Here is a 252440-nt window from a genome sequence, read left to right as displayed (position 1 = left end):
CAAGAGCACGCAGGGCAGGTAAGGTCGTTTGCAACAAGAAAAAGGATGACACCCATCACATTCTTGTGAATAAATCTTCATTTTGTCTAATTGGCTCATCCAGTTTTCAGGACGACTTGAAGACAAAAAAGAATTGACACACTTTTCCATGTCTCCATTTGTATTGGACGTGAACCGGCCCAGACAAGATTTGTATTATTAATGGCCAACCAGCAAAAAACATCAGTCACAACTTCTAATGTTTAAAACAGACTCTGGTTGGGACAAGAAAGCAGCAAAAATCTGAAAAGGATCATTATTTCAATATGTACGAGAAAAGAAAATACGAACGCAGCCAACACAAGTTGTAGGTTTTGTTGAATTGCAAAGCCAATTTGCCAGAAGGAGCTTTTTATCATCCGTCTATAGTTTAAATGGACATTTGACACAACTAAAATAGTTCAGCAGGTGTAAGTAACAGCACAAAGCATTCCATTGTGCACGTATCTGTACAATACATATTATAGATAGTTTTTATGAGTGCAAAAATAAATGTGATTATGAAGATTTACTGTGAAGATCCCAATTAATGAAGAGTAGATCAGTTCCAAACAGTTGTCCTAATTGGACAAGTAGTCATGTCATCATCTTTATGTTATTATGACAAATAATCTCCGTCATTGGTAACAGTCCTTTTTCAGTCTGATGCAATAATATAGACACACACACACGCACGTCAGAGGCTGAGCCTGCCGTGTATTTGTTTACGGCAGTGTGCCTTACCAAATATTACGATACACCCCTAGCGAATTCACAAACATTAGCAGCCAAGTTTCACACTTGTATGGCAGCAAGAAATGTTCACATATTACTGTCCTGCATTTTAGTGCACTAAAGTACTGTAAACCTTAACTTTCCACATTTCTGTTTTGAAACATTTTATTCTCCCATTCCAGCCTCTGGGAATTTGCTAAATCACATTACCTTGATTAAAATTCTTCACTCCCTATAGGATTTCAGTTCTGGGTTGAGAATACATCCAAACCAAGTGTAACTTTGCTTGTCCCGAGTTCTCGCTTGTAGGTAAGTTGCGAAATTGCTCCCGCGTGTGTTTAATGCTACTCAAAGTGCTATTACACCTCGGTATTAAGAGCTTGGTGAAACACACAGCTAAACAAACAAGTACCAAAGCTGGCTAACCCCCGTCTTTGCCCTAGTGGTTGTAAAAGCGCAATCACTGACACCAAAATATTTCTTGCGTAATTGTCATGTTGGCAACTAGAAATAACAAATTGTCAAAATGTATTGTGCAGTAGAGGTGGAAACAAGCAAGAGTTACTTTCAGATATCGCAATCTCAGGCAATGTTTTGTTGTTGTGTTTTTTTTTACCATTACCATTCCCAGTCTACATTATAAACACTGGGGTGAGAGATGGGGAACGTTCAGGAACGTGAACCAGCCAACATAAACGACGACAGCAACAGATTCGGAGACACAAGATATTCCCCATCTATGACCTTAATCCGCTACTTACGGAATGTCAAGTAACCAACACGGAATACAGGATAGCTGACTTCTGTGTATGCTATGCTCATGAGCATAACAAGGATTGATGACATGATTGTTTGAAGCTGAACTTGCTAAAATTTTGCTTTCTTTATGGCTGGTGTCTTTGAACACAAGTTAAATACATGAATATCCTTTATTTATACAAATGTGATATGATGCATGTAAACATGAACTCAGCCTACAGTGTCCATTGTCATCTTTGGTGGCTCTGTGGTGACATTTTGTGTTTAAAAAAAGACATTGTAAACATTTAACATTCCTACGGGTGCTTTGAAACCGTCCCCTGTCCCATTCACCTGAGTGAGGAGATGGTGCTTTTACCTGTATGGCCGAATGCTAAAGTAGGATGCGCAAATACTGGATTAAAGCTGCAGTGCGTAGCTTCTGTCGCCCACTATGCTGTAATTCTGCAATACACCAACAGAGTCGTCGCTTTCATATGACATATGCCATGCCTCGACCCTCCCTCCCCACGATGTGAGTCTACATTTTTAGTCTGTTTTGAAAGACAGCCGGTAGGGAAAAATATTTTCTTTTTTCTTCGGAAGAGGTAATTATTGTCTGATAATTTTCTGCTACATAAACACGAAATAATATGTTTAGTTAGCTTTTTACAAGCGTGAGACAAGGGTCCATTGCTAGGTAAAATGCATCATGTCCAGTACGTCATTTTCGGCACGCCAGGAAAGTGTCACTGGTTGTCAGAAAATATAAAAGATAAAATACTGAAAAATACAGCAAGATGTTAGAGGAGCCGATAGGCTTCGTCAGCATTGTATCATCTCCTCTAGTAGTGGCTTGGGTGAAAACGACTTTAAAAAAAAAAAAAAAAAAAAAAACGTTCCGCACAACATTTACACAGCAGCAGAATTGTTGGCTGTCATCAGCTACAAGAATGATTTGTGGCAAATGCATTGTGTCTTGTGCCAGCCTAAAGACAATCAGCTTCTGGCACTCAAAAATTCTCTGCGTATACTGAAATAACACATACAAGTATGGTGTATTTTTTTCTGTAGTTATCTAGATAACTAATTTAGCATTTTTTGTTACTCCATTCACAATGTTAGCAAAGCTATGTGGACACGTTTTGATAGCATAAAAGCCAACACCAGCAGCTAACTCTTAAACAACATGTGACCTGTAACATGATTTTTTTTCATGAAAACTATGTAAATTAAAGAAAGATTGAAACTATTTTGAATGCAGTTTTTTTTTTTCATTTTACCTGGTCCTTAAAATGGGCATTGTACCGTAACTAAATTGACAGCAAAAAAAAAAACAATTTTGTACTGAAGTACACTTCAGAGTGTACTTTTTCAGTTTTACCTAAGCTGAATTAGTACTTCTACTTTTACATATCCATACTTCACTGTACAGATACGTGTGTGAGTACTTTTGCGACCTCTGGTTATTCTAAGCAAAGTCAACAGAAATTCTACAGCCACACTAAAGCACACAATACAGATCGGAAATGTATTTATAGAAAAAGGAACGTAACCTAGAGGGGATCATAATATGGAGCTTTCTGTATTGTTTCATCGCTTAGCGGCATCGAAGTGCAAGTGAATTCTCCCTAAGCTCAGACTTCCTTCCTTCCGCCAAACACGATGTTGCTGCGCTCTTAGACTGGGTGCCCCGTGGGATAAACATGAGATATGCATGTGAAATATGTTCATCCATTTTACGTGTGTGTGTGCGTGAGTGTGACAACATCTCAGCGTGGTGTGGTAGAATTCTCGCCAAGTCTTGTTGCGTGTTGGATGCGTTTCAAGCAACTGCCTGGCGGCAAGTCCCCAGAGGAGGCAGTCTAACCCAAACACCGGGCTGTCAATCAAGACGAGCCACCAACCGCGGTCACGACCCTGAACAGGAAGAGGCCTCGCTGTCCCTGAAGGGATCTCACTGGGCCACTCTGGAGGGAACCATGTACTGTAATGTGTGTGAAATGATGGGAGTCGAGCAGTAGACCTTTTTCATGTCACTTCTAAAGGAAATAGGACGAGGAAATAATATCGACTTAATAGGGGATGAACAGCCAAAAAAACGTTCACATCTAAAGTGCAGACCGACAAATCCTGCCCTACCTAAGCCACATTTCCACAATGCAGTGCAGACTGCCAGACAAAAAGGCTATCAAAACAAGTGATCCGTGCCATACCACCATTCAGGATTGTTCGACTTGGTAATTAACCACCTAGACAGGCCGCAGATACGTAGGTCGACAGAAGAAGTCAAAAGATATCCTCTATCAAATCATCCATCGATTTCTATAGCAGTTATCTTATTAACTCATTTACTACCGTGGACGTTTATATTGGTTAACTGGAATCCAACACTTTACTGCCACCAAAGCATATATACGTCAAGTGCGTTTTTCAACGGGTAGGCGTGGAAGAGGGTCTTGCCCAACTTGTCTGTGAAATTAAGGTTTGTAAACCTCTGTAATGACTAAAGGCTTTTTTATACTTGCGCAGACGGCGACTGCACTGATGTCACTGTGGCTATCCCGCACGCAGTTTGCCTTTATACTCGAGCGCAACCCACGTGCGCTGTTTTGAAAGTGTACTGCAGTTCTCCTCCAAGTCGGGGGTGTCGCTATGGCTGGTATTGGCTAGGACGCCACAGGGTGGCCTTTACTCTGCGTTTTGTGGCCATTTCCGGGAGTCGTTTTTACTTTCTTTTCCGTAACAAGGAACAAAGCAACAACAATGGCGACCATGGAACAGAGTCTGCTAAAACAACTGGACCAAGATGACCAGATGATGCGTTTAATTATGCTGCAAAATAGATCGAGAAGGCGGCGGCGTAGGTTCTATGTGGAAGCGGGAGGAACGCTGATTACATCATCAGAGCATGTGCCTAAAACGGACCAATCACGAGAGATGATCTCCGCGGCATTCTATGGGCAGCAACAATTTTTGCCGTGCGCACGTCAAGCTACTCAGAGGGGCCACGTGATGCAATGCGGGCGTTGCGGCCGCGGGAGTATAAAGAGGCCTTAACGGGTTTCTGAAGATCGCAGCGTTGCATTGTAATTTTCAGGGAGGATCTATTAATCTTGAATTTTGGTGCTGGTCGCTGCGAGTCGTGGTCGCTAATCCCCACATGCCACATGATTTTTTGTTGGTCTATTATGTTTATAATAGATGAACATTGTTGAAATCAGCTGGATTCCTCCAAAATTAAACGCATGTGTAACTAAAAAGTCACATTATTTTTACAATACAGCCCTTCAAAATGTCTGTACAAGGTCGGATGTTTTACTTACTGATGCCCGTCAATGTAACTGTCATTATCTTCTAGTTTGTTTACTCTGAACATATTTGTACAGCCACTTAGTAAACCGCAGAATCTTTTGTTGTCGTTTCCCGGTGCAGAGTGAAATTTAAAAGACAGAGGGAGAGAGAGAGAGAGAGGACAAGGAAGGAGGAAAGATAGACTGAATGAGGCAGGAAATGAAAGGCTTTCTCCAGTTTCACTCCCCGTGACCTCATCAGTGTGATCGTGGCTTTTATGAGCTTTCCCTGCCGACGCCCACACACCACCTTACACGTGCCAGGGCGCACACACTCACAGTTTCACGGGCCCGCGACACAGCTTACTCTTGTTTTGCGTCCTCATATTTTTGTTCCTTTTTGAGTTTCAATCAGGATTTCCAACCAAGACATCTCTTAATAACTCTGCGAAACCACGGCTTGGGCAATTGTTTGCTTCCAACTTTATGGGAACAGTTTGGGGAAGGCCCTTTTCCGTCACAGTCTAATGTGGAAGAAGCCCGTCAAAAGCCTTCGGGGATGAGCTAGAACAGAAATGGCGGTATGTCAGGTCCAACATCAGTGATTAAAAATTCATTTTCCCAAGTTTTCACTTCCCATTACTTGGTTATTAGCCGATTATGTCCCATTACTTTGGTTGATGGCTCCATTTTGAAAAGTGTGTTCACAACTTTCACCTCTTGCTCCCATTTTGCTGCATCATTTAAGAAAATGATCATCCCTCACTGCATAGTTATTTCAACTCTGTACCAAAAGCACCATTGTGTTTGATTTAGAGGTTCATAAACAGAATGTTTTCTTTCCATTATACAGAGCCATTTTTGTCTAGAGTGAGATCCTCTTACACGGAAAACTTGTGTTTTACACCATGGCCTTTCTAGCGCCCTGAGAAGTTGCAGTGTGTTGGTTTGCTTGAATGCAGTACAGCCAGTACATTAAGAGTTGCGATGATGTTGACTTGCATTTGAGAGCCACTGATAATCATATTGGTTTGACGCCGTTTCAAAGTAGTTCACTTTGACATCTTGCCAAAAGCATAACACTACCCATGACATTCACTAGCCAGAAACTGAGCTGCACTGCGTTTGTTTACGGAGCAACGTGGTCACTGTACCAATACACGTACCCTTACTAAGATCACATGTTGCCAGGAGGTTTTAAAGTTTTAAGTTTAGGAAATGAGGCTATAACGAATAAGAACTCATTACTTATACCACCACATTTAAATATTTCTTCTGGACTGAGCAGTAGCACATAAAAGAATGTTGGGATACAGATACAGCGTCTTGTATCAGAACTCATTACGGAACGAGTGTTTCGATTCACCTATTCGTGACAAACTCTGGAAAAAGCATTCATCGAATCTGCCCGTTTGACGTTTGTTATCGTTGGGACGCGCTCAGCTGCATCTTTTACAAGTTTTATTCGTCTGTTTCTCTTTCACAGGTGGTAAGTCTCTTAGAGGAGTGGTCCCCAACCACCGAGCCACAGACCAGCCTTGGTCCATGGGACATTAAGTACCAGCCTACACAGAGAAACTGAACAAAATACATTTTTAATTTTTTTTAAATTTTATTTATTTCAAACCTGTACAAACAAAATAAGGAAACAAGTACAAATTTGGACAAACAGATATACTTGCAAAGAAACATGAAAAATTAAAACATGCATATAGTACAGTTTAATTCTATATATCCAAAAAGGAGTGGTCAGAAGTAAAACTAATTTACTGCCGCCCCTTATGTTAATTATCTAGCCTCCTTAACACGATCTATTTTAATGATCATCAGAGTCTGAAAGAGGTTTCATCTTGAAAATTAGGTGCCTGTGCCTTTGTACATGTACAACCGTTCATCTCGGTCACGTGTTACAGAAGTAAAAGACGAAGCGCGCATGTAAGCAAAAATTTGTAACAAACAAAACAAATGGCGCAGCAGGCTTTCTCTGCATAATATGTGGCGGCACCGCGGCAACCTCGCAAATGAGGCAGTAAAGCCTTCAAAACAAACAAAAAAGGCACTAAAAACTTTCCATTCCATTTCCATTTCAACATCATTTCTGTGTGAAAAGGGATTTTCTGCTTTGATGGTAAACCAAACAAAATTACGGAGTAGAATGGACATAACACACATCGGGTGTCACTGTCTTCAATTACCCAAAAATGGGACTGGCTCATTGAAGAGAAACAAGTTCAAGGCTCCCAGTAATTACAATTACATTCACCATAATGATGATTTGTATTTGTAATCATTTATTTTATTTGATTCTGTGCTGGTCTGTCCAAATACTGCTTCACATGAAATCAGTCCATGGTGCAAAAAAGGTTGGGCACCCTCTTAAGGGGATGAAACTAAAAGCTTTTGGAAAACGACGGGAAGACAGCCCCTGCATGGCCACAAACAACAAATAATCCAAAAAGGTTGCTTAATGGGTGTCTCACAGTCTCCAAAACCTCAAGTTGCACCTGAGCTCACTCTGTATTGCAATCACTGCATCAAGCAAAAGTCAGAGCGGGCAGCGACTAACTGACCGCCAGATTGCTTGTCCCGTCTGAGTGCCCATGTTTAAGACACGGAGGAAAATCAAAGGCAGGAATGATGCTGCGTCCAATTGTGCAAATGGCATGTTTGGTCCCGGAACTGAGTGAACCAAGAGGTTGCCGCAAACAAAACAACATAACTAAACGACAAAGGAAGTTAGCGTCAAAACATGAAAAAGTAATACACTATAAGGAAAAAATGATTGCACATTATCGTTCCCAGATCATCTCCTGAGTAAAGTGCCGCCTCAGATTAACCTTGATCAAATATTTCTTTGTGTTTGTGTGCGGAAAATGTATTCTATTGGTGGCCCAAGGGGAGGCGGCAGCCAGCCCTTTACGATGATTAGGTATTCCACATTCGGTCTCAAGTTTAGCACGGGGGATCCTAGGCTTTCTCAGAACCTGTATTATATTTTGCTATCTGCTATTTACTGTGGGTTTTATAAAAACAAACAAATTAGATAATGTGAACTGGGAGTCTGGGATTAATTTTAAAGCAGCTGATTAGAGTGCGTGTGTGTGTATGTGTGTCCTGGGATAATGATGTCTGGGACCAAGCTGAAAAAGCCTTCAGGCTACAAAACAGACACACTCACAGATTCTACCCAACACCCCTCCACCCCTCCGGCACACGCTCTGTCTCTTCTTCGTGTTGTTTCAAAGCAGGGGAGGTCATCTTACGGCCCGTGGGCCATATATGGCCCTGTGAGAGCATTAGATGCGGCCCAGAGTGGGTAAAACCTGAGCAACTGTTATAAATAGCCTCAAAACAATTAACACACAAATACCGGTATAATAATAAGAACCAGTAGATTTTTCAAAAATGGTCCTAATTTTTCATAAATATAGTGTGAAATCTGAAGTATATTATAGATATATAAAGTCTTTAGAAAAATCCTGTGAAATCTGAATTTTATATATATAAAGCCTTTAGAAAATTCCAGTATGTTCTTTAATGCAGGGTGTCTGGTGATTTAAAAAAGCCAAATGTAATACTTGTTATGGCCTGTAGGAACAAAGTAGAAGACCTCACATTCATTAAATACAACTACGAGCAGTGAGCAATATGGTCGTAATCTATTATTATTATAGAGTATTTTAAGAAATTATGTAATAATATTTTGCTGAATAATTACAGGCGGCACAGTGGTCGACTGGTTAGAGCGTCAGCCTCACAGTTGTGAGGACCCGGGTTCAATCCCCGGCCCCGCCTGTGTGGAGTTTGCATGTTCTCCCCGTGCCTGCGTGGGTTTTCTCCCACATCCCAAAAACATGCATTCATTGGAGACTCTAAATTGCCCGTAGGCATGACTGTGAGTGCGAATGGTTGTTTGTTTCTATGTGCCCTGCGATTGGCTGGCAACCAGTTCAGGGTGTACCCCGCCTCCTGCCCGATGACAGCTGGGATAGGCTCCAGCACGCCCGCGACCCTAGTGAGGAGAAGCGGCTCAGAAAATGGATGGATGGATGGAGGAATAATTACACATTTGTCTTTCTTTTTTTCATTTTATTTTTAGAATTAATATTTCAAGAGGTTTTTGCTATAATACTTCGCTGACAAGTTCCAAATAATCTCATTTTTCTTTTGCAAAGTTGTCCATATAAAATACAATGTTCTTCCTGCAGCATTTCTTAAGACTTTTAAAAGGTGTTTTTTTTTTTTTTGGTTGTGGTTGTTTTTTTTCTTTCAATAACAACAAAATTACAGTATTGGGGCATTTATACAAAAAACAAATCTTCATCCATCCGTTCATTTCCTTATTGCCCGTTAGTGATGGTGGTGGCCTCCTTTGATTTTGCAATAATATTTTGCACACTACTATTATTACTATTTTTTCCTTACAAACACAAAATAGCAATGTTTACTATTTCTGTGGAATGCTTAATCTTTTTATAAGGATAATTATATAAAATAAAATTGAAGACATTTTAAGGATCTGTGGACATCTTGTTTTTGTTTTTCTTCTTCTCCTGAGGACATCTTGTAATGATTTCTATCAATCCACATTGCCTGTTTGTAACCCATGCCAGTTTGGAGATTTGGCTTTACACAAATTGAGAGGAAAAAGTGGAAGAGCGCAATGAGCATTCAAACAAGAGTCTCTTTTATTTATTAGCGGAACAAACTCTTTCAGGAAACCTGATTTAAAAAAAGGTACATAAAGTCAGTGCAGCACCCTAATCAGGTCCAGGCTAATGCGTCCCCTCTGAGCGTCCACGTTTAACACCCGCACCTCCACCCTCTCCCCGGGTCCTAACGCCAGGCTGCGGCGGCGCTGGCTAATGGGCAATTTGTCCAATGTAATTTTGCTCTTATGGATGAGCCCTGAGCGGCCCACGCCGATGTCAACGAAAGCCCCAAATAGACATGTGTTTTCCACCCGGCCCGTCAGGACTGTGCCCACCTGTAGGTCCTGAATGGATACAATGCCCCGCTTAAAGTCCTCCTGCCCAAAATCTGGGGATGGCAAAGAGAGAAGATCATATAAAATCAATTGTTTTGGGGGGGGGGGGGGGGGGTCAGGGGCAAGGGAAAGGGATGCAGGGAGAAATAAGGGGCAGGACCTGAAATGACTGAGGGATAAAATTTCGGGAAGTAACCAAATACTCGTCTTTGCATACTTCCACATTTTTGCCAAGCCTTTCCATGAGATATCTTTCTTCCTTTCTGTCGTTTTTAAAACAAACAATGAATGCAAGGAAATAGTCAGAGCCAATTATCCCTAACAACATTGGTAGCCTCCGTCCATCTGTTTACTCAGCTGAGCATGATGTGGTACTGCTCTGCAACCCAAGATACTTGATATAACAAAGAACCTTCAATTTTCAGATTCTGGCAATGAAGGTTTGGAAAGGGTTTTTACTTTAAAGTGACCTGGAAATCAGACCTCCACTGTTCTAAGTTTTTTTAAGCCACATCTATTCATTTAGTTTGAAAACTATATTTGGATAAACCCATAAAGTATCACACAAATGTGACACTTTTTCATTCCATTACAGATAATTGCAAGATATTAGAATTTGACTACTAATACTAATAGATGGACAAGAAATATTGGAAGATAGTTGAACATTAATTACATAATTGTAAATTAAGTGCATCCAATATTTTTTTGATGTTGTAGCAGTTTCTATCATAGGTTTTCTTTTGAATGAGCTCTATGTCGGTAAAGCATTATGTCTCAAAAGGAATGTACATTGCATTCATAACATAATATATTAAGAATATACCTTTACGAAGTTTATGGGAAGTATTATAGGCTAGGCCAACTGCAACCACAATGAGTACACTTTAACTTAAGTTTAAAGGGGACGAAGGACCGGTGTGTTTTATGAATTTTTTTTTTTTAGGGCACATTTCTAATCACATACTACTCATAAATGTGTAATTTAAACACATGACTTATTTTTAACATGATGTTAAAATTTTAAGAACATCTTAGGTTCTCTGTGTGTGACTGGGATGGACTTACCTTGCCGTATGTCAAAGCCAGGGGGCTGGGTGAGGCCATCGATGATGAGCTTGAGGGTCTCCGGTGTGGTGCCCACTGTTGTGGACAGCTCGTCGATACTGCTGCTGCCAACTTTCCGGTCCACACTCTGTTTGAGATGCTCACTCCCGATCTGGCTGGCACTCCCACCAATGAGGAAAAGAAACCTGGAGATGAGGATTATACATACAATTAATGAGTTGTGTTGGGCAAGCTACTTTTATGAGTTACATCATAACCAGTCAGTAATGCTGCTGTAATGATTGATATGTGGACAGCCCAATGTTTGCAGGAACAGTGACCGAAAATTCAGCCACTGACACTGTCATATTGTATTATGAGACTTGAGGAGAAACGCAAGGCCCGGAAAAGTGGAAAATACATGCAGACTGCAGATTTCACACTCACATTCACACCTTCGGGGAATTCAGAGTTTTCAATTAACCTACCATGCATGTTTTTGGGATGAGGAAGGAAACCGGAGTAACCGGAGAAAACAGGGAGAACATGCAAACTCCACACAGGCGAGGCCGGACTTGAACCCGGGTCCTCAGAACTGTGAGGCAGATGTGCTAACCAGTCATCACTGTGCCGCCCAGATTTATTTATTTATTTTTAATCCTGTCCAAACACTTATATTGTTTCCAACCGACATTGACATTTGTGTAAAAACTAATAATTAACTGTAATGGCACTACTGTTGTATAAGCCAGACATAAGTAAAAATACAACCCACAGCAAAGGGGGACATGCAGACGGCCAATTTTTTTAAATCCTGGTCAAACACTTAATAGGTGTCAACTGACATTTTATTAATACAGGAGGTTCTCGGTTTACGACGGAGTTCTGTTCCTATGATGGTAGTCAATCACTAACCTACACTCATGCAGTCTTAAAGTCATAATTACATAAAATATTTGTATGTCAGTCACTGATGGTGTAGTGGTACACTCGCCTGACTTTGGTGCAGGCACCGTGGGTTCAGTTCCCACTCAGTGACGGTGTAAATGTGAGTGCGAATGGTTGTCCGAGTCTATATGTGCCCTGCGACTGACTGGCGACCAGTTCAGGGTGTCGTCCGCCTTTCGCCTGAAGTCAGCTGCGATATGCTCCAGTGTTGAAAATGGATGGATGGATTTGTATGACAAACATTTATAGGCCAAAAATATAAAACAAAAATTCCCTATGTTGGGACCATAGCAAACCAAGGACTCCCAGTAATGCTTTACATTAATGAAAAAACTAATACTTCACTGTAATATCGTCATTTTTGTAATGGCATGGTCAGATGTAAGGTGAAAAGCAAGCAAAGCACAAAAGTGGGGCAAAGCAGAAGAAGACTGTGAAAGCTATTGTTAGCCTCAGTAAGGAGTAAAAAGGAGAAAGAAAAAAATTACAGGGGCGTTTAAGTAATTACACAAAAGCTGAGCACTGCCTATGTTGCAAAAATGTACCTATGCTAAATAAAACTTCTATTGTGTTGCCTTATAAAAAATAAAAATTAAAAAAATCTGGTAAATCTTTCCCAGTGGGCTATAATCGCTGTGACACCTTGTCTCCACTTGTGTGTTTGTAGGATGCCAGGAAAAAGGTCCTTTTTTTGAGCTGTTGACACGCATCAAAACCTGACCCAAACCTATTAACATTACTATATTCTGCACCAACTCAAACTGGCATGAGAACCAGAGTGGCAAATAAAGATTATGGAAAAATGTGTGTGTGTGTGTGTGTGTGTGTGTGTGTGTGTTCGTGTGTGTGTGTGTGTGTGCGTGTAGTGAATATGTTATTTACAGTAGAACCTTTCCACAGATGGTGATAGATGTGACTGCATTAGCCTGTGTGCATGGACCAGCTGGGTGGTGTCTGTGATGGATGTCGCTCGCTGGTAGCCTGACGCCAAGCAGACTCCCCAGCTGTCCCACCCACTCGCCACAGTGATGGGACTGAACAGGTGGGCGCACGTACGCGCACGCAGACGCACGCGCACACGCACGCACACACACACACACAGACACACACACACACACAGATTCATAGAAAATGCTGTTCGGAAATGCTTATTTGGCAGTGGCGGGACATTGCGGATGTAAGGGGACACGGCTTGTGTACAAATATGTGCAAGACAGCTGTGAGGCCCACAGTCAGGAGGCAAAGGAATAAAGACTTCCTATTTTTTTTTTTTTAGAAATCTTCATTCCATTGCATACTGGCATTTTAGGGGTAGCAGCTTGGTGGTCCAAATCAATGATCACAGCTAAAATAATTGTACATTTTGTGAGAAAATGCAAGTTACAGGAGGCTAGACAAAATTATGTACGCCCCTCCGCGTTCATGCCTGTGCATGTGTTGTATACAGTTACCAGGAGGGGGGCAATGCGTGGGCCGTGAGCAGTAATGGGGGATCCAGTTTCTCTAATGTGATAAACGTGATATTCCTTACACCCCTCACACAGACACACACACATTACAATTCTCTGCTATCCTCCCTCCCTGTCAGTTTTATATAATGTATTGTATTTGGGAATTCTTGAGCCACTGTGCAAACTAATTTATTGCGGGCCGTTGGTAACCTTGACTAAGCCCTTAGCACAAATAAAGACCTGCCTCAAATACTGTAAATGCCTCCTATATCCTCTCAGAAAAAAAGAAAAAAAACATGTACAGTGGTGCCTTAACTTACGAGTTTATTTTGTTCTGTGACCACGCTCGAAATTGAACACACAAAGTATCTCAAAATGATCTTATTTGACCTAGATTTGCATTGTGTGTTATCAGTAAGCTAGCAGACTTTCATAAAACAAAATTACAGTAATCTGTTTTGCTTAAATACAGAACATGTAATTCTCTTTGTTTTATGTTGTTTTACAGCACACTTCAACATGGAGTGGAAATAAACAGCTTAAAGTAAGCAATTGGTCTTTTTTGAAGCACTGTTCACTATCTGCCAAACTGCTGCTTGTTGTGATGTTCACTACCACCATACCCAGCTCAAACTCTATTTTTGCTCTTTAAAAAAAACAACAAAAATAAAAACAACAACAACAAAATTACCATAGTGACGGCTTATATCTCGAAAAGAGCTGAGGTACCACTGTATTATAACTATATCATGTTCACACGCACAGCTGAGCCCCATTGAACTCTGTTGCTCACCAAAACATCCGCACCTACAGAGCAACCGCCTCTGTGGACACTCCACAATGTTGCTGGCGTCCATCTTTACATACCAGGGAGCTACTCGCCTTAATACATCCACAAAAATTGTCTTCGATCTTGCCTTTTCACCTCATTCCTTCTTAACAGTGCTTTAATTTTTTGTCTAACATGAGATCATAATATGTACCGTAATTTCTCGTGTATATTGCGCACCCCCCCAAAAAAAAACCTTCAAAAGTCAACAGTGCGCCTTTTACATAAATATAGTAAAAAAAATTCCTTCACAGTGAAATGAAGAATATGATTAGATAAGTGTTTTAGAAAAGCCATCAATTAGTTTTGAATCTTATTTATAAGTTTTTTGTTATGTAGTTATAGTTATTAAGTTTATAAGTACATAATATTTAAGGTTACGTTTAAGTGTTTTCATGCATCTATTCCTTTATTGCGTGTGAGTATTGAGGCCATGATGCACCTTAGTGTATAGTTTTGACGCAGCAGTATTATTTTTAATACAAAAGGTTTACTATTTCTTTAGTAATGTATGTATTACTGTGGCGCACCGTACTGTTTAGTTTTAACACTGCGGCTTTACGGAGGTATTTTCCATCTCGCACGTGATTAGCCGGCCCGACGTCATTGTTGACGTCATCATGTCAGTTTGCTGTCAGAGGATTTCCCAGCGTGCCTAGCACCGTAGTATAGTTATTCAAACGCTGTTTTAAATCAGTTTGTCCCCTAATCCCATAAATAGTTGTAATAATGTGAATGTTAATCAAGCTTATGTGTGTTTATTCCCCCTCTGCAGCTTTTGTTGTGTCTTAACTATTTTTGTTATTATCTTGCACCAGGAGTGAATGTGTTATCTGTGCACATGACCTCTCTAGCTTTCAGTATGATGTTAAAGCTGGCTGATGTGTCAATGGTCACGTGCGAGGTGAAAAAGATACCCTTACACTACACACTAGGTTGCGCCATCGTAACACATTACTAGAGAACAAGCAAACCTTAGTATTAATAATAATACTGATCAGACTTAATTAGAAAACAAAATAGGAGGGCATTATCTTTAACATTTATTGCAGATTAATATATCAATGGAGACAAACTCATCGGTGCGCATTATACATTGGAAGAAGGGTTTTCCTGATTTTTTGAGTTGATTTTGGGGTTGCGCATTATACTTGAGAGCGTAGTATACACAAGAAATCACTCGTATTTTAATCAAACTTGATTGTTTATTGGTGATAAAATGATAAATACACAATCTTGTTTAATAATATTGCAAAAATGTGTTTAGGTATCTAAAACGGATTCCCCCAATAGTAAGAAAGAAGACGTGGTGAGGGACTTGAATTAATCCTACAACCAGCCTAACTAAAGTTGCAATATGAGCGAATGTTCACAAAAACGCAGATAGACCCTTAGCTACCACCTAGAACTCAGACCATTAAAAAGGCACATCGGAGCCTCTAGTGTCAGAACGCATGTAGACTAAACACAGTTGAGTGATTACAGCTGTAGCAGAGGGCTCCCACACATACACGCATACGCACATACACACACATGCACAGACACACGCACACACACACACACTCACGCACAAACACACACACGAAACGTGTTGTTCATTGTGCTTTGGATATGGGTATCAGCCCTGCTAACAATCATTTCTTGCACAAGGACAGACGCTGACAAAGACACACAGCGGAGAACCTCTGCGAAAATCTAATCAAGAATTCCCGCACTAGAATAAGCAGCACCATATGAGAAGACATCCAAATCGACTCCATCTTAGCCCAAACATGCTTCAGCTGGAGGGAAGACTGGTGCCCAAATGTATGGGTGTGTCATTGTGTGTGCATGATTTACCTCTGTGCCACATCATAGGACTCTGGGTGGATGCAGGTCTGGTCCAGAGGGTTGAAATGTGTTGGTACAGCAGCATTGGCCTTTCCTTTGACTTTCTTGGCAGCTGGTTTAGGTGGCATTGCTGGAGGAGGTGGACACTTGGCACTGTTGTGACATGAAAAATGCATGAAATTTAATTAGAACGCACACATACTGTATACCACTACTGTGCAATGGAACCTCCGAATAGGAATGCCCCTGAGGGTCGTACAAGTCAGAATTCAGCCAAAGTTGTCAGGAAAAATACACCTCTAAAAGATTTTAGCCTAGTGAGGTTGGTCTCTTCATCGTTCAACATATGACTTTCTTGTCCAAGCTGCTCAGTACAATATGACCAAGTCAAAAACTGGTCAACAATGATATGCGCACCTTCATTAAGGTCTGTTGCACATCTGGTCGAGTACACATGTTTTTATATATTATTAATATTGTTTTAACTTGCAGTTGGTGATGTGTCCATGTGCCACATACTGTAGACATGTACATGAAGTGCTACCTCCATAAGTGAAAATGTTGCTTTTATTGTTGATTTTTGGGCATGCCCTTCCCCCCCACACTCTGACCATGTTTTATCCACTAGCTCCATCCCTGGTCGTCATGGGAACAAAATCCATAAATGCCTTTGACCCAGCAGTATATAGAGTGGGGTGTCCAGTCCCTCGTTTGCATAAGAGGGAAAAAACGGCAAATCTCAACAAGAAAAACGGTGCGTAAAATGTACTAATTCTTAAACCTTGGGGTATTTTGATGATATTAAGACACCTGGGAACTGTTTTAAGCTGTTAAAAGAAATAACATCTTCAAAATGCCTCTCGACTTTTAGGATCACAAAATTTTGACTCAGGATTATTTCTACAGTATTCCTTTGAAATAATAGATTTGAAATATGAACAAATCTAAAGTTGCTTAGCGTCCTGAATCGGATTATGGTTGACCATTAGATTCAACTGAACCTTTGAATCTGTTTTAATTTAGTATAGCCATCCATCCATCCTCAATTGCGTTTGTCCTCATAAGGGTCGCAGGTGAGCTGGAGCCGATCCCTGCTGACTTTGGGGGAGAGGCGGGGTAAACCCTGGACTAGTCGCCAGCCAATCACGGCACTACAGACAAACAAGCAGTCACACTCACACAAATCGGCAATTTCGTCTTCAATGAACCGAACATGCATGCTTTTAAAATGTGAGCGGTAGCCAGAGAACCCAGACAAAACCAACACAAGTGCAGGAAGAACATGCAAACCCTACACAGGAAAGTCGAGATTCGAAGGCAGAACCTCAGCACTGAGGCAGACATGCTAACCACTTGTCCACCTTGATGCCCATTTTTATGATAACTAGGTTATAATATGCAATAGGTGAACAGTTATGTTAACTTTTGATAGGGTTGTCGACTGTACACAGAACAAAACAGTTATCAAGGTGTATCACTACAATGTGGCATTAGTACTTTATCTCGAGTAACCTGTACCTTTAACCCCGGGAACTGCCCTGAGGATGCCCGATCTTGGAAGTTAAGCAGGGTTGTTCTGGCTAGTACTTGGATGGGAGACCACCTAGGAATACCAGGTGCTGGGGTTGGGCTCCCTGCTCACCTGCTCCCGTAAAAACTATGGATTACAGAAATCGCAATTGCGGCCTAATGTGCCTCATGGCACTGAGAGCTCTGGGGGGAAAAAAAGAAACAAAAAAAACTGTACCGTTGGATAGTTTGGTTGATTCTGATGAAGCCGGCGCACTGCTGGTAGCTCTTAGGTCCCATGCCTTTGACCAGCTTGAGCTGCTCCCTGTTGAAGAAGGGACCGTTCTGCTCTCTCCACTCGGCAATACTGCGTGCCCTGCCAGTATTTAAGCCTGCAATGTGCCTACGAGACAACAACAAAAAGATACTTGAATTCGTAGAATTCTGATTTGACTGAGGTAACACAAAATATGCACATAGGCCAACTTGGAAGGGAATTGTCCAAGCAATAAAGAGAGGTGATTTGGAGCGCCGTGACACACACCACTGTGTCAACACTCCACATAATACCTCAGTCATCAACACGTCTGCGATAGTTTATATGCATGCATAGAGCGACTTCTGGCTGCGCAGGCGGGTAAACAGATGACCTGATGCCTGCCAGCTCATTTTGTGCTGTTTGTTTCTATATTGAACCGCACGTCCCAATGTGCAGGACTGTAGCCTTTCTATGCGGATTTGTATGACTTTAGTTTTAGTGTGTCCAGCTACCTCATCAGAGTCTCTGAGCAGATGTTGATGTCGACCCCGACAAAGCTCACGCACTCCTGAACCACGCCATCAAGGGCTGCCTTCAGAGCTCCGGATGAAACGTCATGCTGAAAACACACACGAAAACGATGAAATGTTATCAGGTGAAGTGATACAAAAAGAATGTAATAAGTAAAATTACAGTAATCCAAAACACTTTTTCGTAAAGCATTTTTGATGCGCATCTGAAACTTTGTTGGCAAGACATCCCCTGGGAGGATTATTAAATTTCATCCTGAAAAAGAGATTAACGGCAGCCGAGCCAAAACAAATTCTGAGACACACCGAGTGACATTTGACTGACAACTACAGTAAAAAGAGAGCTGATTGACAGATGGAAAGAACCCACAGAGGGTGCAAAGACAGTCGATGTTTAGCTTGGCGACAGATAAAGATCCTCTCAATGAACTCCTCATCTCAGCACACGTATCAGCCACAAGCCCAACAACAACTGGGGAATATCTTCCAAAAAGGCTTGGAATGTTTTCCCTATTAAGGCAGATACCGAGGCAAGAGAGGGGAAGAAAGATAGGAGAGATTGTATCAAGTTTGACGACCGCCAAGCACCAACGCCAAAATTCAAGGAGGTGGACACTGATACCGAGGCAACTGCTGGACGAGTAGCTGACAACTGAACTACTGTTACCGACGGTGAACGTGACTGAGCCTAGTTGACCCGTAACTCGATCAAGCTTACAATAAACACTTTCATGTAAACAAATAACAACAAGCCAACAAGTAATCAGGACAGAGAACGAGACCGTTGACAGGTACAAGATGTTGGGGTGATATCAAATACATGAATACTTGGAAGGCTGCTTTTCCACTCATATCATTTACAAACCCCAATTCCAATGAAGTTGGGACGTAATGGAAAACATAAAAACTAGTCTTTACACGATCAGGATTTTCGGGGCCGATCACAGAGTTTAAAAAAACGATAACCGATCACCGATCCGATCACAAGATGGAGCAATGTCTCTATTTAAATGACCTGCTACCTGAGGGATGGAAGGTGACGGGCATTCAATGTTGGTCTTCGCCAGTGACATGGGCCCATAACTACATGCTGTAGTGGTAGAAATGGGCCAAGTTATTAATATTAAATAACTGGCAATTGCGCTGGATAGCCACTGATGGAATGAAGGCGCACAGTAGTTACAGTATATAGTAGGGGAGGGCCAAATGTGTACTGGGCTTGGTTTTAGCCATGCCCAAAAAAATCCAGACAACTGAAATATAAGCTATATCTCAACAATTTAATACAAACGTGTTCAGAGTCTTCAGTGATTTGTTTTCAAATACCATATGTTTGAAGATAAGTGCTGAAAACGTGCAAAATGACTTAACAGGGTCTTTAAGAAGAATCATGAGACCCCAAAGCCAGAGGCATTTTGAAGACAACAACAAAAAGACAAAAACAAAAATTCAACCTTGAAATGACATGACATTCCCATGAATGAGAAAATGAATGATTTATGACTCAGGGTGGATACACAATGAGGTTGGAGACGAGTGAGTTAGGAGTGTTGATGAGGAAATCACCTGTAATATTACACCAGGGAAGAAGGTTTTCACACGAGAAAAGGTGAAGGTTATTGAGTCGGCATGGGGCTCCACCTGCAGTCAAGGCCAAATTGGGCTCACATTCTTAATGGAACCTTTGAGTAGGTGAGAATAGCACACTTCCCATGACACCTTGAAAGAAATTATTTCAATTTCCGACTTGACTGAGACTCAACTTAAACCTGCAGCATGTGATTCCTTTTTGGACCCTTGAGGGGCGGAAGCATAGGCAAACACTTGTAGGCAAAACCAGTCACATAACTTCACCACCAGAGGCCATCATCGACTGACAAGAAGTAAAATAATTTTTTTTGAAATCCGTAACAATATGACCTTTGTTCCACAGCTACCTCAAGCACCTCAGCCTGCATTTGGCAGTGGTTGGAAATTGCTGCCAGAACGCTGAAAAGAAACTTCAATCCAAGACTTTACAGTTGAGTGCATCTCTGGCAGCAAGGTGAAATATGCCAAAGTTGGAGTGGAGGAGAATTAAAACTAAAAGTGAAGAAAACAGGAAAGTTCTGCCCTATTAAACCCATTCAGTGTCTATGTCATGACATCCAAGACAGTGGAAGCCCTCATGGCTCTCTACAATTTACAGTAGACTATAAACGCACCCACGGATCACTGCATCACTAAATCTATTGAAGCAGTTTCCTACTCATCTCCTCCTTTCTTTCTTCACTACAAATAATTTACACTTTTCTCTCATTGTCTTGGAAGTTGTACTTCCGTTCTTACATCTTAACTTGTACATAGTGTAGTAGATAACATCAGATAATGGGTAGAAAAAAAATCTAGATTGACTGTATTTGTGAGTCTTGGTATGGTTCATCAAGAATCATACCTACTGTAAATATTAGTAAAAATAGTACACAAGTTTTTACAGCATATTTTTATATTTGATCTAGTGATAGCTTAGACAGCAGTGCCTTGAGAAACTTGTTTAAGCCCTTCTGTGACCAGGCCTATAACTCAAAACACTAGTATCTGAAATCGTTGTTCCCTAGCGAAATGCAAATTCCATTAATCCATTCCAGACTCCTCCCCCAAAAAAATCCAACAAAAATGTTTATAATTTGTTTTAATAAGGAAATAACACTCTATACTATTGTATATTATTTAAAAAAACATGCAGTAATGACATAATTGAATAGAATGCAAAGAAAATGAAACAGTTTTTGCCACATTTTTTGCTTCAACTCAATGGACATTGTGCTGCTCCTTCTGGTGTGCGTGCCTTGGCCACCTGAAGGCAGTAGTGTATAATATAAACGTTAATACAGTACTGTACACGGAGACGGTCTCAGCTGCTCAGTAAGGCAGTAGTTAGTTGTACTTCTCAGAGGATGAAGAATATATTCCTTTGAGTATGGTTATATTATCTGTCTACAAGTATTGCTCCACCCTTTATATTGAAATATCAGTTGCTTATAGAGTATATAACACTGCAACACATCTGCTATTTGTTAGCCCGTCTCTGGCATTTCATACTATGTGTTAGCATTATACTGGTGGACTTCAAAGCAAAGTTACACTATATTGCCAAAAGTATTCGCTCACCTGCCTTGAGTCACATATGAACTTAAGTCACATCCCATTTCCAATCCATAGGGTTCAATATGACATCGGTCCACCCTTTGCAGCTACAACAGCTTCAACTCATCTGGGAAGGCTGTCCACAATGTTTAGGAGTGCGTTGATGGGAATTTTTGACCATTCTTCCATGTTGGACGAGAAGGCCGGCTCTCAGTCTCCGTTCTAATTTATCCCAAAGGTGTTCTGTCGGGGTGAGGTCAGGACTCTATGCAGACCAGTCAAGTTCATCTACACCAAACTCTCTCATCCATGTCTTTATGGAAATGAAATGGAAGAACTGCTCCCACAAAGTTGGGAGCATGAAATTATCCAAAATATCGGCTCCTTAGTTGCAGTGAAAGGAACGCTGCTTTAGCATCCCATTAGCTATTGGATAATTCCACGCTCCCAACTTTGTGGGATCAGTTTGGAGCTGGCCTCTTCCTGTTCCAACATGGCTCTGCACCAATGCACAAAGCAAGGTCCATACAGACATGGAGAGTTTGGTGTGGATGAACATGACTGGCCTGTACGGAGTCCTGACACCTACCTAATAGAACACCTTTGGGATGAATTAGCCAGGCCTTCACGTCCAACATCATTGAGTGACCTTACAAATGCGCTTCTGTGAGACTGGTCAAAAATTCCCAACATACACTCCTGAACCTTATGGAAAGCCTTTTCAGAACAGTTAAAGCCGTTATAGCTGTAAAAGGTGGAACGATGTCATATTAAACCCTATTGATTAAGAAGGGGACGTCACTTTAGATCATATGAGAGTCAAGGCAGGTGAGCAAATACTTTTGGCAATAGCGTATGTGGTTGTTTTAAATGCATAACGAGTAATTATCTTTGATGTTTAGTTTGACAGTAAACTAACAGTGTGGCAATACACACTTGAAGCCACTTTTTGGAAGAATTGTTTAGTATCTTACAAACTGCTGCTTGTTGTGAAGTGAGCAAGTTTTTGCTTGCAAGTCAAAGCAAAGAAATCATGCGAAAGAGGGCTTGTATCTCAAAACTAAAGTCGGGTGACTTGTTTCTCAAGGCACCACACGGTATAATATGTTTGGGTCCCAATGAGGGGCAAAATGTCCAAATTGGGTCAGACTTAAAATAACCTTGGTATATAATGGAACATAATAATAATAAATAAACAGAACGACTACTAATATGCCAGGCCATCGGTAGTGTCATGGTGCACATGGCGCGGGAACAATTCCCACTCAATACCAAAGCGCCAATCAATGACCACGAACAGATTAAGTGGCACAGAAAAATGGATGGATAATAAATGCCACAAATGCCATCAATTCAACAGATAAATGCCCCATTCTGTGGTATTAAACCTCAAAACCATCCAGAGGCCTTTGGGCTGGATCCTAAACCTTGTTTAAATTGGCTAGAAACCAGCTGAAGCCAGCCAACCAATACCAAAAACGATAGGGCAGACCTCCTGTCTGCACCTTGAATGAATAAATGCCACAGAGTTACCACATCAGATGGCGAGGGGTGAGTAAGCACAGTATCGCACACCAAATCAAGCTTTTCCAGTGAAAGACGAGATAAATACATAATCTATAGCCGCAAATTAGAAATGTATGAGGGGAGAAAGACAACGCAAAAAGCATAGAAAGTAAACGCTGAGATTTGAGGTGATGACGGAAAATGATGACAGGAGACCAAAACACCATTCATGAAGGATGAATTTGGCCACTGGAATATGGCTGGAGCCTGACTGGCCACAAACTCTAAAAGCCCTGACAACAATCAATGTTGTAGAGGCCAAATGGTAAGCATTGTAGTTTATATACTCATGTAGCTGCATTTGTATTATTATAAACGTCTGAGAGTACATTTAAAATACTTTGCAGAATTAGGCCAGGTGAAGGAGGCTAAACGCGAGCATATTCTGTCACCTCTGGGCTCTTTGTTTAAATGTAGCGTACGACAACAACTGCTGAAGCCATTCTACTATTTTTTTTTTTTTTAATGAAAGTTTTTGTTGCTTGAGGCTGCTTTTGGTACCCCTGTGAGCTAAACACTGCAAACCATGGTAATCTTGTTGGCAAAAATGTGCTTCTATAACTGGTGGGAGAAAAAGGTGGTGGCCATTTGATCAACAATTAGTAGCTGTTGCCTTTTTTTGGCTTCTTTCTTCTATTTTACATCTGTAAGCTCACCCATGAGTGTTGACTCGCTTAAGTAACAGTCAGCAATCTGCGCCTTGAAATGAGTAAGGAATTAAGTGTAACTATTTACCAGTTAAAATAACAAGCTTGACTAATCTCTCCACTTCTTGACATGCAATCGTTCACATGACAGTAAGAAATCATGTAAACAGCAAGTTTCTATCATTGATAAAAGTAATTTTTTTTCCCACGCCTCAGAACCATCTATCTGTTGTCAATTCTTTACCCTTCTTACTCGTTAAAGTGTTCTCTCGTCTTGCCCCGTGGGCAAAATCATTCAAGAGTGAGTGATGGCATGCTCAGGTACGCACATGCACACACAAACACCTGCCCTTTGCACCGGGAACCTTCATATGTAACATGACTTTACTTGAGCTAGATGAAGACCAACTGCAACAGCGCCAATACACTGCCTGAAGAAGTAGTTATTCGATTAACCTCACAGTGCAAATCCAAGATCCCCACCCACTATGTAACATTTTTTTTTTTTTTTTTTTTTTATAAATCAGAACGAGCATGAGGACTTACAAGCCCTTTTTTTAAACTGCCTGTAAAACATTTTTTCCCCACAGTGCTGTTCTGGAAAGACAGCACTAGCGCCTTACACACTGCGCATTTTAAGCTGTTTTTAACGACTCGCAGTCCTGTGTGTAAGGTATCTATCTACCTAGCTATCTATCCATCATATCTGTCCCTCTATCAATTCACCCATCCATCCATCTCATTTCTCTGGGTTGTGTATAAAAGGCACAGGTGGCTGAGTACCTGATCTACTGTGATTCCACAGTATCTACACCACATTGGGGGGATCCCACATTGCATAGACTCAGGCCGGTAACAATAAATGAGGGCAAGAGTGAGAGAGTTGGCTTAATATCCGGCAAGTAGGCAATGTTTTCTTACTCAGCAGTGTGTGTGTGTTAACTACAGGTGATTGAGAGATGAAGAAGTGATCCAAAGACTGCACCCAATACGTGTCTAACTTAAAACCAAGGTTCTGACCAATTAAAGTATAAAATCATAATACTGTACTTTTTTTAAAAGTCTATTCCGCTATCTCTGACCATGTTTTAAAAGGTATTTAGCCTGTGCTGCATTAAAATCGGTGTTCCCACCGCAATGGTTAAGTCCAAACTGATTTTCATGATCCTCCACTTTTTTAGCCCTCAGCTCATTTCCTCCATTCTCTCAGAGCTGTCACTCACTGGTCCGAGTGACGGGAGAGCGAAAGAGCGACCCCGCTGTGCCAGCTGGCTAGAGTTACATGTGCCCAAGTGCTTTTATGGCTTCACAGGCAATAATCTTTCAAAAATCTCACAATGTCATGAATCACAAATGCAGGAGGATTAACAAATATAACGTATACAAACCTACAGTATATGGCGCTTTCACATACACACAAAAAAAGAAAAATTCTGGAGAGCTCGCAGGTCGGAGGGATGTCCCGTCTCGTATCTGTCAGCACCCGGGGTTTATTTACCCGGTTATATTATCATTTGTTGACCTAGTCACATGATCTGATCCCCCCCACGGCACCCCTGGAGAGTCATGTGATGAGAGACGCAGGGCCTGTGACCTGACAAACTCAACACACACAGGCACTTACACAATATGGCCTACACCCTTCTTTCAAATTTCATTCTGCACTAACCCTTCAGTGTTCCTGCGATTCTTCTTTCACAATCTGCTGTCCTTTCTTAAGGCCCCCGTTTCAATATGGGCCCCTTCTCTTTGATCACCAAGGGAAATGACAAGTGGTTCACTCATTTGTCAACCAGAATATCTTGTTTTGGTGTAACTACTACTGTATTTGTACTACTAATTAGGGATGTAACGGTACATGCATTCATGTTCTGATCTTATGGTACATACACAGTTTCCACATGCCAATATATTAGGTAAGGGACAGATTATAAACAAATACAGCGCAGCTCTATTTCTCTCTCGTGGACGCCATTGCTAGCGATATGCATTAAGCAGCATGTCAATCTGCTCATGTTTACATGAAATATAAGCAGTTTTACGCCGTCTTCCATTACTCTATCAAAAGTGAACAGTGATCTTAAAACCAAGGTACCAAATCATATTTTTTGCTAACACTGATTAAACCCAGAGAAATTTTCTTTTATTTATTTTAGGAGAAAAGTTGTAATTTTATGAGAATACATTTGTAACTATGTTATTAAATGAGAACAAACAGGCACGTTTTATTTCAAGTAGAGATGGCAATGTTGTCAATACGATCCCTGCTCAAACAAGAGCTGTAGAAATGACTGAAAGTACAGTACGCACGTTTACTGACTACTTGACCTCCTGGTCTTATCCAAAAGTGTATATTTCGGACTTTCTGTGTATTTTGGTAGAGATTTGGAGTTGTGTGAGCCATCTCGTTTTCTTGAGTGTCCCACATGCAACAGCAGCCCTCTGTTCATCTCCGTTTTTAGTTTAAAACTCATGTAAACGAGCTCCTAAACACAGTAGTTATATTACACAAGAAATACAATATTAGAACACAAATATTCATAAAAACAAATGTATTACTTCAAAAAGAAAAATATTGAATGAAACACAGTGAGAAAAATATTGCAATATCGACACATATACTGTAGTAAAATAATTGATTATATAACTTTTTTCTCTGTCAAATTGTCACGTTTTCATCTTTGTCTTCCATGGTTTTTCTACATACTAAATACTGCATTAATGATAATTAAAATATGACATGGCAATACTAATTGTCTGGAATGTTATCACGGTCTATCGGTCATACCTGAATCCAGGGAACATTTCTCTAATATTTGTGATTATAAAATTAAAATGCCTCTCTCAAAACTGGATAATCCATCCAACCTTTATGTACAAATAGCGACAAGGTTCTCATGCTGTCACACAGAGATGTACATTACAGTGTAGAGTTATGCACACACACACACACTGGCACATATGGACGACACGTAGCAATCACACAAGCAAAAACACACGTCACTCTGGGTCATTAATTGAGTTACCGGTCACCGTTACCGTCATCTGTTTACACAGGCCTCCACTGACTTGATTACAACCCCGGGTGCCTCTTCTTCTATCTCTTCCCTCGTGTCCAAAACCCATTATTACTATTTGTGTTTTCCCTGAAATACTAGGAGTACCTATGAAGCCTCTTACCTGGTATGTTCCAATGCCTATGTGTTTTGGATCGATCTTCACAAGCTCGGCCAATGGATCTTGGACCCGTCTTCCAATGGACACTGTTCACAAACACAGACAAGAAGTCAGGAGGGAGTTACTGGAGACTCAATAGAAGGCCGTGAACTATCTGAACCAGGTTATTGAATATTCACAGCTGCATTATATATAATTACTGAAAATGCAAATGTTCTTATTACGGGACAAGCCTGAGGGGGAGGCCAAATCCAATTGTCATTCCGGCAACCCAATAATAATTAAAGCTGGCTTTAAATTAGAGCCCTTGCATCTGTCATTTAGACTCTTGGTAGATGTTGAGACACACACCTTTAGTCACTAATTTAGCTAGGCACGTGCACACAATTAGTAGTATTGTGTGCCTTAAGGCATTAGTTAACCGAGAAAATATATTTTTCCGTGACTTTGCTGGCAAAGGCCATGTGACAGGGATACAAATGAAAACAATCACAAACAACCTTACTTATTGACTAATGCACACACACGCACTGCAATATATGACATCATAACCCTGGACACAAGTACCAGTACATGAATGGAATGCTAAAAACACAACCTCACACAACCAACCATTCATTTATTAGTTTAAGAAAAATGGCCATTTAATTTTGTGGTGTATTTGAACACACAAGCACTGGACAACCGTGGCCGAACCTGTCAGGAGTTGTTATGTGCTGTTCCAATAGGCACACAGTTAAAATTGGCCAACTACTATGCATATACAGTAGAGCCAAACTAATGAGATATTTGGCACCTTTGGGTATAATCAATATACTATTGTGGCTATATCACTCATATTATGTAAATGCTTATGTCATTACAATTTTTGGTTGTCCATGTCTGTGTTATGAAGGAGTATTAACTTCACACTGAAAAGTCATAGAATTACAAGAATACAATGAGAATAAATTTTCAATTTAAATTGTTTTATGAGAATAAACTTAATTTTACGAGACTAAAGGTTGTAACTGAGAATAAATTTGTAATTTTACCAGAAAAGGTTCTGATTTTATGAGAACACATTTGTAATTTTATGACGACTACTAAAAGTTATTTTAATGAAAATACAAAAAAACAATTATGAGAATAAATTTGGAATAGTAAGAGGAATCAGATGTGATTTTATGAGAATACAGTTTCAGAGAATAAAAATTCAAGAGGTTTTGTCTCAAAATTTTGTAATTTTATGAAGAAACTATTTGTAATTTTAAGTTAATACATTCATAATATGGCAATAAAAAAAGTTGTAATTGGATGAAATTGGTCATTTTAGGTGAAATGTTTTTCTATAGTTTCACAAGAGCAACTTGTTGTTAGCAACTACGCTACCAGTCTACTTGGGCAAATTTACACTTCCCCTTCCCAAAAATGGCCAAACGAAAGACGGACAACAGTTAACTTGCAAAACAGGTGGGAGGCAGTTTAACTGTTCACTAAAGTAAAAGACAGACCTGTTTGTCGTGTGCGGAGCAACGTGGCTGTAACAAAGAATATAACATAATTGAATTAATAAATAATTGATTTTTTTTAATGCCCTTTATCAACTCCTAGGCAGGGACTGTTAATAGTTTGAAGTTTGGCTTTTTATTGATGGACATTCTTATTTTTTGGTGTTGTTTTGTTGTTCGCCTTTGAAAAAAGATTTACATAAAAAAGAAAGGTAGTTGGAGATAGATGAATGCAAGATAGAGAGACAGAATAATCTATTTAAATACAAAACAACAAACAAATACCACTGATGTCTTTTATCGCAAATTTGATTTCTCGTGTTTATAATATTAAAGTTTGTTTATTCCAGATTCAGTGTTCAAGCAAAATTTAAGTTCGTTGTCATATGATAAACCTTAACGCTACATTTCTGCAGAGAAGGAAAACATGCACATCGCAGTGATTTTTCATTAAATATTGAGTTTGGCCCGCGACGTTGTCCCAATTTCAAATTTTGGCCCACCGTGAATTGGAGTTTGACACCCCTGATCTAATATCTAACTATAGCACTCGATAAATACATAGCACATTGTGATGACACATGATGAACAAGATTCCTGTTCGAGACGCGTTCCCCAACCTTCATTGCACCGCTGACCGGTTAGGAGTCGGCAATTTTCTCGCGGACCGGCTGTCGTGGCTCGTGCGTGTATATGTAAATGTGTGTGTGTATATATATATATATATATATATATATATATATATATGTATATGTGTATGTATATATATATATATATATATATATATATATATATATATGTGTATATGTGTATGTATATATATATATATATATGTGTATATATATGTATATGTGTATGTATATATATATATATATATATATATATATATATATATATATATGTGTGTGTGTGTGTGTATATATATATATATATACATGTGTATGTATGTATGTGTATATATATATATATATATATATGTGTATATATGTATGTATGTATGTGTATATATATATGTATGTATGTGTATATATATATATAAAAATATGTATATGTATGTATATACACACACTTGCATCGCTTCTGCTTCCTCCTTCGCCATTCATGGTGTATCCACTGTGGGCCCGATGCAGGAGTGGGGCTCAGAGTTATTCTAGGCAGCCAGTCTAGACTGCAGTTCCGTAGCTCCTCAATGAGAGTAGACATTTAACTCTGTAAAAGTAGTTCTGACAGTGTCAAGCAGCAACCTACGACTGTATCTGTATCAGAGCGAACTTGGTGCGTGAGAGTTAACTGTTGCGATAAACCCGTATTTTAAGTAGGACTCTCAATATAGAGTTGTTTCGTTCAAAAGAACAAATGTTTTTAGTAAACGTAATGAGCTGAATTAGTTCATGAAATGATTTCGTTCTTTGAGCTCTGCCGCCGCTAGCCAGCCCGCTCGGACCCGGAAACAGAAGCGTTCGAGCCGGATGGGACCGGAAACGGAAGCCTTCTGTGCAGTCTCGATGTGTCAATTGAGACGTGCAGCTGTTGCGGCGGAGAAGATCTGGTCAATTTCCAAAATAAAACACATTGACCCCCAAATTGCAATACAAAAGAAATTATATAAATTGGTCATTCTTTCACGGCGGCCCGGGAGCGGTCCGTGGACCGGTGGTTGGGGACCACTGTTTTAGAGTTTAGCTGCCATTGATGAGTGTCGAGTATGGGACATCTGACTCGGATGTCCCTGGAAGAAGACAAGGGGGGGTGGCTATAGAGTAGAGGGAGTATGTCTGGAATCAATAGTTCCCCTCTCTCTCTCTCTCTCTCCTCTGTTGCTGCGGTGGGAGGTTGCAGCCTGAGAAAATATTTAGACAGGGATGGAGTTTCAAACCTGCCCTTGCTTGGTGCACCCACCAAACCCTCCTGTACTCTTTGCTCCGCCGTCCATCTTAACTCCCCACCACTTATTAAAAGTTTATGAGCACTACAGTTTAGTGTTACTTAAAGCACTAAGGAAAAAAAAAAGAGAAATAAGAGAAGGCCACGTGTGTCGAGGTCCTAGAAGAAAAGTGAGATTGTTTTGCTGGGTAGTTGTGATTGATCAGCTAATACATTGGTAACGTAGGGTGGATTAGCTTCATCTGTCACCTAGGTAACCAGGTGTAACACTAGGGAGACCGTGTATTTCCTTTTGTAATTTGAGAATGTTTCCCCTTTATGGATAAGTCAGCAAAGGCCTGATTAACAGATGTCTATAAAAGATTATTCTTAACGATTATTCTGTGGTATGGGGTTTGTCAGGAGTGAGTTTCCCTTCTCGGTCCACTTGGAAAATTGCCAGGGCTGACAATTGTAAATGTTAAAACTGTTCCAATATTTAAAGCGGGGTACAAAAATACTGACACTTGGGTCAAATTCATTTTGCTCCCCTTTCGATAAAGCAAGGTCTTATTATCGGATGTCTCTAAAAGATTATCCTAAGCGATTAAGGCCTTTTCACACTGCACATGGTTTTTGCTGCGGTGCAGCGCGCAAGGACGACAAAACCCCAAGCTATCCCATATTTGGAAGTACGGTACTTTTGTAGTGAATTAACAGGGAGGCTTTTCCCGCTGGTTGGTCTATTGCTGTTAGCGCTCTGAAATCTGCTCTGCGAGCCCCTCTCCTATTGGATGTGCTCTTCTGACATCACGACGGTGCCACTCTCAAATTGAACATGATTAAATTTGAGGGCGCGTCGCCGCATGATGTGTAAGGTGGGCATTTGGCGCGACACAGCATTCCGTCCTCGCACAATCTCAGCACATTGACAATGAATAGGTTCGTCAAATACGCATTGCGCGTTGCTAAGTGCAGCGTGAAAAGGCCTTTATCCTGTGGTGTGGGAAGTGAATTTTCCTCCTTAATCGTAAATGTTAAACCTGTTGAATATATAAAGCGGGGTGCAACCATGCAGACAATCAGGCCAAATATTGGGCATTTTCCCTCCCTTCTGATCAGTCAGCAAAGGCCGAATTGTTGGATGTCTCAAAAAGATTATCCTGAGCAATTATTCTGTGGTGTGGAGTGTGTTACGAGTGATTTATTTCTGCCTGATCTGCTCAGAAAATAGTCTGAGTTGACAAATGTAAATGTTAAACGTGTTCCAATACAAACATATAGATAGATAGATATTCAGGCCAAATTTGAGCATTTTTCTCTCCTTACAATTAAGTAAGCAAAGCTAAAGATTATGCCTTGGCAAATGTTAAAACTGTTCAGTATTTATGATTGGCAAATCCGTATGTCAACACTGACTTGGGCCGAGCTACTCTGTGATTTTGACGAGCAAATCATGACGTTCGCTGAAGCTGGCGCTGTTATAGAGGAGCAACTGGTTGTGTTGAGTGCTTGTATAACATGACTCATAAGTCATTTGCGACAACAAAAATGATAAAAGGAAGAGTTGGCAACCACAATGAAGTTACCACAAAATCTAAGACATATTCTTCTGTCTTCCACTACTACTACTACTCCTTTTTATTTTCCAGCAATCTGGATGCCCTGCGTTACCATGCTGCCTCTCATAGGTCAGTACTGTGCCAGACTTCTCGTCATCACACAAGTACACCACACTATAAAAGCATCAAGCATACACTTGCCGATTTTTTCTCGTCATGTGTGGAGTCTCTCACAGTAAAAAAAAAAATGGTTAAGATATTAAAGATCAGTGTGTGTGTCTACCCCTTTGGGGAGGAGAGACTGAACACAAAAACAGTGGTCCTGCTGACTAGTTAAAATATCGTCTTATACCGCCATAGGTGTCCTTTATCGCACAACGACGGGTGGGAGTGATGGAAGCTCCATGCACATCACCCCTTTGTGGCCACTTCAAAGAATAGCAGAGTGACCCCGCCAAGCCGTCCAAAATGCTGGGAATTGCTACAAAAAATAAAAAAAGCACTGCTGATCACAGGAAACGGGCGAGGAATAATTCAGTCTCGCTTGATTTAAGGTTTTTATAGAGGAAGTCTGCGGAAAACATTTGTTCTCAGCAATAGTGTTTCAGTGTTGCCGCTGTGTGTTCAGTGATGGAATATGTGAAGGAACGCCGCAGAGACATAAGGGGATCTAATGGCAAAGCCAGATATTCACCCGTAAAGTGGCAATAGTTCTGCTAGAGTGGAAATATCATCAAAATACCATGACCACTCATCATCCAACATGGCAGCTAGGGGGTCAGGATTACCTGCACTTCTGAGGTTAGGGTCCAAATCGGGCATCTCTTTAACCGCCTCAGGGCTCACGCTGTAGATAGATGCTCCGGCCTCGTTGGTGATACTGGTGGGGGTTAAAGAAGTGTAGTCAAAAAGGTGACATTATGGAGGGGTGTGGGTGAGGAAGACCACATAATGGTGGCAGGTCTTAACAGTTCATCATTTGACTCTAAATTCTGCCATTCAGAATAAAACGTTGCAAATTACCTTAACATTAACAGCACAATTACAGTATAATGACTTAGGGATTCTTATTGAGTTACATGTTAAGTAACCACATGCATTGGCAAAGCCTTTTGAATTTTAGAATACATTTGTAATTTTGCTAAAAAATGATGATTATAAATCCATAGATTTGCATGGGAAATGCTGTGACTATGTGAGAAAAAAATGTGTAAGGATACAAGATTGAAGTGGATTTTTTTTTTAGCAAAATAAGCTCATAATAGTACAAGAAAAAAAAGGTGACATTTTAAGAGAAAAGAATTGTTATAGTATATAGTATTCATACAACAAGGATTGTAATTTTATGAGAACAGGGTTGTGATTTTATGAAAATAAATTCATAGTTTTACTGGAAGAATTTTGACTTTTGTATATATTTATTTTTTAATGAGAAAAACTTAAAATAAAAACTTAAAATTAAAAAAATAGCATCAATTCATAAATTTAAGGACAAAACACACAATTACCGTAACATTTACGACACAATTCTCATGCCTCTTATGTATTTTATTTGAGGTGCTGACTAATCACATTTGTTGGGACTACATGCCGAGTCTGGCTGCTAGATAAGCAAGCTCTTTAAAAAAAAAATAATAATAATAAAAACAAAGAAAACACACATTTCCCTGCCCCTACCGTGGCACCTTTGTTCGTGTGACACTACTGGCATCTAGAGGACGCTGGGCTGCACTGCAAAGTCACATTTTTTGTTTGTTTGACTTGCAAATATTTGGAATACAAAACGCTCTTTTTAAAAATACAAATATCAACACAAAAAGTATATATTTAATTAAACTGTATACAAAATAATTGCCAGTCGTGTCTAAGTCATGTCAAATTTTAATATGAAATATTTATTATGTATTATTTTAACATACGAATAATTCATTAATTAAAGGTGAGAAATACTACATGCATTTAAATTACTATCAAAGTCACAATAAAACAAATTACACATTAATTATAACATTAAACATGTAGGAAATTAATACAAAATCCACTGTGCTTTACTAAAGTGTTGTGATTATCATGAAGCAGCAGGCCTGTGACTATTTTCATTCATCATTCAAGTCATTTCATTCTCTGTTCTGGTTGTCTTGTCCAGTTCCGATCGATTCAATGACCTAAGCATGAAGCAGCAGGAAATAACTGAGTGATGGTCGTCGAACATCTGAGTGATGTTCCCGATTACACATTCAATTGATGAGGGCATACAGTCGATAACTACAAGTGACAGACCATCTAAGATCTCTCACTCTCTTTAAAAAACAAAGACCAAGTCCAAAACCTTGGTATAGATTCCAATCAGACTTTCAGAAGTTATAGCAAATCAATCACTAAAACAGCCTTCTACCAGCTGAAGAAGACATCCAGAGTTAAGGGTTGCATGTTAGGGGCAGATATTCAGAAAAAATATATTCTTCTTAATGCTCCTTTATCATCAGAAAAAGTGTTGATTTAAAAGATTTTAAGAATTTGTGCAACAGCATTTTGTATTTTAATAACTACTTTCACTAAAAGAACAAAATTTATCATTTCATTATATACCTGTAGATTTATTTTAATAAAATTACAACATAATGTCGATTCATTTTTGATAATAATTTAGAAACTTTAGAATTTTTGTTTTTAGGCTAAAGGGTCTACAGTCATCCATCGGCACACAAACACAAAAAAGCCTGTAACGTACAACTTCAGCTGTCATGTCGTTCAGTCCTTCAGATGGTTAAGGCAAAAGAGGAAAGGGTGTGTGTGTATCCTGGGGACTTTCTAATATGATGATGAGGTCAGTGCCTCCTCAGTGTAGCACAATTTAGAATGCGGCCTTTTTTGACTCACTCGCAGACACACAGACACACACACACACACACACAATTACTATTCCCTCCCACAGGCCTGCAATTTAAAAGGGAACTCATCTCTCTCCTATTCGTTGTCACTACCAGACCCCTCATGCCACCCGCTCTACCCCACTGTTCTTTTTGTCAGCTCTCCATCCATCGTGCTGACATATCGCCATGGTGACACCGCTAACGAGCGGTGGCACATGACCTTCAAAGGGGTCAAGTTGGACCTGGTCATTAACCCAACAACACACACTCCCCACCAAGATGGAAGGTAAAAGAGTAAGATTTCACACATCTCGGCTTTTAACAATTAACCATGACACAACATTTAAACATAACACACATGTAACACTTTACCTTTTGATAATTAGTGACAAGCATATAGCAGCTAAATTGGGTTATCTAGCCACCAGCACAAGAAGCAAAACTTAGCAGTCTGTTTTCACTTACACTGCCCTCTTGTGTAAAATATAAAAAATAAAATAAATTAAAAAACTAAACTTTTTTTATTATTGTCACACCACATGATCAACCACTAATGTAAATGCACACATAACACTACCTTTGGATAAAGAGTAACAAGCATAATGGCAGCTCACCCGCCAGCTAGTGACTAGCTTGAGATGCTAACGTAATACTGCTATTTGCAGTATTTGCAGGGGATAGGGACCGAGCCCTATAGATGCTACAAGATGATAATTCCTTGGCACTTCTATTTGACTTAAAGACTGTATTTAACACATACAATGAAAATAGCTAATTTCACACATTTACGATTAAAAGGTTAGTGATGGAGTTAATCTATCATTTTCTCATTAGTGACCCTTTTGGGGTCCAGGTTCAAATTGACCTCATGAAATTATTGCTGTTCCTGAGAAACTAGAGTAGCAGTTGGTTTAACCAACATATATATTTTCTCCTGAAAATTACATGACATGTCCCCCCCCAACTGTTAAGTTTTATGGCGTTCGGCCTGAATCTAACCTAGGACACAGGGTCCTCCATTTACGACGGTACAAACATACGACCTTTTGAGGTTAAAAATAGCAAGCAACTAGTTTGCAGAGTCGTGTCAAAATATGTGGTCACATGGCACAAAAAGGCACGTTCAGTTACTACTGTACTTACTTTGTTATTGCTGTATTTAATGTTTTTCCATTTGATTGTTTTACATTTATGGCCTAGTAGTGTTTTTCAAATATTTAACAAATCCTGATTTTACTACTGCGTTCGTGTAGGTTAGTGATCAAGTACGGCCCCAATAGGAACGGAACTCGGTTGCGAAACAATGACCCCCTGTAAACAGAAACAGGGAGGCCCGCGTGTGACCGAAAGTAGGCTGAACTTCATTATCTGCATTACCGCCAAACTCTAGCATGAACAAGGAACACAAATGTGCAAAGGGTGAAAAGACACCACAAAGCATAAGCGTAAGAGTGCGCTGATCATGTCTAAGTGAATTAAGGCCACCTGGGAGGCTGCTGGTAACGGCACAGTCACAGATACAGCTCTGAGCCCTCACCGTCCATGGCATCACTGGCCGCTGTCATGGCCAGGGTCTCGGCCTGGCAGGCAGCAGAAGGTTGTCTAGTGGCCAGCTCTAAGGCCTACGTCGGTCACACAAAGTCATGAGTTGCCTCTGCTTGTAAAGCGATGACTTGGAGGACCTGTGGGATAGCGGCGGTGGAGGGGGGAGTCATAATTATTCGCACCGCCCGTCAACTGTAAACACACGGAAGAAACACGGGGCTGCCAGTGCAGCAGTCCCTTCCTGGGGCAAAGTCACAAGCTTGGCTCCGCATAGCCTTCTTTATGTGAGTGGTGGGCTTTGTCTCTCTCTCTCTCTCTCACACACACACACACACACACATCCTTGGGCCTGTCACACAAAATGACTGACCCCCCCCCCATGCTGTCCAAATATGCAGAGACAGATATACACTTTGATACTTCATTACAGCCTCCAAGCAAACACATACACAGCCTTACTGTAAATTCTAAACAGCCCATCAGATCAGTCAGAAAAGACGAGGGGGCAATAATATCACCAACTCATCTGATACAGAGGATGAAAAGTTGACAGAAAGGAGGAGGGGAAGGATAGCCACACATTCAGTCACTTAAGTTATTGTCCAATGACTACAGTTCATTTGAGGTGTTGTCTCACTGTCTAAAACATACTGTAAACAACTGGATGAACCTAAACTTCCTTCAATTAAATCACAACAAAAAACTGAGGTAATTGTTTCTGGAAGTAAAGAAAAGAGGATGGCTGTTAGTAAATATCTAGAGTCACTCCCTTTAAAAATCAAAGACCATGTCCCAAACCTTGGTGTGGTGATAGATTCCAAACTGACTTTTGGCATGCATATCAAATTAATTACTAAAACACGTTTCTGCCAGCTGAAAAACATATTCATATGCATTTTCCAAGCAGACCAGGAGAAACTAATGCTAATAGTCAATTCTACTTGAGATAAAGGCATTTATTGACTATTGTAACAGTCTTCTGACTGGCCTCCCCCAAAAGAGCATTAAACAGCTGAAGCTCATTCAGAACGCTGCGGCTCGGGTTCTGACGAGAACAAAGATGATCAGAGCATATTACACCAATTCTAAAGTCTCTACACTGGCTCCCAGTCAGCTATAGAATAGACTTTAAAGTGCTACTGGTCTATAAATCACTAAATTGATTATGTCATGAATACATTAAAGAAATGCTAATGGGTAATATAAACCCAGTAGGGCTCTGAGATCTACAGACTCAGGTCAGATAGTGGAGCACAGAGTCCAAAGCAAAGATGGTGAAGCAGAGTTTAGCTGTTATGCTGCACACAAATGGAATGAGTTGCCAACAGAAGTCAAGTCAGCCCCAAGTGTCAATGATTTTAGGTCCAGGTTAAAAACTATTCTTTTTTTCCTCATGCTCATGATTGAGCATTTTAGAGAATTTTCATTTGTAAATTATCTTTAAACATTTTAATAAATGTATGTAGGTATGTAAATGTATAAATGATCTTTAAACATTATAAATGATCTCTAAACGTTTTGAGTAATTTGAGTCCCTTTATTTTTAAAAGTTTTTAAGCTTTTATTTTTCTGTACTTTGTTTTTATACAGTGTGCTCCATGAATAAATTTGCCTTGGCTTTGCCAATGTGTTGTTGACATTGGGGTTTGGTGATGTGTCTGCTGCAAGCGCCATGTCACAGACTCGTTACACTAATTGACAAAGTGTAATTCAGCGGCTTGGTGATGAAGTGGTGCCTCCACTCGGGAAATTGCAATCAAATCTTGGAAAGGGAGCACAGGAGGACGCAGTCTGGATGCGGAACAGTGAACAGCTGCTCTGGAGGAAGTCTCAGTCTCTGCGAGTCTCCAAAACGCAGCAAAAAGCCACTACAAAAGTTTTTTTTTGTTTTTATTATTTAAGCAGTCCAAATAAATTAAAACTCATACTTTATAGCTTCACTACACAGAGATAAGGAATTCATGATTTTATTTTGGATAATTTGGAGGATTATAGAGTGGAGCTAAAATGAAAATAAATACATTTCTCATCTCAAAAAATTTGAATACAGTATTACATAATCACATCATAGTCTTCTGAAAAGTTTCCCGTCTAATCTATATAGTATGAGTTGCACTTTTTGAATAGAACTACCTTGCTGAAATAAGCTTATGTACTGTATTCTATTGAGATGCAACAGTATATAAAAAAAAAGATCAAGTAATGACTTTAATAATCATTTTAAATTAATTTTGAGTGAATTAGGTCGATCTGTTGGTCCGCTTAAAGTGTCTTATGTCAACATTAAGAAAACTATTTAAACAAATCTCAAATGAAATTAAAATAGACACATCGCAAAGAAAATCTAAAAAAGAAAAATGTGGAGCAGTATTTTATGTTAACTTTCTCTTAATTGAATGTTTTTTATACGAGGTCAGATTGCCATGCTCCTTCTGGCAGGGTGACTACCAATGGAAAGTAGCCCTTTGGCTATAATTGGGTGCATTTACATTTTTTTTAAAATGTTTATCAATGTACATTGTCCCTCTATAACACATAAAAGAAAAAGAAAAAAGAAGGAAAGAATAAAATAGTAAGTAACACAGAGTAGGCACATTAATGAAAATGTACTAAAAGTTGTAAATGGTCATAGGCAGAACACCTAAATGGCTTTTTAGTTGACTCACAAGCTCGTGTGACTTGGATTGACATAAAGTTAGAGCCTAGGAGGAGCTGTTAGGTCACAAATTAACACTCCAAAATGTCTTCATGTAACGAACACACAAACAAACAAACAAACAAACACACACACATACAAGCTGCTCTGTCCTGGCTGCTCAAACAGCTCAGTTCCATTGTTCAGTCAGCTGCAAAGCTTCACCTCAGGGACACACATTTGAGGGATGTCTCCTTTCTCCCTCACACTCACACAAAAATACATACGTCGGCCTTGAAGACGATGACATTTTTCACAGAGAAAAGCGTCCAAATGGCAGGTGTCAAGGGCCGTCAGTCTCCAGCAAAGATGCTAGGAGGCAGGCAGGGAGGGCCGCACACGCACACACACGCACAAACCCCGTCTGCCAGTGTGAGGCACATCTGAAAAGAGCAAAGCCTCGCAGACACTCATGTCAATTGTACTGCAGCTAAAGCTCGTGTCACACATACGCATGCACACTCACGCACGCACGCACGCAGACACACACACACACACAAGCACACACACCGAACCCCAAATAAACATGGCATGTCACTGGGACTCATCACACAAACAGTGCGGCCCTGAAGGAAGGAGATGGGACAGAGGTTGACCACCAGTGAGGCCTGATGGGAAAGTACATGTTATTGGAAGAGGCTGGATGATAAGAAGGATCGACAACCTGCTAATGTAAACATACGGAGGTCATTCAACACAAAAAAAACCACATGCATAGAAACTAGAAAACTCTGCTGAAATAATGTTTAATATTCATAATCAGAAAAAATAGTTTCAACATGTTTTTTGTGAGGGCAACGAGGGAAAGTGTAACCATAGAAACAGAAATGGAACCTCCTGCAACCAAGTGGTAGTGCCAAAAACTCCACAGCCACCTCTCCTAGATGCTTCCATACCTCTATAGGAATGTCATCAGGACCAACTGCCTTTCCATTTTTCATCCTCTTTAATGCCTTTCTAACTTCCCCGTTACTAATCATTGCCACTTCCTGGTCCACCACATTTGCCTCTTCTGCTCTTCCTTCTCTCTCATTTTCCTCATTTATCAACTCCTCAAAGTATTCTTTCCATCTGTCCAGCACACTACTGACACCAGTCAACACATTCCCATCTCTATCCTTAATCACCCTAACCTGCTGCACATCCTTCATATCTCTATCCCTCTGTCTGGCCAACCTGTAGAGATCATTTTCTCCTTCTTTAGTGTCCAACCTGGCATACATGTCATCATATGCCTCTTGTTTGGCCTTTGCCACCTCTACCTTTGCCCAACGGCGCATCTCAATGTATTCCTTTCTCCTCTCCTCAGTCCTCTCAGTGTCCCACTTCTTAGCTAACATCTTTCCTTGTATGAGTGAAATAATTGAATAAATAATGAAATAATTAAATACATATTGAAATAAATATTGAATTGAACAAATAAATACTGAAATAAATACTTCATGACACATTTATTTATTTATTTATGTGTTTATCTATTTAATTTAGGCACTCTTGTTCATCCAATCAGTCCACACTGGTGCTGCCACTGTGTGTCAGTCACTCACTCGACCTGGCCCCTACTAGCGAGCCCCGACACAGGACTTGACAGAGGATACACGCTGTCATGAAAACAGTTGGCTTACAGTGTCCTGCGAGCCAATAAAAATGATCTCATCCCCCACGGGAGTGCGCTCCGGGGTGGATGCGGTCAAGGGCGAATCATGAAGACATCCATGCGTCGCTCTGGGACAACTGAGCCAATCAAGGACAGAATAATGACTACTACTTGAAAGAGAGATGGTCTGCTACTTCTGAAACCAGGGCACTACTTGGGGCAAAGGCATTACTACAGTAGACTCCAACGTAACCAATCCACAAAACATCGGAGTAGATCAAAGACATCTCGTTGGATCAGTTTCAGAAGGCGCATTTCCAATGATTTGCCTGATTCGTGGACGTTTATACTTATTTGAACTGGCACCTTTCAAAGTGTGTGGTCAAATTTACAGGGTCATTTTCCTTTAGCAGCAACAGAGCAAGTGGTCAAGAAATGGGTCATTTTATCAGCCTGAAGCTCTTGTGTTTGTGTGTGATGTGCGTATATCATCACCACTGCCCAAAGATCTTTCTAACCTTACCCACCCCTCCCAATACTCTTGCCCTCCGATATCATTAGCGTCATCTTGTTACGGCCAGACACTGTCAACTTGCCATTCGTCATGCACACGACAATCACACGCCATTGAAAAAGAAAGCAATTATCTAGTTTCAAAGCATTTTTTTTTAAACATCTGAATACAAATATATAATACCGACACTTATAATTTACCCAAACTTTTGTTTGCCAGTCTCATAACATAAAAAGGTGATGAAATGGAAGACAAATGCTTATAGCTTGATAAATGCAATTTAGGAGAAGAATTATAAAACTTTTGAGGAAATTGGGTCCACAAACATACTTTTCACTACAAAATTGGTACAACTTGCTAACTGAACATTTTGAAAAAAACTGACATTTACCATAAAAGATAACATTACCCATTACAACACTACCTGATCCCCATTCCTACCATTCATTCGTATCCAGTTTTGTTGTCTTATTCTGTTTGTTCTGTAATTGCCCCTTGTCCCATATTGTTCTGTACTTGACTAATTGTTCTGTAATGGATGCATAAATGTGAAATTAAAAAAGAAGAAATCTACACTTAAACTAAATCTTTTTTTGTAGCGATTTTCCAGCAGGAGGCTGTCACATTATGGGGCCCCCGCTGTATGGCCAGAAACCTATTGTGGATTGAGTGTGTGGGGGACCATCTCAGGCACAGACAGACGTTGTCAGATTGATGATACTCCACGCCGAATAATGTCCTGCGGGATGCCGCTCATTCCGCAGGAACTTGCTCAAGTCTAATTATGTAATATAAAGATGCTATAAACCTAACAGGGGGTCTAGAAATGTGGTTCTTTAACCAACACGTTTTAAAGTACCGTATTTTCACAACCATAGGGCGCACCGTATTAAAAGGCGCAGTCTCAGTTACGGGGTCTATTTCTGTATTGAACACATACATAAGGCGCACCGTATTATTGGGCGCAGGCATGGTAAAACATATGCTAGCTTAAAACATACGGTAGCAGGCATGCACGCTAAAACAATGTTTTTAAAAAGGCAGCAGGAGCAAAACTGAGTTCGGTTGTACTTTATTGAAGTATTTAACAATGTACTCACGTTATTTTTTTTTTATCAATCCTCATCCACAAATTCATCCAAGTCCTCATGTTCTGTATCCGAAACGAACAGCTGGGCAAGTTCTCAATCAAACACGCCAGGTTTGAGTCAGTCTCGTTGCCGTGCGGCTCCTCAGAAATGATGCCGGCGGCTTTTACGAAAGCTCGAACAACAGTGCAAGCAGACACGTTAGCCCAAGCATCCACAATCCATTCACAAATTGTGGCGTAACTCGCCCAGCGCTGCCTCCTAGTCTTAGTAAAGCTGTGTTCGCCATCTGTCATCCATCGCTCCCAGGCCGCTCGCAACTTCACTTTGAACGCCCCGTTTACACCGATGTCCAGCGGTTGGAGTTCATTAATCCATTGCTCGAGTTGGTCTTCCAACTCGGGCCACCTCGCCTTGTTACCGCGTTTTGTTTTTCTTTTTTTTCCCCGCGGAAACTCCGCTTCGTCTTCTTGACTTGGCAAAGGTCGTTTTCCTGCTTCCTCGAGTTGGTCTTCCAACTCGGACCACCTCGCCAAATAAAAATGTATTTTATTTGATATCTTTGGAAAAATAAATGGTAAATGGACTGCACTTATAAAGCACTTTATCTACATCATCACAGTGCCCAAAGCGCTTTACAAAGCCTCACATTCACACACACATCCATAAACCAATGGGCGACTGCTGCCATGCGAGGCGCTGCCAGGCCCACTGGGAGCAAATTAGGGTTCAGTGTCTTGCCCAAGGACACTTTGACATGCGGACAGTCGTAGCAGGGATTCAAACCTGTTCTACCTACTGAGCCAAAGCCATCCCAACATAATCCCATTGTTATCGCAAGACAAGTCCAGATCTGTGTGACAGACCACCAAGGACTCCACTAAAAGAGGTTTGATGAAGATCTGATATTGTATTTCAAAATAAAAGTCTCCGAAAACTAATAAACTACATTTTTTAATGCATCTCAAGATTCAAATTAACCTTGCTGGTGGCATTCCTTAACCGAAGAGCATTGACATCCGTATTATTGTGAAGCTTTTATTTTGAAGGTAGCTTTCGCCGCGATTTGGCGACTCATTCCTGTAATGCCCGGTATGAACAAAATTAGGGGCGGCTGGCTTGATTGCTACTGTACGAGTGGAGGCTGGCTTGGCCGGCACTATATACCTACTGGGCGCATGCCTTTAGCGTCCTCCTTCACGCCCAACCTTCCCCCTTTACGTCCGGATGCTGTCCTCAGCCACGTCCGCTTTTCCTCTGTATATGCAGCGTGTCGGCAGGAAATGCTCCCAGTCAGTCAAGCGGAGCGTTCATCACACAACAACATTTATAGATTTTGGAAGTCGGCGCACACATAAGGCGTGCCGCATTATAAGGCGCCCTGTCCATTTGGGAGAACATTTACGACTTTTCAGTGCGCCTTATGGTCGTGAAAATACGGTAATGTGATTATTTTAGGGGTGTAATCTGGTCAAAAAGAATAACATACCATATTTCCTCATACAGTGGCCAGGGGTATTTAAATAGATGGTGGGAGGTGTCTGTTACTATACTTCGGGTGAGAGGCGGGATAAACTCTGGATTGGTCGCTAGCCAATCACAGGGCTCACACATAGTCTTCCATCCGGTATATGCGCAACCTAATTCCGCATTCAGCAAAACAAGTTTCAGCACTTCCTCCCGACTGGGTGGATGGCAAAGGGGGCTGTGACAAAGCAATCGTAGGACTTTCAAACGAATCAAATTTTTTTAATTAATTTATTTATTTTTTAAACACAAAATGTTTCCACAGTCACCAAAAATTACAATATTTCATCATGTTTAGGCTTCATTCATCTTTACGTGCAGTATATTACATAATAATTGTATAAATAAATGATATACCTATACATGTATTTAACTGCATGTTTTTGGACGCAACCACGGGGGGGAAAACTCCACACAGGAAGACCTGAGGCGAAATTCGAACCCCAAAGCACACCTGATGTGCTGAGCACTGTGGTATCCAGGGCTAATCCAATATTTTTGAAAATACTTTTCTTGACTTCATCACTAGCACATAACATTAATGTCTATTTGAGTGTGGCGTTTATTTGCATTAAGTGGATGAAGCATCTGGCGAAGAACCATAGAATCAAACATGGAGAATATTGCAACATAGCGACAAAGGTGATACACGCATCTCTAGACTGGCTGCACATTGCAATATGGTTAAAGTAAAAATAAGCTAACATGCATAACAAAAGTAGAAGAATGTCACGTAGGGCGCATAGTCAACTGTCTAATTGTGACGTGTCTATGACAGGGGCATTCACTACTAAAGGTAGTTCAGTTCAAATTAAAAGTTGGAGGAAAAATGTCAAATGTGTGACTTTCCAAACTTAACAGACTCTTTTCCATATAAACTCCAATTACACAATGCTGAATGCCAGCATGCACTACATCTATTGATAACGAACACTGGAATAAGCTATTCAGTGCATCGTTTTGGTGGGGTTGTATTTTCAATTAAGAGTTAAGCTGGATCTGGTAATTTCACTGTAATGTACCAACAAAATGTACAGGGTGTGAATATGTAATACTAGAAACTGAATAAAATGTCTTTTGTACTTACAAAAGCTCCCCCAAAAACTGTACATTTGTATCAACGTGCCTGCAAGCCTATGAGGAATTGATTTTAAAGGCCTTGAAAAGCACCCAAACGCACGCAAATTCAAGTTAAGGATAGCCGGGGGGGGCTGCCATTCCTAGCCGTCATTCCAGCAGAGCACTGAGGTAGAAGGTCAGAGGGAGAGACAGGCGGGTGCAGAAGATAAAGGGTGGACAAGAGCAGAGGAGGGGTTGAAGACACACGGAAGCCTCACTGGGAGACGGGAAACAGACGGCGCAAATTAGGCTGTGGCCTTTCGACAAACTAAGTGCCAAGGCAAGGCCTGTCTTGTAGCGCATCGCATCTCATCATGCCTGCATCTCCACCCATGTCCAGTGAATATAAAATGTAAGCACACCGCTGTTCATAGGCCAGGTTTTTTGTCATATAAAAAAATGAGACCAAAAAGATAAATCATCACAAAACGGTGTCTCCCATTAATGTGACCTAAAACCTCTACAACTCAATTGGGGAAAAAAAACTTTTTGAGAGGCGAAGTAAAATAAACTGAGATAATGTGGTTGCACAACTGTGCACACTCACTTATAACTGGGAAAGTTGCACATTCAAACGCATGTTAAATGGAAGCAAGCACACACCTGCCACCATTTCAAATGCCTTTGATTTACCCCAAATAAAATTCAGCTCTTCTAGTATGCTTTCCCTGGTAGTTTTGCAATTCAGTTACACAGGTTACTGATCACATTAATGGTGGCAAAAGTGATGGTCTTTTTTAAATAAAATAAAAAAAATCACAAAAATCTGGCATTTAAACAGGGGTGTGTAGATTTGTTATATCCACTGTAGTAAAATATATCCCATAACACTCCTGACGATAAGGTCATCCTGCGTAGAAGTCGAAACTACAGTAACACAATGGAACCTCGAATTCCCCAAACATGGCGGCACAATTTGGAGTTACAACCAAAAATACTGTACACCTCAAAAGTAAAAAAATTAAAAAAAATTTAAAATAATTTTTAAAAAAAAACTGATGTTGTGAGACTTCAGCTGAGTGTCTTTTTCTTTGGTTTTTTTTTAGGTTTTTGAAGAACAATAACTCGCCATGCCAAAGAGGAAAACTGTGATGACAACCACAGAACACTGATCATACATTAGTTACACACTGTTAACTACACAATTATACAGCATCACACTGGATGTTGATGATTATGAAGAAAGGGTTGAGTAGCTTTACTTATTATACAGTGGTTAACTAACTATACCATATTCACGGTTCGAAATTCGCAAATGTGCATTTTTGGGGGGGAATCTGTCCTTCATTATTCAGTAAAAACTCATCTATTCGCTGCTTTTGCGCTCAGGCCAAAACAATAAAAGTATTACATTGGCCCCATCTCGTGGAATCTTGGTGTTGTGGTTAGGTTTACTTCATCGACAGTGTTTTTTGTCTGCGTCTGAGATGTCATGTTTCGTTGGCGGTCCTTGAATGCACCTCACGCACAGTCAAAAGTGAAACTGAAAGTATTCTTGTGCTTTTCTCCTGATGCAGTTACAAGTAGCCCGTGTAGTCTACTTTACCCTTACAATTTGCCTGCCTAATACCATTTGTGTAAAGTGCTCGTGCACGTACAGTATTTGTTTGCCCGACGTGTGATGTCAAGTCTGTTGTGTTATTCAGGCTAGTATGCTAGCTTATACTACTGTTAAGCCTCATGTGAGGGTGGTTTGTTTGTTTATGTAACGTGGGTTCATGATTATGCTCATGCATTGCTAGATAATAATAATTAATTTTCTTTAAGCTGCATTCAAGCCACTCAAGGTCACTGTACAGACATATTTAAAATAAATCAAGTAATACAATTAAAACAACAGAACAAACAAAAACAAAACATCTAACAAAATGGCAACTGATATGGAAAATGTTAAAGTGAGTAAGCAGTCTGGAATAGGTGTGTCTTGAGTTTGGATTTGAAGAGGATTAATGAGTCAAATAGTGTGGGTTCACTGAATACAGATGCATCTCAATAGAATAGAATATGATTGAAAAGTTGGCTTATTTCAGTAGTTCAATTAAAGTGAAATTCATATATTTTCACTACACACAGTAAAGTATTTTATTTATTTTTCATAATTTCGATTCACCATCTCAAGAAAATAGAATACTGAATAAAATAAATAAATTTAAAAAAACAATACAAAATAATTTTTAACATGGAAATGAAGTAGGACTTGGGATTTTCTACCATATTCTAATTTACTGATATACACCTGTATATTTTAGTATTTTGTATGACATTCAATATATAAAAATACAACTTAGAGAGCGTAAAGTAAATGGTTTATAGCGTCCATTAGGATTAGGAGGTTCCTCTCATAATCACAATCACAATAGTTTTCAATCGCTAAATTCCTCTCACCAAAATAAGGTTTTCAAAAAATATAGTAATACATTTTTTCTGGATTGTACGAGTGTACCCAATGCTGCGGCCAAGTCACAAAATGTTCCCGAAATGGGGTGACTTAATTATAATTAAGGCGGTCCTGGCAATACCCAAGATGTCATGCTGTTCATCTTAAATACATTACATACAGAGATAATTTATGTCATTGACATCACACTCGCCGCCATTGTAATGAGGACGGTCAGGTTCGGCTGTGGGTCAGTCAGCAGGGGAGGAAGACCCTTGTAGTTAGCGCAGTGGAGCCGTGGGCCCCAATCATCATCCTCCATTGACAAACTGTATGTTGGTCCAAAGTGGCAGCCCAACCAGTTGGATACATTAATGGGCTCCTGAATTAAGGACGGTGACACATACTGGCATACTGGTTCTACCCTTACTAAATACTACATGGAAACATTTTATATACAGTATATATATATATATATATATATATATATAAGGAGCAAAGTAGAAAGACAGGCGTCTTAAGCACGCCTACTGTAAGTCTTTTATGAGTCACCTAAAATTACGTCACTATGTATAGTCATTGTTTTACGGCAACAGTGCTTTGGCCGATAATGTAGCAGACGTGTGGAGGAGGTAAAATATTATGTATGTACTTATTTTTGTAATTAACTAAGAATTATAATATTTTATTTTCTAGTAATCATTTCTTATATTATTTAAAATGTTATTTCCGGTAGATGTGGTGTTGCTAAAATACTTATCAAATTAATTAGTATTGAATAAAAAAATAGAATATTGGCTTTCATTATATTTATAGTAAGTATTATTACTGTAAATGAGATAAAAAGTTCATCAATAGCTGATAAATGATTAATAAATTACACTAATTATTTCATAAATATAAAAAAATATTAGAAGATTTACAATGTAAATTATTTTTAAAATCTAAGGACAGTTATCCCCCATTACATCGTGGTTCAAGCTTTGCGATCCTGCTAGATCACAGTGTTATTACAGTTACTCTTTTTTTTTTTTTTTACACTGTTCATAAATTGTTTTTGTTTTATCCATTGCTTTTGCTTGCCCTCAATATATTACATGTTTGAATGTAGTTTTTTTTTGTTTTAAAAGTGTGTTTAAAGACCTTACAAAAAATGTAAGTGCCGTAAATGCTATCCTAGGGTGTATTTAAATAGGGTATTTCTATATCACGGATTTCACTCATTGCAGGAGGGGTATGGAACCGAACCCCAGTGATGGAGGGGGGACTACTAGTTTGAGAACTGAAGTACTAATATTTGTTTGAAAGTGTTGTCGTAAGGCGATTTGTTTAAGAATGGAGCATTTGTGAACCAAAGTTCCACTGTAATTTGCATGGAGACTACATATTCAAAATGCTACATAATTCTACACTACTATATTTCAACAACTACTGTAGTTATGATCAAGACAACTATTGTGCTTTGAATTATCAACTAAAGACCATAAAAATCACAAATAGATTAATTGTGTTCATCATATGATTAGATTGTTTTTATTTATTTATTTTTATTTTCCATTTTTTACTAATGTACTTCAGGGGAGAATTTATGGATTATCAAAAGAAAGATTTAATGAATGTGCTCATACATGTGCAGAAATTTTATATCATGTGTTGTAAAAATATTGTTTTTAATATGGGGTAATATGCATAGTAAAACCAGAACCACATCAAAAAAATGTTCAAACTTTCTTTTAAGGGGCACTGAAAGCCTAAATGGCGCCATTAAAAGAATGAACAAGAGAAACATTATATCTGGAGCTACTCAACCGAAAAATATGTTTCGTAAAAAGAAGCCCGTTCATGTAATAACGCCTCGCTTTCACCACGTCTCCTCTTGAAAACATAAAGCAAAGCTATCTTTAAAAGAAGATGAAAACGAGAGCTATTACAGCAAAGGTGTTGCCGCCAATGAACTCGGGATGATACACATTCCCGCTTACGTGGTCCGAGGCTGCGGTCCTGACGCTAACCTCGAGTCAACAAACAGAGTGAGAGCGAGCCCGGCGAGGGCGCTAGGTTGTTATGCTTGGCGTGAGCTCCTGCGGTGTTATACGCCCAAGTGTGGACCGGGCCCGGTTACAGACACAACGCTCACCCCAAAGCGTCCCCTTAATTGGCCCAAAGTGAAACAAAGTCCAGATGGTTTTAATGACAATATTCACTAGGGTAAGGGGGACGCATTCCTATTTGCCTGTGCACCCCAGCCCCTTTGCGCTCTTTTGCCTCCATTTTATGTTTTTTCTACATTCTACATTATTATACCCTCTGCCCACACAACCATTCCTTTCCGCACGTTAACATTTTATTCTAACAATTAAATCATTACTCAACATCCAGACATTAGGTACACTTATCACTTTTGATTGACAATGTCAGAGAAGTGTGTTTACTATTGGTGATTGTTAAATCTGCACTGCATCATATTCAGAGGTGTTTAGTATATAATTTAATCTTTCATGTATCTAGACAAAATATTGTACTGGCAGCAACCTCTGGTGGGGGGGACGCGCTGCATAGAGGGGAAGCCCTTATTTGTACAAACGCATTAAATGGATAAAATCCTCTTCAATACTGCACGAGGAACTCATTTACGACATGTAACTGGCCAGATGTGCTTTGGTGCTGCTGTTTTGGTTAGCAACAGAGTCCAAAATGGACTCAACAGTTAATGCTTGAGTTAGCTGCTTTTGCTACAACAGTGTGTATTTGAGGGAGGCATTTATTTGTCTTAATTGTACAACGATTGGGGCACAGCATCTATTAGCAGGATGGCCACTGCTTGAGAAAATATGTTAAAGTAAAAAAGATATTGGAAAACAAAATACAAAAGTAGAATGCAGAGTAAAGACAGAACCTTTGATACAGCTCGATTTCGTAGGTGTCTGGGCCGGTTAAGTGTAAGAGAGGTCCTTGTCCTTTTTATGCCTGGCTCGATCACAATTAGATTGAAGTTTCCAATGAACGAGAAAACGTGTTTTCACTGGGGCTATGAATTTATTTGAGACATATTAGAAATGGTTTTGATGAAATTTACCCCGTTGTGTACCCTGAGGGACATTCAAACTGTACAAGAGATAAAGAAGTGAGCATCAGCAAAGCGTGTGATGTTTAGTCACGGCTCTTTATGCATCGAAATGTACCAGAAAACCTCAACCCAGCTGACAATTTTCAGCGTCAAGGGTGACTGAACTCCAATTGTGCGTGCGGTGGACGTTGAGATCTTACCAGTACGACACGTCCAGGGGATGAAAATAGCACTTGGCGATGAGGTCAGCGAAGAAGGACTCGGTCTCACGACATGCCGTCCCATTGCCGATGACGACCCTGCTGCAGCTAGTGTTGACAAGCAGACGGGAGAGTGACAGTGAGTAACCTACAGAACTAAATAAGTAAAAATATCCTGCTAGCAATACTGTAGTGAGTATAAACTGTGGCAGTACCTGTATTTGATCATAAGGTGTCGCAGTTTTTCCGCTTCTCTATGATTGCGGGATCCGTGCAGGTACACAACGTCAGTGTGGAGAATTTGACCTGGGAGCAGGAGAGATACAAATGTGGGCTGGGAGAGATTTTATTCTAGGTGACCCATCACAGTGCATTTATCCACATGCATATTCGTCACTTGCCAATGTTTTCACAGACCAAAGAATTAGAGTACTAAGTGTTTATTAAGGATAAGGTATCATTTTCAGATTAACAGATTACACAGCATTTATGGTCAGGTATTTATTTTTCAGCAAGAAAAAATGACAGTTAAAAGTACCAAGCGTTTATTAAGGGTGACGAGTTTATTTTTCAGCAACAAAAAATGAGTTAGAGAACACGCATATATTTTTCACCGATAAAAAAAATGACTAGAGTACCAAGCGTTCCGTTAAGAGTAAGGCATTTATTTTTCACAGACAAAAAAATGACAGTATACAAAGTGTCCATCAAGGCTAAGGCCTCTGTTTTTCATAGACAAAAAATGTGAATGTGAATGGTTGGTTTTCTATATCTGCAATGTGATTGGCTGGCAACCATTACAGAGCGTACCCCACCTCTCACCCAAAGCCCCATGAGATAGGCTACAGCTCACCCGCAATCCTTGTGAGGGTAAGTTTTACAGAAGACAGGATGATTGGAGGCCCTCTCGGAACTAGACAGACAAGCTTAATAGCAAAGCTTTCTTGCTTATGCCAGCTAAAGTGGCCAAAGCATGGCGTCAATATGGGATGATCACAGCAGGACAGATCAAGTGCTCTGCCAGGCCATAAATTACCCAACCCTGATGTAGGGTAGGGAAATAACTGGTAATAATAGACTATGTTTAACTTTAGTCATACAGAATACTGTTTAACATCAGATTTCAAAGCAATATTATGTTATGTTTGCTTACCAGTTGGGGAGAGGATTGCCAGCTTGCAGCCATGCCTGAAGCCGGGGTCCACCCCCATCATGGCACAGCCCCGGACTGGACACACCAGCAAGCGCTGTCGGAGGTTTCGCACAAACATGGCGACTGATTCCTTCTCAGCTGTTTTGGTAAGGTTTGTTCTAAAAAGGAGGAAGATGGAAAAATAAGATGCAAATTGAGGGTGAGGCTACAATTAAATGATTTTGACAAACCTGTACATTCGGGTGAGAAAGGGAACAATGAGCCTTTTATAAGAGTCCTCTACTGAATCCTTGATGAGCGCTTGATGCTCTTCCCGAGTGTATGTCTTTGGTTTCCACCTGCATTGGAACAAAAGTTTTGTTTATCTCACACACACACTATAGCATGTCTGCGTGTGTGTCTGTGTGCACGCTAGTCAGTGTGTGTGTTATGACCTGTTGTTGACACACCACCATGCGAACATCTTCTTCACCCTGTCAGGGATGTTCACCTTCACTGTCAAAATCTTCAGACTCTCCCCTCGGTTGATGGCCATCGTCTGTGCAGCATATCAAAAAAGATCTGGTTAATGCATTATAATAAACAGTGGGAAGGAACCAATGCAATGGTGTGTTTCATTTATCTAGTGTGGATAAATTATGTTATTGTGAAGGGCAAAGATTAAAATTCCTTCAAAAATGAGAAGAGTTTTGTTCCTCTATTTTTTTTAAAGTCAATGTGATTTACAGTGAATACAATGTTTTGCGCTTCTATACTAATCAGGATTTTATTAAACAAAGCCAACACAATGAGATATTTGCAAAACTATTCAAAATACAGTGTTACAAATTATTTTTAAAATTCTACATTATCACTGTTTTATAAGAACACTCCACAGGTTCTCAATAAGGTTGAGGTCTGGGGATAATGGTGGCCAGCCATGAGTTTATCTCCCTTCACACTGTTCCAAATTAAGCATTTGCTGGTTTTGTTCATTTTCCAATATAACTCATGTGACTTATAGTGGCTTTTTAAAAAAAAAATTTAATCATCAATAATTATATTAGCTTCAATTAGGGGGGTTTATTGGAGAAAAAAAACACCATGACAACAGATTTTTGCGAACTACGCAAAACAGTTTTCCAAATGATGATTGTTTTTATTACATCATTATTGTTGATGTCGAGAGAGATACTGCCATTCATCGTCATAAATCTATCTTTAAAGACGGTCCACAGGATCTCAACAGAGTTGAGGTCAGGGGATGATGGTGGCCACACTATGAGTTTTCTCCCTTTACATTATGTTCCAAATTAGGAAGCATCTGCTTTTTGTTCATTTTCCTAAATACTCGATGCAACTTAAAGCAAATTTTTTTTTTTTTAAATCCATTATATACGCTTCGATAATAATGAGCATTTTAAAACAATTGGCAAGGGTTTTTGCATAATTGGTCAAAGTTTTCCAAATGATGATTTTTTTTTTTTTCTAATTACATAATTATAGTTGCAGTTTGGCAGTATTCTGCCATCTACCCTCATATAGTAGATTTTAGTCGTGCTGATGCTCCACTGATTCTCAATACGGTTGAAGTCAGGGGATGATGGTGGCCAGACCATAGGTTTTTCTCCCTTTATACCCATAGCAGCTAAAACTTCAATGGCATGTTGTCTTGCATGAGAAATACTCTACATTAGGCACTGTTCTCCTTTTTAACCTACATCGTAGGAAAGGGTCACGTCCCCTCCTTGGCTGAGGTAATTAAATTATGACAAACTAATTTGAATACACATAAATAAAATATTTTCTCTCCACATACACACTCACACATGAGAGTGCTGAGCCTCCGAGTGTGTCCTGTGGCCAGGCCTGTTGTGCTGTGTATTGCCCCCCCCCCATTCAGAGGAACTGTTACATGCTGTTAAGCAAACAGTAGTAAGTGTCTGACCTTTTCAGTAGGGAACCTTTAGCCTGCCACAGCACAAGGCACAAGAAACAAGACGTCAATCTGGAGCCCAAGTGGAAAAAGCAAGCTGACAAATGCCACCACTGTGCCACCGTCAGCGGCGAGGACCGCCAGGCCTGCCCCCGCCACCCACGCACGCGGCGTGCCACAACCATTAGAGCTCAGCGGCACCCTCGCACAAAAGCGACAACAGCAACATGAAAAACACCGCTAATGGCATGTCAGGGGCGAGCTTACTCGAATTAGGATGAAATTTAGATTTCTCCCAGGATGGCATGTTTCCGCTGCGGGCGGACGCTTTGACTGCAATGACATTTCTCAAATGATATTCATCAAAACGCACACCTCCCGACAGACGCCCAACATCTGCAAAAGCCCAAGAGGTTAAAGTAGTTAAATGAACATAGCCCAAGCTAAATATGTGCTCCATCATTTTTAAAAATCTGGAAAACGGACATATTTAGTCACCCAAAACTTTGCCAAACTACAACCCCAATTCCAATGAAGTTGGGACGTTGTGTTAAACATAAATAAACACAGAATACAATGATTTGCAAATCAACCTATATTTAATTGAATACACTACAAAGACAATATATTTAATGATCAAACTGAACAACTTTATTGTTTTTAGCAAGTAATCATTAACTTAGAATTTTATGGCTTCAACATGTTCCAAAAAAGCTGGGAGAGGGTCATGTTTACCACTGTGTTATATTACCTTTTCTTTTCAAACATGACTTGCAAATCATTGCATTCTGTTTTTATTTATGTTTAACACAACGTCCCAACTTCATTGGAATTGGGGGTGTCAGAATGTTTGCCTGACTGACTCCTTTGATTGAATACAAGGGGTCCTTAGGGTCCTTTACAAAAACCAAGGTAAGTACCAAACTGTCATTTCTGGAGTACAGGGGGGTACACTAAGGGTGTAGCCTGGTAGCAATACACAAAATGTAGTTGCCGGTTACTCTAAGCTTAGTACATTTTCTTGTTTTGTTTTTTTAATGTACTTTTTTTTTGATGATCATTCCATTCGTTAAGCTGTTATACATTCGAGGCAGACGGCCGCCCCACAGTAAATGAGTCCGTTTTTTGGTTTCTTCCTTAGGAGTTTTCTTCACCTTTGTTGCCTGGTACTTGCTCACGCAGGGTTGAGTTGGTCTCTTAATGTGTAGGACCATGGTTGTAGACCAGCTCTGTATATAAAGTGCCTTGAGATAACTAAATTGAATGTATATTCCCCAAAACAATCCACGAAAACTAAACGAGTCCGAGGCCCAAATGTTTCACAACAAAATGTTGCCAAACTTCATAGCCCAGCCGGCATGTTCCTCACTTTCTCCTCGGGTTGGGTCACTAGCCGGAGACAACGGGTGATCCGAGAGGAAGGGTGATGCGAGACAGAGCGAGAAGTGTGTGTTGGCGCATTAAGTCGGGCCGAGAGTGACAGGTAGCGAGGTACCGGCCAATGCCTGACAAGAGTAGACAGACAGACCACCGTCATCATCCATCTGGCAGCAGTAGAAACCCCCTGCAGGGAGGGCAGCCGGCCAACCGCTGTCCTCTCGCTATCTGTCTCCTTGTCTCTCTGCGTCTTCCTTTAGAGGAATACTGTCATCAACACATCTATCCACACCATGCATACACACACTGACCTGGATGACACAACTGGGACATTAGGCTGATTCCAAACTCTAAGGCATTTAAGGTCAATGAAGTCCAGATTTATGCCAAATATAATATATATATATATATAATATATTTATAATATATTTTTCATGTATGGAGCAGCTTATCCACGGACGAATGTAGTTGGATTTTGTACAAAAAGTAATTGTGAGGAAATGTGCATTTAAAAAAAAATTAATTAAATGAAATAACAGATCATGCTATAATCATCATGCTATAAACTCATTTTTGAAACAGCAAAAATATTTAATTAGAATATCAAGTTTAAAAAGAAAAAAATCACTTGCAACATTTCTTGAAAAACTTTTTTTCTGCAATATTATACAGGGATTCTTGTGATGTTACAATTAAATTTGTAAAATTATAACCATTCATCCATCCATTTTCTGAGCCACTTATCCTCACTGGGCTCATGGGTATGCTGGCGCCTATCCCAGCCGACTTCGGGCGAGATGTGGGGTACACCCTGAACTGGCTGCCAGCCAGCCACAGATAACATTCATACAATAAGAATTTTCAAAAAACAACAACAAATGAATAAATTTAACTTTTGAAATATTTAACAAAAACTATTTGCATGAAAAAAGATTCCTCATGCCAGCGCAGCAGGGTAAAAAACAAAAAACAAACAAAAAAAAACTGTAAATTATATTTTTGATACACAACAAGACTACATTTGCAACATAAACTAGTCAATTCATATTTTTTTAGACAGTGCAATTCTGGAAACATTGTACATTGATTCTGTAAGCACGAGTGGGAATTAAGTCGTTAATAGGGAACACGGCCCCATCGACGCCCCGCTCATCTTTACACAAACATGGCCCTGACTTTCCCTCTAAGAAGCTCATGTTCCGCCTTAAAAATAAACACGAATATGGACAGCAAGAGTGAGAATTGAGCGAGAATTGAGCATGTAGTGCATGTTTCTATTGGGTCATTCCATGACAATCAACAAAGAAGTTTCCCTTCAGCTCCCAGAAAATCTGAGATATTACACAGCCATAAGTATTCAGAACCTTTGCTCAGTATTTAGTAGAAGCACCCTTTTGAGCTAGTACAGCCATGAGTCTTTTTGGGAATGATGCAACAAGTTTTTCACCCCTGGATTAGGGGATCCTCTGCCATTCCTCCTTGCAGATCCTCTCCAATTCTGTCAGGTTGGGTGGTGAATGTTTGTTTTGTATTGGACAGGTGATGAGCAGTGCCTGGTTTACTCCACACATACCGCTTAGAATTAAGGCCAAAACGTTCTATCTTGGTCTCATCAGACCAGAGAATCTTATTTCTCACCATCTTGGAGTCCTTCAGGTGTTTTTTAGCAAACTACATGCGGGCTTTCATGTGTTTTGCACTGAGGAGAGACTTCCGTCGGGCCACTCTGCCATAAAGCCCCAAAAGGTAGAGGGCTGTTGTGATGGTTGACTTTCTAGAACTTTCGCCCATCTCCCGACTGCATCTCTGGAGCTCAGCCACAGTGGTCTTTGGGTTCTTCTTTACCTCTCTCACAAAGACTCTTCTCCCCAATTGCTCAGTTTGGCCGGACGCCCAGCTCTAGGAAGGGCTCTGATGATCCCAAACGTCTTCCATTTCAGGATTATGGAAGCCACTTTGCTCTTAGGAACCTTAAGTGCAGCAGAATGTTGTTTGTAAACTTGGCCAGATCTGTGCCTTGCCACAATTCTGTCTCTGAGCTCTTCAGGTAGTTCCTTTGACCTCGTGATTCTCATTTGCTCTGACATGCACTGTGAGCTGTAAGGTCTTATATAGACAGGTGTGTGGCTTTCCTAATCAAGTCCAATCAATATAATAAAACACAGCTGAACTCCAATGAAGGTGTAGATCCATCTCAGGGATGATCAGAAGAAATGGACAGCACCCGAGTTAAATATATGAGTGTCACAGCAAAGGGTCTGAAGACTTATGGCTATGTGATATTTCAGTTTTTCTTTTTTTAATAAATCTGCAAAAATGTCAACAATTCCGTTTTTTTTTTTCCTCTCAATATGGGTGCTGTGTGTACATTAATGAGGAAAAAATTAACAAATGATTTTAGGAAATGGCTGCAATATAACAAAGACTGAAACATTTAAGGGGGTCTGAATACTTTCCGTACCCACTGTATAACAAATAGTACAGTATATAAAGGACTTGGGCCATGAAGATATTTTGTGAAGGGAAATCTCCTGGTTGATTTCACATGGAATTATCCTTATTAGAAGGCAAGCATAAGTGTTGTTTGTATGTGAAAGACAGAGCAAAACAAACTTGTTCCACCTGTCCATCAAAGAGGAGTGTTTAATTGATGAAGCAGCTCCATTTATCCCTACCCCTCTGCAGGCGAGCCCTGACCGCTGCGCTTAGCTGCCGATAAATCGCAGAGCAAGTGGCACCGCAGCCCACAAATCTGCCCTGGCGTACACATAAGCGTACCGGCTGGTTTATAGCTATGAGCTAAACGCGTACTCTTCATAAGAAGGCCTTAAAATAAAATCTGATGGGATTAAGTCCCATTTTGGCGTCTCGACGTACGTCAAAAGAATTATGCTTCAGGACACACGGGGTGCACGAGTTCTCAACAGTTTCTTATTGATTCAATTGCCAAACTGTTCAGTCTTCCAGTGGGAGTCAATGGCGTTCTATAGCTAATCTAGAGGAGTGATCATAAAATTACTTGAAAATTGAAGCCTCCAAAAAAATATCACAAATCAGTTTTTTGTTTGACAATGTTTTTGAATGATTACAGTTTTATTGGTGTAAAATGAACAAACTTTATTCACACAATATTCTTTTGATCTTAAAACTTCACATTTTCTTCAAGAAATTATGATTGTACTCTAGTAACATTATCACAAATTTCTGACTATCCTTGCAAATTTTCAAATCTTTTGTCATATTGACTTATTTTCTCAAAGCTTGTAAAAAACATTTTTTCCCCTCACTTCATGACATGATTCTTGAGCAGTTTGTTTTTATTTATTATTTACAATATTAAAATAAAATTATAATAGTTTTTCTTGTAAAAGGTAAGACTTTATTTTTGTGAGTAGCTTTCTTAAAATTACAGCTTTATTCTTGGAATATCAATTTCTATTTTGAAAAATAAGATCCTTATTCTTGCAAAATTACAACTTTTTCTCACAAATTACACGATTATCACATTTCATGTAAAATTACATCTATACTGAGTGACCGATTATGAATTAATAAATTTCTCTCGCAATATTACGTCTTTTACAAAATTATACCGATCCTCCTAAAATGTTTTTCTGGCAACATTACAACCTGATCTCATCACGTCACAGTTTTTCCTCATAAAGCTAGGACCATGCGAGTTCCCTTGCAAAATTAACACTTTATTCCTACAAAATATTCTTAATTTTACATTTTGGTACTCCTGATGCAAAAACACTTTTTCCCCACAATTACAAATGTATTCTGGTATTTTCTACTCAGTGTGGCCCTAATATACAGTGGTACCTGTCCAATTTACACGTTTTCCAAATTACGAGCCATCGCTTGGTCGTTTTTCATTCTTTGTGTTGCGAGCCAAAGATTTTAGGTACAAACGGGCTTCAGATACGCCGCTGGTGCTTGGACAGGTTTTTATTGAAATGGCCTGCAGATAATAGTGACAAAAGCATGGCGAAAAAGGCATCCAAAAAGTGAAGACGATGAAGTGAAAGTTTAGTGGGAAAGAAATTTAAACTAGTTTGTATCCTAACATTCTATTTTTATTATGGTTTTTTTTTACTGTATTTTTTATACAGTACAACAAAGTCTTAGTTTTCTATTAAAAAACATGGGGGGGAAAAGTGTTTGTTTTTTGGGGAGGGTTGGTACACATTAATAGCATTTTAATTAAAGTGAGGAAAGTGTGGCAAAAACTGTGAAGATTATTAATCTAAGGCATGTACAGTTATTACACTTTACAGTAGATAGATTATTTACTGATTTGGTGTCATGCACAATTAAAAGGTGCCCAGCCCACTTAAAAAGACACAAAAAAGAGCAGTAGGCAGACATCCACAAATACATCAAACAAAGTGTCCTGTTGCGTTGCAGCCAAGCACTTAACAAAAACTGAACCAAATAAAATGGCTTATACTTGAACAAATACACTTTCTTCATCTGATATTGCAAACAAACATACAGATTCATTGAACAATTAAAACAAATAATTGCGTCCTCAGATCATGATACAAAAGACAACAAAACAAAAAACGCAGTTCAATTTCAATATACTTTCGCTAACACAAAAAACATGTCCGCTCTTCCTCTGGGAATATATAAAACCACTCTCTTTACAATCTCTTAAATTATGTTTTTTTTTTTTATTCTACAGTGCTATATTTTTCTCATTTAAAAACGTAACAAAAAAATTGGTTGTTTTTTTGGGTAGGGGTGGAGAGAATTAATGGCTTTTCAATTAATTTCAATGGGGAAAATTAATTTGAGATACAACAGTAAAAATTACTTATGAGCTGAGGCAGAGAACAGATTCAACTCCTAAATCAAGGTACCACTGCAATTCATATGTGAATTACACATACAAATATATAATGAAAGTTTCTGTAATGTGGATTACATCCATCCATCCATCCAAACATCCATTTTCCGAACCGCTTATCCTCAGTAGGGTCGCGGGCGTGCTGGAGACTTTCCCATCTGACTGTGGGCGAGAGGCGGGGTACACCCTGAACTGGTGGCCAGCCAATCGCAGGGCACATATAAACAAACAACCATTCACACTCAAGTTCACACCTACGGGCAATTGAGTGTCTTCAATTAATCTAGCATGCATGTTTTTGGGATGTGGGAGGAAACCAGAGTACCGAGAGAAAACCAACGCAGGCACGGGGAGAACATGCAAACTCCACACAGGCGAGCCCGGATTTGAACCCGGGTCCTCAGAACTCTGAGGCAGATGTGCTAACAAGTCTCCCACCGTGCCGCCTGTGAATTACATTACAGATCAAATGATAAAAATTATCAAATGAGTAAGTTCTTAATAAATTTAAATGTAACCTGCAATATTGAGCCAATATCTCAATTTATTGCTGTTTAAGATTGCGTTTATCAACTAATATAGGAGCAACTCCAATATTCTACAGTGACAGTCTGTGTCACTTGCAAAGCGCCCCACTCTTTCCTTGCAACACAGTGGAGGCGGTGGGCTTGCAACAAAATGCGATAAAGCACGGCCAAGTGTGCACGCTCACACACACATGCCTCCTGTCTCCCACCTGCTGCCCCCTCCCCACCACACCCCGTGCCGACTTGACGGCAAGGTTCATTTTTGCCGCAGTCCGACAGCTAGCAGGGTCACTGTGGATTAACGCTCTGTGACAAAAGCGAGTCATCGAATTAAGACGGTGGGAGAGAAGAGGCACTGAGGGAGGGATAAGTGACAAACAATCCATCTGTGCTCTCTTCCTTCAGTCATTCCCTCCCTCCTTCCCTTCCATCCTTCCTTCCTCCTCTCTCTTGGTGCTCAGGGCGGCAAGTGCTGTCACGGCTGGAGAACGCCTGTCAGTCAGGCGCTCTAATCCAATGGCATGTCGGCGGGGGACATGTCACATATGTTAAGAGGAGAGAACGGGGGGGACTTGCTGGATGTGTGCGCATGTGTGTATGTGTCTGTGTGTGTGTTATTTAAAGACTGTAGGGCAGAGCCCGCTTTCCAGAGAGTGGTGGTGCGGCACAGAGGCGGGAGCGGGTGACGGGAGTCGTGGTGACACATGAGGCCCGGGACCAACTCTGACTAACCCACCAGTCACTGGGGGTGGTGGGGCACGGGGGGGAATAAAAGGGAGGGGTACAGAGAGGGTAACGAGGCTAACCGCGACTGACATGGTTTCGTGTTCGTCAGCGGCAAGCACGGGACACAAACAGATGGCTTGTGTTGCTACGACTGTATGTGACGAAAAAGTCAAAACACTTCCTGCACATCTAATCGAATCAGAGCCTTCAAAGATAAGGCTCACTTTGGATTGACACCGTTTACTGCTTTACACGAAAACTACTTAACCAAAAGGAGCCCATATGCTTTACAACTCATTAAATAACAAAATAAGCTTTTAACCCTTGAAAGTGATGGCTTTGATGGCGAGGGCAGGGACTGAAATGAGGCTATTCAAATATTTCTAGCAGTTAAAAAAAACTCCATCTTGTCCCTTTAATTATGTCATTGCTGCAAGTTTTTATAAAGTACAAAATTATGGAGTGCTATTTTTCTTAATTAAACATTACACCATTTTTTGTTGTTTTGAGGGGAAGACTGGAACGGATTAATGGCCTTTCCATTAATTTCAAAGGGAGAAGATGAATTGCGATAAGAGTTTTGAATTACGAGCCTGGTCACAGAACAAATTAAACTTGTGTCTCAAGGCACCACTGTATAATCAAACTAAAATAAAGAGAAAATCGCTAACCCGTCAAAGAGGGGAATAGGAGGTATTGGCAGAGCAATAAAGTCACCTTGTGGCATTTTATAAAATTATGGCTGGAATTAGTTAACACTCCTCTTGTGTACAAACAATGTTCATGGGTTATCACATTAACCCACAACATAAGAGTGTTAAGCCTTGTGCTATTTAATTGTCAACACAACTTTCTTTGGTCTCAGTTGCCTTCGGAATGAAGACTCAATTGAAGAAAGGAAGGTTGTATACCTGATGAGGCTGGATGCGCTGGACGGTGCTGGTGAAGTCGAAGTAGAGGTGGAACTTGTCGACATCCTGCTTTTTGTTTTTCTGAGCAGCCGGCTTCTTGTCGCTCGGCTGCGACTTCTCCTGCTCTTTCTCCTTGATCGCAGTCTTGGTCACAGACGAGTGGAGGGTCACGTTGTCATTCTCACACCTACAAGTGGAGTGCGATATTTAAAAAGAGGAAAGAGGAAGGGCTTACATGTGAGTGGATGTGCTCTCACAATGTTTTCACATAGGTGAGTGTGTCGGGGTCTTTGGCGATCGTGTAGGCCAGAATATGGAGCACGCCTGTTGACACCTCTTCGACAGACGAGAGACCTGTCGCACACGGAAACAAATGAAAATGTAACTTTGATGCCATGCTCTGCATGGAATGGCACAGGCAAAAAAGCTTGGCAATTTGATGTCACCCATCTGATTTCCAAGCTATGTGCCACAGCACATTAGTGTGTGTCAAATAATAATAAACACCGCAATTGCAAGACTAACTTATGAATTATTCATATTTGTGATGCGTTTGTGTCATACCTTCTGTTTCGGGTTTAACCCATGTCCTTAAATCCAGTGTGTGCGGCGCTTCCATCAGGGCAGTGGCGGCTGCCTCGAGGCCCAGCGCTTTTGCCTTGCGCACTTTAGTCACCTTGCATCCTTTCTTGAAAGGAGTGTACTGCAAAAACAAGACAGTTTAACTGTGCGCTTTGGTTTACCATTCATTTTATTCTTTAAAAAATTATTTTCTGACCACATGATCCAGTTCATCGGCAGACCGGCAGCTCCTCAGGTTTTTTTCAAGTTCAGCAGTCAAAATGCCGTCTTTCTTCAGACTGTTAACCACAGACTGGGTCTTCTTTCCTAAAGCACTACAACAAGATACACATTAATTAATATGACTCATAATATTGTAACAAAAAAAGTAGTCATTAAGCTCACAATTGCAATTGTCTCTATAGCGAGGGTGCCTATATTCATATTTCCATTTTTTTGGTACAAAATATTCTATATGGAGGAGGGCACACAGAGTTCTCACACAGAATATATTTGATTAAGTACAAGTAGCATAATCGCTTCGCACTCTACACCGTAAACAAATACAGTACAGTTCTTCCTCTGCCTGGCGATATGCTTTCGGTGTTACATCAAACATATTTTGCCAACTCAGAATCAGAATCATCTTTATTTGCCAAGTATGTCCAAAAAACACACAAGGAATTTGTCTCCGGTAGTTGGAGCTGCTCTAGTACGACAACAGACAGTCAATTTACAGAACACTTTGGAGACAGAAAGACATTGACAAAAAAAAAAAAAAAAAAAAAGTCACTGAACAGTAAAAGGTTGCTAGTTATCTGGTAATGCCGGTACATTTTTTTTTTTTTATTTTTTTTTTTACAATTGTGCAAAAAGATGCAGAGTCCTCTAGCACTTAGAGCAGTTTGAATGACTAAACCAACTTTTTGTAGTATTTAGGATATAATATTGTCCCTATACTGCCTCTGTAAACGTGAAATATGAATTAAAATTGTCCACGCCTTCCTGCATTCCTGATGTTTTTCTGCTCAGGCGCCTGATATCAGGTCATATCAGGTGATAATCAGGTCATTCGAATGTCTATGTCACTAGCAAAGAGCTCCGCCTTGCCTTTCCACTCCCGAGCCAGCGCTGTCAACATAACAAATGTGTGCTCTCACAAGTGGCTCGACGACACGGAGGCAACCAGTCAGAGGAAAGGGGCCTGTCTTTGCCAAATATGGACAAAGTAGACACAAAACCAGGTCAAACTGAAGTAGCTGTCAGAGGGGCCTTTTCTGGACACTCGTTTCCTAAAAATAATAAACTATTGATGTTGCACATTCCTCATTAGAAAAGATGGAAACTGTAACATAAAACTTCACCTATATAAATAAATATTCAATGTTTATTTTACTGTATTTTTTTGTTTATTTGAGAATCTTACTGCTATTTGTCTGCAAATTGTTTCATTTTAAATGTGTTCCTGTTTACACAAAAGAAAACCACTTTTGTTTCACATTTTGTTCCTTTCCTGTACAATGTAAATCTTTCTGTCTCTCTCTCGAAATCCTCTCTCTTTTTCTGTCTGTCTCTCCTCATAAAAGCCATAAACAACATTTAAGGGCATCTTTCATACCATGTACTATTCAACTCTCCACTGTGTGTGAGCTGAAAATGTCTTGAAAATGTGCAAACAAATATTACCCGCATATGCGCAACTGACTGTATGCAATGCGAAAAGGCTGCACATCAGTAATATTATAAAATCTTGAATCTGCCATGCTATATTGTACATATGGAAACACTTATCGTCTTCGGCTCCGGTTGTGGAGAAAAATAACTTTAAAATTTCTTCCAAAATGTGACCTTCCTCTAAACTTGAATTTCCCACAGGATCACCAAGTATCAATGCTGTTTTTGTACAGATTTCTGTCTTTTGTTGACTCTTGTATATTGTCCTTTATGTAAATCAGAATGCACATATGTGTGCACATTTTTCAGTGAATATTGCTGCTGTGACACACCTTAAATACTAATACTAATACAGCCAGCTCTAAAAGATGGTTATTTAGCTCCACCTACAGACAAAGATAAAATATGCAGCCTGGAAAGAAATCCACATAATGGCCACAGTCAAGAAATTTTAAAATGAGCACTGGTGTTCCAATTAAATTTGGTTGGCTGACAATACATTGGTAACATCACAAAATATGTATGTATTTATATAAAATACCTATTTTATAACAGATAAACCGTACTTGACAGCGAATCAAATTTAACATGGACAACCCCATGTTTGTTTGACGCTTCCACCGCCATGAGATGTCATTAGATCAGGATGTAACTTCTTCTGGAGAAATTCTGAAAATGGATGAATGAGGGATGTGGATGCAAAACCTCTGAGGAGGTTGTTTACACTACTCACCATAGCTCTTCGTACACCAGCTGGACATCCCGGACAGCGTCGGCGTCCATGTGATTGATCATCTCCTTGCGGTAGCGCACCATGAAGGGCACAGTGTTCTCCTCGCGCAGCAACGTGACAACGTTGGCGCACACCCAGCGCACCACGCACGTCTGGGTTGAAAGCACCTGAGCGGACACATGTAGATGTCATGATGTGTTAGTGTATAGTACATCAAAATTTTCCTATCAGCATTAAAGGGCTATGTAAAATTGTGTTTTTAATAGCTTTTATAAACATAATTGGGTCTCTGGAGTGGCTGACCACCCATGAAGTGTAAATTACTGTAAATAAATTTGTTAACTGCCTATTTCTGAAAAGAAAAACAGTATTTTTAATTTAAAACAGGCACACATTGAGACAAAATACCTCCATCAGGTCCCAGTTCATATTGAGCTCTCCTTTCACCAACACTTGAGACGGTTTTGATGGGACAGACGATTGGCAGCCTGTCTTCTGTTTCTTCAGTGCAGGCTCGTCAAAGGCGTAGTTGTCATCTTCTTCTTCTTTCTTTGCGGTCAAGCCGGCAAATGATGGGCCTTCCTGGGCCCATTTATCTGATTTTGTGACCGTAAATGACTTCCTCTGCAAAGGAAAGCAGATACACAATGAGCATTTTAACAGCACGATGTGTTTTCAGCTTGATCATACCTCCTCTTTTGTCCTGACACTTGGTCCACCCATTGTTGATTCTGGTTTTACATCTCCGGCCTGTACATTCACTTTGTTTTCAGGCTTTTCCTGCTTCAGCCCAGCTTTGGGGGCTTTTGTGGCCCTCTTGGCACTCTCATTTTTAGGCACTCTGGGTTTGGAGGGTCTCTTGGAGGGTTTCTTTTCACCTGCAGCTGAGGCACTCGGGACTGGCTTTGTCTCAGGTGGCTTCCATTCTTCTTCATTGTCATCATGACTATTGTAGGAAGTAAATAAAAAAAAAAATCAATTTACTGTATCTACGACTTGATATTATGTTGTGTAGAGAATCCCCAGCTGGTTTTCCGTATGACAAGAAAGGAGCCGGATTTATTAAGAATTAAAGAGGTTCAGACGACAGGGACATTATTAAAAGAGGGAGCCTGTATTTTCTTATTTTTAAATAAGAAAAATGCATTGTCATTATTTCTGTGGTTGATAGAAGGTAATGAAAATAAAATAACAGTTTCAAACCTTGTTTGGAATCAGGATCCCAGATCGAAAAAACAAAAAAAAAACAAAAGCAAAGGTTTCGCACCAAAGTAAATTTGTGGATATATTTAGACGACATGATCATTATTTCAGTATATACACTTTGAACAACTTAGTTTGGTGGTGTTCCGTGAGATTTTCTCACTGTAATTACGTGCCTTGGCTAGGCTCGATAAAGGTTGGGGAACACCACTGCAATGTACCTGCTACTAGACTGACTCCTTGTACAGAACACTTAACTGGCGAAGAGATGGTAAACCTTAGTACTTAAAAACTCGAAAATTAGGGCAACACAGCACAAAATAGTAGCAGTAGCAAATAATGCGAAACATAAAAATCATAAATGCTCACCTGTCTTCGTCCGAAATCAAATCCACGTAGTCCACCTTGACAGTGGTTCTTGCTCTTCGACTCATCTCTCTGATTAAATATAAAGACTTATGATATTGTGCCAGTGAACGACATGCTAAATACAGATCGGAGTTAAAGTCGTCGTTTATTCTCTTAGCTTGTTTAAGGCTAGGTTGCTATCCTTCGCTAGTCAAACAACAGCCGAGCTCATTTCAAATTTGGCGCGTCACTATCTCGCTGTCATGACGGCAAACTACGACTTGGACTCGACGTTTTCGCCCGACGCGACGTTCATAGACGAGAGAAGAAGCGTTACCCTTTATTTCGCTGATAATTCACGTTTGAAGCCAGGAAAATCGACCGGTTGAAGAGAAACTCAAACTATGTCCCGACTTCTTCTCATCAGCAAAATAGGAAGCGTGGTCGGTTTAATATGCACGCTGTCGCCTCCTAAAGGGACTGAGGGAAATAGCAACACACGGACAATTACAGTAGACTTGAGGATTTAAAATCATTAAATGTACAGTATATGTGTGAATATAGTCGCATATTTTACAGACACGTTTGGGCAATTAGTGCAAAGGAGGTGTAAATATGGATAGTATAACAAGTGTATAGTACATAATACTTGTACCAGCATCAATAAGTGTAAACTATCTTTTATAAATATTTTTTTTGAAGATTAAACATTCCAGGGTAAATATTAATTAATACAATCATTTTATTAATGGATTTGGGCTATGTATGAAGTGTTTTTAAAAAAAAATTAAAGTCCAGTGACAACCTTTATCTGTCAAATGTGTTGTAATTTCAAAATGTTGAATATATTGCTGTGACTGTATTTGTTTTAATCCATATGCCTACTTACGGGTAGTCCTCATGATTGCAGTGTAATAGTTCTAAATTGACCAGACAAACAAACAAACAAAATTAAGCAATAACACAATGCTAGGATCTTGATACTACCCGTTTAATTGACAATAGAGTGAGATACAGTGCAGTCAACCCACTTACCATTTTCTACAAAAAATATTTAGATATATTGATCCAGAGGGTAATTCACAAAACTATAGAAATATTTCTATATGTGAATGCGAGCCTGCAAAACAAAAAAGCAGCAACAGAATAATTCTGAGGTTTAGTCACTAACATTTCTATGGCACTCTCCAGTCAAAATGGCAAAGAAAGAGTGCAGTATTTGACGATTCCAGCATATTAAAATGAGAAAACAAATCCCACAAAGGAAGGCTATTGCACACCAGAGAAGGCACTTATAATTATACTTTTGTGCATTTTTTTTTTCAGCAACATTTTTAACTTTGGCAGTGTCAGATTACATAATGTAAACACTCATAATTCGTATACACATTTTAGGGCAATTTTTACAGACACAAAAATGACTACACAAGTGTTTCTTCAAAAAGTTGACCCAGAACGTACACTTGTAAACACACACACACTCACACACACACATGCACACATACCTGAATAATTAAACAAGCAATTGCCAGACCAATAAAGTTTGATACGGTCCCACAATAGTGCATCCTAATAAGGGTTGCTATAGTTGACTACAGGAGGCAGAACACACACACAAGAAGAAATAGCAGACAACCGTAACATTGTCTCTCATCGGCGTCCTCCTTTCAGACTGCTGATGTAGTCCTTAACTGTGTTCTCCACATTGGGAATCTTATAGTTCTGCGCCGCGTAGACGCCCGTGCACGTCCCCACGATTGCGCCCAGCAGCGCAGACGAGCGGAACCTGGCCACCACATAGCCGGCCAGGAAACCCTTCAGGAAGGGAGAAGCCAGTAGACTGCCCCCCTGAGTATGATACAAAGACAAGGAGGGCAGTCAGATGATTATCAGTCACATGAAATGTGTATGTAGATGTTTATATATACAGTGGTACCTTGAGCTGATTTATGACTTTCCTAAGATACGAGCCGTCGCTCGAGCACTTTTTTTGCTTTGACTTGCGACCAAAAATTAGAGAACCGATCGCTGTATAGTGGCAGTGAACTCAAGTCAACTCACTTTAAAACAAGCAGCAGTTTAGCATGTGTATTAAAAAAATAATAATAATACAAAATTAATTAAAAAAACTCTTGGAAAAAGTCCTTAGCTTGATGCTAGTACACAATTCAAAACGAAAGGCAATGTTGTAGTGTTATAACTGTTTAAGGTGATTTTCACACAAATGGAAGCAACACATGTAGACAGACAATATAGGAATACTCACAGGCATGTATTCTCTATCCTTTGCAAAAACAAATGACTAAAATTACCGCACTTAGTTGTGAAAGTCTTCTTCATTTGTGTCTGTATAATCCTCGCCCTTGCTGGCCAAAGCACACACACCAAAATTGCACAATGTAGGACTGGAACGGAATAATGGTATTTCCTAGTGATGTTACGAGATGTGCCGAGTCTTCAAGGCATGTGTCCAGTAATGGAGGGGGCGTTTCCACAAAGCGCGTATCGAGGCTTGCTTCATTTAGGGGCAGACTCGGGAAGTGATGACATCCGAAGCCGCCCTGCACGTGTGTGTTTTTATATAGTTGCAGTCAGCTCAGTTTGGATAAAGACTGTAGTTTGTATAGGCTAACAATAATAATACATTTGGAGACTGTTGACAGTAGTTTGGACATAGCTTGGACAGTAGCGGTTCCGTCACTCCTCGGAATTCTTGGAAAGAGACTGCTGGCCGCTAAGCCAGCACACTGGTCTAATAGTTGATGCACTCACTCTGAGTTTGAACCAGAAGCGGGGCCGCACCGCATAAGGAACTATAATTGTTTATCAAAAACTGCATTTTCTATCATTCCTTATTTTATTCATGGGGAAAGTATGTGTATTCACAGAAAGTAAGGTAAAATAAAACCTCACTGGGAGAAGAGAAATTACTGTACACCAATTTAAAAATATTGCTCTTGACACAAAAATGATGATAAACTGTTATTTCTAAATAAGCACTTTCAAAATCCTCTGCCCTTTTAAGCCCATGTCATTTTCCCAAAGTGACAGAAAAACATTCTACAACCTGCCCTAACAGTGATGAGGAACATTTTAAGCACACAGAATACGTTCAAAAATAATATATTTTGCACTTTATGTTGGAAAATTACTTGGCCAAACATCGTTTTGTAATACATAGTCATTCACAAGAGCCAAAAGACGCAAAAATGTAACGCAGCACATACTGTATATGGTAAAGATACAGCTGCCTGTGATTATGCACATGGCCAGCAGATTGTTTCATGTGCAATGAAGCATCAAGAAATGAACCATGACTCGAACCAATGGCTGAATTGTTACGACGCTTCATGAAGCTTCATCTCTCCATCACTAGTATTTCCATTCATTTCAAGGGGGAAAGATTATTTGAGATACGACTTTTTTGGCGGTATGAGCATAGTCATGGAACAAATTGAACTTTTAATTCAAGGCACTCCTGTATGCTACTCTCTCACACACACACACAATATATATATATATATATATATATAATATATTGTATATCTTTTTGCGCAACTTACTGTTCTCTAACAAGGAGCTGACATTAAACTTCAAACAGGTATTTGATCCATAAATCGACTTAATACATTTCCACGGTTGTCAATGTGTAGGCCTTTCTGTGACTCTTCCAGTCTCCCTGGATCTCTGTTGCAACCTGCTGACGACACGCTGTGACAGTTTGAAAACAGATTCAAAAGAGACTCAGAGAGACCAGAAGAGTTGCTACTCACTCTTTTGAGATGTAGTTGCTAGAGTTGTCAGAAAAGTCACTAAATATGGTGCCTAAATCGCTTACGCGACAACAATGACTGCGCTTTTGTAAACTCGTGCCTCTGTGTTTGCAGCAATGTTGTAAGTGGAAGAAGTGCAGGTTACTTAGCGACGGTGTTAAACAGAATTTCATTTGTTTCAGTTCCTTTCAATTAAACAGGTTCTGAATATTTAGGTTGGAAAATATAATTAATGCTCATGGCTTTCAGGGGTGCACATGATTATGTTTAATTGGGGGTTAGGATTATGAAGGTGTCCTTGGAAAATGTCCGCCCTGTATTCCCTGGACCCAAAACGTTTGAGAACCCGTGATCTTTAGAGTCTGTGGGGGGGGGACTTACAGCAGGAACCCCAGCCTGGATCTCATCTTCCATACGTTTCTGGATGTCCTCTAACTGATCCTTCAGCTCCACCAGGTCCTTCAGCTGGCCCAGAGTGCTCTATAAATAGAGTACACAAACACAACACACAAATATAAGCACATATGAACAGCAGGAAGACAGTCATTGCAAGGTAAAATATTAATTAACTGGCTTACAACAGAAATACATCATGTAAAAAAATCTTGTCTTTCCTCCTCACAGCATTAACGTGGCTGTGCTTAGCAGACCTAATTTGAGTAGTTTAACAATACAGCAAATTTAGCCCAACATTTAGTTCATTCGTTTCCTAAAGTCGAACAGATGTGTATGTACTGTACGTTAGCTCACAAAGCTAACGAGGCTGCGCCACATCGTGAACCAGCTTGCTAAACGCCAGCAGCAAATTCTACTGGTATTTGGTTGACTTTAAATGTAACGTGAGGTTTTTTTCTAATCATTTAATATCGATAAATATGACCAAATAAGTAGTATTGAAAGTTACCTACCTTGTCATTCACCATATTTGCTTGGGTGAGTGGCGCTCTACTTCGTTCATTTACAGTCGCTATGGAGCAGCACACTGCCCCCTAGGGTTATTTGTATGTCATGAATTTACATTTTTCCAAACAGCTCTTCTGAAATACATCCATCCATCCATCCATCCATTTTCTGAGCCGCTTCTCCTCACGAGGGTCGCGGGCGTGCTGGAGCCTATTCCAGCTATCATCGGGTACACCCTGAACTGGTTGCCAACCAATCGCAGGGCACATACAAACAAACAACCATTTGCACTCAGATTCACACCTACGGGCAACACAGTAATAATTGATATTACGTGTTTTGTGAGCATAATCACATACTTCCAACTCTTGTTTTGAGCTCTGAATATAAAATATTTGATGGTCTCTTTACCTAAAACATAAGGGGGTAGTCAAATTGTAGTGCATCTGCATGCTTTGTGTCTCTAAAGCTGACAGACAATTTACCTTGCATACAAAGAGATGGGTCTGTGGAATCATATCCATCAGGAGTGAAATTAAACTACCCTTTTTCGTTATCTGCTTATTTCAGAAAATTTATGAGAGGGTCGTTCCACAATATTTTTTTTATTTAATTTAACTAATTTATAAATATAAATAATAATTTAATTAATTTAATTAATTTAAAAAAATATATTCCACAATAACCACAACAACACTTGAGTGTTTCTCTACTAATAGGCTGCCGGACTGCACTATGTAAAACACCCATATCCCCTGTGGGTGCGACAGTGTGACACCTCTGCTATCATATCAAAGTCAAAAAGTAAGCAGAGCTGCATTGAGTTTCATTGGATGCACAGATTAGTAATAGCTAGATAGACAAAAAATGGGGTGTGTTAAGAGCTGTAATTTTGTTATCCTTGGGGTATTTTGACAAAAGCATGTCACTTACATCTTAAGATACATGGGAACTGATTTAAATTGTGAATAAAATGCATAGTCTCTTTTAAAGCTTCACTTCCACTTTCTGCAAGTGAAAGGCCGCCAGGAGGAAAGGCGTCTAATTAAATTGGGCCTCTTGTGCAAGCTCTGAAGCTCTGCATGAGTGAGCGCAAATAATGAGACACAGTGAGAAGAATTGTGCAGAGGCATCACGCACTCAGTGACAGATCCATTCATCGGAACAGATACGTCTTAGTTCTACAATACTGAGCAAAACCCTGCCTTTATCTTGTGAGTCTGAGTGACGTGGTTTATAGTTGAAAAATGTAGGAGGGGTTGGTGGGGGGTTGAAAATGTAATTTAAAAAAAATTATAATAAATTTTAAAGGATAAAATGTTTTCTGCTTGTATTCGTTTTGTTATTGAATGTTTTTTTATTTGAATTTGAAAACTAACTTTTACATGGTAAATGGCAGCCACAGAAGGCGCTAAAAGGTTCGCAGGGTACATAACCATTAGCACTCACATTCACACCTACGGACAATTAAGAGTTGTCAATTAACCTACCATGCATGTTTTCGGGATGTGGGAGGAAACCGGAGTGCCCGGAGAAAACCCACGCAGGCACGGGGAGAACATGTAAACTCCACACAGGTGGGGACGGGGATTGAACCCCGGTCCTCAGAACTGTGAGAGAGATGTGTTAACCAGTCGGTACAGAAAATGGATGAATGGATGGATTATTCATTGATATGGGTTCACAGTCATAACGTCCCTCCGAGGGAAGTCCTAAGTAGAATGTGGCCCCTGACAAAACTATTCCTGGCAGGGCTCAGTCGGGGAACACTGTAATTTGAACAATTTCTTTCTTGGGGCAAGGGGTCACATTGACCCATGGATATTTATGCTGACACAAACATAACGGGGGTCTTCACATGGAAAAAGACATTTAGCGGAGAATGAAACATAATGGGACAACAGAGCAGACTCGTGATTAGCACGTCTGCCTCACAGTCGAGAGGACCCAGGTTCAAATCTCTACCTGTCTAAAGTAATGTTCCCAACAGTGACTATGTGTACGTAATCATTTAAGAAGATGAGTTTGCAGTAATGATTCTGTCTGGCACTTAAGTCTTTAATCCTCATCAGGATGTCCATTAACCTCTTGATTGAAGGTTATCACAAAGCTGTACAGTATTTAGAGCATGTCCAACACGAGGACACACTCTCCTCTGTACTGAAAGCTGTGAGGAGTCGGGAGCAGCGAGCGATGGAGGTAAGTTGTCTCTCATCTCTTGCTGCTAATTAGCCTATTCAGATTTTATCTATTTTCTTCTGTATCTATTGGAAATTGATGTTTTACAGTATATGTTGCGGTGAAGGATTAGCAGTAAGGACATGAAGTCACTCCACAATGTGCCCTGTGTTGGTGCCAGGTGGAATCCCATTATGGAACTATAGTGACTTGATTGAATACAGTAGTTGTATCATCTTTAGTTTTGTTTTGTTTTTGTAGGTTCCCTTCAATCATTTTTTTTTTCATAATCTTTGATGTCCTTTTGTTTTGGTTTTGCCAGATAATTTGGGTTGGAAATGCCCAGAATATCATTTTTCAAGCTATTCTAGTTGTTGTTTTGTTTGCCTGGCAGTTGAAACGGGCGGATTTCTCATTAATATACGACATGTAAATAAGCAATTAATAATTGGGGAAAAATATTATTGAAGAAACTACATTACAATAACGGCAATTTCAAATCCACCCATTTTGCAAGCCTTATGCCGTTTATTGCCTGATGTATTCAATTGACAAACCGCAGAGATGTCAAACATAAACCATGACATAGACTAATTTTGACCTATGTTATGCATAAAACGGTAGAAAAAAAAGATTTTTGATTGTTTTCATCACTTCACACGTTTAAACTGTCACGCTGCTGCATCTCATATCGGAAGTTACGCTTTCATAAGATTCCATCTCTCAGGAGATCTACTTTGTGATCACCTGTGTGCTGCTGGCTCAATTGCAGTAGTCTCCGCACACACACACACACACACACACATACACACTTGATTTCCTCCAGTGGCAATAAAATTGATGCAATTGGAAACTTTTCATCTGGTAGATACATGGAATTATTTTATTTTAGTGCTTTTAGGTTGAATTGGCTCATGTTCAAGCTTCATCCAGCATTCAGCACACAGGCCCAACTTTGTAAAGTGGATGAGAGTCAGGCTCCCTAACATATGACTGAGCATTGTTTGGATGGAAAATGCATTATATGAATTAAATTATTGATTCTGAGGAAGCTATAGAGTCCTCGAAACGGACTAAGGCCTGGCATATATTGGATTTTTCTTTTTATTATTATAATTTTAGGGGTAGATATGACAGATTTTTCTAAAATCTATAAAGGCATATGTATCTTGGTTAAATAACATCTGCTTCTACAAATATAATAATGCCAAGTTTTGACATAAAGTTTCTTATTGTGGTTGCTAGGGGACAAAATAATAGAAACAGTTTAGCTTTGTATGACAGTGCAATACAAACTAGAACCATAATTGTACTGTAAAAAGAGACTAAGAATGCATTTTTTTGTTCACAGTTTAACAGTTCCCAAGTGTGTGAATAACATTTATTTGACATCTCTGAGTCCAATGCCGAGTGTGGGTTTTGCTACGACGACAACCAGGGACAGTACTAAAGGGTTGCAAGACTTACTAGACTGAGTATAAAGAAAACAAGCGATCACCCATAATGACATGGATTGTATTTTCATTCAAGTAGGCAGCACTTCATTACCAAGCAGCCGAATTACACTTAGGGGCGGTTGTACTTGTTGAGCCGCAAGCTAAAGAGCGAGTGCAAACTGTATTTTCCCTCTAGAGGGCAGCACTTCATTACCAAGAGTTATACTTATCAATTAGTGTGGTGAACCGTGCATGTGGAACATGCCGTGGACACACACGGCTTTCGTTACTATGTTGATCAGGGGCGGAGCTAGGCAGTTGAACAAGGTAAGTTTCTACTTATCTGTGCATCCAACAAAACTCAATGCAGCTCTGCGTACTTTTTGGCTTTGACATGACAGTGTAGTCTGGCCGTCACTTGAAAAAAGCTTTCAAGTCATGTGCAATGGAAACTGTGTGAAGCATGATTATTTTAATGAACCCCAGTTTTATACCACATCCATCCATACATTTTCTGTACCGCTTCATCCTCACAAGGGTCGTGGGTGTGTTGGAGCCTATCCCAGCTATCTTCGGGCGAGAGGCGGGGTACACCCTGAACTGGTCGCCAGCCAATCGCAGGGCACATATAAACAAACAACCATTCGTGCACACATTCACACCTACGGGCAATTTAGAGTGCTTTTGGCATGTGGGAACTGTGTGTGTGATGTGGGTCCTCAGAACTGTGAGGCAGATGTGCTAACCAGTAGTCCACCGTTCCGCCTGTTATACCACAATTGGGCAAAATTCAGACTGAATTGTTCACAAACACATTTTTGGAAAATGCAGCACACAAATAATTGACTTGGTTGTTTAACTTCACACTTGATGGGTGTTTATATGTAAGCAGCTAAAATCTTATGCTGTGGGCCTTGAGTGTAGATACATATTGTGTCTTTTAGCGCCTGTATCAGCAGATTGCAGACATTGCATAGTCAATATTAAATCTCATGTGCTTGATGTCATTATCAAACCGTTGGTATCATTCATGCAGGTTCTACTGTATCGCTGATGGATATGGACAATTAAAATGGAAGTCCCGTTGCTTCTCTGCTACCAATTATTTATCAATGTGTCCCTGCAGGCAAACCTCCCTCGTAATTCTCTTTATGTTCAGTTCAACAGTAAACTTCAACTGGGAATTGTTTGAAATTGATTGAAGCCTCTTTTTGAAGAATAGTTCACATATTGTATCTGTCAAACTGCTGCTTGTTGTGAAGTGAGTTGAGTGGAGTCACTCGTATCTCAAGGCACCATTGTATAAAAAAGAGGAAGAGAACAAGGCCAGCAGAAGAAGTTCTTTTCCCCCCATTTTTAAAATCCTTTTTCATGAGTTTTAAACTTTAAACAGGTCACACCTAACATGAGGCTTATAGCAACCTCAGCAATTTGGAACTTTCTCCTTATAAGCATACAATACAGACAGTGGAAACATCTCCCATTTGGCTGTTCACGTTCTACGGCAGTGTGCAGCTGTGATTTAAAAGAAGAAGTATTTTCACACTGACGAGATAATGATCACTGAGAAGGCTCGCTATGCTCTGGTGCTTCTCTTTTTGGCATATCAGGAGGCCAAGTGGAGGTAAAGAAACCACTGCACCCTCATTGCACCACTCTGCTGTCATGTGTGAGTTGTGTGTGTGATTCACAAAAGAGAGGAAAACAGCATACCATTTTAAATTAACTTGAGAAATTAGTACTGTATAAGTAAAGGAACCAGAATAAGTTCAAATGAATTCGGCATGAGCCACGTTGTGTTGAAACCTGTACTGGATTTGATGTTGAAGTTAATTATAATTATGTTGAAAAAATAAATAAAAACATGGAGGTGTAATATGAAGCTATATTGATACAGAACTCCAGAAGAAGACTTAAATACTGTATATTTAAATAAAGTAGTACAAAAGTAATGGAGAACAAATTATATAACATTTGAAAAAAACATTACAGTAATTTTCTGGCCATTTCCATAAATGCTTTCAGAAAGGACTAATAAACTAAAATATAAAATGTTTAAAATATTTTAAATGTCATACTTATTTCTAAAAAATAATTGAAATATTTCAAGCAATGATTTCAAGAAAGCCTAATTAATACATTTCTTAAAATATATGACTAAAGTATCATTTAAATAATATTTAAAAAATAAATACTAATTATCACATTCTTAAAAATACTGATTGATAATTTCCCAAATATAGTATATCCAAATATTTCAATGGATACTTTCTAGAAAATGGTAAAATAAAGCAAATCAATAAATCAAAAGAGAAGATTTAAATCTACAAGTATTATAAATAATCCCAAACAAAGATTTGTATTTTTAGTTTTGAGGCTTTTTTGTTTTTTAATTGTTTTTTTTTGTTGTTTTTTTTTGGGTGAGTAAATAATGTTCCCAAAAAGTATTACTGAAAACTATTATACTTTATATAGCAGCTGAATTATTATATAATTCACAACTGAAATATTTATAAATATTTATGATTTACATTTATTTGGGGAACCTAATTATTCTGCAAATTTTTGGGGAGAATATATATGGAAAAATTTTCTAGTATTATAAATGTAATAATTATTTTTAACCATTAAAAAATACTGCTATTTCTCAAATATTGTCAAATATTTCACTAAGTGCTTGCCAGAAAGCAATATGATCAATTAAATAAATTAAAAGACTTCTTCTTAAATGTAAAAAATAGTACGCATAAATCTTGTCAAATATTTCTAAATTATTTAAAAGACTTCTGCACATCAGGGTGGGCCATCTCTCTCTCTCTTTCTCTCTCTCCGCCCCTCCCACTAGGAATGCCTCACTGGAACTTCATCACAATGCCCGATGTTGTGCTTAGCTAAACAAAGTCCAGCTCAGCCTATAGTCCAGACCTGACTACTAAGCAGACTTGGAATTCACACTTGTTCGGAGGGACCACCTTTTGTGCACCATGACACAAAGGAAACCAAACGAGCTTCCATGCTGAAGGTAACCCCCGACATCAGGAATCTCTGGTGAGATCAGGGAGGCACACCAGCAATTACAAGCATGGACCTACGAGGTCCCAGAGGGCCGGCAGTCAGCCAGGACCTGAAGGGGTTCGGGTTAGGGATTCCGGCCAGCAGCATCATTTCAGCCGTGCAGCAGCAGGACTACTCGGCCAGCGTGTGGCTCCGCAGGAGGGACAAACTGGAACATGTAAGTGCGGGACAATGGAGCCCAGGGGATACTATAGGAATCAATAGTGTCGATATGTAATTAGTGGATTTGAATGTGATATGTATGTTTTGTATGTGCCCTGCGATTGGCTGGGAACCAGTTCAGGGTGTACCCTAGTGAGGAGAAGCGGCTCAGAAAATGGATGGATGGATGGATGTACAGACTATTTTGGTTTTGTCTGTTTGTTAGCTTTAATATGTGCCATTATTACAAGGTTTTCCCAATTAAGAAAAATTATTATTCTGGATATACAGATAAGACTACCTGTGTCCCATTTATAATGATGAAGAGAACTTGGGTAAAGAAGACAATTGTTCCTTTTTTTTTTCTTCACAATTTAAAACAGTCTCTTAAAGACCCTCTAAAGTGAATTCTGAGACTTGTTTCTAAACACATATACATGTTTGAAGATAACAGCTGAAAAGGTGAAAAGACTGAGGACTACAGTATGTAGTGCTCAGTTGTGGAGATATATTGTAGCCTTAAAGTGTTTGTCAACCATTTAAGTTTTCCTGAGATTTTTTGCGTGACGCACTTTGGATTTGGCATGAGTCGCCCCTTCACCTACTTTATAAGAACTTCGTTTGTATAAGCAGTTATCAGGCACAGTTACGACGTAAAGTTAACTAGCTATGCCTGCACCCTGAAAATATCTTCCCTTCAGATAGGGTGGGGAGTCGGACTTGACAGCCAGCATGTGGACCGGGGCTGCCGGCTTTACAGTGCCTCGTTGTTGGCCGCAAGTGCTCGCACATCAAGGGGGGAAGGTGGAAGAGCGAGGGGAAAAGACAAAAAAATTCTGCCGTGACAGCCAGCGCCACATATTGCCCACTTTGCTATTTAATTCGGCCCATTATCAAGAGTCCTGTAATATCTGTAGCATTAATTTAGCAGTTTTTCCTAAAATTGGTTAATTAAAATGTAATAATTTATGCAATTAATATATCTAATTCAACAATTTGTCAGTTAATTTATTGTTAAAATTAAATAGTAGTAAAATAAACAATCGTACATTTCATTTTTATTTGATTAAATCATTGGTTAATAAATTATAATTACATTAATCTTAACTATTACAACTAAATAATTAGTTATTTGATCTATCGTAAATACCCCGCCTCTCGCCCGAAGAAAGCTGGGATAGGGTCTAGCACGTCGGCGACCATAGTGAGGAGGACCGGTATAGAAAATGGATGGATGGATGGATTTATTGTCCATCCATCCATTTTCAACACCACTTATCTTGGTTAGGGTCGCGGGGCGCTGGAGCCTATCCCAGCTGACTTCGGGCGAAAGGTGGACTACACCCTGAACTGGTCGCCGGTCAGTCGCAGGGCACATATAGACAACCATTCACACTCACATTCACACTGTCACTGAGTGGGGACTGAACCCACGCACCAAAGTCAGGCGAGTGTACCACTACACCATCAGGGACTGGCTTTATTGTAAATAATAAAATAACAAATACGAGTAAAATGAAGATTTTTACATATACATTTTTAATACTATTAATAATTGGTGAACAAATAATAATGGAATTAATTATTAAATACACTTTTAAAATGAGCATGAATTATGTTTTTGAAATAAAAAATATTTGTTGCATTAACTTGAAATTATTTTTCCCAAAATTGGTTTGTTAAAATACATGTATTCATTATTATTAATTTATCTAATTAAATGTTTTGTTAATTAAGTTACAGTATAATTGTGGCTTGAGATACAAGTTTAGTTCTGTGACCACGCGCAGAGCTCAAAACACTCATATCTCAAATCAACTTTCCCCATCGAATTGAATGGAAATGTCATTGATCTGTTTTAAAAAGAAAACTGTAATAGTATACTTCATTTAAAAAACATACAGTAATGACAATGAAATAGAACGTAAAGAATCAAACACAGCCATATTTTTTGCTTCAAGTCAATGGACATTATGCTGCTGCTTCTGGTCTGATGACGGCCATTCCTCAGTAAGCTGCAGTAACATTAGTCATTCTTTGCAGCGATAAAGAATATATGCCTGTGAGTATTGTTTCTTATCAGTCAACACTTGTTTCACCATTTGTGTTTAAATATCCGTTGCTTAGAGGATCATGACACTGCGGGCTGCAAGCTCAATGCTATTTTTTTTAGCCCATCTATGTTGTTTTTCATTGTGGGTTAAGCTTAAGCTAAGCAGACCTTTGCTGGACAAAGCCATGATGATGTTTTAAATACACAACGTGTAATTCTTTTTGTTTTATGTTTAGTTTGACGGTAAAGTAGAAAAAACACGCAAGCATGGCTAGAACATGGGAACTCAACAAACACGAAGACCACAGCTGAGATTCGAACCCAGGAAAGACCATTTCAACTTGCTTAACTTTAAAATAGGTCAATTTATCCGCAACATAACAGGTCCACTGAGTATTTTTTATTGCAGGTAAACAATACCGGGACTGCACAGATTGCCTGGAGGTATGGAATAGATGTGAAATGGAGGCCGTGTGTTGAATATTTGATGCTGGAAGGGAGCTGAGGCTCTCGCACAAAGTTGCCATGATGAATTAGCCTTCACTACACACTGCTTGATGCCCCATCCACACAAAACTGCTTGAGAAACACATTTCATCTTCATGTAATATCATGAAAATGGTTGCTAAGTGTTGACATTTTATATTGTAAGAGCACGCAGACGCACGGACACACACATACACACACACATGCACGCACAAACATGCACGCACAATCACAAACATTTGTCTTTATTTACAATGTCATTAACAGTAGACAAGTAAAAATGCTCATTTGGCTTCAAGTCCATGTTAAGATGAGGATTCATGTTTATATTGTCATTACACCACAGTAGCTCATTATTTTTAGTGAAGACAACGATTTTTTTCCCCCCCTCTATTGCACATCTAAATGAGATGCGTATAAAACCTGGCAGTTAAACTTGAGGAAATAGGATTTATTGTGTACCTGTACTGACAAAATTAAGATTTACGACCACAAATCCAGTAGAGGGCGCAATCGCCAAATGTTAGAAATACAACTAGCTCTGTTGCATTTTTGGGGTTGTTTGTTTACAATCTAATCTAATATTATCTAATATAATATAATATAATATAATATAATATAATCTATCAATCAAAAAGTATTAGGACAACACCTGAACACCCCCTTAATGAAGCTGCTCCTTTTGTCATCCCTAGAAAGCCACAAAAAGCCGTAGAAAAACCTCACTGAGCTGATGTCTCATGGTTTCATGGTTCAAATTCCCGTTAGCCAAAAGTATTTGGACAAGACAACACTAGCAAACCCATGTTGAAATCTATTATATTGGAATGAGTGTCACAAAAATAGCCATAAAGAAAACTACTAAAAAGCATAAGATGAAAATTGAGTAAAATTCAAAAATTAGACAAGCTAAGGGAGGTTCGTTCCACTGTGATATCCAAATAGCATAGTAAATATCAACTTTGCAGCATTTCCTGTTGGGCTGAGGCACACAGAATGGGCATTTCATAACCCAATTAATTAATCCCTCCCTTCATCCCTCTCTTGCATCTCGACTCGTCAACATGTTTTGTATCGATTGCTCAGAAAGTTCACTCTGCAGTCTCACTATGTACTGCAAGAAACATTATGTCAAACCACATAGCCAGTAAAAGGAGTGCAATATCTTACGTATTTTCAGATAAAGATCGTAAATATTCTCAGCTGCAGACTTTGGGCACAAGGACACAATTCTTGAATCACTTTCATCTCCTCTCGGAGAGAACGCATCTAATTTTATGATATCGCGAACCTGCCAAGTGGTTGCTGCATATTTAAGAACGCCGGGATGCTTCATTCTGCTGTGGTTGAGTCACCTTACAACACAGTACTGTTAATTAGGCCAAATTTGAGCAATTCTCCTCCCTTGCGATCAAAGGCAGCAAACGGTTGATTATCGAATGTCTCTCAAAAGATTATCCTGACCGATGTGGTGTGGGGGGTGTTTTATTTTTCCTCCTTGATCTGCTTCGGATACAATTAGGCTGATGATTGTAAATGTTAAATCCGGTCAATATTTAAAGCGACGTACACACATGCCAACAATCAGGCCAAATTTGAACATTTGCCATCCTATGTGATCAAAATCAGCAAAGGCCCAATCATCTGATGTCTGTAAAAGATTATACCACGAGGTTATCTTGTGCTCTGGGGCGTGTTAAGAGTGACATTTCCAGTACACCACACACATACTGTATGGTGACTTTTTTTCTTCATCATGTCTGGGATCGCTCACATTTTAAAATCCGTTTAAGATTTTAAAATTTGGTATGTGTGTGTGTACCAAGCTTCAAGAAACCATTGTGAAAAATTGCATTGTATACGGGCACTTATTTTTGATTTATAGCCATTTTTATACAGTTTAGAGAGAAGGGGGGAAAAAAAACTCCATATATATATATATATATATATATAATATAACACTACCAGAATTACTTAGAATATTAATTACATTAAAGTTGGAATCTTCTGTGAAATAAATTTGTTCCAAATAAAGGTTGTAATATTTTATTTAAATAGTAAATAGTTTGAGAACAAGCAAACTTTGAGAATAAAGTTGTATTTCTACCAAGGAAAAAATGTTGTAACATTACCAGAGTAAAGTTGTATTTTCCTTATAAAAAAGTTGTAATTTTGTGAGAATGTCATATTTTACTCTAAAAATGTTTTTTGTTATATTACAAGCTTATCATAATAGAACAAAGTTGTATATTTTCGAGAAATAATATTTTGAGAAGTGGTATTTGCTGACAGAAAAGTCATATTGAGAATAAAGTCCTATTTTTTCTGAGAAAAAAAATATACATACATATTACAGTACAGTACATATTTTTTCATAAAAAAATCATCATAATCTTGCAAGAATGTTATAAAATTAAACGTTTTTATACTTAAAAAAGTAATTGTATCAGGAGTTTTATCGTAATTTTCCACAAACACAAGTTGTAATCTTGCAAGAACTAAGTTGTATTTTGTCGAGAAAAAAAAACATCTTTAAAAATACTTAAATCTTAATGATTTCATTTCATCCATCCAGGTTTCACGTTTCCATAAAAGTGTTGAAAATCTGTTAAATTTCAATCCCATCTGTTTTTATTTTTTATTTTTATTATTATTATTATTATTTTATTTTTTTTACAAGTGCCCCCTAGAGGTGCTTCTTTGTCTATGTACGGCCGCGAAAGGGGCTGAAAGAATTGTAAAGCTTCCACTTCACTCTACATCTCCACAGGAACTGAATGCCAATGTGGACGCATTAAAAAGAGTCTCAAATACCACACCGCAGCTTTCACCATCTTTAAAGAAGAGCGGAAGGAAATAGGACATCTTAAAGTGTGTGTGTGTATGCATATTTGCTGACGTTAAGAAATAAGCGCGAACAACAAAGGTTCGATAATGCTAAATATTCCAAATGTTGCACCATTTGGCAGCACTTGTAAGCAATATCCTACGTGTGTGTGTTTGTGTGTGTGCATGTGTGGGTCCGTGCATGTGTGTGTGTGTGTTTGTGTGTGAGGGCAGGGCAACTCAGCATCACACACACACACACACACACACGCACTATCACATAAGGATACAATGAGAGGAGACAAAAGGGAAGCAAGAGCTGGACCTTCTATTTATTCTCCCTTTCCCTCCCACTTTCAGTGTCCATAAGGGAGAAGTAAGAGAAACGTGAGCTCTCTATTACAGCGAGAGGGGAGCGAGAGAGTGAGAGGAGGAGGGAGGGAGGGATGGATGGAAGGAGGAAGGATGGGAGGAGGAAGCGGGAGAGTTAGAAAGAGGTGGACGAACACACGATGCGCGGACAGAGACACGAGGAGTAGCGCTAGGAAAGAAGAAATGCAGAAAGTAGAGATGCAGATAGATAGATAGATAGATAGATACTCTTTGTCTTTATCAGCTCCAAGCGAGGGATGCATCATGAAGGTGAGCTCTAATGACTAGAAATGACTTCTGTGAACATATGTGCTTCTTTGATGCATGTGCATGGTATACAATACAGTACAGCACGGTTTAATTGCTGCCTCCAGTCCTGTAGGTGGCAGTAAGGCACGTTACTAAGTGACTGACAACCTTAGTACGAGGGAAAGATTGTAGATTCCTCATAGATACCCACTTACTGTTTATGGCTGAATTTGACAGTAAGATTTATGTATAATTCTCTAAGAAATTAAGGGAAATGTCTGGTGGTGGGAAAAATGTTTTACCATTGTTTAATTCCATTAAACATGTTTTCCTCGCAATTGGCTGTCGCTTATTAGAATGTGCAGGTGTAGCTAATATTATGATGTCCTTAAAGATGACCATGTGATGGACAGTCCTTGATACTGCCAGAGTCAAAAATGAATTGTAATGAATTTGAAATTTGGTCAAATAAAGCCAATGGGGTCTTAGAATTGAGCCCTATGGGATGCCACAAACTGCCAAGATATGATGGTTTTAAATTGGGAGGGGCATAAGCATTCATTTCCTGATTTTAATTCAAACCAAGTACTAGTGCTGTTTAAATAAGAACAACCAATTAAAACGGGAGAGGTTGGTCTTTTACGTTTTGCAGTTAAGTTCAGATGGAGAAGAAAAAAATAAACAAAAACTGAAAACGCTGTAATAGGCAGGCAACAATTATCCCAAATTGTACTCACCCAGCCGGCACGGCGGACGACTGGTTAGAGCGTCTGCCTCAAAGTTCTGAGGACCGGGGTTCAATCCCCGGCCCCGCCTGTGTGGAGTTTGCATGTTCTCCCCGTGCCTGCGTGAGTTTTCTCCGGGCACTCCGGTTTCCTCCCACATCCCAAAAACATGCATGTTAGGTTAATTGACAACTCTAAATTTCCCGTAGGTGTGAATGTGAGTGTGAATGGCTGTTTGTTTGTAGGAGCCCTGCGATGGGCTGGCAACCAGTTCAGGGTGTACCCCGTCTCCTGCCCGATGATAGCTGGGATAGGCTCCAGCACGCCCGCGTAACCTAGTGAGGAGAAGCGACACAGAAAATGGATGGATGGATGTACTCACCCACCGACATTTTAAAATACATCCACTTTTCCACCCGTTTCTAGGGTATAAAATTTCAAAACAACATAGTTTTAACCTGTTTCCTATTCAAGAACAGTGTTGCCTTTCAGGCAATGCATGACCAAAATGAGAATTACTGATTACTGAGTTGAATTCGTTCAGTGATCAAGCTTGTAACTCAATTTACTGATATATCAAATAAATTTTCCCTGTTGAAATAAAAATAATCTGTTTTAGCGAGAGAGAGTGAGAGAGAGAGACAGAGAGAGAGAGAGAGAGAGAGAGAGAAAAATTAAATATGAAATTTTTGTTGTGTGTGTGTGTGTGTGGAGGGGGCGCTTAGTGGGTTTTGAACGTTTTTTTTGCGTCAGTGAGAGCTGCTTTGGTGTGTTTGAGAGGAGGTTCTTGGGTGTTTGAGTTTTTTGCGTGTGTGAGAGATTTTTGTAGATGTGAGAGGTAAATGTTATTTTTGCCCTGTACGGCACCGCCTACGATCACAACATTGCAGACGACTACTTTTTAGGCGTTACATCACTATTGTTAAAGCAAGTAACTTTTACTGATTTCAGAGACGATTCCAAAGTAACGTGATTACGTTCAGATTTAATGAGCGACGATTACAAAACATCTTTCCTTTTCCCTATCGCTTCTCACGCTGTACTTTCTCCTTGGTACCTTGTCCATCTGTTTCCCTCTGTGCCCCTGTGTGTCATTTCAAACCTGGCCACACCCCACTCCAGCCCTCCTTGACACTAAAAAAAGTCTCGTGGTTCTGAGTGGCCGTCACAAGTGTGACCCGCTGCGCTCACGGCATCCGTCTCTCCCGGGAGTGTCGTCATAGCGATGGTGATGAGCGAGTAGGGAAAGGAGAGGGGAAAAGATCCTTTTGTAATTCTGCTCACTCACACACTCTTGATATTGCTCAGTCGTGCACACACACACACACACAGATGCAGGAGTTGGCAGAGTGAAGTGAGCGGAGACTGAAACACCTGAAACAGTGTCCATGGCAACGACACGACTGGCTCCAAAAAATAAATAAAAATATATTAAAGATCAAAGCCTACAGAAGCCTTGTTTACGTTGAAGTGCTCAAATGGGAAGAGCCCAAAATCATTCATATCAACTTACTGGAAAACCCCCGTCCCTCTAATAGACGCCATGCCCCAAATAAGTCTTGCCCGCATTTGCGAGTTTGCACTATTTTAAAAAAGGTAATGAGCTACCTCATTTTTAATATTCATACATTTGCGGAATCATTATGTGTCACCTTTCCTACATTATAATGTAATTACATGATCAACTCTGATTGCTGATGTTGTGTACGTGCGACTTAGTGAGCTGCTTCTCGTGTGAGTGTTGGAGGAACTCAGTGGAACCCCCACCACTGCACTGCTGGCATGAAATAATTGGGGGTCACAAATCAAATATATAGACACCCCTAGAAGAGTGGAGAAAATTGCTTGTCTTGACATATTTTTGGATGCGTCTGCCACACGCACACACACACACGCACACACATAAACACTGATACTTAGGGTCATAAATCAATTCAAGCAAGGCGGGAACGAGCGACCATTTTTCAGTCAACCTCATAAGAACGTACAGTATTTGCATATTTATGTTTCACATCAGGCAGCACTGTGAGATAGTGGTTATCAGGTCTGCCTCACAGTTCTACGGTTCTGGGTTTGAATCCCAACACTAACTGTCCTGTGTGGTGTTTGCATGTTCTCCCAGTGCTTGTGTGGGCTTTACTCCGTATACTCCAGCCTCCTTACACATTCCAAGAAAATGCTTGTTGGCTTCACTGAAGACTGAATTTTCCGTGCCACCGATTCTTAAATCTTCATTGTCTACTGATTTTGGGCAACTGCATACACTTCCCTATGCACTTCCTGTAGGTGCCATTTTCATTCAATGAGTTTGTCTAGGGATGGTCAAGTACTGATACTAGGTATCAGTATTGGTCCAATCCCAGCCTTATTTCAAGGTATTGGGTACTCTTGAAGGCGGCCGATACCAGCCACCGATACTTAAAGCAAAAAAAAAATAAAAATAAATAAAAATCTTGACACCCACTAAGTCCTCCATGCCAGTAGTTAGCGCTATATTGTGGCCGTTTGACACATCGGCGAAACCGTGTGTCATAAATAAAGGAAGGTCTCTGTCCATAATCATCTGTCATTGTGTTAATTGAAATTTTATGTATCAAAATTACTCATAGTATCGGTACTCGGTATCGATGAGTACTCAAGAGTAAATACTTGCATTGGTATCAGTCTAAAAACAAAAGTGGTATTGAACATCCCCTAAGTTTGTCCCTGTATTGTATTTAAGTATACCTTGCATTTCCTTTTTGCATCTTCACCAATTGGCCTCATCATTAAAACATTTGCTGTCACCTTGAGGAACATATTTTTTTTAATCAAGGCTGCATGTGGAGGAAAAACAGAACATTAACAATTGAACAGCCACAGCGGCAGTGATATTATAACCTGTGCTTTCGCTCAGCTTTGCTTTTGCTTCACAACATCACCAGTCGAGCAATAGTGAAGTGATTCATGCTGACCTTCTCCTCGCTTTTTTTCCCCGACATGGCGCTCATTTCATAAAAAGGTTCAAATCTGAGCATCTGCACTAGTAGTTTAACGAAGACGTTTTGTATTTTTTTCATTATTAAAAACGCTTCCTTTATGTTTGATTGAAATGTCTGTGTCAAGTCGGCCTTGTTTCATGCGAGACTGTTAACCCCGCCCCATATACTGTTCAGCCAATGACCATGACAGACCGAGAGCGTTGTGACGAGGCAAGCGGCTTCTACTTGCAGAAGTGGAGCCAAGGGTGTGGGGGACACAAGCTTGTAAAGACAATCAAAGCATTTTCACTTGCGCTTACAAAACTTTAAACACTACACTTCATACACTTGTCAATTGGTATGTGGATCCATGCATGTGGTGCATTCAGCGGACATCTTGCCAAACACAACATCGACAACTTCACTGAGAAATCAAGGATGTGTCACTTATCAGAAGCAGAAGTTATCAGAACGCCAACCTGTGCATTCAACAAACCTTAGTGCAGCTCTTTTTAGCTTTTGCCTTTGAAATGATAAGTGTTTCATTCTGGCTGTGGCTTGAAAGTGGCAGATCTTCACCCAGCGTGGCTGCCAAGTCATTGGCGCAGACTCAGTCTAGTGGTTGTATTATGTATATTAAATGAATTGTGTCATCACATTCTGGCAAAATTGAGGCTTGCTCACAGAAACCTTTTCAGAAATAGGTGAATAAAAGCCTTTACTTGCTTTTTTAATTTCACACTTGAAGGGTGCGCAGACATCCCAGAGAGCCAACTACAGTATTTGTATGCAACCAATTAAAAATATTTTTTTTACAATCACACTCCCACATTCACGAACACACGCACGCACACACACACTCACATGTATCCACTCACTTACACATACAGTGACACATACACAAGCACAAACTCAATCACTCACACATACACACACACACACGCACGCATACACACGTACACTTACACGTACACGCACGCACGCACGCACACACACACACACACACACAATCAGTATAATGGAGGAGTGGAGGTAATGAGGCAATGTGATCCACCTGCTGGCATTGATGCAAACGTTGGTAAAAATGCAGGCGTTGGCAAAAACATCTGCTCTTCCGTAACACGAGAGCACTGTGGGAGTTTTGCCTTGTATGTCGCTACATTAATGGTGGAATCTAAAGGTGACAGTCATCAGGAGGTTTGTATTGTTGCAGCCATCCTTTTTTACGATAGCCTTTGCCCTGTGAGTTGGAGCCTATGCCGTCTGATTTTGGGCGGGAGGCGAGGTACACAGCTCAGTTTCAGGGTATTCAATCTTATAGTATAGGCCATCTTTATGTAGATTAACAATTCTTTTTTTTTTTTTTGAACACCTAATTTAACTGGTCGCCATTCACATCTGAAAAGACACGTGACATCATGGAGCAAAAATAGCTAATCAAGTCCAATTGTGCCCAATTAGTGTTGTGGTGATGGGGCAAAAAACACTTTGGAAATCATTCGTCGACGGGGCGCAGTTTTCCTGATTGGAAAACATTTATCACCGGGCAGATTGAGGGCGTGGAAATGTGTTACTTATTTGGATACCCCCCTTATTTGGATGCCTGGGGCCATTGCCCCGGCGCACCCACATCCCTGCACGCCATTGTGCCCAATTCTGACATTTCACTTTGAAATAATGGATTACTCCTTCATATCACCTCACTGGTGGTCACCTTGCCCGTTCTCCTGAGCTTTTGTATCAAGCAGCATTTCCATCACAGGAACTTTTGGAGGACCCTTGCGTATTTGGACGACGAGAGTTTTTTTCCAAATTAAGTTCCTGGGTTATTTATCGAGCGACAAAAAAGACCCTGATCGGAGTGTAGTATTCTCAAAGGCCCCACATTTAGGTTCTGAAGATAAGGTCTATGCTTTATTTTTAACAAATTACAAGTCACTGCAGTTAATGCAATAATCTGAAAAATGGGTCGGCCCTGTATTTCATAGATGAAAGATGAAATGAATCTTTCAGTCCTCCTCGGGTGACTGGGTGGGTTTACAATGGGCTCGGGCCTCATCACGGTTGACACGGCTCTCATGTTTTTTTAATGACGCTATCATTGACCTATTGATTTTGTTTGGAGAGAACCCCGGTGAGATCAATAGGGGGGGAGGGAAAACGAGGGCAGGCGCTGATGGAAAGGAGCCGAAAGAGGCCAAAATTCACATCACTTGAGAGCGCTTCCATTTGTAGCCTCCAGGAAGTGTGGTGAAATTAAACTGGGAATTGAGCCTTCACTGGGTCGGGGGGTGCATGTTGCTCTGTGAAGTCTTGGTGATTACCTCCGCCAAGTTTAAAACTGGGAGGTAGTTTTGATCATCGAGAACAATTGAATTTTTGTGAGAATCTGGATCAAGCCATTAAAAGTGTTTGGGTTTTTTTCAGGCATATCGACAAACACAATCCTTCTCCGTTAACTAACAGTAATCTGTGAATCCAACAAAACTGTATGCAGCTCTGCTTACCTTATACAGGGGTGTCAAACTCATTTTCATTGCGGGCCACATCCCTCAGAGGGCTGTTATGTTATAAACCATAAATACAATACCTCATCATATTATTTATATAATTGGCCATGCATTTGATTGTTATATATTTTTAACAACACATTTTATTTGAAATCAGTTAATAAGGGACTGAAGTAAAAATATATTATTCTAAAATCCGTTACCGTAAAGAAAAATTGCAATTTCTATATAGCAAGACACAGAACGACACAATTTGCTTTAGTACATACATAATGTGGCTGGACAGATCTGGCCCCTGGGCCTTGAGTTTGACACCGGTGCCTTTTGGCTGTGTGGAATTGCTTAAAAATGGCAGCTGTTTGCCCAGCCGAGCTTCCAAATCATGGGGAAAGAAACCTGTTGTCGGAAACAATTTTCAGCATTGTGGGCCAACTGCAATTTTTTTTGCGATGGTCCACTTGAATCGCGTTAGGCACATTACTACATATGAAGACTGAAAAATGCGTCTCCTTCTTTCTGTGTCGATGTCCTTCATACAAAACAGTGATATGGGGGAAAGGGGGAAAAAAAAGGCAAACAAATGTTGGCTTTTACAGGCAGTGTGAAAGGGACTTTTGTAGAAGATTACATTTTGGAGAGTCATTTGTTTTGATGATTAAACTATGATTTTACGATACTGCACGCCCGCGTACATCCTGCCTAGAACTCAAGTGGGATTCATATCGCTTCATTGAGACGATTCAATCCCTCGCTCAGCTCATCAGTAAGGCACTAATATTAATTGTTCTACTCAGCGGATAAAGAACAGGACTGTGAGTAATCTTATTGTCCGTCTTCATGTTTTTCCTGCACCGTTTCTGTTCAATCTGTTGCTTAAAGGGTTAAAGGACCGCATCATAGATGCGAGTTAACATTAGCATGAAGCTAGCTGACTGAGGCTAAGCTATGAAGTTGTTTTAAGTACATCATTCTTTGTGTAATATTTTGTCCAATTCTTTTTGTTTTATGTTTAGTTTGACAGTAAACTTCAACTGGGAGTGGCATTAAACTGCTTGAAGAAATTTTTGGGATAAATTGTTCACTATTTGCCAAAAATGCTGCTTGTTGTGAAGTGTGCTGAGTTCCCTGCCACCATATAGTACTTGTATCATGTTTGCGCACGCAAGTCAAAGCAAAAGAGAAAACAGTCGAACGACAGCCAGTATCTTGAAGAAAGTCATAAGTCGAGTCACTCGTATCTCAAGACACCACTATATTTCCTCAGTGACGATTGCTAATACTTGCTTGGCTTGCTGTAGTCATCATTGCTGCCAATGCAAACCTGAATTTCCTTTTGAGGATTAATAAAGTACCTAACCTACCCAGTTGGTGACATTTTACTTTTACAAAACAACTCCCCGGAAGGCCTTACCTGTTTCTGCTGATTTGTAGCCTGGTTGTCACTCGAATTCAAGCTGACCCAGTAACAACAGCGTCTGCCACTCGATCAGTCACAGTCGTCACCGCTGTCCACATTAATCTCTCTTGCCACCAAATTGACTGTCCCGCAACTGGCGGGGCTGGAATTGAAATCGTAAATTACACTTTTCACCGCCATAACAAACAAATTGCTCTCACACGCAACAACCACATGAACTCACTCAACCTCAGCGCCGACAGCCTAATGTGACAAAGAGGGGACCGTCTCCGAAGCACTGGGTGTGCTCAAGTGGAGGCATTAATGAAAGAATGAAAGGCAGGGATGGAGAGATGGAAGGAGTCCATCAGGAGCCAGTGCAGCGAGAAAAATGAGGATGTCAAACCCCGTGTCGGCTTGAGGGGCTTAAGAGAACTCTGCTAGGTGGACTGCTCCCGGTGGAACTTTTGAAAGATGTCAAGTGCATGCCAAAGCAGCAGGTGGCGCTGTAACCATACCTGCAAGACTATTTTAGCCAATGGCAATATAGTGGTACCTTGACTTATGAGTTGTATTCATAATTTTCCCCATTAAATTGAATTGAATTGAAAGGACATCAATCATTCCAGCCCCCCCAAAACCACAACGTTTGGGGGGTTTTAGTAAAGAAAAATAGCACTGTATTATGTTTAAAAAAAGAAAAAAACACAATTAAAGAGAAACTATTTTATTTCAAACAGAAATAAAATAGTTTCATAAAGTGTAATTACTGCACATAAGGGGTGTGGCTTAGTGAGTGACATCAGACCCTGGGGTCGAGTTGCCTGATTAGTTTGTGTTTGTGTTTGTGTGTCCTTTTCACTAAACAGTTGGAAGTGCATCGGTGACTGTGGCTCTCCTTGCACACATGCAAGGATATTACAGGTCCTTAACTGCTCCATATTTTTTTTCACTTCACTTGAGCGGCAGCGTATCCGAAGCTTGCTCGCACCCATTTGTCACAGTTTGCCATTTCTGTGATGACAGACAACCAATCTGCCAGCCAATCACATTCTCCTAGCCACAGTGATACACCCCCTATTTCAGGCTTTGCTGATGATGCAATCAGTGTCCGACAGTCGCAGAAATCGCAGAAAACATCGCTACCCTGTGAATCCCCTCTGCTGTCCATCCACAACCGGGAGTTCGGCCTAGACAAGTTTATGTGAGTTTCCCTGTTTTTGCGCTCTGTGAATCGTGGATTAAGACAACAGTGAAATCTGAGCATTTCCTGACCTGCTATCTGTGGATTACTAAGAATTGCATCACTTTGACCCAAGACCAATTCCTTATCTTCAAAGCCTGACCCTTTTGACTGTGAACTGCTCTGTATCCTGGCTTTGAATTGACCTGGCGCAGTTCATTTTAAATTGATTGTTAAAACATAGAAACATAGCGGAGATGCTCAGACACATCTGTGTTATCATGGAAGGAAATATGAAGTTACCAAACAGGTCTGGTTTAAAGCAAGCTCCAAGAACTAAGTCAATGATTTCTGGCTTTTACTGTATTTGCATGCGGTCACTGTGTCACGCTGACAAGCCGACAAAATGATCACATTAAGCAGCGGTGGAAAACAGGCCACGGTCCAGACGCTTACAGATATTCATCGTCAGCTGCTTTGTAAACACTGTCTCACTCTAACTCCTCTGACCACTGAACATCTTTGTAAACATATGGCCACTTCCTCTCATAAAGCATATGCGAGTGTGCTTGAGGAAGGCCAGAACACTTTGACGCCTCTTCCGACTATCAGAGAAGAGCATGATTAGATAACTCTACTGAGCTCGAGCAGATTGTTGTTTGAGCACAACATTCTAATAAAAACATTCATACTGAGGACAGTCTGGTTTACAAGGGACAGCCCAAATCAAATAAATCACCTTCAAACTCATGTTAAATGGAAGTCAGCACACACCTGCCACCATTTAAAGTGCCTCTGATTAACCCCAAATAAAGTTCAGATGTTCCTGTTTCCTGACATTTTGTTGTTGTTGCTTTGTAGCAGAAGCTTGAAGGTTTTGTGCTAATACTGACTGCTTTTTGGAACTGTTCATAATTCCATCCACCTTAACTAATGCCCCAGCAGATCGAAAAGTCCAAAGCATGATGCTGCCACCACCATACTTCACTGTAGGTATGGTGTTCTTTTGGCGATAAGCAGTGTTGTGTTTGCGCAAAAACAAACCTTTTGGAATTATAGCCAAAAAGTTCAACCTTGGTTTCATCAGATCATAACAAAATCTTCCAAACACCTGTGGAAAAAAATTGTTATGGTCTGATGAAACCAAGATTGAAATTTTTGGCGTAATTGAAGGTTTTAAAAAAATGTAACGCAATAATTAGTTTCCATCCATCCATTTTCTGAGCCGCTTATCCTTACAAGGGTCGCGGGAGTGCTGGAGCCTTTCCCAGCTATCATCGGGCAGGAGGCAGGGTACACCCTGCACTGGTTGCCAGCCAATCGCAGGGCACATACAAACAAACAACCATTCGCACTCACATTCACACCTACGGGCAATTTGAGTCTTCAATTAACCTACCATGCATGTTTTTGGGATGTGGGAGGAAACCGGAGTGTCCAGAGAAAACCCACACAGGCACGGGGAGAACATGCAAACTCCACACAGGCGGGGCTGGGGATTCAACCCCGGTCCTCAGAACTGTGAGGCAGACGCTCTAACCAGTCGTCCACCGTGCCGCCATAATTAGTTTCCCTTGTAACTAATTACAGTACATTTATAAAGGGGTATTTTAGTTACGGATCCAATTACGGTGCTTTGAGGGTAAATTAAGTAGTAACTGTGACTCATTACTTTTTTAATTAGCCCAACACTTACACTAGCCCTCTTCAGGGATGGCCCAAATCAAGTAAACCAACTTTAACCCTTGTCCTAACCAGTAACCCAATCCTAAACATATTAAGTAACCCTAACCCTCATGTGTAAAGTCTGTATATAGCAATAGGACAAACAAAGCATAAACAGAAATATGGTAGCTGAGCTTTCTACAGGTGACCATCTCATACTGTCCGAAAGAGCAAACATGAGTTCTTTCCATCCTTTGCTCGACTTTCACTGTGTCAGTCTGCTTTTGTTTGTGTGTCCATCACCCAAGTGCCTGCTCAGCCTTTCAACAGCTGAGTAATGCAGATACACACATTTCATTTCCTCAGCAGCAGTACCAGATAGAGTCTGAAGAGCATCAAGCTAATCACAGATGCGTCACAAAAATCACAATGCCGATTCAATCAAAGGAACATTCATCTCTCAGGAACCAATATAATTAGGTACATTCAGAAAAAATGAATATGCTGCTTATATTTGACATTTGTATGATTTAAGGTAGACACGGGAGAGAAAGGAACATCGGGGACGAGACGCAGGCATCAGTTGAGATGCTAAACAAAGTGTCAAGGCGGACAACAGTTAATAAAACATGACTCAACTGCACAGAGACGGCAATTTATTGGAAGTGAACTGCATTCCCGACACACACACGCTCATATAAGAACACATGCACACAAACTTGTCTCGTCAGCAAATTACGTACTTGACAGCATTCTGCGATGCTGTTTTCCTGTCACTCATTGTGCATCTATGGGATTCAAGTTATTCTGTGTGTGTGTGTGTGTGTGTGTGTATACACATACACATCCCTCAGCAACAACATCAAAGTCCATCAGGTAAAAAAAAGTTATCACAAAACCTAAAGACACTGTAAATTGAGTTCAGACATTTGTTTCTAAAAATGTTACACACGTTTGACAATCGCTGAGGAAGACAATTGCTGAGCGCCTCGTTGTCGGCTGCGAGTACATGCACGTCATGCAGAGTAAGACAGAATAGCGCGGAGTGGGGTGGGAGTATGATGTGAAAGACAGTGTGTGGACAGCGGCTTCATGCTGGCGTGGCCGCTTCAGAGCGCCTTGTTCCCGCACGGAGGCCTTAGTTGATATATTTTTGTGGCTCAAACATAGGGATGTATAGGCATAAGAAAGTTGCTAGATTAAGTAGCATTTTTTCTAGGTTGTAGTACTGGTATTTGACTGACAGTTAACAGTTGAATGGGGTATGGTTTCAGCGCATTCAATGGACAGGCCAACAGCGAACAGCTTGATTTTTCACCATTTTGAAGGCTCATGTTATATATTGTACTTGGTGATATATTTAATCGTTTAAATTTGGAATAGTTGTTAACACCACTCTTTTGTGGTGCGTCAAATTCAGAAGACATTTATTTTCACTTTACAGGGCCTTGATGACACTTTGGTTTGGTAGCGTGCCATGAGATTTTTCTACTATAAAATATGCTCCTTGTCTCAATAAAGGTTGGGAAACACTGGCCTACGCCATCGAATATGGGCATGGAATGGCAGCAAAATTTCATCATTTGGTTGATTCGACATGCAAAAGGGGAGAGGGGGCGAGGGCCCCTTCATCGTTGCTTTCAGCTTTAATTGGACTATGTCAAATTAGGGCAAACACTGACTTTTGCAAACTCAGCCGAAAACAGTTGTAGTTTGACTAAAAAAATATCTTTTTGTGATATCACATCTTTAATTGTTGACTGTAACGGTCCTTTGAGGTGACAAGCTAAACCGTTTACTATTTTTTCAGGCTTTGTATTGTTCAAACTTCCAAAAAAGGAGGCAAGGAGTCCTTGAGGTGATGTTCTGTTCTCACCGCGAGCTTAGACAAATGAGCCTCATTAAAAGCAGCACATTGTTGTTTGGAGTTGTGTTGTGATGCAAACTTATCCAACCCCCCTGAGCAGCACTGCACTATAATTGGACCTTTGACACATTTATCAGGCTTTAATGTGCAGATATGCATTATTTCTTCACTTAACTTTGTTTTCAAAGCAATTCGCAAGCAAGGTTGTTGTGCTTGTCGGCGGGAAGCTTGCAGATGGCTGGCGGAAAAGGTCAAATAGGTCACAACAAGCAGGTCTGATTTGCTAGGAGACGAGCTGACAGCTTCAGTAATCAAAGCTTCCAAAATGGCTGCCAGCATGTTAACAACCACCTTCTCTGACACTGTGTGTGTGTGTGTGTGTGTGTGTGTGTGTGTGTGTGTGTGTGCATGTGCACATATAAAAGGACATTTGGGGGCTATTTACAACAGCTGCTGCATAACTTAAGTTGTGTTTATTAAGTATTGTTTATTATTTTATTTGTATTTTTTTGACTCTTTTTATAAGTCATAATTTGCTTGTACCAAATACATGAGCTTTATAGTTAAACAAATGCAATCAATGCATTTGGTACCTGTGCCTTTAGTGGGGACTTCCCCGACTTAATCCATCTCTTAATACCATAATTAAATCTATATTATAAAAACACTCAATATTCAAAACTATACAAAAATGCAATATACTTCAATCGATGCGAACATAAGGGGAATTTACAGGAATTAATATCTATAAATTTCAGGTCACTCAAGAACATCAAAATTAAATTTCATTTGAAAAAAACAACTTGACAAATGGGCATTTTAATGTAGAATTGTAAAAGCGTCCTCACTAGCTTCGCAGGGGTGCTGGAGCCTATCCCAGCTGACACTGGGCGAGAGGTGGGGCACACCTTGAACTAGTCGCCAGCCAATTGCAGGGTATATATTGTGAAACAATTTTAAATTTAGAAAAAAATAAATAAATTGTTCATTTTTAAACTCAGAGGATGCATGTACTGAATTATAACACAACTAAATGTGCTTAATTAGATTTGTATAGAATGCACATTGAATAAATCTCCACTTAATATTATTTCCTCTATGGAATGTGTCCCACATTTAATATTTCCAAAGCTAAACTTATACAAGCGATGTTTCTGGGAACGCCTCGGGAAATTTTAGAGCTTTTTCTTACCAAATAATGTCACAAAAACAGTGGGGAGCAGTGCAAATTGAATGGTCAGCTCATTTTTCAATTCTGCATTGCTGCTGCAAAACTAATATTGTTGAGTACATAACGAAGTGACTTTCGGCTTTTCCCTGTCAGGTGTCACTATAGCAAGTCACTCGCATGATTTGTTTGGCACAGTTTTTTTTGTTTTTTGTTTTTTTTTCATCAGATGCCCTTCCTGACACGACCCACCTATTTAGAATCAGGCTTGGGACCAGCAGTGGCTGGGAACAGTGCAAATATTGTTGAGTACATGGTCTGTTGATCCCCATGCATGCATGCCCCCCCCCCCAGTGTCTGCTGACACTGTTACACAGTGTACAGTTTGACCTCGTTGGTCGCAACATTAGGTGTACCTCTGCAGAGCCAATTGAGCATTAAATAATTTCATCGATTAGCAATAGAGTCCAAATGAAATGCGCTACTGGAGTCTAACTAATGGAATTCAAGATTCGGTCATTTGGGCCTTTTTTTTTTTTTTCCCATTGACAAAGGTGGCGTGTAAAATCAGTGCTTTCTCTTGTTTTAGTCTCAGCAGAAGTGCATCATGGTCTTTGCCCTGCTGTGCTGCTTCGCCGTGCTGGTGGCGCTCATCTTCTCGGCGGTGGACATTTGGGGTGAGGACGAGGACGGCATCTCAGAGGACAACTGCAGCCGGGACTGCAGGTGGGAGGTGGACCTGTGTTTTGCTCTTGGACATTTTGATTTACCTCTGCCAAGCATAAAAAAGCAATTGGTTGTTTTAATCACTGTTTGCTTGTTAGCAGGATTACGCTAAAAACAGTGCAGCCGATTTCTACCAATCTTTGTAGAGAGGCTGGAGAAGCAATGAAATTTGAATGTGAATCTGAATAAATGTTGGGGTTTTAAAAGTGGAGAACACATTTTAATCGCTGTTAGTTCGTTAGCAAGATTTCGCTAAAAAAACGGAACAACTGTAGACAGGTGGAAGAAGAAATCAAATATTTGTGCGAATCTGGATTAAAGTAGTACGAATTAAAGGGGGAGAACTTGTTTTAATTGCTGTTTGTTCGTTAATAGTTACGTAGAAGTGGCCTTCTAGCAAAGGAATGGGAAAAACCATTACCAATCGGTTGTGAACAATAGCTTCACCAATCAGGAAAGTGCAAGCTGGAAACCAACAAACAAAGTGCCCAATTTTGCTGTTTGTGTCACAACGGAACCATTCCCACGCCTTCAAAACAAAATGGTGCGCTCCCACGTCTTACGTCAATTTCCATCCACTAGGAAGTGGCTAGATGCTCCACCATCTTCAGCATCACGACTGAGGAGCAGAGAGGTGTGTGATCAGCAATGGTTTGGCTGATCCAGCAGTCCCATTCCCTCCATTAGACGACTATGCTGACATCAAGCATCCCGCCTCAATTACGTCCTTTATCTGCTTTCCTTGCGTCCCCGTCCATCTCCTCCCTCATTCCTCAAATCGGCCCGCTAAGAGGCACTCAGTGCTCGTGCTGGCCTGTCCTTCTCTTTGTTCTCAGACTCAAAAAGAGCTGAGCTGGACCATACGATTTGTCAAAGTTAAAGGTGGACTGTTTTGTTGTTTTTTTGTTTTATGGACTTTACAAGTCAGTGGTATTTGTATTTATTTTTTTTGTCGCTATTTTTATGTTAATAGGATTATTCCAAAGCGGCACGGTAGCCGACTGGTTAGCACATCTGCCTCACAGTTCTGAGGACCGGGGTTCAAATCCCGGCCCCGGCTGTGTGGAGTTTGCATGTTTTCCCCGTGCCTGCGTGGATTTTCTCCGGGCACTCCGGTTTCCTCCCACATCCCAAAAACATGCATGGTAGGTTAATTGAAGGCTCTAAATTGCCCGTAGGTGTGTCTGTGAGTGCGAATGGTTTTTCGTTTATATGTGCCCTGTGATTGGCTGGCGACCAGTACAGGGTGTACCCCACCTCTCTCCCGAAGATAGCTGGGATAGGCTCCAGCCCACCCGCGACCCTGGTGAGGATAAGCGTTCTTTTTGTAAAAAAAAAAAGAGCTGAGTTAGACCATACATGTTAAGGTTGACTATTTTTTTGTTTACAGTGGGCCGCACTTTACAAGTCTAAGTGGAATTTCTTTTTCTAAATTGCTCTTGGTTTGTTAGCAGCATTACACCGAAACTACACAACTGATTTCTATGAAACAGGACTTACTGTAAATGGCCGTCTAATGCTAAAATTTTACATCATTCTCAGTGAACCAGAGATTGACCTGGTAGCCAACAAACGAATAGAGAAGCAAACTGTCCAATTTTGCCCCCTCACATGAAAATATTGTTTTTCTTGCAAAATGGGCTGAGCTGGAACATACACTAAAACTATTCAATTTCTACGAAACTGCACCAAATTGGCCATCAAATGCGAACATTTTACGTCATTCTCCATAAACAGGAGAGCTAACAAACAATTCTTGCCCAGTTTTGTCACCTTAAATTGATGGATTTATTTTTTTTCTTCCAAATGGCTTATTTCCACACAAATTCTGCATTTACCAGAGTTTCCACCACAACGTAAATTTTATGCAAGGTGTGACATTGCAAAAGACTCAGAAGCAGGCGGGGTGATATATTAAGTGCGAGCCTGACATGTTTTTCATGAGAGAGCCTCTGAGCCTTATTTGAGCTGGAACTCACAATCCATCATTGGAAATGTGAGCTTTTTTTTTTTTTTCCTTTTTGCTTTTAGCGCTTACAGTATTATAATATATGTTAGTAGTACACATTGGCCTGCCAGAGTGCACACTGCACACACATCCTGGAAATTTTACATGCGGAAATCAGACGCACAGACCATTGAGCATAACGGAAACAAATGTTATAGTTAAAACAGAGGCTAAAATACTGCGTAGAAAGCAGATCACAAATAGGCTAATATTTAATAGGAAATATTGTTAATATAGTAATTTGGTATTTCACTTTTTAACAATTTCGTAACTAATATTTAATGATGTAACATGCTGACTTGTGTATGTGTGGGAATTTTGAGCAAATGGTGTGATATTAGGATTTTTTAAAATTTTTAAATCTAAAAGACGACTTTTATAAAAGCAAAATGTGCTGGTATCGTTCACGCAAGAAGAACTGTCTCCGAAAAGTCAGATAATGAAAATTTTAAAAAATAAAAGATTTACATACTTGTAGTGTTTCTTTATAAGAATTTTGTAAGATTTGTACTAAAATAAACTGACATATTTAATTTTGTAAGTATGACTTCAATAATGCAGGCTATTGAGTATGCAAGACATTTTCATGTCTTTTTAATCATCATTTTGTAATATTTCTATTACAAGACCACAATAATTACTAGGACACTGACATACAAGATTCAGAATTTGTTGCACTATTTAGAATTTCAAAAATTTACTAAATTGTCCCTTGTCCTTAACGCTTGGTACAATTTTCAGGTAAATTTAAGTGCACTCAATTAGCATTGAAGGATGTGTATTTAAAAATTCCACCGCAATTACAAGGCAACTTACTTCAAGAATGGAGTATGACTTTATTTTTGCAATTATTTGACGTTATTCTTGAAATTATACAATATGTGTTTTTGTTTTCAGGCCCTAATAGATTTTTCTGTTCCTATTCACCTCCTCTGCAGAACAATATGACTGTATTTTCTTACTGTGTATTGCTCGATGGTTTATGCACAGTTTGAGTTTACGAGACGGCCTTTCGTAATTTCCTGGTGTCGGGCGGCTCGTAAGCAGGTTACAATTGACCTCCAGGCTGCTGTGCAAAAAGGCTAGATGGAGGCCCAAATTTCATGATGCTTTTAGCACCTCGTCAACACCACCGCGGAGGGCAGACGTTCCATTTCCCGGCTCAAACGGTCCGCCGAGTGCAGCTTGTGATTCTGTCAATAGACCTTATAAAGATAAGAGATAGAATGCATCAATTTTGGGAACACTGTGTGCTTGTCCGTGACGACTGTATGTGTGACGTCAAAATGCCAAAAACATCCTCGTTAACCCTGTTCTCATAGAAATTTTGTACGATTTTGTACACAAAAAGTACTCTGCATTGAGTAGACCTATTACATTTTTTAACTTTATTGTTTTTTTAAATAAAATAATTAGATAAATTACAACCGGATTACATACCGACCCATAGACCTACCTAACCTGCTTAGCAAACTACCTATCTACCTACCAAACTACCTACTAGCCCCAACAACCCCACCTATCTACCTATCCACCAACTTGTCTCCCATACCCAACCTACCGATTAATCTACCTCTTACTTATCAACCTACCTACCATAATATCCACTTCCCAAACTACCAACCAACCCACAAGACCCAACAACCTGACCTATGTACATCACCCACTCGCCTCACCTACATGACCTACCGACAGTAACTATCTACCGAACTGCCTCCTACCCACCCACCTGTCCCCCTACCTAACCTCCCAAGTTACTTACCAAACTACCTACCTATCTATCAAACTACCCATCTACATACCTACTGAACTACTTACGTAACAACCCATCAGACCCAACAACACGACCTACCTTCCTATTCACCTGACACACCCACCTACCAGATAGACTGACAACCTACCTGCTTACCTACCAACCTACCTGAACCACCCAAACAACCCACCTAGCCGACAAACTGACCTACCTACCTCTCTACAGACACTTGGCAGCACATTTCCCTCCATAATTTCTTGCTAGTGTTGGGAATTCGCTGCACAGATTGAAGACTCTCTAGGCCAATGCAGCAAAAGCAGCTCCAGAACATAACCAAGCCTCCTCCCTGTTTCATAGTTGTTACAGTGTTCTTTTCTAAAGCTAAGAGGAAGTCAGAGCACTTGAAATAATCTAATATTCATCCAAAGGAATAACATCCGGAGGAAGGGTGAACATCTCCGCTACCGATTTTGTGAATTCGGTGTGTGGCCATCATGAGGCTCATACGCCATCTGACCTTTGGCTGCGTCCCAAAATCTGAGCAAGCCAGGAATTTCAAAGCGAGAGCTGGCAAGTGCCTGCAAATCAAAGCCATGCCAGTAAATTAAACACACCGGGGCCAATGTGCCCTTCAGTGAGCGAGCGCCGGCTGGGCACGCTTGTGCTCGTATATGTTTGATATTATTACAGAGCCCTCCATAGGGGGGTCTGCCAGAGTCTAATTTAATTCTCTGGCTTGGTCAAATCCATTTGCAACAGTAACATTATTTGAGATCTCAACGTGCCAAAAATTTTATCCCTTGCTTGAATTTGTATTGCCTCATAGTGTCAATGCCATTCAAAAGACAGTAATCTGTTTCATTTGAGCTGACCTTATTAATGTAACATGATCGCTTTGTTGAGCAACCCTGGATGGCATGAACCAATCAATTGATGTGGATTCAGAATGTTTTAAATAATGATTTATCAATAAGATACTTATTTTGTATAATTTAGAACAACATTTTCACTTGTCCGGAACATTTTGTACAATTTTCAAGTAAATTTTTTCTCATATTGAACATATTGTACAATTTCTAACTAAATGTAAACGTATAATTTTCAAGTAAATTTACTCTGTTTTAAGATATTCTATAGTATTCAAGTAAATTTTCCCTCTTGCTTAAGATTTTGAATTTACAACAAAATTCTCTCGTGATCAACATTTGATATAATTTTCAAGTGCATTTTCTCTCATCCTTAACATTTTGTTCTATTTTCTCCCTCGTCCTTAACATTTTCTACAACTCGCAAGTAGATTTTTCACTCACAGTTAACGTTTTTGTATAATTTCTCAAGAAAATTCTCACACGTGCTTAATCTACAGGACTAGAGTGGCGTGGAGGTGCTGCCAAAATATCACTACCACTACTCTCTAACTCTGGTTTCATGTTTACTGTGTCAAAAGTATTGTATGATTGTCGCTTTTGTGACATGATTGTATCACAACTCATCCACATTACCCTGTGTGAGCTCAATTAGCTGCTATTGTGCTGTATCATCATTTTCTTCCTCCTGCTGGGCCACCATAACAATCTGCATGTCTCACTGAATCCTCCTGGCCTCCCATTGGTTTAAATGCACGTAATCAATCATTTTACTTATTTAATGGTCTGTGCACCTTTTATGTGACATCGTCTAGGCTTGTGCTATAGTATCGAGTTGGCCCTGGTTCTGTTTTGTTGTTGTTTTATCCTGCACCTTGTCATTCATTTTTTCCTGATGTGGTGTAATCACATCCACTGCTGACGCGAGCACAATAACCTTCAATTAGACTCACATAGACCCAACAATATGTGATGATGTGTAATAATGTTTCCTGGTGGAAGATAAGTGAAGATAAGTCGATGTTCCTCATTAAGCTGGCCGTCATTTGAGAGCCAATTAGTCAGGTAATTGCCACCATTGACGACAGGAGACATATACCATTGTATTACGGCTAAATCATTACGACTAGGACAGAAAATTACCTTGTATTAGTGTCCATTGGTAATACATCTTTCATGGTTCTTTTCCTCAGAGTTGTTCTGGTGGAGAACATTCCGGAAGATGTCTCCTTTTCGAACAGCACCGCGTCCCACCTACCGCTGTCGTCAGGGCTCTTCGGCCTACTAGATCGGGCCATCCGCGTGGTGGAGATCGTTTCCCCGCTGTGGCTCCTCAACTCCACCGAATACGAGTCCAGCCTCCATCCTGCAGCCAGACAGGTACAAATGGCGCATTAGAAATAGTCCACTGAAAATCATATTGTGCTTTACTTATTGTACAGTTTTCAAATGAATCAAATGAATTTATGCTGAACGTTTTGTACAATTTCTAACTGAATCGTCCCTTGTGGTTAATATTTTGTACAATTTCCACCTAAATTCCCCTTGGTGCTCAACAGTTTTTACAATTTCCAACAAAACTGTCGTATGTGTTTAACATTTTGGACAATTTCCAACTAAATTTTCCTCACGAGTAGAGGCTGTTCATTAGGAGGTAATGGCTCCTCCTCAGAGGTTTCAGGATAAGAAAAGCTAATGGTCTTTTATCCTGTAGCAACACTGCTGCATGGATGTGTGTGTGTCTCTCTGTGTGTTCTCTGTATGTTTGTGAGCATCAGCAAATACTTTGCTGATTAATTAGATGCATTAACTAATTAGGGTTGCAAAATTCATGAAAAGTGTGCAGATAAAGCAGGGTAGCCTACATACATTCCAACAAACGGGTCAAATTTGAGCATCTTCCCTCCATTGCACTCGAAGGCAGCAAAGGCCCGATTATTGGAAATCTCGGAAGATTATTTTATCTGAAGGATTATTCTGTGGTGTGGGGTGTGTTAAGAGTGATTGATTTTTTTTCCCCTGCCCGATTTCTCTCAGAAAATAGTCGGGGCCGACATAAATGTTAAACCTGTTCAATATTTACGACGGCAAATCCTCGTGTGTGGTCAACACCGAGTGGGTCAAAGCCACGGACTTCTGTGAATCGGAACGGTAGCCAACCAGGAAGCGTCAACCTGAAGCTGATGCTGTTGCCAGACACAAATAAAAGAGCAACCGGTTGTGTTGTGTGTTTAATAATGTGCCTATATAATAATGTGCCAAAACATTCACAACAATAAAAATGAACTTGCAACCACAATGTAGTTACGAGACAAGCTAACAATTAGCCAAGGTTTTTCTATTTCTACCACTCACAGGTCAGTTGTGGCACTACGATAGACAGATTACACCACACACGATGAGGGTTTTAAGATTTTTTTACCTCATCACGTCTGGGGTCTCTCTCGTTTTCAAAATCAGTATCCGTGTACCCTGCTTAAATCTATAAGGAACCAGGTCCATTATATTTTGGTGCATTTATGTGTCTACCTCACAGGGTAGAATTCTGCTCTCCAAGCTGCTGGCACTGAAGTCCAGGAAAATTCAGCTAAAGATCTCCAGCGGTATTGTGGACTCGGTGGAGCTTAAGACACTCGCCAGACATGGTCAGCATTCAAGTTCTCTGGAGTAGCCATCTTGGCTCATTTGTACTCGTGTTATCCCCCGCCAATTTCCCGTCCACTATTCACAATAATAATAGGGACCAAGCCCTTCTGTGACTAGCGAAAATGTGATCTTAAAAGGTTTACAATTGCCTCTCAATACCACAAGATGGCATCAAAGCACTACTTTTCCATAAAATAGGGCTTTGGCACTATCTTGTGGCAGCTTAGGATGTTTCATAAAGTGCACAAAAACATGGAAAAGGCGAGTTTTTAGGATGGGTTCCAAAAAATATACATATGTGAATAGGTGATTTGACGAGTAATGAATCATGAATATGCAGGGGAGCACTGTATTCACATTTTTCATCCTTAGTTATTTACTGAAAGATTCCTTTTGTAATGCTCTTAGATGCCACAAGATGGCGCCGAAGCCCTGGCAAATAGGAAGGTAGTGATTTGTGTCAAGGAAGAAGGCTAAAGTGATTAATCTCGACTGAGAGACGAGCTTTCGATATTGGTTGGGAGCTGAGATCAACCTAGAATGTTAGTGGAAAGTCACATTTATTATTAAGAGTAATGTTATAAGATGAGTTTGAAATGATAGTAAAGTGATTTGGGATCATAGTTTGTGATATATTTATGGTTTAAACTATTTATACGAGCAATTTCTCTCTTTTAGCCCAGACGTTAACTGTGCATGGTTTTTCGTTATTCACGCTAAGGCTCGGTCCACATTCGTGGGGGTATAATTTGACACATCAACTTCCTCTGTGTTTTCAGGCGCAGAGGTGCACTACGTGAACATGACGGCGCTGACAAAAGGTCGCCTCCACTCGTCCTTCTGGGTGGTGGACAGGAGACACTTCTACATCGGCAGCGGCAGCATGGACTGGAGATCCCTGGCCACAGTATCTAATATACACACACTCTTTTGCACAGGGGTTCTCAAACTTTTTAGGTTCAGGGACCCCTTCCAGTATATAGGACAAATTTTTACAAGGACATCCTCATAATCCTAAAGGCAAATGAACATAATTACCATGTGTACCCCTAAATGTCATAGGAAATAAAGTGGCCTATTTTTTAGAAAAAAATCGAAAAGTTACAATAACAAATTCATATTGTCTAGAGAAAACATTCATAGCCATATTTTTCAAGAAAAAAACTCATAATCTTTACAAGAACACAAATATATTTTTTCAGGAATAAACTTGTATTTTTCCAAGATTAAGTCAAAATCCATTCATTTTTTTAAACTGGTTATCCTTTTTAGGGTAGGGTTTGAGCTAGATTTCAAATTATTTTTCTGATCCCCTAGCAACAGCTCCCTGACATGGAACTCAGTTTGAGAACCATGCACTGCTATAGTGATAATCCATCCATTTTCAACACCACTTATCCTGGTTAGGGTCGCGGGACGCTGGAGCCTATGCCAGCTGACTTCGGGCGAAAGGCGGACCACACCCTGAACCGGTCGCCAGTCAGTCGCAGGGCACAGCTGTAGTGCTAATTTAGACAAAAGCATGGATTGTGTGTGTGCTCACCAGAAGAAGGAGCTGGGTGTGTTGGTGTACAACTGCAGCTGTCTGGCTCTGGACCTCCACAGGGTGTTCAACGTCTACTGGGGGCTCCAGTACAAGGACTTCATCCCCTCCTTCTGGTCAAAACGCCTCTTTGCCTTCTTCAACAAGGAGTCGCCTCTGGAGCTCACCCTAAACAGCACCAAGGCCCAAGCATATATCTCTGTAAGTGACGACTGTAGATGAGATTGAGGATGAGATTGGAGATGAGAAGGAGGATGGGAGGCAGGATAAAACAATATGGATGAGATGAATTTGAGATTGAGGATGAGATTGAGATTAGACAGGATGATTGGTGATGACTGACGAGATAGGATGGAGGGTGAGATCAAATAAAATGACATCGAGGGTGAGACTAAATGAGATGGAAGATGGCATCAAGGATGGGATGAGATTAGATGGAGGGTGAGATGAGATGAAAGATGCAATAAATGCAATGCAATAAAACAAAGAGGATGAAAAGGAGGACAAGATGATAGATGGAGAATTGGATGAAGGAAGGGGTGAAGGATGAGATAAAATGGAAGATGGGATGAGATGAGATGGAGGATGGGAAAGAGGCTATAATGAGATTGCAGATGGGGTGAGATAAAATGAAAGAGGAATGGGATAAAATTGAGAGTGGGATAAAGGATCAAATGAGATAAGATTGAGGCTGGAATGTAGGATGAGATTAGAGGAGATGGAGGATGGGGTGAGAATGAGATCAAATGGAGAATGGCATGGTGGATGAGATTAGATGAGATGGAGGATAAAACAATACATGGGGCCCATTCACTGGGAGCAGCTATGATCACAGCGACAATGTCATTCTCCTCACAATGACCACACATTCATGTAGTTGCCAACTTGTTGATGTTTCACTTCATTTCCATGAGTTGACATGTTTGTTCCGTACACAGACCTCCCCGGACATTTTCATCCCCAAAGACCGAAGCAGTGACTTGGAAGCAATTTCACGGGTCATAAAGGATGCCCGTCACTTCGTGTACATCTCCATCACAGACTACTTGCCCCTACTCAACACCAGTGCTTACAGGTCAGCTCAGTACCATTTGCTATCTACAGTAAATCACGGGTGGCCCCACCCCCCTGATCTCCTTAAATCCTATGCGTGTGTTCATGATCCAAGGTACTGGTCTCGTATCGACGGCTTTATCCGGGAAGCTCTGATCCTGAGGAGAGTGCGCGTACGTCTGCTGATAAGTTGCTGGGAAAACACTCATCCGCTGACTTTCAACTTTGTGTGGTCTCTGAGGAGTCTGTGCATGGAACAGACCAACTGCTCACTGGAAGCTGTGAGGACAAACCCTGAATGATTCAAACCATTACACCCATTATAAAGGCAACAATATGTACATGTGTATGTGTACATGCAGAAGTTCTTCAACCCCAGACTGCAGAGGGATGGCAATCTCCAAGGGATAAACCACAACAGGTTCATGGTGACGGAGAGAGCCATTTATTTAGGTTTGTACATTGACTATTTCACTTGTTTTTACTCTAAAAAATGGATATCGCAGAAAAATCTGCGATATAGCAGGACCGCGATTGTTGAACCACAGTACAGCGGGGGATGGCTGTATGCTAAACGAACCCTGACTCTACCCTCATAGTTGTGCACCAAAGTTGCAGGGCATGCTCTTTTTTGTGTGGCAAAAATATGGTTGTTTTTGTCCTGACAGGTAACCTGGACTGGGTGGGGAATGAGTTCACCTACAACGCGGGCGTAGGCCTGGTTATCAGTCTAACCGAAGGTGTCCAGGAGGAGAAGAACACCACGGTGGTGGAGCAGTTCCGGGCCGCCTTCGAGAGGGACTGGTTTTCCAGCTACACCCGCTCCCTTCAGGCCAACAAGATCCCAATCTGCAGCAAGCACCAGATGAACAGAGTGGTACCGCCCAAAGACACCCAGTGGGACGGCGGGCCGGTGCCCGTCAGGGTGGGTCAGCGCGATAACACTCCGGCACCCATGAGAAACAATCCCAAAGACGACGGACAGCGTGGCAAAGCAAGGCGCCGCGATGGAGTCCAGAGTGAGACCAATGGACTGGTGTCAGTTGGAGACCAGAAAGTCAGTTGTCTTGAATAATCACAGCCACAAATCAAAAGGACTGTATGGGATAACCCAAAGGAACCCCTCGCCTCCCACATTTGGGGAAAACCGCCTCTTTCACTGGAATCACTGGCTCTTTTGTAGCATTTTTGTAGAACACTTTCAGGCTAAGAATAGCTAGTTTGTAGAGACATTTTGCTGGCTACATATGTGGATGGACTCAGGAAGGAACCTTCTCTCATGCTACTTGTCTCTGGACAGATAAACTAGGCTGGATTTACACTGAAAAGTTCAAGCGACCACCAGGAATAGCCAATTTGTAAGCACTACTCCGTCACAGTTCTCTCTTAAAATCTCAGCTCCGGCCTCCTTATGTGGAGTTTCCATGTTTTCCTCGTACTTGGTTTTATCCAGGTACTCTGGTTTCCTCCCACATTCCAAAAACATGCTTGTTGGGTTCATTGATGACCCTAAATCAGGGATGTAAAACTTTTATCATGGGCCATATCGTAGTTATGGTTGCTTTCAGTGCACTATTCGTGAAATTCACCTATTTGTGTTTTTTTAAACCCATTCTTGGTTATTCACTGAAAGACATTTGTATTTGTAGTTTTTGGGGTATTTTTGTGCTTTTTTTGTAAGATGCCACAAGATGGCGCTAAAGTAAATCGGCAAAGAAGTATGTCGACGTGAATGCAACTGCTAGAGATCTTTGGATGTCAAAGAAAATAATATAAGATGAAATTGAAATGATATTTCAGTGTTTTGGGATCACAGTTTGTGGTGTGGTTACAGTTTACACTAAATATATCATCAATTATAAACATTTTGAGGGGGCCTTTCACTTATATACAAAGATCATAAACAGCTGAGATGTGTCACTTCAAGATATTTCCTTGACACCAATTACTATTTTCCTTTTAGCTGGATTTGACACCATATTCTGGCATTTGAAGGTATTGCAAAAAGAGCACAAAAAGATGAATAATGGAGGATATGTTTAAAAATAAGGTAAAATAGATGAATTCGCCAAGAGGGGCTTGAGTTTGACACCTGTGCACTAAATGGTCCATGGGTGTGAATGTGAGTGTGAATGGTTGTTTGTTTGTGTTCCCTGCAATTGACTGGTGACCACACCAAGATGTACTGCGGAGATAGGCTCCAGCTCACCCAAGACCTTAATGAGGGCAAGTGATATGGAAAAAAAAATCGATGGATGGATGATTGTTCAAGTGACTCAATTTCCATTTTTTTCCTCTCAAGCGGCACAATTGGGATGTGCGTCATGGCAGCGTACATGGGGGAGGGTGGGGGGAATAACGCATAGAATCAGATATCTTTTAGATCACAATCAGACTTCTTCCAAATGTGGATAAGTGTGGAGGTTTTTGTATTACTTATGCATTATGGTTTACTTCTGTGTAGGCAATGCCTGGTGATTACATGCAATTTGGGTTTCGGCTCACGCAGGTTTTTTCACGTTCCGTCAATGTAAACTGAACACTTGAAATGTACATGAAAATAGACCGCCCCCCCCCCCCCCCCCCCCCAAAAAAAATAATAATAATAAAAATAAATAAAAATCGGTCTTAGGCATTAAATCGCAATTGACAGCTTGGATTTGCAGTGTAAATCCAGCCCTATTATTTGTCCAAAACTGGTCTAAGCAGTTACGGAATGATGGGACTTTTTCCTCTAGAAGATCAAAGCCGAGCAATGATGTCATAGCATTACCTCCAAACACTTATTAGTTTCATAGGCAACATATTTGCATGGTATCTGAGGATTGTGGCGATATGCTGTGATGTATTACACAGGTCTTATAGTCCTCAATTCATTCTTTTTAATTTGACAGTTCTGCATAGCAACAGCATTTGTCTGCATCTACACTTTTTTTTTTCCCCAATGGGGAAGTGCAATTGTCAGTTGACTGTAATATTCTATGGCGACGAAAATGTTTGCATGCCTATGCAAAGAAAGAAAGGACTCGTGGGGACATGTTTATGTAGCTTTAAGTAGTTGCTGTAAGTAGCCTTTAGTATTTAGGTGTCCTGAAAAGCGCTATATTTGTCTCAATGAGGCCTTCTTGGAATCTCTGTGCATATTATTCTTAGTTCAAACGAATGAATCACCTTATGGGGCTGACTCAACACACCCTAAAACTCACCCATTTTGGCAAATGTGTGTATCCCAACCCAAATGAACCCCGATCGAAAGCAGGTATCCTGACAGATGGGAGACGCTAAATTGCCAAGGTTTTTTGCCCACGGCATCTAAAGGAGCTTGACATCAGTGTCATGATGGTTTTGAGGACTCGCCGTGAAAAAGGATAAGATGACCTATTCATAGCTTAGTTGTATTCTTATTACCGTGCTGAGTCTTTGCATCCAGGTCCCAATGACATTTAAGACTACAAACATTCATCCAACTGCGTCGGCAAAAATTAACTGATGTTAAAATGACCCTTCAAAAGTTGAAAGCCGCCACGGCAGACTGCGTGGATGTCAGGAAGCATAGTTCGTGAATCCAAGCAATATTTGTCAGAAAAAAATGTGTTTGTAAACAGATTTCATCATAAAGCGAGGTTCAAGTCAAGGTACCACTGCATATTGATATTTAACAGGCATTATTCAGAAATATTTACTAGCGCTATCTAGTGGCCACTATGATAACTGCCGAATTTTGTTTTCAAATGTAGAGGGAAAAAAACATAGATGATATAAAAGCATGGTTACAAAATAGTAATAATATTTTAAAATTATTTTACATGTTAAATCATTTTCACACATGATGTTTATTTCTGCTGATTAAGTAGAATTTTATCAGTATCACATTAAATATAATATGTACAACATCAGGATCATCTTTATTTGCCAAGTATGTCCAAAAAACTCACAAGGAATTTGTCTCCGGTAGTTGGAGCCGCTCTGGTACGACAACAGACAGTCAATTGACAGAGAACATTTTTGAGACATAAAGACATTGAGAAAAACAGTACTGAGCCATAAAGGGTTGCTAGTTATCTGGTAATGCCGGTACAATTTTATTATTATTATTATTATTATTATTATTTTGACAATTGTGCAAAAAGATGCAGAGTCCTCTCGCACTTAGAGCAGTTCGAATGACTAATCTCGCAATAGTCTCATGCCTCATATAGTAATCTGACAGCTGGTCTGTTTTTCAGTCATTTAGAATAAACATTGCTGCAAAATATATATAAATGGAAATGATGCCGATTACACTTAAAGGGACGATAAGTCTGTTTTTTTTTGCTGTGTTTTACAGTTTTTAAATTCCAGATACGACTTTTTAGCTTTTTAAACATCGCCTACCTTTACGCTGTTGAAATGTTTTTCAGCATGACTGCTGCCTCGCATGCCCTGCCTTCACTTGTGCACTGTACAAGTCATAATACAACAGTGTATACCTTTAAAAACCAGGAGGAATGCCTATTTATTTTAATACCTTTGTTAATGCACACATACACTGGATTACTGTACATGACTGATTGCTGCATTTTTACGGTTAATAAAAAAAAAGTGCACTCTTTGTTTTGGAGTCCTTTGTTTGAATATGCTAATTTTTGCATGGGAAATAACGACAATGAGAACACATTATGGGAATTTAGTAGAATGAATGGGATGCAATTGGGAACTTGCAGGTTAGACTGTAACAGGGAACTTATGTGCAGTTGGAGAAAGAATTGCAGTACAATGTTAGACATAAGAAATGGAACAGTTTGCTTTTTTTTCTATTAATAGTTACATTATATATTGATACCATTGTGTATTTTTTTTATTTTAATATTGTCACTGGCCAATTAAAAACATTGGAGGATATTGTTATTATTTAGTGGCAATATGTTTGTTCAAGAAAGAGGATCCAATAGTTTATATTAATCCACAAGCCAAGTTATTTGTTGTTAAAAAGAAGAAGTGCTATTCAAAAACTCAGTTTTTCAAAAAGTATTTTTTGTTGGTTTAAGACAAAATGTTTTTAATTATTTCTGGGTCATTTACATTTGTGCAAATACTTTAGCTACCTAATTTAGCAAAATTGAGAGTGGCACTCATACCAGTATTACTCATCATTGAAATAAAACCTTACGTTATTTTTTATTTCACAAAAAAACGACGAATAAAAAAAATACAAACAGTATATTGTGTATAAATTTAAAATGAAAACAAAATAAAAACAATCATTTTCAGTATTTATCAATGACCAAAAAAAAGCTGAAAAATCCTACATTATAATTTTTAGAATTAGTTTTAGAAAAATAAAAACTCAAAGTTTGGAGTGAACAATATACAGTTATTACGTTAATATATTCATATTATATTAATGTATATTTATACTAAGTTATTATATTATATAACATTTTAGTTCACTATAGAAGGTAAGATAGTTGCTTTATGGCAATGTCTATATATGTCTATATATGCACACACACACACACACACAAAACGACGACTGGACTTGAGTCAAAGACAAACAAAGATAAATTATGTCTTGACTGAACTGGAATGGACTGGACTGAAATGGTGACGGGGGATTTGCTTGGGGCTGTTTGGTAGAAACGACTCGAAAGGTGTTATAATGGCGCCATCTAGTGTATAAATGTTGTACAGCAACTTGATGATCCACAGTGGAAACTGCATAACTGAAAGCAAGCTTCATAAAGGCACGTTTGGACGAGTTTGGTGTAGAAGAACCTGGAAGCCCTGACCTTAAGGGTGCATCAGTTGGGTAATGACCACCACACTCATAGTGCGCCGCTCTTCTGGACAACTACAGGGCACAACGATCTGCCCCATGTGCTTTTGAAAGTTGCTGCTATCTTCCTATATGTTAGCACACAAACTATTACATAGCATTTTATCAATCATCACGAGAAATACTATCTGACAGCATAGCATGACCTAAAACAAAATAACACCAGAGGCACATAAAGGACTACAAAAGAGTGGACGCTGTTATAGCTCCACAGTAGTGAATGAACGTAATTTAGTTTTCACGGCCAGTTGTTCCAATACTATTGACTTGGTATATGACATGGAGCTGTCACTAAGGCAGTATACTGTTCTGATTCCAAAGTATGAAATATGCCATTTGTTACCTCTCAAAAAGAATCACAAGTTCACAGTGTTCAGTATGTGGGAACATGTCCACAGGCACAGCCAGACTTGGAGAAAAAGCATCCCCTGTGAGATTCCTCTTTGGGTCAGGAGCGCAACAAAGCTCCCTGAAGTTCCTCAAGGCCTCCCCGTCTGGCTTACAGGACACGTAGACCACACGGTGGATAGCGGGCCTGTTGCGCAAGGCCTGGATCACTTTGTGATGGAGGCCGGCACGGGACGGGTTCACCAAGGCTGTGAGACGACCGTCCCCAGAGGCCAATCGGGACACGAGGCCAGGGAGGACGGCCTCTGCCTTTCCAGCGATGAACTCGCACTTGTCAAGCTTATTGAGGGCCGCGTTGTATCTCGCGTCTTCCACCGCCTGCTCTATGAGCTCAACGCCGACAAGTCGCTGTACTCTGGGGGACGCCGTAATGCCCATAGCGCCTGTCCCGCAGCACACATCAAGGAGAGTCCCTGTTCTGTCCTCAGAATTGGGGACGCACAAGTCCCGTACCGCGCTGTATAGCACCTGAGCGGCGGCCTGGTTCACCTGGAAGAAGGCGTCGGGAGAGATGCGGAAGCTGAAGCCCAGCATCTGTCAGTGAAGGCAAAGCAGTCAAGAAAAGGATGGGACTTTTTGTGACTGGCTAACCATTAGCCAGTCTGTGTGTTGAGTGACTGAACATCAGTTGTGGGCCATAGAAACTTGTGTTAAGAATTTATTCCAGGCAGCATTATTCTCCTCAGTGGCATCGAAACAGAACATTTAGAGAGCGACTCTCTCACATCCGATAAAAAAATAAATACATTATTAATTTTTCTTATAGTTGTAATGGAACATTTGTTGCCATGCGATGTTTTTTTGTAACTAGACAGTCACGTAATGGAAAAACGTTTTTCCACCTGTCCCTCAGATATAGAACTGCAACCTTTACCTTGCTTGTAGGTGCAAACCATGTCCTTGTATCAAGGTAGCAAAGAGCCCAAGTGGGTGGTCTTATCAGGTTTCTGAGAATAATTAGTTTTGCTCTTCTTGGTATCTTGATGAGGGAGGGGACTTCTAATTTATTTTTAGATGTGGGGCAGATAACAGATATATGTTTTTTTTACAGCACGCTCTAATAACTTGTTTCTCTCGGAGTCCTCTTATAGTAAATAAATATAGTTAAGGTTTTTGTCTAAATCAGATCGCCTACTTTTTTTACCCATTGCACACAAACTGAACATTCTACAACATAGTCTAATACCCATTCATACGTTACACTTCACATTTTCTGGTCTTGTTTTCATTACCTGCTCATGAATGTGTGTCTGACCGTACAGGAGCTGGTAGGGCGAGTTTTCATGCGAGCAGCGGGTCATGGCGCTCTCCTGGAAGTAGAGTGAGTCCAGCTCACAAGCCGACCCCGCGCCCCGTGTAAAGAACTCAGTCAAGTCCGCCTTGTGAGCCGCCAACTCCTCCCAGGTGAGCTGTTGTGGGTGGAAATAGACGACAGCCATGGTGTGGCCTGCTGTGTTGGTCCTCACCGTGACCTCTCTCCAGTGCCCCCCCTCGTGGAAGAGGAGGCAAGGCTCCAGGGAAGAGCGGCGGATGAATTCCTGGTAGCATCTGGCCACCTGTTTGTGCTTCTCCGGTATGTTGGGCAGGTGGTCTCCATTGACACAAACAATGTTTCCATCCTTGCCTTTGCCAACGTAAAACCCAACTGTCTTCGGGTTTCCGTCCACTCCTTTGTTTACGGAAAATGTTGACTTGTTGCGGTAACCGTCCCTAACGGGGGAAGGCAAGATAGGCAGGACAGGGAACGTGATCTTCCCTCCACCACAAAGCCGCTCCAGTATCCTCACCTGGTGTTTTTGCTTGACTTCAAGTTGCTCATCATAACTGAGCCTCCACAGGGGGGTGACCACAGAGGCCAGCCTCTCCTCCCAGGAGAGATCACCTGCCCAGTTAGGCTTCCTATGTCTCTTCCTCTGACGGCTCTTCTGTGGATGGAGCGTTCCCTGAACTGCAGCTATAGTATCTTTAGATGAAAAAGACAGACAGTTCTCCCACCGAGGACGCACAAGAAGAAACCCTTGAATACAAATGAATGACCTACAGTAAGCCATATTGGCTTTTAAAGGTGGCACAGTTGCTAGGTCACAAAATTAACGCAATTCAAACGCAAATACACCTGTTTAAAAGACTATCTTCTTCCTCTTCTTTAAATGGCGGTTGGCGCGTTTCTGCCACTTTTAAACGTCTCTCGGGTAACATGGGGCAAATGGCGAAAACCGGCAGGGGTCCCACTGTTGTGACGTATGGATTTTTTTAGGTTGTTTTTTTTTTTGCCTTTGCGTGGCGTCATCATTCTGCGTCCAGACTTGGTGCAAATAAATATTTCCGCCGTGTCGCAATGGACTCAAACAAGGACGAAGCGGAGCGTTGCATCAAAATAGCACTGAATGCAGTCAGCAACAACCAGCCGGACAAAGCCAGGAAGTTTCTAGAGAAGGCCCAGCGTTTGTTTCCTACGGACCAAGCCCAAAGTAAGTCGAATAAACGGGTGTATTTTGGCTTAATATCAAACGGCGAACTACCGCTTACCAGTTGTAATGCTAACCGTTAGCATAATATGATTGGAGCTCATTAGCATGGTGGGAGTCTGCTGACGGTCGTTTTCTCGCCGAACAGGCTTACTGGACACGCTAGCGCAGAATGGGAAGCCTCCGGACCAGAATGGCGGACCTGTTAACGGAGAAAGATCCTCCATGAGGCACCGTCATCACAGAGAGAACACAGAAACGTATGCACAGGGCCCCGCAGATTCGTCAAAACCTTACACCGCTGAGCAGATGGAGGCGGTCAGGAAGTCAGTATGCTTACTCAACTGCTTGTTCAACTATGTTAGCATTTTCACTACACAGCTTATTACGTGCACATGCAATGCAAATGTGCCTTGACAAAGATGTCAATGCTGAGATGGACACTGTCAAAACTACATTGCATCACTCAGGTGGATTCCATAATCTTCTTTTTAAAATTCTTTTTTTTTTTTGGCGCGGGGGTCAAAATTTTAGTCTATGCATGATGCGGAATAGTTTTACACCACTTTAAGTGTAATACTAAGCATGTTCAATTAATATGCTTCAATTAAACATGAGCATTTGTCCTGGTAGAATTTTTGATACTGTTAACGATCACTCATTTATCTTTTTATAACTAGGATAAAGGCAGCACGGTGGACCACTGGTTAGCACATCTGCCTCACAGTTCTGAGGACTGGGGTTCAAATCCCGGCCCCGCCTGTGTGGAGTTTGCCGGTTCTCCCCGTGCCTGTGTGGGTTTTCTCCGGGTGCTCCGGTTTCCTCCTACATCCCAAAAACATGTGTGGTAGGTTGATTGAAGACTCTAAATTGCCCATAGGTGGGAATGTGAGTGTGAATGGTCGTTTGTTTATATGTGCCATGCGATTGGCTGGCTGGCTGGCAGTTCAAGGTGTACCCCGCCTCTCGCCCGAAGATAGCTGCGATAGGCTCCAGCGCGTCTGTGACCCTTGTGACGATAAGCAGTACAGAAAATGGATGGATGGATAACCAATATAAATATATTTTTTTTGGTCACAGTTTAAAATAGTTTCCTGGGCCCTCATTTATCAAGCGTGCATACACCCAGAAGTGTGCATAAAGCATGCGTATGAGCATCTCCACGCAAAGTATGGGATTTATCAAGTCGGATTTCTGCGTGGGGACATGTGTACACACAAAACCTTATGGTAGAACAGTGAAACTACACTTTAAACGTACTAAGAGTGTCACCAAAGCCATCCAAGCCCACACCAAGCTCGTGTCGTCCTTGGGATTTGTGGCCACCGGGATATTTTAGCGAGAGATTGGAGACATGGGGCCCATGTATACAGTTTATACATTTTTAGGGGGAGTGTGAATTACTCTCAGAAGGGTTTGGTCCCTATCCCCTAAGCGAATGTTGATGTGTTGTTTGCCCCAAATGTGCTCACCATGTTTGGTTTAACCCTGCAGGATTAAGGGCTGCAAAGATTACTACCAAATCCTGGGAGTAGAAAAGACTGCCTCTGATGAAGATCTCAAAAAAGCATACCGGAAGCTGGCTTTGAAGTTCCACCCTGATAAAAACCATGCACCGGGAGCCACTGATGCATTTAAAGGTACAAGAACGGCAACAATGTGATAAAAGAAGTATGTGCTCTCGTCGACATTGCCACTGATGCTGATCTGCCGCCGTCTTTCAGCCATCGGTAACGCCTACGCTGTGCTCAGCAACGTTGAGAAGCGGCGGCAGTACGACCAGTACGGGGAGGAGAGGTCGCACCCCGGCAGACAACGACAGCATCGTGACTTTGAAGCCGATATTTCACCTGAGGACCTCTTCAACATGTTCTTTGGTGGAGGCTTCCCATCCAGTGAGTAAAAAGTTGCACTATCTAGCTAAAACTACAGGTGCAATCTATCAATCCGCTCTTTTTTACACTTTTGTATTCTCACCTTTCTTTTAGGTAATGTACATGTTTACAGAAACGGAAGAATGCACTTTGCGCATCACAACAGGCAAGAAAGACGAGAGCAGCAAAGAGATGTAAGTCTTCATTTTCCCGCTACATTATTTCACTTCACCTTTATCACATTCAGCCTAATGCTCAAAACTGATGATGGTTTTGTCAATGCGAGGATTCCGCCCGACGCCAGCAATATGTATAATAGTTCTATTGGGTATTTGAAGAGGAATTAAAGACATTACAATAGGTAAAGGTGTAACTAGGGATGTCTCGATCCAATCGGGTGATCGAAAATCGGGGTCAATGTGATTTTCTGATGAAAAATAGCGGTTTTAACATCCATCCATCCATCCATCAATTTTCTGTACCGCTTATCCTCACAAGGGTCGCGGGCATGCTGGAGCCTATCCCAGCTATCATCGGGGAGGAGGCGGGGTACACCCTGAACTGGTTGCCAGCCAATCGCAGGGCACATACAAACAAACAACCATTCGCACTCACATTCACACCTACGGGCAATTTAGAGTTGTCAATGAACCTACCACGCATGTATTTGGGATGTGGGAGGAAACCTGAGTGCCCGGAGAAAACCCACCCAGGCACGGGGAGAACATGCAAACTCCACACAGGCGGGGCCGGGATTGAACCCCAGTCCTCAGAACTGTGAGGCAGACGTTCTAACCAGTCGCCCACTATGCCACCCGGTTTTAACATGTTCTGACATTTTAAATAATACAAAGGTACAAAGATCTTGCCAAATGGAACACCAACAGTTTTGTTTTATATTAAACTTTTTGGTTATTTTTTTTTAGTACCGGTATAATATAAGTGACTCGCAGACTCTGGATGTTCGTGTTTGTGTGTGCGTGTGACACACACACAAACACAGTCTCTGCCCTCCCTGAGCGTGCTTTAAACTGTTTGACACCCCAGGTGAAGTTTACTCTTAAACTTAACACTCAACAAAAAGAATACAATTACACACAATGTATATGTAAATACAAGACACGCATGATCATTTAAGAAATCGCCATCTTAACGCTCAATGGAAACCCCAATTGACGGGCTAGCTAGAATTAGCATTAAAGCACGGGTGGGCTTTACTTTCAAATAACCAATATTTATACACAAACTCCGTCGTAACACATACAGACAGGTAATATAACAATACTCCCAGGCATATATTCTTATATTTCCTGCACTCAAATGGTTTTGTTCCATCTATAACAATACTCCCAGGCATATATTCTTATATTTCCTGCACTCAAATGGTTTTGTTCTATCTCTTTCTGGGCAGGGAGGTCTGGCTCTCTTTGTCCAGTTGATGCCCATCCTTATCCTCATCCTTGTGTCGGCGCTCAGCCAGCTAATGGTCACGCAGCCTCCCTACAGCCTTAGCTACCGCCCGTAAGTGAATCACCTCGAGCCGGCTCTTTTCGATTTGAAACGCCCCTCAACTCATGTAATAACTATGACGTGTGGTCCGTCCCGACAGGTCGGCCGGGTACATTCACAAAAGGCACACGTCCCACCTGAAGGTGCCTTTCTACGTGGGCGAGCGCTTTAACGATGACTTCACGGGAGCCAATCTGAAGAATGTGGAGAGAACGGTGGAGGAGGACTACATCTCCAACCTCAGGAACAACTGCTGGAAAGAGAAGCAGCAGAGTGGGTGCACTCAACCTGCCACACTTATTAATTGAATTTGAAGAAGGATTTAAAGCTCACACTTTTTCTGTGCTTTCAGAGGAAGGCCTAATGTACCGTGCTCGCTATTTCGGGGACTCTGAGTTGTACCAAAGGGCACAGAGGATGGGGACTCCCAGCTGCAACCGGTTATCTGAGATTCAGGTCATACTGGATGGTTAGAGGCTCTTCGAACAATTACGGGTGCGTTAACATGAACCTCAATCTCCGTGTTGCTAATTTGACTGTTTTAACGTTAAGTTTGCACGATGCACCTCAACCTTTTTCCCCCAGCTTTAACAATGAGCACCAAGTTGAAGTGTTAACCATTTACATTTTCAAATCAAATCTGCATACATTGAATTATTCGGCTCGTTATTGAGATCTTCATGACGAAAACAACCTGTTATTTTTTGGGTGTATATTTTGTGGTGGCACGAGGAGTGTTTTCGCTTCTGTGTCACTTTTTGCTGTTTACACTTATTTGTTACAGTAAGGTTGACCATTTTAGTTTTCTAGCCTACAGTAATACAGGACGTTCCCTGCTGCGAACAGCGAACAAAACACAATTGTCGCCCTGCTGCAAATGTTTGTAATGGCCTTTACTAATACTTTAAACCGTAAATATGCAATCAAATATGATCCTGGAATACTTTATCATTTCAAATTCATAAAAAACATGAATGCCTTACAGATTGTTTGATTTCAGTAAAATGCATCAGAAGTGTGCATGCCTTAGCAACCTGTAAAAATAGCAATTGCCATATAATAACAACTCTGTCATTTTATCAGAGCAAAAACATACACATGCTGTGAAGACTGGAACATCTGCTATCAACCTAGGCTAAACGTAGCTCCTCCCCTACATAAAAAAGATCTTAGAATAGTGGAGATGTATCACTTCAACATTCTTGCTTGACACCAATTACTACTTTGCCAATAACCAGCCAGGGCTTTGGCGCTGTTGTTGTGACATCTTAGGGTGTTCCAGAAAGAGCATGAAAATACGCAGAGGACCACGAAGAGGTGAGTTTGTGAATAGGAATGAATGTGAATAGGCCGGGTTTCACTGTATTTGTTCACATTCTGTGCTCCCTGAATTTGCAGTGTCTATAACACTTCCTTAAAGCTTATTATACAGTGGTTACGGAAAGTATTCAGACCCCCTTAATTTTTTCACTCTGTTACATTGCAGCCATTTGCTAAAATCATTTGTTTATTTTTTCCTCATTATTGTACACAAGGCACCCCATATTGACACAAAAAATTAATTGTTGAAATTTTTGCAGATTTATTAAAAAAAGAAAAACTGAAATATCACACAGCCATAAGTATTCAGACCCTTTCCTGTGACACTCATATATTTAACTCCGGTGCTGTCCATTTCTTCTGATAATCCTTGAGATGGTTCTACACCTTCATTGAAGTCCAGCTCTGTTTGATTATACTGATTGGACTTTATTAAGAAAGCCACACACCTGTCTTTGTAAGACCTTACAGCTCACAGTGCATGTCAGAGCAACTGAGAATCATGAGGTCAAAAGAACTGCCTGAAAAGCTCAGACAGAATTTTGGCAAGGCACAGATCTGGCCAAGGTTACAAAAAAATTATGCTGCATTTAAGGTTCCTAAAAGCACAGTGGCCTCCATAATCCGGAAATGGAAGACGTTTGGGACAACCAGAACCCTTCGCAGAGCTGGCCGTCCGGCCAAACTGAACAATCTGGGGAGAAGAGCCTTGGTGAAGCTCTGTGTAAGCAAAACTGCTGAAGTTTGCTTTAAATTTAGTTTGGTGACCGTCTACTTAACATCAATCAACTATCTGTTGCACTACTGCTTCCTTCAGGCAAAGTCATACACGTCATCAAGTGTAGCACAATATGTGTAATATGTGCCGTTTCTATGGGGAGAGAAAAAAAGTTGTTTTTTGTATTAACGGGTGCTGTTGTGTTTTGAAAGCCATGGCACTCTCGTTTCTGTTTAATAGTCCACAGTGTCCTACTCAGATTTCCACTGACGCACTTTAGTGCAACAACAGAAGGAGTTGGAACACTTGCTCCGCCATGTGACTGTAGAACTTTGCCCAGTGAAATAAAAGCGGTTTCCTTGACCACCATCCAAGTTGGTGTTAATGTCTCACTGAAGTGAGCAACAACACTTTTGACCTCGGTTGAAGTTAAGCACAAAACTGGGTGTAGGATTACGACACATTTAAAAACTGGGTCAGAAGGAGCGCTTCATGATCAGGATTACATGTGTATTGCTTGTATTATAGCTTGAATTTTAAAATGCACTAAATTAACACAATTCATGTAAATAAGTCATATTTAAATGAAACCGATTTTTTGAACTCTGATTTGAATTTATGTTTTTATTATTGTATTTTTTTTATTTTTTTTAAATAAATCAACCCTGGACACAAGAATTGAGACACCTACATGATGATGATAAATCTGTTTTGGGGATACTTTACTTACTTTACTGCAATTGTTCTTCTCTTGTAGGTTCTTTTGGTACTTCAACTGTTTTGGTAGACTGCGTCCGGAGCCTCACACCCCCCGAATTAGAGTGTATTTGTGCAGCAAACCCAAGAGAATCAAACAGGCCTTACGCACTGTGGGCAGCAGGCCTCATCCAGGAACCACTCTGCAGCTTCCTGTAGACCGACTTGCTGTACGACAAGCAAGAAGCTTTGGCTGTTTTCTTCTCTCTCGCGCATCTTCAGAGTGGCGAGCGTCCATGGATCGTCCGTTTCGAACAGTGAATGAAGCTGCTAAGATTTCGATTTTCTCTCTCCCACCCACCCCCCTTTTTTTTTTTTTGTGTGTTTTATAAAAAAGAACCCCGGCCTTCTCATAGACACTTCTGAGCCACTTTTTTTTTTTTTTTTAATATAATAAATATAGTTCTTTCCAGTGTAAATATTGACTAGACTTTAACAGTTCAGAATTTATCAAAAGTAATATCATTTATTAATAATGTTATTAAGTAACTTTTCTCGTAGCCCGTTGGATCAAGATCATTGAGAAATTATTGCACAGATGAACCTTATTTATTAAATTAACAAGATAAAAGTTGTATAATGGTTTTCTTTTTGAAATAAATTTTGTCTGGAATCGTCATTTCATATGTTTGGTCAGTGAAACAAAAAGTTGCTCGTTTGATACAGGTATTCAAGAATAAATTACAATATTAATTTAAAAATAAAACAAAACTGTAAAGTAACAACTCAATCATGAAACCATACCACACATGGAGGCATTCTCATGACATGGTTGTATGTGGCTAATTGAAAGGGCCCAACAATTGTGAGTTACATTAAGATGACTTAAGGGCTGACTATGAGGGTGTTTGGAGTTGGACCCTTTTTGAAATCACTAAACCCCTGTAGTAAAAAAAAAAAAAAAAGTTGTTAAAATGTAGAATGATAATACATTTTAATTATTAAATTAAAATGTATAACTTTGATCATATTTCTAAAACTTGTTTTACCAATAAGAATCAGATAGTGTGATAAACTTGTGTTTTCATAGCAAATATTTTTAAATATCCAATTACTTTTAGCAAACTGTCAACCTGAACGACGATACTATAAGGCCCAGAATGCCCGGCAATAGTTGATGTGTTGTCACATAGCTGTCAGTCATCTGCTCTCGTTGGCATCCTGGTCGCTTGTTTGAATTGAGTTTATTAAGATGTTCATTTTCTAACAAAATTTCCTGGTGCAGTATTTAGATGTGAAACACAGGTCAAACAATGTTTAGTGTGTTAAAAGCAAGTTTGTTAGCGATTGTTAGCTCAGCCACTGAAGCTCCCTGTGTACGGTGGCCTTTAAGGGACGAAAGCGATGGCAACATTTTAAGTATTGTTGAATGACAATGTGTACCCCACTCAAATGTGGTAATACTCCTGTAAATGTGGAATATTTGTTGCATTCATTTTCTCCCTAAAAATGGTTAATTAAAATGTATTTTTTTAAATTCATCTTTATTCAGTGATGAATAGTGAGGATAAGCGGTACAGAAAAAAAGTGAGGAATAAAACAAAAACAAAAAAAATCATACTTTGTTTTTTAATCATCTACGAATGACCTGGCCCATCTGTCTGTTTTAAAGATATGTGACCTATTTGCCAAAACATAAATTAATTAAACACTGAAAGCAACTTTTTGGAATCTAAAGAAATTGAATAGCCAAGCACTCATTAACTCATCCCAATCACCACACAAGACAAAATTCATCGAAAATAATGTATTTGTCTTCAGTACAAAAGCATGTAACAGTTGACAATCAAGTACCAAACTAGTCCTTTTGAGTGACTTTAAAACTAATCTGAAATTTAAAAAAAATTATAATAATCACCTGCAACCAGGTGAGAAGCTGCTGCCGAAGTACAAGTTATTTTAGGCATTGTGCACTTAGTGTCACTTGTTCATTTGAGACTTTTTAGTCAAGGAGTGTTTGGTTCAGGAGCACTCTTCAATAAGCAGCTCCCCCGAAGAGTACAACTTCCTCTTCATGGCCCTGAAGCCGGAACTCAGTCTTAGAGAGTGTTGTTGCCTCGCAGGTGTCTCGCACGTCTGCTCGGACCGGCTACTTTTAAAGAGCCTCCGGACCTTGGGCCACAGTCCGCCCGACTCGGCCCTCAGCACAAGGGTCACGTGGAAGGTGGGCACCAGGGCAGAGTCCACGGCGATCTCGTCCACGCTGCACGGGGACCCCAGCTCGCCCCTGTCCACGCACAGGTCGATGAGCGCTCCCCGCAGGCCGCACGGCTCGCTGACCGCCAAGTGGACCAGCTCCTGGCCCACGTGGTCCAGAAGGGAGTTGGGTACGAGGAGACGGGAGCAACCCAGGAGGTGCGCTGCCCCGTGGAGGGATTCTTCTATGGTGGCCACCAGCTCTGCGGCCAGGGTCTCCTCGGAGGGGTAACAGAAGAAGCTGCTCTCGGAATTAGACAGGGACATGTCTGCTACGGAACCTGAAAGAAAGGATGGTGAGTCATTAAAAAGATGAGGACACAGAGACAAACAACCATTCACACGCAAGGACAATTTATTATGTTCAATGAAGCTAAAATGCATACTTTTGGAATATGCAAATGCAACACTGGAAGGCCTGGATTCAAACCCCCAACCTCAGAACTGTGAGGCAGCTGTGCTAACCTCCCACAATACAAGCATGAAAATCAAAATATGTGAAAATGATGCACAATTACATTCGTAAGCATTAATTGTGCTCAACAAAATGAAATTGTGTAGCACATATCATTTCACATTTATAATTTTGATTTTATTTCCCTTTTTCATCTATTTTATTTTTATATTTTATTTTCTTTGACTTGTTTAAAATATATTTTATTTCAGTTATTTTCATTTGCGTCATTTTATTTCACTTTTTTCCCCATTCATCCAGCCGTTTCTTATATATGACTTATCCTTGTACTATATTTTTTATTAAAGTAATGCTTTGAATTTGCAGAATGTGTCTTGTGATGTTGCATTGCATTTAACAATATAATTTCAATGAATACAATATTATTGTATTTCTTTTATTTTTTTACATTTTGTTTCATTTTATCCATCTATCCATTTTCTGACCCACTTTAGCTAAAATATTAAGTAAAAATGCTTTCTGTTTGTGCGGGAATCATAAAGCCACCCTGGTGTCTATTGTGATGTTGCACTGCATTTAATAGAAATATAGTTCTACATACTTACACACTATAGCAGTTCTACACATATTTAGTTGAAGCAACATTTACTTGTTTTTTTTTTGTTTGTTTTTTCTTATTTCTGTGTTCAACAAATAAAATGCAATTGTTTTTGTTTTCTTTAAAAAAAAATAAAAATTCATTCAAGTTAAAAATGCTTTGTGTTTGTGCAGGAATCACAAAGGCAAAGCATCCATCTTCAAGCCTTTAGTGATGTTACATAGCATTTAATATATAGAGATTTTTAAACTAGTGTAATGTCAAATCCCCTTGAAGAAGTGTCCTGAGACAAAAGTGTTTGCTGCAGCACTCACCGGTGTCACTGTCGTTGCACTGCCTGTGATTGAGCACCTTGAGCTCGGCGAGCCTCTGCAGCAGGCTGCCCCAGGACAGACGCTTGGAGCCGCCGCCGTCCTCGGCCGGGGAAGGTGGGAAGCTCCCGTCCAGGGAATGACCGCAAGACATTGTAAAACTAAAAAAAAAAAAATAACTTTTTTTTATTTAAAAAAAAAAAAAGGCCGAGTTAAGTGCCAAAAGGTGTCTCTCGAACTACGTTCCCACTGTCAGTCTCCCTCTCCTAGTAGGACCCAGTTGGGAAACACATGGAGCAACAATGGAACAAAGCGTTAAATAGGCCAGCGGAGAAGCTCCGCCCATTGGATTTCTCCACCAATCAGGAGACACCTCACGTCCTCCGCCTTCTACCCTGCCTGGTAACATTTCAGCGACCCCTCCCCACCACCACCACCACATCTAAACTTTTCCATTCTTCGAATTGTACTTTTTAATAACACATCCTTCCGTTCATTTACTATAGTTGTACAACAAGCCAGACTTTTTTAAATGCACAAACTCCAAACTATCCCAGCAAAAAACTACAACAAAACTTGTTTTTCCCCCTTTGAGAAAGGGTGAGAGGTCAACAGCAGGCGTCACACGAGCCTCACGTTTTGCACGTAGGCTGCGAATTTGCAACGAAACGGTCGGAAGCAGCAGAGACGATGAATCACAAACACTCCAATGTCAAACGGGCATGTGTTGGCGTGAGGGGATCAGATCATTTTGTATCAAGAGCATTTTTAAAAGTTAACTTTTGTTTTTGGTAAGCTTTCGCACAGAATACTATGAGAAAAGCTACTAAATGTTCGTATAATATCGTCATACCTCCCCTCGTCATGTGTTGCATCATTTCTTTTTCTTTTCTTTTTTCTTTTTTTTGTTGCAAAGACGTCATTCAGTACCCAGCTTGTATATGAAAAAGTTTCCAAAATGCTATTCGTCATCATCAGACGACTTCCTATTTTGTGTTATTTGCTGATTTCATGCTTTGTATGACTTTTTTTTTTTTTTTTGCATGCATCATCATTACATTAGTTTAAAATATATTCTTATACATATATTGTACCAATTTCTTTGCCTATATTTAGTTGTATATTCTTCGTACATGTATGCATACTCTAATGGCATTTTCGGTTTTGGGGTCAACTTGCAAATCCTGCAAAATTAAAACAGTATATTCATGGAATAATTTTCTAACTGAGTACCACTCGTAGTACGCAAAAGAGTGGCCAAATTAAATACAAATAAAAATGACATTTAAAACATGAAATATCAAACATTTAGAATCAAGTTCATAGCTATGCATACAGTAGTCTTTTTTTTTTTTTATTCAGTGCGGTACATTTTTTTAAGTACAGTTCAGTTGTATTTACCTTTACAGTACAGTACAATACATTTGTATTTAATCATCAAGAACTGCTTGTTTTGAAACATGTATTAACAATTATTGTTTAGCTATGGACAATACATTGTAATTGAATAATTATTTAAGTTTTTTTTTCTTTATTTCAGCACAGTGGTAATGTTCATTATTTATATTATATATATATATATATATATATATATATATATATATATATATATATATATATATATATATATATATATATAATTAGGAATAAAACCTCTGCTTCTTTTTTGTTGGACACGTGTGCCTAACATATGACTGTATATTAATGTTGGCAAAAAGAGGTAATTGGTGTAAAAAAAAAAATAATATATATATATATATATTGGACCACTGCTCTAATGTGTAATATTTACGATTGTCAAGTTAAGCTGTGACACAAAATTGCATTAGTTAGTATTTTAGAATTATTTTATATCATGTATGCATACTTAAATGCATTTTCTCTGCACGCTACGGCTCATTTTTGTATTTTGATCAACCTAACAGTTATTACATTGTTCAAATATCAAAGCATTACTTTAAATTTTGCTGTTGTTTTTGTGATTTTTATCTTTTCCCATTAGGGGTTGCCGTATTTAATCAGCTGAATTAGATTTTATGTAGCAAGTTGACATCAAAATGTTTTTAATCTTATTTAGTTGGGCTATTTTATGCTATGTTCTGCTATGTCATATTTTTCTTCCTTCTGGTTCTTGTTTCCCTGTTCAGAGTGTAACAAGGCGACGTTCCACATGGGGGCCTCACTGCACTGCTTTTATGATATGAAGAGCTTGTTATTGAGAGGTTGGTTTTCTTTGTTCCTTCGTTCAACTGCAGGAAAAAACAGTAACTTGAATTTTTAATACTTCACAATAATTACGAATGTACAGCATTTGCGTATGGGGAATATTTGCAATATTATTAAAGCTGTTCTCTCACCCTATTTGAAGAACCTTATTATAGCACTGTTATTGTGTAAAGTAACACGTAAAACAACATTTCGATTCAAGTTTTTGTGTTAAAAGAGTTACTTAAGTGCCCTGTTTCCTTTGAAACAAACTCCATTTAATTAGTACTGCGCATTATAGACAAAATTGGAGTGGTAAAAAAACATCCTCAGCCATCCTTTTGCTTTGTATATTCATTATGCATGAAGTGGCTAGCCTGAGGCGGAGCAATTGAACAGCTCTCCGAGGCCCGTTTGAATTGTAAAACACGGTGTGCGCCATGCTCTGTTTGCTCCTTTCCATTCTGCTTCCCACCTCGACGTGGCACCCGTGATGCAATAAGGCCACACATGAATTGAGTCGGGGGGGTTTAGAAGTCCCAGGTTGTGGTGGTTGCGATGCCGTCCTGTCAACATAGCGACCACGTTAGCACTGAAAGTGGAATCATCCTGGAGATGCTCTATGACTATGATTCCAATACAGCAGCATGGTGAACTAGTAGTCAGCACGTCTGCCTCACAGCTCTGAGGACATGTAGCAAGTTGCATTTAATTTAAGTACTTATACTAATCTGCAACTTTATGGAATCAGGTGTTCCAGAGTCAAACTGTTGCAGTCATAAAACATGTTTATCTATACACAAAGGCAATGTTTCCATCAGTTTTATTAACCTCTTTGTTCTCAAAGGCCGCACTACTTTTGGTGGACAACTATTTTATGCCCCAAACGACTCGAACACTCTGCAACAAATAATAAAACTCACCTCAGTACAATATCATTGTTTAAAGTTTATGAGGGATTACTGTAAGAGGGATAATGTACATGATCACTGCAACAGCTATTCACACCAGACATCCCATGAATCTCGCTGAAGGTGAAGATGAAGATCAGACTACATTTGATGACTAATTTATGCACAAATTTAAGAGATTTCAAAGGTGTCACATACTTTTTCCTCCCAGTGTATATGTACTGTACTGTATGTACCTTATGTATGTATGTGCATACTTATTATTGTTCCAATTAAAATCATGTTAACAAGATGATGGCGCGTCAAAGTGAACACACCTCATTAGGACTTAACTCTGACACATAAGCTTGATACTTTATGTCATTGTAGTCCCACTGTGTTTTCCCACTTCAACAAGGACTTAACTCTGACATGAAAAAGCGTCTATACTTTATGATCACAATGAAGGAACACGACTTATGGGCTCACGCTCAGAGCTTGGTAATCTGAGAGAGGCTGCAAGGAAGATTGAAAGGCTGATTTCTTGATTCCTCACTTTCATTTCCTCCAGGAATGACGCGATGAAGCTGACGTTTTGAGAGGAAACTCCTGTAACGTGTAAAGCAGGGTTGTGAAACTCATCTTTGTCACGGGCCACATCATAGTTATGACTTCCCTCGAAGGGCCGCTACGACTGTGAACCCAAATAAACAAAAGATTACCACCTATAATTGCATACAGTATACACAACACACTGCGATTGGCTGGCGACCGGTTCAGGGTGTACCCCGCCTCCCGCCCGAAGATAGCTGGCATAGGCTCCAGCAGCCCACGACCCTAGTGAGGAGAAGCGGTAAAGAAGATGGATGGATGGATATACACAACACATTCATGAATAACCAGTTTTAAAATCAGAAGCCTATAAAAACATGTTTTTCCACTATTACGTGTGTTTTCAAAGGGGGATTGGTAACAAAAAAAATGCTTGCAAATATCTCAATGTTATTACAGCAGAACACAATTAGCAATTTTTATTTGCTTTCGCGGGCCACATAAAATGATGTGGCGGGCCGGATCTCACCCCCGGGCCACCAGTTTGACACCTGTGGTGTAAAGTGTGTTTGTGTCATTTTGTCTTTGTTATTCACGGATAAAGTTGGGCCAATTCTATTGTTTTTATTGTTCCTGCTAGTATTTAACTTATATTTCAACCTGTATGACACAGTATAAAAAAGATGGAGCCTTGACTTGATAAGTTGATGTGAAAAACATGCCATTCATTGCTAAGCTTACTTTGACACTTAGATGACATTGTAATGTTGAAATATTTCTTAAAACATTGCCTGTGCAGTTAATAAAGCTTTAATAATGGTGACAGATTGACCTAGGAACATATTCATTACATTTCTCATATTACTTGTAAACTTTACTCCAAAAAGCCGCACTTTTACTCACAGCAGAGTATTTGTATCACAGTCGTGAGTGACGGTTCTGCATGGTCTCCTCCCACGTTCATACTGCTGACTCCACCAAAACTGATGACATAAAGTTCTGTGTCACCTCCAGTGTCCACTCATTCATCTGTCATCACTCCCGCTGTGTCTCAGCATCATCACATTCACGTGTGTGTCAATTTGTTTCCAAGTCAACCGACCCCGGAGGTGCGACTGCGACGCGTTCAGCTTGTGATTTATTGCTGGAAGAAGCACAAAAAGACCCGCTTGCTCTCAGTCCTGGATGAGTTGTGCTGACAGATGCACTTCTTTTTCGCATGGTGTGAACTCCTTACACATGCAGTATGTATGCAACTCGGGTTAAAAGTGAGGCTTGGGCCTTGCCTGTTTGTTTCATTCTGTGGGAAAGTGTTATGAGATGAACTCAAATCATGGGAAACTTCAGATCACAAAGTATGGCCAGTAAGGCTCTCTTCATTCTTTAAGCTGGTCCACTGAGCATTTACATGATCAAGACTCCTGTAATATATGCTGCATTAATGTTGCCCCGAAATTGGTTAATTATGATGTTTGCAGGAGTGTCCAAACTTTTTCTCCGGGCGCTGCGTACACAAATATTAAAGGATATAAAGGCCACTTTGAAATTCTTTGACTTTAATTTGTTAAACACAATAAAACCAATCCAAGCAATTACTGCATGTATTGTTTATGTTAGGGGTGTCCAAACTACAGCCTATGGGCCATTTGTAGCCCGCCGTCCATTTTTTTAATGGCCCGTGGCATTATATCTCATATCTCAAGGTATCACACCTTGAGATATGAGTGACCAGACTTACAAGTTTTTGGAGATAAAAGTTGATTATCAGACGATTTCTTGCTTTGCCAAAACAATTCTTCAAAAAAGAGACTTTACTTGTTTATTGAGACTCCCAGTTGAAGTTTAATGTCAAACTAAACAAAATTATTTGTCCCATGCAAAGAACAACTGATATTAGTGGCTAAGGAGCTGAGTGCAGTATACCTGTTTGTCTGTATTATACTGCCCCCATGTGGCCAAGGCGGGCACAACAGAAGGAGCAGCACGATGACCATTCTTTTGATGCAATGTGAGACAAAAACTGTTTCAGTCTTTTTAGTTCTATGTAATTATGTAATTACTGTATGTTTTCATAACAAAAGTATAGAATTACAATTATAAAGTTCTATTTTTGTCATGAAAAATATAGATGTTTTGTAGGTTGGAATGGATTAATGGCATTTCGCTTCAATTCAGTGGGGAACGATGATTTGAGATATGAGTGTTTTGAGCGTGGTCACGGAATGAATTGAGCTCTTATCTCAAAGCACCACTGTTTTATCTTTTGTGAAAAGAGTCCTTGAACCTTTCTGTGAAAGCACTAAATGAGGTCACAAATAAAGGAGTGTTATAAACATCATTGTGGCTGATTTTGCATTTTCAGGATGTACTGTAGATATGCAATATTTCCATTTCCATAATTAAAAAAAGAATTGCCTTCCCCCTCTGTTCCTCCTGTCTGTGTACACGTTGTGTGACATGACATTCCCCAATGAGCCAGACTTCTGGCACATTCCACTCAGTTGCACCGTGCCCAAGAATGACAATTATTGTGTGTATTGATCAGATGTCATTGCCGGTTGTGAAATGATAGACGCAGGGGACGTAGGGGGCCACATGCAGTTGATAGCGACATGATGAAGTGAACGCGAAGGACTACCAACAGAAAAAGGAGATTCTGATCATTATTATTTATGTCGGCTCACCGTGTCTCGTCCCCGAATGAAGCGATTGCTCATTTTAGCGGCGTGCCATCAAATATTTAGCCCCCCTGTCAAGATGACGTTTTTTCGTGATTTGACTTCAACTTGGGGAGGCTGTTTGTGGCTGAATTGAGAGGTGTGCAGCCTGAGCATGTGTCATGCAAACTCCATTAAATCTGTAATTTATTTTTCTAATATCATACTAAAATGCTATTTTAAAATATTCTTCATGATTTAAACTGCATACTGCTTTGATTCTGTATTATCTTAAACTATATATGTTTGCATAGTCATTTGCCCCCTAAAATAAATACAACAAATGAGCACAAAATCTAATACAGTACAAGTGACTGTTAATTAAAAAGCCTTTAAAAAAAAATACATATAAATTAATTTGCTTCCAAATGTGCAGTTGGGATCAGATCGGTGTTAAATTTGGTTGAACCCAAGAGAGAAAAAAATGTAAAATAATTTTTGTTTCAAACTGCAATTGTGATCAATTCTGGATCAAAAAAAGTTTGACTCATGAAATAAAACATAATTATTTTGTTTTCACATGTGCAGTTGGGCTCAGATCGAGATCAAATATATTAACCTACCATGCATGTTTTTGGGATGTGGGGGGAAACTGGAGTGCCCGGAGAAAACGCACACAGGCACAGAGAGAACATGCAAACTCCACACAGGCGGGGCCGAGGATTGAATCCCGGTCCTCAGAACTGCGAGGCAGACGCTCTAACCAGTTGCCCAACGTGCCGCCATATTATATTATATTATATTATATTATATTATATTATATTATATTATATTATATTATATTATATTATATATTATATTATATTATATTATATTATATTATATTATATTATATTATATTATATTATATTATATTGTTAAAGTGAGTTTTCAAGAAGTGGAACACAGACAAACACAACATGGACCCAAGTTCCTTCTCCTACTGAAGACACACCCACTCTTTGCTCCTATCCAATCAGAAGCTGCCATTTTTCTCTCCAAGGACAAGTGACCAACTCATTAGCCTCAGTGGACACCTGATGTCAATCAGCTCATTTACTCTGCGTGTTTTTCTTTTTGCATAAAATTGAGTTCCATCTTTTCTATTTTTTTTCTTAACAGTCTGGTCATTTTTGTTAATATATTTTGGTCTGTGTGTGAGTTATCTAAGTTATTTCTCCAACTTATTATTGCCGTTGTGCAATGACAATACAAATTCTAATTGTAATGCTGATCTGCTATTTTAGACAGAGAATCACAGTTGGCTTGCTAACCAGCTTGCGAGGCTAGCTAGGTGCTAGCATATAGATAGGTGGCTTGAGCCCTGTGAGTTAACTATTTTATCTCTCCTACTACTCAAATAGTAGATTGATTTAATAAAGAATCTCAACTGTAAACCTTGCTGATTTTTAATCAGTTCAGAATCAGAATTCTGAAGGGATAGGATAGGCTAGCTCAGTCTAGCCTATCTCAGTCTAGCCTATCTCCACCTAGGCTAACTTCACCTATCCCAGCCTACGATAAGCTCAGATAAAATATGATACCCTAACGCAAAAATAGGCTAGGTTAAGCTAGGCTAGGCTGAGCTAGGCAAGCCTAAAATAGGCTAGCTAACAAGGTACAGTACGTAGGTTGGTAGATAGACTTTTTTGTGCTGTTTCATTCAAATTTATAGTAGCAGTATAATATAGTACAGGGTAGAACCTTTTGAAACGAAGAGCTGTTTGGGTACAGATTCATGAAAAGGCCTACCAGTTCGATATAAATTTCAGAAAAAAAAACAAATTTATGTGAAGACACTAATCACATCACTGATTTCTAACAATAATTATCAAAATGATTTAACAAAGTAGGAAAATATAAATATGCAATATTTTATGGTAAAACAATCTCTGCAAGTGTACATTTTCAACTCATCACTTCCACAACATTCCTAGGAAATCACCATGTGCCATCACTGGTGAGTAATTACCATATTGGTGACCTCTGATATGTTTTGGGTTTTTTTTTTTCCTGCATGTGCTAAGGACTGTGTTTGTGTTCTTAAATATTTCAATCTTTATAATTAAAATTAAATCCAGTACCAAAATGGCACCATGATGATACATTAAAAGGTAAAGAAACACAGACCTATAGTTGCACATAAAGACCTATTGGTGGAATGATCCTCCAGTTTATGATGACCAACAGTTTAAAGTGGCACTAAGCAGAAATCCGTGTTTTGTTTCTAATTACATTAAATATGTTTGAAGTGCTAAAAACATATGCAAAGACATAACAATATAGTGCTGAACTGTTGAGATACAGTTTAAGCATCTTTTTCACCATTTGAATTTTCCTGATTCCAGAGACAACACGGCTTCGTGGGTAACTTGATACTAGTGAATGGGGCAGTGCCGCTTCATCAGGTGCTGTGTTCAGCTGTGACATTATGTCACTAACAACTAGGCTAACTGACTCGTGTGCTTATTTTTATGATTATAGTCCACAATAACCATTAAATTTTGAAGTTGAGCCTTCTAATGTGATTTTACATCGTATAAGCTATCACCCCCTCAGTATGTTTGATTCCTTTTGGTGCATCCATTTGACACGCCCACAGTGTATGAGAGCTGATAGGTGGCCGTTATTATTCAAGTTTTGAAGCCTGACTTTGTATACTTAGCCGTTTTTTAAAAATTCATTCAAATTTGGCAGGCTTGTTAACATTACTCTTCTCTGTGGTGTGTCAAATGTATATGACATTTATTGCGCCTGTTTAGTTCCACTTTAAAAGTGTAACAAACAAAACACCATCAAATTAGCTTGTTTTTGATTGACGGTAAATAATTGTGTTTTTGCAATTTTACATGATACAGAGAGAACTGATGGCTATTATACTACTGTCATTTCCCTTTGCTATTCAGCCCCATATCAGGAGATTGAGTGACCTGTCACAATCTCATGTTAACAGACAAAAGCTACAGTATGTTTTCCAATGCTTGGCTTGTGCTTGATGGCTTGTTGCTGTGCTATAACGCAAGTCTCTGCAATCTGCATACATCTCAGACAGAGGAGCCCATCTTTCCAGTACCTCATACAAGGAATACCTGAAGGTCCCCCTCCCCCGTCCTGTGGGTCTGTCATTTTACAGGATGTGACTCGAGGCTTGAATACCGTCAGCCGTGTTTGCTCCCAACCTCCCCGGGTACGTAGAACCATCACATACATAATGGAAGCATACGTGCAGCTACTTTAAAGTTTTCATCATGCGAGATGGTCATCCAGCTGCCTCACGTATACTGAGAATATGAAATAGTGCAACGTGACAACAAGTAATTGGACCCTGGTGTGAGTGTAAAATGTGTAAATTTGCACATGGGCATTAGTTTTCATGAAGCTGTCAGAATGTCTGCATTAGCATACTTGCAGAGAAGTATTCTGCTGCTTTAAAACAGATGAGCTTTGTTGAATCCCACATTGCAGTCATTGATGGGATTGCATTATTAAGTGGGAGGGACGCTTATATCGATTTAAAAAGTGTGAGACCTCACATTGCTGACGTACTCCGAGATAAGATTGGTTTAAGAACAATATATAAATTCATAAAACAATGAAAATGTAATTAAAAACATAACAGTTGCAAATTTAGAGGTGCTTTGAACAGCTGCACTCCACAAATGGTGAAATATTTTTAGAAGTATCTGAATCGTACAATGCATGTAATGTCTATGTATGGAGAACCATATCCAGTATTTACCTGTTTTGTTTTGTTTGTTTGTTTTGAGATCAAAATTGCCTTAGATAGTGGGAAAATCCTGATATAAAAATGCCCTTGCTGTATTCAGATAGTTAGCTAATAGGCTATATAACTTATAGGGAGCTAACAAGGGTAGTATTTAGTTAATCATACAGAGGATAATAGCTAGCTTAAGGAACCTGGTTTGGAAACCATTTTAACATTGCATAGAATGGCGAACTGCACCTTTATAATTTACAAAAATCTTTTCTTACCTCCTTATGTTGACTGATGATGCAATGTCTGGGCCTCCTTGTAAAAAAAAAAAAATAAATTAAAAAAAATAAATAAAAAAAATGGCGTCCTTTCCACACGGACCAGGGGGCAGTCTTGACCGGTCTTGACTTGTGGGCTTGTGTGGGTTGTCCCGGGCAGTTTTGCAGGGGCTACTCATATTTAATCGAGTCAATTTGGTGATCTGAGTTACTTGGACTGCTCTGATTTAACTGATGAGTTGACAATAATTAAATTTCATATTTCAAGTTGACCCAATGATTTAGGTACTTTTAGTTGGACTGAGTTGCAGTAACGGCAGCACGGTGGATGACTGGTTAGATTGTCTGCCTGGTTAGAGCGTCTGCCTCACAGTTCTGAGGACCGGGGAGTTTGCATGTTCTCCCTGTGCCTGCGTGGGTTTTCTCCGGGCACTCCGGTTTCCTCCCACATCCCAAAAACATGCATGGTAGGTTAATTGACAACTCTAAATTGCCCGTAGGTGTGAATGTGAGTGCGAATGGTTGTTTGTTTGTATGTGCCCTGCGATTGGCTGGCAACCCGCCTCCTGCCCGATGATAGCTGGGATAGGCTCCGGCACGCCCACAACCCCAGTGAGGAGAAGCGGCTCAGAAAATGGATGGATGGATGGAGTTGCGGTAACAAAAAACCCAAATTAATTTTAAGTGTATAGGTACAATTTTTATTCATCTTTTATGTGCATCCATCCATCCATCCATCCATTTTCTGAGCCGCTTCTCCTCACGAGGGTCGCGGGCGTGCTGGAGCCTATCCCAGCTGTCATCGGGCAGGAGGCGGGGTACACCCTGAACTGGTTGCCAGCCAATCGCAGGGCACAGAGAAACAAACAACCATTCGCACTCACAGTCATGCCTACGGGCAATTTAGAGTCTCCAATTAATGCATGTTTTTGGGATGTGGGAGGAAACCGGAGTGCCCGGAGAAAACCCACGCAGGCACGGGGAGAACATGCAAACTCCACACAGGCGGGGCCGGGGATTGAACCCGGGTCCTCAGAACTGTGAGGCTGACGCTCTTACCAGTCGGCCACCGTGCCGCCCTTTTATGTGCAATACATTTTAATTGAATCGTTTAAGTATTTATTTTTCTATATATACGTGCAATGTTAATGCTCCAACAGCACAATGTTACAGTGGCTGTCAATAATATTAAATATACTTAAAGAAATAACACCTTCCTCGTTTTTTATAAACACTAATTGCTATTATGGGCCTACTACGCTACTGTATTAATTTTGGTCATTTTGGGGGCTACTTGGAGTATTTTTTGAGGTGGTACTTGATGTAAAAAGTTTAAGAACCAGTGGTTTAATACAAATTAATTTATAATACTCCAACTAGAAATAGCGTCAACTGAACCACAAATTAACTAATTTTACTCAATTCACAAAAAAAAGAATATATATATATATATATATATATATATATATATATATATATATATATATATATATATATATATATACATATACACACACATTTTATGTGATGGCTTATATTTCATAATATATGGTTGTTTTTCATAAAAAGTTGTACTGGAATTACAACTTTACTAGTGCATTAACGGTTCGTGTTCTGACTGGCTGACTCGGGTTACGTTGCCTCCGTCGTAAACTGAGGAGCCTTTGTATTTATAGATTAGCCGTAGCGGATTTACATTCCCTCCAATCTAGGCTAGACCCCCCGCCCTCCTCCCCTCCCTTCTCTCCCTCCCCGCACAGAAGAAGAGCATCCTCGAAGCTAATCACTTTTTTCATTCCAGCCTCAGCATCCTCCTCTTCCTCCTCCTCGTCTTCATCCTGCTCCGAGAAGAGGAGAGCCGAGAACGTGCGTTTTGCTTCTTCTCCTTCTTTGACCGACTCAGCGTGCTCCACAGGGCGGATATGTTGTGCCTCGCGGTCCCGCCGCTGGTGCTGGTGCTGCTCGGCTCCAGCAGCTTCCAGGCCGCCACCGCCGCCGCCGCCGCCGCCGCAACCGAAGTGCGGAGCGTGAAGGAGGCGGAAAAGACGGGCAATTTTATGGAGGACGAGCAGTGGCTGTCCACCATTTCCCAGTACAGCCGCAAGATCAAGCACTGGAACCGTTTCAGAGACGTAAGTGCGTGCGCTATAATGCGACATTTATTTTAATTTTTAATTTTTTTTAATGTAGCCTACCCATACACATTATTAGCAATGCAACTTGGCAAAACTTGTTTATTAGAAAACAATTAGGATGCAATGTGTACTATGAAGAATTCAAACATATGTAGCTTTCCCAAATTCAATATTGTACAGAAAAGAGGCTATCATTTCATAATAATGAGGATTCTGCTCGTTTTTATATTATTCCTTGAAATGTGTATTATTTTATTACCTATTTGGATTGAATTAAGAAGGCAAACTAGTTTTACCATGCTACTTAACATCATGTTTTAGTTTAATAGCACACTTAATATGATTCCCCCCCCCTCCATGTGACGCTTCATAAGAGGCAAAAATGGATCCGCATCGCTTCTTCTCCTATCTTGACTTCAGATAATAACAAACAATTAACGGGGTGCACATCCGTCTAATGTGGGTGATATACCGCTTCCTTCCTCCGACGTGTCTCGAGAGATTTCCTAACCAAGAGAATTAAGCAAGTGCAGCGACGAGGTGGAGACGGATTGATGTGCGTATCCCCCCCCCCCCCCCCCCCCCCCCCATGGAGCGGGCTCAAGCGAGGCTGCAGGGAGTGATCAACCGACGCCTGCAGGATGGTGCTCATGATGCATTAGACGTGTCTGTGAATGTATGGATGTTCTGCAAAAATGATTACAAATGACCCTCAATGGCATTTGGACATTAGCGCAGTTGGATTAGGTTCCATATGAAAGCAGCTAATTGCGTTTTAATTGAGCCAGGGTGCGTCCTGCAGCTCGTGAGAGATATGGTTATAGGATTTGAAATATGAGCGTCACTCTATTGCTTGATGATCTACATGAGGACAATAAAAGACCTTCTCGGGATGCGGAGAAACCGCTTGTCATTGGTAATCCCATCCAGCATCAACCACGCATGTCCCAGAGGATAAGGTGCCCGCATGTGAAAATAGGAAGGGGATTAGTTTGACTTGAAGACAACAACAGTATGTCCCATGGAACAGTAATTTGGTTGGTAATGAAATGGTGTTATTGCAGGGTTATAAATCACTGTCGTGAACTTTTGCTCCAAAATGTCCAAGCCTCTCTCGGAATTCTGCACATCTTTTATTGACCGTCGCACCAACCCCTTCCGTACACATACACTACATTATTGCCATTGAGATCCAATACAAGAGCCGTATCTTGCTCCTGAAGGAGGATCAGGAGTAGGTGCATGCAACACATGGAAGAAGAAGAAGAGTTAACAGGGAGAAGACTTTAGCATGCTAGCCGCTAAACTAACATGAAATGTAGAGCAGCAAAACATAGACTATAGAATAAGTGCTTAGGTGGTACAGTAAACTTAACTGGAACTGAATGGAAAAATAGGAGGTAAGGACAGTGTCTAATGTCTGCCCAGCCCTATAGTTATAAGCTTTTTTTGTACCTCTGTAGTTCTGGTCGTCGGGGGTTTATCAAGTTTCGAGTGGGTTCAGTTCTGAATCAGTGACAGTATGAATGTGAGTGTGAAAGATTGTCTGTCTCCATAAGTGCCCTGTGATTGACTGGCGCCCAGTCCAGGGTGGAGTCTGCCCTTCGCCCAGAGCAAGTCAAGTCCTAACTTGCGTTAGGCATGTCATAAGTTCAGTCATACAGTCATGCTCAGTTACAACATATATTCGCAAATTAGCCACTTTTCACTCAGTAAAGTATCTGTACTTGAGTGAGTTAGCTTAACCAACACACTCAAGTCACATTTTTAATGGTCCCAAAACAGTTTCCGTATTGTCTGTTACTTTATCGTCTTCTTAATTGGACGCATAGATGACATGAAAGTTGGTTAGCTAAACTTATCGAAACGTACTTGTCTCAATGGGTTTTATAGTGACGGGTGAAGTTAGATGTTGTAATTATTGTCTCTTATATTTGAGGTGCAAACCTTGTATATAGCTACTCTTTTCTCTGAATTTATCAAAAGTATAACCCTTGAATCGAATTTTCATCATCTTTGGTGCTCGCTCTAAGATACACTATAATGCCAAAAGTATTCGCTCACCTGCCTTGACTCAATATGAATTTAGGTGACATCTCAAACTTAATTTTAATATGACATCGGTCCACCGTCTGCAGTTATAACATCTTAAACTCTTCTGGAAAGGCTTTCCACGAGGTTTAGGAGTGTGTTAATGGGAATTTATGAGGTTACGCGCTCTCAGTCGCCGCTCTAATTCCTCCAGAAGTGTTTTATACGGTTGAGGTCAGGATTTTTCAGGACAGTCAAGTTCAGCCACATCAAATTCTCTCATCCATGTCTTTAAGGATGAACATGATTGGCCTGCGCAGAGTCCTGCCCTCAACGCGATAGAACACCTTCCGGTTAATTTCAAGTGGACAGTGAGCCAGGCCGTCTCGTCCAACATCAGTTTGTGACATCACAAATATGCTCCTGGAACAATGGACAAAAATTCCCATAGACTCACTCTTTAACCTTGTTGTGAAAGCCTTCCCACAAGAGTTGAAGCTGTTACAGGTGCAAAGGGTAGACCAACATCATATGAAATCATACAGATTTAGGATGGGATATTACTTAAAATCATATGTGAGTCAAGGCAGGTAAGTGAATATATTTGGCAATATGGTGTACTTGCTACATGAGGTGGCCTCTGCACTCCACATCATTTCATACTGGTAGGTTGCCAGGTTACTGCGCACTACACAAAAGGTAACTTTTCTTTCAAACACAAAACAAATGGCACACTAGCTTGATTTTAAAATGTAAACAGGTAACACTTGTCAAGTCATGCAGTCAATTCTAGTCTGACGAATACCAAGTCAGTCATGTCGAATCACCCATATGCTTTAGCCACACAAAGTCCTAAAATCCTAAAATTGGCGATTCGAGTCTGACCCGAGTCAAGTCATGTGATTCGAGTCCCCTACCTCTGGTAGCGGGTAGTCCAAAAATAACCTTGGCAAATAGACAACATGCTGCTTCACCAGTATAGACATTATCTGACCACATGTATACAGCTTGATCCGGTAAATTTACATTCTGCCTTTACACCCCTGTGCTGGCTTTTCACTATTACCTTTTCTTAAACCGGAGTATTGGAATAGTGGTTAGCATGTCTGTCTCACAGTTTAGAGGTTCTGCGTTTGAATCTTCCTTCCAGTGTGGAGTTTGCATGTTCTCCCTGTGTTTTTGTGGGTTTCCTCCCTTATTTCAAAAACATGCATTATAGTTCATTGAAGACTAAATTGCCCATGGGTGTGATTGTGAATGGTTATTTTTCTCACCCAAGGGCAGCTGAGATAGGCTCCAGCTCAACCGTGGCGCCTAATGAGGACAAGTGCAATAGGAAATGGATGGATGGAGTTCGTTCAACCGCATTTCGTGTCTGTGCCATTCACACACTGACATGGGAAAAAGTATTGAAAAAGCAAACGTACACGATGCATTTCTAGTTATCTTTTCAAAAGCAGGATTTTTCTGTACAGCTCTCGTCTTGATCTCATTATATTGTGCAAGTAATGTAATAAGGTTGTACTGTATATGTAGAGCAATTGTACATAAAGATGAAAGCGTGAAGATATAAAGCTGTCACGCATCGTATTTTTGTCTTTATTTATCATCAAAACTGCAGTGAAGCACAGACTCGCTCATTGTTGCCTCTCTTGTGATCATCGCTCCCAGCGGTGGTTAACTGTGTGTGTGTGTGTGTGTGTGTGGGATCACATTTGCGCGCGTGTGTGTGTGTGCGTTAAAGGCAAATATTGGTGGTGTCTCTGCAGCTGATCAGAATGACAGGAGAAGTATCATAGAAGAGAGCCACTGAGCTTCCCAGAGGATTGGGGGTGGTGGGGGGCTGGGGAAGGCCCGCCAATAGAAACCACTTTGATTTCAGCTTGCTGCCGTAGCAACACCAATCTGTGTGTGTGTGTGTGTGTGTGTGTGCGCGCGTATTATGGTGTCAAAATGCAGCAAGCTTCACTGGGAGTTTGATGACTCTATCCTGCTCCCTGGGCCAGCTCCAGGCCACATGAAAAGCATCCTTTGCTGGGAATTGTTCTCCACGCGCTCCTCTTGATTCACCAGAGGCGCCGCGACACGCTTTATATAATCATACGTATAATATGCAATCAGCCCAGGTTGCTCCTTCTGAACTCGACAAAGAGTAAGCGTCGGTCTGTGGGAATTACATGCACTCATCACAGTCATCATAGGTATTCCGATTACACAAATTGATGTTGACTCGCACAGTCCTCCGAGAGAGGCATGCTGAATATTAATCCAACAGTGGAAAGCAATAATCAAAGCTACAGCACATGAAAGAGGAGCTCTCCTCATCCTCCACATCCTACTTCTTCTTCCATAAACACACTAAAATGCACATATCCCCCTCGCAAGTGCAACGGACAATACACAAGCAGCAGAGTGAATACTGTAAATATTTAATATGTATTCCCGGTGAGAGCAGAGCGGGGATAACAGGCCTCTTTCACTTCCAATACATCCACACTCCAATTCAATCTATTTCACAGGAAGACAAGCGGATTATATTTAACAGTTTCAGTCAACAAATAATAGAAGTCAATCCTTTAATCTGACAGGTGCACTCAACGTTTCATTCCACTAATGCACCAAATCCACCCGAGCGAAGAAACGCTGGGAACAGGGAAGAAGCAGATGGGGAATGCACAGAGAGAACTCTGACAGAATCTTATGAAATATTTTGAACCTAGCTGTAACAAACTTTTTTTTTTTAAATTGAGATTTTGTTGACAAGGTGTGTTCCGTTTTCTCGCACGTGTGTGTTACATACAAAATGCGTCATAGCCTGGCCATATTTTGAATTTAAATTGTTATTATTTGTTCAATGACCATGGCAAGAATTAAAGTAATGCCAGAACATAACGAAAGCTCTATGTCTCACACTGTAAACAGAAACGAACGCCATAGCTCCTGTGAAACACAGAGGAGGCTTGTTTATGTTCTGGGGCTGCTTTCCTTCATGCCGACACAGAGTGCGTGCACCGCACGATGAAATCTCAAACTATCCAGAGTTATATACAGTAAATCATTTGATTGCTTCATAAGGTTGTTCAGTTAAGCCCAAAATATTTATATCCTGGACAAATTCTGAGTTGAAATAATGTTTTTACTTGTCAAATAAACATCTTTTAAGATGGAAATGACAATATGTGTGCCGGATACAGAAAAGCAGCCCCAGAACATAACCAATTCTCCTCCATGTTACACACTGTACACTGAAAAGAACACTGTAGTGACACGGAGGAGGTTCGCTCATGTTCACCGGTTACTTTGCTGCAACATGTAGGGTACGATGAAATCTCAAATACCATCTACGCCATCTACAGGCATCTGTTAGTCATTACAGTAGTTTACAAATCTGAATTTCATAAATAAGCTGGGCGAGACCCTCTTTCACTCCTACCCTTTGAAAAACATACTTGACGAATATATACGTCGATGGCAGTAAACGGTTGGATATCCAGTTGCCCAACATAAACATCCACGCCAGTGAATGAGTTTAGAGTTACAGAAATTGTTTGATTGCAGTGATTTGCTTCATAAGGTTGTGCAGTTAAACCTCAAAATATTCCTATCCTGGCCACGTTTGGCCAATAACTGCCCATGAGTGTGCCAGATGTACCAAAGTAACCCCAGAACTCAACCTGAACTCCTCTGTTGAAGTAAAATAGAGAGATGGCCCTGATGAATATCTTAAAATAAATTAAATGTATTACACATAAGTGGCACGGTGACCGACTGGTTAGAGCGTCAGCCTCATAGTTCTGAGGACCCGGGTTCAATCCCCGGCCCCGCCTGTGTGGAGTTTGCATGTTCTCCCCGTGCCTTCGTGGGTTTTCTCCGGGCACTCCGGTTTCCTCCCATCCATCCATCCATCCATTTTCTGAACCGCTTCTCCTCACTAGGGTCGCGGGCGTGCTGGAGCCTATCCCAGCTGTCATCGGGCAGGAGGCGGGGTACACCCTGAACTGGTTGCCAGCCAATCGCAGGGCACATAGGAACAAACAACCATTCGCACTCACAGTCATGCCTATGGGCAATTTAGTCTCCAATTAATGCATGTTTTTGGGATGTGGGAGGAAACCGGAGTGCCCGGAGAAAACCCACACAGGCACGGGGAGAACATGCAAACTCCACACAGGCGGGGACGGGGATTGAACCCCGCACCTCAGAACTGTGAGGCTGACGCTCTAACCAGTCGGCCACCGTGCCGCCCGGTTTCCTCCCACATCCCAAAAACATGCATTCATTGGAGACTCTAAAATTGCCCATAGGTGTGACTGTGAGTGCGAATGGTTGTTTGTTTGTATGTGGCCTGCAATTGTCTGGCAACCAGTTCAGGGTGTACCCCGCCTCCTGCCCGATGACAGCTGGGATAGCCTCCAGCACGCCCGCGACCCTAGTGAGGAGAAGCGGCTCAGAAAATGGATGGATGGATGGATGGATATTACACATACAGTACATGCCCTAAAGGATTTTTTTTCAAGGTTGTTTTCTTGGTTTCTTGATGGTTACTAAACAAAAACGTACAATTTTCTTAGGCATGTATGGTTAGGATTGTTTATAATATACTTTTCCTTGTTTCAAATTTAATTATGACTTTTTTGTTGTTAACCTTTCCTTACCATTACCTTTGGCATGGTTCTGCTGCCATTATAGTATGTTACAAATGGGCTCCTTGGGCTAAAAGTGCAGTTGTGCAATCTTGAAGTGCTAAATAATGGAAGCTGGTTCTGAAGACTGGCTAAAATGCAGACACATACTGTATCATGGAACTAAAGGAAAATTTGTAGTTTTACATATTTATGCATACTGTAGTTCCCTTTTTAAGCACATAAGGCTTATTTCACACCTCTCATAAGAGAAAATGTGATTATCTCTGTGAGGCTTGGGCATATACCAGTTTGTTTTTACTTGTAGCACATACTGTATGGCACTAAATTAAAAGTAAATTCAATACATACATTTGCTCCATTTCCCTTGTGAAAATGATGTTGTCCATGATATCACCGAAGCATGAAATTGGCCCAAAGTTCTGCTGATTTGGGACGCAGATATGATAAGAACTAGATGACAAATAGGGCTCAGCAATGCAAGTTTTCTCAGTATGAAACTGTTGATTACTGGCATCCATCATGCATGTCAGCGTGTACTGATGATGCCATTTTCGCATAGTTCTCCCCCTCCCCTTTATTTTCACTCTCCTTACTTGGTGTGCAGCGTGTGCCTGCTAAAACCTTATCTGAAACGAACACACCTCTCTTCCATTTCTGCAGCCTAGGACCACACGGTCCGATCTGCACCTGCTAGTTAATAGCTCCATTTTACACCAATCGCACTCATCCCCCATCATCCACACAGGCACATTAAATATGCAGAGAGACACTTGGGGAAGAACCTTGCTTCCACCACATCCACAATCACTTGAGAGAACAGTTGAGAGGGTGTTTACCCTTGCGACCCCTTTCGTGCTTCATATTAAGTATATCCATCCATCCATTTTCAACACCGCTTATCCTGGTTAGGGTCGCGGGGTGCTGGTTCCTATTCCAGCTGACTTCGGGCGAAAGGCGGACTACACCCTGAACTGGTCGCCAGTCAGTTGCAGAGCACATATGGACACTGACAACCATTCGCACTCACTTTCACACCGTCACTGAGTGGGAACTGATCCCACGCTGCCCGCACCAGTCAGGCGAGTGCACCACTACACCATCAGTGACTTATATTAAGTATATGGTATGGGGGATATGGTATGGGACAAACGCAATATGATTTATAATCAGTTTTCCCATTGGAAATAAAAATAATTGAATGTGTTAGTACTGTCGAATTTAATGTATTGCTACGGTCCACCCCCGCTATTGGGGGATAGAGAAAAATCAGAAAATCCACTGATAATTAACACCCATTATGATTGTATTGAAAAAATATGCATTATTTTTTTTTTAAAGCGGGGATAACCTGCCAACAATCGTTTTTGGGATTGGTCCCCCCACCCCCCAAAAAAAGAAAAAAAACAAAAGGTAATTGAAAAAAAAAGTAAATCTTTTTTTTTTTTTTAAACAAATCCGTGAATAGGTGAATACCCAGGTGCCAAACCGCGAGTATGCGGGGATCTACGATATATCAGTGTCAAACTGTGATCATGATAAAACCTTTAACTTTCAACATTATCTGTCATATAACTGTAAAAAAATAAGTAAACCACTCTATAATAGGACTAATAAGTCTAAAGTAAAACAAAATTACTCAATGCCTGTAAATATTGTCATTCATCCAGGTCATTTCATTCTGAGAGCATTGAATTGATCGCAACTGGACTGTTGTGGTAATCTCTGAGAGGGAAAATTTCTTTTTGACAGTGGTCAGAAGTATGAATTACAAATACTTTGTTACTTTACTTACTTTTTTTCATGGATTTCTGTACTTTTTACTCCTTAGCTTGTCAAAATAGAGCCTTTGCCTTTTTAAATATCCGCAGATGACGACATGCCATAAAAAAAGTTCTAAAAAAATGTAAAGTAGTAAAGTCAACTACAGATTAGATCTTAATTGGATTTACAACGTGTAAAAATCATGGACAGCAGTGACATTGAGGAACGTGAACCAGGGAGAAGTTAATCAAAGAGGGAAACTATTCTGTGTGCATTTTTTTTTTCATTCTCCCAAATTATCAAAGCGGGTGTTGTACATATAATTCATTGTAAAAATTCATTTTTATTTTTCACTTTTGTATTTAAGTACATGTAAAATTCTGTATCTTCTTTTACTTACGGCGTTGAATCAGTACTTCTATTTGGGGGGAGTTGATAGAACCTTTCCTCCCTTAAAAAACACAAGGGGTGGTCGCAGGTGCCAGCAGGGTAGCCGACTTTCAGTCTCACACCTGGCCACCACGTAGCTCCGCCCCTGACTGCAGCTTACTGAGGATTTGTGACCGTCTCAACGTATAGCCGCATGTCAGTATTATGATGCTCACAGGTGGCCAAGATGCACACACTGCACCAAATAAATGGCCATTGTGCTGCCCCTTCTGGTGTGCCCGCCTTGGCCACCTCGGGGTAGAATAAGAGACAGATACAAATACTGTACGTGGAGACGTCTCAGTTGCTCTCCGCTTCTCTGTACGGCACTAATATAAGGCGTTCTTCGCAGAGAATAAATAATATATGACTGTGAGTAATGTTATATTGTCTGTCGACGTGTTGGTGCACCGGTTGTGTTCAAATATCAGTTGCTTAAAGGCTTATAACACTGTAACTCCTATTCTAGCTAGCCCATGCCTATGGCGTTTCCTATTAGCATTTAACTAGCAGACTAAAGGCTAAACTATGTAGCTGTTTTAAATCGACAACATCTAATTCCCTTTGTTTTTCGTTTAGTTTGATAGTAAACTCAAGGCACCACTGTACCTCCATCGTAGACACGGAATATGAGCAGTGAGTCTTTCCAGAAGTGGCTCTGAATGTAGCTTTGCAGCTCGCCGATTCATGCGTAAGGCTCCCTGCTGTGCTGATGCAGATGTGAATGACGATAGGAGCTCATCATAAAGCCATTAGTCTAGCTCGTCATGCTGCTTGCTCCTTATCATAGCCCAGATTAGGCGTGAGACTGCAGAAAGTCTAGAAGTATGTCGATGAAGCGGCCACCTTTAGCCATCTAGGAGACATGGATATTTTGGGGGTTTGGGCTAGGCAGGGGGCGACTGCTGGTGTGTTGTGAGATGTTTCTGGCTTCCCACCAAAGCTGTATGTGGGCTGTAATTGAGGCAGAGGGGAAAATGAATGCCTGTCTTCATGCTGCAGTGTTAGTCCACATCTGAAGGACGCAGGTGCTGCAGAAGAACAGGGTGTGAATTTGCAAATCAAAAACAAACAGGAATAAATATCAAATTCATTGAGCTGCTATAGCCTCCAAATAAAAGCGGCTAATAGCCTCAGAGTGAAAAAAAAAAAAAAAAGAAGTCTTTTATAGCATTCGTTTTGTTCTCAGTCCTACCTCACAGGTGCCAGAAAGCTCTGCCTACGAGCACTTCTCACGCTTGACGTCTCCCAAATGACCTGCTTCTGCTTCTAGGACACCTGAATACTGCAACATGCTGCAAACAGGCCACTTACTGTCAAGAAATACACTCCATAATAGCCCATTTAAGGGATCCGTCGAGTGAAAATCCACAGCAAATGAATAGACCTTGTTTTTCACAACATGATGTGTTTTCTTGTTCTTGAGCCTATGCAGCTTTTCATTTTGAACTTGGAGAAAAAAAAAGAGTTGCAAATGACAGCACGAGTCCTTACGTTTTGTTGGAACAGCATTAAACCAGATTTTTATGGTAATGTTATTAAACATTAAACTGTCAACAACCAACAAACAACTGTCCTCCTCCTTGCAACTCGCATCGAGCCAACAAGTGAAGGTTCTTAGCGTTTTGTACCAGGTTCTCTGGTCCACAATGACAGATTTATTTACTGTATAGGTAATAAGTAGGATCCTTTACCACGCTTTGCAGCTGTGAAAGTTCGTAGCGCAAGCCTGTAAGGATCGAATGTTGTCAGAGAGATGGTTGTTAGGTACAGTATATAGTAGTGGAAGCTGCTTGATTGGCTGGTACATAGGCTGATCTTTCAGTCAATTGGTTGCTTGGCTGACCGGTTAGGTTGGCAGTTGGTAAATGTGTTAGGTGGTCCGTTGGTGGTTAATTGATTTATTGGTCAGTCAGTTGGCAGTCAGTCGATCGTCATATAGTCAAGTGATCTCTCGGGTTGGCTGTTTGGTTATTTGGTCAGGTGGTCACTTGTTGGTTTGGGCATTTCAGTCCATTCAGGTGGTTTGTTGGTTAGTTGTTTTGTTTGGTTAGTCTGTCAGAGAGACTCTCCGTCTGTCAGTTGGTTGGTTAGTTTGTCAGACAATTGGTTTGTTGGTCAGTCATTGAATCAGGTGGTGTCTCGCTGGTCGTTTGAATGATACAGTATGCTGAGTAGTCATTTGCTTTGGTCCGCCAGGGGAGAGTCAGTTAGTTGCTCCTTTAGTCGGGTGGCCTCTTGATCAGTCATTTGGTTAGTTTGGTGGTTGGTCAGTCCCTTGGTCATGTCTCTTGGTTGGTTGGTGATTTGGTTATTCAGGCTGCAGGTCTCTTGTAGCCATTTGATCTGTTGGTTGGCCAGTCATCCTGTCCAGTGCGCTGTCGGCCGGTCGATTAGTTGGCCGGTGTGCTGCCGGTCGGTGATTCTGTTGGCTGGTTTGCTCTGCAGTCGGTAAACCGGTCAGTCCATTTATGTGCAGTGGTAAACATATTGGAAAAAAAAAAGAATATTTGAAAGTACCATTCATCTCCATATCTCAATTAGTCCATTGTGTAAAATTATTCTAAGCATGATGCTGTATAAAATACTATATTACAGTTCTTCCTCTGTAGTCATCATCCTTTTATTTGTTGAATAATTTGTAGTATGAAAGCTATAGCTGTACAGCTGCAGAATGTATTTATTTCCTTTCCTTTACTTTCTCCTTTTGTTGGACAAATCAGTGCAACCATTACACAAAGCAAGGTTTGAACTGAACAACAAAAACAAGTATACATCAATTGTTGAAAGTTCAAGTAAGAACAAAGCTGTGATTGAAAATTGTTGCTGCCAGAGATGAAATACACTCTTGCAGATACAATGTATGACTAAAAAAACCAAAGAAAATCAATACAAAACCCAGCAGGCTTGTAAAAAGTCAAACTTTTCACTGACCCCAAGTGGTGAAATGATCCCATATACTGTATCACTTTTGAGTCATTTCTGGGCATCCACATTTTATTCCTGTAATTCTAGATCACAGCTTTGTTCATTAATCTGGTTGTGGTTTCCAGCCCAAAAAAAAAAAGCTTCCCTCTGGGTTATGAGAAGCAAATTTGTCCCTTGCAATCCTTTGCAATCCATGTACTAAACAGACTTGCTTCTCATGCATTGTAGTCCAGTGAGAATAATAACAATTGTAAGCATAGCATGACAAAGTTGTTTCAGGGTTTTGTTTCGTCTCAGGTGTCTCGTGCGATCTTTAAACTGATGCTGGCGGCAACAGTGTGATCCTGAAGGAAGGTGGAAATGATAAGTAGCTTAATGTATGAAAGCGACATTCGATGTTTCGCTGCATTTCTTCAGATTGGATTCGTGTACTACAGCGCTATCTGGCCTAGTTTAAATCGGAACAGTGCTTCCTTGAGATTACTGCAGATAAGAAAAAAATAAAATAAAAAAAGTGAACGTGAGTATGCAGAAAAATCTTGTTTTTTTCCCCACACCGGATGTAAGAAGCTGATAAATAACTAAAATATTGATGTATGGAAAAAGGGAACTATGTACTATAACAAGGAAAAAAAGGTTGTTGCATTTGTTTTTGGCCTTTTTTTTTTTTTACCTGCTGTGAGGTGACAGAGGATGAGGGGACTTGAGTGAACAGCAGAAGGTGGAGGGCATGTGGTCCATCCTTGATGAGCTCTCCAGGGATGTTACAGGGGAAAAACAGGCCACTTTCTGTGCGGAGCTTCATTCTGCAGCAAAGGTGACGAATCAGACCCTCACAGTTTTAAATTCAGAAATTCTAGAGGACTATTATATTCGATCTACTTTTGAGTCTTTGATGTTTAAAATCTCACATTTTGCGGTTTCAATGTGGGAATTTAGTAGAAAGGGTACAAAATACATAAGCAATATTTGAAAAACAGGGACATGATACATGCAGTTTTAAAGCATTTATGATTAGGGTCAGTAGTATATACCGTACTATTTTATGTTTAGCATCTAACTGTGGGGGTCTGAAGTGCACAAGAATCTTAATTTTTACTCATATCACAAGACAAAAAAAAAAACGTCCTAGGAACAGGTCATATCTCAAAAAAACTCATATGTCAAGACACTCGTATTTCAAGGCAAGGACTGTATATAGTGATTGGGGGATAGATACAAACCGGTAAGCGACATACCAGCATCTTTCAACTGCCATTTACTAAACCCCACAGAAACAAATGGTATATGTGATTGATTATATCCATTGTAAAAAATATTAAATGTTTATGCTACACTGCTGCTTACTTGTGGCTCACAGCCACACACATCAGAGAAAGGATGGAGAAAACTAGGAGGAACAAAATCAAACGCACCCATTACGGAAAAATACTCAAAAACCTGCATGAGCTATAGGGATAGGTATAGGGAATATATAGGGGATAGTATAGGGAAGTATGGTTGAGCTCCATACAGTAATTTCACGAATGAATTCTTACTCTGTATGAATTATAAATGCAAGTTTGTTGTTTTTTAGACTATACTGTATCTGTCAGCCCTACATTGGGCTATTTTTCCTTCAATTCAAAATCCAAAATTGCCCAATTATGACTTTTGCCTCGCTCCTTTCTTCTGAAAGTATCTTCATCACCTAAAATTGTGTCACAAGAAAAGTATTTATCTGTGCCGGAAAATGGCTGACAAGTCACATTAGGTGTTCCAGTGCGTCTTGTTGCTCTGCGTTTGTCGGTGATGAATGCAGATACAGTATCATACGTGACTAAAGGTCAGAGCCTGAATGTTATTACGGCGTCCTTTTGTGACGAGGCAGTCGTGCTGTCACAGCAAGTGCCCCCCCCCCCGGGAGATTTGACGCCGAGTGCGTCCGACAGCCGACATTTGCCGAGAAGCAGCCGTCAGTCACCGGCGCATCCTGACAGACGCAAGTACTCGCACATTCTTTCAAACCCTTTTCTTTTATGCCAGCCACCCAGCAGTTGTCGAAAGCTCTTTCTTTGACACAGTTCCTCTTGACTTGTGCTCAATTCTACAAGGGGACAGCAGGCTCCGCGGCTTATATATAAGAGGGACAGGAAGCTGTCAATCAGGCGGCCATGTTGGGATGCGGAGAGAGAACTTCCATGCTCTGTTTAACAGGAGCAAGGTAGATCACAGCGATTCTGTCCTGGATATGTCAGTTATTTTCCCCCTCAACTCACTCTTTGATCACAATGTGGGTTTGTGAGATGTATTTTAGGTTGTGTTCACATTTCTCAGAATCGATTTGGCTAAAGGGGACATATTTAGCAAAATTGACATTTTATTATTTGTAAACAAATAATGGCGTGTCTGGGCTTTAAAATGAATTCAGAGGTTTGTTTCAAAATACATTGCTGAAAACGTGCAAAGACTAAGAACTCAATTGGGGGGATATAGTGTTAAACAGTTTTGGGGATTTTTGGGTGTGGCTAAAAAGGCGCCACGTGACGCTCTTTGGAGTCTGGCATGAGTCACCCCTGCCCCACTATATAAGCACTTCAACGCTTTTGTTCAGTTTCGCAGTTATCCGGCACAATTGCGACTTGTAGATAGCAAGCTTGCTATGCCTACACCTAAAAAAATGCATCTTCTGTTCGGCTACTCCCCTGACGTGGCCACTTTAGAGCGCCTCGTTGTCAGCTGTGAGTGCGCATACGTCATGCAGAGAAAGGCAGAATAGCGAGATGGGGGTATTTTTTTCCAACTTGACAGCCAACGTGTCAAGTTGTCACATAGAGAAGGCGGAAGAGGAAGTTTTTTTGTTTGCTCCAACATGACGCCCAATGTTTGGACAGGGGCTTTACGTTGGCGTGGCCGCTTTGGAATGCCTTATTGTTTCCGTCCCACGATGACCGGCGGATATACGTATTCCAGTGACGGAAGGCTTTAAGAGGATATATTTTTACAGCTCAAACATGTATTTATGTGTAGGCATAAGATTTTTCCAGTTTGTGAAAGTGGTATTTGATTGACAGTTGAGTGGGCCGTCATTTTAGCACATTCAGCGGTGACGCCCCCAGCATCTGAGAGCAGAGAGAATGGCTTGAATTTTCATCCCACACCAAGTTCCTATGCCCATGACTTGATCAGCTAGGCTGGGCAAAGAATCAGTCTTTTTCAAGTGTCCGGCCTCCATTGTTTGAAACACTGTCATGCGGAAACACCCCCACGGGTGTGACGATCCTGCTATTATGTCAAAGCCAAAAGGTAAGCAGAGCTGCGTTGAGTTTTGGTTGCACCCAGCGGCAACTCAAGAGATCCCGCCCAGCCAGGGAGATGAGGAGAGCCAGCACGCGAAGCCCCTGTAGTGTCAAAGGTCCCGCTCCGTCCCACTCGTCATGTTAGCTGTATATGAGGCGGAGTATAGAGTCGCTTACTTGCTTGCAGTGTACTACGATTCTTGATCCTTGGGATATTTTGACAAAAGCATATCAAAGCTATGATAAGACGCTTGGGAATTGTTTAGAAGTGTGAAATGTCCACATTGTGTGACGAAACAGACAGAATCGCAACAGAGCCAATTTCAGAATAATCTAAATGACAGTGGGCGTCCACCTCACATTGTTGTCATGGAAACAGTGAGTGAAAATCTAGCGATTGCGATACTGGTGCTTAGGAAAGTGTGGTCACGTTCACCTTGATATGCCAGGGTTGCAATAAGAGCCGGAGGTGAGTCACGTTACGTTTACACACACAATTGGCATTAGCTTTCGCCAGATTACATGACCACAGCAAATCTGTCCACGTGGATGACTCCCATGTGGACATTTTCTCTTTTGCATTTAAGGCTGAGGATTTAACCGTGTTTCACTGTGTCTTCCAATTGGTCCGATCGGGAAACAGACTCACTGTGTGAAATGATTTCTCTACATTTCTGACACCGCTTGATAGCTGTCACAGCTCGTCTTTCGTCTTTGTTTCACTCCCGCTGCGAGATGTACGAGCACCGTTTTTTTAATCATTGCTTTCCTTCCTCTGAGACGACCAAAATCATACAGTGTTGTAATGGAAATTTACCAAAACAGGCTGCTACATGTGATCACGTAGTCATAGATTTAGACTCTAGACATGGTGAAACAGCATGTGGCTCATTTGCTCGGCTTGTTTTGAAAACTTTGCTCCAAGTACAGTGGTGACCTGACTTACGAGCTTTTCGAGATACAAGACGATATTTTTTTTCTTTGACTTGCGTGCAAAAATTTGAGATACGAGTGCTGTTTGGTGGCAGAGAGCTCAACTCAGTTCACTTCACTTGACTTGCAGTAGTGGAGTCAAACTCTTAGTTTGTCTGCATGACTTTATTATATTGCTGCCTGATGGCCAAGCTGCGCACACTGGAAGGAGCTACAGAGGCTACAATATGTACAGTATTTTGTGTACATAATGAATAAATATGTTATATAATAATCATAATAATAATAAACAAAGACTTGGTGTTTATTGCAGTAGTATAGAAAATATTAGCATAACAAGTCAGGTCCTTTAGAATGCAGTATGCCATAACCCTGCATTTCAACATACTCACTAGGATTGGAGTCCCAGGAGTGTGTGTGTGTGTGTGTGTGTGTGTGTGTGTGTGTTTCTCCCTCTGCACACACTCACGCACCTTCTGAAGTCATTGATTTCCAGTCGTGTCCGTGCAGCGGGGCATTTTCCTCACTAGTCTTGGCAGGAGCACAAATAGGGTTTACTGAATAATTCAGGTCGTGAGTCATCAATTGAGGAGATGCGGTAAACACGGGATTAATGGTTAGGTTGTATACTACAAACTACAAAAGCCCGACAATTACTCACCACCCAAATGGAGTATCGAGTTCATTCCACAGGCACATGTTGGCTTCCTGGCAAGGAATCTTGTTGTCAATGACGATGTCGACGGGCAAGCCGCGCGGGCGGGAGATGTTTTGCTGCTCAAGTGGAGGGTTTTGACAGTGATGAAAATATTTACATGCGTACGATTACACTGTGGATGTCAAAGAAGAACTTCTCGGAGATTTTTGGCACCTTCTTGCAGTGTTTAAATGTTTAAAGCTGTGATAAAGTCTCACAGAGGCATGATAAATATCTTATGAATAGGCTCAAGAAGATTTGTATCCGGGCTGCTTGTCGAGGACTATTGAAATATTAGATATTATCAGTGAGATATCTCATCCAGAATTATGAAATTAAACAAGAGTTGAGTGTTTTTATGTGGTATACAGTTTATTCAGCCACAAAAAAAAATTTTTTTTTTTTGTACAGCGGTACCTTGACTTACGAGTAACCTGACTTGGGAGTTTTTAAGGATACGAGTCGTCGCTCGGCCAATACTTTGCTTTGACTTGTGAGCAAAAGTTTGAGATACGAGCAATAAATGGTGGCAGTGAACTTTAAAAGCAACAATTCTTCAAAAAAGAGGCCAAGTTCAAGCTATTGCCACTCCTCGTTGAAGTTTACTGTCAAACTAAACATAAAACATATAGAATTACAAGTTGCCTGATTCACCAAATTACATTACTTCGCCTTACAAAAGCCCACTAGCTTAATGCTAACACATGATGAAAACGCCATTGACAATGAAACCACCATTGCTATCGTGGTAGTTATAAACATTTAAACAACTTATCTGAGCACAAACAGTAGTAACACATGCCGTGTGGTCACGGAGCAAATTTAACTCGGAAGTCAAGTTACACTCAAACAATTGTTTTTTTTTTTGCTGGTTTACTGAGTGCAACTGCTAAAAAAAAAAGCCACCATGTGGCCAAAGTAAATATGGTGAAACTGTTATTATGCTGTGTGCTTTATTTTGAAGGTCTGACTTTTGACAGGATATGTTACGTTGATTTTTCCTGTTTCCGATCAGACCAGGAGGGTTATTGCCTTGAGTTGTTAATAAAAGCTTGCCTTACCATCTGTTGAATCCCTTTTGACACAACTTACGAAATGCTTTGGATGAACACGCATCGATTCTGGCAAACTAAATGGTCAAGTCACGTTTTTTTTTTGGGGTATGAAAATGAAGCGAATATATGAAAATTACGACAAAATTTAGACAAAAAAAAGTTGAAAACTGAATCATACTGAAGCATAAGAATATTTTTTTATTGCTTTTTCATACTCTACAGCTCTGCAAACCTTTTTTTACAGTAAACAAAATTAATAAAATAAAATACTGTTTGTGGTAGTGGCTCTTTAAACTGTAGCTACTTTAACCAGACACTTCATCGGCACAACTGCACCCTACAATGAAATCAATGCAAGATATGCGTTAAACAACAGCTTTTCCTGCCTCTACAACCATAATAGTAAACATATTTTATATACATAATATCCATCCATCCATTTTCTGCATAATTAATATATAGTCTTAGATGGTAATTTCTGAAGCAAATGCATCTATTTGTAGCTTTAAAACATCAGTATGTATGATGCTCAGTGATTATTTTTCACTAATTTCCAGTTTTTCTCTCCTTTTGCTGTCATTTCCTCAGGAAGTGGAGGTCAGTTCTTATAAGTGTTAATATACTGTATATTCACAGTGTGTACTGTATGTCTTTATCGATGCATGGCCTCAACTTCATATTCAAATTCCAAGCACTGCAAAGCACTTGAATAGCAGCAGGCCCTCTGCGCCATATGTCTGGTGTACAGGTAAACAGCGAGACATTAGTCTGACTCATTTCCATACAGATGTACTCATTTTACGTACAGGTCTCGCCGTGCTCATCATCATGCTTTCAAGACAAAATGCACACATTATAATCAGCATGAGATGCTAATAGCACTTCTTACTTAAAACGTGCATTCATTGTCTGCAGTTCTTCAGCGTCTCACTGATTCTTTTGTATTTCTTTGTGCAGGATGATTATGTGCGCAACTGGGATGAGAATCAAGGCTCAAGTGACAGTGAGTCTTCTTTTCTCTTGTTTCATCATCTGTTGAAATGTAGAAATTATTAATACTATGGTTTGTTAAAAAAAACATGATCATTGTTTAACATACATGTATACAGGTGCATCTCAATTAAAATAGAATATCCTGGAAAACCCAATTTATTTTAGTTGTTCAATTCAAGTGAAGTATTTCATTATTCTGATGATTATAGCTTACAGCTAATGAAAACCCAAAATTCACCATCTCGAGAAATGTGATTATTTTGCCTCATTTTCTTCATGACGCGATTAATCGACAATCTACTCCGCACAATCGACAGCATTCTTAATAAGCAAATCGAATATTTTGGCGAGCCCTATTGGAGACAGTAAGCAATTGAAGGTGCTAATTTACATTTACATGCTGTGTACATGTGTATTTCATGTGTTTTATGAAATTGCATTGTCCCCTTTCAAATAAACTGATTTTTTAAAAAAGAAAAAAAAAAGCTGTTTCAACTGGCTGATATTACATCCAAATGTGACATGATACACTCATAATAACAAGAATCTCAATAACTTGATCGAAATAGAATGTCGTATGGCAGAATCCATGACCCTCAGTTGAACCAGACCCACACGCGTCACTTGTGTATTGTATTGCGCAGCCTTGTGTGTGTGTGTGTGTGTGTGTGTGTGGGGGGGTCAACCACTGCTGTCTCCTCTCACAGCAGAAAAAATGAGGTTGAGTGACTGTTTGATCTGCTCCAGCAGATCTAAAGCGCCTCCCCAAGGAGATGCTCAACATTGCCCCTGCTTCAACCCATCTTTTCTATTTCTTTTTCTTTTTTTTTTTTGCATGTAATTTTTTTGTAGCCTACAACTCGTAAAGACTGGGTTTCTAGAATGTCCTTTCCTCACAGCTCAGCATTATCGAGCATGTAGCGACCTAAGTTATGACACCACAGTGGTGTCCTCACCGCTTACTGCTTGATTTTCAGCTTAAATGAAGTCGTATGAATGGCAGAGTCCATTAGCGCGGTGTCTGAAGGCTTAATGAAGGACTAATTATACCTTAAAGTCGAAGACCGGACAGGCAAGTAAAAGCACAGCAGAAAAGATATGCGAGACACGGGTGACAATTAGTAGGACTTAATTTAATGGAAGTCACTGTCATCCACAACTGTCACCCGCTTTGGTGAGATGAAAATTGCCCACTAAAACTTCATCAAAGAAGAGTTTGTGAACTGCGGAGAGCCACTTGAGCTCTGTTGCGAACCTAAACAGCAGCACAGAAACAGCCTGTGTTTTCTTCCGTGCCATACTTAAATTAATTTTGGGATGTAGTCTTTAAAAGTGCATTAACATGTTGTTGTTTTTTTTTAAAAGTATTTTGAAGCATGTATGGCAAAAAGTCTGCGTCTCTCCTCCGGTCTGCTCTTCTCATGTAGTTGAACAGAACTAGCACTATCCATCCATCAATTTTCTGAGCCGCTTCTCCTCACTAGGGTCGCGTGAGCGGTGAAGCCTATCCCAGCTATCATCGGGTGGGAGGTGGCGTACTCCCTGAACTGGTTGCCAGCCAATCGCAGGCACACATAAACAAACAACCTTTCGCACTCACATTCACAGCTACGGGCAATTTCGAGTCTTCAATTAACCTACCATGCATGTTTTTGGAATGTGGGAGGAAACCGGAGTGCCCGGAGAAAACCCACGCAGGGGAGAACATGCAAACTCCACACAGGCGGGGCCGGGATTGAACCCCGGTCCTCAGAACTGTGGTGAGGCAGACGCTCTAACCAGTCGACCGCCGTGCCGCCAGAACTAGCACTGGTCACTGGAAAAAGCAGTCACATGACACGCAGTTGGAGGAAACATGTTTTTCTATAGTTTTCTTTTATTATTATTATTATTATTACATTAGGTTTGATAGCACTGTGAGCTCATATGGCTGACCTGAGGGTCTACGGGGGTTGATAAGCAGATCAGCTAATGAAAAATGGCCAAGATTTATCAAGAAGCTTTTATAAATTACCATAAAAACCTTAAAATCAGTCCTGAAACACATAATGAGCCAAGGCTTTCTAATAGAGAACAACAAAAAAAAAAAGACAAAGTCACCTAAGTTGTCACAAAATCACCACAATGACCGGACAAGACTCTGGAGTCCTTCTTTTTCCTCCACTGAGCATTTTTGACCTGGTTTGACCAGAAGACGGACGTGTAGAACTTTGTCGACACTTTTTACACACATACACACACACGGAGAGTATGGAAACTTGCTTTGAGGCACTGCAGTAGCTACCTCCACTTGAGGCGACCTTAGTGCTGAGGGAGGGAGGGAGGGAGGGAGAGGTCAGCATAATTTGCACTGGCTTTCTCTAGTCAATTCATCAATGCAGCCAGTGGGTCTCTGCTCTGATTGAATTGCGTTGCTCTGGTCAGTGCTGCGGGAGAGCAATAATTTGGATTTGTAAGAACAAACAACCGCACACACGCTCACAATTGCAGGCACGTGCACTCGAATGTTTGAACGAGTTTGTTTTTTTTTTAACCCCAACAGAAAATGGATGGATGAATGTTATCTCAAAACGAGAGGTCATCTTGAACGCTGCAATCAATCAATGACCTCATTTCAGTGGTCGACACCAGGAGATAAGACAAGGCCTGCGGGGTCAACTTTTTCATTCATTGCTTTAACGGACACTATCAGATTATTGGGTATAAATTCAACAATATGTTTATTATTGGGGCTGTCTTTTGCGGTGGTATAGAACTGAGTGGCGGGACTTAACTGATTTAATCCACCTCTTAATACCACCACTATCATGTCACAATTATAGAAACCATCAATACGATACAAATGACACTGCACGGTGTCCAGCTTTTCTGGAAAAGTCCGTCTTGAAAATGCAATGTTAAGTAAATTTTCTCCTCCTTTGTCAACTATTGCAGGCATAAAAAATGCAAATGTGAATGTGTACAGCTCGCTACGTGTTTTGTAAGTCTGAATTGGCTGTCATGAATATTGCTCTGACCAACCAATCAGAGGTTTCAGTATTGTCGGCCAGCACTACTGATTCTGAAGGCCCAGGGCAAATTATATTGACATGGCAGCAGATAGAGAGGCTCAAATCAGATTGGATCAAAAAATTATAACATCAACATACACAAACTGGAAGCAGTGCAGCCAAGAGAAAAGTTGCGAAATTAAGAGCATAGACTGTTAGGAATAAATTAATTTCCCGGAACAAATATTAGTCGGCGCTTTAAACCAGCTGAGAAGGCTTTCCAGCTTTCCCTATTGGCTCACCACTGAGTGCACTGCATGATACTGAGAGCTGTTCCTAATATTTTGACCTTCTTGTGTAAATAAATGCATCCATCCATTTTCCGTACCGCTTTTCCTCACTAGGGTCACGGGCTTGCTGAAGCCTATCCCAGCTATCTTCGGGCGAGAGGCTGGGTACACCCTGAACTGGTCGCCAGCCAATCGCAGGGCACATATAAACAAACAACCATTCGCTCTCACATTCACACCTACAGGCAATCTAGAGTTTTCAATCAACCTAACACGCATGTTTTTGGGATGTGGGAGGAAACCGGAGTGCCCGGAGAAAACCCACGCAGGCACGGGGAGAACATGCAAAAGCCACACAGGCGGGGTCGGGATTTGAACCCCAGTCCACAGAACTGTGAGGCAGATGTGCTAACCAGTCAAATACCGTGCCGCCGTGTAAATAAATGAGATGGCAAATTAGATATAGTACAGATGTACCTCATGTTTTGCCAGTGAGGATGTGTCCTCCATAGATTTGGCAGAATTTAAATTTAGTGTGTCCACACGTGAATGTACAACTGTCTTCAATTTATTTATAGATGACATTTTTGTTCTCAAAGAGCAACTTTTACGGTACAATCAATTTTAAATATTGTGGGGAAATTGGTTGTGAAAAAGTGAAACTCATAGATTCATAACAGACATGTTGAAATGTTTCATGTTTTCCTTTTTTTTTTTACAATTTTGGCAATGAAATCTTCCATCCATCCATCCATTTTCTGAGCCGCTTCTCCTCACTAGGGTCGCGGGGGTGCTGGAGCCTATCCCAGCTGTCATCGGGCAGGAGGCGGGGTACACCCTGAACTGGTTGCCAGCCAATCGCAGGGCACACAGGAACAAACAACCATTCGCACTCACAGTCATGCCTACGGGCAATTTAGAGTCTCCAATTCATGCATGTTTTTGGGATGTGGGAGGAAACCGGAGTGCCCGGAGAAAACCCACACAGGCACGGGGAGAACATGCAAACTCCACACAGGCGGGGACGGGGATTGAACCCCGCACCTCAGAACTGTGAGGCTGACGCTCTAACCAGTCGGCCACCGTGCCGCCGCAATGAAATCTTAAATTTTAATATTACATAAGAAACAATTAAAATATTTGTTTTCTATATGGGAATTAGGTTACAAATTGACCTTCTGAAAAGTGTTTTGCGATATGTTAATTCTGTATAATTTGTACTTCACTTTTGGAATTGAACTACTGAATTAAATGAATTTCTGTACAATATTGTAATTTATTGAGATGCACCTGTATAGGGTTATAAACAATTGGAGGATGCCCACTGACATATTTTGTGATCTTCTACTCCACACAGCATTTGTAGTTTTATAATTTTGTTGAAATTATTTTGTATATTTTATTTGTAATATACTGAATATTGTTTATATATATATATATATATATATATATATATATATATATATATATGTAACAACTTAATTAAACCAAATTAAATAAACATTTATTTAATTTGGTTAAATTAAGTTGTTAAATGAAATAAATAAACAAACTTTAAGTTTGAATACATTTTATGCACATTTGTTTTCATTTAACTATTTAGAAGATGTAAGACAGCATACAGGCTATTATTAATAACATTTTATTACAACAGGAATTATTGTACAGCATAACCTTATGCTAATAACGAAGCTAACTAGTTGACTCTAACTGGACGAGTTGTGGTATTAAGTGTTCTACTTCTTCCCACTCCTGTTGTACATTGTTATACATTGAGATGCATATCTTTAGTTGGGTGGATAGATAGATGAGTTGGAGAAGGATGCTGATGACATTTAAAATGTCAGATACTACAAGCGCAGTTACCTTGGCAACCATGAACTTTGATCGTAATAAGTGAGAGTGTGTGACAAATGCGTCCACATCCTTACAAGTGCAGGCAATTCGGCGTCACCTCCGAGATAAGCGTGATTATGTTAGAGTGTGCACGGATGATAAGAAGGTCCGTGATGAGGACCAATCTGCATGGCTAAACCTCATTTAAATCAGCATTGTATTGTACCAAAGCACCTAATTAAAGGCTTTCTATCAATTTGCGCATTAGGTTAATAGCATAGCAGAGACGGTTAGGTTAGGTAGGACGGCACAGGAAGCAGCATTGATGAGGGCGTCGTCACGAAATGAAGACAAAGGCTCGAAAACGGCCACGCTGACATGATTGCGCAGCGAGCCAGCGAGCGAGAGTTCTCGCAAACAAACCAGATTGAGCCACAAATCACAGTCAACCCAGGAATGACTCCCAGGACCGCCAAGAGCCTGTTGCTATGGAAACGTCATCATCGCCCATTGCTGCTTTAATCCGTGGAAGCCTGTTAAGTTAACGTGAGGCTCAGGCAGATACCTTATGCTCTCTGTACGCTCACAACACAGCAGTTGGCAAGCGCAGACATATTTATTTACTAATGTTTTCATTTTAAAATTTATCACGGCATGGATGCTAAAATAGTTGAATTTGTGGAAGAAACGCTAATAGTCAGACTTGTTATGGGCTCAGTTGAGACACTAGCTTGCAATAGCCAGTATTTTCCGCTTTTTCTTCCCCATGTCGCTGTTCTAGATAAACGTCACGAAAACGGAATGGGGGTCCGAAGTCGACTGTCAATTTTCTGCCTCTGCCTGTGGTACCTTGACTTAAAAGTCACCAGATTTATGAGTTTTTTTAGATACAACCCATCACTAGGCCAATTTTTTTGTCTTTAGTTGCAAGCAAAAATTTGAGTTGCGAGCGCTAGCGATGGTGGCAACGAATTTCACAACAAGCAGCAGTTGGGCAGATAATCAACAATTTTTAAAAAATCAAGCTGTTTATTGCCACTCCCAGTTGAAGTTTAATCGAAAACTTAACATAAAACAAAGACAATTACATGTATTTAAAATAACTACATAACCTTCCCTTAGGAAAGTCCGTTAGCTTAATGCTAACACACAACGCAAAACACCATACACGTCTTAACGAATAGCATCAACGCCACGGCATTATAACCTGTTAAGCAACGGCTATTTCAACACAAACGGTGCAGTAAAATGTAGAAAATGTAGACAAACTATAAATATACTCACAGGCATATCATCTTTATCCTCTGTGAAAAACGACAAATATTACTGCAGTTGATGGAGTAGTATGTCCATAATATATTATACTGCCCCCTGGTGTCCGAGTTGCACACACCAGAAGAAGCCACACAATTAATGCATGAAGTCATGATGTACAAAACTGTTTAAATTCCTTACATTTTATTTGATTTTGATATGAATGTTTTCATAAAGCACAATACTGTAGCGTGCTGTTTTTTTTTTATTATTAAACTTCACATACAAATTTGGGGGGTTGGCATTTTATGGGGTGCTGGAACAGATTAATGGCATTTTCGTTCATTCCAAAAGGTAAAGATGATTTGAGAGAGGAGTGTTTTGAGTTGCAAGCATGGTCATGGACCAAATTAAACTGTCACTGTACACTGTCTGCAGAAGGTGGCATCTTCTGCCTTTTTTCATATTACTGCTCTGTATGAACAGCACTGACTCAGAAATAGAGGAACAAAGCCTACCTAGCAATTTTCTGCCTTCTGAGTTAATATCAGAGGTCTCTTTGAAATGTGTAAATGCCACCATTTTCCTGCCTTTTTCCAAGTCACGATTCTGGATAAAAATCATGAGGACGGAGTGGAATTTTAAATCAACGCATCCATTTTCTACCTTGGGTAAAACCCCTTTTAACGCAGCCTATAAAAAACTGAATTTGTCTGCCTTTTTGATTTGTTGCTCTTCTATCTAAACATAACCATGGAGTAACACAGTAAATGTAGCATTTCAACCCACCTCTGCCTTTTATAGACCTTGGAGCACAGTCGTGCTAGACCAGAAATAGTCTCATCCCCCAATACTTATCAACCCCTAATTAATATGTACAATACATCCTGCTACTTTTGTCCATGTAGTGTAAATTTGTGACACAAAGGACATTGAGGATGAAGCAGAAACACCGCAGAACATATCTTATTGTTTTCATAGATGTGGACACCACCAAGGACCCCTGTCAAAAGGTTAAGTGCAGCAGGCACAAGGTGTGTATGGCCCAGGGCTACCAGAGAGCTGTGTGCATCAACCGCAAGAAGCTTGAGCACAGGTGAGTATGTGTGAATCCTGAAAATCTACAGGACGCATTCCGAAAGACACCACGGTGTAACAACAAGGCCGTAAGTCAGTAGCTCAGGGCTGCTTTTTTTTTTCCTGTAGACTCAAGCAGCCTGCTCTCAGGTCCTCTGATGGCAACTGTCAGCCATGTCCCATCTCCTCCACCGGGCCTGTGTGCGGATCTGACGGACACAACTACGCCTCAAGGGTATCCTGACACGTGACATTATACACACACACACACACACACGCAATAGTGACAGTGATTGGTGGTTTCCAGGTCAGTCATGCTGTACTGTTGTTGTCTTTTGGATTTCCATGTTGATTGGGTGATTCTTTTTGTGAGGCACATGGCCTAAATTTTGTCTTCCTTGCCCTTTAAAGTTTTAAAGCCAATTAAACCTAGAAAGCAATACATTTTCCAAACATGTACAGTGCTAAAATGTTCAATTTTTGCTTTATTTACCACAATATTGAGTCTCATTTAAGTCAATGGGAAAACATATATTCTCTTTGGTGTCAAGATGAGTGTCAATTGATTTATTCACTCGTTCAATTGACTTTAATGAAAAAAGTAGTAATTAATTCATGAGTAGACAGGTGACCTTAGTTAATTAAATATGTTGCCACTTGTTATTATGCAGTGGATTCTCTAAACCATAGGTGTCAAACTCAAGGCCAGATCCGCCCCAAATCATTTAATGTGGCCCTGTAAAACAAATCATGTGGGTCTACTTCATGTTTCTGGCTAAAAAAAAAAAAATATGGTGCAAAATCACAAATTGTCTAGAGCATTTTCTTCTTACTAACAAATTGAACAATAGTTGTGAATAAAAACATTTCTTGACTTCTGATTTCAAAACGAGTTATCCATCAATTTGTTGTACATATCACCGCTGTTAGACTGAAACCTTGTATGTCCAAATACTGTATAGTCAATTTCATATTTTTCCACAAATCCATACTATAGGTACAGACCTACCACCTTGTCAGTTACCTTTATGCATTATTAACCAATTAAACGTGTCGATAAAAAATTGAGAACATATGCAGTATAGTATAACCTCTCTTGAATACTTGAACTGTCTGAGAAGTGTTGTAAAACGTTGCCTCTTCCCTCACTCTGCGGGTGCCGTGCGCCATTATGTCGCCTCAAAATTGAAAGTCTGGATGTTTTTAGACAATAACGAGTGGAAATAGTTATGTTAGATACATTTGAGTAAGCTTGTTGTGTTAAAAATAGATGACTGTAATGCTTCGGTGCAGAAGGAACTGGTCAGTCACGAAGTAAATGCGTGCAGATTCATTTCCGCCTATCAAACTGCTCAGTTAGCGTATTTATTGCATCACCGATGGCTCTATTGAGAAAGAGTTTGGGAGGATGAAGTAACTACAGTCGTTTGCTTTTGAGATTAAAGACTTTTTCTGACTGGGGAGTTGGCGTGAGCGCAGACTTTGACGTGGACTCAAGCAGGAAGACGTTTGTTTTTTTCTGAAAAGTAATGATTTTGGAAATTCCGCCCGACAGCGACGATATGTAATAATATGATGAGGGGATTATTTATTAATGTGATTTCACAGTCATAACGGACCTCTGAGGGAAACTATAACTACAATTTGGCCTGCGCCAAGACACTGTCAGGCATTCATCACACTCATTGCACTGTGGGGACACTCATGGTGGGGGACAGAGTATGGAATTAGAAGGACCAATATGGGCTTGAAAGGGGTGTTTTATTGATTTATACTTTGTCTTTTACATCGCCATTGCTGACCTTGTGCAAGTCGTACACAGGAACGAAGGAGTACAGTCTCTCCCTTCATGAATATTTGATCCGCGTCCCTGCAATAAGTCATTTGACTTCACCTTCACGTGTCCTCGTCGCAGGAACGTGTGTGTTAATGTGTGTGTTTGTGTTGCAGTGCAAGCTGGAGCAGCAGGCGTGTCTCACGGGGAAGGAGCTGACCCTCAAGTGCTCGGGTCTGTGTCCGTGTTCAACCGCCGTTCCCACCGCCAAGCAGGAGAGTAAACGTGGTAAGATGCAGCTGAGTGTAAATGTAATGTAAACATGAGTGTAAGAAGGTGTTACAAATATAGACCTCCCCGCAGAGAGTTGCACCGGACAGGATCTGGCTGATCTTGGCGAGCGTCTTCGGGACTGGTTCCAACTCCTTCAGAGCAACGCCAAGCAGAACAATAACAGCAAGCCTGGGGCCAAGAGCACCACAGCCAACACTGCAACCGGTTGGAGCAACTACTACTATTACTACTACTACTGCTATTTTGGGTCTGGGCATGCAATGTGAAGACAAATAAATCATCCCTTTGAAGGCTTTCCCAAGACAGAAAGTCGGTCTGAACTTACGCCAGCTCAGACCACGTTAAACTGCGAGCACAGATAGACTGTTGGTCAAATACAATTTTGGTGAATTTGATCTGGACACAGGCAGACAGATACTGAGGTCTGCGGACATCTCTAACTCGCCAGAGGTCATTGCCAGCTCATTCTATATTTAATAATGCTACCCGCTCACATTGGGCCTCATTGACTAATAAATGCTTAGGATCTGCCGGGCTGTGCTGGTCTACGAAATTACCAGAATCGATAACACCCCCAACGCCGGATTTACGCCATTCACAAACAAGAAAGGGCCCATAGAATCCATTATTGCAGCATGAACTTTTTGGGCTTTTTTTTTTTTCCAGTGCCATTTCTTCAAGCTAAATTTACCTTAATTTATTTTACAAAAAAAATATTAATTGTTTGTTATTTTATAAAGATTATATTTTTTATGTTTTAGATAAGTGATATTGTTCAGGAATGTCTGAATTTGCACATTCATATTTTATGTAGTTATTTTTATTTTCTTGGGACGGTCATGCTCTGATTTAAGATACTCAACAGTTACTCAGTACCTGATTTTTTGTTTTCACTGAGTACTTATTCTTACTCAAGTAATTATTTGGCGGGCTACTTTTTACTTTTATTTGAGTCATATTATTCTAAAGTAACAGTACTCCTATTTGAGTACAATATTTAGCTACTCTACCCACCTCTGCAGATGAGCAATGCTAAATTGCAATGAATTTGGGTTTTCGTCAGTGTATGGATGGGGAGCGGCGTTGGATGACTCACCTCAAACACCAGACTTCATTTAAAGTTGCAAACAGTGATGAATAGGTCCAAACACCCCTGACAAAGTTGGTAGATGTACCAGACCTCGGACTAATGTGAAGGAAACCGAGTGTCAGGAGAGTTATTGAGTCTCTTCAGGGAGAGACCTTCATCACACACAAGATGTTTGAGACCTTGTGGAGTTGAGTTATTACAGTTTTGTGTTATATGGCAAACCATCAAACATGGCTACATGCTCCAGTCACACGCAATGACGATATACAGGGTGATTGAAAAGTAATTCCCTATTTTTAAGTAGAAAGTGTATTGCATGGAGTTTTATTTAAAATTCGATATCGGCGCCAGCATTAGCCACCAGTTTCTCAAGCCGCCTGGGAACCGCATTAACTGATTTCACAAGGAACTCTTGTGGGCTGGAAGACATAACTTCTCGTATTCGCCCTTCAAGTTCTTCCAAAGTCGTTGGTTTGGTAGAATAGACTTGCTCCTTTAATCATGGAACATACACAAAATAAATTTGAAAAAATTACAACACATGAATAAATAAGTTTTTTAAAATGGGGAGTTACTTTTCAATCACGCTGTATATATATATATATATATATATATATATATACACACACACACATACACACACAGTGGGGCAAAAAAGTATTTAGTCAGCCACCAATTGTGCAAGTTCTCCGACTTAAAAAGATGACAGAGGCCTGTAATTTTCATCGTAAGTATACCTCACCTATGAGAGACAAAATGAGAAAAAAAAAAAAGTATTTGGTCAATAATAAAAGTTCATCTCAATACTTTGTTATATACCACTTGTTGGCAATGACGGAGGTCAAACATTTCTGTAAGCCTTCACAAGGTTTTCACACACTGTTGCTGGTATTTTGGCCCATTCCTCCATGCAGATCACCCCTAGAACAGTGATGTTTTGGGGCTGTCGCTGGGCAACACAGACTTTCAACTCCCTCCAAAGATTTTCTATGGGGTTGAGATCTGGAGACTGACTAGGCCACTCCAGGACCTTGACCTTCGTTGCCCGGGCGTTGTGTTTGGGATCATTGTCATGCTTAAAGACCTAGCCATGTTTCATCTTTATATATATATATATATATATATATATATATATATATATATATATACACAGTGGGTATGGAAAGTATTCAGACCACCTTAAATGTTTCACTCTTTTTTATACTGCAGCCATTTGCTAAAATCATTTAAATTCATTTTTTTCCACATTAATGTACACACAGCACCCCATATTGACAGAAAAAAAACAGAATTGTTGAAAATGTTGCAGATTTATTAAAAAAGAAAAACTGAAATATTACACAGCCATAAGTATTCAGACCCTTTGCTCAGTATTTAGTAGAAGCACCCTTTTGAGCTAATACAGCCATGAGTCTTTTTGGGAATTATGCAACACGTTTTTCACACCTGGATTTGGGGATCCTCTGCCATTCCTCCTTGCAGATCCTTTCCAGTTCTGGCAGGTTGGATGGTGAACGTTGGTGGGCAGCCATTTTCAGGTCTTTCCAGAGATGCTCAATTGGGTTTAAGTCAGGGCTCTGGCTGGGCCATTCAAAAACAGTCACAGAGTTGTTCTGAAGCCACTCCTTCAGTATTTTAGCTGTGTGCTTCAGGACATTGTCTTTTTTTAAGGAGAACCTGCGGCCCAGTCTGAGGTTCTGAGCACTCTGGAGAAGGTTTTCGTCCAGGATACCCCTGTACTTGGCCACATTCATCTTTTCTTCGACTGCAACCAGTCTCCCTGTCCCTCCAGCTGAAAAAGACACCCACAGCATGCTGCTGCCACCACCATGCTTCACTGTTGGGACTGTATTGGTCAGGTGATGAGCAGTGCCTGGTTTTCTCCACACATGCCACTTAGAATTAAGTCCAACAATTTCTGTCTCATCAGACCAGAGAATCTTATTTCTCACCATCTTGGAGTCCTTCAGGTGTTTTTTTTTAGCAAACTCCATGCGGGCTTTCATGTGTCTTGCACTGAGCAGAGGCTTCCGTCGGGCCACTCTGCCATAAAGCCTCGACTGATGGAGGGCTGCAGTGATGGTTGACTTTCTAGAACTTTTTCCCATCTGCCGACTGCATCTCTGGAGCTCAGCCACAGTGATCTTTGGGTTCTTCTTTACCTCTCTCACCAATGCTCTTCTCCCCCAATTGCTCAGTTTGGCCGGACGGACAGCTCGAGGAAGGGTTCTGATCGTCCCAAACGTCTTCCATTTCAGGATAATGGAGTCCACTGTGCTCTTAGGAACCTTAAGTGCACCAGAATTTTTTTTTGTAACCTTGGCCAGATCTCTGCCACAATTCTTTCTCTGAGCTCTTCAGGCAGTTCCTTTGACCTCATGATTCTCATTTGCTCTGACATGCACTGAGCTGTAAGGTCTTATATACAGGGGTGTGGCTTTCCTAATCAAGTCCAATCAGTATAATCAAACACAACTGGACTCCAATGAAGGTGTAGAACCATTTTAAGGATGATCAGAAGAAATGGACAGCACCCGAGTTAAATATATGAGTGTCACAGCAAAGGGTCTGAATACTTATGGCTGTGTGATATTTCAGTTTTTCTTTTTTAATAAATCAGCAACAATTTCAACAATTACGTTTTTTTCTGTCAATATGGGGTGCTGTGTGGACATTAATGAGGAAAAAATTAACTTCAATGATTTTAACAAATGGCTGCAATATAACAAAAAGTGAAAAATTTAAGGGGGTCTGAAAACATTCCGTACCCACTGTATATATGTATATATACACACACACACACACTTTTTTTGTAGTTTAGCATCACACATCTGTCTCAGATAACATTTAGGCTTGGTTCATTAGGGAAAAGAAAATGCTAGCACATTTCTGTTGGGCAAAATCTGTGGCTCTTCAAATATGGCTTCTTGAGACTTTTTTTGTGGATCTACCCATGATAGACGTGTCTACCAAATTTCATGCTACTAAGTTACACTTGCTTTGGGCGCTGAATTTTCACAAGAACATTTCTGGGAGCTAATATCCGATCGAAAGACAGACAGAGACAGAAAAAATAAAAAAAATAGTTATTTAACATGTTTTTATTTTACCATTGGTCTGGCTGCCTCGTACTAAAAATAAATGTTTTTCTTTGTGAATTCTTAGTGCTGGACAGGAGCCTGGTGGCCAGCTGTAAGGACTCCGTAGGTTGGATGTTCTCCAAGCTGGACACCAACAACGACCTGTACCTGGACCAGGCCGAGCTGGCCGCCATCAACCTAGACAAGTACGAGATCTGCATCCGTCCCTTCTTCAACTCGTGTGACTCCTACAAGGACGGCAAAGTGTCCACGGCCGAGTGGTGCCTGTGCTTCTGGAGAGAGAGTGAGTGGAACGCATTGACCTGCCACGGCCATGCTCTCTAACATCAAGGCCGCCATCGGGATAGAAAGAAAGAAAGGAGGGTCGCCTCTTGAGTATGTAGTTTCCTCGTGTCTGTCGCCATTTATCTCCTCCCGGATTGAAATGGCTATCGCCAGGCAATGAGAACATTGCTGCGGCTTGTTGACAGCCTCATTCTCCCTCAGCTCTCCGATATCCCCCATCAGCCAAGCTGAATATAGTGTGGGTCCCAAGCTTCCCGGCGGTTGAGGGCAAAATCCAATAGAACATGCAGAGGAAAATTAATATTGCTGCAAGGTTGAATAAAAGCAGTACCTGCGTTAGGACTGTTGATGATTTTGTCAAGTTATCGTTTAGTGTAAGTTTCACAAACATGAAAATATTACACCATGGATCAGGATTTTTTCCCCATCTAATTTTAGTTCGCTTCGTCGCCGCCTTCCAAAATTTCCAGTTGAATGACTACTCTCTGGGCAGCATGGTGACGTACGTAGTGGTTAGCACGTCTGCCTCGGCGTCGAGAGGGTTTGGGTTCAAATATCAGTTTGTCTATATGTGGTCTGCGATTTGCTAGCGATCAGTCCAGGATGTACCCCGCCTCTCACCTAAAGTCAGTTGGGATAGACATCTCCCTTGTGAGTACATATGCTATAGAAAATGGATAATGACTACTCTGTGTTCATTATAAAAATATATATATATTCCGTATTAGGGACAGCAAAACAGCATCCCATTTGGTGGGACACTGCCACACTGACACTGACCAATAGTTAATAGCCCAGTCAAGTAAATTAAATGTATAGTTACAGGAAAGTTATCAAAGCACTTCCACACATAGTGGCAAGTTTAGTTTACGCTACTTATATGCTGAAATATAAGTCATATTTTCCATGAATGTTCCCAATTTTCATCTCCTCAGAACCACCATGCCTGGCCGAGCTGGAGAGGATCCAAGTGTTAGATGGCGGCAAAAGAAAGTTTGGTAAGTATTCTCGTAAGAATCGTTTGATTCCTTTTTGGATCTGTCTTTATTGGATCAGGATTTGACTCAAACAGATCCCTAACAGGAGGCGGGGATTTGGTCGTGATTGGGTTTATGGATTAGAATTTGATACAGGCAGACTGTGAGGAAAAAAAAGACCAAAGTGTGTGTGTGTGTGTGTGTAAATAATGGGTATAACTGGGTAAACGAGTGTGTGTATATTTGGACTCGTGCGCACTGCAGATTTTGGCTGGCTGACTGGGCTCTGAGTCAGGACTCTGCAAGGACACCGAGGGCTCAATGCCAGCCTGACTTTCAGATGCGCCTTTGAAATACTGCAGGGATGCTTTTATCTTGTGGCCTCTTAATTGTATTCTGCACAGATTTGTTACATGATTATGTTCAAAAATGTAATCAATTTAATCATTCAATAGTCAAGCAGATTCACTATCCTCACTTTGAAAGAATACACCCTATAACAATAAAAACACTATCGTTAGCTACACTGTGTTAGGAATGGAATTGTGAGAGAAATTTCCTGTCATGTGAGATGAGCTTGGCTGGTCATACTTTTTAGTTTCAAGTTTAACAGTTTCACCACCTGGTGAAAATCTATGGTCCAAAGATTTTTTTATAGAGGTTACTGAGCTGGAATGGTGTGAGAAATTTCAAGTCATGAGCGAGGATCTTTGCCTGTCACACTTGGTAAATTCCAAGCTTAATCAGCGCTGCACCATCTGGTGAAACTCATTGGCCCGAAGACTTGAAGATATTAACCCGGAATTGTGTGAGAAATTTCAAGTCACGTGTGAGGGGCTTGGCCTGTCGAACTTTGCAACTTTCAAGCTGAATAACGCTTTCACTATCTCATGAAAATGAAAGTTTGTAGAGAATATAGTGCTGGATTGGTGTTGGTATGAGAAATTTCAAGTCAGAAGCTAGGGGCTTGGCCTGTAATGCTTTGTAATGTTTAAGTTTCATAACAGCACCACCATCAGGTGAAAATCCATGGTCTAAAGAATTTCTGTGAGGGATATTGAGCTGGACTAGTGTGTGAAATTTCAAGACACTAGTCAGGACTTGGCCTATCGTGCTTTCTAACTTTCAAGCTTAATAATAACACAACCATCTCATTAAATACTTTTTGCAAAATCATTTGAGCTGAACTTGTGTGACAAATTTCACGTCATGAGTGAGGAGCTCAGCTTGTCATATACTTTATCACTATCAAGTTTCATAAGAGCTCCACCAACTGGTGAAAATCTATGGTCCAACTAATTTTAGTGGAGGCTATTGAGCTGGACTAGTATGAGAATTTTGGAGTCACGAGTGAGGGCCTTGACCTGTGGAACTTGCTTACTTCCAAGCTTAATATGAAAATTTATGGTCCGAATATTTTTTTGTAGAGGATACAGAGCTAGACCTATGTGAGACATTTCAAGTCATGACTGAGAAGCTTGGACATGCTTTTTAAGACCATCTGGTGAAACTCTATGGTCCAAATACTTTTAGTAGAGGATATTGACCTGGACTTGTGTAAGAGCTTTCAAATCATGTGTGAGGAGCTTTGGCCTATGTAACATTGTAACTTTCAAGATTAGTAACAGTTTCACCATCTGGTGAAAATCCATTGTCCAAAGAGGATAGAGGATATTGAGCTGGACTTGTGTGTGAAATTTCACGTCACAAGTGACGGGCTTGTTTTATTTACACACGCACACACCTTCCCAATATTCTCCACCATGCTGATTTGACATGTTCTGTAAACAAAATTGATATTCATGGATTATGGAACTGGTTGCGACATATGCTGCATGCATTATACTGGGAGTCGAGTGCGGTGAGGCATGACGCAAGGCTGCTCTTAGCTCACGCTTGTGTGTGTCTGTGTGTATTCGTGTGTGTGCTTGCCAGGTCGCTTCATCCCATACTGCGATGAGGATGGCTTCTACAGGAAGCTGCAGTGTGACAGGGGCGAGTGCTGGTGCGTGGACCAGTACGGCGGCGAAGTAGCCGGGTCGAGGATTCGTGGAAAACCAGATTGCGGTGAGTTCTTTTTGCCCCCCGCAAATCCACTTATGTGCCCCGCCACCCAACCCCGCCGCATCCGTTTTGGATTAACCCGTCCCTGCAATCCGCCCTGTACAAGGTATCTTTTATGTCAAGCAACTTTCCCCTCGCTGCAAAGAGCACATTCATGCGCCAGGCGGTCATTTGCATTCCAAAGCGTGTCTTGTCCCTGCGAGAAGTCTTTTCAAGATAAATGAGGGCTACTCAGACAGAACCTCCTCCCGATAAGAATTGTTTCTGCGACAGGAATCAGGAAGTAAGAAAAAAAGAGCACAAAGTCAAACTCCTGCCCTTATTTCACCATTGTTTCTGCTTCCATTCCACTAGTTCCAATTAGGAAAGTGTGGACTTGTTCAAAGTTAACTGAAGGACAATGCTGAGATGCAGTGGTATAATATACACTCACTAGCACAATCTAATAAACTCCGATACAAGATCTATATAATAAAATATGATAACACCTTTAAAGATAATGTTCACACAATAAGATAATTGTATATTAGGAAATATTGTATTTTTTTTTTATTATTATCCACCCATTTTCTATAGTGCTCGTCCTCATTAGGAGAGGAGAAGTACATCCCGGACTGCTCACCATCAATACCAGGGTGCACACCGACAAACGACCATTCACAATCACATTCACACCTATGGGAAATTCAACAGTATTCTTCAATGAACCAAACATGGATGTCTTTGGGAAACCCACACAAGCACAGGGAGAACATGCAAACTCCACACAGGAAGGCCAGAGCCTGGATTCAAACCGCCAACCTCAGAACTGTGAAGCCAATATGCTTGCCACTTTCTCCACCGTGCCTCACCCAAAAAAAAACAAAAAACAAACATAAACTGTTTCCCTGATACGGACAGTACAAACAGATACTGCCAACAATAAATTTTATATTTTCCCCATAACATTTTTCTCCTCAAACTGCAGTTTTTCAGACTAAAAACTTAACACTGATTTAAAAAAAAAAACCTAGCCAACAAAAAACACGTTTTTTTTTCCAAAACATGATATATATATATATATTATATTTAGGATAAAACTTTGCAGCCATCCATTTTATATACTACAAATCCCAGCATGTATGTTTTTTTTTTTTTTTTAAACTAAACACAAATTTAACCCGCCCCCTCCCCCCCAAATATTGTTTCTCATATAAAAAGTAAAACCTCACAAAATTTGGAACTACAAAATTTTCATTGCACAGCATCAACTTTACTTGTGCCTTTGAATCACACCACCCAGAGCACAGTTAAATATGCAATTGGGGCATAATTAGGTAACAAATCTAGAAACACTTCAATATAACATTCAAGCACATTAATTAACATGGTTAAATGAATAATTCTCAAGGCATTATTTTCTTAAAGGCAGACTCTTTGAAAGTAGCTCTTGAACCTAATTAAAATGTGTAGGTGTATCGACTGCATCAAACGCATATGGTATAGTAGAGTGGTAACTTACAAATTTTATTTGTTCTGTGGCCATGCTCTTATCTCACATCAACTTTACTTTTTTAAATGAATGGAAATGCCATTAATCCATACTACACCCCAAATCACACCATTTTTTTGTCACGCGTTTTTCAATTTTTTTAAAAAGCAGAGTATTGTACTGTATAAAAACACACAATAATAACATTAAATATAATGTAAAGTTTTTTTCTTAATTGCTCCATGTTTTTTTTCACTTAACTTTTACTGAACTTAATCTTATCCACCCTTTTTTTGTTGTTTGTTTTTTTTTCACCACACTTTCAGATTTTCCATTTTTTTCATGGGCAGAGATCTGCAACTTAGAAAATATTTTAAAGCATTTGGCGGCCATTATAGGCTTTATCGAGTCTTTCTGCTACAATATAATAAATATCGTACAAGTACTACAGTTGTACTGTTTGGCCAAGTCATTGACACGCACACCTTGCTTCTATGATTTAGAGCGATAATTCAATAGACATCATCCGCTTCCTGACTTGACCTGACTCCATGGTAAGAATGATGAAATTTAGCAAAATACCTGCACCGAAAAATTCACTGCAGGTAACTAAAAGTTCGCTGCATCTGAGGCTCATGCATAAGTCGAATTTTTGCTCGTAACTAAAAGAAAAAAAAAAAAGAAAAAGAAAATAATGATCGAGTAATGGCTTGTAACTCTAAATACTTGCAAGTCAAGGTACCACTCTACAACAACTTCCTTCCCCCCCCCCCCCCCCCCCACATATGTAGACGACGAACCCGCATACTCGGGCGACTTTGGCAGCGGCGTGGGCTGGGAGGACGAGGAAGAGAAAGGCGGCGAGGAGACCGCCGAGGAGGCTGAGGAGGAAGAGGGCGAGGCGGGAGAAGCGGATGACGAGGGCTACATTTGGTAAAGAGTCGAGCGTTTGTCCCTGCAGCCTCCCTCTCTGTGTCTTTTTCCAACGGCATCTCCATGTCCCAAACACACACAAACAACAAACAGAGGCGTAAACTCCCAAGGTGGACATTGAAAAGGGAAACATATCACAAGCAGTAATTGTGGGGTGTGCAGTCAAACAGCTTGTCCCTCATATTTGTGAATCTTTGTTCTATTCTCTTGTACGTACGTTTTATTTCTAGGAGATTTTCAGCAGCTTTCCGGTATATTAAAATGGCCGACCATCTCCTGTTGCGTTCATTAGATTAGAAACTTTTTTTTTTTTTTTTTAAGTGGAAAGTATACAGAGGACATTGACTGTGACTTTACTGTCCTCATCTCATGCGCTTCAGCTCATATGTGACAGTAGTGCTGTCTCATTCTTAACACGTCAGTCCGCAGCTTGTAAATAACGTCACGTCACGTTGTGTACCAGATGAGAGGTCGCCGCGCGCTCCGGCGTGGGCCCCTCTTCGCTTAGGCGACAAGTGTACATCGTATTGTCGTGTGGGTCGCGTGTTGTGTTTATTAAAAAAGGAAATAATAAGCATTCAATAAACGTGAGTGTGTGTGGTCCCAGCTGGCCACCGTACATTGGAGTCTTTGTCTCACTATCGTGTGTGGTGTACGTATTCACTCCCTGCTCGTGGCTATGAAGGACACACTAAAAAGGAAAAAAACGAGTTTTAATTGTATTAAACTAATATTGCAAGAAAAAAAAGTACAATAAAAAAAATTTAATATTACAGCCTTTATATCGGAAAATGACGACTTTTCCCCTCATCTTATGACTATGTTGAAAAAAAATTCTCTTTTTATGACAATTTTCATAAAATATTCTTGTAATATGACAGCATTGTTGTCATAAAACGGTGACTTCGTCTAATATTACAACTATTTGCCTAGTCAGAATTTCTGCTATTATTGTCTTTATTCTCATATGATTACATGTTTTTCTTGTAATATTACAACTTCACTGTCATAATGAGTTATTTCTCATAATATTCTGTTATTCTTGTAATACTGTGTCTTGTAATATTCCTTTTTCTCTTAATTTACAACTATTTTCAGAAAATGACTACTTTTTCTCATACTACAATATTGTCATAAAATGGTGAATTTGTTTTCTCTTAATTTTCCAACTGAATTATATCATTTATTCTCGTAAAATGAAAGCTTTTACTCGCAGTAGTATGACCTATCATAAAATGATTTTTCTGGTAATGACTTTTTAATTATGATTATGTGGTTAGGACTTTTTACTCGTCATATTACAATGCATGACTTTTTCCTTGTTTCAAATTTTTTGTTACTATAATTACGATTTTCTTTCATTTAGCAAAATTAATACAGCGTCAACCCATAAATCACTTTTAAATGTTACATAAAAACAAGCACTTTTTAATGTGAATCAGTTCACGAAAAATTGTCAGTTTTTATGTTTTCATCCCCCCCTAAAAAAACGCAAATATTTTTGGGGGTCTTTTGGATAAAAATTAGTCAGAACTGGAGATGCATGCTTTTCCTTGTAAAGCAACGACATGCAACGTGACGCTCGTGTTGGGTCCCTATTCAGTCTGTATGCTGACGTAAAGTCTATTTAGAACTGTTGAATCCGACGGTATTCAAAAAGTGTAACACACGGATCATACGTGGGTGAAAACCAAGTGTGTTGTGCTAGGAGCGAACGATCCCCTCTAGCAGATGTCTGAGTCTCTGTTACCCAATGGGACCAATCATTCTGTGCAACCTGTCAGCCAATTATTACTTGAACACTTTCATATGCTGACATGTTTCCAGCCTGGCGGAAAAGGAACGACAGGGAAAATCCAAACATATGGTTGAGCAAACAAGTTTCCAAACACTTATTTATAAGCTACAGTGCCATGGACTGTCAAAAAAATAAGAAAATTGCTGTTACAATATTGCACATAATATAGCAAAATGTTACATGCTGATACACGAGTAGCTTTTATTTTCAATCACTTGATTTGTACAGGCAATGTTTTAAAGAAGACATATTTGCCATTTTTTCACAATTTAAAATGTCTGTCAAAAACACAAGGGTTAAAAGATTATGGCACACATCAACTTGTAACACTCGGGTTGAAATCATTTAGTTTTGAGTGGGCGGTTCTGTCTCATATAAATGAGCTACTGCTCACCCGGCCCATGTGTACTACGGGGCCAATGGGCTTTCATAACCCGGACGACCGGGGGCGGCGCTACCTTGTTGCAACTAAGCGAGTGGCTTCTTGTTCTCAAACATCGGAGTATAAAGCGAAAAATTTACATAATTTGAATTTTCACTCATGGATGCAGCACTTCATCCCAAGCCGCCAAATTACTAGTCAATTAGTGTAGCCGATAGGTGCATGTGGCGCATAAAGCGAACACATGGCCAAGCATAAATACCCCCCGTTTCATCAAACATTTAAGTATGTGCCGTTTATCACACGCTAAATGCTAATCTGTCCTAACATTGCAGCTCTGCGTATCTTTTGGCTTTGACATAATTTTTCCATTCAGTCCATCCGTGCTTTGAAAATGGCAGATCTTTGCCAAGTCATGGGTGGAGAAACTCAGTATGGGGGCAGCTATTATGTAAACGAGCCATCACAACTCAGCAAGACTCAAGACATTTTTAGAAATTAGCAAACAACAAAATATTTTCTAGGTTATCTTTTCTTTTTGTTTCTCTGAGTTTTTCTATATATACTGTAGAAACAAAAGTCAGTTTTCCATAACATGTCCCCTTTTAGTCACAATCTTAACCGCCATTCAAGGTACCCAACGAGACCTTGACTACTAAAGATAAAAATGAAATACTCACCCTTTGAAGACACTAAAGGAGGAAGGTGTTTGCAGAGCGATATTGTCACCTAGTGGTATTTTATCGGTATTGCTAGAATACTGTGGAAGTGTTAAACTTGTCTTCTGCTCGTGAATGTAATTTATGTGGAGTTCATTGTATCACTTATTTTGTACCAAACAGGCCCATTCCAGTGTTCATATGTCAAATTGTCGTTCTGGCTCTGTGGGCATTGTCACATTGCACCTACAGTTTGCTTTGTGTATCTTGTAGCCTCCACACCCTTTTCACTTGTTCCTCTGAGGCATCCAGCGCGTCAAACGCCGTCACGTCCCCAAGCCGACTAAAGCGGTGCAGCGGTCCCTGCAGCACGCTCACTGGAACGCAGAAGTTGAGGTGGGGGTAGGTTACCTTGGCGGACAAATCCCTCGTGTTGCTGGATACGATCCCTGCAATTTTAAGCCATGCTCAAATTATTACAAATACTTTGTACTTAAGTACATTTTTCAGGTAGAGGGAACCCCACATATTCATGATTCGGCATTTGCTGAGTTTTCTTTTGGAACCCATCATCAGTTAGTCACTAAAAAACTCATTTATTTGCTGTTTTTGTATCAAAAATCAATCAATCAAATTATTCCTTTGACCCCATCTAATGGAATCTTGGTGTTGTTTTTAGGGTTAATCATTGATAGTTTTTTTTTTTATGATTATTGGTCTGCGTTGGAGTTGTCCTATTTTGTTGGCGGTCCTTGAATGCACCTCACCAAAAGTGAAAGTATGTTTCCGCTTCTCTCCCACAGCAGTTTCAAAAATCCGGTGTAGTCTACTTTGCCATTACAATTTGGCAATATTCCCCAACATGTATTATTGTTTGTAAATTCCAAAAGGTGAGTTTAATGACTGAATACCACATAAAGTGCTAGTGCGCCTATTTGTTTGCCCCTGTGTGTCACGTTAGTTATTGCTAGCTAATACTTGATGGCTCATAATGTGAAGTTGGTTTGTTTGTGTTGAATAACCTAACTACTGAATAAAATTGTCGTTTATGTAACATGGGTTCATGATTGTGTACATGCTAGATGCATGAAGTTGAGGCTTTATGGTCCTCTCCATTCTAAGTGCTTTGCCACCATCTTTTGGCACAATTACAAACTCCTTTCTGTGTCAGTTCACAGATTATTGCCATCCGTGACAGGGCTCAGTCCCGAGCCCCCATGAAGAGCGAGGGTTAACTGTATTTCTACTTTATTTGAGTATGTTCCTGACAATTTTACTTTTATTCCTATTTCAAAATAGACAGCTGTACTTTCTTCTCTACCAAATAGACTAATTACTTGTTTAATCTCCACGGATGTCGACACAACCTAAAATAAGACGTAAATAAAGAACATTTAAGTTAACTGCGGTTTAGATCTTGATTGATTGCTTTGAGATCTTGGGGACTTGTAAGGTAGAAAAAAACAGGAACAGCAGTGACATGGAGGTCCGTGGTGAGAGCATTAACGTCAACAGCAACAGATTCGGAGAAGAAAAATATTCCTCGTCCATGGCCTTAAGAGAATTGTTTGACGTTGTCGGCTCCGAGAATGATCCATGCCGAATGCGTTGTCGTGTGCCAGCCTAAAACGTACCAGCTGCTTCTCAAAAATTCTCCATCTAATCTGAAGAAAGCATTGAAGTAATGTGTATTTTTTCCCTGTCATTATCATTAGCTAATTTAGCATTTTTTTTTTGTCAATTCACAACATTAGCAAAAAGATATGGGAACACATTGTCTTGATAGCGTCCAGTGATGTATTATTATTTTTTTTTTTACTCTTCTTCTCAGTTCGAGCACTATGCAAGATAATAAAAGAAGGAAACTATTGGGTGCAATTAGTTTTTTCCTGTGATGCCAAGTTATCAAAGGGGTATTGTATATGATCGACAGTAAAAATGTATTTTTACTTTTGTCCTTAAGTACATTTCAGTCTGTAGTTTTACTTTCACTGAAGGAGTTGAATCAATAATTCTGTTTTTTGACAAGTATCTGTGAGTGTACTTTTGCAGTTTTCTAGTCGGGTTATCACCTAGCAGCTCTCCTGTAGATGCTCGCACCACAGCGCCCCCGCTCGCCCCTGCCTGAACTGCGCAAGTGGTCTGAAACATTATGGTCTGGCGGTGGAGACTGATGGCTTTAGAGAGGACACCGCAGGTCAGTGACGGGCCGCACCGGCGGCCCAGCCCGCCATAGCCCACCACCAACACACATTCACCTGCGGGTAGAGACCAAAATATTAATTATTCATCACAGGCTGTCCCTGAAGTCTGGGCACAGTAACCAATGCACTTTTCAGCTATTTATTGAAAGCTTGGCAAACATTAAAATGAAACCAATGCATACATGCACGCAGGCCCTGCTGTCAGCCACAGCTCCCCCCCAGACACTCACATGCAAACTCGCCAATCACACACCACCTCTTCAGGGATACGCAAGTACACAGACACTAAAAAGAAGTACAGTATTTTATTTTATGCTTGCAATTTTTTGGTGGGGTTTTAAAATACATTTACAATGTGTTTAAAAAGTATACTTTAATAAGTTCAAATTAAAGTGTGTAGGAGCAGTAAAACAATATAAACCTCTTTTTGGTTTCTCTATCACAGATTTTCACCTATTGTATTCACCTGAACTCAAACAATAACTCCACATTGCCTATAATTGCTTATGTATCCAATAAACTGACAAACCTGTGTTGAACTCGTGAGCCATTCGAGGGACGACGACATCCAAGATGGATTCCCTGGGCCGCACCACAGCGACATCGTAGGGTGACGACGCTTTAGTGGAGAAGAGGACGTTGCCCACGCTGTCGAGGACTCTGAAACATATGAAAATATTCAACATAAGAGATTCAGCATTTGGGACTTGTTTCCTCCTCTTGTTTTCCTCTGTGGCTCAGTACGTAGCGCAGGTCGTCCAGTGACCCTTCGAATCCCAGCTACAACTGTCTGCATGTTGAAGTGTCCTTGGTCAAGACACTGAAACCTGCTCCCGGTGAGCCTGGCAGGGCCTTGCATGGCAGCAGTCGCCCATTGGTGTATGAATGTGTGTGTGAGTGGGTGAATGTGAGGCTTTGTAAAGTGCTTTGGGCACTGTGATAGTGTAGATAAAGTGCTTTATAAGTGCAGTCCATTTACCATTCGCCATTTACCATCTGGATATTTGAGATCCAGAAATCCCCCGCATTTTCTTGGTTCACCATTCACAAATTCGCCAACATGCATTTCCGTTGTTTTTCTGTAGAACCTATCTCCAGCTATTCACTGAAAAGGTTTCTGCTCTTTCTGAAACACCCTAAGATGCTGCCAAAGCCCTGTCTAAATAGGACCTGGTGTCATGGAAATACTGCGGTACCTTGACTTAAGAGTTTAATTGGTTCCGTGACCACGCTCGTAACTACAATATTTTTGTATATCAAATCGATTTTCCCCATTGAAATTATTTGAAATACCATTAATCTGTTCCACAAGGTGTTTTTCATCAAATACAAGATACAGTATTAATAAAAGCAATTATAAACATATTGGGGGGGGCAACAATTATTCATGATTTTTCACTATTCGAGGCATGGCTTGATCTCCTGTTATACTGTATATGGTTAGCTGACAGGTTTTAACGTGCACCTGTCTTTGTGGTAGAACTTGAGAGCGACCGTGGACTTCCCATTGACAACGTGTCGGCAGGTTAAAACCAGCTCCGATGTCACGAGGACCCCTGAACCCCACTGGTGTCCGCTGTCCACCAAGCACACAATCGGGTACTCGCCCACATTTGACTTTCGGGTCGTGAAGACCTCTGTGGGGTGAAGCCAGACATCTCGGAGCGGATCCCCAATGTCAGCGCACTGGACAACGTTCCTGAGGATCGAGTGGACGGAACAGACGAGCGTGAGTCCAATCCACTCGTTGGCCTTCCAGCCGAACGGCGACACGATCACCCCGACCAGGTGCAGGCGATCATCTTCCATCACAAACAAGCCGCCGCCCTCCGTGCCGGGCAAGCAGCGGGCGTCTGTGAGGATGATGGCGTTGTGCTCACCCGCCAGGTTGCTGATGACGCCCCTGCTCACGGTGCCGTTGAAGAGGTCCGAGCAGAGGGAACCGAACGGCGAGCCGCAGGCGACTACCGGGGAGCCTTTCTGAAGAGACGAGCTCCTCCGCCAGGAGACGGCGCCCGGGTGTGGCGCTCTCGCCTTGAGCACAGCAAACCAGCTGAGGTAGTCGGCATCGCGGATCAGGTCGTCATCCTCGTCGCCGTGGAAACGCCACTGGTCAGCCTGATGGAAAAGTGCCTGGAAAGTCTGTTTGAACTCCACACAGTTGACCAGCATCAGCAACTCGGCTTCATGCTCCTGTGCCCTGTAGCTTCTACTGGGTGAGCGAATTTCACCAACTCCGCATGCATTGGCCTCAACGTGACCCCGGGAAGGAAAGCTGACGCCAATTTTAAGGTTGTCGCGGAAGTTGTGACGTAAAAGGAAGCGACGCTCGCTAGCATCAGTGGACTTTTCGTCTGTAATGAAACGAAAAAACGGCAGGCCGGTGCTTATCACCACTCCGGTGCTGGGATAGATAACAACGCCGCTAAAGCTTAAGGGCGCACGAGCAGAAAAAGCCTCAGTCAAGGTAACAACACAGCAGCACCTCGCCACGTCGTTTACCTCCATGATGGTGTTAGCCGACCAGGTGAACTTTGCCCATGTCGGCCCTTAACAATGTTTACATAGAGACAAGTTGAAATGTGACGTTTAAATAAAACACACAGCGGTGGCAACACAACCACCACACTGAGATGTTTAAACAGACACGTCATGAACAATTTCAACCTGAATGTAAAAAAAACAAAGCGATTTTCTTTTCTTTCCCCCGCGACAACTTCCTGGTCTCGGCTTGTTGCTTCTGGGAAATGACGACGGTTCAAAGAAGGTGGGTTTTCCGGTGCATTTTCATAGAACGAAATATGAAAATTACCTTATGAGGTTAATGTAAATGATATATATATATGCTACACTATAATACAATAATGCTGTGATGATTTAAATTGTAGTTACTAGGGCATATAAAATAGACTGACTGTGGTCTCATCTGATTGGCTCGCTGGAATCGAACCCCGGTCCTCAGAACTGTGAGCCAGACGCTCTTAACCAGTCGCCGACCATACAGAAACATGTCAAATTAAATTACCTTACCCTAAATGTATACGAATATAACAAAAACTAAAATATTGTATATTTTATTTATTATATATTTTAAAAGTATTATTATACTCACTCCAAAATACTAATATTACTATGATAATTTAAAGTGTAGTTTTGGGGCCTATATAACTATAATGCTAAGATTTGATTTAAAAACAAATTTAATAAATCATGAAAAAGAAGCAAAAAGTTTGTAGAAAGTGTTTATTCTGACCCAGCATCAATAACAATTTTACCCATCTTTTGTAACAGCTTCAGAGCATAATGTAAATATATAAATAATACTTATGTACAAATAATATTTAAAAACACATCAACCATAACTTTCACAAATTATAATTTGTAATAATAATATATATTTTATAGCCTAATTGTAAGCACCACCATGGAAGTACTCTCATAATATCACTGCATGTGGTGAGCAGCTACTAATCACAAAGTACTCCAGTCTTGTAGGAATTATCCACATCATATATACCAACTTCATTGTAAACTTCAACTATATAACACTGTGCTGTCGTTGTGACTCTCACAGCAAAAAAAGAGAGTAAATTAAAGCACTTTGCACTATTAGTGGTAAAACCAGTTTTCAAAATAACCCCCCAAAACCTTGCATACATTACAAGTGAGTAATTGGATACACCGTTCAACGTGTGTTTCAATGGCACCAGTGTGTGTCTTCACACGGTCTGCAAAACTTTAAACAAACCGACCTTTGCTGTAAGTCAACACCAGCCGCTAAAAATAAGCAGCGGGTCAGAAGCTGACTCGCTGTTGATGACACTTTCTCTATGGCACCCAAAGGGGGGGAAACACAGCATGAGGATCCTTGGCTCCACTCAATAGGTTATCATTGACTTGCTGTAGCATGATGAAAGAATACATTGTCCACATCCTTAAATGTATTCCCAGTTAGCACGGTCCAAATCATACTGGTATATAAATAAAATCTCTCTCCAATTGCAGGTCGTGTTGTTTTATAAATCAGCATTGAAATTTGGATCCATTTGCTTCGAATCAGTCTATATATTGGGACAGCCAGCGGAATCCTTCTCCGTATCCTTGTCTCTTCAGCACGCTGCACATAAAAATCTCCATTGGCCTCAAATTCAGCTCCTTCAGTGACACTTGGCCCTAAAAAAGAAACACATCTACTGTGTACACATACACAAGCCTCCTTTAAGTACAGATCCCGCGTAACTGCAGCATCAGATCGGTAATTGTGCCGCCTGTGGCTTTTACACAGAACCCAGCATGGCATTTATTAGATGGATAGCCACGATTTGAGGAAACACACTAAGAATCTGATTGCGGCGGAGTAATATCGACGTGTGTAAGCACAATACCCCACATCGCTGGGTTCTGTGTAAAAGGCACAGGCAGCACAATTACATAAATAAATTCCCAAACCACTGTATAGAGAAAGAAGTTGGACCTTTTTTAATAGCAACAATTGCATTCAACACAACAGGGCGAGAGATGTGCATGTCAGGCGTTAAATTTACCACTCCTGTCCCAGCAATGCGGAATTCCCTTACACACAGTTGGCGTCCCGCCTATGTTCCTGCTTTGATACTACTACTACAAAGGCAGAAAATTGTCTTTATAGTGTCTTTGGCGTCGGTGCCATTCATACATGAGACATGTAAAAAAGGCTGAACTGAAGTGTCCGTGTCGAAATAGCTACAGAACAGAAGATTAAAAACTAAAAAACTAAAATGAAATTTATGCTAATGCTATTATATGCATATTGATGATAGTCTGCTGCCCAGTTGGTATTGCAAATGAGAATGTGTTCTCAATTTCCTTACCTGTATAACTAAAGGTAAAAAAAAAAAGATCTTTGCTGGATGTTAATGTCACGTGTTGGTCACCTTGCCAGTTGTGTGTCCGTGCAGACCGAATATCCCACGAAGCGCATCCTCGCTGACGGCCTCCGGACGATCGATTTTGTTTCCCAGGATGAGAACCGGCACATTTGAGATGGTGTCATCTGTCAAAAGCGCCTGAACACAAAAGAAGAAAAGTCATGTTTATACAGTATATGATTATAAATGTGTGATGTAAAAGGGGAGAAAGGTCAGATTCAAGCTCACATCCAGCTCTACTTTAGCCTCTGCTAGTCGCTCATGATCAGCACAGTCCACCATGTAAACGATACCGTTTATGGCTGGGAGGTAGTTCTTCCAGATGCGTCGTGCTGAGACCGATTTAAAAAAAAAAAAAAAAAAAAAAGTGGTTAGTCCAAGGTTGCCAGTTGACAAACGGGATCACTTTTCTCCTTACCTTGTGTGTGACCGCCCAAGTCAAATGTGGTAAATGTCATTCCAGCGATGGTCAGCTCCTCAGATGCTGAGGACAAACATAAAGCAGTGGCATGAGATGATTGATATACAGGATGGATGGATGGATTAGATCAGTGGTTCTTTCTTTGAGGTACAGAACCCTGCAAGTTTCATATGTGCATTTACCAAATCCTTTGTAATTGGTAAAATAAAAAAAATTCATTTTCAAATTCAAAAGATAGGCATATATATAACAATCCCAATTCCAATGAAGTTGTGTTAAACATAAATAAAAACAGAATACAATGATTTGCAAATCATGTTCAACCTATATTTAATTGAATACACTACAAAGACAAGATATTTAATGTTCAAACTGATAAACTTTATTGTTTTTAGAAAATAATCATGATCTCAGAATTTTATGGCTGCAACACGTTCCAAAAAAAGCTGGAACAGGGTCATGTTTACCACTGCGTTACATCACCTTTTCTTTTAACAACATTCAATAAACGTTTGGGAACTGAGGACACTAATTGTTGAAGCTTTGTAGGTGGAATTGTTTCCCATTGCTTGATGTACAGCTTCAGCTGTTCAACAGTCCGGGGTCTCCGTTGTTGTATCTTACGCTTCATAATGCGCCACACATTTTCAATGAGAGACTGCAGGCAGGCCAGTCTAGTACCCGCACTCTTATACTACGAAGCCACGCTGTTGTAACACGTGCAGCATGTGGTTTGGCATCGTCTTGCTGAAATAAGCAGGGGTGTTCATGAAAAGGCTGTTGCTTGGATGGCAGCATATGTTTCTCCAAAACCTGTATGTACCTTTCAGCATTAATGGTTACCCATGCCACTGGCACTAACACAGCCCCGTACCCCGAACTTTGTGTCCATAACAGTCCGGATGGTTCTTTTCTTCTTTGGCCCGGAGGACACGACATCCACAATTTCCAAAAACAATTTGAAATGTGGACTCGTCGGACCACAGAACACTTTTCCACTTTGCATCAGTACATCTTAAATGAGCTCGGGCCCAGAGAAGGCGGCGGCGTTTCTGGGTGTTGTTGATAAAATTGCTTTTGCTTTGCATAGTAGAGTTTCACGTTGCACTTACGGTTGTAGCGCCGAACTGTATTTACTGACATTGGTTTTCTGAAGTGTTCCTGAACCCATGTGGTGATAGCCTTTACACATTGATGTCGTTTTTTGATGCAGTGCCGCCTGAGGGATCGAAGGTCACGGATATTCAATGTTGGTTTTTGGCCTTGCCGCTTACATGCAGTGATTTCTCCAGCTTCTCTGAACCTTTTGATGATATTATGGACCGTAGATGATGAAATCCCTAAATTCAAACTGTTTGACTATTTACTCACCCATTTGTTCACAAAGATGTGACCCTCGCCCCATCTTTATTTGTGAATGACTGAGCAATTCAGGGACGCTCCTTTTATACCCAATCATGGCACCCACCTGTTCCCAATTAGCCTGTTCACCTGTGGGATGTTCCAAACAGGTGTTTGATGAGCATTCCTCAACTTCCTCAGTCTTTTTTGCCACCTGTCCCAGCTTTTTTGGAATGTGTTGCAGCCATAAAATTCTAAGTTAATGATTATTTGCTAAAAACAATAAAGTCAGTCAGTTTGAACATTAAATATCTTGTAGTCTATTCAATTAAATATAGGTTGAACATGATTTGCAAATCATTGTATTCTGTTTTTATTTATGTTTAACAAAACGTCCCAACTTCATTGGAATTGGGGTTGTATCGGAGTATGACATCTCGAATCATATGAGTGGGGTGAACAGAACAGACGAGTGTGTCTTGACCTGAACCCGTGAGACTGATTCAGAGAACCCCTGGGGATAAATAGAACCCAGGTTAAGAACAAATGGATCATCATCGGCCATTATCTATCCCACTGCAGGATGAAGGCCTCTTCGTCACGTTTCCAACTACTACGACATTTTGTAATTTGTTGCCAATGTATTCCGGTGTGTTTAATGATTTCATCCATCCATCTACTTTTAGGTCTTCGCCATGGTCGCTTTGTGTCCAGTGATATCCAATTGATAGTTTCTGTGGCCTTTTGTCAGCTCTTCGGGCAACGTAGCCAGCCCATTTCCATTTAAGGCTTTTTATTTTTTTGAATGACATCGGTAACTCGCGTCTGCTGTCTTATCCAACTGCATCTTTTCTTGTCGCGAATGCTTACTTTCAACACTTGGCGTGCCATGTTCCTTTGGGTTACATTGTAGTCTTTGTATAACTTTGGCATTCGTAGTCCAAGTTTCACTACCGTAAGTGACCCTAAATGCCCAACGCGTTGTCGTCGCTTAGGGGCTTAACTGCAGGTAAAACTGTGGGACTAAGTTTGGGCAATCTGCCAACACACATTGGGCCAGCGTGGCAGATTAGGGCCCTATTCCTTCTTTATGGCAGTACAACAACAACAAAAATAATATATAGATGGAAAGATATTGGATAGGTGGATGACAGACAGACAGATAGATACTTGGGTGCAGCGTGGGTACGTGCTGGCCCAGCCTGTCGTCTCTGAGCATGTGCAGTAATGTTGTTTTGCCAGCGTTGTCCAATCCAAGGAACACCAATTTGCCAGACTTCTTGTACAATCCTGCACACCGTGGATAGACATAGTTTGTATTAATGTGTATTGTTGGGAAAAGTTTTGTGATAGCATGAGAACAAATTTGTTCTCTTTCCATTTTATCCAAAGGGGAAAATTGCCTCGAAATTTGAACAGAACAGATGTTTCTACAGTATAGAATGGCATTATTGACAATATTACTCATTTTTGTACAATACCTAACAGTTGCAGGACGCTGTTGAAGCCTCTATAGAGCCAGTCAAAAATAAAAGACATGGTGCTGGACTTCCTGTAATGCAGATAAGCATGAATTAAACAAACTACATGAAAGAGAGAGTGAGAGAGATTGATTGATTCCATTACTCAACTATTGCCGACTGAATTGCAAAATCTCCACATAGGACGCTTTCTTCTTGAGCCTGAATAATTCTGCTGGTATGCATAAGCGATAAGAAAGAAGAGAGGAAAGAAGAAAGATTTTATACTTTTACTGATTATTATTGTCATTATTAGTAGTTTTTTTTTAAATTTCGTTCTTTGTTTTATGTTTGACCTTATGTACAGCACTTTGTTACAACTGCAGCTCTATAAATAATTTTGAGTTGATAATCACAGCATCTTGAAAGTAGCGTAACAACCACTTTTCGTTAGTTTACCGTCTCAGTCAGACATGCTGATCTTCCTCGGACTATTTTTATTATGACAAGTTGTGGCAAGGACACTTGAGCTCAACACCTCTTTCTGCCACACGCACATGTACTCACATACACAGCTGTCACTCTGTATAGGCAACACGATGGGCTTCATGCACTGCATAACACACCTACTATGAGGAAAACGTCCCTAAATGACCCAATTTTGTTTTAAATTTCACCAAATTCCATATAGTTTAACGTTAAAAGACACCCGTATACTGTACTATTATAGGGCTTTGTTCGTTTTGTGTACACTGACAAGTTAACTACATTGAGATCAACGTAAGCAGGTTTTTTTGTTTTTGTTTTTGTTTTGTTACTCCGTAAAGACAGCCAGTTTGAAGTAATCGCGAGAAGACAGGTAACAACGCTTAGCCGTCCCAAAGTAAACAAAAATAACCTTTTAAGTAAACAAGCGCGCAGAAAAGTCTAGAAAGATAAAGTCAAGTTCGAGTCTGTCCGCAAAAAAAGACACAATCATGATTACTCAAGATAGCGAGTTAAAGTTAATGAACAACCACCTTGTTCCGATCGATTTATGATCCCACCGTCCTCTTCAACTGTCAGGCACTTCGCAAGTTTGACATTTAACCGGATGTACGTCAGCGCTTGGCGGCTGTTGGCTGCTAACGCATGATGCTAACTGACTTGATTAAAAATACAAATATACAATTGGGATATCGAAAATTCGGAATTGTATTGGACTGCATCTTATTCTATTGTAAATGTCACCGCTCTCACGTAATGGGTTATTGTTTGACGTAATAGTAAATTGCTTGACGAAATAAAGTTTTTTAGGAAACTTTCACCATACATGATGCCACTGTTGTACAAAACATACCACGTAACATCAAAAAACAGTCTGGGGCAGATTTTAAATGCACGGTTAGCAATAATATTTACAGTTTGTAATATATATATTTAATAATTTTTCTTTAACGTTGGTCCTTTTTAATTCCAATGATGTACTAAAAGTAGATATGAATACGTGTAATTGTAAACAAAATAATAATAATAATAAATGCCGTTGACTTATAATAATAGCACCAATCAATACATGTATCAAAAAATGTTGCTCAGAAACTAGTTTAAGTATTAATATTTGTTATAATTTTCAGTATTCAGGATCGCACCAATGCAGTTTTAAGGTTTATAATATTTTGCCTACCTTATTCAGCCACGTAACAGGTCCAAAATATTGGAAAATGTAAAACAAAAAACAAAAACAATGAATTCACACTTAAGCGAGTGTATTTTTTTTTTAATAGTGAACACTGGATGGCACCAATACAACGCCACCACAATCATGTATTTGCGTCGAGGGAGGGAAATCATCACACGTCATTGATTATTTACTAGCGTAGCTTTATTAAAGCAATTCAGTGTATCTTACATGGCACACATATTAATAGGCTTTGCACCTGTCAGTTTTAAACCTCCACCTCATGTGTAGGGAAAGCTTTTGATAAATAAGGGAAGAATTAAATGCATTTTTTTCCATATCACTACAATCTCAACCCACTATCTCACATTTCCATAAGGAAGACAGACACCTTACAAAACCTGCAATGTCTCGTTCCACTGCTACAAAAGTTCCTATCGTCTTCAAGTAAGCCTATGACAGATGAAATGTCCACTTTCTTCTCCCATGCAGTAAGCTTGTAGATTACTTCTTGTCGTAGTAAAACCATTTATCGACTGCCAATAGAAGAAACAGAATATTCAAACCACACAGTCAGTCAGGAAAATCAATTAACTGAACCCAAACGTCGTTATCAATACACTACCTGATGATGGGATGGGCTCCACCTTTTCACAAGGACATGCCTAAAAATACAGAACAAAACATCTGATGATATGGACACAATACTGCATTTTTATTCTTAAATCTTTTACTTACATCACCGACAGCAGTTTTAGCCTCGTCCATCGAGCAGCAGAAAGGGCTGTCACTGGATGAGGTGCACGTGTTTCTGCTGCATTTTGTAAAATATAATATATATATAAAACATGAGCAGGCAGTATGTTTATATGATATTATATAATAATATAAAAATTATCTACCAGTTCAGTTCACCACCGTCGGTCTGTTGGCAAATCAGAGCTTTCCAGAAGTTGTGAGTGCGCTTGATAATTTTAATGGCAAAGTCCTGAGAACATAACACAGTATACACAGTTTAGTCGTTTAGTTGACTGGAATACAAAAATTCTATATTTTGATTGTTGGTGACATTTTCATAAGCTTAAAAAGACCCAAATAAAGGTAGAATTGACCTTTTTTTTAATGGCACGCAATGAAACCAAAGAACCAATTCATGTAGTAAATTTACAAGACTTTTTTTTGGGACTATTTTGACCATTTCAAAAATATACCTAGCCATACTTTGTTGCCTGATAGAGTGCATTTATTTACGCAAAAGGGACGGCATCTACAGGGGGGCCCTTTGTTTACGACAAAGTTCGGTTCCTTTGGCGGCGACTTAACTAGAATGTATACATAAGTTGGAAAGCGCTGTAGTCTATCACCAACCTACTCTAACGCAGTGGTTTAGTCATAATAACAGTAAATATTTGTATGAAAACCACAACTCTTCTAGCACATAAATATGCAACTATCAAATGAAAAACAGCAAATTTGGCGGTAACGGAGATTGTTTTTGTGTGCCACGTGATCACATATTACACCACTGTGCAAAGTAGTTCATTATGTGGAGGACCCTTGTATTAGGGGAGGCCATTGTTTTCACGGGCAAGTTTTCAGAATTACAATATACAATATTATAGGGTTTACCCCGCCTCTCGCCCAAAGATAGCTGGGATAGGCCAAAGCACCCCTTGTGAGGATATAGCGGTACAGAAAATGGATGGATGAATATTATTAATAGATTTGCATTATTTTTCATGTGGTAGGACTCCACCATAAAGTTACTGGACCCAGAGATTGGTTGCATGGCTTGTTAGGTGCTTTTTGCTTTGCTATGGAGCTCAAATGGGCGCCACAGTTAACACAAATGTCTGAGCAACAGCGTCTAAGAACTGAGGTAATTGCAGTGTGGGGGGTTGTTCAAGTGACACATCAGGCGATAAATTGTGTTTAAAAAAAAAACAATTATGATAATAATAGCACCTTGTCCTTGAACTCCTCATTGAAAGCAAATTTGTTCTCTGGCTTCCCATCAGGCACTTTGTACTTCTTGAACCAGTCTACCGTGGCCTGCAGATAGCCGGGCTTCAATCTCTGAACATCAGTGATGTCTGAAGTCGAGGACAAATAAGATCAAAATGCAAGAAAAAGAGGATTAAAAAAAAAAAAGTCAACAACGAGTCGTACTTACTGTTGAGCTCATTGGCTTCAGGGTCCTCAATGTTGATTGCAATCACTTTCCAGTCAGTCTCACCCTCGTCGATCATAGCCAGGATCCCGAGAACCTTCACTGTGATCACCTCGCCGGGAGAACACACCTGACCAGCACGTGTGCACACTTGTCAATGTGACGCAACCGATAGGCAATAGATAAAAACAGACCTTTTATTGTATATACCTTGGACCCGATTTCACAGACGTCAATGGGGTCGTTGTCCCCGCAGCAGCCGGTGTCTCCGTCTTTGTGCGCTGGATCTTCCCAAGTCTAAAACAGCACGAGACAAATCAACAAAATGTTTTTAAAAATGATGTGTTTGGTGAAAACGTGCTGACCTGAGGAATGGCTCCATAGTTCCATATGTAGCCTTTATGGGGGAAAACATTAGCGACGTAGCGCAGCTTGCCCTTCTTCACGTCTTGTTTTATTGGGTTCAAGAGATCCTTTGTGGCGATCTGCAAAGAGAATAGCAAAGCTGTAAGTGGTCTATTTGATCACAGTCAAACTATGTGAGCTACAATGATGACTTACAACAACACTTGCAAAGGGGGTCCAGCACATTTCCAGTAACTTTACAGGATTTTTTCATAAATGTTCTATGGGAAGTTTAGCTGTGAAAGTTAGGAAATAAAGAGCGACAGTTTGGCCAGATGGCGGTCAACGCCCAAGCTAATTATCTATTTTCCAGTGCATAATTTGCAGTCACCTAAAAGTGTTGTCATTCCTGTCCTTAAAAATCTCCATGGCTGACATAGCTCCTACCCAAAAAGTATGTGTCAGGCTGGTCATGTGGTACAGGAGTATTGGCATGCAGTATATTATGAGTACAGAGTACTATACAGATGTACAGTATTGGCACTGATACCCGTGCTAGTATCTGTATCTGTTCATCGCTAACTAATACTACCCAAATAATCTGACATGCATCTTAAATACCGGTAGTACAAACTTATTGGAACCAATATTGTAGTGTTGTTTGCTGCTGTAGCAAATGTTGTGATTCCAACTGTTCCAAGTTCCATCACAAGAAAATTAACGTTGAATAAAATAAACATCCCTTCTCCCCTTGTTGTTTGAACCATATTCATACTGATTTTGACATTTATTTGTTTATTGGTTATATAGGGCACCTACTGCTTGTTAATAATTGCTATATGGGTTAATTACAACACAAAACCAGAATGGTGACATTTCTTACCTCCATCTTTGCATTTGTCCATCTTGGTACTTCTACCACCATGTGAAAGATGTCCTGGAAAAGATTACATTTCAATGTGTGGATTCATTTTCATTCCTAGTTACTTTTTTGATGCACAATTTTATGACCGTACAGACATTTACAGCCCTAAGAGATGATATCGAGGCTCAATAGACTCTGACCTCACTTGTTCTGGAAAACATTACCTAATGCAATAGGTGGCCAACTCTGCATGACAGCCTTTTAACATTAAAATGACTTTAAAGGGACGTATCGTAGAAAATGTACTTTGGGATTGCTCGTATACAAATAGTTGGGTCTCTGGAGTGCCTGCCTACCCATCATGTGTGAAATTTAACAACGAAGAAAATCTTTAGTCATCTGCCAATTTCTGAAAATGAAAACGTGTCAGCGAGCGAGCTCTTCTGAATTCTGGGAAATGCAATATCACAATTCAGTTCTCTAATTTACATTATAACCGCCCCGACACAGAGTTTCTTCACCCAAGACCATGAAGATCCGCCATTTTCAAACCATGACCGCTGTACACTATCTGAAACACTACCATGTCAAATCCAACAGGTAAGAGGAGTTGCATTGATTTTTGTTAGATGCACTGATTAGCGTTATCTTATAATAAACGGCACATAATTGTCAAGTTGACATGATGGGGCGGGTCATATTTGTGTTTGGCAATGTGCACATGCACGGATCTGCATACTAATAGACAATTCAGCTGCTTGGGGTTGAAGTGCTGCCTCCATGATGGAAAATACAATCCACCCGTTTTTTGTTTTTTCAGACTCCGAGCCTAACGTGCAGCCACCCGCTAGCTCCGCCCCAAGTTGTCATGGAAATGAAAGCTGTACTTGCCATTGACCCAGCAGCGTATGGCGCGGGGTGAATAGTGCCTCGCTTGCGCGAGACAGGACTGCCCCCTCAAAACAGGCTAATTTCAGCAAGATACAAAAAGGGCAGTTTAAAGTGTCCTACAATTCTTGATCCTTGGGGTATTTTGATGAAGGCACATGACAAACATGTTAAGCCACTTGCATGTCTGACTAACATGTCATAAATGCATAATGTCCCCTTTAAAATGTGACTTAATGACATGAGAGGCATTTCCTTACCTGTCCCTCATTGGCATATATTGGTATGTCATGGAATGGTGAGATGTACTTCCCTTCAGAATTCTCTGCAAGACAATGAGAGCAGAAAACCCCATTGGTGCCAAGGCATTTAAGACAGGAAATACTGTGTTTAAAGCATTGTTTAATAATAGCTATTCTATTACAGCACTGGACCGCTGAGACAAACACCCACAAATGAATTAGTCACTGTAGCGACTTGACGAGGCAATGCACTCTACAAACGTCCTTTAATCAGAGGGTGCTGTCCGAACGCGATGACGTATGGTACCACCCTGAAGATTTTCCCCTGCGATCGCAACATAAGTTTCGATTTACAGCCCCCAAAATTTGCTGCCTTCCGCTTGAGATGTCAGTAACCTGACAAACCGGTTTAACATAATTGAGTATAAAATTATGATATTGGCCAAACCCAACGAGAATATTCCCCCAAAAAAGAAAGAATGTGTGCGAAAGGAAAACTTTCACCAAAATGAAGAAATCTTGTGGCGACATTCAATGAATAAGTGACACGTGGGAGGTTACCGAAAGCCTTTCACTCGCATTCGCGCAGTTCTTTTAAAAGGACAACAAACCATTTCATTCTGCCCAGATTAAAAAAAATAAAATAAAAAATATCAACGTATGTTGTACTCACTGAAGAACAAGCGGTAGCTCAGGGAGTTGGCAATGCCCCTCTTTTCCACAGTGAAGCTCATGATTATGTGCACGTTTGGATGAGGGATGGCGGCGGAAGAGGAGTCAGTCAAGGCGGTGGACTCAAGGCAGGCGGAAGGGCAATGCGCATGCGCGCAATGCCTTTGGGACGTTCAGGGAATGCAGGACAATCCCGAGTTAATAGCGCAGAACTGGAAAAATAAACGTTGGCTCAAACAGAGATGTTAAAGGACTGTACACTCATACTTTGTACTTAAAAGTACAGATGCATATGTAAAAAAATGCTCTGGTCAAAGTGATCCGTAATACAGTACATACGTTTGGCTCAAATTTGATTAGTTTTTACATTTCACAACAATTAAAAAAAAAAATACACTAAATGTCATTCTTTCACCCTGAAATGTGATAACTTATCCTAGTGAACCAATATATCTATCCATGAAACTATCTATAAAATATCATGCCGTCGTCCAGACTGAACTGACATCAAGTTCTACATGAGCAAAACAAATAACAGCCAAATATCTAAATTAGTTAATGATAACAACTGGAAAGAATATATATATTGTTTTTGTTCACATTAGATGGAGAAGCTGGTGTTTTTTAGGCTGGTACAAGACAACGCAGTCGCCACAAATAATTCTTGTTGCTAACAATATTAAAATATTGTCTTAAATAAGGCCATGTATGGAGATTATCTTGCCTTTCCAAATCTGTTGCATCGTCGTTCCCTGGTTCACTTTCCGCCAGGTCGCTGCTGTCCGCTGTTGACTCTATTTACGTCACACATCGTCGTCCGTGGAGGTTTGAGAAAAGTAACAAACCTATTTTGGCAAAGTAAGGAGTAGAAAGTACAGATCTACATCTGTTTTAAAATGTAGACCATAAAAGTACAAAGTTTGAATAAAAATAAACATTCAAATACAGTACAGATACCTGAAAAATCTACAAGTACAGTAACAAAAGTGTTTTTACTTCGCTTCTTCCCTCCACTGATTATTATCCAATTTACATTAATTTTTTAAACGTTTTTAATTCCTCTCAAGTTTCAATGTGCAATATTCCTTGTGTATTTTTTGGACATACTTGGCAAATAAAGATGATTCTGATTCTGATAGAACTATTATGGATCTAGCTACAGTGGATTTAAACAGTCTACAGTCTCCCTGTTCAAATGTCAAGTTTTTGTGACATACAAACATGAGACCAAGATAAATCATTTCAAAGCATTTTCCACTAATAATGAGACCTATAACTTGTAGAACTTAATTTTAAAAAATATTTTCGAGAGGGTAAGTAAAAATAAACAACTGAGATTATATGGTTACATAAGTGTGCACACCCTCCTATAATGTGGCTGTTCAGATCGCACATGCCACAATTTAAAGTGCCTCTGATTAACCCCAAATAGAGTGCAGATGTTCTCGTCATCTTTTTATAGTCTGTGAGTCTCTCAGTCTGTCTGTAGTTCAAATTACGTGTAAGAGGAAGTAACTATGTTTTGTCTTTCCACACAAAAACTCTTACGAATAAAACACTTAAACAAAAGCTTCTCCATGTGAAAAAACACACAAGTAACAAACCACACTGCCACGATACAACGTGCAATAATGAATGACAGAGTACCTGAACATTTACACTTTTCAATATTATGTTTATCAAATTTCAACGTTGCTTCTTCTGCGTTAAATACAGTATTTATGTCTTCTATTAATAAGTGTCTTCATTATTTTCTCCTGTTTTACGATACTATCATATATCCTAAATTTTTGGTCTTTAATTTTAAATTTTTCGTATTCAAGCAATCATTTATTTTTGTTGTTATTATTGTATGTTTACATGCGGTACTTTCATTACAGGGCAATATTTAAATATATATATTTGTTTTTCCATCGTGGGCGCATCTATGACGTCATTTCCGCCCGCTGCTCGCCCTGCTTCCTGCCTTGCTGAGGGAGGGAACGGCGCTGACGGCTGGGAGGACGTGAGGAGCGACAGAAAGCCCTTGGAAAGACACAAGAGAGCGGGGAACGGCCCTGATTTACACTGTCCGTCGGGAGATAAGCACCCCGAATTACCTTAGAGGCCGAATTTGTCAACGAAGCGGCGCCGAAAAATGTCGAACAGTCGTCAGTTTAGCGAGAGCAGGGCCATCCCGACCAGGACGGTGTTGATCAACGACTCAACGCAGCTACCTCATGACTACTGTACCACCCCTGGAGGCACTTTATTCTCTACCACTCCCGGAGGTAAAAAAGCTCTCATTATTTTTTCTTGTTTTAACCAAAAACATTGGAAAGTAGTGCTGAGGTGCACACACCTGCGTCTTCTGTCATTGTGGTCTTCACCTTGTCATACCGTTCAAAACAAAAACAATGTTAGCCCCGCCTCCTCCTCGTTGCTGCTCTGTGATTGGCTACTTTGCAGAGCAGGAATTGTGAAGTTTGACGTGGTTATCAAATCACCCAGTGTTGTTGTTGTTGTTGTTTTGGTTTTTGGTTACCCAGCCAACCCTCAGGAATCTTTAGCCAGATGCGTTTGTTGGATTATGGTCACAAACACTAGTAACACCCCCGCACAATATCAATTTTAATGTCTTAGTACACTGGTGCACACTTGTGTAGATAAATAAGGCAAGCACACATTCCACCATGATACAATGCAGTTCTCCAAACAGGATTGTCATAAAATTGTTAATTTAGTACCCCTCTGCTAAAGAAAGGGCAGAATTATCGATGCAGTGTTGTATTTCTTGTACTCGAAGAGAGCAAATTATGGTAAACGGCTAGTTCCTACTTTGAATTATAGTTTCAAATCAAAATTTCCCATTGAGAACAATAGTGTTTGGATTATTTCTTTCCCGTGTCTGTGGCCACCATAAAACCTGTATTAACTGTACAGGCATTGTTGTCATTTTTAGACTTTACACTGATTATCGGCCTGATCGGTATCGGCCGCTAATTAGCATTTTATGCTGATCGGCTGAAAGGGTTTAATGTCATAATTCGCCGATCCGATCAGTGATGTCATTGATCGGCTCCACAAAAGACATATAGACTCCGCGTCGCCATCGTGCACAGTATATTTGAATCCAAAAGCTAGTTTATTTTTACCCTTGTCGCGTGTATTTTGACGTAGTACTGCAAATATCTGATGGCCAATAAAGTTATTAAAAAAACATGGCGGCGGTGTGGGACAGACAACACGTAATGCCCAGATCAGACTATAAGACAAACTTGCTCTTTCACGATTGCACTATGTCAGACTACTGCAAGAAAATCTTGTATTCCGATACCACCGAATCCAATTTTTTACAATCATTGGGCTTTATCTTGTCAACTCAAATGCGACCAGATACACTTGTTACCGTGGCGATGACAACAAGAGTGGATCGCGCCGACTGTAATATAGGGACAAAATGTGGGAAAACGTGTTGGTGGTCACCGGTGCTCAGGACAGGCGAGGACTTGCAAGCAGGCAACAAAAACGTTATGTAGCCTAGCAAGCTAGTGCTAGCGCTAACGGTTGTACGTAAACATGCCGCCGTTCTGTCGAATCATGCTGTAAAGTTTCGGTGTGAGTGAAGTAATTTAATTACAATAAAATAATTTAATTACAGTAAGTTAGCACCCATTATTTCTGTCATGTTGTAACGTTGGTTTGACCTGACTGATTAGAATACACGATCTGACTAGAGCAGTGATTTCCAACCTTTATGGAGCCAAGGAACATATTTTACAATTGAAAAATCTCACGGCACATCAACAAACAAGCCTATCCCAAGCGACTTAGGGTGAAAGGCAGAATATACCCTGGATTGGTCGCCAGTCAATCATGGGGCATGTAGAGATAGACAGCCATTTACACTCACATTTACATCATCACTGAGTGAGAACTGAACACGCAACCTGCACAGTAGTCTGGAGAATGTACCACAACTGTTCAGTTTATTTAAGAACATATTTTTTTTATTTATTATTTACATTTGTAAATGTATTAACTTTCAAATGAAATCAACCACAATGTCATGTCACTGACCCTTAGATAACAAGTGGCAAGCTTATGGCAACTAGCTCGCTAGTGTGTGAAGCTAACGTAGCAGTCTACATCTTAACTCTCAGTACTCCTTCTTGTCAAACAATGACTTAAATGCACTACACCGGTCGTGGAATACCCAAATAAAAGTCCTTTGTTTACAAAAGGTTGTTGGCCACTGTCGTTATTTATAAGCGTTTTGGATACATTAGTTCTTTACTTGTGTTAGGCTATTTTTTCTTCAGTAGAGCCAGACTCGAAGGTAAGACTAACTGCAGAGCCAGAATTGTTGAGTACAGAAGTGCAGTGAGTCATAATTCTTGAAAGCATTATCATAGCTGTAATAAAAAATATTTTGCAGAACACTTTGTTCGTCCTAGCTGCACTGGATTGAAGCATTTGCTGGAACAGAGCCCTGATAAAATCGTAACGTTCCTTCTGTACAAGGTCAAAGAGCCCACTGTGAAAATCATCTTTGAATCTGATTGGTTTGACAGTGATAAACACTCTGATCTTATCATAGTTCCGGGTCAGCAAATTTTATTTTATTGAAGAAAATAAATGCTTTTGCTGCCAGTCCATTGGGAGAGCTTCTTTGTGTGGACGCTACCTTAAGTTGTCTCTGAGAGCACTGACCCAAATACTTATGTTTAACAAGAAGCCTGCTCTTTTAATATACTGGAGTTATCAACTCACAATAGGGAGGTTGAGTGGCTTCCAAAGTGAGCTTTAATTGTTAGTAGGGAGGTAACGGTATGTACACTGGTTTTAAGGTCATGGTTCAGGTCAGACTGCAGAATGTAAAACTGCTTAGCGTTTGTGTAAAAGGGTAACAGATTTCATGACATTTAAATTGAAACATTAACTGCCATCCAAAAAAACATTCTCAAACAAAAAAATGTCCATCCTTCCATCCATTTTCTATAGTGCTTGTCCTCCTTAGGGCTGCAGGTGAGCTGGAGCCTTTCCCAGCGTACTTTGGGGGAGAGGCAAGGTACACCATGGACTGGTCGCCAGTCGATCACATGGCACATATAGACAAACAACCATTCATTTGCCCATTCACACCTATGTACACCTAAAAAATACACAAGCACTCCATACAGGAAGCCCAGAGCTGAGATTCCAACTCTTGATCACAAAACTGTGAAGCACACATGCTAGGTACGTACACCATGCTGCCCGCCAAATAGTTTACCCCCAAAAAATTACTAAATATTCAATAATGTACAACATCTTAAATCTTTGCTTTTTAGGAAAGTGCAACAGTTTTTCTTCTTAGGAAATGTACGATGCAGACAACTGCAACACTAAAGGCCTTTTCACACTGCACTTGGCCATTCGATTGAGGCCCATGACTTTCCCTTTCATTGTGTATGTGCTGAGGGGGCAACAGTGCGCTTACTGTCTCACGGGGGCGACAATATAGGGCGGCTGCGGAGCGACCTTGTATAGAAAAAAAGTTATATCAAAAGCGATATCGTGGTGATGTCAGAATGGTCCTCAAATGGGAGACAAGCTGACAGAGTGATTTCTGTTTGAATTTATATTTTTTATTTTTTTTTGGGCGGACTTGTACTAGGGAAATGAACAAGCCTAAACTCTCTGAGGTCCCGACGAGCCATTACTATAGGGTTCACCCATTTCCTTTTATTCCCCCCTGCAGCATGTCTCCTCCTCCACCTTCTTAAAATGAGCAACGGGCTTTCTTTTACAGAAAAGACAGATACATCTTGCCGAAGTTGCTGAGCTGTGGTCTACTTCTCCAGCGAGAAAACTTACCTGTTACTTCCCGGTAGGCGTCTACGCCAACGCTTCCAAATTTGGGCACGCTGCACCGGGGCGCTGTGGTCGTTGTCGCTGTGACGTGCCGTCCTTTCACGTTGAGAAAGTGCGGTGTGAAAAGGCCTTAACAGTTTGAATAGTCTGAATTATTATGCTATAAAAACACAAAATAGAATTTATTATTGCTTTGGCACTATCTGAAAGGATATTCCTAGCCATGTTGTCTGCTAGCCAGAAGTTGATCTGCGCTTTATTTTTATTTTTTTTACAGAGTAGACGTGTGGCTAGGGCGTGAGGCACCTACACCTGTCCTGTCCTAAACCTTGTATGTCCTGTGATGGAAAATATAAATACAATACATGTCCATGCAAAACCCATCCTGTGTATCCTGTTGCAGGAACGCGGATCATCTACGACCGCAAGTTCTTGCTGGACATGCGTAATTCGCCCATTGCCCAGACCCCGCCCGCTCACCTGCCTGTTATCCCTGGCGTGACCAGCCAAAACACGCCACATGAGAACCGGAAGAATGAAGCCAACAACCACGTCAACAATCACGACGGAAAGCCTACGACCGGTAACAACCAGCTTCTACTCAACCTGATCATTACCACAAATAGTGACTGTTGTTGGGTGCGTCATCCGTCAATGCTTTTCTATAGCGCTTGTCCTCCTGAATTTCACGGGTTAACTGTCACCTATCCCAGCTGACTTTGAGCGAGGGGTGGCATACACCCTGGACTGGATGCCGGCCAATCGCATGGCGCATATAGATAAACAACCATTCACATCTACAAATGTAGTCTTCAATGAGCCAAACATGCAATTTTGGGGGAATTTGGGTGGAACTCAGAGTACGCGGAAAGGTCCACTGTTGCTAATTGAAACAGCAGCATCTACTGATCCAAGCTCCTATTCCACCCAGTAATACTTGATTCTTGTTTGCATTTTTCCATAATAGTCAATGTATTCTAAACATGCAAACTTAACTCCAGAAGGCCGGTTCCAGAGCTTCAGAATTGTGAGGCAGCTGTTCTAACCACTAGACACCGTACTGCCCCGAGCGACATCCACTTTGACAAATAAAGCCTCCCTTTTCCCATCAGGAAAAAACTGATATAGTCATGCACATTTGCTTAACAAAAACAGCCATATCTACCGAAGCCATGCTCATATTCTGCCCAGTCGGTGTCGGCTGTTAACGTTTTGCTCTATTTCACCATAACAGTCCTTTTTATTTTGTTCAAATTCCAGTTTAGCTGACATACAGTGACATACACTGTTAATATTGTTTACTACGATTGCAAAAATTGCCTCCCACATTGTTGCAGTGGATATGTTCCAGAACCACCCACTGTAGGTGAAAAGCTGCGCTATAGAGAGCATATCAAAACTTTTAAATATTTGATCGTTTTACCCCTCCCACACACTTTAAACACAGTTAAACTTATTAGAACACACTTATTAAAGTATAACTATTCAGTTTAAATTCAATTCAATTTTATTTATATAGCGCCAAATCACAACATAAGTCATCTCAAAGCACTTTACACATAGAGCAGGTCTAAAACCACGGTAAAAAAAAGATCAGCTGAACCCCACATGAGCAAGCACTAGGCAATGGAGGCTAGGAAAAACTCACTCTTGGGAAGAAACCTTAAGCAGACCCCTTACTATTATTACTACCACTGTTACTATTACGCTGGATGTCTTCCGGTAGACCTCAGTGTTGCCCGGCATGTTGTGGCACAACCTGGTGCTATATTGTAGCACGCAACTCTCAATTAGGACTTGGCTGTTCAGTACTGTGTAACCCTATAAAAAAAAAAAACATTTTCCTTAAAAAAAAATCTGCAATGTAGTGGGGGCACGAAAGATGAACTTTGATATAATGGGGGGGTTCACTGAATGTATGTATTTTTTAACGAATTCTACAATTGTGTGTCTTAATACTTTGCTTTTGTTTGTGTTTAAGGTGACGACGCTCAGTTTGAAATGGACATCTGAAAGACTGGCACCAGCACACAAAAACAAACAAACAAACAAACAAACAAGTAAATGACCTGGCATGCCCTGTCATGTCAGTGGCTTGGCTTATAGAAACAAATGTGTTGTTGAGCCCTCATGGCAGCCATCTTCTTTCGCTCTCCACCTCGCTGCTCCTGCTGGATGTCATCTGTGTGTGTGTGTGTGTGTGTGTGTGTGTGCGCGCGCGTGTGTATCAGAGAGATACAGTGCATACTGTCTGGTACGGCGGGGGGCTCACTCTGGAAACTGGGTTAATTTGAATAGAATTCCATAGCTGCTGTACAATTCAGCCATACAACAAAGGGAGCTGGCGGGATGATTATGCATCCACACACACATGAATGGCAGTGAGCTCATTAACAGAGCACACCTGACTTATCGCAAGAGGACAGGGCTGTGTTTTTTATTTTAGCCTTAATGCTTTGAACTTCATTATAGACTTATTTAAAAAAAATATATATCTCTATAGATATATATATATATATATATATATCATTATTTGTTTTATTTTATTTTTGGATTAGGAACTATTTGAAAATCGCCACAATGTGCAGTTTGGTCTATTTACGCATGTACAGATTTTTCAATATATCAATGCAAACCGCTGCAATTTAAAAAAATGACATTGAAATAAAAATATTTTATACTGTAATTGAAGGCCATAAAATTAAATGTTGGCCTTTCATTGTGATAATTCTGACCATTCTGTGTGGATGATCACTATTTTGGAAAATTTGGAAATTGTTATCAATTGTGTTCTCTGGCAAGAACAAATTACATAATATTTGTTTCTCCAGGCGAAATAGTATGGGACAGGCCTTTTTGGTTGACAAGCGCTTAATGTTGAAAAACAGGTGAAAACAGGTGGGAAATTCTCACTAAGTTTATGGAAACTTGAGACAGGAAATTTTCAAACTTGGACACTTGAAAAAAAATTATAATGACAATTAATAGGAATTAACTGGAAATCGGTAGTGAGAAAAAATGTAGGCAATGAACATTTAGTTTTGTCACGAGGAGACATGCATGAAAATAAATAATTTTTATATTTTTTCATCTGGTTATATCATTGAAAAACAAAAAACAAGAATGTTGCATAAATTAAATCCATATCCAGGTTATCCCTGTAAATTCACATTACATCCCAATGAAAGTGTCCTTATTTGAAAATTTCCCACATTTTGTAACACTGATGCAAGAAGGGAGGTGATACTTGATTTAAATATTCTGACCTAATGTGGAAATTGTTCAAGACCAATGTAGATTTTTTGGGGAAAACTTGAAATGATCCAGATATGGTGTACGCATTTAATTTGTATTTTTTTTTCAAAGATACCGTTTTCTGTATTAATGGTCTCGTTTGCCTGGAGGTTAAGCAAACTTTCAGCTTGGTCAAAAGTGTCTCAGAGTTTTGATGGTGCCATTCCATAATCTGCAAAACTGTCCCCAGTGTCTTTAATCCATTCTACTGTAATGACCTTTTTTATTTATTTTAAATTTTTTTTTTGGTTAATATAAGTGTACCCACGCCTTACTTAAATGCAATGCAGTACATAAATCTACAGGAGTCATCATTTTCTACTACTGCAAAACAGATGTTTTTGCCCCACCCCCCCCCCCCCCGACCCCCCCCCCCCCCAACTGTATAAACGGACATTGTATTCAGCAACTGAAGAAAACAGATTCTTTTTGCTTTTGTTTGTTGAGGTGGAGTTTGAAAGAGTGACAGGAAACATCACATCACAGTCATTTGGGTCAATATACGGTTATGATACACCTCAAATATCCATTTTCCATTGCAAATTGATTCATTATTAATTTTGTCTAGCAAAATTCTTGAGTGCAAAGGTCATTAAAATCGGTTTGATTGGACAATGAGCGCTTAAAAATCGTGTGATTTTAAAACAACAAGAAAAGATTTGGAACAAGCTTTGATTTGAGATAACTATTTTTCATGAAAGTCAAAATTCCAGTGAACGCTCTTGCTACAAGATCAATAAAAGTTCCTTAACAAGGAAAATGCGATTGTGTTCTTTATTTTACATCCATTTTGTTGGTGGTAATGTTTAGGAAGGTATCGCTCTAGACCACAGGTGTCAAAATGGTGGCCCCCAGATCCGGCCCGCCACATCATTTTATGTGGCCTGCGAAAGCAAATCAAAATTGCTCATTGTCTTCTGGTGTAATACCATTAAGATATTTGCAAGCATTGTTTTGTTACCAATCCCCCTTTGAAAAGAAATGTAATAGTTGAAAAACATGTTTTTATAGGCTTCTGATTTCCAAACTGGTTATTCATCAATGTGTTCCATTTACTGGATGTAATTACAGTATATGAGGTAATCTTTCATTTATATGGGTTGTGTTGGAAAATTTATGTCAGAAAAAGATTTGCCAAAACAGGGTTCACAGTCGTAGCGGCTCTCCGAGGGAAGTCATAACTACGGTGTGGGACCCTGACAAAAATAGACCTTTGGTGGGCAAAGTATGGGGGTTTGCGAAAGAATTACTGTCCAAGTACATACTGTTTGTTTTTAAGCATTTAGGTAAAACATTTTTTACATGCAATAGATTTGAATTGAACTATTTAAGTACAGTTTTCTAGTTTTTTTGTTTTGTATTTTTTTTTTTTTAATAAGTTTTGTAATTTTACAGATTTCATTCTAGAATCTTCTACTAACGTAACATGGATATGTTAGGAATGCGGGAGGAAGCCTGTGGACCCAGAGAAGCCACCCACAAGTATGGGGACAACGCAAAAAAATTTGTTTCTATCAACAGGATGTAGTGTAAATGCAATGTAAACACATTATAGGAACTAATCTTGATAGTAGGCTTGTATAAAATCATGTTTGCTTTGAACCTACAGTGTCACAGTCTACGAAGGTTTTCTATTTCATTCTAAAATAATGTACTGATTATACTTTGCATGCATCTGTGATTTGGCTGTGGCTAAAGGGTATTATTCACACAAAACCACTAGGAGGCTGAATTGGGATTTCTCACAGTTTCAAACCACAAATCTGGCCTTAAGTGTTTCCACACAATTGATGCATATTGAGGTCAGTTGATATTGCTGCCACTCAGTGGACGACTGGAAAACGGCCGACTGGTTAGAGCGTCAGCCTCACAGTTCTGAGGACCCGGGTTCAATCCCTGGCCCCGCCTGTGTGGAGTTTGCATGTTCTCCCCGTGCCTGCGTGGGTTTTCTCCGGGCACTCCGGTTTCCTACACATCCCAAAAACATGCATTAATTGGAGACTCTAAATTGCCCGTAGGTGGGAATGTGAGTGCGGATGGTTGTTTGTTTGTATGTGCCCTGCAATTGGCTGGCAACCAGTTCTGGGTGTACCCCGCCTCCTGCCCGATGACAGCTGGGATAGGCTCCAGCACGCCCGCGACCCTAGTGAGGAGAAGCAGCTCAGAAAATGGATGGATGGATGGATATATGAGCTATTTTCAGACTGAAGTGTAAATATATATTTTCGTTTTACTCAATTTCAAATGAAGCAGTCCTTGTCAAAGGTATTATTGTTTAATAATCATACATTATGTTTTCCTCACAGGAAATGTAAATGATCAAGTTTTATTCTCTATATTTTGTATTTAAAATGGAAACACGGTTATTCCTGTTTTCGACAGAATGTGGGCGTTTTTTTTTGGTTTTTGTTTTTTACATCAGGCAAATCCAGTAGGTGCGCACCCATTTACGGACAGGCATTAATCCGGTCGCCTACTGGTCCTTCCTCCTTTTCTACGTCCCTGAGCGAGGCCGCCACCAAAATGGTGAGTCTGGAGGGCTACAGTACAACAAAAATCCACTCATCATCGAGGCCATCATCGTATTGTCACCAGTTTTGTCAAGGCTTAGTGATAGTTCATGTCACAGTCTGGAAATAGTCACCGATATCGATGTTTTTGTGTTCGTTCTAGTGGAACTTAAACGACACTTTCTAAATGCTAAGCTACATGTCACCAGTCAATAAGGACGCCGTGCAGATTGAAAATAATTTTGGGGGATTGTTTGGCTTTACACAACCCAATTATATTTCACCTCACCACTGGTATCCATCAAGTTATCATAAGACATTAATTTTCTCACTTAGATAAGATTTTAAGGCTCCCCTCGGAGGCTAACGTAAGCATCTTCGCTGTGTGTAATGAGTCCCGTGGTTTATGCATTTACAGTGTTTAGTTGCTTAGTGCTGTAATTACATTGTCTTTATATGACGGAGAATGTTCAATGAAATGCAGCTTTCCAAAATTTGGATACATAAGCAACCTGCGGTGCTAGCATGTGACTGTCAATACTTGCTTGAAAGGTAGCTCATTTCCATGTTTTCTTCCTCTGTATAGAACGACACAGTTACAGTTAGGACCCGCAAGTTTATGACGAACCGGCTTCTTCAGAGGAAGCAAATGGTAAGGTTGGATAACGTTAAGTGCTTCAGTTAGTCAAATGTTTTATACCCATTTCATGTGTGTTCATTGCCCAAACTTGTCTTCCAGGTCGTCGATGTTCTGCACCCCGGAAAGGCCACAGTCCCAAAGACTGAAATCCGGGAGAAGCTCGCCAAGATGTACAAGACCACCCCCGACGTCGTGTTCGTCTTCGGCTTCAGGACTCAGTTTGGCGGTGGCAAGACAACTGGCTTCGCCATGGTCTACGACTCCCTAGATTACGCAAAGAAGAACGAGCCCAAGCACAGACTGGCCAGGGTGAGTTTGGAAAGATTGTTGAGATGTGTTAGAGATTTGTCAAGACTCGAGCTTGTTTAGACACACGGCTGTTGCCATTGTTTTAATGACTTCCCCACCATATTTGGTGTCACATGCTACTAATTAGGATAGCTGATGTGTCTGTAGATTTGGACAAAGTTGTTCAAATGCATTATCATAAGCTTTGTCATTCTATCAAACAGACTGTGCGTCAAATGGTAAAAATGTTGGTTTCCTATTTGGTGTCTCCAAATTTAAAAATATTTTTTCACATAGGACTTAATGTTAAGTACATTTGTTTCAGGCTTTCACTGCTGCAACCATAACTCTACAGGTGTTACGTTGTTGAATTTCTAACCGTCCAAAACAAAGGACTTGAAACTCTGATAGATACATTATATAGTGCTATCAGAAAAGTGTGTGCTGACTGACAGTCATGTTTGAAAGGTTGTGTAGTGTACAATGTGCAATGTAATTGATGTTAAATCAATACTATTGCTCATATTGTAATTTCCTGTACTATTGTTATCACATTTCTTTGCCATCTAGTTGAGTTTTTGGTTTAGGTGATGGCGAGTAATTTCAGAGTGACAATAGCAAGAGATTTTGGCTGAGTTGTACAGTAAATGACACAGAAAATTGAGAAAATAATAAATGTCCTAGTGTCCCGTGCTTTGGGACACAAGACAAATGATGTACCGTGACATGGTAAAGAAGGCACAGCAATGGATGGAGATCGCCACTACTTTTAATGTACCAGGTTGGTTAAAAGTGGTAGAAACGTATGAGTTTCACATTAAAAATGTTAGCTTATAGTAAATGGCAACACGTGCTTCGCTTTTATCACATCTCCACCCCCTCCTCATTATAAGCCAGGTCACGGCTTTCCATTCTAACTACTTTACATCCAAACCAGTGGGAAAAGCCACCAGGCTACTACCTGTACAGTAGCTTAGCAACCAGTGCCAAATATGGGCACGCGCCCGCGGGGCCACCGTCATTCCTGTGACGTCTTGTGTCCTACCCCACGCTGAAGGCCACACACACACAAGGTGCAGTGTGAGGAGGCCTTTATGAGAGCTAATGAACATGTTCTTCAGTTGGTTTTGAACATGAAAATAATTCAAAATGTCCATTCCTCAGCACGGTCTCTATGAGAAAAAGAAGACCTCCAGGAAGCAGCGCAAGGAACGCAAGAACAGAATGAAGAAAGTACGAGGTACCAAGAAGTCCTCTGTGGGTGCTGCCAGTAAAAAGGTACGGCAATGTTGAGTAGTATATAATTATATAAAAGTTCAGTTCAGATGATGCACAATTGAATTAATTGCACATAGCCATTGCTGCTTCTGTTAACTTCATCTTGTCATTCTTCCAACCTTGTCAAATGTTCTTCGGAAACCATAGAAGGTAAATGTTCACGAGCAGCCTAACTCCCGTGTGCAGATAATCCTCCAGTGTTGGATGATGGCTTACCTCCCCTTACCGCCTCACCTACCCACCTAATAGCTGACGTCCACATGTACAATTGTTTTTAATACAATTTGCCCTACCCAGAAAATAACAGCCACAAACAATTTCACTTATCAGAAGCCTCATAAAGCAACTGCCTTAATGCATAGGATGCATTTTGTTATTCACAAATGTGTAATACGAATATAAAAATCCTTACCAAGGGTGATAATGAACAAATAATGAAAAAGCAAAGCTTCCCAATCTACTTGCTAAAATATAATTTAACAAATATACCAGCCTCATTTACAGAGATCCTGCTAAAGAGCAGGCATTTATCTGCTTGTACCTTTTACGCAGTACTCAACAAGTGGGATATAGCGCTTTCACGCAATGACAGGGCATCCTGCAATAATTAAACATATGATGTCAGTGCCAGCGTGTGGTGTGACATATACAATAATTATCAGACTTCAACAGCTGCTTTAAACAACAAAAAACACAGTTCTGTGTCCTTTGTACATTACGACAGCATGGAAAAGGGGCTTAAATTTGCATGTGGGTCAAATGTTTTTAAGGCTTTCATTTGTTACAATAGCTTATATTCTTTCTACTACTAGCTTGAAAAACTAAAGTGAATTGGGCTACATTTTTCAAGTCTGATAATGTGAGGAGTGACTCAGCTAAAGAGGACGTATCAGACCAGGGGTTTGTGCAATACGTCAACTTACAAACTTGCCAGTGGCACAAACCTAAAGCTCTCACTGTGGATCAATGACATGTTGACTGTTTAATACAAGCACCCGATTTAATCCTAGCTGCATCTCCTACAGATGCAACGCATATGGCTTGTCAACACTAGTAGCTTCCTTTTAAACCCAACAAGACTTTCTGCCTCAACTTTCAATGTGTTAACGTGTTTCTGTTCCATCTTCTGTTCCTGACTTTGCCTCCCACGGAATACTTATGCAGAAATGAGGTGTCCAGGTATAATATGCAAGCATGGAGTGCCGCTGTGTTGCACATCCAAAAGTCCTAGACTGGACTTGTGCCACGCATGCCACACCCACTTACCCCCCAATAGATTCTCGTGTTTCCCCTACTCGTGTTGTTTTAAAACCTCTGTAATAGGTTCTCCCTCTCTCCTCAGGCCTTTGTTGTTGCTCTATTGGAGCGTACTCACGATAGCTTACATGTTAACAGACTTGCTTACTACGCTTTAGTGCCCGAGTTAATGAAATGGAGCACAAGCGTATTTAGTTTGTTTTTGACGCAAAGCCTATTTTTTTTCCTCACCGCAATGAAACACTTGTTACAGGTGTAGCAATGTTTTTATTTTTAAACATCATACTGTGTTAGTTTCAGTTTGGAATTTAACTCAAATCTATAGCCTAATACAAATGACATACATGTCAAATGTGGAGTAATTGTTTTCTCCCTCTCTTCCTTCCCCTAGTGAGCCCAGACAGCCAGGGATGGTCCTCATGCTCAAGATGTTCTTGTATATTGTTCTCAAATAAAAGTTTGGAGAAAACATCATTTTGCTTGGCGTGTTTTCTTGTATACTGTTTGCCTGAGTGACTTAACCTAAAACCTGTCTGTTCTCTCACATAGCGATAGTACTACGGGGGTCCTTGGTTTACAACGGTACCGACGTTTGAGTGTTCAAGGTTATGAACGGCATGCAATGAACTAACTTGATGCAAGAATGTCACATAGCACAAGAAGGCACACTCAACTAGCGTCATATTTGCTCTTTTCTGTTTGATATTACATTTATGGCCTAGAAATGCTTTTAATTCACATTTACTGTAATTATGGCTTTGTTACTACATTAGCTAAGGTGTGTCCCAACCGTACAGTTTTATTTATTTATCTATTTTGGGAGGGGGTGAACATGTATAAGGATAAACGGGTACAATACTTAGGTAATACATTAACTTACAAAAATTTAACATGCCAGGAAATTAAAAACATGTAAAAGAGTATTCAACACAAACGTTTCCCACATTTCAATTTGAAAGAGTAGGAAGAAGTAGCATATAAACTTTTTTACTCCTTATCTCTATTTCAGTATTATTATATCAACAGTATTTAACAATATTCATAGTACAATCTATACGTAAAATGAAATATAATACTACATACTGTCACCGTATATAGTTTCCGTACAGGTAGTTGATATGACTGGTTTACGTCGTCATCGTATTAGAGCTCCGACGTAAACCAAGCACCTCTAACAACGATCATGGCTACACTAGTACCTGCAATACCTTACATGGCCACACGGTGACTCCCTTGACCACCCGCAAGTATTTCCGCCACTGATTTTCTAATCACCAATTAATGTAGTCAAAACCCCAGATGAATACTTTGCAAAAATACACCATCAGGCTCAACCTTTTACGTGCACACTTTACCTTTTCTCATTTCTAAACACAATTTGGAACAGTAGACTGCTGCCTCTGCACCGTGACCTTCTTGGTAAATTAGCATAGAAATACACCCCAAGAGAATGTTAAAAGGAAGCTATGAAAATGCCAGCGAATGGCTCTCTGCTGTGGGTCCGCACTGCCACCCACCCGCTGCTTTATGACATCTCATTCAGGGTTTCTTGTCAAAGCCACTGAAGATTTGCTCTTGTGGAGGTTGTTGGCATGAAATATAAAGAAATATTAGTAATTACAATAGCTCTAATATGTGTGCATGCAGATAGGGAAATAATTATTTGAGCCCCTGCTGAATTTGTAATTTCACAAAGGAATTGAGTCCAATTTGTGTCGTTCTTCACAAAATATCAGTCAAAATGTATTAAAAAATGAAAGTGCTTTATACACATGACAAATTGTGATTAGTAGTATTTGACAGCCATTTGGACACCAGCAAAACTGCGGGAGCCAAAATTCTGGCTGACTTGTAGCAGAATTCTCAAACTTTGAACAAGTACCACCTCAAAACATACTTGGCTCTCCAAGTACTGCCATAATGATCAACATTAGAATGCAGTATTGAAATAGGTCCAAGTGCTCAAAAATATTGAAAACCTGCCTAAAGTTTTATTCCTAAAATATTTAAATGCAAATGGATTGGACTTAAAAGTTAAATACAACTGAATTGTACTTAAATGTACTGTACTGAATTAAAAGAAAATAAGAGGAAGCCTGCATACCACTACTGGTACTCGTATCATACTTCGAGAACTACTGTTGTATGGGCTCAAATACTTTTAACCTTGCGGGCACAACTGTAGTTATGCCTTTCTTAGCACAATATACAGTATTCATGACTTGAGATCCGCAGTATTGCACCGGCCAATCTGTGGGAGCCTGAATTCTGGCCAAGTTGTGCATAAACCAACCATCAAAACAAGAGAAAGTGAGCAAACTTACAACTTAAGCAGAAAATCGCAATGATTTCCCACACAGTATATATATATATATATATATATATATATATATATATATATCTTTCTCTATCACATGATCAAACGTATTGGGAGATACCTCAAATTGGCCTTTACTTTCCATCTTAACACCATCACATGGGTGTCCCAACACTTTTGTCCAAAGCGTGTCCTTCCAAAGTCGTTTGACTACATTCCAAATTTCGCCCCTGCTATTTTGACACACATCATGCTTCTCCTCAGGTCCTAAATGTAGGCCACACGTTCTGTTTTGGAATCCCATATGTGCTGGAAAATGAGGAAAGGCGCTTCCTTGGAGACTCTTCAGTGTTGGGGGTTCCCAACTCCCCCCAGTAGAAAGGAGGCCCCATGTATGTACAGTATAAATATACACCCGCTACTCCCTCTGGGCTTGTCTTCAATCGATGCCAGACGGCTGAGATTAAACAAAGACTGTTTATCAAAGATAATTTTGCAGGCCAGCACCACATAAGGCAAGGTTACACTATCAACATCCCCCCATTGATTATGAAGCAAAGAGTGGATATATTAGAGGGGGGAAAAAAACACAATTTACCTGCCATTTGTTCCTAAACAGAATTTATAATGACCTAAAAAAGAGGCAGGTGGATTCATTCATCTCAGCTGAAGTGGGGGTGAGTGGGGCTCCGCTGGTGTGCGGTTGTGGGAGGTTTGACACAAGTGGAGCTTTCAAAAGCCAGGCACTGGTAACAGATGGTGCTGGGAAATTAAGCTCCTCTCGCCGCAGCCCTTGCAGTTCGTCCCAGGAGTCCCTTGCCTTTCCCTGTCTTTGGCTCTCTTTTTAGTTTTACCATGTCTCTTACTCATCATTCTTATCTCCTCTTCCTCGTTTGTCAGGGTGGGCGAGTGGAATGAGTCTGCTCTCCTGTGTTTTTATTGAAAGAGAACGAGTGGGTGACTGATGTAATACGTATGTGTAAAGGGACAAAGACAATTAGGAGTGTTGGGTGATCCATTTAAAAGGAGACTTATGATGCATATTTTTTAACAATTTAAAACACCTCCCAAGTGCCTTGATAACATGTCTGACATGCTGCCATCTAAATAGCCAAAGGATCAAGAATCATAGAAGACTTCCCACATCTTATTTCTTGTCTTGCTGAAATCAGTCCTCCCTTATCCCACCCTATATAATATACTGCTGGGCCAATGGTGAATCCAGCTTTTGTTACTATGACAACGAGGGGTGGAGCTAGGTATTTTAAACAGGCCGCAGCAGATGCCAGAGACAAGAATAATATTGAGCGTCCATAAAGACAATAGAAGCATTTTTCCTCATGGAGGCATTGCTTCATACACCTCACTGTGTGTATGTTGTGCATGGGTATATCAACAAACACAAATATAAGTACATCTCACCAATCCATGACATACCAGTTATGCCAATGAGGGACTGATACGGCAACATCTGTCTTGCTGATGAGTCACATTTTAAAGGTGAGATAAAGTGCTACCTTAAAATACGAGTGACCGGACTTAGCAGTTTCTTAGACACAAGCCGTCGTTCAGCTGATTTTTTTGCTTGGATTTGCAAGCAAAAATTTGAGATACAAGCACTGTATAATGGCAGTGAACTTAACTCACTTCATAACAAACAGAAGTTTGACAGCTAGTTAACAATTCTTCAAGACAGAGGCTTTAATGTTTGTTGCCACTCCCAGTTGAAGTTTACTCTCAAACTTTATCTTCTGTGAATAACGACTTATAGTCAGTTTACTAAGCAGGGGTGACTGTCTTCTTCGTGTGTCTGAATGTTTTTTTATTCTGCTCCCAGCTGGACAAGACACACACACCAGAAGGAGCAGCACAATGTCCATTGAATTGAAGCAAAAGGTGTGGCAAAAACTGTTTAATTGTTTACATTCTATTTAATTGTGTCGAAGCTGTTTGTTTTTAATAAACAGCCACCCAGAACTTAGCCTGTTTTGGGGGGCGGTCCTGTCTCATGAAAATAAGTGATGCACCCTTTACTGGGGAACCAATGATGAGTAAGGCTTTTGTTACCATGACGAACGCTAGTGGCACTAGGGGATTGAACGGGCAGGAGCTTGTGGAAGCAAAGCGCAGAGTGTGGAATGAAAGCTACCTGCTGTAAAGACAGAATGATTTTTTTCTTCATGGAGACCGCAGGTTATACACTACATTGTGTGTAAGTGGCAAATGGGCACATGACTCAACAACAACAACAACAACAAAACTCAATGCAGCTCTACTTAGCTTTTGGCTTTGACATGACAGCAGGGGCGTCACATTTGTAGCGGATGTGAGTGTTTCTAAGTTACTGTATATACTGTAAGTAAGTGGCTCTGGATCTTCACCCAACCGAGTTTCTAAGTCATGGGAAGAAACACTTGCTGTGGGGGTGGCTAATAAGTAAACTAGCCCCAATGTTACAAAACAAATGCCGAACGCTTCGCTTGCAGACAGTTTTAGAAATAGGCAAATGAAATGATTAACTTGGTTGTTTAATTTCACAGTTGATGGGTGGACTGGCACTCCAGAGACGCAACTATTTGTTTACAATAAATTAAAAAGCCAATTTAGCGTAATATAAGGAATATAAGAAAATGAAGTGCACGCCGCCTTTGCTGCCTGAGTTTACAGGCAATTTTACGCCGTACTATGCAGTAGCTGCAGTGTCAGCATCAGGAGTGTCCCAAGAGAGCCTCCTCTGTGCCAAATAAAGCCCTGATAAAGCTCCATGACTTGCTTCAGGGCCTACATTAAATATGTTCCTTCCTGTTTTGAGTTGACAAAAGCATTCTTTGCTCGGAACAAGTGTTTACACCCCCACAACAAGTGCACTTTTATTGGCCCGTCTCTCTGTGCACACATGAGTTGTTATTGTGGATAAGTGACCTGGCAACCAATGACTCACCGCTTCCGCTTTTGCCAGCGCGTCCTTGCAGATGTATTTCAAAAAAGACCTTCAGACAAAGGCTGACTATGCTAGGATTTGTATTTACAGTGGTAGATCTAAATGTGAATGTCCCTAAAGTTGGATTTCAAAAAATGGAACTCTGCCATCATTTTCAAGAAAAATACACTTCTTTAGTCACACAAAATGCCAGAGGTCAAACTGACATCATGCATGACGTGTTCCAAGACTCAATGAGCAAGTTACTTTATCTATCATATGTTAGAGGAATTTTTGCACTGGCCAAAAACGTGTTTCATGGAACAGTATTGCTTTGGCGCCATCTTTTCTATATACTGTATACCCTGCAACTGACTGGCGACCAGTTCAAGGTGTACCCCGCCTCTTGCCCAAAGTCAGCTGGGATAGGCTCCAGCTATTTTGCATTTCTTTTTTGTCTGCTTTTCTTTGACAGCTACTTACTGCATTTAAAGTGGGCGCACCAAGAGTTTTTACAAGGAGCTGGAGCTTAAGGATCCTATGCATCTTAATGAGATGCCCGTCTCTCCTGTGTTGGCCTCAGCGGGGGAATCATCATCACTGCTGTATATATATATATATAAAAAAAGATCTTTTGCAGTCCTGTCGTGTCCCATCAGCTTTGGCAGAGACTGCATGACGTTCACTCCCATCTGCTGGTTGCTAGGTGCCCATATACAGCATCAAATGCCTCCAACAGGGCAAACTGTGTTTCATGAATCCTAATTCTCAGTTTTTTTGCATCAGGAGGCCTGATGTTGCTTTGTTTACATGACATTTTTGAGCCATTTCTTAAAGTAGACAAACATAGACGGCTCACATGCAAAAATGCTGCACGCATGTCATGGTTTTTATCATGGATTGCACTAAAACAGCTTTCCCCAGAAATGAATTAGTGCTAGCATGGAGGAAAACATTGTGAAAGGGATGTTATAGAGAAAGGGGGGTTGTGATTCTGAAATGAAAAAGGACAGCAGATGTCAGTGACAGTATGATGTAATGATGCGTGTGCTAAGCCACAGTAAAAAGTTGCCGTATTTTGCCAAACCAACTTTTTCTAGTATTTGGGATGTAATTTTGTCTCTATGGTGCCTCAGTAAACATGTGAAATATGAATTAAAATCTTCCACGTAATTCTGAGATCCAGATATATTTCTGCCGAGAGGCCTGAAATCAGGTCATTCGAATTTCTCAAGCTTATCTATGTAACTAGCGAAGATCTCCGCCTACCTCTCAGCTCCCGAGCCAGTGCTGTCAACATGACAAACGCGTGTGCTCTCACAAGTGGATCTTTTACATGGAGGCAACCAATCACAGGAAAGGGGATTGGGGGGGGGGGGGGGGGGGTCTTAGCCACATATGGACAAAGCAGGTACAAAACTGGGTCAAACAGAAGTAGCTGTCCACAGTGGCCTTTTCTGTACACTCGTATGACAAAACAGGTGTTTTTTTTTTTTTTAAATGAAATTGATACTTTTAAATTAAGTCCATGTTAGAGAGTCACTCTATGAAGGTCTAAATAGCAAAATATGGAACCTTTAAATAGATAGTGGGCACAGATACAATAATTTAATCATTTGATCACAGTAAATGAGTTAACATTTGTTTTAATCAGTATTAAGCATACAAATCTTTTATTTACATTTTTTAATTAAACCAAATTGTAGAATGTACTTCCTTTTGCGCTTTAGTGGACATTTTTAAGAAGCAGTTTAGAAAAAATATGTTGAGGCAGGGATTCCAGTAATACTCGATTTCATTTTTAAATATTGTGATTCTACATTTTATAAATGTATAACTGTACTTTAACAATGTGAAGCACTTTGTGAGTCCTTTCTGTGAAAAGTGCTACACACACACACACACATATAAAACGCAACCGTACAGTAAAGCCCTTACCCCCTAATAAATGCCCTGGTACTCTCTGCAGTTGAGTAAATAAATTCCTTCAGCCAATATTTGATGATTGATTAAAAATATACTATTTAATGTCCTCTCTGTGAAAAGTGCTATATAAATAAAATGTACTGACGTACTTACAAAAAAAGATGCAACTTTCATCAACAAATAATAGATTACTAATTTTTTAATTCTTTCAAATAAATATTATACATATACAGCACCGATCCAAATTTCAAAAATATAAAAAATGTATGTAAGATAAACACTTGTTTACGTACTTTCTCCTTTTGCGAAAACAAAGCAGCGCCGAGAAAAATAGCGCCAGGGATCGTAGAGCACCATATGGTGGACAAAAAGTGTATTACGGTACGTCAGTTGTTGTTCAGAGCGACTACCAAAAATAACGAACGGGATTCTGTTTCGGGAGTTTTTAAGCTAAAGAATCTGACGAGGCCCGCCGCAACGGCGTTCGATTTCCTGACGAGGGAAAAAAAAAATGCATTGTTTTTTTATTTTATTTTTAAAAAGTACAACGTATCACTCCATGGTATGTCATCAAGTTTCGACGCTATGTGACGCATTAGGCACCTGTTGGCTAACGATGCTAAAACGTAAGTGCTGCCTATTCACGTTGTATTTTCACATGAAATGAAAGAATGTGTTCATAGATTTTATTTCAGAGAAGTATGGTGTTTCCCGAACCACACTGCTAAGCTAATGGTAGCACCCTGTACAACCAAAAATGAGTCAGTGGACAACTGATTAGGTACACTAGCATAACTGAGATGTATCAGAAGATGGATGTACAAAAGCAATGATACTCAATTTTGATTGTTTATCATATTTTGGTTACCTAATTCAGCAATTTTACACCACTGCAAACTCAAGACACACAATAATAAACATGGGCAGAAGTTTGGATACATTGTGCATCAAAATAATATTAAAACAAATGTTCTGACTTTTTTCCTCCCAGTCATCTGTTTTCTATCCTTCATATTAGGGTCACCAACTGACTTTGGGTGAGAGGTGGTACCCTGGACTGGTCATCAGCCACTCACCGGGCACATGGAGATAAACAAACCAGTCACATTCACACCTATGGGCAACTTCAGTGTCTTCAGTGAACCTAAAATGCATGTTTGGAAAGGAGGACAAAGCATGTCTACTGTGCTACCAGGTTAAAAATATTATATTCTATGAACATACAGACAAGGTTGTTAATGCTTTCGCTCCGGAAGGATTCAAGTTTCCCAATCATATCTTTTGTACGCTTAATATTGGAATGAGACTGCATTCCAAACTATTAGCAACTGGAATAAATTAGATTTTCAATGAGCACAGTTTCATTTTCTAATGTTCTCTTTAAGTAAAAAAAAAAAAAAAAAAAAAAAAAGGATATTGCCAAGCCACGAAGACTCTTGAACCGATTCAATTTCATGAACAAAATGCCCCCTTCAGTGAAGAGTCCTACCCATGTTTCTTCAATCAGTCGAGCAAATTCTTATTTTGGATTTGACTTTGCATGATGCCACTTCCAAAAGTATCATCATGACTCATTTACATTCTATTTCAATTGCAGCCTGACACCAAATTGCCCCTTGTGTGGGAGCACGGCAGTTTGATGGAGTCTGCCTATCACAGACCATGCCGACCAAATTGTGATTAACTTTATTCGTCGTGAAAAAAAGACGGGACGAGATCAGGTTTGGCTTGCTCGCCGCAAATCCGACACTTGAGTTATTCTGCCATTTTTGAGTGAGTGTGCACATTCTCCCCCCCCCCTGCGCTCATTGGTATTCCTGTTCATATTAGCCTCTTCAATCAGCAGCAGAGAAGCTGTGATTAATGGCAGCAGAGAGAGCAATCTCCCAGTGATTCATTAAACACGACTGGTGTGAATAAAAAGGAAGATTTGCTCATATTTCCGCTTAGAATCCGAAAAATATCGTCCGGCGCTGGTGAGATGTATAATTTATGTTGGTGTTGGACGCTTTCATGTTAAGTCCATATAGCAGGATGAAAGCCAAATTAGTGTGAATAACCGATGCTTCCTGTTTGAGTGTGGAACTCATCATTTACTGGCCAATCTCACACTTAAATAGTGAAAATGTAATACTGCACTGTAGATGGTTTGAGTGATTATCTCATTACTAGCTAATGTTGTAATCTAGAAATCAAGAAATGTTTTATGTTTCAAGCTTTTCTTCAATCAAGCAGTATTATAATATTGCATAAATACTCCATTTTACATGCCTTTCACGTCAGATTGACTCTTCCTCCACCGCTGTATGCAGATAAATGTTAAAAAGCAACACTAGAGAATAATGTCAGCATGATTTGGTCTTTTTCTCGTGTAATTTGTTAATGAGAATATTGTAAGACGATTTAAAATATGAGTATTTTAATGCGTTTAGTAGTGGTGTCGTTAGGCCTATTTTAGGATGGCTTCAGACCCCCTAAAATGTTCTTAAGCCCTCCTAAATGATGTGATTGTTTAAAAAACTTGTTTTTTTTTTTTTGGTAACCCACATATTTTTACCGGACAAAATTTAGACCAAAAAAATAAAAAATCAAGAAAAAAAGCCACAGATACGCGAAACAGTGGGTGACGCAAGTATGTGGGGGGTCCACTGAAATTAACAAGCTAGTCAGTAGTACCACGGGACTATCTGCTGTTAGCTGGGGGCCAGAGCTAACTAATTGTGACTCACAGTAACAGCAGTGATGAAGATGAAGACTTAACTTTCTAGAAAAACTTTGTCCAACCTTTGTTCGTTTACTCAGTCCTGTATTGTGAAGTTCCTGGCTGTTTACATAGAGATGACAGAGGTTAGAATGAACCTTATGGATGTATTCATACCAAGAAACAGGAGTTGAGCTCATTCACTGTATAGTTGTCATCAGTGGATAATAGTACTAATTTTGTGTTTGTGTTCTGTATTAAAAACAGACTGAAATAACTAATCTAATGGCGACTTTGAACTTTTAACCAGTGTTGTACTGTTTTAAAATAAATACAAAACTGTAAAAAAGCAATTTGTCAGTCTTTGTTAGCTGTTTGTAAAATGTGCTCGTGCGCTACATTCGATCAAATTCTGTGCATCTCCTGAGGGCTAAACACCCCCTATCCATAAAACCTAGTGACCCCCTTGGTGTTTTGTCTCAAACTCAGATGCATTCAGTTTCCCCTAATAAATAAGGGCTGTTGTGGACCACAATTCATCCCCACCCACTAGATGGGCTGCTCTAATTACCTCGACTATGACATCTGATGTGACCATGTGACACAGTAGACATCTCTATCACAACACTCACCACTTGTAGAGCAGACCTGGCATCTGTAAAGCTGACGTTAACAGTGAAGTTTAATGACAAAGGATCTGAAATAATGAGACAGTCTACCCTTCGGTGGGTGACTGAGGTTGTAATACAAAACTGAATAAATAATAACACACTACCTGCACCAAAGTCAGGCAAGTGTACCACTATACCATCAGTGACATTAAGTATCAGTATTTCTCGAATTAATGATTAAACATATTAAATACGTTGTACAATATAGGCTTTCCCCCTATTAAATACCTGCTACTTTCTGCACTTGAGTAAAAAAAAAAAAAAACACTTATGGACGCCACATAATGATTGATATTAAAAAAAAAAAATGCTTTTATTCAATATCATTATTATAAAATGCTTCTATACAATAAAGGCCTTACCCTAATAAATCTGTTGTACTTTCTACAGTTGAGTAAATAAAGTCCCCCAAGGTAATATTTGATGTTTGATTCAAATTAATACCGCTAAGAAATGCATAGTACTTTTTTGCAGTTGAGTAAATATACTCCCCCTGCCAATATCTGATGCTTGATTTAAAAATATGCTAGTATATAATGTTATTGTAAAATGCATTTGTAAAATTATGGCCATACAGCTAATACTATAAATACCTTGTATTTTCTGCAGCTCATGTAAATTAACGCCCCCTAGCCACTATGTGAGGAAATAGAACGCAATCTGCATGCACAATGTCACATGATGTTAAATATTGTTATGTAGGACATCAAACCAAAATATTATTTTTTGGACATCAGATGACAAGGAGACTCACATTTACAGTCCCAAAGAGATGTCCTTCCATTTAAACATCCGCTGGACAAAACTAGTATCTCCAGAGCCAAAGCCCCTCACTAAACCCCAACCAGCATTTTAACACAGATTGATTTCAATCAAACATTAGCCCCGCAAATGTGCAACGGGCCATCGGGCGAGCGTCATTACTGCCGCTCGTTTGCCAGCTAAGAGACGATCAGATATGACTAGGGCGGAATTAGCTTTGTGCTGGCTCGCTGTCACTCTCATCCCAAACTGCCGCCGGGTGGGTGGGGGGCTTCTGATTAAAAGGATATGTTGTATAGTACATGCACATTAAAGACTCCCTACTCTACTTTCCCTCCCACTTGCAGATCACACCAAGGCCGGAGCACCCCGCGCGTGCGTCACTGTGATGCCGCAATGGATGCGCTGAGCTGCTCCTTTATTCAAGGTGAGTGCTTGTATGAGGGCGACAATGCTCGATGGAAAGCCAGTCATATAGAAATCCTGCTTTTTCCACCTCCACCTCCATGTAATGAATATGCAGCGGAACAAAGCCGAAGCCTGGCTCTGGAGTGGCATATTTGCACCGCGCTGCCTGCTGTCTCATTGAGCGCTGTACAAAATCAATAGGCTCTGACCTTACCAAAGTCAGAGGCCATGCTGAGGACCCCATCAGGCAGAGTTACCCCCACCCCTTCAAGTGCCTGCACTACTGACTTAATGATTTTGACACGTTCAGTAAATTTACATCAGGGCATTTGTAAACAGCATACATGTTAATATGATTTTTAAATAGTATTGCATTTTCGGCACATGTAATAGTAAGATATTTAAATGCAAATGTGAATAAGAGTCAGAATTTTTTCCACATTTGTGCCATGTAGTAAATATTAAATGTAATATGTACTACATAGAGTGTAGTCCACCTTTCGCCTGAAGTCAGCTGGGATAGGCTCCAGCGCCCCGCGACCCTAACCAGGATAAGCGGTGTTGAAAATGGATGGATGGATGGATGTTTGTTTCTTGTTAAAAATCAGAATTTGAATTATTTGAAGCATCAGGAGGTCACTAAGTAGTGAAGTGGTTCAATCGCCTGACTTCCGTGCGGGCAGCGTGGGTTCAGCGTCACTCAGTGACGGTGTGAATGTTTGCCTGTCTCCATATGTTCCCCGTGAGTGACTGGAGACCAGTCCAGCATATGCGGTGTAGAAGATGGATGGATGGGTCCTAGTGCCACCAATGAAGTCAATGTTTGCATTTTGACATTTGGGGTTGGATCTATTTCAGGCAACTATAAAATAACAATGTACAATTTTTTAGAAAATCTAAATCCTGCCAATTCCAACTTATCATATAATGTAAGACCACCGTCTTAAATTCAGTGGGGCCTTGAGATACGAATTCAATTCGGTCCGTGATCATGCTCATAACTCAAAACACTTCCACTTCTGTTCCAGCCTCCCCTTCAAAAAGAATATTTATTGTAATGTGTTTTTTAAGGTTGCAACTCATGATTATTTTAATTATCTATTAATATATTAATCAATGAATCAATGAATCACATTATTATTATTATTTTTATTTTTAATTTCCATCATGTTATTTAAAAACAGGACATTATTGCAAATTGAAAGTGCAGAAACATAAATTGATTATGATTCAGTTACCAGTTTGGTCTGTAACATGTCAGAAAATAGGCGGACATTTTAATAATTGTTTTCCAAAGTTAAAGAAGATGTTCGCAAATGTCTTATTTTGATTAAACAGAAAGATATTTTTCATCTATTTTATTATTATGATGAATATAATTATTAATATTTACTGTTGAGAAGCTGAAATTACAAGGATTTGGTCAATTTTAAGTTTAACATGGTCTCTAACCAATTAATTGATTATCAAGAATCATTATTGATTAATATGATAATCGATTAGTTGTTGATTGATCGATTCATCGTTGCACCTCTTTTTTAATAATGGAAATACCACTCAAAATGATTGTACTTAGCCCGTGTATAGCGCTTTGCATCGTTTCTTAGCATCAAGCTAAACTGACTTCATTAAGGCAAAGCTACAGTATGTGGTTGTTTTAAATGCATGATTTGTAATTATCTTTGTTTTATGTTTACTTTGAGAGTAAAGTCCCACTAGGAATGGGAATAAACAGCTTGAAGCCTCTTTGTTTAAAAGAATTGTTCAATTAAAAAAAAAAAAAAACAACAACAACGAAAGAATAGCATGTCTTTATATTGGTAATTGTATCATGTATAACAAATTTGAGTGCAGTACAGAACACGTTCACAGAACACTTAATTGTCAAATAGACAGTAATGTTAACATATATTTACGTACCATCTCATGCCTTACATGCTGTACATACTGTACTGTATACTGTATCCTTTTTAGTTTTATTTCTTGATTTCTGTTCATATGCAATCTACATTTTGTTGCCTTGTACTTTTGACACGTGGAATGACCATAAAGGTAAATTAATGTAATTTAATGATGTATTTTAATATACAATGAGTAATATAAAACTGAATTGTACAAATAAATACCTCACTCGAGTGGTTGTCCGCTACAACGTCTGGTGAAAGTGGATAAGTACAAACAAACCATTCCTCAGACTTTTCACTCACTGTCTCAAGTTGTGTGGATGGATTAGGCCACTACGTGTTGAGGATGGCTTTAATAATTAAGAAGAGCAGAGAATATAAGCTGCTCCCTGTTGTGCACTCAACTGCACTGGCACGAAAAAGAGCTTGGCTAGGGGGAGGATGAGGAGGCGGGCGGTAATGGTGAGAAGTGCTTATGAAATATGGATATCAGGAAGAAAACAGTCCAGGAAAGTTGCCAGGGAAAAATTCTTTAATTAGTTGAGTGATAGCTGCAAATACACAGCAGTAATAACAGTTGAAAAAAATGTCACATTTTGAAGTATTTGTGAGCGATACGTGCCTCAACGGAGCGCTGTTAGTCTTCATACAACTCCAATTATCGTCCATTACGAGGCGCAATTAATTGAAGAACTTCCGTCAGTGTCCTGAAATAAAACACCAAGGTAATAACTAATGGCATCTGTAGCATGTGTGTGATTCCATGCCTGTTGGGGGGTGCTGGAATGATTAAATGTCATTGCCATTCATTTCAATTGGGAAAGTTGATTTGAATGATGAGTAGTATGGTCAGAGAACAAATGAAACTCATCAGTCAAGGTACCACTGTGCTTCTTAGTGGCCATTTGCAAATTCCGCATTGTTTGGAAAAAAAAGTTTGAATGACGTCAAAAATCACTGACAGTTGAATGGTTCATTTGCCTGGCTTTTGTGCATACAGCCTGGGTTCAGTTCCATCCATCTTCTGTACCGCTTTATCCTCACCAGGGTCGCGGGCGTGCCGGAGCCTATCCCAGCCATCTTCGGCCGAGAGGCGGTCTACACCCTGAACTAGTCGCCAGCCAATCGCAGGGGTTCGAGTCCCACTCAGTAATATGTAAATGTTAGTGTGCGTGGTTTTCTGTACTTATATGCGCCTTGTCATTGACCAGTCCTCTCGCCCAAAGTCAGCTGAGATAGGCTCTAGCTTCCTGCGACCCTGAACAGGATAAGCAGTACAGAAAAGGGATTGATTGATGAATATATTTATATTGAAAACAGAGTATCAATTTAGTCCTGAACTTAATATGTTTATTTATGGTCCCGTAATCTGCATAATGCATTTTGGAGTGATTTCTATCATGTGCCCCTGCTGCCTCTCCTTGTCGTTTCTCTGCTGTGTGGTGTAGCAGACGCCGCTGCCCCAACTTGCCACAATTAAGTGTCAGGTAGTCAGCGTCACTAATGTACGACAATCTATTTTTTGACAAATAAATATGCCTTAGAATTCATCCTAGAAATAAGTGGCAGTGTTGAGGTAAGATGTTCAGGAAAAATAACCGTTTTATAATGATTACATGAACTATGGGTACATTTCGACAACGGAAGTGATTTTTCATATCCTCGAAAAGTTTCACAGACAAATAACCAACAACAATAACAATGGGATCCGCGACGTCATCAATGTTATCAAAAGTATCCCTGTAGTGTTACACCATTGCTGTTTTGAATGTAAATAAGTTGTGTATCTGCGCATCCAGCAGGGTCTAAGCATTTCAGTGCTTAGACGCGAACGGTAACACTGGGATTCAATTTTATTTATTTATTTTTGGTAAATTGTCTTTTTCAACTATATAGGACAATAGGACAATTTTGCATCGCTTAATCCGAAAATGAAATTCGTTTCTCTATGCCTTTCTGTGACTCTTCCAGTCTCTCTGTATCTCTGTTGCTACCTGCTTATGACGGTCTGTAACACTCCAAGCTCAGTAGTCACATCCTTCTGAAAATTATCCTCCATCCTACTAAAAATCCACCGTAAACTTGACTACCTCTTGTAGTTTTCCTGGTATGTACTCAAGTGATTGGTGCTTGGTTAATTTATTATTATTATTTTTTTAAACACAACACCAGTGATATAACTTAACTCTAAAGGGTTACACCAGCTACCCTGTGTCTTAGGTTATATTAATTTGAAATGAGTGCATTATGAGCTACTTGAGTTGCTGCATGCCAAATGTTCCACGCTCTGTTAAGCAAATGATTGTTAGATTTTCCTTGGCCCTGCTGTTGAAGCCCGCGACCACGATATTAAGATTTAACATCACTTCTGACTGGAAATGGAAGCGGGAAAGAGCTGCTTTGCGTTCCCTGCAGCCTGGCTGAAGACCAGCATCAGCATCATCATCATGGAGTTAGCGAGTGTAGCACGCCATTGACGGGGCCGCCTGGCCGTGGCGTTTAGCTTCAAAGAACCGCCCTCAGGCATCCTTTCTAATATTGTCCCAAGACGGTGTTTTTCACAAACCCACTGATGCATGAGGCTTGCGAAAAACAGGGCAAACATTTTGTTTGAAAGCGTGGGGGAATTTTGTCAGACCACAACTGAAAGTTTCCACCTGAATCCTGAGTGAGCTGTCATTTCAAGGCGATGACTAATCTTTTGCTTGCCGTTGGAATGTTGGACTATGTGCGCCTCCTCTATATCACAGCTGTGTGTACACATTTGTGTGCGTCTGGTGCCACCAAAACAATGCACAGGGTGATGTACATACAGCTGCAGTGTCAGTGGTGGGTAAATTTTATTATCGCAGCGTGACACAAGAGCTCAGGCACCTTCTGTCCGCAAAACAGCATGAGTGCGAGCAGGGGCTGGCAAAAAATAAATAAATCACGAGCTGGTTGATTCGCATGCATGCATATACATGCATATGAATGTGGCTTCATAGATTTAATAGTAAGCAAAGACACCATACTATTTACTATTATGTCAAATGACTACTCTGTCTGCAATTTAAACAACACAGTTTGACTTTTTGCACAGTCCTATGCAGCATATCCATGTTCATTGATGTGGGTTTATTTGTTTGTGTGCAACATCCTGTTTATGATCAACCCAAATTTGCTTTTATGGTTGGTTCAGGGATTACCCAATTTTGATGATATTCCACATTGATGATGTCATAATGAGTTGATGACTCCCCATTCCACATCTCCAGTCATTTAATGTCATTTTTCTGTCACCACATATTAGCCCCCTCTCTGTAGTTAGAGAAATGACAGACATTGTGTAGGTTTAATGCAGCCCTATGGGGGGCACAAGCCAATGCAAACTGTAGGCCGGTCCCAAGCCCGGATAAATGCAGAGGGTTGCGTCAGGAAGGGCATCCGGCTTAAAACTTTACCAAACAAATATGAGCGTTCATCCAAAGAATTCCATACCGGATCGGTCGTGGCCCAGGTTAACAACATCCGCCACAGGCGCCGTCAACCTGCAGGGTGCCGTTGGAAATTCAGCTACCATGAGTCGAAGTCTAAGTCGAAGAAGAAGAAGAAGAGGTGGAAAGCGGGTTCTTTGGCAGAAAGAGAAGAGGAAAGCAAAAGCCTAGAACTGAATGTGGGGACTTTGAATGTTGGTACTATGACAGGAAAATCTCGGGAGTTGGTTGAGATGATGATTAGGAGAAAGGTTGATATAGTGTTTGTCCAGGAGACGAGGTGGAAAGGCAGTAAGGCTAGAAGTTTAGGGGCAGGGTTTAAATTATTTTACCATGGTGTAGATGGGAAGAGAAATGGAGTCGGCGTTATTTTAAAAGAAGAGTTGGCTAAGAATGTCTTGGTGGTGAAAAAAGTATCAGATCGAGTGATGAGGCTGAAACTTGAAATTGGGGTGTTATGTATAATGTGATTAGCGGCTATGCCCCACAGGTAGGATGTGACCTAGAGGTGAAAGAGAAATTCTGGAAGGAGCTAGACGAAGTAGTTCTGAGCATCCCAGACAGAGAGAGAGTCGTGATTGGTGCAGATTGTAATGGACATGTTGGTGAAGGAAATAGGGGTGATGAAGAAGTGATGGGTAAGTACGGCATCCAGGAAAGGAACTTGGAGGGACAGATGGTGGTAGACTTTGCAAAAAGGATGCAAATGGCTGTAGTGAACACTTTTTTCCAGAAGAGGCAGAAACATAGGGTGACCTACAAGAGCGGAGGTAGAAGCACGCAGGTGGATTACATCTTGTGCAGACAATGTAATCTGAAGGAGGTTACCGACTGTAAGGTTGTCGTAGGGGAGAGTGTGGCTAGACAGCATAGGATGGTGGTGTGTAAGATGACTCTGGTGGTGGGGAGGAAGATTAGGAAGACAAATGCAGAGCAGAGAAACGTGTGATGGAAGGTGAGACAGGACGAGTGCTTTTCGGGAAGAGGTGAGACAGGCTCTCGGTGGACAGGAGGAGCTTCCAGAAGACTGGAACACTACAGGCAAGGTGATCAGAGAAGCAGGCAGGAGAGTACTTGGTATATATTCTGGCAGGAAAGGAGAGAAGGAGACTTGGTGGTGGAACCTCACAGTACAGGAAATCATACAAGGAAAAAGGTTAGCAAAGAAGAAGTGGGACACTGAGAGGACCGAGGAGAGGCGAAAGGAATACATTGAGATGCGACACAGGGCAAAGGTAGAGGGGGCAAAGGCCAAACAAGAGGCATATGATGACATGTATGGCAGGTTGGACACTAAAGAAGGACAATAGGATCTATGCAGGTTGGCCAGACAGGGATAGAGATGAGAAGGATGTGCAGCAGGTTAGGGTGATTAAGGATAGAGATGGCAATATGTTGACTGGTGCCAGTAGTGTGCTAGATGATGGAAAGAATACTTTGAGGAGTTGATGAATGAGGAAAATGAGAGAGAAGGGAGAGTAGAAGAGGCAAGTGTGGTGGACCAGGAAGTGCCAATGATTAGTAAGGGGGAAGTTAGAAAGGCATTAAAGAGTATGAAAAATGGAAAGGCAGTCGGTCCTGATGACATTCCTGTGGAGGTATGGAAGCATCTAGGAGAGGTGGCTGTGGAGTTTTTGACCAGCTTGTTCAATAGAATTCTAGCACATGACAAGATGCCTGAGGAATGGAGGAAAAGCGTGTTGGTGCCCATTTTTAAGAACAAGGGTGATGTGCAGACCTGTGGGTACTATAGAGGAATAAAGTTGATGAGCCACACAATGAAGTTATGGGAAAGAGTAGTGGAGGCTAGACTCAGGACAGAAGTGGATGCATTTGGGATTAGACTTTGAAGTTGGTATAGTGAAATTTTTTTTGAAACAGACAATGATTGTTGTCAAGTATTTTCCAGAATGAGAGTGCTTAAAGAGGAGGATGCTATTCATGTGGCACAGCTTGAACCAGGCACCGGATGCAGGTGGAGATGGGTCTGGCTCAAGTCGGAGGCCAGAACAAAAAAAGCAAAAAAATGAGGCAAATTTAATTTTAATGTTCAATTTCTACATCAACATGTACTTGAGCGGTGTAAATAAATGTTTTCCTGCATGAAGAAAATGTTTTTATTTTACCTTATTGTACTCTTCAGAGTCTTCCAGATTGCTTAATTTATGTTAAAATCAAAAAAATTAGCTGCGGGGGCCCGAGGGATCCCCCCAGACCCTCCCTACAATGTTTTTTTTTTTTTGTCACCATTTTCATGCCTTTGGTGTTTGCATGTCTGATATGCACACGTACGCAGACACACACACGTACGCACACGTACGCACACACACACGCACTCTGTTACCACATGAGGAGCCAAAGCAGAGAGCCGCTCACATTTGTCACTCTGTCATGCGAGCTTCCCTTTTTTCTGAGTTGGTGGCCTTGTTTCTGCACAGGCTCAGGGCATCTCTTGCCACGGCTGCCTAGTAACTGTCAGATGTAGACTGTGATTTATGCAAATTGGCAGGGAAGAGCTTGTGGGTCAGCCTCGATAATGTGGCAAGACAGTGCATGCAGGCATGTCAACGGGATATCCAAGTCAGAGCAGTGTGTATATGGCAAGTACAGAATAATGAGTAGGAAATAATGAGCTGTAAAACGTGAAGAAAGACAAAAATCTTTGATTATGAAAACAGTGTAATTATCCATCCATCCATCCATTTTCTTTACCGCTTATCCTCACAAGGGTCACAGGCGCGCTGGAGCCTATCCCAGCTATCTTCGGGCGAGAGGCGGGGTACACCCTGAACTGCCAGCCAGTCAGCCAGCCAATCGCATGGCACATATAAACAAACGACCATTCGCACTCACATTCACACCTACGGGCAATTTAGAGTCATCAATCAACCTATCATGCATGTTTTTGGGATGTGGGAGGAAGATTAGGAAGACAAATGCGGAGTGCCCGGAGAAAACCCACGCAGGCACGGGGAGAACATGCAAACTCCACACAGGCGGGGCCGTGATTTGAACCCCGGTGCCCAGAACTGTGAGGCAGTTGTGCTAACCACTCGTCTACTGGCACATTGTAATTAAAATATAGGGGAAAAAAAACAAATTATGAATGACCATGTGAAACATGACAAAGTAATTCTCTCTGAAAAGTTACATTTTTAGCATTTTTTCTAAGCTCAGAAATGCTCGTACATATTTGCAAAATAATAACAACTACAATAATATAGTTTCAGAAATAAAATAAATATGTATTTATATTATAGTAAATTCAATTAAATCGTTTATTAAGTAGTAATTCCCCTAGGAAATCCAAAGTAGACATCTATATCCAAGTAGACTTAATGTAACAACAAGTATTGAATATTGCACTGGCAAAAAAACTCATTTAGAAACATTGTGTGATTATTTAGTTTCACTGAGAAACAAAATGGGAGATACTATATAATTACCCAAATGGATACCTACGCAAACAGTCACAATTCTAAACTTCCTTAACACTTAAATATAAGGACTTTTGTGTAACTGCTATCAGCAAACATTCTCAATCACTCACTGGTGCGGTCACATTTATTGTTTTAGCTGCTGCCAGGAAACGCATCCTCCTTGACGACAAAATCAACAAGAAGAAGATAACGCGTTAAACATTGGCTTCGTTTTATGTCAGAATATATTCCTACCATGGCTCAGATGTCCATCGAAAGCCAAACATCCTAAACCTGTTTGACTGAATCATGGCTTAATTGGATCATTTATTGGTGGTGGTGGGGTATCCTTTCCCTTCCCGGCTTGTAAAAGCAAACTTTTTCCTTGAAAAATTCAAATTCACAAGGTGGAAATGGTGGTAACAGATGTGATTGCTATCTAGGGATTCAGGATGTTGAAATGCTTTACTCAATGTGATCCTTCAGCTTTTCCCCCTCATTTCCTGCCAGCGCCTACCATCTAATTAAGAAGAAAAATTCAGCCACTCTGTGGTGCCCCTCAGTTCCAGGTGATCCAGATGGTACCGGGGGGTCGGAATACAGTGTTGCCATCCTCTGATACAAACAGTTGGTCTTTCTACTTTAGAGGCTGGGCACTTGTGGTGCTTGGCACAGTTTAATTAGAGTGAATACATTAGGTCGGTGTGCGATCCTGCTACCTGGCATGGGTTTGAACACTTTGGGGACTGCAGAGGAGGGCATCCTTTGCCCTGCTACACTACACTCCCACCTGGAGGGAACGCTGCAGCTTTCCAGTGACAGATGGAGGCCTGTTCACAGAAGTGGGACGGATTACTGCAGCAACTATTAGACCGGTCAGTGAGCCATCGTGTCTTTGTGTTGCCTCTACCTTTTCTTGATAGGTACCACAGCAGTGATGCCATCCACCGTAATTTGCATTTGTCTTGTGGTTGATCCAAGTCACTGTTATGAATTTGTCAGGCCATTAATTACACTTATACAGTGGGTCCATGATTTAGGACGGTGCCCACATACGACATTACAAAGTTACGAGCGAGAAGACATGCTCAGTTACCGTTATCTTTCTCTTTTATATTTGATTGTTTTATATTCATGTGTATACCCCGTATGAGTTAAAAACTCTTCCGTACTTTTTTGGGGGGGGATTCAACAAAATTTTGGGGTGTCTCTGTGTGAAACGCTAAATATTACACCTACTTCTAGCAGCTCCCTTCATTCTGTCATTAAGATTCATGCATTATTCATTCCCGATAATGAAACACTATACAAAAGCAGAAGGAACTACAAAGACAACAAAACTGCACTAAATACCATTGTTGTATATTTCAGAAAAGAGAGCGTTCCAAATGGTGGAGGCAGCAACACTGCAGGATCACAGTTTGACCGTGACCGTGACTGTGACTCGATACCTGTGACTCAATACCCATCCTGACCAGACCATTGGTTAAGGATGTCACCTGTCAATGGGGTAAAGAGGTCACTGAGGATGGAAATATTGAATGATTAGTAAGATGAGTTTGTAGCGGATGAGGAACTGGGTGGCCAGAGTTATTTACAAGATTATTATTCTCACTAGTTTGGATAGAAAATGAAAGATGTGCTGGCAAATCCATCACATCCCTCTGGATCTGTGGAAAACGTCCTCCTTGGTCCATGTCTTACCCCTCTGGATATGGAGTCGTGGTTGCATAATCATGCAAACTAACAAGCAGCGCTAAAATCATAACCTTGTCGACTTGTAGTAAACGAAAACCCATCTGTCCTACGTCCTGAGAGGTAAACATTGATGGCTAGTTTCACAGGACTTCACTTGCTGCAGGCAAGCAAGGGGGAATGAATGTGACACATCTCATAAAGAAGAGAAATGGCGGCATCAGAAAGGAAGGAATGTAGCCTACCATTAATGCGAACTGTCCAGAGCCGCTTCAATCTAATGGGGGACAAGCATGCGCAACCTCCTGAAGGTTGTACCAGCAATTATGCCACTTAGGAGTCTCTGACAGGCAAGGTCGTATCGGCAAACAGACACGAGGAGCATCATAATATAATGTTCTGTATTCAGCGCCACACAGATCCTTTTAGCTGAAAAAATATCAATCATCCATGTGTATATTGTGTCCACTGTGACAGAGAATCCCCCATCCTTGTGCTGGAATAGTTTGAGAAATGAAAAAAAAAACAAAAAAAAAAAACATAACAGATATGACCGTGGCACAGCTCCTATTTATCATGTACCTTTTTATGTCATGACAAGGGCGATACAAAAGTGAAAGGAAGAAGAAGCTTGAGCTCCTGTGGGATGCTAACAAAAACAGAGGTGACGGAACAACGGCCTTTTACAGAATGCGTCACAAAGTGGCAGTTTGTGGGTGTTTCTGGTGTTGCTTTCACTCACACCACGCAAGCTGGTGCAGGGGAGCCGTTGTCTTAATTGTGTGCACACTCAGGTGTATGTGTGTCATACCAAGAGACCCTGAACTCCTGAATACAAGAAAGACATGGTTGGCATTGACTTGGTGTTGAACGACAAAAGATTTTTTGGAAGTTGACGCTATTTTGATGAAAGTTGAGTCGAAGTCTATCCATCCATCCATCCATCCATCCATCCATTTTCTGAGCCGCTTCTCCTCACTAGGGTCGCGGGCGTGCTGGAGGCTATCCCAGCTATCATCGGGAAGGAGGCAGGGTACACCCTGAACAGTACAACGGTCCCAGACTCCCCAACCATTTTTGCGCCACGGAACGATTTCACGTGAAGACATTTTGCAACTTTCTACCCCACCTCGGAGCTCGACTGGTATCTTCCATCATGCTACTGTTCATTGTCAAGACAACACTAGCAACACCTCCACTAACATGGCTCCTTAGGAGGAGCAGGGTGTTTTGGTGGCATCTTGTGGAAAATATGAAGACAACCTTAAAAAGATGCGTTTCAGGGGTGGTTTACTGGAGGCTACATCTTGTCCCTATCCAATGAAAGTCCCATAGCTCCACTTTTCCATGATTTTGAGTTACAACATTGATGTTCTCCTGCATGTACTCTTAAAAGTATGGCAGTCAAACAACCAATAAAAACATGTATTATAACTCCATGTTTATTACAAGTATCTACATTTGCCGCCAGAACTGTCCTACAAAACATGTTCTTCCACATTAGACCACGCAGCCGCCATTCTTTTTGTATTAAGAGACAATCGACACAACGCAGAGAAGAGGATAGCCGATCGCCGTCCGTTTGTTTTAATGAAACAATTATCGACAACCTAGGATTATGAATGTAATGTTTTGAACAGATGAATTGAGTCTGATTGATCAAAATGAAGCTAAATTTGCCTTGAAACTAGCGAATTACGTGAAATATAAATGCTGGCCTGTGATCGCCTTTCGCCTAAAGTCAACTGGGATAGGCTCCAACTCACCCGTGATCCTATTGATGACAAGCTCAATAGAAAATGGATGGATGTTGCTTTGATGACATTGTGAACTTTGTTGAACCATAATGTTCCCTTGCCAGCCATTGTTAAAAGATTAAAGGAATATAAATGACTTGATCTGTCATAGCTGTCTTCACAGCGGTCATCGAATCAGTCCTGTGTTCTTCCATCACAGTCTGGTTTGGTGCTGCTACAAAAAAGGACAAGCTCCGACTCCAACGGACAATCAAAACTGCTGAAAGGATTGTCGGTACCCCCCTACCCACCATTGAGGACTTGCACGCTGCCAGAACTAAGACAAGAGCGTGCAAAATCCTCTCGGACCCCCCACGTCCCGGTCACCGGCTCTTCCGGCTCCTTCCCTCAGGTAGGCGCTACCGATCAATGCAAACTAGAACGAGCAGACATTCCAACAGCTTCTTCCCTCTTGCAATCAACTTCTTAAACAGCTAACCTACAATTCCATTGCAACATGCTGCCAATTTTTTTGTCTGAGTTTGTTGTCACATTTCTGTCGGGGCAATTATATATTACTCGTGCACTCACTGTAGTAGTCTCACCACGCTGCACTATTTGCATATCTGTTGTTGACCAATACTGGCCACTCATGGCAGAGTAGCATCTGCACCATCTGCACCATTTGCACACTGACTGAGGAGTATCTGCAACATTTGCACAATCAACATTGTCCCAGATTATTGCACTCGCTTTGCACAATGGTCATTTCACCGGACTATTGCGAGATTAGTCATTCAAACTGCTCTCAGTGCTAGACGACTTTGCATCTTTTTGCACAATTGTCAAAAAAAATAATAATAATTTGTACCGGCATTACCAGATAACTAGAAACCCTTTATTGGTCGGTAACTGTTTTTTGTCAATGTCTTTATGTCTCAAAAGGTTTCTCTGTCAATTGACTGTCTGTTGTCGTACGAGAGCGGCTCCAACTACCGCAGACAAATTCCTTGTGTGTTTTTTGGACATACTTGGCAAATAAAGATGATTCTGATTCTGAAAGTCATTTTTACGTGATGATGATGATTATGCCCGCCTCAAAATAACAAGACAGTTTTTCCACATACTGTGATGGCGCTAAATTGTTTTAATTCCAGTGCAGTGTTGTCAAATGAAGTTTGTCTCTGTTACCAGCTTTTTATTGTTCATCCATCCATCAATTATCTGAGCCGCTTCTCCTCACTAGGGTCGCGGGCGTGCTGGAGCCTAGCCCAGCTAACATCGGGCACGAGGCGGGGTACACCCTTAACTGGTTTGCCAGCCAATCACAGGGCAGCTTTTTATTGTTCCTGAGAAAAAAGAAGAAACACGACATGCAATGGATTCATTGGACAGTGATGATATCCATATATTTAAATTGTATAATATTATCAACACATATACACTGTATTATAAACAATTGGAGGAAGCCCGGTTGGAAACATAATGTCTGTAGGTTTTTTAGGAGATTTTGCTGTTAAGGCTAAATTTCATGACAATCATTTATCACACCGCTGTCAGACTCCAAAGTGACAGACTGAAGATTTGTAGTTTCCAGCTGGAGTCACATCACATATTTACACCACTCCTCCACATGCTTAATTGTTATCAGATATGTTTTTGCCTTGCCCTGCTGTTGGCTTTTCGGAGTTTGATCTCGCTATGTTAGAAACCCCTAGCCGCTCCCCCCCTCTGCAAAGAGTCATCCTTAAATGTTCAGGGAGGTGACAAACTGTCTTGTCTGGCGCCAGAGTGCTCACCGAGGGACAAATAGATTCATGTTAATGGTGTCAAAAGTGGAACCTCTCAGCTGTCCATATTTCCCGTTGATTCTGAACACATTAAGACTTAATAATAAGGTGTTTCATAGCCAACAGAGGGCCCCGCATGAGATTTTTTGCAACTGCATATTAAGTCTGAACATGGTATTGTGGTTATATCTAATGAGTCTCTGTGCCTTTTTCAAATAATGCCTCCTACACACTGGAGCAACGACAAGCTCACGGGATGTCTTGTTAAGGAGGCGATGACAGAAACATTCCTTTGACATCCTACCCGATTTCTACCTGCCCTGCCATCCATCTACTGCCCTCCCTTCTTCATCACGCTCATGCTCTACCTGCCACCTTTTCTACCCTCGGACCTGATCCTTGCTAATAGACTGTACGTGCATTGGTTGAGATTAGCTCCCTGTGACAGCCTCTTGGGAAAACCTCTAAAAAAGCAGTGAAGGCCTCTTTGCTCACACATCTATCTATCTTATTTGGTCCTTTCTCTCTCTCTCCCCACTGTGTCTTTTATTTACTGTCATAAAAGTATTTGTCTACTGTAATGTTAGTCTTTATTTTTGTTCTTAGATGGGAGATCTTAGGTCAATCACGCTTTTTTGCTCTCCAATTATTTTATATTCAGAATCAAAATTTCCCATAGAAAATATTTGAATTAATCCATTCCAGGGTCTCTCGCCATCATAAAGTCTGTACAGAAAATCTTTCGTTTTTCTGTCGTTCTTAATCATCTCACAAATGTAAAAATGACCTAACCTATCAAGTAATCGTAAAATAAAACAATACACACAAACATAAAACACACAAACACAAAACACACAAACATAAATCACATATGCTTAATACAAACTGAGATCCCACCGCATTTTGTAGCATTCTTAAGCCCGAGTGACGTGGCCGAACCCGATTGAACTGTCAGTGTGCGCGGTCTGGGAACTAGTGTTCATTAACAGACGGCCATCGGCCTCTAGTTTAGCCGCGATTCAAATTTTGTAGATGTAACAGCCAATCAAAAATGCACAAGAGCTTTCAGACACGCACACACGTGTTTTATTCTAACACCAAGTACTGTAGTGAGAAATCAAAGCGAGGCGAGTCCCTGTCACCAAAATGCACGGGTGCAGTCAACAGCCTCTCAAAAATATCCACACTTTCTCCTTTATTTTATCCTGTTTTCTGTCTTTGTGGCAATCTGCTTCTTCCTTGACAATCACACCATGTTTTTTTGGTTCAATAAAAAGCTATACAGTTAAGTATCTTGTATGTGGAGCCTCAAAGCCTGACACAGGGTTGCAGTTTTTCCGTTGCAGCATTGCGGCACATCGGGGCACGGTGTTCAAATGCTCGGTGTGCGGTGAAGAATCGCCTAATCTTTTGAATCAAATTTGAATCTAATTTCACATTTTTTCGCAATGGTCCACTTCAGCCATGTTCAGCCTTTTCACTCGGGGTGTGCGGTGCTTAATTTGTCACACAAGTGGAAAAAGAAGTTATGAAATGTGAAAACAATATAATGCACTTTCTTAACGTGCATGGAAATGCTGGACCAAAGGACTGGAACATGGCAATGTTTCTCAATTAATACGTTTGTCATCTCACTTTCTTCTTCTCTTTATAGCCCATGGCGTGTCTTGCCTCATGTCACAAACCTATAGCCAGAGGTATTGTTTTGATGATGAACTGAGGAAAATGTTGGTCAAATTCCAAATGTTCCACCCTTATTAGCATTTAGAGATTCCAATTTAACAGTTCAATATTTACATGCCGTACCTCTAAACATAACATCAAAAGCCCACTAATGTTCCAATAAACCATCCTCAATGATCAGAGTGCCAGTTAAAGATGTGGATGAAGGACAACAAGATGTAGTGCACTTCCCTCCGAGGAATGATCCAAGCCCTTGTTGCCGTGGGATCACATTGTTTGGCCTCGCCATACGCACATTAATCACCTGCTCTTTTATGTGGCTGCTGCTCGCACACATTGTGTGTATGCTTGTCCTCTCCCGGTCTGGCTGCCCTTGAGACGTCCTTGGCTGTGATGGTCTAACGCGCTACTGTGCGGATTGGTTGTAATCCCGATGATACATGGCAAACTCCTGACCCGTATGTGCCGTGGCCGCTATGTTTGAAGCTATAACGGCAGCCTCTAATTGCTGATGACATTCGTTTACCCACTCAGGCTGTATCACCTTCTCCATTACAGGGAACTTATGTCTGTGGGTTTTGGGTGAAAGTAAATGGGTGCAGATGTAAACAGGAAGGCCATTTTCCTGCCACCTGCTGTTATATATACAGATATACTGTAGGTAAATAGTGCAGTGGTTATGTGTGCCTTGTAAAGCAAGTGCCTGCAAAGTGATGTGCATACTGATTTAAACATAAACTCTGCTGTATGCACACCAGGGAGGGCATTGAAATTGTAATTGTTTATTTTTACAAGGGTTCCTCAGTTTTCGATAGGACCCACATACGATGTTTTGAGATTACAAACGGCGCAAAATTAAGTCGTTTGCGTACCGCTGTAAGAATATGTCGTCATGCACAAGAAGGCATGCCCAGTTACTTCCGTACTTACTTTTTCTCATCCGATTGTTCTATATTCATGGCCTAGAAGTGTTTTTAATGCAAACATTTACTGTAATTATGACTTTACTACTGAGTTAGCATATGTTAGTGATAGACTTCACCGCACACTGATTTAGGTATAAAGGTTACATCGCTACCTTAGGAACAGAACTCCATCGTAAACCGTGGAACCCTACAGTCAGATTCTAAATTCACATACACGCCGGCATGTGTGTTTTGTGTTGTTTCTTGTCAAAGTACTATCGCCAACTACTGACCTGGCATGCATATTACACCATTTTTGCAGGTCCAGGTGAACATATGTCTTTTGCCAATGTTGTCGTCTGTATGTGATCTCTTAAAAAAACTAAAACTAAATCTTCCTGATTTATAGGTTGCTGGTGTGTTGTTGTCCCAATACAAACCCATTTGTAACACTGGTCTCACTTGCACATATTGGACCATGCCCCTCCCTTCATGTCTTAAGTGGCCACAGCGTGAGAATATCTCATTATGTACACAAGAAGGCACACTCAGTTACCGCCTATGTACCTACTGTTGCTCATTCGATTGTTGTATATTCATGACCTCGAAGTGATTTTCATGCAAATATTTACTTTAATTTTGAATTTACTGCATTAGCGTAGCTTAGTGACAGAGGTGGGTAGGAACCCGCTACATTTACTTCGTTACATTTACTATAGTAACATTTTGGACAAATTGTACTCGTCAGAGTAGTTTTAATGAAGCATACTCGTTACTTTTTCTCGAGTATTTATGTTAAGAAGTAACTGCACTTTTACTCCGTTACAATAATCTAAATGCTGCTCGCTACTTTCATTTCTCAATAATATTTTTAGACTTTCGTTTTCGTCTTCCTCATCCGGCGCCGTTGCTCCAATCCACCGTGATTACCACAGTGATCTTTGACTCAAGTTCACCAATGAAACGACACAAGAAAGTCACATGTCTGCGCACAAAGACTTCTATTGGGCTTCGTGGGCCAATCAAAGCAGCTAAACAACAGCTTTAACATGCAGCGTAGTTTTGTCACTGCCCAAACTTGGATATTTCAAAACAAATAATTCTGGTCAGGAAACAGCTTCTTTATTGAGTCATTTTAGTGGATAGAGCAAATAATGTTTCTGTAAGGCCCTATGCATGTGTTGTTGGTTTTCCACTTAAAAATTGAAATGGTGGCAGGTGTGTGTGGACTCCCATTGGACATGAGTTTGAATTTGATGTTACCGGTACTTCTGAACACAGCCACATGCCAGTTATAAGAGGGAGTGCATCCTTGTGCAACCAGATTTATTTTGATGTATTTTATCGAAACTTTATATAGCCAGGTAAAAGACCAGTTAAAACGGAACGTCTCTTTTGCAATGGTGATCTAGCGCAGAAGGCAATAAGTAAAAGGTCAAGACCAAGTCAGTCACATTCAAGTTTCTTTCAGTTTTTTATTTTACCTCTGCTCTCAGAAATAAATCAGTTGAGTTGTGCAAATTCTAGGTTACATTAATGGTGGACAGAGTTTGAAAATGCTTTATCTTGGTCAAAATTCTTTTACAACACCAAAAACCTGACATTTGAAAAGGGGTGTGTATACTTTTGATGTCCTCTGCAGCCTTGTTACTATTTTTGTAATCCTTCTGGTGAGCTTACAGTATTGTGCTGTTTAACAAGTAGAAACACTATACCGTATTTTCATGACCATAAGGTGCACCGTATTAAAAGGCACAGTCTCAGTTACGGGGTCTATTTCTGTATTTAACACATACATAAGGCGCACCGTTTTATTGGGCGCATGCACGGTAAAACATACGCTAGCTTAAAACATATGGTAGCATGCATGCACGCTGAAACAATGTTTTTAAAAAGGCAGCGGGAGCAAAACTGAGTTTGGTTGTACTTTTTTGAAGTATTTAACAATGTACTCATGTTATTTTTTGATCAATCCTCATCCACAAATCCATCAAAGTCCTCCTCTTCTGTATCCGAGATGAACAGCTGGGCAAGTTCTCAATCAAACACGCCAGGTTCCCTCTCGTCATTGTCGGAGTCAGTCTCGTTGCCGTGCGACTCCTCAGAAATGATGCCGGCGGCTTTTACGAAAGCTCGAACAACAGTGCAAGCAGACATGTTTGCCCAAGCATCCACAATCCATTCACAAATTGTGGCGTAACTCGCCCGGCGCTGCCTCCTAGTCTTAGTAAAACTGTGTTCGTCATCTGTCATCCATGGCTCCCACGCCGCTCGCAACTTCACTTTGAAGGCCCTGTTTACACGGATGTCCAGTGGTTCGTCAAGCCTCCCGGAATGATGGCAAGCTCCGAGTTATTGCACTCAGTCGAATGGTGACTGTTGAGACACTTCTCCCAGCGGTTCTTTGCTCATTAATCCATTGCTCGAGTTGGTCTTCCAACTCGGGCCACCTCGCCTTGTTTCGGCGTTTTATTTTTCTTTTTTTTTTCTGCGGAAACTCATCTTCGTCTTCTTGACTTGGGGAAGCTCGTTTTCCTGCTCCCGCCACTTGCGAACCATGGATTCGTTGATCTTGAATTCTCTCTCGGCTGCTCGATTCCCACGTTCCGCCGCGTAACTAATAGCTTGCAGTTTAAACTATGCTTCGTAAGCGTGTCTCTTCGTAGGTGCCATTTTCGGGGGTCCTTAGCCAAACCGATGCACATACCGGAACTATATACCAACTGGGGGCGTGTCTTTAGCCTCCTCTGTCACGCGCACCCTTCCCCCTTTACGTCCGCATTCTGTCCTCAGTCACGTCCGCCTTCCTCTATATAAGCAGCTTGTCGGCAGGAAATGCTCTCAGTCAGTCAAACCGAGGATCCCTTGTACATAAGAAGTTGTCGGTACGATCTCTGTTTACCAGCAAATGTGTTTGAAAACACTATAATGTGCATTATAGGCCACTAGTTGGCGATATCGAGCATGAATTCCTAAACTGTGTTCATGCGCCACAAGTTAATGGTAGTTTGGCTATTTCTTTACAATATAAAAAATAATAAAGGAAATGTATTATTTTTTTCACAGTTTGTTAGTGACATGCTGTTCAAATTACATTAATTACAGCACAATTACTACACCCTGTTATTTAAGCTTTCTGGAATGTAGCCAAATTTTTTGGTGAAGGCGGGTGGGGGTGAGGGGGTCCTGTCTCATGAAAATGGAAATGAGCGACTGGTCACCCTGTATCCTCTACTGCGGAACCAATGCAGAGTACAGATTTCGTTACCATGACGACCGGGGTGTGTGTTTTTCATACATACCTCTCTACTTCAATTATCCCCTCACTACTGCGTTCGTATAGGTTAGTGATAGACTAGATGTGGCGTAAGAATGTGTTCTCACTTGGAAAGCTCGCTCAGTTACATGATCGGTTAGAGTGTGCCTCATCTTTGCAACATCATTTTGAATCCAGTTGCTTCCAGGCATAATTAATCAATTCCACCCAATTCTTATGCCCATCCCTAGTGTTGTGTCTATCCCACGTGTGTTGGGATGGATCCCGGGGCTCTTGTGTGGTGAGAACACTGTTTCAGCACTTGTGGAGTGTGCATGCATGTGTGTGCACGTTGTCAAAGTAATGAACGGTTCAAAACATTGCTTCATTTACAATACTCGTTGTTGTCTGTCTTGAGCCATTGGAGGGTTTAGTGGATGTCACTACTTGGCAGCAAATAGTAGCGGGCGCTAGTAATTCAGACCCATGGAGCTGGAACAAATTATTTCCTGGCATTTCTTTTCATTTCAATTGCGAAACTTGATTTGCAAGTGACTTTAGTTAGGAGCATGGTCACGGAATGAATTAAACTTGACAGTCAAAGTACCACTGTAGAAACAAAAATTACATTGAAAAGGTTTTGCTTTCCGCAGACATGAATGAATGTGCTGTAAACTCATTTTAAACAGTCAAGGACCGATCCCTACCAGATATTGTCCACAACTATATGCGTCTACAAGGGGTTATAAAGATGCTAGGCCTGTAAAATCTCCCTCATTACCTATGTGTGGTGTCCATTTGCAAGGATTAAATCCTCTCTAATGTCCTTAGGTGGTCAGAAAATGAGCATCAGAGCCGCTATCAGCAGCAGGTCAGCCGGTGCCTGTTTGTAATTAAGGAGGAGGATGATCTGCGCAATTTATCTGATGCGCTGATAAAGGGCAATGTCCGGACCACAGGAACAAAAGAGAGCTGACAAAAACTGTCAAACAATTGTATCATAGCTGCAACCCATTTCAACTGGTTTTTGCTTTAGAAAACGGAGCAACTGGAGGGTAATGATACTGGGTTAAAAACCGGTTTTCTTGGGCAGCTATATTGAAACTAAAATGTGGTTTGCCTGGTTCTTAAAAATCACTCCAGCACCCCCATCCGCTTTTCCACCCGGCTTCATTATTGATTCATCAGGTAGCTAGTCTAACCTCTGCCTTTTGGACTCAATTTGTTATGTAAAGTTTTTTTTAAAATGACTTTTTATTATTATGATTATTATTATTCAAAGTGAAGTACACATTGCTTTTTAATACACGCCTACAGGTAATCAGGACCCGACTCTGCTGTTATCAACACTAAAGACCACTTGTGTCTTTCAACTCATGCGTTCGAAGCGCACGCATGTATGTGTTTTACAATGCATGTTTAGTTTACAACTAAACATAAAACTAAGAGAATTGCACCTTGTGTATTTAAAACAACCACATAGTTTGGCATTTAAGTCTGCTAGCTTAATGCTAATGCTAAATAGCATCTATGTTGCTGTGCTATAACCCTTTAAGCAAGAAATTGAACACAAACAGTGCAGGAACACATGTAGACAGTCAGTATAACAGGCCTCACAGTCAGATATTCTTTATCGTCTGCAAAGAACAACTCATATTAGTGCCATACTAATTAACTGAGAAGTGTTGGGACGTCATAATGAACAGTATATCTGTCTGCCCCCAGGTGGCCAAGATGGGCAGCAGCACAATGGCTATTCAATCGATGCAGTGTGTCAAAAACTGCTTTTAATTTGATTTAATTATGTCATTTTTACTGTTTGTTTTTGTCAAGTGCTGTACAATATTACGGAGAGCTTTTTCCCCCCTCATTAAAATACACATTACAACAAGTTTTGTTGTTTCTTTTCGGTACGATAAGAGTGTTTTGAGTTTATGAGCGTGGTCGCGGAATGACAAACTCATATCGCAAGGCACCATTTTCATTGTGCAATCATTTTAAACTGTATTTAATGGTCAAAAGCATCAAATAATACTAAGATGTTTAATCTGCAGTCTGCTGGACAACCTCTTTGTGGCACCACTTGGGTGTCTGGATTTGACCAGCGCCTCATCGTGTGTTCTCTGAGTCGGCCATTTGAAGCACTGCAGGTCTATCCACATTCATATAGAGCGCACATTTCCCATCAATGCTTCACCAGTTTGCAACGCCTCGGTGCCACTTTCAGCCATACTCTGCTTTCTGCATTAATCCATCCTCGAAAAAGCATCACTCTGCACTGTGAGTGGGGACACTCACACTCACAAACCCGTGAGGAAGCAGCAAGAGCCTGTGGACACACATTTTCACAGCCTCAATGGCAGAAAATCTATAGCCCTTTCTAGGAGGAGGAATTCCATTAGATAATAGATATGGAATCCATCTCGATTCCCCACCTTATCTTCTCCTGTGGTGAGGGATCGATGCTGGGGCTTCAGCTCAACTGCCAACAATAACAGGAAATTGATAGGACCCACTGAGCAGTGTAGAGGTCCTGTAATGGCTTTCTTTGCCATCTCTCTAACACAAATAAGGGGGTGGTGTTGGGGGAGGGAGGTGTTAATTAGTAAAAGGCTGCTTATAGTAATGAGGATGGAGCTGAGGGGTGCTCAGGGTTCATGGACCAATGCGCAGATTAAGCTGTTGATTGTTTGGAAAATCACAGCATTACGCTTACAAGCCAGTACTGTTTTACAATGTAAACAAAAAACAGGAAAGGAGTTTGTTCAGTTATCTAACAAACACGACCACGCGCTGTAATGGCATCTAATTTTCCACAGAGCCAAGAGGTTTCCTGTCAGAGTTTCCCCATGCTGTATATACAGGCACAGTTGCCCGACAACACATTCCAAACAGTAGTAGGATATGCGGACGAGGTGAGCCCGCGGTCAGGTGGCCCGAGATACGAGTGCGATGATAGCGGAGGGACTGGCCCTTATGCAAGGATGACTCATGTTTTTGTTTGCTCCCCGTAATGTGGCAACATGAGGGTGGGTTTACAGCTCAGTGGTCACCAAAGTCCAGAGTCCATTTTGACTGAAATGTTTGTTCAGCTGAAAGGCCGCTTATGACACAGAGGGAGAGGGGGTGGCGGGATCCCTGATATGAGAGTGAGACCAGTGTTACAGATGAGTTTCTCTTGGGGTACATTTATAAGAAAACAATCTATACACATACTCTACCAACGATGACATTGTCCAAAAGATTGCTGTTGACATGGCCCTTCAAAAACATTGTCATACTGCGATAGCATTTTGTCAAGATACACTATACACAACAACTGTTTGTCAACTACAGCAACTGTCTTTTGAAGACCCTTTGTCAGTTTATATGTGCGATTGGAATTTTACCATTACACCCATGGTATTTACTTATTTTTGTGTATTTAGGCTCCATTCGTTTAAGCCAACAGCAGAAACGATGCCCTTTTAACTTTTACGTTCTTGTGAAAGTAGCCCGTAGGGGTTTAACTTAATAAGAGCTTAATAAGAACTTACGATCTTTGAAATGAAATTTTTTTTTGTCACAGAGAGTCCAGTGATGTAAGAGCTAGGAGAGTGCTTGCGTTGTCAACAGTATAAAGTTGACTAATTATAATCCCACGTAACACAAAACATAACCTCATTGATACAAAGTTTGAGCAACAATTACTTCTTCAATAACTGATAATTGTTAACTGATGCCTATCGTTGTAGGAAATCTTTTAAATCCAGCTTTAGTCTGTCTTGGTTACAACACAACACTCAAAACAGAGGTTGCCTTGGGCCATCTCCATCTTTGGAAAACATTACTCTACTGTATTTTTTTTGTTGCAACCAGCACCTCATGCGCACCATAGTAACCCATTCACTCAGTTTAATTGTGTGTGGAACTGCGCTGAGCAACATTTAATCAGATTTCCATGGGAAAGGCTGATCCTCTCCTTCTTTCTCTGTGCAGGCGGCCCTTCCTGCATCCAGCAGGCGGTGCTGTCCATACTCTATACTCAAATTTTTTTTTTTTTACCTGCAACTATCACAACATCTTTGTTACTAAACCACACGCTTCTTGAGCATTGCAGATGAAGCCTACATGAGGCAAATTTAGATCATTTAGATGCACCCGATTACAAGTGTGTCTGTGTGTGTGTGTGTGGGGGGGGGGGGGGGAAACACTTCACTGTGCGATCTCTGTGGTTGTCTAGCGGGGGCATTATCTGCAGTAATAGAGTCAGATCTTCACAGACAAATCCCTTTTAATGTCAGCCACAGCGCCCAGGGGAGACCACCCTCACTGGGAACTGGGTGATGGCAGCTAATTTCCACCCACACAATAGACTCTGCCTCGTTAGATCACACTATTACTTCATCAAGAAGAGATTGAGTGTGTGTGTTGAGGGAGGAGGGCTTACATGTTAAGTGGAGAACAGTACTTTCTGAGCCGCTTTGAGGAATTAAGGTCATGTTTTCTCACATACGCATAAAGAATGGCGCTGTCTTCTTCACGGACACGTACAGTCACGGTTGAGATCAGATAAGACAGCTTGTTCTTGCGGGTAACATCACGCAACATAACAAACTGGTTGTGATTGAGTATTATTGAGCCAAGGCAGTGGAGTCACTCTTGGCCCTCTCCATGCTTTGCTCCTCCGTGTGATGTCATCATGTGGGAAGGTATTTCTCTCAGACACAACCTGTCTGCTCCTGTCAGAGGCCACGGCAACACGAACCGCCTTAAAAGTCTGGGAGCGAGCGCCGGTCACTCTCAGACAAGGGCGTTATTTATTTTCTCTGGAGGAGATTCGATACCTCCTCCCCAGGCCCGGCAGCTCCGAGCTGGACTGGGAGGCACAAAGCACTTGCCCTCTGGAGTCATTTGAGAGGTGGCTCAAGAGCTCTTTGGAGGCCCAAGGAGTGGCTGCTTGTACGATTAGTCACTGTTAATCTACTAAATCACACAGATTTGAGACGTGTCAGGCTCCAAAGTAGGCTTCAGCCGATGTTTTTGTTGATGAAGCCGTCTAAACACACCGATTTTTCACATAATCAAAAACGCACCAAGTGTGTTTTCGTGTCATAAGTGGAGGCAATGAAAACAACACTTTTTCGAAACATTTACACTGGAATGTTGATGACAAACAAAAAAGATACCTGGGCCTCTATCACAAAGGCTGTCAATGGAGTGTCACCTGAGGTCTGTACCGTGACTGTACCCTCGCAACTCTTTCCCAAAACCAGATGTCGGACGTAGTTCAAAGATTAACCAGTGAGAGGCAGCATGGTGCCATAGGGCATCCAGACTGCTGGACAATACAAGAAAGAAGAAAGAGTAGTATAAACTCCTAGGTTATCTAGTAACTAGATTTCGGTTGTAAACTCCTCTCCTTGTCATTTTTATTGGTGTCAATGACTTGGGAGACACACAACACAACCAGTCCTCTACTTGAGTCCGCGGCAGCTGGAGTTTCAGTCACTTCCAAATTGGCCATCGTTCCGTTTCACGTTACAATCACAGACACTGTTGGCTCGGCCGAACTCGGTGTTGACCACACTTAAGGATTTGCCATTGTAAATATTGAACAGGTTTTCCTATGACGATTGTCAACTGTTATCACTCATAACAAACACCACACCACGGAGCTCCAGACATGACAAGGCGCAGTGAAATTTGTGGACACTATAGCTATAAAAATGCGTACAAAATACTACTTTGTGGCCATCAAATACTAACTTGTGGCCATAAAATAGGTACAACGTGCATGAAATACTACAAAGTTACAAAGAACTCTGACAAGCCTGGCATTCAAACTCATCATTACTACTTCGAGGCTTTTAAATAGACTATTGAGAGCCTGACTGCTTTAGCAGTGGAGGTACGACCTTAAAGTACCTCTAAAGTGAATTTAATTTAGGTCTTGTGACTTTAACACACCACAGAGAAGACTGATGTTAACAACACTGCCACATTTGAATGATAGTACATAAAATGAGACTTTAAAATCGTGAAAAATGAAGTTATTCTCTCCGCTCACAAATGTCGTGGGCATGTCTGGTGATTGCGTTGAAACCACACCTCCGCTCAATTGTCGATCAAGTACTACGACCTGGAAAAATATATGCTACCTTCTTATTCCTACACATAACTACATGTGAGAGCCGTAAAAATATATCCGCTTAAAGCCTCCAGTGGCTGGAATCTATCATTGTGGTCTTTTTCAATCCAGCAACAAAGTGCTCACTCTAAAACAGCCACAGCAGCGTGAAGCCCTTGTCCACACGCTGGCTGTCATATCAGACTTGTTTTTCCCTCCTCACTCTTCCACCTTCTCTCTGTGACATGCTGGCATGCGGGGCTGACAATGAGGCGCTCTAAAGCGGCTACGCCAGCCTGAAGCCCCGGTCCACACGCTGGCTATAAAGTATTTTCTTCAAGTATTTTTCCTTTCTCTGTACGACGTGTTCGTACTCACAGCTGACAACGAGGCACGCTAAAGTGGGCACACCATTGAACTATCAGAAAGAAAGATGTATTTTCAGGGTATAGGTAGCTTGCTAACTGCACATAGAAATTGTGCTGGATAACCGCTGATGCGAACAAAGGCGCTCAAATTCTTATTTAGTGGGCGAGGGTCGACTCATGACGGTCGGCCAAGTGCGTCACTTTAGCCATAAACAAAAAAATCTGGAAAACTGAAATGGTGAAAAACAGTTTAACCCTCTATCAACAATATTAAGTACTACTTAGTTCCCTGTTCTTGTACATTTCCAGCAGTTATCTTTAATCATGTTAATGTATTTAGAAAGAAATCTCAGAATTAACTTTACAGGGCATTAGGACATTGCATATTGCAGTTTCTGGCAAAGGTGTGTTCCATTTGCTTCCCCTAATGTCCAAGTTGTTAATGGTAATTAGTATTTCATGCGCATGTTGTACCTATTTTGTGGCCACAAATTAGAAGTTTATGCGCATGTTATATCTTTATTGTGGCCAAAATTTTCTTTTCTTTCAATGTCATGCCTGGGGCTCCTTACACACCACATGATAATGAATTAGGAGAATCTTTTAGATTTAGATAATCTGCTGACTGAAGGCTCGAATTTGCCCCAATTGTTAGTATATGTGTACCCTGCTAAAGATGGATTTCTGGTGATCTTTTGCATGGCAAGTGTTATGAATGCCCCTTTTACTCTTCGTCTTCAAATCATGAAGGATGCTAAGGTAGAACTGTTTGTTTTATACACAAGTTTACCAGCACAACATTCCCTAAGTGCACACTTACTGAGTATGATATTTATGAAAGGAGTCGTGCTAATGCAACCCAAAATACACAAGCAGTAAAAGTGTGTGTGTGTGTGCATGCCTCAAAACACATTTTCTTATGTATTTGTGGGTGTATTTATGTGCCAGGCTTTAATGTGAGAGCGGTTGCTCTCAGCCAACATCTGCTAGCAAAATCACACCATGACTAAAGCTGTTTGAAGGACAAAAAGCACTTTTGAAAACTCACAAATTGTGCTTGAACTTCTTCTTCTTCTTTTGTTTTTGGCTTGTCCCGTTAGGGGTCGCCACAGCGCGTCATCCTTTTCCATGTAAGCCTATCTCCTGCATCCTCCTCTCAAACACCAACTGCCCTCCTGTCTTCCCTCACGACATCCATCAACCTTCTCTTTGGTCTTCCTCTAGCTCTCTTGCCTGGTAGCTCCATCCTCATCATCCTTCTACCAATATACTCACTAGTTCTCCTCTGGACGTGTCCTAACCATCGAAGTCTGCTCTCGCTAACTTTGTCTCCAAAACATCGAACCTTGGCTGTCCCTCTTATGAGCTCATTTCTAATTTTATCCAACCTGGTCACTCCGAGAGCGAACCTCAACATATTCATTTCCGCCACCTCCAGGTCTGCTTCCTGTTGTCTTTTCAGTGCCACTGTCTCTAATCCGTACATCATGGCTGGCCTCACCACTGGTTTATAAACTTTGCCCTTCATCCTAGCAGAGACTCTTCTGTCACATAACACACCTGACACCTTCCTCCACCTGTTCCAACCTGCTTGGACCCGTTTCTTCCCTTCCTGACCACACTCACCATTGCTCTGGACGGTTGACCCCAAGTATCTAAAGTCCTCCACTCTTGCTATCTCTTCTCCCTGTAGCCTCACTTCCCCCACCATCCCTCTCATTTATGTACCTATATTCTGTTTCACTTCGGCTAATCTTCATTCCTCTTCTTTCCAGTGCATGCCTCCATCTTTCTAACTGTTCCTCCACCCGCTCCCTGCTTTCAGTGCAAATCACAATGTCATCTGCAAACATCATTCCAGTCTAAACTCATCTGTCAGCCTATCCATCACCACTGCAAACAGGAAGGGGCTCAGGGCTGATCCCTGATGCAGTCCCACCTCCACCTTAAATTCGTCTGTCATACCTACAGCACAACTCACCACTGTTCTGCTGCCCTAGGCTTTCTCTAGATCTACAAAGACACAATGTAGCTCCTTCTGACCTTATCTGTACTTTTCCATCAACATCCTCAAGGCAAATAATGCATCTGTGGTACTCTTTCTAGGCATGAAACCATACTGTTGTTCGCAAATACTCACTTCTGTCATAAGTCTAGCATCCACTACTCTTTCCCACAACTTCATTGTGTGGCTCATCAACTTTATTCCTTTATAGTTCTCACACGCTAGAATTCTATTGAACAAGCTGGTCAAAAACTCCACAGCCACCTCTCCTAGATGCTTCCATACCTCCACAGGAATGTCATCAGGACCGACTGCCTTTCCATTTTTCATCCTCTTTAATGCCTTTCTAACTTCCCCCTTACTAATCATTGCCACTTCCTGGTCCACCACACTTGCCTCTTCTACTCTCCCTTCTCTCTCATTTTCCTCATTCATCAACTCCTCAAAGTATTCTTTCCATCATCTAGCACACTACT

At 40.5% G+C, this 252440-nt stretch overlaps 13 protein-coding genes and 2 long non-coding RNA genes across 27 annotated transcripts in view; 7 read left to right on the top strand and 8 right to left on the bottom strand.

The window, feature by feature from the left end:
* Positions 1 to 9448: 9448 nt before the first annotated feature.
* srbd1 (S1 RNA binding domain 1) lies at positions 9449 to 66642 on the bottom strand. The gene is made up of 21 exons (XM_061790418.1): positions 66528 to 66642; positions 66212 to 66280; positions 65330 to 65585; positions 65048 to 65263; positions 64640 to 64806; positions 62450 to 62567; positions 62236 to 62374; positions 61929 to 62025; positions 61672 to 61858; positions 51795 to 51898; positions 51591 to 51698; positions 51361 to 51518; positions 50423 to 50513; positions 50208 to 50315; positions 32394 to 32485; positions 26694 to 26776; positions 18157 to 18263; positions 17624 to 17788; positions 15886 to 16029; positions 10840 to 11024; positions 9449 to 9824 (listed from the first exon to the last, which is right to left on the bottom strand). The coding sequence occupies exons 2-21, from the start codon at positions 66274 to 66276 to the stop codon at positions 9532 to 9534; spliced, it is 2883 nt and encodes a 960-aa protein (XP_061646402.1). The 5' UTR covers positions 66277 to 66280; positions 66528 to 66642; the 3' UTR covers positions 9449 to 9531.
* Positions 66643 to 67160: 518 nt separating this feature from the next.
* On the bottom strand, positions 67161 to 71024 carry LOC133486061 (SLC35A4 upstream open reading frame protein-like). Its single transcript, XM_061790675.1, has 3 exons — positions 70872 to 71024; positions 70345 to 70443; positions 67161 to 68038 (listed from the first exon to the last, which is right to left on the bottom strand). Exons 1-3 carry the CDS (start codon positions 70884 to 70886, stop codon positions 67841 to 67843), a joined length of 312 nt encoding a protein of 103 aa, XP_061646659.1. The 5' UTR covers positions 70887 to 71024; the 3' UTR covers positions 67161 to 67840.
* Positions 71025 to 72924: 1900 nt separating this feature from the next.
* LOC133485582 (inactive phospholipase D5-like) lies at positions 72925 to 110328 on the top strand. Of its 5 annotated transcripts, none has more exons than XM_061789511.1 (10): positions 72925 to 73065; positions 97746 to 97882; positions 103703 to 103889; positions 105046 to 105154; positions 105935 to 106062; positions 106702 to 106899; positions 107637 to 107773; positions 107867 to 108032; positions 108114 to 108204; positions 108420 to 110328. In XM_061789511.1, exons 1-10 carry the CDS (start codon positions 72940 to 72942, stop codon positions 108824 to 108826), a joined length of 1686 nt encoding a protein of 561 aa, XP_061645495.1. In that variant the 5' UTR covers positions 72925 to 72939; the 3' UTR covers positions 108827 to 110328. The 5 variants fall into 5 exon arrangements, with proteins under 5 accessions (XP_061645495.1, XP_061645493.1, XP_061645492.1 ...); XM_061789509.1 differs by lacking the exon at positions 72925 to 73065 and adding an exon at positions 77354 to 77712; XM_061789512.1 differs by lacking the exon at positions 72925 to 73065 and adding an exon at positions 83525 to 83703.
* trmt2b (tRNA methyltransferase 2 homolog B) lies at positions 94644 to 116235 on the bottom strand. 2 transcript variants are annotated; one of them, XR_009790724.1, is made up of 4 exons: positions 115207 to 115346; positions 106699 to 106866; positions 103653 to 103875; positions 94644 to 101095 (listed from the first exon to the last, which is right to left on the bottom strand). XR_009790724.1 is itself a non-coding variant. In XM_061789514.1 (2 exons), exons 1-2 carry the CDS (start codon positions 116023 to 116025, stop codon positions 113906 to 113908), a joined length of 1422 nt encoding a protein of 473 aa, XP_061645498.1. In that variant the 5' UTR covers positions 116026 to 116235; the 3' UTR covers positions 111856 to 113905. The 2 variants fall into 2 exon arrangements, 1 of the variants encoding a protein (XP_061645498.1); XM_061789514.1 differs by lacking the exons at positions 94644 to 101095; positions 103653 to 103875; positions 106699 to 106866 and adding an exon at positions 111856 to 114508 and having other exon boundaries at positions 115207 to 116235.
* Positions 116236 to 116267: 32 nt separating this feature from the next.
* Positions 116268 to 123238, top strand: dnajb12a (DnaJ heat shock protein family (Hsp40) member B12a). Of its 3 annotated transcripts, XR_009790726.1 has the most exons (11): positions 116268 to 116445; positions 116591 to 116768; positions 117937 to 118082; positions 118167 to 118337; positions 118431 to 118510; positions 119728 to 119837; positions 119926 to 120098; positions 120178 to 120320; positions 121098 to 121142; positions 121741 to 121869; positions 122621 to 123238. XR_009790726.1 is itself a non-coding variant. In XM_061789515.1 (9 exons), exons 1-8 carry the CDS (start codon positions 116313 to 116315, stop codon positions 120297 to 120299), a joined length of 1113 nt encoding a protein of 370 aa, XP_061645499.1. In that variant the 5' UTR covers positions 116269 to 116312; the 3' UTR covers positions 120300 to 120320; positions 122621 to 123238. The 3 variants fall into 3 exon arrangements, 1 of the variants encoding a protein (XP_061645499.1); XR_009790725.1 differs by lacking the exon at positions 121741 to 121869; XM_061789515.1 differs by lacking the exons at positions 121098 to 121142; positions 121741 to 121869 and having other exon boundaries at positions 116269 to 116445.
* A 1113-nt stretch (positions 123239 to 124351) lies between these two features.
* On the bottom strand, positions 124352 to 126438 carry LOC133485585 (DNA damage-inducible transcript 4 protein-like). Its single transcript, XM_061789516.1, has 2 exons — positions 126143 to 126438; positions 124352 to 125096 (listed from the first exon to the last, which is right to left on the bottom strand). Exons 1-2 carry the CDS (start codon positions 126291 to 126293, stop codon positions 124582 to 124584), a joined length of 666 nt encoding a protein of 221 aa, XP_061645500.1. The 5' UTR covers positions 126294 to 126438; the 3' UTR covers positions 124352 to 124581.
* Positions 126439 to 138211: 11773 nt separating this feature from the next.
* On the top strand, positions 138212 to 177416 carry spock2 (SPARC (osteonectin), cwcv and kazal like domains proteoglycan 2). Its single transcript, XM_061789386.1, has 10 exons — positions 138212 to 138607; positions 157326 to 157371; positions 164713 to 164827; positions 164938 to 165043; positions 166759 to 166870; positions 166946 to 167080; positions 171132 to 171350; positions 172288 to 172350; positions 174265 to 174396; positions 176656 to 177416. Exons 1-10 carry the CDS (start codon positions 138398 to 138400, stop codon positions 176799 to 176801), a joined length of 1284 nt encoding a protein of 427 aa, XP_061645370.1. The 5' UTR covers positions 138212 to 138397; the 3' UTR covers positions 176802 to 177416.
* Positions 177417 to 178660: 1244 nt separating this feature from the next.
* On the bottom strand, positions 178661 to 184481 carry tysnd1 (trypsin like peroxisomal matrix peptidase 1). Of its 2 annotated transcripts, XM_061789383.1 has the most exons (5): positions 184343 to 184476; positions 183306 to 183958; positions 182370 to 182500; positions 181709 to 181894; positions 178661 to 180085 (listed from the first exon to the last, which is right to left on the bottom strand). In XM_061789383.1, the coding sequence occupies exons 1-5, from the start codon at positions 184346 to 184348 to the stop codon at positions 179883 to 179885; spliced, it is 1179 nt and encodes a 392-aa protein (XP_061645367.1). In that variant the 5' UTR covers positions 184349 to 184476; the 3' UTR covers positions 178661 to 179882. The 2 variants fall into 2 exon arrangements, with proteins under 2 accessions (XP_061645367.1, XP_061645366.1); XM_061789382.1 differs by having other exon boundaries at positions 183306 to 184481.
* Positions 184482 to 185068: 587 nt separating this feature from the next.
* sar1ab (secretion associated, Ras related GTPase 1Ab) lies at positions 185069 to 191086 on the bottom strand. 3 transcript variants are annotated; one of them, XM_061789390.1, is made up of 8 exons: positions 190989 to 191069; positions 190141 to 190204; positions 189991 to 190061; positions 189680 to 189799; positions 187166 to 187231; positions 186976 to 187079; positions 186754 to 186885; positions 185069 to 186013 (listed from the first exon to the last, which is right to left on the bottom strand). In XM_061789390.1, the coding sequence occupies exons 3-8, from the start codon at positions 190046 to 190048 to the stop codon at positions 185897 to 185899; spliced, it is 597 nt and encodes a 198-aa protein (XP_061645374.1). In that variant the 5' UTR covers positions 190049 to 190061; positions 190141 to 190204; positions 190989 to 191069; the 3' UTR covers positions 185069 to 185896. The 3 variants fall into 3 exon arrangements, with proteins under 3 accessions (XP_061645374.1, XP_061645375.1, XP_061645373.1); XM_061789391.1 differs by having other exon boundaries at positions 190141 to 190201; positions 190989 to 191055; XM_061789389.1 differs by lacking the exon at positions 190141 to 190204 and having other exon boundaries at positions 190989 to 191086.
* A 725-nt stretch (positions 191087 to 191811) lies between these two features.
* On the bottom strand, positions 191812 to 199048 carry ppa1b (inorganic pyrophosphatase 1b). Of its 2 annotated transcripts, XM_061789388.1 has the most exons (13): positions 198911 to 199048; positions 197536 to 197656; positions 196813 to 196973; positions 196158 to 196222; positions 195028 to 195081; positions 194165 to 194284; positions 194010 to 194096; positions 193803 to 193929; positions 193595 to 193722; positions 192532 to 192617; positions 192368 to 192443; positions 192255 to 192294; positions 191812 to 192165 (listed from the first exon to the last, which is right to left on the bottom strand). In XM_061789388.1, exons 3-13 carry the CDS (start codon positions 196871 to 196873, stop codon positions 192134 to 192136), a joined length of 876 nt encoding a protein of 291 aa, XP_061645372.1. In that variant the 5' UTR covers positions 196874 to 196973; positions 197536 to 197656; positions 198911 to 199048; the 3' UTR covers positions 191812 to 192133. The 2 variants fall into 2 exon arrangements, with proteins under 2 accessions (XP_061645372.1, XP_061645371.1); XM_061789387.1 differs by lacking the exon at positions 198911 to 199048 and having other exon boundaries at positions 197536 to 198736.
* Positions 198947 to 206700, top strand: eif4ebp2 (eukaryotic translation initiation factor 4E binding protein 2). Its single transcript, XM_061789395.1, has 3 exons — positions 198947 to 199081; positions 203050 to 203229; positions 204628 to 206700. Exons 1-3 carry the CDS (start codon positions 198949 to 198951, stop codon positions 204657 to 204659), a joined length of 345 nt encoding a protein of 114 aa, XP_061645379.1. The 5' UTR covers positions 198947 to 198948; the 3' UTR covers positions 204660 to 206700.
* A 1469-nt stretch (positions 206701 to 208169) lies between these two features.
* Positions 208170 to 212387, top strand: rps24 (ribosomal protein S24). Of its 2 annotated transcripts, none has more exons than XM_061789393.1 (6): positions 208170 to 208205; positions 208323 to 208466; positions 209037 to 209102; positions 209190 to 209399; positions 210543 to 210656; positions 212305 to 212387. In XM_061789393.1, the coding sequence occupies exons 1-6, from the start codon at positions 208185 to 208187 to the stop codon at positions 212305 to 212307; spliced, it is 558 nt and encodes a 185-aa protein (XP_061645377.1). In that variant the 5' UTR covers positions 208170 to 208184; the 3' UTR covers positions 212308 to 212387. The 2 variants fall into 2 exon arrangements, with proteins under 2 accessions (XP_061645377.1, XP_061645376.1); XM_061789392.1 differs by lacking the exon at positions 212305 to 212387 and adding an exon at positions 211821 to 211835.
* Positions 212388 to 219447: 7060 nt separating this feature from the next.
* LOC133485839 (uncharacterized) lies at positions 219448 to 224037 on the top strand. Its single transcript, XR_009790816.1, has 4 exons — positions 219448 to 219702; positions 220095 to 220271; positions 223558 to 223637; positions 223734 to 224037. It is a non-coding gene; the product is annotated as an uncharacterized LOC133485839 (long non-coding RNA).
* A 12106-nt stretch (positions 224038 to 236143) lies between these two features.
* zmiz1a (zinc finger, MIZ-type containing 1a) overlaps positions 236144 to 252440 on the top strand; it is a 176944-nt gene continuing 160647 nt past the window's right edge. The window contains exon 1 of the mRNA XM_061789374.1: positions 236144 to 236260. The gene's annotated coding sequence lies outside the window, so the exon portion shown is untranslated. The remainder of the gene's footprint in view (positions 236261 to 252440) is intronic.
* Positions 236938 to 252440, bottom strand: part of LOC133485544 (uncharacterized) — a 32928-nt gene continuing 17425 nt past the window's right edge. The window contains exon 3 of the long non-coding RNA XR_009790718.1: positions 236938 to 237197. This is a non-coding gene — a long non-coding RNA (uncharacterized LOC133485544). The remainder of the gene's footprint in view (positions 237198 to 252440) is intronic.

This window comes from Phyllopteryx taeniolatus, chromosome 11, assembly GCF_024500385.1.
Source record: "Phyllopteryx taeniolatus isolate TA_2022b chromosome 11, UOR_Ptae_1.2, whole genome shotgun sequence".
Classification (NCBI taxonomy): Eukaryota; Metazoa; Chordata; class Actinopteri; order Syngnathiformes; family Syngnathidae; genus Phyllopteryx; species Phyllopteryx taeniolatus.
This window is presented reverse-complemented; position numbering and strand designations above follow the sequence as displayed.

Bases quoted from the DNA above. Each gene is read 5' to 3' on its own strand.
- eif4ebp2 (XM_061789395.1), top strand. From the start codon at position 198,949: ATGTCGAACAGTCGTCAGTTTAGCGAGAGCAGGGCCATCCCGACCAGG. The intron at 199,082-203,049 runs GTAAAAAAGCTC...ATCCTGTTGCAG, and splicing joins ATTCTCTACCACTCCCGGAG to GAACGCGGATCATCTACGAC. The intron at 203,230-204,627 runs GTAACAACCAGC...TTTGTGTTTAAG, and splicing joins CGACGGAAAGCCTACGACCG to GTGACGACGCTCAGTTTGAA.
- LOC133486061 (XM_061790675.1), bottom strand. The intron at 68,039-70,344 runs GTAAGTCCCCCC...TATCATACTCAG, and splicing joins TCCAGGCTGGGGTTCCTGCT to GGGGGCAGTCTACTGGCTTC.
- spock2 (XM_061789386.1), top strand. From the start codon at position 138,398: ATGTTGTGCCTCGCGGTCCCGCCGCTGGTGCTGGTGCTGCTCGGCTCC. The intron at 138,608-157,325 runs GTAAGTGCGTGC...TTCTTTGTGCAG, and splicing joins ACTGGAACCGTTTCAGAGAC to GATGATTATGTGCGCAACTG. The intron at 157,372-164,712 runs GTGAGTCTTCTT...TTGTTTTCATAG, and splicing joins GAATCAAGGCTCAAGTGACA to ATGTGGACACCACCAAGGAC.
- rps24 (XM_061789392.1), top strand. From the start codon at position 208,185: ATGAAGCAGTCCTTGTCAAAG. The intron at 209,103-209,189 runs GTAAGGTTGGAT...CTTGTCTTCCAG, and splicing joins TTCTTCAGAGGAAGCAAATG to GTCGTCGATGTTCTGCACCC. The intron at 209,400-210,542 runs GTGAGTTTGGAA...TCCATTCCTCAG, and splicing joins CCAAGCACAGACTGGCCAGG to CACGGTCTCTATGAGAAAAA.
- tysnd1 (XM_061789382.1), bottom strand. From the start codon at position 184,348: ATGGAGGTAAACGACGTGGCGAGGTGCTGCTGTGTTGTTACCTTGACT. The intron at 181,895-182,369 runs GTTTGTCAGTTT...CTCTACCCGCAG, and splicing joins GGCTCACGAGTTCAACACAG to GTGAATGTGTGTTGGTGGTG. The intron at 180,086-181,708 runs GTGATAACCCGA...TTAAAATTGCAG, and splicing joins ATCTACAGGAGAGCTGCTAG to GGATCGTATCCAGCAACACG.
- ppa1b (XM_061789388.1), bottom strand. From the start codon at position 196,873: ATGAGCTTCACTGTGGAAAAGAGGGGCATTGCCAACTCCCTGAGCTAC. The intron at 194,097-194,164 runs GTCAGCACGTTT...GTGCTGTTTTAG, and splicing joins ACTATGGAGCCATTCCTCAG to ACTTGGGAAGATCCAGCGCA. The intron at 192,295-192,367 runs GTAAGTAAAAGA...CTGTATTTTTAG, and splicing joins CTAAAACTGCTGTCGGTGAT to GCATGTCCTTGTGAAAAGGT.
- LOC133485585 (XM_061789516.1), bottom strand. From the start codon at position 126,293: ATGTCTTGCGGTCATTCCCTGGACGGGAGCTTCCCACCTTCCCCGGCC. The intron at 125,097-126,142 runs GTGAGTGCTGCA...CCTTTCTTTCAG, and splicing joins GTGCAACGACAGTGACACCG to GTTCCGTAGCAGACATGTCC.
- dnajb12a (XM_061789515.1), top strand. From the start codon at position 116,313: ATGGACTCAAACAAGGACGAAGCGGAGCGTTGCATCAAAATAGCACTG. The intron at 116,446-116,590 runs GTAAGTCGAATA...CTCGCCGAACAG, and splicing joins TCCTACGGACCAAGCCCAAA to GCTTACTGGACACGCTAGCG. The intron at 118,083-118,166 runs GTACAAGAACGG...GCCGTCTTTCAG, and splicing joins AGCCACTGATGCATTTAAAG to CCATCGGTAACGCCTACGCT.
- srbd1 (XM_061790418.1), bottom strand. From the start codon at position 66,276: ATGAGTCGAAGAGCAAGAACCACTGTCAAGGTGGACTACGTGGATTTG. The intron at 62,026-62,235 runs GTATGACACAAA...CGTGTGCGACAG, and splicing joins GGTTAAACCCGAAACAGAAG to GTCTCTCGTCTGTCGAAGAG. The intron at 50,316-50,422 runs GTACTGCCACAG...TGTCAACACTAG, and splicing joins CACCTTATGATCAAATACAG to CTGCAGCAGGGTCGTCATCG.
- sar1ab (XM_061789389.1), bottom strand. From the start codon at position 190,048: ATGTCTTTTATTTTTGACTGGCTCTATAGAGGCTTCAACAGCGTCCTG. The intron at 189,800-189,990 runs GTATTGTACAAA...CACGGTGTGCAG, and splicing joins CAGCGTCCTGCAACTGTTAG to GATTGTACAAGAAGTCTGGC. The intron at 186,886-186,975 runs GTGAGCTTGAAT...TTTTGTGTTCAG, and splicing joins AGGCTAAAGTAGAGCTGGAT to GCGCTTTTGACAGATGACAC.
- LOC133485582 (XM_061789508.1), top strand. From the start codon at position 77,563: ATGGACCTACGAGGTCCCAGAGGGCCGGCAGTCAGCCAGGACCTGAAG. The intron at 77,713-97,745 runs GTAAGTGCGGGA...CTCTTGTTTTAG, and splicing joins GGAGGGACAAACTGGAACAT to TCTCAGCAGAAGTGCATCAT. The intron at 105,155-105,934 runs GTCAGCATTCAA...CTGTGTTTTCAG, and splicing joins TAAGACACTCGCCAGACATG to GCGCAGAGGTGCACTACGTG.
- trmt2b (XM_061789514.1), bottom strand. From the start codon at position 116,025: ATGGCTTACTGTAGGTCATTCATTTGTATTCAAGGGTTTCTTCTTGTG. The intron at 114,509-115,206 runs GTAATGAAAACA...CTTCACTGACAG, and splicing joins AGACACACATTCATGAGCAG to ATGCTGGGCTTCAGCTTCCG.